At 47.4% G+C, this 243,952-nt stretch overlaps 8 protein-coding genes, 1 non-coding gene and 1 pseudogene across 28 annotated transcripts; 6 read left to right on the top strand and 4 right to left on the bottom strand.

Annotated features, from left to right (window-relative positions):
* Nucleotides 1-8,580: 8,580 nt before the first annotated feature.
* Nagpa (N-acetylglucosamine-1-phosphodiester alpha-N-acetylglucosaminidase) lies at nt 8,581-17,162 on the top strand. Of its 2 annotated transcripts, none has more exons than XM_029470784.2 (10): nt 8,581-8,684; nt 8,782-9,240; nt 11,028-11,167; nt 12,478-12,586; nt 12,783-12,911; nt 13,586-13,791; nt 13,899-13,946; nt 14,686-14,787; nt 14,881-14,944; nt 16,527-17,162. In XM_029470784.2, exons 1-10 carry the CDS (start codon nt 8,599-8,601, stop codon nt 16,531-16,533), a joined length of 1,350 nt encoding a protein of 449 aa, XP_029326644.1. In that variant the 5' UTR covers nt 8,581-8,598; the 3' UTR covers nt 16,534-17,162. The 2 variants fall into 2 exon arrangements, with proteins under 2 accessions (XP_029326644.1, XP_021040409.1); XM_021184750.2 differs by having other exon boundaries at nt 16,388-17,162.
* Nucleotides 17,163-25,180: 8,018 nt separating this feature from the next.
* Nucleotides 25,181-66,180, bottom strand: Sec14l5 (SEC14 like lipid binding 5). 3 transcript variants are annotated; one of them, XM_021185357.3, is made up of 16 exons: nt 65,930-66,180; nt 65,268-65,371; nt 47,467-47,616; nt 46,604-46,735; nt 45,676-45,804; nt 44,659-44,851; nt 41,746-41,858; nt 40,519-40,708; nt 37,134-37,222; nt 36,973-37,043; nt 36,625-36,796; nt 34,495-34,629; nt 32,770-32,904; nt 32,227-32,454; nt 30,453-30,631; nt 25,181-28,919 (listed from the first exon to the last, which is right to left on the bottom strand). In XM_021185357.3, exons 2-16 carry the CDS (start codon nt 65,328-65,330, stop codon nt 28,808-28,810), a joined length of 2,091 nt encoding a protein of 696 aa, XP_021041016.1. In that variant the 5' UTR covers nt 65,331-65,371; nt 65,930-66,180; the 3' UTR covers nt 25,181-28,807. The 3 variants fall into 3 exon arrangements, with proteins under 3 accessions (XP_021041016.1, XP_085688232.1, XP_085688233.1); XM_085832106.1 differs by having other exon boundaries at nt 65,957-66,180; XM_085832107.1 differs by lacking the exon at nt 65,930-66,180 and adding an exon at nt 65,776-65,860.
* A 14,424-nt stretch (nt 66,181-80,604) lies between these two features.
* On the top strand, nt 80,605-129,309 carry Ppl (periplakin). Its single transcript, XM_021185602.3, has 22 exons — nt 80,605-80,831; nt 100,302-100,401; nt 106,073-106,227; nt 106,818-106,938; nt 107,521-107,640; nt 107,727-107,768; nt 110,533-110,694; nt 110,776-110,883; nt 111,006-111,101; nt 112,861-112,983; nt 113,102-113,248; nt 114,006-114,157; nt 115,128-115,225; nt 115,414-115,571; nt 117,383-117,561; nt 117,653-117,791; nt 118,577-118,770; nt 120,628-120,778; nt 121,970-122,053; nt 122,732-122,848; nt 123,289-123,381; nt 125,953-129,309. The coding sequence occupies exons 1-22, from the start codon at nt 80,770-80,772 to the stop codon at nt 128,614-128,616; spliced, it is 5,265 nt and encodes a 1,754-aa protein (XP_021041261.1). The 5' UTR covers nt 80,605-80,769; the 3' UTR covers nt 128,617-129,309.
* On the bottom strand, nt 124,772-125,570 carry LOC115029554 (transmembrane protein 126A pseudogene; annotated as a pseudogene).
* Nucleotides 129,310-129,460: 151 nt separating the features above from the next.
* Ubn1 (ubinuclein 1) lies at nt 129,461-167,102 on the bottom strand. 6 transcript variants are annotated; one of them, XM_021185597.3, is made up of 19 exons: nt 166,393-167,102; nt 163,349-163,463; nt 161,849-162,136; nt 154,667-154,753; nt 154,116-154,211; nt 153,670-153,804; nt 152,971-153,074; nt 151,824-152,262; nt 145,888-145,958; nt 144,421-144,550; nt 144,179-144,297; nt 143,467-143,595; nt 142,911-143,057; nt 142,013-142,063; nt 141,873-141,915; nt 138,255-139,475; nt 134,257-134,500; nt 133,935-134,024; nt 129,461-131,683 (listed from the first exon to the last, which is right to left on the bottom strand). In XM_021185597.3, the coding sequence occupies exons 3-19, from the start codon at nt 162,095-162,097 to the stop codon at nt 131,634-131,636; spliced, it is 3,405 nt and encodes a 1,134-aa protein (XP_021041256.1). In that variant the 5' UTR covers nt 162,098-162,136; nt 163,349-163,463; nt 166,393-167,102; the 3' UTR covers nt 129,461-131,633. The 6 variants fall into 6 exon arrangements, with proteins under 6 accessions (XP_021041256.1, XP_021041258.1, XP_021041259.1 ...); XM_021185599.3 differs by lacking the exon at nt 163,349-163,463; XM_021185600.3 differs by lacking the exon at nt 163,349-163,463 and having other exon boundaries at nt 161,876-162,136.
* Nucleotides 156,462-156,569, top strand: LOC115029689 (U6 spliceosomal RNA). Its single transcript, XR_003835238.1, has one exon. It is a non-coding gene; the product is annotated as a U6 spliceosomal RNA (small nuclear RNA).
* Nucleotides 167,103-167,252: 150 nt separating the features above from the next.
* On the top strand, nt 167,253-203,860 carry Glyr1 (glyoxylate reductase 1 homolog). 2 transcript variants are annotated; one of them, XM_021184537.2, is made up of 16 exons: nt 167,253-167,377; nt 168,366-168,402; nt 169,334-169,413; nt 179,838-179,976; nt 180,465-180,704; nt 185,184-185,270; nt 187,355-187,411; nt 188,042-188,092; nt 188,185-188,258; nt 191,090-191,189; nt 196,367-196,459; nt 197,424-197,525; nt 198,344-198,506; nt 198,772-198,951; nt 199,269-199,393; nt 202,162-203,860. In XM_021184537.2, exons 1-16 carry the CDS (start codon nt 167,340-167,342, stop codon nt 202,234-202,236), a joined length of 1,641 nt encoding a protein of 546 aa, XP_021040196.1. In that variant the 5' UTR covers nt 167,253-167,339; the 3' UTR covers nt 202,237-203,860. The 2 variants fall into 2 exon arrangements, with proteins under 2 accessions (XP_021040196.1, XP_021040195.1); XM_021184536.2 differs by having other exon boundaries at nt 196,349-196,459.
* Smim22 (small integral membrane protein 22) lies at nt 203,230-211,685 on the bottom strand. Of its 7 annotated transcripts, none has more exons than XR_015045715.1 (5): nt 211,518-211,653; nt 211,048-211,192; nt 210,867-210,964; nt 203,915-203,998; nt 203,230-203,500 (listed from the first exon to the last, which is right to left on the bottom strand). XR_015045715.1 is itself a non-coding variant. In XM_021185237.3 (4 exons), exons 2-4 carry the CDS (start codon nt 211,181-211,183, stop codon nt 210,671-210,673), a joined length of 261 nt encoding a protein of 86 aa, XP_021040896.1. In that variant the 5' UTR covers nt 211,184-211,192; nt 211,610-211,685; the 3' UTR covers nt 210,609-210,670. The 7 variants fall into 7 exon arrangements, 3 of the variants coding, with proteins under 3 accessions (XP_021040896.1, XP_021040893.1, XP_021040895.1); XR_015045716.1 differs by having other exon boundaries at nt 210,882-210,964; XR_002379988.3 differs by lacking the exons at nt 203,230-203,500; nt 203,915-203,998 and adding an exon at nt 210,609-210,712 and having other exon boundaries at nt 211,048-211,162; nt 211,518-211,660.
* Rogdi (rogdi atypical leucine zipper) lies at nt 204,164-210,200 on the top strand. 3 transcript variants are annotated; one of them, XM_021185063.3, is made up of 11 exons: nt 204,164-204,276; nt 204,365-204,436; nt 205,446-205,528; nt 205,660-205,714; nt 206,244-206,324; nt 207,951-208,046; nt 208,356-208,454; nt 208,774-208,887; nt 208,977-209,026; nt 209,333-209,459; nt 209,685-210,200. In XM_021185063.3, the coding sequence occupies exons 1-11, from the start codon at nt 204,232-204,234 to the stop codon at nt 209,724-209,726; spliced, it is 864 nt and encodes a 287-aa protein (XP_021040722.1). In that variant the 5' UTR covers nt 204,164-204,231; the 3' UTR covers nt 209,727-210,200. The 3 variants fall into 3 exon arrangements, with proteins under 3 accessions (XP_021040722.1, XP_021040721.1, XP_021040723.1); XM_021185062.3 differs by having other exon boundaries at nt 207,951-208,082; XM_021185064.3 differs by lacking the exon at nt 207,951-208,046.
* A 20,410-nt stretch (nt 211,686-232,095) lies between the features above and the next one.
* On the top strand, nt 232,096-242,251 carry Septin12 (septin 12). 3 transcript variants are annotated; one of them, XM_021184919.2, is made up of 10 exons: nt 232,096-232,143; nt 233,255-233,442; nt 235,492-235,617; nt 235,696-235,777; nt 237,198-237,335; nt 237,471-237,588; nt 237,677-237,772; nt 240,977-241,073; nt 241,774-241,825; nt 241,914-242,251. In XM_021184919.2, exons 2-10 carry the CDS (start codon nt 233,283-233,285, stop codon nt 242,116-242,118), a joined length of 1,074 nt encoding a protein of 357 aa, XP_021040578.1. In that variant the 5' UTR covers nt 232,096-232,143; nt 233,255-233,282; the 3' UTR covers nt 242,119-242,251. The 3 variants fall into 3 exon arrangements, with proteins under 3 accessions (XP_021040578.1, XP_021040576.1, XP_021040577.1); XM_021184917.2 differs by lacking the exon at nt 241,774-241,825 and having other exon boundaries at nt 241,927-242,057; XM_021184918.2 differs by lacking the exon at nt 241,774-241,825 and having other exon boundaries at nt 241,914-241,994.
* Nucleotides 242,252-243,952: the final 1,701 nt, after the last annotated feature.

Genomic DNA, 243,952 nt, shown 5'->3' with positions numbered 1-243,952 from the left:
ACAGGCGATTAGCCGTAGCTCCCAGAAGCTACATTTTTAGGCGTGAGAAAAGAAAGGGTTTATTAAAAGGAAATTAATAATCAGGCAGATCACCGCAGTTAAAAAAAAAAACAAAAAACTGCATCATGCGGGAGGAAAATGTCCCAAAAAGCAGAGAGAAATTTCAGGAGTGCCATGCTTTGTTCTCTCTGGGCTTTACAGCACAAGTACTCTGCCCCTTTTGTGTCTTGTCTAATGTCTGGTGCACCAATCTGTTCTCATGTTCAATTCATGTATGTTCGTGTCCAGTCTGTATGAATGTTCTATGTTTTATGTTGGATAATAAAAAATGGCTAAAATACTTTATCTGCAAAGCTGAGAGCTGCCACATGCTTCAACCAGGAAACAGACACATGGCAGGAGGGTCCCTGCTGGAAAAACTGTTCATTTTAGGAAGAAGGGGCGAGTCTACAGCCTCTTAGTTTTGGGGTAAAAAAGCTGATAAATGGTTCGTGATTAATGTGTTTGACAAATGATAAAGTGCTTTTTATTCTATGATTGTAGCTAGAAAATTAATATTTTCTGATTGGTCTAAATGTAACTGCTTCATTTGGTTCTTTTTTATTGGTAATGTGCTCTGCGTGTTTTCACAATCAGCTCATAAGTTGTTGGTTAAGATTAATAATTGTTACATTGCTACAGATGGTTAGTCTTAAAATTGATAACTCAAGTTTAGAGTCCTTCTGACACGTGGCATAAGGCAGGCCAAGAGGCTGGGTCTCTAAAGATATTTCTAGTTTAGATAATAATTAATGTGGTTCCTATCCTAAAAACTAAAATTTAAGATAAGATTTAAAGCAATGCCTCTTTATTAAAGCATTAAAGCTTGCATGCATTCATAGGTATAAATTGGTAGCCAAACTTCATAACATGATAGTAATGCTTCTAATATTGATTTTAAAGATGATAAATTGTTTTAAACTTGGGTTTTGCTTCCCCAAGGTTGTAGATATTATCCTAACGTTGCAAAAGAAACTTGAAAATTATGGTTAAAACTGACAGTGTTCCATTGACTGCAGCTTGCAGTTTGATTGCAAATTTAAGATTTTCTACTCACCCATATATTGTTAATTAAGATTATTACAAGATTAATCATCTTATGAGAGCACTAATACAGCTCTCTGTGGTCATACAGCCATACAAAGCTCAGAGCAGCCTCAGCAGGGCTTGTGTGACTTTCTTTTGTCTTACAAACGATGCCTAAGGAAGCTCTTGAAACTTGCCTCTCCCTGCCTCCCGGGAAATTTTGTTTTAGCTAAATTAACAGTGTTGCAGATCTATCCAGATGTTGTTCTAAATAAAGTTCTAATTCAAAGTTTATAGAAGGGTCAATCAGACTGTAGAAGTTATAAGGCATTACAATCTGGCTTGCCTACTTCATGTAAGGTTATCATAGGTTTAAAGGTTCAGTTTTTTTTTTTTTCTCTTGCATGATAAAGGGTTTGCTTCTAGTGAACTGGTAATCACTGGAAAATTTTGCCTCTAGGTATGGCTAATATAGCTTTACCTCACGTAAGAAAAAATTTTATTGTCTCTGCTTCTATACAAGAAGCTAAGAGTTTGAATCTTTCAGTGTATATTGTCTCCTAAGTGGAAAGTATTTTATTAACTAATGCTTCTCAAGGGAAGTTTACTTTAGATCCTTGCTCTCACCCAAAAGATTCAGAGACAATATCTTTTTATTACTTAGGGTTTTAGTTTACTACAAAAGGTTTTACAAAAAATAAAGAAAGCTTTTATAACTGTTATTAATTATATTCGTTGGCAATTAAATATTAGCTGTGCCCAAAACAATTCCTTGGCCAGAAAAAAATTATTGTAAAGTCATTTTTCTCATCCTCCCCAGCCGATCGTTGGCCCACATGGGCCCAACTAGCTGCTGGCTGCTGTGGGGCGGGGCCTTGACACACAGTTCCCCCTGTTTCAGCACAAATAATCTAGTTGTGTGCTGTAGATGGTGTTTTAAAATACTGAACAATCAAACCTTAATTTGTATATTAATAGTCAATGCTATATCTCAGAGCTCACAATTGCTTAAGATTGTTTGTCCCTCAGATACTATTGATTCTCAAATTTGCAATTGCTTATACATATACAACTCATAGAAAAAATGCTGTCCTTTTAAGAAGGCGGTTTTTAGACATTTATTAAATTGTTCAAGATTGCCTGGACATTTTAAAACAATGCCAGGCTAAATTTATATCTCACTTGGGTCTTCCTGGACCTTTAGCTGAATGTTGGGAGCTATTAAGACAACTCTTGATCTCTAAATTGGGCCTCTCCCCCCGAGAAGAAAAGGGGGTCAAAAGTGGGCCACCGACACACCCGATTCCGAGAACAACCACAGAATGTTCCAGCCCTAAGTCATCGCCAATGTCCTGACCACACCCTGATACCACCAAGTTCCTTCTTCCCCGTGTAGCTGCCAAAAGAAAGAATTTCTATTGCCCACCCTCCCACTGATAAATACTTCTCCTTTTGCTTGTATTGCCCTACCCCTCTCACTGATAAGTATCTGTACTTCCCCTTTTGCTTGTGCATTTAAGCCTTGGGCCTTTCTCAATACATTGGGGTCTTGATGCAATTCCGAACGTTTCCGTGTCGTTATTCACACAAGACCCTCGTCTCTCTCTACCCTCCCCCATTTGGTTCTTAGGAGAAGGTCCCCTCGAGACCTTCGAATAACTGGACCTGCTGGACGGGTCAGCTGAAGGCAATGATCACATTGACAGAGCTCTAATAAGAGAAGCCTTAATTTCGGATCCTGTTGCCTTGGCCCAACGTGATCATGAAAGGTTTCATCTCTCTAGCCATACCCTAAGGCTCTGACATAAGATCACTAAGGAGCAAGCAAGAATGATTGTAAAACAATGTCCTAAATGTATTACATTATCTCCAGTGCCACATTTAGGAGTCAATCCTAGAAGCCTTATGCCTAATCATATTTGGCAAATGGATATAACCCATTATGCAGAATTTGGAAAACTAAAATATATACATGTTTGAATCGATACTTGTTCAGAATTTCTTTTTGCCTCTCTGCATACAGGAGAGGCTTCTAAAAACGTAATTGATCATTGCCTGCAAGCCTTTAATGCCATGGGATTGTCTAAACTTATTAAGACAGATAACGGGCCATCCTATTCTAGTAAAAATTTTATTTCATTCTGTAAGGAATTTGGTATCAAACATAAAACTGGAATTCCTTATAACCCCATGGGACAAGGAATAGTTGAACGTGCTCATCGCACCTTAAAGAATTAATTGGCTTTTAAGACAAAACAGGGGCAGTTATATCCCCCAAGGTCACCAAAGGCACATCTTGCCTTTACTTTATTTGTTCTAAATTTTTTGCAAACTGATATTAAATGTCAGTCTGCAGCGGATCGCCACTGGCATCCAGTTACTTCTAATTCTTATGCATTGGTAAAATGGAAGGACCCACTAACTAACAATGGAAGGGTCCAGATCCGGTTCTAATCTGGGGAAGGGGCTCGGTTTGTGTTTTTTCACGAGAAGAAGATGGAGTGTGGTGGCTGCCCGAGAGATTAATTTGTCAGTTGAACACAGATCCTGAATCTTCTTGTAAGTATCACTCTTAGGACTAAAATTCCTCTTTTGCTTAGAATTCAGTTGGAAACTCAGGCTCCCAGAAAAGCTGTTTTCTTGCTACTCTCAGAGCCAGCTCCCCTACAGGAGGCCGGAGACTGAGCTTTAGCTTTACAATTTGCAACTGAATAAAGTACCTGGACTTCCCCAAAAGAAGATTTGCATTGCTACTTTCTCATTGTCTAGATCTCATTTTCTCAAGCAGGTCAATCAACATCCTCCAGCTGGACTGCAGCAGGAGTGCATCCCCGCCCCCCAAGAGCTTACAGGTGGCGACTGCTATTTTCATTCGAAGGACATTCTAGCACATCTCGTGGCTTTTGGTCTGATTTGAGATTTAGAGCTAGAAAGGCAGATATTTCTAACACTAGAAGAGATTGGTTTTTATTCTGATAGATGGGCTTAGTCCCTTAGCTGGTCTCTGGTTTTCCACCCTTGCTGTTACTGCAAGGTCCCCTTAGTTCCCCAGGCTGTGGGAATAACAGGGTTGAGGAGGATGATGACCTCAGGCTCCTATTTTAGCCACAAATCATGGTGTTACTAATGACATAATTCTTGTCTAGGCCTTGCTAAAATCTGAGGTTGACAATTCTCCTTTAGGAGCTGCACAGTACTCAGAATTGTGCATACTGATTCGTGATCATACGAATACAGTATGGGTACCGCTTGGGTACAGAGATTTACTGCAGGGTAAGGTCCAGCTTGACCATTTCTGGGTTCCCTGTGAGATACACCCGGTTTGGATGGAGGTTGGTATCTACTTCCAGTTACAACCAAAAATATCTTTCTAAGGCTCTGCCTCCCCTTCCCAAAAGATACCAAGAGCCACAAGTGTGGGTCGTGACAGCACCCACGGGAGGAATCAAGTCAATTTCCCCCCAAGTCAAGGTTAAAAGCCCACTCATCTACAGATGAGAAAATCATTTGATCACCTCAGTTAAGCATGGCCTTATTAAACTTAATTAATGGGGGGGGGGGAGAGGTTGGAGACCATACTGTTAGAAGGGCAAGCCCCTCACAGCCTCCCACCCTAAAAAAGCCAAGTGGCCTTGTACTACGGAGCCAGTCGAAACCCCCTCCTCCCTGTTCCCCACCTGTCATCCAAAAATGCGGAGGAATATCCACTCAGTGTTATTCATAATAAAGTGCATTTCAAATTCGTACAGTCAGTCTTCACCAGGGTTCCAACACCCTAGAAAGACCTTGTAGCTAGGTATTCAGTAAAAAATTTTCAACTAGGAAGTTATCTATTCAGTACTAATTAGCATTATAAAAGTCAGAGCCTACAGCCCAGGGCTAATCTGCTAGTTGCTTACTAGGACAGAAAGGACAGTCTTATCCAGATACAGTTTACCATAAGAAAAGTTAAAAAAATCCCACTGAGACAGGTTTCTTCATTAGGCCCTAAAATTCAGGCAGAACTTTAGAGCATAAATAAATTTTATGCCTCAGCCCAGCCTTTTCTTTTTTTTTTTATTAACAACAGGGAGGAGATGTAGCCTCCCCTCCCCTGCCTGAAACCTGCTTGCTCAGGTTTCACTGTTTACATCGGGGTGGAGCTTGCTGCTCAATCTTTCTGCCACACCCACTGCTGGAGCCTGCCACTTTGCTGTTCGGGAGCCATCACGTGTTCACCTGCAACCTTACTCCAAGATGATTTGGCGGGAACTGGGCCCCTCTCCCTGCTTCATAACTGAGTGTCGGAAATAAAAAATTGAGCTTTGATCAGAATGACTGTCTTAGCTACACCTTTTTCTCGCACCGCCTAGCCACCCCCCACCTTCTCTTCCAGGTTTCCAAGATGCCTTTCCAGACTAGAACCCAGACATGTGATCAGCTGGCCAGACACAACACTCACTGTAGACAGAAAGGGGCTTAAACCTATTCAAATCCCTGGCACCTACTAGATTGGCAATGCCCCTGAGGAGGTCAAGAACTAGACTTTGCGTTGGGCACTGCCTTTGGGTAATCCCTAAGAAGAGCAGCCTCTGACAGGCAGCACTGAAGCACAAGCCGTGCTTCAAGGGGACACTCGCCAGGAGGGTCCCAGGCTCGGGACTTACTATAACACAGGACACTTGTCACCTGGAAACTTGAGTTAGTCAGTTATTATGGTCTGTGTGTGAGATACGAGTGGGTGTATAGGCAGTGGTGCACACATGTAGGTCAGACTTTCTGCAGCCAATTCTCTTCTTCCTCCTCTCCGTGGGTTCAGGGTCTTCATCTCAGATTGCACAGCAAGTTCATTTATGTGCTGAGCCATCTCGCCAGTCGTTCCTATATCCTAGAGGAAAACTAGTTTCTTCTGGTCAAGAGGAGGAAAGAGTGGAGACCTGTCATTCTAAGATACCCAAGACAGGGCCAGGTTGGGGACCTATGCCTTTAATCCCATCACTTGGGGATTAGGTAGAAGCAAGAGGCTCTAGACCAGTCTACACACTGAATTTCAAGCCAGCCTGCCTATAAATCAGAGACCCTGTTTCAAAAATAAAACTAAACAAAACCAAAGATAAACCAAGCTACCCAAAACACAAGAGTTAATCCAGTCGGACAGGTCTAGCAAAGGAACTTGCCCTCAGGATCACAGGACAGCCCTTAGGAATGCCTGCACACTAAGCCACACTAAGGAGAGAAAATGCTTTCCTCTTTAATGAGCAAATGTACTTTTTTTTTAATGCCTTTTAAGAAAATCCTATTTTTTTATTTTAAAATTTTGATGTGTGTGTGTATGTGTGTTGCCTACATGTATGTCCTCAGTACCACAAGCATATATGATGCCTAGGGAAGCCAGAAGACATCAAACCCTCTGGAATTGTGGCAAGTTACCATGTGGGTGCTGAGAATCAAACATGGGACCTCTGGGAAAGCATCCAGTGTCCTTAACCACTGAGCCATCTCTCCAGCCCCGCTAATATACTTTTCCTTCCCACAATTCCCATCCAGAACAGTGCCTACAGTCTGCCTTGGATCTGCCTACTTGGAAAGGGGTGTGTGTGTGTGTGTGTGTGTGTGTGTGTGTGTCTCCCTCTCAGGTGCTCTGCCCTTCTTTCAGACATGGGCCAGAACTTAAGCAGCTTTCTCTGGTACTTTGGGCTTCCTTAAAGTCTCTCAAGCCCCCCTCCTCCTAAGCCATCCTGCCATGAAGCCAACCTCCATGCTGACCTAACCCGAGCTGCATGGCATTTTTCCTTCTCCTTCTCTTCCTCTGGACAGCTGCTGAGACACACACCTCACCTGCCTCGGAGGTTTTCTTCTTAAACTTGTAAATTGTAAAATTGTCCTCTTTGGATAAAGTTTGGCTTTGCTTGACTTTCAAATGTTTCTTGTCTTTAACTGGTAAAGAAAGAGAACCTGCCAGGTGGCGGTAGCTCATATCTTTAATCCCAGAATTCAGGAGGCAGAAGCAGGTGAATATCTGATTTTGAGGCTAGCCCGATCTACAGAGCTAGTTCTAGGGCCAGTTATGAAGAGAAACCCTATGTTTAAAAAAAAAAAAAAGGAAGAAAGAAAGAAAGAAAGAGAGAGAGAGAGAGAGAGAGAGAGAGGGAGGAAGGGGAAGGGGAAGGGAAGAGGAGAACACATTCTGGATGGTTCCTGTTTGGATTGTTTTGTTTGTGTCTTCACTTTATCAAAGGTCCCCACATTTTGATTTTGGTCCCACAAGGCTATACAAAGTATGCCTGACTTCAAAATCATCGAAGTCGTGAAAGATAAAGGCTGAGAAGTAAGTACCGTAAAGATGACCAAAGAGAACAATTAAGTTGGATCTTGAATTGTATTGCGGCCAGGCTGGGGTGACTATGATTAAGGTCCTCACAGGTGTAATGGGCAAAATATATAGCCTGTTATGGTTTGGATACTGGCAGTCCTCAGTGCCTCTGGTCACAAGACAGGGTTCCTACAAATGGCCTTGCTCAGTCAGTCTGTCATCGCAGAGAGCATAGAAAGAACGAGGGACTGCCCTGGCACCTGTGGCTGCAGAACAGATAATCGCCTTGACCACCATGTACCCAGACCAGCCCTGCACCCTGCAGCTGTGCCCTAAACTCAGGGAAAGAGAGCCTTCCAAACCTCGCTATCCCCTTAGGATATAAACAAAACCCTCGCCCCCACCCTAAAGAGAATTATTTCTGGCCTTTTCCCACACAGGTACCCCTTTCCAGCAGTAGTCTCTGTTGCTATTTTGGAATAAACAATCCGTCTGTAAAGATCAAACTCTAGTCTCTTTACATTGCCTAAGAAATCCAACAACCCTGGCTGTCCTGGAACTCACTCTGCAGACCAGGCTAACCTTGAACTCACAGAGATCTACCTGCCTCAGCCTCCAAATGCTAGGATTAAAGGTGTGCACCACCACGAGTGGGCTGCAAGCTTCTCTCTCTCTCTCCCTCGTTTGTTTTTCGAGACAAGGTTTCTCTGTGTAGCCCTGGCTGTCCTGTAACTCACTCTGTAGAACAGGCTGGCCTCGAGCTTCATTCTTAAAAGTTCCTCTTCCTTCTCCTCCTCTTCCTCCTCCTCTTTCTCCTTCTCCATCTTTTCCTCCTCTTACCCCCTAGCCTCCTTTTCCTCTTCTTGTCTTTAAGATAAAGTCTCAAGTAGTCCAGACTGGTCTCAAACTATGTAGTCAAGAATAGCCAACCTCTTAACTTCCGATTCTCCTGCCTCTGCTGAATGCTGGGGTTGTGGCGTGGGCCACCACTTCTGGTTTGTGCAACACAGAAGAAACTAGGGCTTTAAGCACGAGAAGCAAGTTCTGTACCGACTTACACAGGCCCAGCATCTGTTCTTGCAATTTTCTATAAGTTTGACATAATATGAAAATAAAAAGCTATCTATCTCCCTGCCAGCCTTACCACTCCCTGATGGAATTCGAATGAGTAATCAAAGCACCCAACATCCTGGCCTGGAGTCACGTGGGGCGAGCCCACGTGACCGGAGCACCAATCCAATATGTCGGCGCCCAGGGGGCCCGGGCTGTTCCTCATACCCGCCCTGCTCGGCTTGCTCGGGGTGGCGTGGTGCAGCCTAGGCTTCGGGTGAGTGCAGCCGCCGGGGCCAGCCTGGCTGGGGTCCACCTTTCCTGAGCGCTCTCAGGCACAGCCCTCCGACCTCACGATCGCCCCGTCCCTGCAGGGTTTCCCGCGACGATGACCTGCTGCTGCCTTACCCACTAGCGCGCAGACGTCCCTCGCGAGACTGCGCCCGGGTGCGCTCAGGTAGCCCAGAGCAGGAGAGCTGGCCTCCGCCACCCACGAACCCCGGCGCCAGCCACCGCGCGGCCGTGCGCACCTTCGTGTCGCACTTCGAGGGGCGCGCGGTGGCCGGCCACCTGACGCGGGTCGCCGATCCCCTACGCACTTTCTCGGTGCTGGAGCCCGGAGGAGCCGGGGGCTGCGCGCAGAGGCGCCGCGCTACTGTGGAGGACACAGCGGTCCCGGCCGGTTGCCGCATCGCTCAGAACGGTGGCTTCTTCCGCATGGGCACTGGCGAGTGCTTGGGGAACGTGGTGAGCGACGGGCGGCTGGTGAGCAGCTCAAGGGGACTGCAGAACGCGCAGTTCGGGATCCGACGCGACGGAACCTTAGTCACCGGGTGAGGAGGCAGGGAGCCCCGGGGCTGTCGAGGGCAAAGGGTCTCTGATGTTCTTTTAGAGCCATGCCTCCGAGTCCAGGTCCCTAACCAAACTTCCTGTCATTCGTCTTCCGAGTATTGACGCTGACACCTTCCTTCCGTTAAGTTTATTCATGTGCCACTGAATAATGATTTTGTGATCAGGCCGTGTGTGGGCACTTGGGGAGGCGACCGTGAGCCTGAACACAGTTTGTGCCCTAGTGAACTTTGCATAGTATTAGAGAAACATTTCGTGTTCAGCGAAGCCATAGAACCAATTGGAAATAGTGTAGAGTTTATGGAGCAGTCCCAGACAGCGAGCTGGAGGCCTTTTGCTGTCCTGATAGAAATCCAGGTTAGACAAGGCGCTTGTTGAGGGCAGCCCTTGGCAGTTTCTGTATTTCTGGAAATTTGACAGCAGCCAGAGTTGACAGCAGGCAGGCAGGAGTAGAAGGTAGCGCCATCTGGTGTTCCAGTTCTCTTCCAAGGTTCCGTTTTTGCCAAGGCTGGGAAGTGGGCTTCCCCAGCTCTTCTCAGCCCTTGGTTGCAATTTCTGGGCCTGCCCATGTATCTGGCTCTTCATCCTTCAACATCAGCCAGTGTCACCACTGTTGATCTTAGGTTTTCACAGATCCTAAAACTTCTGCCAGTGACCAGCGCCTGCAGTTTCTCTTCCCTGGCTCTGTCCTTCAACCTCTCTACATTCCAGCCATCTCCCTTGCTCCTCTCTTGGGCTCCCTTCCAGACTTGTTGCCATGACCATTGTCTCAGTACCCCTATTGCTCCTTTACAATGGTCCACTGGCCTGCTCACCTCCTTTTTTTTTTTTTTAATGTGTGTGCATATGTGTGTGCCTGTGAGGAGACCAGAGTTTGATTTCAAATGTCTTCTATTCTCTTTTTCTCCATCTTATTTTCTGACACAAAATCTGAATCTAGAGCTCACTGGTTCAGTTAACCTGGCTGGCCGGCAAACCCCAGGGCCCTCCTGCTTCCCTCTGTCCACCCCACCCCAGCACTAAGGCTACAGTGTGTGCTGTTCCGGCCAGCTTTCTCATGGGTGCTGGGGATCTGAATGCAGGTCCACATGCATGGTGGGAAGGCTTTTACCCGATGCACTGTCTTTCCAGCCCAGCCTCCCTTGTTAACTGCCAAACAGCTGCCTATTCTGTCCATGTGTAGCTCACTGCTACTTCTTTGTATCATGAGGTCAGCACATGTTACTAAAGATGGCAAGAGAAGAAGGTTCTTTCGTTGTGTCATAGCTATAGCTCAGGAGGCATTTTATTCCAGCTCACACTCCAACTGAACTGAACACCTGCCTATATATCCAAAGAATGTGCCGATCACAGCACACCTCCAGTGCAAATGAAGGTTTGTGTTTGCACCAATCACAGCCTTGCCTCTTTAGCATGCATCACAGCAGAGTCCTCCTAGACTATCAGGGGATGTGCTCTCTTGGCCAAGGTCGGAGTAGTTGCAGAGTCATCTGGCACAAACTATTTCAAACGGCCTGGCTGAGGTTATGCCTTCAGGAACCTGAAGTCTTTGTGTGGTTGTCCCCAAGTGTCTATGGAGCTCCAGGCGGCTGGTGCTGACAGATGCTTTGTCTAGTTGGCTGTCTGACTTTTGCTTAAGCAGCCAGGGCAGTAGAGTCTAACAGACGCTAATTTCAGGATCAGGAAGACTGTAGAAAAATGAGCATCAAGAAGCCCCGGTACCCAAAGCTGCTCTTGCCAATGCGTGTGCCTCCTGCCTCCCTGCTTCCAGGTACCTGTCTGAGGAGGAGGTTCTGGACCCCGTGAATCCATTCGTGCAGCTGCTGAGCGGAGTCGTGTGGCTCATCCGCAATGGAAACATCTACATCAACGAGAGCCAAGCCATCGAGTGTGACGAGACACAGGAGACAGGTCAGGAAGCACAGGGTTCTTTTTTATTTGTATTAGGTTTTGATTTGTTTACTTTGTGCATGCAGTGGGTGGGCACACATGCTCCTCTCCTTTCGCCATGTGAGTCCAGAGTATTGAACTCAAACTGTTAAGTGTGATGGGAGGCACTTTACCCACTGAGCCACTTTCCCAGCCCTCAGCATCAGCTTTCTTCAGACCCAGGAACAGTGTGAGTGGGTTATTCTTTCGTGTTCCCAAACATTTACTGAGCAGCTATTTAGTGCTTAGCACTACAGTGAGAGTCATAGGGATTCAGTCTTATGTAGAATATAGAAGGGGAATCCTTGGCAATAAGCTGGAAAATTGTGACAAGTGCCAAGAAAGAAACAGGAGAAAGGGACCAGAAGCACAGGTATGAGGAAAGTGCTGCAGATTTGCTGCATGGTGGCCTCCACATGGCCTAGGAGTTTGTCATAAATGCAGAACCATGAGTCCACCCTCCCTATACCTCCCACCCAGAAACCACTGGTTAAATCCTAACAACTTGGGTGTGCAGGCACTCCCTTGGCTACTCTGATGGACACTCAAGGTTAAGGGCCACTTGGGGATGGGCTAATGAGTTGGCTTGGTCAGTAAAGTATTTGCCTTGAAAGTGTGAGGACCTGAGTTGGAGCCCCAGAAAGAAACATTAAAAGCCAAGTGCTGGGATGCACACTTGCATTCCCAGGGATGTAGCTGGGAGGCAGGAATAGGCAGATCCACGGCCACACAGTGATATTCTAAGCTAACAAGAGACCTGTCTCAAACAGGAAGTGGGTGGCACCTGAGGACCAACACCCAGAGTTATCCTCTGACGTACCTCCAGAGTGTGAAATACCGGGGTGGAAAAAGACACTTTGGTCCTGGGAATCTGGCTATTTCAGGGTATAGTGTAGAGGGAGAGGGAGACTCAAGAGGCTGTCTTGGAGTCAAAGGAACAAGCTATCAGAAGAACTCAGGGCAGAGGCCTGTGGTTCCCAGGCTCAGGGCAGCCTGCAAGGCCCTAGGCAGAGAGTAGCTGCTGGGTGAACAAGGACAGAAGTGAGGCCTGGGGCCTCAGGCAAGGCCTGTGAAATCCTTCCACCAACATAGAAGTTTCTGGAGACTGAGATCACATGAAGTGCTTCTGGTTGTGGCATGGAAGCTCACTGGAGGTGGAGCTGGGATGTGGCTCAGTGGTCCAGTACTTGCCACACATGCACGAGGGAAGGAACCATCAAAAGAAAGAGAGTCGGGAGACCGGAGGGGTCTCCTGGAGAGCTGGGTAACCACCCCGGGCCCTTCTCCTTTAGGTTCTTTTAGCAAATTTGTGAATGTGATGTCAGCCAGGACAGCCGTGGGTCATGACCGTGAGGGGCAGCTTATCCTCTTTCATGCCGATGGACAGACGGAACAGCGTGGGTGAGTCCCAGGAATCCTCGGGGGTGTTTGCACTCAGCCACCCCACCTTCCAATCATTTCTGGGGTATTGGTGGGACAAGACAGCTTTCCGGCCATTTTGGAAGTTTCGTCTGAAGGCAATAGCATTTACCTGCTAATGAAAAAGGACAGTTAAGCCAGAGACCACAGGGGCTCAGCTACATTACCCTCTGCACAGCCTCAACCTATGGGAGATGGCAGAGTTCCTGCTTCGACAAGATGTCGTCAATGCCATCAACCTGGATGGAGGCGGTTCTGCTACTTTTGTGCTCAATGGGACCCTGGCCAGTTACCCTTCAGATCACTGGTAAGAACCCCTGAGCCACCTATGTGGCTCTCAGACTGTCTCACTCAGTCAATCCTGAGACCCTGTTGTGTGCCAGGCCCTGGGTATCCAAAAGTGAGCAGAAGAGCCAAGATCTCTTTCCTCAGGGTGCTGCACAGCCCATCCCTGGAAACCTGAGACAGGTCAGGAAAGGCCTCCGTGAGGACAGTGAAATAAGACCTGAGGAGATGGCTGGCCGGGGTTGAGAGAGCCTTCACCGGAGGACAAACTGTACGCAATGGGGAAATCCTCTAAGTGGCCCAGGGAGAGACTGGAGCTATAGCTCAGGAGGAAAAGTACTTGCCTTGCAAGCAAAGGACCTGAGTTCAAACTCCAAAACCCATATAAAAAGCCAGATACGAGCCAGTGGCACATGCTTGCAGTCCCAGCATTGATGAGGAAGAGTCAAATGAATCCTGACCCTCTGGCTGGCCAGCCTAGCTTACTTTTTGGCAAGGTTCAGGCCAGCGAGAGATAAATAAAATAAAGTTTTAAATGGCAGGTACCTAAGTCAGTTGTCCTGACTCCATATGCACACGCATGCATGCATGCACATCTGGCAGAATGGAAAGGGAGGCAAATTGGACAGCCTTTATAGGCTGCATCAGGGACCAGCACCAAGGCCTAGACCTCTTCTCACAGTGAATCCCCCACAGCCAGGACAACATGTGGCGCTGTCCCCGCCAAGTGTCCACTGTGGTGTGTGTGCATGAACCGCGCTGCCAACCACCCGACTGCAGTGGCCATGGGACCTGTGTAGATGGCCACTGTGAATGCACCAGCCACTTCTGGCGGGGCGAGGCCTGCAACGAACTGGACTGTGGCCCCTCCAACTGCAGCCAGCATGGGCTGTGCACAGAGAGTGAGTGGGGAGCCCACAGGAGGGTGGTGCTCTGGCAGGACCCCAGCTCGCCCATGCCAGACTCCCGCCTGTGTCCTTACCCAGCCTCTGTGGTCTTGCTTTGGTAGCTGGCTGCCACTGTGATGCTGGGTGGACAGGATCCAACTGCAGTGAAGGTGAGAGCTGCCTGCAAACGCTCCTGGAGAGGGTGGCCTGGCTGCACGCAGCTGGTATGACGCCTTCGTCCCTCCTTCTGGCTTGGAACTTGCCTTCAGAGCCTTTTCTCATTTCGCATGTGGATCACCCGATGTCCTTCCTACTGAAAGAGTCCCACCAAGTAGGAGGCCAGATTTTCAGTATTGTCCACTCAACTCTAAGGACCAATAGCAAAAACCAAAGTGTGGCCGGCCACGCCCCTGAGGGAGATCCACCAAAGTCCTTGATCCTAGGCATGGGTAGGGTCGTTTCAGCATCAGCCTCAGTGGAGTTCCCATTCATAATTTCTTTGTCCTTTTAAGGTCATAAGTTCTAGAGCCCACCTTAAATCTAGGCAGTATTCTTGGTGTTTATCTGAGACAAAGTCTTATACAGCCCACGCAGTTCTCTAACTTACTATGTAACCGAGAATGGCCTCAAGCAACCTTCTTCCTGCTCTCAAGCTCTGGGATTATAGGCATAGCAGCAACTTATAGGGTGCTAGAAGTCAAACCCAAGGCCCTCTGTATATCCAGCAAGCACTCTAGAAACTGGAACACAGCCCTGTTTGCAGCCCGGTTACCTTGGAGGGTTGGGTCCCAGGGATCTGAGGGCATCTCCTTCAGCATGGCCGTGTGCACACCCAGGAGCCAGGCTGTCTATGACAGGAGACCATGCCACCCAAGGTGAGACCTCCCTGCCACCATCTCCTCTCCACAGAGTGTCCTCTGGGCTGGTATGGGCCAGGTTGCCAGAGGCCCTGCCAGTGTGAGCACCAGTGTCCCTGTGACCCACAGACTGGCAACTGCAGCATCTCTCAAGGTATGGGGCCTTAAAGGTTCTTGAGCTGGGAACCCTTGGGGCAGGTCTGGGGTAGGTGGACTCTCCCCAGCCCTTCTTTCTGGTGTCTTGCAGTGAGGCAGTGTCTCCAGCCAACTGAGGCCACGCCGAGGGCAGGAGAGCTGGCCTCTTTCACCAGGTAAGTGTTTTAGCAGGCACTGAGCCCCTATGTCCCATCTGTAAGGCACCAGCCAGGCCAGGAGGTCACAGGTTACCCTCTACTTTGCAAGCTCAGGGACAGTCACAGGTAAAACTGGCATCCAGGAAAGACCCTGAGCTGCCCAGTGGAACTCAAAAGTAGCAGGCTATGGGTGTCATGGCTCTGGCTACAGAGACTCCACTTAGATGCTGGAGCAGGGCCGTAGAGACAGGAAGGACTCACCTTACTTCTGGACTCTTCCGTGTGTTGAGGCTTTGTGTTGTTGTTGCTTCCTTTCTGCTGCTTCCTGGGTCTCCAGCTCCATCCCCACAGGGCTCATGGAAAGAATTGTGAAGCAGGGGGTGTGGCTCAATTGGCAGATTGATTGCCTGGCATGCAGGAAGCCCTGGGTTCAATCCCCAGCATTTCATATCATAACCCAGGCATGGTGGCATGTGCCTGTAATTCCAGCACTTGGGAGGTAGAAGCAGAAAGGCCACGAGTTTAAGAATGTTAGGGAGTCTCAGGCCAACCTGGGATACCTAAGACGAGAGATAGATATAGGGAGATAGATTGACAGACAGACAGACAGAGACAGACAGACAGATCTTGAGCTGGACCTTCTGGCACAAGCCTGTCATCCTAGCTACTCCAGGAAGCTGAAGCATGAAAATAGCAAATTCAAGGCCAGCTTAAGCCACAGATTGAGTTCAAGATCAACCTGAGCAACTTTATGAAATCCTGTTACAACATAAAAAGTAGGGGCGGGAGGTTAGGCTGTAGCTCAGTGGTAGAGTGATTGCCTTGCCTAGCACGCACAAGGACCCAGGTTCAATTCCCAGTACTGCAAAAAATATATTAGGAACCATCTAAAAGCAGTAACATTCACATTAGATGTGTGTGTGTGTGTGTGTGTGTGTGTGTGTGTGTGTGTGTGTGTGTGTGTGTGTGTAGGTTAGACCACATCCTTGGTTGTGATTCTTGGTAGCTGTCCACCTTGTTTTTCTTTGACCTGAAACTCACAGGTTAGGTTAGACTAGCTAACTGGTGAGCTCCAACTTCCAACGTACCATCATGCCTGGCTTTTGTTTTGGTGTCTCTGTGTAACCTGGATGTCCTGGAACTCGCTTTGTAGACCAGCCTGGCCTTAAACTCACAGAAACCCACCTGTTTCTGCCTCCCACGTGCTGGGATTAAAGGCATGCACCACCTCACCCAGCCCTGCTGGACTTAAATTGGGTCTTCATTTTACAAGACAAGCATGAGCTATTTCCCCAGTTCCTAAAAATGTTTTTAAGCATCCTTAAAACATCAGAGACTGTCTGTGGTATTCCCTCCATGTGTCTTCAGTATACCTACTCCCCTCCCTGCCTACTGGGTTCAGCATTCCCACTTTGAGTTCTGGCTGCCTGCCCCCACTCAAGTCTCTCTTTTCCATCCCAGGACCACCTGGCTGGCCCTCACCCTCACACTAATTTTCCTGCTGCTGATCAGCACTGGGGTCAACGTGTCCTTGTTCCTGGGCTCCAGGGCTGAGAGGAACCGGCACCTCGACGGGGACTATGTGTATCACCCACTGCAGGAGGTGAACGGGGAAGTGCTGGCTGCAGAGAAGGAGCACACGGAGGAAACTAGCAACCCCTTCAAGGACTGAAGAGCTGCCCCAACGGCGTGCTCCAGATAATCTTGTTCCTGCTCCTCACTTCTACAGGGGACATTGTGAGGCCACTGGCATGGATGCTGTGCACCCCACCCCTTGCTGGCCATGTTCCTCCTGTCCCCATGCTGTGGCTCATGCCACCCCAGCAACACGGAGCTCTGGAGAGCCTGCACCTGCCTCCCGCTCGCCTATATCTGCTGCCCAGAGGCCTGTCTCCCATAGGGGTCTCACCACTGCCAAAGACTCCCAGGAAGCCACTAGCAAATGGAATTCTGTAACCCCATCATGACAAGAGTGGCCACTCTCCACCTGCACAGGGATGAAATAGAAAGACTTACACACACACATACACACCCTCGGCTCAGCCACGGCACTCGCCTTTTATGCAGCCTCATCGCTGGACAGCCAACTAGAACTCTGCATCCCGTCACGGGAAGCACCTCATAAGAAGGGATGGGGAGGGAAGGAAGTCGCCATGTTTACAGACCTATTTTTGTTGTCTTGCTCCCTAAAGGAGTTTTCTAACACTTGAATAAATTGGGATACTAAAACAAGCCACCAGGGGGCGTGTGAGGTCTGAGTCCTGAGCTGCTGCCTCTCATGGGGACGTTGGACAGCTCCTCAGTGCCTCTGTTAACCCAATGCTGCACAAGTTTGGCCAGGCACAAGGCCACCCAGGGACCATGCTTTCTTTGATTAGTTGCTTGGGTCATGTTTATCACTGCAATAGAAAAGTAAGCACAGACATGTGCTGTGTTCCTGCAAGCTCCAGTCGGTGCATTGCTGCAGGCTAGGCTACACTTAGAAGGCTGGGATTGGATTGGCCCTAACCATTTTCCTGGTGGTTGTCCTAGTTACTTTTCTATTGCTGTGATAAAACATGACCCAAGAAACATATCAAAGACAGCAGTTTAATTTGATTTAGGGTTCCAGTGTGTCAGAATCCATGATGGTGGAGCAAGGAATCAGGAGAGAGACCCTCAGAGAGAGAGAGAGACCCTCAAAACTTACCCCAAGTGATACACCTCCCTTCTGACCCTACCCAAACGGTTCCATCAGGTGGGGATTTAGATGAGCCTGTGGAAGCCATTCTCACCGGAACCACCACATTCCAACCCTGTCCCCGTAGGCTTACAGCCATATCACAGTGCAAAATGCTCTTAGTCCAACTTTCCCCTTACTCTTTCCCAGTCTCAATACTGTTTTAAAGTCTTTTTGGAGACCCAAGGCACTCTGTTATTGTAACTCCCTGTAAAATAAAAAGGCAAATGACATAGGCCCAACATACAATGGCACGATATATATGTTACCATTCCAAACGTGAGGAATGGGGGCATTGCCAGGAACTGCTGAGCCAAAGCAAGACGGAGACCCAGCAGGGCAGACTTCAAACCCTGTAGCTCAGGGTCTGTTGTCAAGGGCTCTTCAAATCTACTCCCTCCAGCTCTGCTGCTGCGACATACTTCTCTTTCTTGGCCTGGGTCCCTGCGTGCAGCTCTCCTTGGCAATACCCCATGGCTCTGGCACCTCTAACACCTTGGAGTCTCCAGTGCAATCCAGACTTTGCTTTCACAGTTTCATGCAATGGCCTCTCAGAGCCTTCCCTGCAAGGACTCCCTTCCAAATACCTGGCCTCAGTGACTGTCCTTAACCAAGGAGGACATGTCCTAAACCCCTTTACTTGTATATTCTTCGTGACTCTAAAGTCAGAACCATGCAGATGACACTGCCAGGTTTCATTACCCATGTGGGATGGAGCCTGGTCCCCTTAGGCTCATTTGCAGACACTTTCCTTTGTTGTTGCTTTTTAGCAGAAAATTCCAGGGCCCTTCCCTTTTCACAAGTTGGAGGCAAAAGTCTAGTTATGGGCAGGTATTGCCCTGAGAGCGCCCTTTCCGCATTGTGGTTCCCACCGCACCACTCCTTACCTCCTTCAGATCAAGCCTTGGCTCCAATACTAAATTCCGTGGTGCTCTTTTTCACCTCAAACTCCACATTTTGTTTTTGTTTGTTTCACCCACTTGCTTGTTTCCATTCTAAACCTACATGAGAGTGATTGACAATAACCACATAGAAGGGTCACTATTGAATAAAAGCCAGGCCTTTAATTTCAGCACTTGGAGGCAGGGGCAATGAATCTCTGAGTTTGAGGCCAGCCTGGTCTACAGAGGGAGTTCCAGGACAGCCAGGGCTAAACCCTGTCAGAGACAGGTTTTACTCTCTATCCGCCTTTGCTCTGGAAAGTGACCTCACTACCAACCCCCATCCAGCTTCCCTTGAATCCTCAGACAAAAGACACACACACATACACATACACACACACATATACACACACATACACACACACATACACACACACTTACACACACTCACACACACATACACACACACAGTTTGTTCCTTTTCAACTTGTGGTAGAACACAATTGCTGGGTGTTACTATCTCCCACCTGGAAAAGTGTGCCCTTAATAATATTTTTATCGCCACTCCTCCCACCTGCCCTAAACTTCCACTTACCCCCTGCCAAACATCCCTGACCACTGGCCTGTAGTTGTGGCCACAGGCCCCAGCTCCTCTTGAGACCTCACATGGCTGCTGGCTTCTTCTCCCTCCAAAGCATAACAAATACTCCACCTCTCCTTCCTTGCATCTGTCTTTTCCTCCTGGGACCCAGAAGTTCCAGCTCTACCTTCTGCCCAGCAATTGGCCCATGGCTTTCTTTACTGACAGATCAAGAACCAGTTGGGGAACAGGACCTTAGCATCAGAACCACCCCCTACAATCTCCTCCACCAAAGAAATCATCCCATTATTTTTCAATTCATTCCCAGGGAAATTCTTAGGACAAGGGCAAAAGACAGCCACATTCTTAGCCAAGTTATTACATGTACGGTCTCTAACCCTCTTGCTAATATCACTCTCTTCTGAAACCTCTTGAACTAGGCTTTCATAGTCCACATTGCTGTTAGCATTGTTGTCCTCTAAGCTCCAACTAGGATGGCCCAATAAAACCTTTTTATAGCATTCAACTATTTTCCTAGTCCAAAGTTCCAGAGTCTTCAACATTTCTCCAAAAATGATGGCCAGATTTATCAAAGAAATGGCCCACTTCCTGGTACTTACTTTATTCTTAGTTAATTTTCTATTGCTGTAATAAAACATCATGACCCCAGCAACTTATAAAGAGAAAGTATTTAATTTGCCTTATGGTTTTAGAGGGTTAGAGTCCATGATGTCAGAGTGAAGAAAGAACAGTTGAAAGATCACATCTTGATTCACAACCACCAAGCAGTAAGACAGAGAGAGAGACAGAGACAGAGAGAGAAAGACAGGGAGAGAGAGAGAGAGAAAGACAGACAGAGACAGAGACAGAGACAGAGAGAGAGAATGAATGAATACTGGGAATTGCACTAGTTTCTTGAAACTTGAAAGATCATTCCAGTGACTCACCTCCTCTAAGGCCACACCTCCTAAACCTTCCGAAGCATTTCCATCAGCTGGGAACCTGGTATTAAAATACATGAGCCAGTGAGGGCCATTTCTTATTGGTGGTGGTGGTTTGGTTTGGTTTGGTTTGGTTTGGTTTGGTTTGGTTTGGTTTGGTTTGGTTTGGTTTGGTCAAGACAAGATCTCATGAAGCCTGGGCTGGTCTCATTCTTGCTACACAGCCAAGGATGACCTTGAACTCCTAATCCTTCTAGTTTGCCTCCAGAGTCCCAGAAGTGCAGTCATGACACCACAGTCATTTTACATAGTCTTAAGGATCGAGCCCAGAGTTTTGTGCATGCTAGTCAAGTGTTCTATCAACTGAGCCATGCCCACATCCATACAATTCAAGTCAGGTGTCCACATGTAAAGTCAGCATTCCAAATTCTTGGTTTCTCTTTCAAAGAGCTCACACAGACACCCTTGCTGTCACTCAGGCAATGACTCACTATGACCGAATAGTGACATTCTTCCCTGCCCTTTGGTCTGGATACCTTCTCCTACCTCCCAGCACAGCAGCAGCAGCTTCCCAAGTCTGGGTGAGACAAAGCTCAACACTTCCGGCCCATGAAGGGGCTTCAGAAAGGGTCCAGCAGGTTCCCTGTGAGCATGTGATACTGTGCACTTAGCATCTATGAGAGGAGCGGGACTTTCCAAACATGTCTGTTATTTTCACTGTGTGACTTCCTGGGAAGATGTGAACAGATATCTATCTATGCAGGCAGGCCAACACTGGCAGACACAAGGAATGAGTCCACCCAGGCCTAGCTCAGTGAACAGTGAGTTTATTGGAGTTACTCACATAGTATGGGTGGCTCAAAGGCAGCTGCATCACAGAGTGGCTCACCCCAGGACAGGTGACCAGTCATGAACACTCAGTATCAGCGTTCCTGCTTGACCTGCAGACAGCTCAGTTGACCAGTCTCCTCTCCCCATGCTAGTTACTTTACTGCTAATATGATGCTAGGGAGGGACCTTGTGAATCTTGTCACCTGCATTTACTTCCTGAGTCTGATATGCTCCTTCCTCCCTTGGGAGCAGATGTTTCAATTTGGAGAAAGTTGTCATACAATACCTTTACTATGTAATACTCCACTCCAAAACCAGCCCTACCAGCCTAAACAATTACTGTTTATCTTTAAAATTACCATTTCAAATGATTCTAACATCATGCAGACTTTGTCAATCTGGGCTAGGGTCAGTTACTTTAGACAAATTTTAGCCAATTGCTGGGTGGAAGGAATAGACTGGACTTCTGGGTCGACAGGCAAGCAAGCAGACACAAGGAGAGGAGAAAGCAAGCTTTCTTTTCTTTTTTCTTTTCTTTTCTTTTTTTTCTCTTCTCTTTTCTTCAATTTCCTTTTCTTTTCTTTTCTACTGGATATTTTACTTATTTACATTTCCACCCCTTTCCCTGTTTCCCCTCCACAAACCCCCTCTGCAAACCCCCTATCCCATCCTCCCTTCCCCCTGCTTCTTTAGGGAGCTCCCCTACCCACCCACTTCTACCTCCCTACCCTTGCATTCCCCTACACTGGGGCACTGAGTCTTCACAGAACCAAGGGCCTCTCCTCCCACTGATGCCAGATAAGGCATCCTCTGCTATATGCATCTAGAGCCATGGGTCACTCCATGTGTACTCTTTGGTTGGTGGTTTAGTTCCGGGGAGCTCGGGGGTGGGGGGTCTGGTTAGATGATATTGTTGTTCTTCCTATGGAGTTACAAACCCCTTCAGTTCCTTCAGTCCTTTCCCTAACTCCTCCATTGGGGTCCCCGTGCTCAGACCAATGGTGGTAACCACCAGAAAGTACCAGATGCCAGGAAAGCAAGAGGCTCCCAGGACCCAAAGGGGATGAGATTAGCCCAAAAAAAAGGGGAGGGAGAACCTGTAAAGAGCATATCCAGAGGTTAGGCACGGCTCCAGTTGGGGCATGGGGCTACTCATTCATCTCCAAAATTTTAACCCAGAATTGCTCCTGTCTAAAGGAAATTGGGGGCAAAGTGTGGAAGAGACTGAAGGAAAGGCCATGCAGAGACTGCCCCACCTGGGAATCCATCCCACATGCAGACACCAAACCCAGACACTGTTGCGTGTTGCGGCCCGCCCGCGGTCCACAACACGAACGGTTCAACTGAAAATGGCAGTTCAGGCTGAAAGAGAGGAAACTAGACGGGGCGGAAGAAACAATGGAGTCAAGACAAGACTCTGATCAAGACTCAATTTAATATTTCCAGACACTCAGTTAATAAAAGAAGGGGGAGGGAACCCAATTTCCCGCCAAGTAACTCAGGGTCCAGTAGCAGGACGAACACGTGTGTGACTCCAGGCAGCAAAGGCAGGTTCCAGCAGTGGGCGTGGCAGGACGAATGAGCCGGTAGCTCCACCCTTGAGCAGGCAGGTTCCAGGCTGGGGGAAGGGAGGCCACAGTTGCGAATGCCAAGAAGTGCTTGCTGACAGGAGCCTGATACAGCTGTCTCCTGAGCCTGACAAATACAGATGTGGATACTTGCAGCCAACCATTGGTCTAAGAGAGAGTTTTTGACATGCTTTGGAGGTAGAAAAGCCAACCAGCCATGTGAGATCTCAGATAGAGTGGCCATAGGCTGCTTCTCCAGGTGGGAGGTTGGGGTGTTGAGCTGGGACTGAAGGAGGCTGTGCAACTGAAATTGAGGGCAGATTTGGGGTGCTGAGCTGGGAGTTCTCGGAAGGGCACACTAGCCGAGGTAGATTAGAGGCGCCCAGCAGTTGAGCCAATAAGGCAAGTTGAATTTGAACAACTGTGTGTGTCTGTCTGTGTTTCTCATCCTCGGATCTAATATTCTCTAGGCAAAGGCTGGTAGCACAGTCCATTCTCTTAAGTGGGGTAGCAACAGCTACACACAATACCATGTGCTGGCAGCTAAGCTTGCTGCCACTACCACAGGCCAGTGCAAGTGGCAGGACTGATTACCGACTAGGTAATGCAGACCCAGAGGAATGCAGGAGGCTGTGAAAAGGGTCTGTCATGACATACTCTGTAGCCATGGTTAATTACTTGGACAAACTAAGCCATGTGAACCTCCCTGTGGCCCTGCAGAATACTTTTTTAATTTGCTGAAGGGTTCTGTCTTTGTCTAACCAACCTTCTAATCCCCCTTTTAAAATTTATTTTGTGGAGACAAGGTGTGACTGGCACAGAAATTGCAGTATAGCCAGGTTGGCCTGGAACTTTCTTCTTGGTGAACCACTGTGCCTGGCTTTTTGTTTGTTGTTTATATAGAGTCCTGAATGTAGCCCAGGCTGGCTTCAAGCTCACCACCCTCTTACCTCAGCCCCCTAAGTGCTAAGATTACAGGTGCACCACCATGCCTGGATCAGTACTGTTTCCCCTCGCTACAGTCCTGTGTGTAGCTGGCCCACCCCAGCAGAGCCTAGGCAAGTGGTTTGTGTAGGAGGTAGCCCCAGAAAATGCTGGTAGAGAACAAAAGGGAAGGCATCCTGTCACATTGGCACTGCCCAAGGTCAATTCCCATATCTAAAACCATGCTACGGAAATTAAGCCCAGTGTGTCCAGGGCTTATATAGATTCTCAGAGGAGTTCATGTCTTGGGAAAAATCTGAAATCCAGAAAATAGCTCTAGGATTTCACACTGTGTTTCCTGGGAAACAGCTTGGTAGGTCCAGCATGTTCTAGAACAGCTGGAGAGTAGTCAGCCCCAGCACCTGTCTCCCTGGCAACCCACCCTCACCTCCTGGCAGCTGTAGTTCCTGCCACCAAAACCCTACCCAAACTCCCACAGTGGCTGCTTCTGCCAGAGGTAGCACTCCAAGAAGCAGCTCGGGGCCCCCAGGAGACTGGAGTTTTGCCTCAAGGGAGGGTTGAGAACTGAGAAAGATGTCAGCAGGGCCAGGCGCTCTGCCCTGAACCCAGCCCATGTCCTCTTGGGATTTGTCTTCAACTGGTATGAAGAGAAATTCATGGATGAACAGCAGTGAGTGAGTGAGTGAGTGAGTGAGTGAGTGAGTGAGTGAGTGAATGAAGAATGAATGGGTGAATGAATGAATGAATGAATGAACAAGAGAGTGAGTGAATGAATGAATGAATAACTGGGTGAGTTAATGCATGACTGGCAGCAGCTGAGTAGGGAAATCCAGGCCAGCTTGGGCTGCAATGGGAGACCCTGTTTCAAACAAAGGCTGAGGGCTGAGTTCTAGGTAAGTAACCTTCAGGTCACTCAGAGGAACCAATCATCCTCTGTCCTTCCACAGGACAGCTCCCCCCTCCCCCACCCTCTGCACACCATAAACTCCACACAGTAACCAGCACCCCACTTAGCCCTGCCTGAGGGGACAAGGTGGAGCCTTGGGCTCTTTCTGAGGCAGAAAGATCATCTGTGGCTCGGCCCTCAGAAAAACCAGCTGGGAAATTCTCAAGTTTGGGTTTTGTTTGTGATGTTGTTTGTGGTGTGTGTGTGTGTGTGTGTGTGTGTGTGTGTGTGTGTGTAACAGGGTCTCGAATTGGAGCCCAAGCTGGCCTGGAATTCACTACACAGACCAGACTGCCTTCAAAAGCATGGTTATTCTCATGCCTCGACCTCCCAATAAGGGGACTCTGGGCAGCTCGAACATGACAAACATGGCTCCGGCAGGTCTTGCCCTTCTCCCCCATTCCCTCTGCCTTCCTAAAGTGTTAGGTTGCATTCCTAAAGCCAACCACCAAGGTCCATTCCCCTACTTGGCCACTTCCTCCTCCTGACTCTGACTACCAAGGTCCAGCTATCAAAGTATTGAAGTCCAGCAATCAAAAGCCCCCTTTGACTGCCCTAAGTAGCATGCCCAATTAAAATCAAACGCCTCATCCTAACATGGGGTTTCCCATCTTACCTTTATAAGCCACCATTTTCTATGGGCTACACCTGTCTCCTCTCTACCCAGAGGCGGTCCTCTGTCTTCACAGGACAAACACCTCTTCCCTCTTCCTTGCCCCCTTTCCTCCTCCTTTGTTCCCTTTCCTCATTTTCTATCTCCTGCCTTTGTCCCTTATCCCTGCCCCATGTCCCTCTGGGGCAATAGATCTCCTTAGTGCTGAGAACTTGGCCTTGGGGTGTCTTGAACTGACTTGTGAGGTTCCCTACACCAAAGAGCTGGGATTGCAGGTGTGCCCTACCACATCTGGCTACTGCTGAGAAACTCTCAAACTAGCCCAGGACAGCCACCGGGGCTCTAGGAAGTTGGCAGCAGACAGACATTCAAATGTAAAGCGTTTAATGCCTCTGTCAGATCTCAAGATTAAGCAGCCCGTGTTCTCCAGCTCAATGAAGAGAACAACATGGTTCTTACTGAATGATTAGTTGTTCAGAGTTAAGAGACATGTCCGGGGTTCCAGGGCAGAAAAGCACTCATCAATTCAAACACCCCTGATTCCAACAGGGCTCCCCTGAGTGCTTTCTGTATGTGGAGGCCTTTCCAGCCACATTCTTCTTTGTCCCACAGTCACCTGGTGAGGTAGGCACTGCTGACCCCATTTTACAGATGAGGAAATTGAAGCACAGAGAAGTCAAGTCACCTGCACGAGGTTTCACAGCTAGTGAAAGAAAGGCTGGGGTTTCAAGACTATAGTCATATTGCTATAGGATCTGGCCACAGTGGACAAATGAACAGAATGAAGAAAGAAACCCACACCACATGCCTCTCTGCCCTGGGGTGTGGGGAAAGGACAGGCCGTGGACAGCTTGGCAGGCCCTTCTATGGGATATTTTGTGCACGTGTGTAGTATATGTGTGTGCACGTGTGAAGGCCATGTGTTGGGTGTCTTCATTTGCTCTCCACTTTACTTTTTTGAGACAGGGTCTCTCACTGAACGTGGAGCTTACCAGTTCAACTATACTGGTCAGTGAGCTCCAGGTATCCTCCTGCCTTCACCCAGCACTGAGACTACAGGTGTGCATCTCTGCATCTGGCTTTTCACATGGCTGCTGGGGATCCAAACTCGGGATATCATGCTTGTACCACGGCCATTTTACCACCCGATTCATCTCCCTGGCACCCTTGGACTATTTTTAGTTGCTGGCTTTCCCGAGTGCCAACGTAGGAGGGCACAGTGGATGCCACCACAGCCATCTGTTCCTGTTACAACCCAGGAAGACTTCCTATTTACCAGACCTTGCTGGTCCAGTAGTGCTACGTGTGACCTGAGCAGGGCCAGTCAGAATGTTTTAGGAGATTGTAGTTAGGGGCATCTTTCTCTTAGACTCTGTGACCCCTTGAGTAGTTTTGAAGCTGCCATCAGCAGCCTCTCAGCAGGGAGAGGGTGTGAGGCAAGTGTGCAAAGAGATGTTGAGTCAAGAGGCCTGAGGTCAGCTGGGACCCCTGCTGGGCCAGCCATACCTACAGCAAGACCCCTTTCTGCCACCCCAAACAAAGGACCAAGGAATTCCCCTTGATCAAATGGTTTTAGCTGGGGGTGGAGAGAGAGGAAGAGACCTTCAGGGCCCTGTTACACTCTGTTTGTCACAGTGTCTGCAGGGTAAATGTGCAAAGGCTGCCAGACAGCTTCTCCCCTGAGCGTTTCTCAGAGTCAAGCTTTGGTTGGAGAGTCAGGTTAGCAGTGCAGTTAAAGGTCACTGAGATGGACTGGGAATGAGGCGTGGTGGGAGAATGCTTGCCCAGCATGAGTGCAGCCAGCATATGCTAAGTTTACTGGCACACACCAGCAGCCTCTAAATCTGAGAGGCAGAAGCAGAAGGATCAGGAGCTTAAGGTCATCCTTAGCCTTGCATAGAGTTCAAAATCAGGACACAGGAAACCATGTCACAAACAAAACAAAACAAAAACAATCACCACAGAAATGGACCTTGCATGTGGCTCAGTGGTAGTGATTGCCCAGCATGAACAAGGCCTGGATTTGGGTCTCTGCGCTGCAACAACTGCAAATAATTAATAATAGTAGTAAAAACAATTAATAATAATAATAAAGGTCATTTAAAATATCACTAATTGCTGCTCGTGGTGATTTGGAGACAACTGGTTTTCAATGTCTCTCTAGAGGACACACATACACACACATTCCATTGCTTTTCCTGAAGAGCAGAACAGGGCAGAATTCTGACCACGATTCCCATCACTGGGAGGCACTCCTACTGCTCTTGACTTGGGGTTGCTGACAACATGAAGTCCATGCTTGCTCACTGGGCCCACAGCCAGAAACCACCCCTCTCAGCCTGCTGACCTGCAGAAACGATCCCAACTCTATGCCAGGCTGACAGAGAAGAGCAGATGAGGCCCTTCTGGGCCAGGCTGGAGCTGTGGACAAAACTTCAGTGGGGCAGAAACCCAGGACAGCGGTGTGGCTCAGTGCTGGTCGGCAGGGGTGGAAACCAGTGTGGGCTAAGGAAAACCAGAAATCCTGATTTCTACATGTTATGCCTCAATCCTAATTTCTACATGCTATGCCACTCTCTAGGCAAAACACCAAAGGAAGACTGAGACTGGCCAAAAGTCAACAACAAACAGTGGCCACCTTCTGTGGATCCAGGAAAGAAAAAGATATAAGTCCTTGGTCTCCAGGAAGGCCCCCTACTCCCCCATGGAGCGTTTGGGAAAGTCATGTCAGCCTTGGAGAAAGTCCCTGAGTCAGATCAGCTCCAGGATTGAGATGCCACCTCCACCCCAAGGGGATTCCCCTGCACCAGGCTGAGACTCTGATTCCAATCATCCCTGAACTAAGTTCTCCTGGACTGACCAGGAATGCCTAACACTCAGAGAGAAGGGTTTTTAGTTTAAAAAAAAAAAAAGAAAAAACAGAAAGAAAGGGGCTGCTTAAGGGAGCGGCCCCTCAGGAAGAGACCTTTGGAAGGAGACAAGAATGGCTGGAGTCACCCCATCACCCCATCATTGCCTGGAACTAGGCAGAAGCCCTGGGCTTCCCTATGTTCCTCAAGTCAGGGGTGGTCAAGGCTAAGCACTCTACAGAGGGGGAAACAGAACTACAGCCATGGAGGCTGTTTCCTGCAGTAAACAGAGCCCTGCCTCCCATCACAACTTCTTGGACAGTGCTCAGTCACAAACAGCTAAATAATAAGCTCTAAGGTGACCATGGACCCAGTCACCCATCCGCCAGTAGTCCTTCAGCTGACCTTGCCCTTTCCAGAGCACGTGATTGGCCTGAGAACTGTCCTGTCATCCAAGCTGGCCAAATCACAGAGATTGATCCAGATTAGACATCTGACCCTGCTGGCAACATGTGCTCCTTCACTCTCCCAGCAACTGTGATTGGTTCAGCATGGACCCAGGCACCAGCAGGCTAAGGAGAGCTTCCTAGTGGCCTGGGACTTGAGGAAGAGACATTCCCTTGCGCACTTTCCTGGCACCAAACAGTGATGACCCCACGGTAGAACACGCCTCCCTGAGGAGGGAGCCACAGCAAATGGTGAGAGGGTGCCCAGCCCTGGTCCCACCCTAGACTCCAGATCCAGGGGACAAGAGGTAGAACATCCGGAAGTCTTAGCTTTTAAAAGAAAGTCAGAAGTAAAGAGTCTGTCTGTCTTTGTCTCCTCAAGAGCCGTGAAGCGAAGCTCCCTCTGCACACTCTGGGTCCCTGCCGTGGGGTCACCATACCCCAGCTGTGGCACCGCACCATCTGCATCCAACAGGGTCCCAGGTGTCTAGATGGGCTTCGTTCTCATTCTCAACGCCATCTGATGCCAGAAGCTCGCAGGCTGCCAGCAGGTCCCCAGCAGCTATCTGGACACCATCGAGCCACTGTGGGACTGGCCAGAGGAGGAAGAGGAGGTGGTGGCGCTGAGCTGAGAGAAGCGGCTGGCACAGGATTCCAGGCTGGACATGGAGCCCCTGGGGAGCAAGCATGTGTACACCTTAAGTTATCTTCCTGGCAAAAGCTGTTAGTGCTGCAAATGAGGCCCCAGGGCTCCTTCCTCAAGGCTGCTAACCTCCACCGGGGCTAACCATCTCGGAGGGAAAAGCCAGTGACGCCAAAGGGAGCGAAGATGAGCTACCCAGTCTCCTAAGACCCAGCTGGTCCCGCAGCTGCCCTGACTGGCATGGAGCAGAAAACCCACCGCCTGGAATTGTCTGTTCTGGGTTCTTCCTCTCTGGTCTCCTTCAGTCAAAATGAAGTGTAGAGACACAAGGCTTCAAGCCCAGCACTCAAGAGGTAGAAGCAGGGGCATTGTGAGTTCCAGACCAGCCTGGGCTACCAGGATGCACCTTCTGTCTCATTAACCCCATTCCAAGTGTCAGATCAGTGGCCTGAGAGAACTTTCTAGTTTCTTCTGGTTTTCTGAGATAGCTTCTTATTATTTAGCCCAGACTGGCCTCAAGTTTGGAATCCTCCTTTCTCAGCCTCTGGAGTGCTTGCCTGGCATGTATGAAATCCTGGTATGGTGGTGCACATAAAGCCAGGTATGGCGGTGCACATGTGTGATCCCGGCACTAAGGGAGGTGGAGGGAGTTGGAGATCAAGATCTTCCTCAGCCGCATCATGATTTTGAGGCTAACCTATATTTCATAACCCTGTCTCAACACTAATGAGAAGTGATGAGAACGGGGAGGAAATTGAAGACTTTGCAAGCTCCACCACCTGGCTGCCTGTTTCACTTCTGAGGACCTACTGTGTGCCCAGTAACCCATATCCTCATTGGTTCCTACTTAACAGTTGGACTTTAAAAATCTCAGAGAAGCAAATTGATTTATCTCCTCAGAGACAAGGTAACTGGGAAGCTGAGGAAGGCTTCTTAATCTATTGACAGGTCTCTGTAAGGCACTGCTCTAGAATATTTTAGAGTGGTTGCAAACTCTGAGGAAGCCTAGGACTGAAGGATGATCCAGGTGAGAAGGACTCTTCTCCCCCCGGCCCAGTCCTTGAGCTCTGCAGCTACGAAGAGAGAAAGTTCAGCATTTGAGCTTGTGTGTGTGTGTGTGTGTGTGTGTGTGTGTGTGTGTGTGTGTCTGTCTGTCTGTCTGTCTCTCTCTGTCTCTCTGTCTCTCTGTCTGTCTCTCTGTCTCTCTGTCTCTCTGTCTCTCTCTCTCTCTCTCACACACACACACACACACACACACACTGGTTTTGTTTGTCTGTTTGTTTCAATATGATGTTATTCTGTGTAGCCCTGGCTGTCCTGAAACTCTCTCTCTCTGTAGACCAGGCTGGCTTCGAACTCAGAGATCCGCCTCTGCCTCCTGAGTGCTGCTGGGATTAAAGGCACATGCCAGCACTGGCCCAGCCTGAGCCTGTTTCCAATATCCTCTGAGTTCCTATGGAGTGCTGTTGATGTTCATCCCAGGAGAAGCCGATCCCATGCCACTGCAGAAACACCAACATCACAGAAATAGCCACACTTAGCACTGGTGGGCAGCCTTGCCTACCTAAAGTCTTCAGATGCCAGCACTTCACAGTAGTACAGCAGCTTGCACTTGGGGCCAGGGCTGTGCAGAGCTGTCAGGACATCATCCACACCTGGGAGACTGCAGGCCACACTCTCAGGGGGACTGTGAATCCGCCACTGGAGCAGGTAGATGCCAGGCCACTGAGTAACATGGGATCCCTGAAACAAAACCACAGAAAGACCAGATCTCCCTGGGGAAGGAATGGAGAGATGGGTTTTCCTGGGAACAAGATAGGGTGTTGAGTCCCCCTGGGGACAGGACAGAGAGCTGGGTCCTACTGGGGATGAGATTGGGTCTTCCTAAAGATAGTTTGAGGGGCTGGGTACTCCTGGGGACAAGATGGAGGGCTACATCTATGGGGACAGGATAGAGTCTGGGGACTCCTCAGGACCAGATGGGGAGTTGGATTCTCCTGGAGCTGGACTGGGAGGTTGAATCTTCATGGATTTACTGTAAGCAGGCTTGGAAAACGAATTTCTCTCTATTTGGACCCTTCTGATATCCTGGGAAATCCTTTCTAAGCACCTTCTTAAGCCTCCTTGCGGTGACTGTCATATCCCAGGGAATGGAGCTTCCCACTTAATGTGGGGCAGTGACACTAGCATGTCCCCTGATTAAGTGAGGTCTGCAACCCATGGGCTTCAGAGGAACCAATAAGGGGGTGTTAGAGAGAATGTGTGCATGAGTGGGGGAGGGGGAAGAGGGAAGGTTAGAGGTGGGGCAGCTCTGAGGAAACACTGAGGGGGAGTTCAGAGCCAGCTGTCAACCTTCAGTAAGGTCCATGATGCTCATGGAGCCAGAGGACTCTCACTGCGTATATTGATGTGTGTGCACATGTGTGTATATATATAATATGTGTGTCTGTGTTTGTGTTTTGGTAGGTGTATATCTGTGTGTGCATATATGTGCATGTGAGTGTTTATGTATAAATGTGTATATACATGTGTATGTGTAAATGTGTGTATGTACTGTACAAATGTGTGTGTCAAAGTATGTGTGTCTGTGTGTGTATATGTGTGTTTCGGTGTGTGTGTATCTGTATGTACATATATGTGCATTGTGAGTTTATGTGCAAGTGTGTATATATTTATGTGTAAATGTGTATATACATGTGCATATATGTTTGTATGACTGAGAGTGTGTACGCATGTATGCAGGGATGTAATAGTCCACCTGTAACACTGTGTCCACGAGGCAGAGACCTACCAAAAGAGCAAGAACGAGTGTTCCCTGGATCCTTAGGGAACCCCTGCAGGCTCCTCAACTTTGGACCTGTAGCCCTCCTGAATTTAGAGATGAGAAACTGTTTGATTTAAATGGCACCAGTTGTAGTCATTTGGGGCACCCACATGCATGTGTGTGTGTGTGTATCCCGGCTCGTGGCTCTTTCCCCATGGGTTCTGAGGATCAAACCTAAGTCTTTGTGTTTGCAAAGCAAGCACTTCACTGCCTGGCCACATGTAGATGACTTAGGCCCTTTCATTGTTTCTTTTCCCATGGAGAAGCTGAGGCTCTAAGAGCTCCCCCAGGCCTCTAGCTGCCTCTCAGCTGAGTGCCCCAGGCTCCCTCTATATCCTTCTGCAGTGGGAGGACTCCTATTACATAGCACTGTGGGTGTCTCTCCCCAGCTGCCCTGCAGGTTCCAGAGGCTTCCAGCACATTCCATTTGTTTGCAGCTGTCTCCCCAGAGGCCCGGGGGGGGGGGGGTTGATACCCCATGCTAAGTTAGTAAGAAAAGCCCACAGCTACACACCTGAATGCTCTGCCCTTCCCGGCAGATGAGGGGTGCCTCTACACGGCTGTAATCCACCCCCAGGATCCAGCTCTTGTCAATCAGCTGCCCACTGGCTCTCACTCCAGGCTCCTGGGGACTGAGCTTGGGTGCCTGCTTTGCATGGTACAGACTGAACACCACATCCCCTCTGAGGATATCAAAGTCCCAGGTGATGACTGACTCCCCTTCTGGTATCTCCATGGCAACCTGCATCATAGGAGAAGAGGTGGAAGAGTCCCAAGGTCACAGTATTGCTCACTGGTCATCTATCAGTCTCCCTGTGGTCAGGATAAGCTGCTAAGACTCTCCCATTATCCCCTTCGCCCAGAACCCTGCCTCTTTCTGAAAGGCCTGGTCACCTGGGATGAACTGCAGGTGCCTGGGGTGTGAAGGCATCCAGAGATTCTGCAATCATCCCATGTCCCAGAGCTTCTTGGATAGAGTTGAAACTGAGTGACTGGAATCAGCCCATACCCAACCTGAAGGAAGACGATACCACCCGACTCATGGCCTCCCAGGTACCTCATAGGGGGTCCCTCGGAGCACACTGGCAGAATGGTAGGTTTCACTCCACTGCTGTAGCTGGTCAGCCTGCTCCTGCTCCTCCTCTGTCAGATAGAGGGACTTGGGGACCATCCCTCCTTCTGGAACATTACACTGAAGGGAGGTTTCAAAGACAAAAAAATAGGGGGGTTGTCGAGGCCCCTCTGGCCTCTCATTAGGTGTCCTGTGAGCCCTGAAAAAGCTTAGGACATTGATCCCTGGTGAGCTGAACACTGGCTCCTGTGACTCCACCCTCTGAGGCCCACAGAACCAATAGCAGGGTAAGATGCACTCTTCTCGTGTAACGAAAGAGGGATGGAGGCTTAGAGAGATCAGGCTACTTTCCCAAGGTCACACAGGAGAATATGGCTGATCAGGGCACAAAACTACGAGTCAAGTGTGATGGTACATGCCTATAGTCCCAGCATTCAGCCTGGGCTAAACACTGAGACTCTTCTCAAAAGCCAAACATAGAATCTGGTGACAAAGTTCAGCGGGTGAGGTCACTTGCCACCAAGTCTAAAGACCTGAATTCCATCCTCGGGGTCCGCATGTTGAAGAGAGAGTGACTCCTGTGAGCTTTTCTCCAACCTCCATATGCTCGGTATGGTGTGTGTGTGTGTGTGTGTGTGTGTGTGTGTGTGTGTGCACATGTGTATGTGCATGTGTATGCACATGTATGTGTGAGCTTGCATGTGTGTTCATTTTGTGTGTGTGTGTGTATGTATGTGTGTGTGTGTGTAGACCCTTGCACTGCACTTTGAACCCTTTTCATGCTGTCTGTCTAGATGTGGTTCCCACCTCTGTAATAACCTCGAAGTGAGCGCAGCATCCTTCCTTCCTCAGTGAGAACTGACCAGTGGAGGGCCTATCTGGTTCTATAGATGTCTCCAAGCCAAAGCTACCCTGGGTGACCGAGTCTCAGACCCCAAGCATCAACACACAAAAGTTTTTCTTGGTTCACTTTGAAAACAAAAGGGGAGAGGGAATAACAGAGCAAGGTCCTTGCCCATTGTCCTTGAGTAAACTGGACCAAAAAGAAACCAGATGTATGTATCACAAGATGTTTGTATCACACGTCCAAGCTGGGCAGTTTCTAAGAAAACCATTTCACCAACAAGTGGCACAGCCTGCTTCCTGCTGTCTGTGCTGGAGAACACAGCAAGTACTCACTTTTTAAACTTTTTAACATTTATTTTTATGTGGATAGGTGTTTGCCTGCATGCATGTTTATGAACCACATGCATGTGGTGCCTATGGAAACCAGGAGAGGGCATCGGACTCCCTGGGACTGGAGTTTCAGCTAGTTGTGAACCACCATGCAGGGACTGAGAATCAAATCCAGGTCATCAGGGAAAGCAGCCAGTGCCCTAGCTGCAGACCCATGGACCAGCCCCAGCCCCAGCCCCAGCCCCAGCCCCAGCCCCAGCCCCAGCCCCAGCCCCAGCCCCAGCCCCAGCCCCAGCCCCAGCCCCAGCCCCAGCCAGTACTCTTAAATCTGGACCACCTCCAGCCCTCACTGCCTTTGGTTCACCTCAAGAGATGTCACCTCTCTGGGGAAGCCTCTACAACCAACCCTGTCCCCACTTAAAGCCAGTGTCTCCCCACGGCAAGAGCAGGAGGGGTCACCTAAGGCACTGTGCATCAGCTTCCTGACCCCAGGACCCGCTCGCTTCTGGGACCCAGGACTGGCCGCAGCCTCACCACGCTCTCCCCTCCGAGGAAGTCAGGGATCACATCCTTGTCCAGATAGTCCACTAGGCCGCCAGGGCCCTGGTAATTACTGCCACTGTAGATGAGGAACTTCTGCCTGGTGTTCTCATTGATGAAGGGGCTGACCTGGGAGCAGGGACGAGAGAGTCTGTGTTTACTCAGTGGGATTCATAAAGCAGAGAATCGGACACTTTCTTGACTGCCTTTGTCTTATTTTATTTCTGGTTTGGTTGCATTTACTTATTGATTATTGGTTTGGGCTTTTCTGTTTTGATTTTGAGAAGGGTTTCACCTGTGGACTATCATGAAACTCAGTCTCTTCCTGCCTCAACCTCCCAAGCTCTTTGTCTGTTTTGTTTTTGTTTTTGTTTTTGTTTTTCCAGACGGGGTTTCCTGTGGGTAGTCTTGACTGTCCTAGAACTTACTCTGTAGACCAGACTAGCCTCAGACTAAGAGATCTGTCTGCCTCTGCCTCCTGAGTTCTGGGATTAAAGGTATGCGTGTTACCACCACCGGGCCAGAATTGATCTTTAAAAACTTCTTTTGCATGTGTTTATTTTGGGGTGGGAATTCTTTTGCATGTGTTTATTTTGGGGTGGGCATTTGTGGAAATCGGAGGACAACTTTTGAGAGTTCTTTTTCTCCTTCTCCATGGCTCTCTGCTCTATGAATCCCACTGAGTGTGTCCTAGAGTTGGAACTGAGGTCATCAGGCTTGGTCACAGACTCTCTTACCTGCTGAACTCTGTCTCCAGCCCTGACTGGATCCCAAGCACCGCATAAACTAGGCATGGTGGTACACACCTATAATCTCAGCACTCTTGACATAGAGGCAGAAACGTTAAGAGTCTAAGGCTACCCCTTGGGTGAGTAATGAACTTGAGGCTAGCTTGGGTTAAATGAAATGCTTTCAAAAGAAAGAGAGAGAGAGAGAGAGAGAGAGAGAAAGAGAGAGAGAGAGAAAGGAAGGAAGGAAGGAAGGAAGGAAGGAAGGAAGGAAAAGAGAGAGAAAGAAAGAAAACAAAACCACAAGTGTGAGATTGTTATGTGTTTATATAACTTCTTCAGAGTTCAGCAAGATAGAAAACGTAAAGAACATGATATCAGTTTAAAATATAGCTATTTTATGTCAAAAAAAAGTACGTTTTAAAAACATCCTGATGAGAAATATATTAACCTAGGCTTGCAACCATCAGACAATCTTACCTGCTGAGCCCTATCACCAGCCCAGACTTGATTTCTATTTTAAGACAGGGTCTCACTATGTAGACCTGGCTGGCCTGGAACTCGGTATATAGATCTGACTGGCCTAGAACTCACAGAAATCCTCCTGCCTCTGCGTCCTGAGTTAGAATTAAAGGTGCAGACCACTACATTGGGTTGGCTTGATCTTTTTATTTTTTATTTTATTTTTTATTTTTTTTTTTTTTTTTGGTTTTTCGAGACAAGGTTTCTCTGTGTAGCCATGGCTGTCCTGGAACTCACTTTGTAGACCAGGCTGGCCTCGAACTCAGAAATCCGCCTGCCTCTGCCTCCCGAGTGCTGGGATTAAAGGCGTGCGCCACCACGCCCGGCCGGCTTGATCTTTTTAAAGTGCACAATTGAGGCTGCCGGCCGGGCTCGGTCAGTACGATGGCGGTGCTCGGCAGGTGAGCCTGAGGGACTGAGTCCTGATCCCCAGAACACAGTCAAGAAACAGCTGGGTTTGGCCACACCCATTTTGTAAACCCAGTGCTGGAGGGCAGGGGCAAAAGGTGAGCCTCTGGGACTCTCCTAATGAGAAAGCTCCAGGTTCCGAGACAGACACTGTCTCAAAAGAGAAGGTGGGGAGGTCCTGAGGAAGCACACCCAAGGTTGACCTCTGGCTGCCACCCAAATGCACATAAGGGAGGGTACATCCACCTGACACACATGCACCTAAGTGAACCCACACCTATGCACAAAACCATAAAATTAAAAACTGTAGGATTCACGGGCCATTCAAACAAGCCATATTTCCATCTCCCAGAAAGGAGACCCCGATAACCTTGGATCTGCATCATCTCCGCCAATCTGTGCACTCAGGATCATTTGGGTAAAAGATTCATCCCTTATGTGGCCCCCTTCTGGCTCTTGCTCTCACCAGCGTCCATAGCACTGGGAAGACTCGGGGAGCACGCACGATGAGCAGCCTGCCCAGAGTCTCGGGGTAATTGTCCTCCACCACCTCGATCATCCGCAGTAGGGCTTTCACTCCAGGTCGCCACAAATGCCGCATGTTGAGACCCTCCAGGTCCAGCAAGCAGGTCCAGGAGCTATAACAGACACAAGATCTCAGGCTCTATCTTGTATCTCGGGCTCTATCTGACTCTGTCATGTCCCACAGTCTCCAGCACCCTCCCAGCCAGCCACCTGACCACACACAAGCACAGTAAGCAGTAAATGTTAATTAGCACTCTTTGGGCCTTTTGCCCCCAACTCGGGTTCTTGCCTGATGGGACGCCCAAATTGTCTCGTGTTTCCTTCGCATCTCTTCTGTCCTTCCTCGTTGACAGAAAGAACCTAGAAGACAGGCGCAGTACTGACAACAGCTGATTATGCTGCTCAGCCCACAGGCCAACATCTCGGGCCCAGACAATGCCCCTGACTCACGTGCTGCAGCAGAGCTTCCTCTCCTACCGCCTTCATCAGGCCTTTGGTGTCCATCTGCCCCAGGCGCAGGATGTAAAGGGGGCGGCCATCTTTTGGGGTGGGCAAAGCCCAGAAAAGAGAAGAGACATATTTTAGGGGGGGTATTGACAACTGGAATCAGTCAACGCCATGCTTAAGATCCTAGCTCCCCGCCTAGGAGATGAGGTCACCTGGAGAAGCCGATGCACATACTGTGCCTGCTTCTGAGAGCAACACAGAAACACATCCAAAAGTAGAGGGGACACCTGTACCATCTTGCTACCCTTTCTACCTAAAACTGAAATCAGTAGTTCACTTAATTTTTTTTCTTTTCCTTTTTTTTTTTTTCTAGTGGCTGGAGAGATTGCTGTGAGTAAAGCACTTGCTATGCAAGTATGAAGAACTGACTCTTATCCCCAGATACTTTTTTTTTAAGATTTACCTATTTGATTTACATATATGAGTATACTGTAGCAATCTTCAGACACACCAGAAGAGGGCATGGGGTTCCATTACAGATGGTTGTGGTTGCTGGGAATTGAACTCAGGACCCCTGGAAGAACGGTCAGTGCTCTTAACCGCTGAGCCAATTCTCCAGCACAGATCCCATGTTTTTTGAAGCCAGTCAGAGCCAAGAATAGTCATGCACATGAGCAGTGGTGCATACCTTTAGTCCCAGCAGGAAACAGATTTGGGTGGCTCTCTGTAAGTTCAAGACCAGCTTGGTGGTGTGTAGTTGTAACACTGGGGAGTCAGAGATGGCGGGGGGGGGGGGTCCTGGGGCTTCTGGCCACTCAGCCTTGTCTCCTCTAATCCATGAGCTCCAGGTTCAGTGAGACACATCAAACAAGAAGGTTGTCTTCTTGTCTCCACACTCACATATGCACTCAGACCACTTTTAATTACAAAATTTTTTTAAAGGTTATATAAGCCATGTCATGAAGAAATTCAGAGAGTGCATATTTGGACCCTGGCTTTTCTCCAACCCGAACATTAGAGAAACAAGAAGGACTGTCAACTTGGCTAGTCATCTTTAAGGACTGCTAACAGGTGGTTCTCTTTCTTCTTGAGAGCTGTGCTCTGCAAACTGAAACCCTGAGCTAGTAAATACTCAGCCACGGCTTCTGTGGGCAGAAGTTGATCCTGTTTCATGTCTGGTCACATTTTTGTGTCCTTATCAGCAGATGGCCTTGCTTGCTGCATTCCTACCTAAGGACAGTATATAATAGAGACTGTGAACTCACCGATCTTGATCTCAAAGCCAGAGGGACTGTAAATCAGTGGATGAAACTTACTGGGCACACATGTCTTCTATGGAAGACCCTGCACACAGGGACCAGTACTTCATCCCTGCAGACCCAGCTATTCTCTTCTGCTTGTGTACCCCTCTCAAGGCACTAAGGCTTAGAATCCAGGGCTTCACAGGGCAGGTGACCTACCACAGAGCCATTCTCCAACTTTCTTTCAGTCTGTGTCTCAGAAGTTCCCAGGCCAAACCTGAACTCACTCCCTGGCCAGCATAGGCATTAAACTTGCATCCTCCTGCCCCAGCCTCTCAAGGAGTTGGGATGTCAGGCCTGAGCTACTAGGCACCTCACTGAGTAGCGTGGTGGCGCACGCCTTTAATCCCAGCACCCGGGAGGCAGAGGCAGGCGGATTTCTGAAGTCGAGGCCAGCCTGGTCTACAAAGTGAGTTCCAGGACAGCCAGGGCTACACAGAGAAACCCTGTCTTGAAAAACCCCCCCAAAAAAAGCCATTTTTTAAACAGCAAAATAACCAACAAAAATTGAAAAATTTGGAGCTAGAGAGTCAGCTCACCTGGTTAAGAGAGCGCACCACTCCTTCAGAGGTCACAGACCGTAAAGAGCACAGCTATGATTTGGTTTTTGTGGCTCTATACGCTTTAAATTTGGAAAGGAAATCTACAGCAGATAGAATACTCTCGCCGGGCGTGGTGGCGCACACCTTTAATCCCAGTACTTGGGAGGCAGAGACAGGCGGATTTCTGAGTTCGAGGCCAGCCTGGTCTACAAAGTGAGTTCCAGGACAGCCAGGGCTACACAGAGAAACCCTGTCTCAAACAAACAAACAAACAAAAAAAAAAAAAAAAAAAGAATACTCTCCCCAGAAATCTCATGTCCCCCAGAGCCTTGCTACTGGAGCTGCAGTTGTCAATTAAGGATCTCCCAGTGACATCAGGATGGAGGTGGGGTGGGTTCTAAAGGATCCAGAGCTCCTGGGAGGTGGTAAAGGGCGCAGAGATACCCACAGGGGAGGCCATGCATTCCAAGTAGGTGCAAAAATTGAGAATGATACAGCCACAAACTCAGAGGCCATCAAAAGCTGGAAGAGGTGTTGGACTCTCCTAGAGAGAGTCGTCTGTAGCTTCCCAACTCCATTTGTTTGTTTGTTTGTTTGTTTGTTTGTTTGTTTTATGGATGGCAGAATCTCCAGCCCAGGCTGGCTTTGAATTCATTTTATAGTGGAGATTAACCTTAAACTTCTGATCCTCCTGCCTTCACCTACAGCCTTCACCTCCTGCCTTCACCTCCTGAATGCTGGAATTTCAGATGTTCTGTTGGCTTGAATAGGTGTGGCCCCCATAGATTCATGTGTTTGAGTGTTTAGCCATAAGGAATGGCACTATTAGGAAGTGTAGCCTTGTTGGAGTAGGTGTAGCCTTGTTGGAGGAAGTGTGTCACTGTGAGGGTGGGCTTTGAGGTCTCCTATGCTCAAGCTACACCCAGTATGGCACATAGTCTCCTTCTGCTGACTATACAGTAAGATGTATAACACTCAACTCCTTCTTCAGCACCATGTCTGCCTGCACTCTGCCATGCTTCCCACCATGATGATAATGGACTGAACCTCTGAAACTGTAAGCTAGCCATAATTAAATATTTTCCTTTATAAAAGTTGCCTTGGTCATGGTGCCTCTTCACAGCAGTAAAACCCTAAGACAGATGCATACACCACCAAAACCAGATCTGTGAAGTGCTAAAGACTTAAGGCTTTGTGCAAGCCAGACAACACCCTATCAACTGAAGCCCATCCTAAGTCCTGCTGCCTCCTGAACCTCAGACTTCTAACCTCCAAGCTGGCATCTGTTGTTTTAGTACCTAGTTTACTATGACTGCCTAAGTAAATCAATGCCATATTGATGAGACTATGTGTGGTGATGTTGGGAGCAGAAACACACCCCAAACCAAAAGTCTATGCTTAGTCCACCTTCTTCAGAGCTGGGTAATACCTCACAGATGTCTCCAGATGCCCCAGAGAGCTAAAAGGTAATCTGAGGTGTCAGAATGGGTGCATCATTTAGAGAGCACCCTCGGCTTTCACACATGGCTCAGGTGTGGGACGCACCTATATCCTGGTAGTGCCAGCCTCCAGCATAGAACTCCTGCAGGGGGGGAGGGGGCCGCCAGGTCTGCAGAAGGAGATCCACCTGGTGCTGCTTCCGCCAGCTCAAGGACTGGCACAACATGTCCCGCGCCTTGTCCAGATGGAAGTCTCGTGCCCTCAGGAAGCGCAGGATATGCTCGTCTTTGGGGATCTGAGAGACAGAGGAAAGAGAAGACCTTAGAATGGAACTTCCAACCCTTCAGATGAAGTGACAAAAATGAGCCTCTTACCTCATCTGCAAAACAGCTAGGGAAAGTAGCCCAAAGCAGAGAGGCCAAGGGGAGGGCTGCGATGGACAGCTGTGCCGCATGGCTGCCTAGCATCTCTCCCTGTTTGTTCTAAAAATGGTATCTTTCCTTTGGGTAACATTTCCTCCCCCTCCCTCCTCTCCTCTCCCTTCCCCACCCACCCCCTTTGCTTTCTCCTCCTAATAGACCATTGGTGCAAACCCAGTCCTACCGCAAGCTGCCTTCTCAGGGGTTCTCTCTTTGCTTCGGATTCCCCTAAGCATTTGCAGTGGCTCCGTTTTTGTGACCCACACTATTTTTACACTTTACATTTGCAGAAATAGAAGTGACAGGTCATGCTATAGGCCAACACTGAGCTACTCTCCCCAGGGCCAGGGAGGCAAATGTACACAATCCATGCCTAAGCGAGAAGTTCTGATTCGGTAGAACTGACAACAGAGTTCCGCTTGGGGCTGAGGTATGTGGTGCACATCCACATTACCAGGGCTAGAACTTAAAGGCAAAATTCCTAGATAATCAACAATCACTCTTCTTAAGTCTTGTGTCTCTTAGAAAAGGACAGTTTCCATGGTCAAATGAGCATAGTACTATATAGATACGATTCTACACACACACATGTCCCCAGAGGACATATGTACATGCTAAGAGTTATTTTGAGTTGTCATACCTGGATGGGGCAAGGTACTGGCATCCCTAGTCTCCCGATTGGAGACTAGGGATGTTACCAACATCTTACAATAGGCAGAAAAAACACCACTACAAAGAACTTCTGACTGCAAACACTAGCAGGAGGGGGTGGCCTCAGTGTGTGTGAAAGACAGGACAGATGTAAAACAAATGAAGCAAACGCTGAGTTCTCAGTATTCCTGATGGCACAAGCTAGTTATTGGCCCTCCCCACTGCCCTAGGCTGACTCTGGCCATTGAAGTGCAAGGCCCACCTTGCCTTTGTGGGTCTCCTGTAACCAGTGCCGAAGCTGAACCAGGCAACTCTCCTGCATGGGACTGAGATGGCCCAGACATCTCTCAATGTAGTCTGCATCCAGCTTGTCCCCTGGAGGAAGGAAAACAGGGATTTCAGGGTAGAGGAAGCAAGGGGCTATCCTCTGATTCCGTTTTTCCTTTGTTTTGTTCTTTGTTGTTTGTGTGTTTTATTTTGTTTTGAGACAGGATCTCATGTACCCCAGGCTAGATTCCAACACACCATAAAGCAGAGGCTATCCTTGAGCTCCTGATCTTCCTGCCTACACCTCCTGAGTGCTAGGTCACAGGCCTGTCTTAGCTAGGGTTGCTGTTGCTGTGCAGAAACACTGTCACCAAGGCAACCTGGGGAGGAAAGGATTTGTTTGGTTTACGTTTCACATCACTGTTCCTCATTGAAGGAAGTCAGACAGGAACTCAAACAAGGCAGGATCCTGGAGGCAGGAGCTGATGCAGAGGCAGGCCGTGGTGGATGTTGCTTACTGGCTTACACCCCATGGCTTGCTTGGCTTGTGTTTTCACAGAACCCAGGACCATCAGGATTGGCCCTCCCCATCAATCACTAATTAAGAGAATGGCCAACATCCGGATCCTACGGAGGAGGCGTTTCCTCAGTTGAGGCCCCTCCTTCCCGATAACTCCAGCTGTGTCAAGTTGACAGAACCAGCCGCTGCATCTGGTGACCACTGCATCTGGTGACACGGGTCTTCACCACATGGCCTAGACTCTGTGGCCTTTGGTACTTTCAACCATCAGAGCTCTGGAATGTGGTTCCTTGTCAGGATTTGGAAACAGCTACGAAAGTTCCACATTCATCTTTCTAAATGGTTTTGAAATCTCATGGTGGGCAAGCCTGGACGTTCCCACTGGCAGAGGCTTCCCTCCAGGTCTCAGGTGTGGAGAGGATCCTCACTGCCTGGGATGAGGGGCAAAGACTGCCAGCTCACCAGCCTGTATTTTGTTTTAACATCATAGCATGAACATTTCCTACATCAACAGACTGAACTGCCCCTGGGCATGGTGGTGCACGTCTATAAATTCAGCACCTGGGAGGTGGAGACATATCAGGAGTTAAAGATTGGTCTGGGCTACATGAGAAAATATCTTAAAATAAATTTATCTCAAAAATGAATAAATAAGGCATGGTCCTGGGTCTGCACTCAGGAGGCAAAAACAGGATGATTTCTGTGAGGTGGAGGCTGGCCTGGTGTCCAGAGCAGGTTTTAGGTCAGCCAGAGTCACACGGTAAGACTCTGTCTCAAAAAGCAAACAAGCCAAAAACAACACCAAAAAAAAAAAAAACCCAAAAAACAAAAATCAACAACAAACATGATACTGTATATAATAGTGAAACTATTTTTTTAGTCCTTGAGTGAAAAGATGTACCACATTATTTGTAATTAAAACACACACATATGCACACACACGCAATGTACACCTCAGACAGGCGTGGAGATACACACCTATACTCCCAACACTGAAGAGGAAAAGGCAGAAGGACCTCAACTCCATAGTGTACTAACCTGGGCTACCTGAGACCCATTTTAAAACAAACAAAGCCCTGGGGAGTTGAGGAGATGGCTCATTAGGTAAAGGCATTTGCTACCAAGCCTGATGATCCCCAAAACCCACACAGTGGAAGGAAAGAAATGACTCCTACAAGTTGTTCTCTGGCCTCTACATATGAGCTGTGGAACACACACACACACACTCAATCAATCAATAAAAACGTAATTTAGAAAAAATATTTAAACATCATATGTGAAGTATCCAGGCATGGAAGTGTTTTGTAATCCCAAGACTCAGGGGGAACACAAATTCAAGGCTAGCCTGAGCAAACATAGAGGGGCCTATGTCAAACAATGAGTCCTCTGGCTTCTACACTGAGCTATGACATGCATTCACATATTATATGATTTTACATAGTACGTGATTTGTCTGAAGTTTTGAAGGAGGCTAAAATTGCCAGCATCATGGTGACATGTACCTGTAATTCCAGCATGACGGAGGTGGGAAATAGGAAGGTTTGAAGTTCAAGGTCATCCTCAGCTGCCTATCAAACACAGGGCCAGCCTCTATCTCAAACAATAATGATAACAATGAGCCAACCTTAGGAAGTAAGGCTTCAGTCATTCACATTGTACTGTGAAGGGCGAGTGTGTCCATGGTATTCATGCTGTGTTAATGAGAAGTGGGAGCGTACAGACAGGATGCAGGACACGCTCTCATTCTCCACATGTAAGTATGCGTGTGCACATGTATGTGAGTGTATGTCCCTCTTGTGCCATATGCCCTTTCATGAAACACAAAACTATTGAAGATTCTAGGGAGTGGGGCAGAACCTTCATCCTTTTCTCTTGTGTGTGCATGTGTGTATGCAGAGGCCAGCTTTAGGTTTGGTCTTCAGGTTCCATCTACCTTGGTTTTGTTTAAAGCAGAATCTCTCACTGGCTTAGGGCTCTCCAGTTGGGATCAATTAGACTTAGATGGCACCTCTCTGGTGCTAAGATTACACCTGAGTGTCACCATGTCTCCTGGCTTCTTGTGTGGGCTCTGAGAGACACCATTCATGTGTGCAAGGCAGGCACTTTATTGGCTGAGCGCCCCCTCCGGCCCTTACTTCTCATTTCTCATCTTCCTTTGGATATTTTTCTACAATGATCTTGCATTACTTGTACAATTAAAAATATCCTAAAACCACCAGAGGTCAGTTCCTGGGCTAGAAATAGATCAGCTCTGAGAAGCAGGAGGAGGAGTCTGAGTGGGTGCCAGACTGTCCCCAGCCCTGGCAACGTGCAGCACCTCTCCCCCCTCTCAGGGAGCTTGGCAGTGTGGCAGGCTTCCTGGAGCCAGAGGTGGGGGCACAGACCTACCATCTGCAATGGCCATCTCAGGAGCAGGGCCTGGGGCATCACTGGGACCATCCATGTCCAGGGAGCTAGGGCACTGGGGCACAAGCTGGCTGCGGACATCCTCCTCCTGGACTGGGGCTGGTGTCCAGCGGGGAATGTGGGATGTTCCCTGGGAAATGAGCTCATTCAGATAGTGTTCAATCACCTCCTTCCCCTGGAAGCAACAGACCCAAAAGATGTCACCAGACAAGCAGCATTGCAAGGTCACCACACCAGCCCTGAGGAGCCACGCATGCTCAGATCCCAGTCCTGACATATGGCTATTGCACAGCTAAAATATGGCCTGGAGGAGCAGGGAGGAACAAGACTAAACTCAGAACAAATACAGTGAGCTTAGCTTCACATTGGCAAAGCATCGGGTAAACTATATCACCAAAGGCAGACTGTTCATCTGGTGAACAGGCCGCTCTCTGACCTGGAGCCTAAGGCCATTGAACTGAGCAGTGAGTCTGTGGCACTGGGAATGGAACCCTAGGTCTTGCCTATGCTAGGCAGGTGTTCTACCACCCAGCTATACCTCCAATCCCTCACTGAGGAATTCTAGGCCTGTGCTCTACTGCTGAACCACACCCTCTACCCCTCACTGGGGGATTCTAGGCAAGTATTTGATCACTAAAATCATGGGCCTGGTCCCAGTGACACTTCCAGATCTGGTCCTAGGGATTGAAGCCAGGGCCTCACACACACTAAGCAAGTATTTCACTACTGATCTCTGCCTCTAGCTATTTGTCTCACTGAGTTGCCTAGACTGGCCTTGAACTTGCTCTGTAGCCCAGACTTGAACTTGCTGAAACACCGTGGAGTCCTTGGACAATGTCAGGATGCCCTCACTATAGGCCAGCCCTTCCCATTGGTGGCCTCACTGATGTGGTCATCAGTGTTCAGTTTTAAAAGCAAGAAAACTGAGGCCTGAGAAAGTCAGGGCTGTTGCCTCCAGCCTGTGCACCTTCCTGCTATGGCTGGCTTGGTCTCCCTTACCCTCTTGACATTGGCAGTGTACTGCTTCATGGCGATCTTCTCCAACGTGCTTTCAAAGCCAAAGAAAGAGCGGACATCCAGGGAGGCAGACTGTTCAAAGCAAGTCCAGTCTTCATTCTCAGGATGGACCTGAAAGATGGGAAGGGGCCATGGCAGGACCTCAGTATGGGTGATGCCATGACCTCTCCAGGGGTTCTTCTGGCCTGTCATGGACAGCATTCTGCACCCACACAATGATGAGGAGTCTAACTGTGGGGAGCAAAGAGCCCTTACTCAAGCTGGTGTGCACCTATAGTTCCAGCACAAAATTCCACAAAAAAAAATCACACATACAGAGAAAAATTATATGCATAGCATGCAGATCATTTATATAATACAAATTACCACTATGTGTTTAGATATATTTCAATTGTTATGTTATATATGTATATAAAAACATCATTGCATATCTTTATATGTATATATATATATATATATATATATATAGAGAGAGAGAGAGAGAGAGAGAGAGAGGGAGAGAGAGAGAGAGAGAGAGAGAGAGAGAGAGAGAGAGAGAGAGAGAGAGACAGGGTTTCTCTGTATAGCCTGGAACTCATTCACTCTGTAGACCAGGCTGGCCTTAAACTCAGAGCCGCTGCCCAGCCATAAATATATTTATGCCAGCAATAAAAAGAAATCTTAGAGGGTATAGTGACACACACCTATAATCCCAGCACTCAGGAGGCTGAGGTAGGTTAGAAAGTTTTCAGGCCAGCCTGGGCTACATAGTAACACTTGGTCTAAAAAAAGGAGGGGGAATAAAACCAGCTCGTGAGGGGTCAGGAGAACACAGGGAGGGGAGACTGGCAGAACACACAGGGCCCAGCCCTAGGACAGCATCAAGACCATTGGGGAAGCCAAGACCATTGGGGAAGCCAGGCGGGCTCACTGTGTAGCGGCAGCTCTCCTTCACTGTCACTCGGCTCGCAAACGTCTCATTGTGAGCATCTATCAGCAGCGTTCTCTCTCTCCAGTTCAGGACGTTTCTCTGAATGAAGACCACGTGCTCCACACCAGCAATCTGCAAAGGAGGAGCCCAAGCGAGAGGAAATAGCGAGAGAAAATGGCGAGTGGAAACGGCGAGAGGAAATGGCGAAAGGAAATAGCGCGAGGTCACCCATATCCCTGGTTCCCACTTCTGCTCCCACCCAGCCTGGGTCACCCCTTAGCTGGTACTTCAAGTTTCATCTCCTGTTACTCCCTAGTCTGGCCTGTGTCATTCCCCAATCTAGAAACAGAGACCCTGCTCCCTCTGCCCCTCAGCCCAACAAGAGACACCCAGCTTGAGAAGGACAACATCGCTCGCACCACCAACCATCCACACTGGCACAGATCCAGATCCCTTGGATGGACACTCAGCCCAAATAACTCACACCCTGAGTACTTTGTACTGCCAACACCATCAAGCCAAGAATGCTCCTACTCCACACACACACACACACTTGAAGCCATCGGGGATCCTTTGTCCTGTCACCAGACATTCTGCCCTGGCCCTCTTCCCAGTCCCAATGCAACACTGCCACCCAGTCACTTCCACCACCCAGCCACCTCCGGCCACCAAGCTGTGGCCCAAACTCGTAGACCCGCACCCCACTCCATGTCCCCAGATGCACATCTAGCTCTGGTTCCCAGACCCTGAGCCTGGGCTCCCTGGCTACTAGCCCTACCAGATCTCAAGGTTCTGGTGTCCCCACTCCACCCCAAGTGAATCCGTTCACACCCTGCACACCGGGACCCCAGCCCCGTGCCCACCTTCCGCAGCAGCCGCGGGGCATCCACTCGCAGCCTGCAGCTCCGCTCCACGGTGTGCACTGCCCCATCTGCGCTCCGCCACTCGCCCAGGACTTCACTCCCCAGAAAGACTGGGATAAGCGGGCAGGTGGGGAAGCGCTTCTCGTAGGCCTGTGGACAGAGAGCCGGTAAGGAGGAGTTTCCTTCCTGAGAGAGACTGTTCCTGGACAGAAGCACCCAGCACACACATCATGGCCCCTTTTCAGAACAGTGAGACAAGACACCATCGAGACATTTTTAATTATTTTCATTTATTTATTTTGGTGGTATTGGGGAGTGAACCCAAGCAAGCAAGCACCCTAACATCAAGCTACATCCTCAGACTGCTTTACTTTTTATTTTGAGACAGGGTCTCCCTAAACTGACCAACTTGTCCTTGAACTCATTCTGCAGTCAAAAGCCACCTTGCCGCTTTCTCAGTGGTGGGAATGACAGCCTGGGTCATTAAGTCTAGTTCCTACCCTCAACACTAAAAGAAAAAAAAATATCTCAGAAAAACACCTGAGTCCTGTTTTCCAACCTGGGCCAATCAGAGTGGGTCTCACAAAGGGTTTTCAGAGGAAATAGGGGCTATCCTACCATATGCAAGGCACTAGTGGGAATACACCACCAACACTGAGGTGAGAATCCTTGGGGTGGCTTCAAGAAGAGTGACCCTCAGGCAATCAGAGAACTCTAGAAATTCACATTAAGGACATGGGACCTCAGACGTGCACATTGAGAAGAAATGTTCCATATCTCGTGCACATATGTTTGTCCAGAAAATGTATTGAGAGTGTGGGTTCTCCACACAAGCTCTGTGTTACCATCACCACGTATGAAAGCCTGCTGTTAATATGGATGCGAGGTAACTGCTGAACGTCAAATGAGCTTACACAACTGCCCGAAGGGTTGGAGAGAAAGAGAGACAGACAGACAGACAGGGGGACAGAGACCCTGATAAAATACAACACCCCCTTCTGATTAAAGAAAATTGCCAATAAACTGTCAGCCACATAGGAAAAACCCATAGGCAACCTCACACTCAGGGGTGAAAGACGTAATGCTTCACCCCTCAGGTCAGAAATCAGACTCTGGTGTGAGTTCTCCTTGCTTCTATTTAAACCCACAGTTCAGGTTCAAGCTAGGCATCTAAACTGTAAGGAAGTAAAATGATTTCTATTTATAGACTACATGGACTTATATAAAGGGTCCCTGGGATCCCTCCCCCTTCCCCCCCCACACCCACACAGAGGCATGCTCACGCACACCCACACAAGAATATATTGAAATCTTTTTTTAAGAAGAAAGCAAGCGTGACCAGCTGTTAACAACACAGGCCTGATGACCTGAGTCTGATTCCCAAACCCTCCATGGAGGAGAGAATCCTCTCACACACACACATTCCACACCTACACACAATACATGGGGAAAGCTTAAATCAAAAATGAAAGAAAGGGGGAAAAAGGACTGAACACGGTTAGAACGAGCCAACCATGGTCTCATGCACACTGACAATCCCAGCACTCAGTAGGCAGAGCCAGGAGAAGCTACGAAAATTCAAGGCCTGCCTGTTTGCTTGCTTTTAGTTTGTACATTTATGTATTTGCCTGAGGAGAGGAGCATGTACCACAGCACATGTGTGCAAGTCAGGAGACAACCTGCAGGAGGCTGGGTCTCTCCTCCCACCACATAGGTCCCAGTGACACACTCAGGCCACCACACTTGTCAGCGGCCCCTTTCCCTGCTGAAATGCCTTTCCATCCCTTTCCACTTCCCTTTCTTTTTCTCTTTTCTTTTTCCACATAGCATTTTTATTGATTCTCTGGGCATCAATAAAATTCTCTGGGAAAATCAAAAAATTCTCTGAGAATCATACCACGCACCTCAGAGGCCTGCCTGTCTTACGTCGTGAGTTCCAGGCTCAGAGGCCTGCCTGTCTTACGTCGTGAGTTCCAGGCTACACATACCATTGTGTCTCAGAGAAAAGGGAAAAGAAAGAGAAAAAGGAAAAGAAAAAGGAGGAAAAGGAAAAGAAGGGGTCGGAGAGATGGCTCAGTGGTTAGGTGCACTGGCTGCTCTTCCCAGAGATCCTGAGTTCAATTCCCAGCACCCACGGGGCAGCTCACAGCTGTCTGTAACTTCAGGATACCACAACCTCACACAGACACACATACAAGCAAAACACAACTGTCCATAAAATAAAAATAAGAATACACAAAAACCAAAACCTTAAGTACATGCCCAAAAGTAGGAGTTAGCCCTTAGAAAGGAGAGGCAGGGGGATGGCCTTCCTAGCAAATTCAAGGCTAGCCTAAGATATACGAGGGCCAGTTTCAGAAAGTAATAATTAATTAATTAATTAATTGTGGACAAATAACTGATGCAAAAGGGATGTGAACATAAACATAGAAAAATAATTATAAGTATTTCTAGCAAGTATTTACAGTTTATGTGGAGAATTTGTGTATATTTGACATGCACTAATAACTGTACAAGTGTATACATCTGTGTAGATATACATAGGATGTTCTACATACAAACACATATATTTATCATAGTATATACATATGGATGGTTTGGGAGATGGAACCCATTGCCTTGTGAGTGCAAAGCAAGCTGTCAGCCTTGCTCTCAGAGCTTTTACTGGTTCTCCTTGTTTGTTTGTTTGTTTGTTTGTTTGTTTGTTTGTTTGAGGGAGAATCTCATGTGGCCCAGACTGGCTTTGAACTCACTGTGTATGGAGGATGACCTTAAACTTCTGATCTAGCTGCTAGGATGCTAGGTAGGCACCACCCGGCTAGTATGGTATATTATCAGTGTGCGTGTGCATGTGTGCATGTGTGTGTGTGTGTGTGTGTTTTCATCCCATGGCATGATTGTGTGAGTCATGATGTGATTCCCTCCTTACCTGGATGCTAATTCTACCATGTATGAGCTGTGTAACTTCAGGCAGGGCACTTAGCCTCTCTGGGCCACCTGCTGAAGCAGTGCTAGGTGCAAGGGAAGAGCAGTTGGAATCTCCTTATCTTGGTTTATCAATGTCATATGCTCCTACAACAAGGAGCCCTTAATCAGGAGTGCCCCTGATGCTGCCGTCCCAAAAGCTACTGCAGATCCTGGACTGGGGGTACTTCTTTATGAGCACAGAGGTCCTCCCCAGGGTAGTAGCTGAAGATAGCTCAAGCGGACCCCCCAAGCGAATGATCAGTTGTTCAGAGAAGACAGCTCTGTGCCCAGTTTAGAGGCTCCCAATCAGACCTACGTGCCTCAGACCTGGGACCAGACAAACTCCAAAAATAGTGGCAACATCTGAGGCCAGTGGCATCCTCTCTGCTCCTTCAGCTCCAGGAAGGAGACACTGCCCTAGCCCTGAAGTAGAAGGGATGTCAGGAAGCACAGAAAGGTGCTGGAAGCCAAGGAAGCCATTCCTCCACAGGAGTATGGCGGGCAGACGTGGTCCTGCTGGGCTTCAGGCAAACATGCCGTCCCATGGTTAATATACTTGAGGTCTTATTTCCCTGAGCAAATGCATCCTCAGACTCCTGCCTTCTGGGATTGCTGTATATTCACCGTGGCAGGAACGGAGACAGTCTAACCAGACACTTGAGGGGGAAAGCCCATGAGGTCTCAGCCCTCCACAAAGAGAGGCGGGCAGCTAAGGAAGGCTGAGAGAGAGCAGGAAGGATCATCTTCCCCAGGGCCGCGCACACCGATTGGTTATCCAGTACCAAATGGTCAGCCCTGAGAACATCCACACACTAGTGACATTCTACAGACTGAGCAGGGTGTGTTTTATATTCAGGAATAATATGCATGTATGTGTATGTATGTATAAACAATTAATAAAAGAAGAAGTCATGAATTTGAAATGGAACAGGAGAGGATTTGGAGGGAAGAAAGGGAAAGGGGAAATATAATTATATTATAATCTCAAAAATACAATACATTTTTTAACAGAGAGGTACTTGTGGCTCTCCCTTTGGTTATTGAAACAATGGTTCTCGAGAAGTTAGAATTTTCCCAGAAGCCTCATGCTAGAAGAAGGGAAAGGCTGAGCCTGATGCCAGTCAAAGGGGCAGCTTCTCTCCCAGGAAGAGATGTCACACAGCTCTGACAAGCTGGTAGGCCACTTTGCAGAAGAGACTAGAACCCAGAGAGGGATGGGTCGGTGATGTGTGGAACCACACCTTGGTCAGGAGTGCTTAGCTACCCAGGTCTCTTACCTTCTATTTAAATCCAAACCTCAGATCAAGACATCAACGATGGACTTGGGTTGGGGGGGTGGTCACTGGTCCACTTTAATTGTTCTTTAGGAGAGCCCATAGTGAATAAATCTCCTTTCTCCACTTTTCACTATTACATTTCTGTTCAACTAGCTCGTTGACGATGGATGGCTGAGCCTATCTTGTTAGAGCCGTTGGATCCCAGACTCTGACTCTGGCAGCCCCAAGTGACCAGAAGGGCTGCTGAGGGAGACCCCTGAGAACTCCGTGTATCGTCGTACCCCCAGGACAAGCATTTCCCCCTCTAAGCAGAGTTCCTAGCAGATGACACAAGAGCCTGCAGGGGCCCTGGGCAGCCACCCTCTCCCAGCTGGTCCAAGCAAGACCCTGCCTTTCCTTTCTCTAGGCCTGAAACAGCTTCATTGCTGAGTAGACAGGTGGTGTCTAGAGACCAGTGACAGCCCCGAAAGATAGGACAAACTAGCTCCTTCTCAGGTGTCAAATGCAGGAGGGAGGGCAGAGCTGGCTTAGACGCCACCTCCCCTCTGGGTAGCTGCTATAGAGCATCATCCCCTGAGCAAAGCAGGCACCATGTTTATCAGCTCGGCTGCACCTGCTCGCAAGAATTGTCACCATCCATCAGGCTGACGGGCTCTTGACATTCTCCCATGGAACATAGGGGAAAGAATCATTGGACCCTTACCCGAGAGTCCAGTCACTCCTCTGTCACTTGTATGCTATTCTGTTCTAAGTGCGTGTGGCCTTGATGCTCTCGGGAGACTCTGAGGAATATGGTGTGTATAGCTTAACTGAAAGAATCACTCCATCTATGCAGCTATGGGGAAGCTTTTATCCTTGGAGCAGAATCACCTTCCAGTGCAGTATCTTTGTGTCACTCACTCCTGTAAGCAATCCCTCGCTCACCCGTGCTCTGTACGTAAACCCGATGGTCTCATCGGTTCCCCACACAGAAATCTGATGGAGTGGTACTTTGATGGCAGATGTTCTTTCTATCTCCCCAGGGAAGGAATTCTCTGTGGCCTTTGGGAAGGGGCTAGAGAGTGGCTGGTGCATGACCTGGTCAGGCAGACCTGGTTTCTGCTGCTTCCTAACTAAGGGACTTTGGATAAGCCCTCTGAGACTCCATGTGCATCTCCAGAATGAGATGGTTAAGTTCCTGCATCGCCAGAGATTGGCAAGGGTGTCACTGATGGAGAATCAAGCAACATTGTCACCATGGCAAGTCTGGGCTGTGCCCCTGCCTTCTGTATCATCCTTGGGATGATGTCCTCTTCGGACTAACAGGAAGATAGAGCTCATGGACTCCATGATTCCCCCAGGTCACACAGAATGAGATGATAAATGAGGACTGGAATCCAGTGGACCCAGCCCCAACTCTCCTCCAGGAACTCCTTGCTCAGTGTGTGTTCCCTTGGGAGATGCAAAACAGAACCAGGCATTGTGCCCCATGCCTCTCCAGCCATGTTGGGTCTTTTTCTGCCCCAAGCCTCTCAATTCCTGCCAGGCCAAGGCAGCACCACCCTCTCCCCCTGACTACTGTCAAGTCCCCACCACCGCTCTAGTGAAATAAGTGAACAAAGGAGCTAGTCCTGAGCGGGGGTGGGGGTGAGGGGTCGGTGAGTAAAGAGATCGCCTTGTAAGCACAGGGATTAACTTTCATTCCTAAGACCCACATGCTAGGCGAAATGGTACATGCTGGTAATCCCAGCAAGGAAAAGGTGGGAGACCGAGACAGGTGGATCCCTGGAGCTCAGGGCCAATCAGCCTAGTGAGTAAGTTCCAGGCCAGTGAGAGACCCTGCTTTAAAACTGAAGTAACATCACCTGAGGAACAAGGCCTGAGGTTGACATCTGCATATGTAACTGCACATATGCAAAGACTCTTTCATTCTCTTTCTCTGCGTGTGTCTGTGTGTCTCTATCTGTGTATGTCTGTCTATCTCTTTGTATCTCTCTGTCACTTTCACACTAGCGCACACACACACCCACACAGAGAGTATCCTAACCTCACACTCCTCACTTTGGCCTCCCCCCCACCCGTCCCCTGACCCCCTGCCCTGTCCTGGCCACACTGGCCTTGTTGGTTCTGGAACGCATCCAGCTTGTCCTGCTATGGGTCCTTGCGCCTGCTGTTCCAGGCTTGAAAAGCTCATCTATTCAAAGACGGAGAAGAGCGGGAGGTATGAGTCACTGGGACTTTCTGGAAGGAGCTACCCTTCTTCCAGGGATTCATCCCAGGCACCTCCCTCCACAGCTGCCTTCTCTCCATCCTTTCGGCCCATTCATTTCCTTGACAGCTCTAATCAGCACTCTAAGTGATAGACATGGGGGGGGGGGGGGGCGGCTGTCTAATCATGGCCCACTTCCTCCAGAAGTCCCCAGCTCCATCCCCAGCTCCACCTTTGGTGAAGAAATAACAATTTGCAGTCAAGGAACCCATATCCCCATGCCATGGTCCCACCTGAATGGCACCCAGGGAGAGAGGACAGGTCACAAGCTTGGCACCACAGCCAATGGATGGCCTGCTTCCCACTGGGAGAATTCCATCTGGAGACCCCAGATAACAGGCTTAGGAGATGCTGGCTGTTAGCTTTCTACAACTGTAAAAGACAAGGCTTCATCTTCAACCAGAGGCCTCAGAGCTCCGGTGCAGTGGGGATGACCCATAGACACTTGCCAGTGTAGAGGACAGTGGCCACCGAGAAACACTGGGTACTGCTGACCCTCTCACAGAGCACTAACCACAGGTATAATGGTATAGAGGCTGTGTGTCCAATTACATCTTCTTGATGTTCCCCCTTTACAGATGTGTTAGTGGAGGCCAGGAAAGGCAGACGAAGGCAAGGGACTGGCCGAGTGGAGAGGACTTCACATCTGAGCCACTCCCCTGCCTCTCATATTGCATGTTCCCATCCTAAAGCCAGAAAAACAGGCTGCCTACTCCCCCTCCAGAAAGATGAGCTGTTCCTTCCCATACCAGAACAAGAACCAAAAGGGCCCTTGCATTCCTTTCTACAGGAGAATGTTCTAGAATGTGGCCACTGCCCAGGAAAGCTCCAAGTGGTGAGTCCCAAGTCAGCCTGCCTGTCAACCGTCTCAACAAGAACAGTGAGCACTAAGGGTCAATCAGTGGGTCAACATGGGACCTTCCAGCTATTTCACACTGCCCCTTCCAACAATTCAACAAAGTAGGGAGTTGGCATGTGACTATGGAGAAACCAAAATTCAGAGAGGCTGAACCACTTGCCCACAATCACACAGCTTGTAAGGAGAAAAGGTGAAATTTGACCCTTTGGCAGCCGGAGTACGGGTTCTTGGTTCTTCCATCATGTTACCCCTCATTGTCACACACACATACAACGAGGTGTGCATGGGGAGTCCAGCTCATATTTTTCAGACCATGTTGAGGTCATGTCTTCCCAAGGACCTGGTGCCCACAATATACCCAGTGTGCTCACATTATACACAGTACCACGGATGCACACAGGCAATCCCAGCCCCAAGGTAAACTCCTGTCCTGTATCAGGGTGGCAGTGCTGAGGAGAGCCTGAGGGAGGGTGGCATTCGGTGACACCTTTCAAAAGATGTTTTCTTTCTTTTTTGTTTTGTTCTTTGTTGTTGCTGCTGCTTTTCTTTCTTTTTTCTTTAGACACATTCTGTTTCTTTTGTTTAAGACAAGGGCTCATACAGCCCAGGCTGGGCTCAAACCCTGTCTGTAGCCAAGGATGACCTTGAACTTCTGATCTTCCTGTCCCCACTTCCCACATCCTGGGATAACAGGTGTGCACCACCACTTCTGACCTATGCAGTGCTGGAGGCTGAAGCCAGGACCCTGTGCCTGTGACACCAACAATCCAGCAACTGAGCCACTTCCCAGGCCCACGTTCATTTCTTAAACTACAGGGTTGGTTTTGTGTTCTAGAATCGTTATACTGACCCCTTTCCCATCCAGCGTGGCTGAACCTTGAGAGGCTTCTGGCCTGTACGCGAGAGACACCGGCCCAGATCCTGGGGCTGAGGAGCCCTTTCCTTATCAGGATGTCCTAGTAAGAGGTGGCTCACAGGACCTGCCTGTGCCGCAAATCTGCTCACACAGCCTCTGTCCCTGCCAAGGGGCCTCAACTACCAGCTCATGTCCCCATTCTTGGCCTGGCCACCCACTAAGAAAGCCTGAGTCTGTCCAGACCAAATAGGTATGTGGTGTGGCCTTCTGGGCTCACAGGACCACAGAAGAATCAAGTTACAGTCCCTTTGCCAGGTAGCAGGGGGTAGGGTGGGGTGGGGGTGGACAACCAGGCTTGCCTGCTCAGAAAGAGAGCAGGTCCAAGGCTCTGAACCTGTCACTGAGAAGCCACATCACATGGGGATCTCAGATCCTGTCCCTGCAAGGCTACATCTTATGGGGCTCCATTTTGCAGAAGGAGATTGACACCCTTAGCAGGCAGAGAAGGAAGCCTGGAGCCTGGCAGCCCTGCATTCCTGGCCGCACTCGCCTGCCTCCAGGCAGCAGAATTCAGATACAACAGTCCCCTAACTGTAGCCTGACTCTTTAACATCCTTCTTGTCCACAAGGGACACGTGTTGAATGTGTCCTTTAATTGGTTTTAATTGGTCTCCAGTGGCAGACTACAGAGACTATAGAGTTATGGATGCGACGCTGGAGCAGCAGTGACAGTCACCTGATGCTCTTCCAGAGGACTTCAGTTTGCTTCCCAACACTCAGGTTGGCTGGCTCACAACTGCCTGTAACTCCAGTTCTGAGGGATCCAATGCCTCTGGCCCCCATGGGCACCCACAGTTATGTATACACACACATACACACATACAGAGAGAGAGAGAGAGAGAGAGAGAGAGAGAGAGAGAGAGGGAGGGAGGGAGGGAGGGAGGGAGAGGGAGAGGGAAAAGGAGAGGGAGAGGGAGAGAGAGAGAGAGAGAGAAAGAGAGAGAGAGAGAGCCTATGGACTACAGCTGTTCAGTAGGTAGAGGGCTTGCTTAGCATACACAGATCCCTGGGTTCCATCCTGAGCACTGTATAAAAACAAGTACAGTGGTACACACCAGTAATTACAGACCCAAGACAGTAGAGGCAGAAGGACTGGAAGCTCAAAGTCATCCTCAGGTACATAGTAAGTTCAAGGACAGAGAACCTGGGCTACGAGAAACCCAATCCCAAAATGACAAAAGGGGTGTGTGTGTGTGTGTGTGTGTGTGTGTGTGTGTGTGTGTTTGCATATGACTTTGATTCCAACATTTGGCAAGCAGAAACAGGAAGATCTCTGTGAGTTCAAGGCCAGCCTGGTTATATAGCAAGTTCTAGAGACCCTGTCTTTAGAAGGAGGAGGAAGAGGAAGAAGAGGAGGAAGAGGAGGAAGAGGAGGAGGAGGAGGAGAAGGAGAAGGAAGAAGCCTAAATGAATTAATATTCACACTACAGCTCCACAGGGATTTGATAGGTATATGGACTTGGATGTTCAGATCAGAGAAATGTTGCCAGTAGCCAAAAGGTAGGCACATCTGTTAATCTTGTGGTTCCTCCAGATAAAGGACTATCTCTCAGTCATTTAAAACAAATGGAGTGCAGGTCCAGTGAGTGAAGGTGCTTGCTGCTAAACCCAGTGACCTGAGATTGATCCCCAGTACCCACAAAGTAGGAGAAGAGTTGACTCAAAAGTTGTCTTCTGTCTCTCACATCTGCACCATGGCATGAGGGCTACACACACACACACACACACACACACAACCTAAACAAAATACAAACACCCCACACAACTTGGATGGTGCTGAATGAAATAAACCAAGCACTGAAGGGAAAACATAGTCTGATTTCTTCCCTTTGATACCTAGGATGTCTCTGTTTGTAGGCAAAGCAACAAGGAGGGTCCCCAGAGCCCCGGGCAGTGGTGGAACAAGATGTGTTTTGCAGGTAGTCTCAGTTGGGCGGTGAGAGGCCTCTGGGGGTGCCAGTTGCCCAGCAATATATCTGTCCCTAATGCCACTGACAGGAGACTTAAAGCAGTTGCCATGACGGGGCTCTGTTTTGGCTTTTTGTTGCTGTTGTTTGCTTCATGGAGCTGAAGTTGGAGCCCAGAGCCTCCTGTGTGCTTGGCCACGGAGCTGCAGCCCAGTCTGAGGCAGTGAAACTCTGAGCCTCGTGTGTTCACTGTGAGAGACAAGTGCACGCCCCTGACAGCACTTCTCCACGCGTGGAACAGTTTCTTGAGTGTGTTTGTTTTGGTTTCTGTATCAAGGTCTCTATGTCTATGTTGGTCACCACAACAACTACCCAAGCAGGCTGGCGGCATACAGATACCATCCCAGCACTTAGGAGATGGATAAGGAATTCAAGGCCAGTCTTAGCTACATATTGCACTTGAGCCTCGGCTGCATGAGACTGTGCAGGTGGGGAAGAGGGACACAAATATACCTTAAACATGTCAGATAGGGAGCTGGAAAGATGGTTTGGCTGATGAGCATTTACTGTTCTTAAAGAGAAGCAAGGCTTGGTTCCCAGCTCCCACATGGTGGCTTACGACCATCTCTAACTCCAGTTCCAGGGGTTCTAACACCCTCTTCTGACCTCTGTGGGCACCAGGCATGCATATGGTGCACATATAGGTATGCAGTTACAACACTCATATCCATAAAATAGCTTTTTAATAAAAAAGCATGGTAGCACAGGACTGTAATCTCATCTATCAGTAAGTTCAAGGCCATCCTGGTATCATGGTATTCTTTAGGGGTTCAGAGCAGGCAAGAACACAGAGCAAGACTATGTCTCAAGAGAGAAATAAACGGGATGTGGTGGTACACACCTTTAGTCCCAGCACTCAGGAGTCAGAGGCAGGCTGATTTCTATGAACGTGGTGTCAGCCCAGTCACCATAGAGAGTTCCAAGCCAGCTAGGACTACGCAGAGAAACCTTGTCTAAAACAAACAAACAATAAAGATAAATAAACCAGGACGGAGTGGGAGCTCAGGGGGTAAGAATGAACTCGCATGGGAATCTGGTCTGCAGTCTCCATCACCCAGCACTGTCGTGAAGAGAAACGAGATTCTTCTCTGGGGCTTGCTAGCTCTAAATTCAGTGAAAGACCCCATCTAAGGGGATATGGTAGAGAGTAGTAGACAGCACATCCATACAGGCATATACATACAAAGAAGAGAAGGAGAACCTGATCGTCAGACAGGCACAGTGACAGCTTCCAGAACCTTCCTTAATCTTTTCATTAAAAACAAGTCAACCAGTCAACAGAAAAATGACACACCATATCGCCACAAACACAATCAGTGATCTAGTGCCTTCAGGAGATAATACTCGCTGACAGGTTTGGTGACTGGGGACTTCCCCCTGTCTGCTTCAAGGCCTCTAGCATCAGGAGAGTCTTCCCTGGGCAATGGATAGGGATACCCCAAATCAGAGCTCGTCACCAAGGCAGAATTGCTTCCCTTCATCAGTTAGCAACCAGATCAAATGATGCCCCAGGGAACTCATTTAATCTCACTTAAATAAGGCCCCAGCTGCTTTATTAAAAGGATATCCACAGCAACCATTCTGCTGGAACTGCTTTGGGCCCGGGCTGCAAGAGTATCCGGCTCCTTATTAACAATCCGTTTGCTCAATTACACGCTGCGTATCAATACAGCATGGCCAAGGCTTTAAATATTTTAGCACTGAATTGCAGGAGGGTGGAAAGCCTACAACTTAAAAAATTCCACTTCAGGCCCCTTTCCTCTTTACATTTGCAGGATCAAAGGAGATTGGGAGCCTAAGACACCCTGGGACAGTAGCCACACAAGAACGGATGGAGGGCGTTTCTGAAGCCTCACAACCAAAGCTTTGTCTGGGGGTTTTACCAAGTGTCACGATGTAAACTCATTGTATGGAGGAAGTGGGAGTTTCTAAATTCCAGTCTAAGTTTTGCTGTGTGCTGGGTGTTACCAACCCAGGACAAAATGGCAGCAAATGTTAAAGAAACAAAGTGTTAGGTTTGTATGGGGGTGGGGAGGGGGCTCAGAAGGACACAGAGGATTCCTGAAGAATAAGGAATTCATAGAAGAATTACTAACTCCGTGCCAGAGCAGCCACAATACGGTGGAAATCCTATAGAGAGGTCAGACTCCAGGCATGGTGGAGACTCTGAAAAGATCTGGAGGTTAACAGGGCAGAGGAGGGGGGCCCTTCCTGTACCTTGTGAGGGGGGGCATTCACAGCAAGTCTGTGGGCTATATGATTCCCTACAGGAGGCAGGGAAGGAGGTGGGGGAACAGGTGTATGCCTTTACTGCAGATGTACTTCCCAAGTGAGATTATAGACATGTCCTTGCAGGGTCCCCAAGGTCTGATGCTTGTCCCCTGAGGCTGGGTAGAGAAACTTCAGTGCAGCTGATAAAGCCAAAATTTCATTCAGACAGAGTTTTGTCTTGCTAAAGATATTTCAAATGAGAATGTTCAAAGCCACAGACTGTGGCTAGTGCTGTGGCTCGGTTATGGTGTGGGTACCCAGCATGAGCCTTGGGTTTCATCCCGGGCACCACATTCAAAATAATGTGTTTCAGCTTCAGTGAGAGGCCATCTCAAATAAGGGCAGTGTCTTCTTCTAGCCCTCTTGGCCTACTCCTTTGAAGTGGGAGCTGGGGTACCAAAATCCCCCGCCTTTTCATCTGTTTAAAACTATATAAGGGACTTGGTGGTTCATACTTTTAGTCACAACATTTGTAAGGCAGAGGCAGGCACTCTCTGTGAGTCTAAGGTTAGGCTGGTTTACATAACAAGTTCTGTGCCAAGCTAAGTCTACATAGGAAGACTTTGACCCCAACCACCACAATAAAAGTATTGAAAGGGTTTTTAATGAAATAAAGGTAGAGAATTACTGAAGAAACACGACATCTGATATCATCCTCTGGCCTTCTCATACCCATGTACATATATGTACATATCTGCCCTGTGTGTACATAGACCACACTCATACACAAACACACACTAACCCCCTCCTTTTTTTTTTCCTTTTGAGGACAGTATGTAGCCAAGGCTGGACTTGAATCTGCAATCTTCCTGCTTCAGACTGCCAAGTACATGAAACACCATACCTAGATTAAAAAATTTAAACTCAGGGCTGGAGAGATGGCTCAGAGGTTAAGAGCACTGGCTGCTCTTCCAGAGGTCCTGAGTTCAATTCCCAGGAACCACATGGTGGCTCACAACCATCTGTAATGGGATTCGATGCCCTCTTCTGGTGTGCAGGTTTACATGCAAATAGAACACTCAGATACACACATACATACATACATACATACATACATACATACATACATACATGGTTTTTTTAATTAAGCTCAGCCAGGCAGTGGTGCTACACGCCTTTAATCCCAGCACTCAGGAGGCAGAGGTAGATGGATCTCTGAGTTCAAGGCCAGCCTAGTCTACAGATCAATCTCTCTCTCTCTCTCTCTCTCTCTCTCTCTCTCTCTCTCTCTCTCTCTCTCTCTCTCTCTCTCTCCCTCTCCCTCCCTCTCCCTCTCCCCCTCCCCCTCCCCCTCCCCCTCCCCCTCCCCCTCCCCCTCTCCCCACCTCCCGTGTGTGTGGGGAGGTGGGTAAGTGCTCCAAATTGTTCAAATGTGGCCATCAGAAGTTGACATGTCTCCCTCCATCTCTCTCCACCTTATTTTTGAGGTGTGATTGTTCACTACACCTGGAGCTCAGTACATTTCTACTAGGCTGACTGACCAGTGAGTCCTGAAGCTCCGCCTTTCTCTATACCCCCATCCTGAGCATCAGAGGTGCACACTATTGCACCCCGTTTTTATAAGGTTGCTGGGGAGCCCTAACTCGGGTCCTCATGGCTACACAGCAAACCTTTTACCCACTGAGCCATCTCCTTGGCTCAATCTTTAAAATAGTTTTCACAATTAGGAGGCTGACAAAGGAAGATCATTGTGAGTTCCAAGCCAGTCTGAGCTACAGAGTGAAATCCTGTCTCAAAATAAACACTAATTAGCTGGGCCAGTGAAGTGGCTCAGTGGGTAAAGGTGTCTGTGGTAAGACTGAAGACCTAAGTTCAGTTCCCAAAACTCACATGGTAAAAAAAAAAAAAAAAAAAAAAATTGAATCCAGACAGTAGTAATCCTCTGACTGGAGATGTCTGCCTGTCTATCTATCTATCTATCTATCTATCTATCTATCTATCTATCTATCTCTTTCACTCTCTAAAATGGTGTAATAAAAATTTTAGAAATCTTGCTGGAAAGATGGCTCAGAGGTTAATAGCACTTACTGCTCTTCCAGAGAGGACCAGGGTTTGGTTCCCAGAACACACATCTGGTGTCTCACAGCCACCTGTGACTCCAATTCCAATATGCTCTGGCCTTGGTGGGTGCCTACAGACACAAAAACTCATACAGGCACATCTACATACACACAAATAAGGAAGATAGCCTTTAAACAGTTTTAGAAGCCTTTCAGTTTCAGCTCGTGGGCTTTTGATGCATAGTGGGTGATCCAATTCTCCAGACACTCCTGTCAAACACAAACCAAAAGGTCTGCAGCTCAGATGCCTGGAGGCAGCTGAGTTCATCCCCAGTGGTCCAGCCTGGAACCCACACTGAGGGCAAGTATCAGCTGAGGAACAAAGAGGGGCATTAAGGGCAGAAAAACCCCTTTGTGCCTCCAAAGCCACAAGTTCTGTGTAGTTATGTGGTTATTTGAGGGACAATAGCGTTTTGTCAACAGTCAGCAAAGCATCTTTGTCTGTGGTGAAGCAGGATCTGGACACAGACAAAAACAGGACGGAAGAGAGGAGGTGGCTGTGACCCGCCCTCCACAGAACACTTTGAAGATGATTCAACGTAATTTACTTTTTAATTGGTTTGTTTGGTTGTTTGGTTGGTTTGGTTTTTTGAGACGGTCTTTCTGTGGAGACCAGGCTGGCCTCCAACTTACAGAGATAACCCTTCTCTTTTCTCCTCCTCTACCTCCTCCTCCCTCTTCTTTTTCATTTGGGGCTGGAGGATGAGGGCTTGAGACAGTGTCTTACGTAGCTCTGTGTATTATCTAGCCCTGTAGCTCATATGACTTTGGATTTCCAATCCCCCTTTCTCTGCCATCTTCCCACCTACTGTTGAGATCCTAGACATGTGCCATCACACATGATTGTGAACATTTTTTTAATAACCTATACATAGTATATTAAGTTTACATTTTTGTTTGTTTCTTGAGACAGGGTTTCTCCGTGTAACCCTGGCCATCCTGGAACTCATCCTGTAGACCAGGCTGTCCTCAAAGTCAGAGATTCACCTGCCTCTGCCTTCTGAGTTCTGGGATTAAAGGACGTGCCACCATTGCCTGGCTAAATTTACATGTATTAAGCCCTCACAGTACATTATATTCCACCCTATAGACATGTGTCTTGGTTTCATGGCTGAAAAGGTTTTGAAACAATTCCAGAAGGAGAGGACAAACTCTCTCTTCTACTCAATGAATGAATAGGCTCAGAAACTTAGAAAATGTGAGTAGCCACTAGAGGACTTGTACCATTTTCTCTCCCCTTCCTAAGAGTTTTGTAAGTGTTTAAACTACATTGATTGACCTGGGAGACTGCATGTAGAGGTCAGGGGACAATATTTGGGTGTCTATTCTCTTTCACCATTTGGGCAGCGATGGAACTCAGGTAAATCAGGTTTAAAGGCAGCCATCTTTATCCAATGAGCCATCTCACCAACCTTTCTCTTTTATACAGGGTCTCAAGTAGCTCAGGCTAGCCTGGAACTCATGACAAACTGAGGTAACCTAGCCTCCTAACTCTAACCTCTGGCCTGGGATTATGGTGGAGCACCACCATATGAGATGACAAGGTGCTGAGGACTGAGCCCAGGGCTTTGTTCATGCCAAGAGAACACTCCACAGACTGAGGCATAACCGTCTAGTATTTCCATCTGCTTGGTGTGAAGTGAGCTATGTACTGAGACCAACACACACGGACACGCACATGCACACACACACACACACTGTAATCACCATGACAACCTTATGCCAGAGTGTGGATAACAGCAGTATGGACTCTGTGCTTCTGACCTCAGCCTCGCCCTCTGGAGTCACAGCCCCATGGCAGAGAAGGGGCACCCTACAGCCTGCCTGCACAAGAGTCGCAGTGTGAGCCAGAACTCACAGCTCATTTCCTCTTCATCAGAGCCTGCTGTAGGAGCTGCAGATACCAGTTCACTCAGCCAACAGCCCGTCACCATGATTTGGAAAGCCAGAGATCTCCATTTTAAAGATAGACAGCAGAAGATCAGGAGTGGGGTCGCCTGCTCCCAGGGTCCCCAGCTTGTCAGCCTCTTGTCAACCTCCCCATCCTAAGTTCCAGCCCTGTGCAACGATGCCTTCTGTAGGCCTTTATCTTCTATAGGCCAGAAAAACATAGGCATGTGGGCTCCTAGCATTGGATCAGACAGGACACATGCGCAGATCCCCCAGCTGAGACAGGTTCTTGAAAAGAAGGCTGGGGTTAACAGTTGGGGGTGTAGTGCAGCAAAGCGGGAAGACATTTGGTGTTTTAGACACTAGCAGGGTGTCCAACCTTCTGACACTGATATGCTGTTCTAGTCTACAAGTATATTGGGCCACATTCATAGCTATCCTGGGACGCAAGTAGCCCATGGGCCACAGGTTGGACACATTTGCAAAATATTTCAATATAATCACTTGTAAAACCTTCTCCTCTCCCCACCCGTGTGTGTGTGCATGTGCATGTGTGTGTGCATGTGTGTGCTTGTGTGTGTGTGCTTGTGTGTGCATTTGTGCATATGCATGTGTGTGCATTTGTGTGTATGCATATGCGTGCTTGTTTGTGTGTGTGTGCATGTGTGTGTGTGCTAGGCATGGAATTCAGAGCCTTCTGCATGCTCTGCAAGCATTCACCACTGTGCCGTACCTCCAGCTCTAGATCTTGTGTGATAACAGGGAATGCCATATGTCACAGGTACCTACTATGTGTCAATCATGTGGCTTCTGGGACACCAGTCACTTCTACTACTGTCCACCACAAGCCCGTGTCATAGCACTGTCCCCATTTCTCCGCGGAGAGACTGAAGTTCCGGAAGGCAGAGTGGTGGGACCCAGAGAAGGAGTCCAGGGGTTCTCTACCTCTGACCCAGAAGGCCAAGGATCTGCGGTCATGCCTAGGCACACAACTGCCCCAGTGCAGGACACTCACATACACACTCATACCGGAAGACTGCATCTCCATCTCCTCTTTTTGTTTCTATGTAGCCCAGGATGGCTTTGAACTCCTGATCCTCCTGCTTCAGCCTTTGAATGTAAGGATCATAGCATATACCCTCATTCTAGAGCTTGTATTTTATCTGCTCGGCAGGGTTCCAAGAGTCATGACAGGTGGGAGGGGGTGGCCAGGCAAAGAAGTCAGGAAGTCAGGACAGCTGAAAAGTTCAGTGAAATTTGTCCGTTTCACAGCCTGAAATGTCCTCTTTCTTTCCCACCATTGACCTCCAGTCACAAGAGGAGTCCAAGAACCAGGGGTCACTCACCGCCATGACCAGCTCGAATGGATACTTGTATACTCGTACAGGAGACTGATATTTTTGCACCATGTTCCAACTCAGAAGTCACCAGGACAGAGAGAGCACGGAAGCTGGAAATGAAGCGTTACTGGTGAGGTGGCAGCTCCTTTCCCACAAAGCATGAGCACTGTCAGGCAGCCCCGGCCCTCAAAGTAAGAAACTGATAGGATTATCAGCTAACCCGGGCCAGGTACCTGTCCACTACCCAGCTCCCCAACCCACACTCAGCCCTCTGAGAGCAAGCAACACTTCATGCCGTCTCCCCATCCCCACTCTTTCAGAGGCACCCTCAATGCCACCCACTCAAGCAGGCACACACATTTGCAATTCTTACATTCCCACGATTGTCCTCGCACATTCTCCCCGTGACTTGCTGTGGACATCCTGCCCTATGCCCAACCCCCAGTGTTTTTGTGCCTGCCCTTTCATTTTCTTCCATAATAGCCTGACACGTGCACCTTTCTGTACGGTTCACCTGCATCCCACTCCCACACAGGACAGTCCTTGTACACGCAGCATAGAACTTTGCACAGGCACTCAGCTCCCTGCAGCAACTTCACCACGCGCACTCTATCCCCCCCAGGTGCACACAAATGCGCACCCACACAAAGCTATTCAAATACACGTACATGCGCAGGCTCCGCTGCTCCGCTCACCCTCAGAACTGCTGGAGACACAGCACAGTGCTCTGACACCTGCTTGACCTGGGAGCTGAGCTCGCCCAATCACCAGGAGGCGCCTTGCCCGGAGCGCAGAACTCAGGAGCTCAATAGCCTCCTGTCAATCCTACACAAACAGTGGCCCGGAGGGCAGAAGAGGGACCAGAGCGGTGACAGATGTGCCCGGCCTGGACCGCTCCAGGACCCGGGACAGAGGGAGAGCCTGGCCTGGCCTGGCCCCACCCCCACAAGATTATCTTGTTCCCTGATTGGTCTGGTCCCAACCCCGCCCCGGCCAGACTCGGCCCCTTGTCTTAAGCCTGCCCCTCATTTTTATTCATCCCTCTCTTGGTCACGCCTTCAGCCCTACCCTTGCTCCCTATTGGCCATGGCTCGAGAAGACCCCACCCATGTTGACCCTATTCACACTCACCCAGACTCAACAAAGGCTCCGCCCCCAGTCCAGTCTCCGTCCCCATGAAGACCCAGCCCTGAGGACGCAACCCCCCAACCCCGTTCATTTGCACCTGCCCAGAGTTACAGAGCGCGACTTCCCTAGTCCACAACTACCTCGTTCTGAGTAACCTCTTCTTCAGCCTACTGCACCTGAACTTTTCTTTTTTTTTTTTTCCGGTTCGGTTTGAGGTGGAATCCACACTGTAGACCAGTCGAGGCTATATTACCCCAACCTCCGGATTACAGATGTGCTCCACCATGTCCCGCTGACCCCTGGCCTTGATCTCATTCTCTATCTGACCTCGCCTCGAAGGCTGCAGGGGTCTAGCCTAAACCCTTCTGTATGAGTTGTTTATTCACTCTTCATACCTTTACAGAGCGTCCACTAAAAGTCGGGCTGTCCGACGTTAAATAAATTAGGCAGGCTGGAGAGACAGCTCAGCAGATAAAAGCAGGAGGAGCAGAGTTTGACTCGCAGCACCCAGGTCAAGAGGCTCACATCGTCCTGTAACCCCGCCCAGCTACACATAATCTAAGATATGTGTATAAGCTATACATAATCTAAGATAACAAAAGTAAATCTTAAAAAATAAATAAGGTGGGCCGGGCGTGGTGGCGCACGCCTTTAATCCCAGCACTCGGGAGGCAGAGGCACGCGGATTTCTGAGTTCGAGGCCAGCCTGGTCTACAAAAGTGAGTTCCAGGACAGCCAGGGCTATACAGAGAAACCCTGTCTCGAAAAACAAAAACAAAACAACAAAAAAAAAAAAAAAAGGAAATGCGCATTATTTGGTAATGTAGACATGGAGAAAAGTGCAGAGGAGAAGATAATCAGGAAAAGGGTCACCCTAGGCTTTTGTCCCTTCTAACTTCAGCCCCATCCAAACCCTGCCAGTCTTCCCAGGGTGCCCAGGGAACAGCTTCACTCCCATCAGCCCTCCCTTCTCTCAACCTAGCATTTCACCGTGCAAAAGCAAAGGAAATGGCCCTGATATTGTTGCCATCTTCGTAGCATCCTAGGTAAGATGTAATCAGATCTCGCAGACAGCACGGCCTAAGCGCTATCTAGTGTATAAAGTAGAAATAGGAGTCGAAATTCCCAGTGTCAACACAAGGTGGCAGCAAAAGATAACCTAAGTAGCCACAGGCTATTGTTCTGTCCCAGGTCTCCATATTTGATTCATTGAGAGGACTTTAGGTCTCCCCAGGATCAGCACAGTGACCTTAACACTGTCATCTGGTGTTTTCCCAATACCACACTTAAGCCACAACCTCCTCTGCTCCTCTGCTCCAAACCTTAGGGAAGATGTGACTGCGCTAGGAGAAGAATGGGTAACATGTTGGATACAGGGAAGTCTGAGGAAAGACTGTGTGTGGACAGAGCACTGTACTCCAGCGCCAGGGACACAAATTAATAATATCACTATCGCCACATACATGCAATCTAGCACGGTTCTGCTAACTGTTTCCACTGCTTCATTTGTACATATTGTTCCATACACTCTGCTAAAGCCTTTCAAATATAAATGCACTTAATCCCCAGACAGCTGCTGTCGGGAAGAAAGGGCTTGGAACTAGAGGGAGCTGGTGCAGGCAGAACACTGCGAATGCATTAAATGTCACCAAATGGTCTACAGAAAGATGGCTGACTGTGTGTTCTATAAATTTCACCTCAACTCAAACAATAACTGGAGAGTTGGTAGTGTTGCCCGGCTCCCGCGAAGTTCTGGGTTCCACCCTCAGCACCACATGTAGCCCACCTGGAATATCAGCACTCAGAGATGGAAGCAGGAAGATCAGAAGTTCAAGGTCATCCTCAGACACAATGACAGAGCAAGTTTGAGGTTAGCATGGGCTCCATGAGACTGCCCCAGAAGTAAGCAAGGAAGGAAGTAGGAGTTGGAGAGATGGGTCATTGGTTAAGAGTAAGTAAGAAGTAGGAGTTGGAGAGTGTACTGGCTAGTTTTGTGTCAACTTGACACAGCTGGAGTTATCACAGAGAAAGGAGCTTCAGTTGAGGAAATGCCCCCATGAGATACAACTGTCAGGCATTTTCTCAATTAGTGATCAAGGGGGAAAGGCCCCTTGTGGGTGGGATCATCTCTGGGCTGGTAGTCTTGGGTTCTATAAGAGAGCAGGCTGAGTAAGCCAGGGGAAGCAAGCCAGTAAGGAACATCCCTCCGTGGCCTCTGCATCAGCTCCTGCTTCCTGACCTGCTTGAGTTCCAGTCCTGACTCCCTTTGGTGATGAACAGCAGTATGGAAGTGTAAGCCGAATAAACCCTTTCCTCCCCAACTTGCTTCTTGGTCATGATATTTGTGCAGGAATAGAAACCCTGACTAAGACAGAGAGATGGGTCATTGGTTAAGAGTGCTTACTGCCCCTGCAGAGGACCCAAGTTAAATTCCCAGCAGCTACCCTGAGTGGCTCACACCTGCCTTTAACTCAGCACCAGGCAGGCTACCCAGTGCTCCTTCCCTTCCAAGGGTACCCACACACATTACAAACACTAATCTTTAAAATAAATAAGTAGCCAGGAGGTAGTGGCATGTGCCTTTAGTCCCAGCATTTGGGAGGCAAAGGCAGGCAGATTTCTGAGTTCGAGGCCAGCCTGGTCTACAAAGTGAGTTCCAGGACAGCCAGGGCTACACAGAGAAACCCTGTCTCGAAAAACAAAAACAAACAAAAAAAGAATTAGTGAGTTTAGGATTCAAGTGAGAGACCCGACCTAAAAATGTAAGAAGGAAAGCACTTGAAAAGACGCCTAGCTGGGTGTGGAGGTGCACGCCTTTAATCCCCTCACTCAGGAGAGCTCTGAGTTCCAGGACAGCCAGGGCTACACGGAGAAACCCTGTCTTAGAGTTACTACTTCTATGGTGAAACACCATGACCTAAAGCAAGTTGGGGAGGAAAGAGTTTGTTTGGCTTATACTTCCATATAGCTGTTCATCATTGAAGGAAGTCAGGACAGGAACTCAAGCAAGGCAGGAACCTGGAGGCAGGAGCTGAGGCCATGGAGGGGAGCTGCTTACTGACTTGCTCCCCATGGCTTGCTCAGCCTGCCTTTTTATAGCACTCAGGACCACCAGGCCAGAGATAGCACCACCCAGCATGGGCTGGGTCCTCCCCCATCAATCACTAACTAAGAAAATGCCTTACAGGCTTGTCTACGGCCTGATCTAGCAGGGGCATTTTCTTAATTAAGATCCCTCCTCTCAGATGACTTTAGCTTATGTTGAGTTGACATACAACTAGCCAGTAAGCCCTGTCTCAAAAACAAAAAGGAGAGTGGACACCTAACCTCCATATGCATTTGCACACGCAAGCATCTGCATACACAGAGGGGGGGGGGGGAGAGAGAGAGAGAGAGAGAGAGAGAGAGAGAGAGAGAGAGAGAGAGAGAGAGTAAAATAAAATAGAACGTGAGAGTGCCCACTGCAGCCCACTGCAATACAGCAGCTCTCCATGCATTCAAAGACTGTGTAACCAGAGTGATGGCATGTCTTCACAATGCTCTCATTCTCAGAGCACTGTCTCTCTTCTCAGCCTGCCCCAGCCACCACACAGCCACCGCTTCTCACGGATATTGCATCTGTCCCTGAAGTCCTCCACCTGTGCTATCTCCAATTCTCAGCTCACAGCTCAGGGTCTCCTTGGGGACCCTCTAGGACCACCCAGGTCACAGTTGGGGTCCCTATGCACAGTTGTTCCGGTTGTAACCTGCACGTGTCACACAGTATTCCCAGTTACTTTGCAGCCTTGATTAGGCAGGAGCAGGGTCTAGAGGAGCCGATGCAGGAGCCTGCACAGTTGGACCCTGCCCACTCTGATCCCTGGCCTCCCTGAAGTCTGTTCATTCCCCAAAAGGCTTCTGGATTCCACCCAGAGTCACCTGTGAGTCAAAGGTCACCTAAAAGCAAGAAGACTTTAAGTAGTGGAGGAGCCTCTGTATGTGATGAGGGGGTGCACAAGGCTGGGTAGCTCTGTAGGCAGCATGGATGCTGTCATAGATCTAGCCCCCTGGGTGACTTCTGCCCCTCTGTTCACAGATGTGTGGCCATACCGTCCCCTCTTTCATTGTATTTCACTTTAAGATTTGTTTTTATTTTAAATTATGTACACACATGAGGGTGAATGCTGACAGAGCCAAAGACCCTGGATCCCCTGGAGCTGGAGTTAGAGGAGCCCCAGGAACTTCCTCTTTAGACAGTCTTGCTATACAACCAAGGCTAGCCTTGTTTTGTTTTATCTGTAGCTGGGAATGGACCCTAGGGCCTCCCTCCAGGTTGCTGGGCAAGTGTAGTGTCCCCAAGCACCCATCCTTCCTTTCTGTGACCGAGTCCTACTCCCCTGTGGACAGGCCACTTTCTACTCCCTTGTGGACAAGCATCTGGGCTTACAGTGTGGCTTTTATAGGTAGATAAAAGCATGTGAATGATGTCGAGATAATCCAGACTTGGACCCTAAGGAAAAGCCAGGCTGCATTCCATACTCCTATGCCCAGCCTCCTGAGCTTCCAGCAAGAGAGGTGTCCATCATGCCCAGCTTCTGGGTTTTGAAAACACCTCAAAAGGGACAGAGGCAGTGGGTGTTTTGGAAGTGTCTTTGCCCACACAGTGTCCCCTAAGGGTCCCAGTGGTCACTGGTTACCTGGCTACCCTCTAGGTGAATATATTGGAGCGTATCTATGGTGAGAGACAGGATGTAGAAAGGAGACCCTCCTTACTCCCTGCCTTCACCAAGGCCTTTTCCCTGCCTGTCCCCAGTGCTCCCGCTGGCCAGACAAAGGGTCCCTGCAGATTGTGGGAGGCACCCATGCTGGTTCCTGGACTGCTGTCATGCATAGCAAACTTGTGGCTTGAAACACAACACAAATTCCCATCTCACAACCCAAGAGGCCTGGAAGCTGAAATAGTCCCCACTGGGCTAAAGGTGGGTGTCAGCTAACCCATCCTTCTTCGAGCTCTGAAGGAAGCTGGTTTCTGGCCTCACCCAGACTCCAGGCCATCTGCAGAGAGAGGCTTCATGTGGGGAGGGAGCAAACAAATAGAGCATACATAGTGTGGTCTTGCTGAGGCAAAGGGAGAGCTAGGTGTGTGCTACTACACCCCCAGAACAGGAGCAAGACTCAGCCTGCCCTGGGGTCCCATCTCTCTATGATCCTAGATTGGACCACGGAGCCTGAAGAGAGAACATGGTAAGGGGAGGGGATTCTCTTCCTCTAGCCACTCCACGCCGTGAGCTCTCCAGGAAAGGAAAGAGACAACTAACTCCCTGTCTCTCTAGGTCAGTAGGGAAGGGGAGAGGTCTGGGCATGGCTTTCACCTCAGTGTCCCTAGCAAAGATGCTTCATTTAGTGCTGAGGGAGGCCAGGCAGGTGCCGGGCACATCTGGGCCCTGGGTTCAGAGACAGACAAGCCCGTTCTGTGGCACATCAGACTGCACTGAGCAATTGATAGGGACAATAAAAAGCAGGATGAAGGTGGACCCGAGGAGATGGTCCTGAGGCAGGAGAACACCCAAAGGGAGCCTAAGTGTGAGAGCACAGATCTTGGGGGTTGTCTGTTCTGCTTCTGCTTGCTGTGCTTAGGCTACTGGTGAACATGTGAGAAGGAAAGAAGGGAAGAGGAGGAGGGAAAAGGAGAGAAAGGAGGCTGGAGGAAGGAAGGAGGGGAGACCTAAGGGAAGATGAAGAGACTAGGAAGGGCCTGAGAACAGGGAGGAGGGAGTAAGAGCCTAAAGCAAGAAGAAAGGAGGAGAGGGCTGAGAGGAGGGAGGGAGGAGGGACATGGAGGAGGGCGGGTGGAGGAAGAGCCTGGGAGGAGGGAGAGAAGAGGAGAGGAGCTGGAAACCAGGAGGATGATGGGAAACCTAGAAGCAGGCAGTTTCTTGTAGGAAGCTGGAGATGAAGATGAGGGATGAAGTTCAGGCAAATGTCACACGGCCAACTTTTGTGGATGAAAGGGAAACTGAGGAGAGCCTGCAGCCAGAGGAAGGAGAGTGCCATGCCTGTAGTGTCACCCCCACAGGGCAGTCAAGGAAGCTGTGACAATGACAGGACAGAGGTCACTTGGGTCCTCACCCTCCCTGCAGAGTTCTGCCCACAGGCTTGGGCAGATCGTGGAGTGCCATGGGCCAAAACACTAGAGTCTCCCATGTCCACAGACTCTGAGGTCCTCGGTCCTCAGCTCCACCAACCCGATGACCCACTGGAGCTTCTCGATTAGACAACGCCCAGCACACAGCTGTTCACGTTTACACAATAGGAACCTTTGATTCTTCTACATAAGCAATATAAATGGCCAGACTGCCAGCCTCCTAGCTCGGCTGGGTGGCATGGGCCTATAATCAAAGCCATGTAGCCATGCTTGAGATTAAAGCAGGAGGATGAAAGTTCAAGGGCTATGGAGTGAGTTCAAATCCAGCCCGGGAAACTTAGTGAGAGCCTATCTCAAAATACAAATAGATAATAAGTAAATACATAAGTTTTCATTTTTTTAATGTTTATATATTTACTTATTTATTTTGAGACAGGGTCTCACTATATGGCTCTGGCTGTCCTGGAACTCACTACACAGGCTGGCCATGAACTCACAGAGATCCATCTGCCTCTGCCTCCCTAGTGCTAGGATTAAAGATATGGGCCACTATACCCAGCTATAAATAAATAAATATTTTTAAAAGGCTGAGGTGCAGCTCATAAGGATGCTTGTATTCATGCAGTCCTGTGCTCAGTCCTCAGAACTGGAAAGAAAAAATCCCAGCAGGGCCACCCCAGCATCTCCTCAGTAGGGAAGCCCCTGGACAGGGAACTCCTCACAGCAGCTCTTGGTCAGCTGTGGTCAGGAAAGGATGGGGTGGAGACCCAGGCTGGGAGGAGGGAGGTTTGTCCAAAGCAGGGTTTGATTCATCATCTGGGCCCTGGGCCCAGGCTGGGATTAAGTTTGAGTCTGTGAGAGGAGCAAATGGGAGCTTGGCCACTGGGTCCCGGGCTGGAATGTTTGAGCTCAGCGGAGAGGGGACAAAAGTCAGGGGGGACCTAATAGGCAGATCATGACAGATTGGCAGGCTTATTTTAGTTGCATCTACTCATACTTCATCACAGGCTTACTTGTGACGTGATGTCCCTCACATTCTCTGCCTGCAAACGTTCCTGCTGTGGAGGCTGCTCACCTGCTCCCTTAATGGCACTGGCTGGCACTTGAGCGCTTCTGCACCCTCTCTCTTCCTTTCCCCATCTCCCCCTCCCCTCCCCCTCCTCTTGCCTTCCTCTTCCCCTTCCCCCTTTCTCTCCTCCCCCACGCCTCCTCTCTCTCTTCCCTTTCCCCTCTTCTCTCCTCTTTTCTCTTTCTTTTTTTAAGTGATGGGCTGGGAACACCATAAAATATGGGCCATGCAAGCATGAGGACCTGATTTTAATAGGGCTGGGGCTGGAGATGGCTTAGCAGTTCAGAGCAATATGCCGCTCTTGCAAGGGACCCAGGTTCATTTCCCAGTACCCACGGGGCAGCTGGAAACTGATTGAGACCATTGTTCCGGAGATCGGTGCCCTCTCTTGCACTAGGCGCACATGCGGTACATATAAACACACAACAAACACTTGTTCACATAAACTGAAAATACAGCACATTTTTAAAATGGGGCTGGTGGGACACACTTGTAGTTCTGCTAGGAGGAAAGCTCTCTCCTGGGAGCTCTCTGGCTAGATAGTCTGACCGAATCACTCTAAACAGGTCAGAGTGAGAGACCCAATCTCAACAAAACAAAACAACCCCCCCCCAAAAAAATAAAAACAAAAAAAAATCAAACAAAGAAACAAACAAACAACAACAAAACCAAAAAACTCAGAAAGCAGGGACAGGCGGATTTCTGAGTTCGAAGCCAGGCTTATCTACAGAGTGAGTTCCAGGACAGCCAGGGCTACACAGAGAAACCCTGTCTCCAAAAAAACAAAAAACAAAAGCAAAGAAACAGCCAGGCATAGTGGCACACCCCTTTAATCCCAGCACTCGGGAGGCAGAGGCAGGCGGATTTCTGAGTTCGAGGCCAGCCTGGTCTACAAAGTGAGTTCCAGGACAGCCAGGGCTACACAGAGAAACCTTGTCCCAAAAAAACAAAACAAAACAAAACAAAAAAACAAACAAAGAAATAAAAGCTAACTGAACCAAGGGAGACAATGTCTGAGACCAACCCAGGTTACCTCCACATGCACACACACATGTGCACATGCACCCATGCATACATATGCACCCAAACACACCAGAATATCTAAATGCATAAACAGAGAGAAAAAACAATGTGACTGCCTGTCCCATCATCTCCTCACTCACTTGCTGTTGTAACTCCGGGGCTGGACGTACATCGGGTGCTACCTACAAGGACCACTGCACATGAGCAATGCACTAGGGCTCCTGGGTACTCTGCCCTTCACCAGCAACTGGGGGGGGGGAGCCTGGTTGCCATGGAAATGCCAGTAATGCAGGGGAATATGAGGGACCTAGGGTGCCTATAGTTGAGGTTCTTCCTCTCTACCCTCAGCTTCGAGTCTGACCCACAGTGTTCCAGCCACACACACACACACAAACACACATCACACACTCAGTAGTGTCTGTGTGCATTGTCCCTGTGTCTGCTGGGCTGCTCTGCTTGGGGAACTTGAACTTACTTCATCTCCTACCCTCACCCTGCTTCTCCACAGCAAGCCCTCTGAGGGCTCCACCCTGATATCACATACTGAGGAGCTGGCACTTCACTCGTCAAATAATATCTGCTCAATAAACACTGGATGGTGAGATGGGCTGGGGATGTAGCTCAATTGATAGAGCACTTACCTAACACTAAAACAAATCCTGGGTGCCATTGCTAGCACTACACAAAACAGGCGTGCTTTCAATGTTAGAAGGGAGAGGCAGGAGGATGGGAAATTCCAGGTCATCTTCAGCTGTAGAATACACTTGAGGCTAACCTGGCCTACAAAGTGAGCTTGAAGCCAACTGGGCTGCATGAGATTCTGCCTATAAATAAACAAGCCAAGACTGAATGGATGGATGGATGGATGGATGGATGGATGGATGGATGGATGGATAAAGAAACTGCTTCTCTTCCATCATAATTCTGACTCACGACACTAACTCTTGTCCAGTGCTCTGGGGATTTTCCCTGGGACCACACTCACTCACTCGGTGAGAGTACTGACCACACAGTCTTTGTCCAGCAAGTGGTTAATGCCGTGGGAACGAGGGCCTGGTCCAGCACACAGTCCTGAGTCTCCAGGGACTTGAGAGGCATGCCATGATCAAACAACTACAGCTGAGAAGCAAAGAGAGCAGTAGCCTGTCCTTCATTTCCTTCGGGGTCAGGCAGCTGTGTCAGATCGTTGCTGTGAGGATGGCTTTGCACTATCTGTCTTTGTTTTACGTCTCTTCGTTGAGTCCATGGAGTTTGTATCAGGGTGCTCCCATTTTGCAGTTATGAAAACCGGGGTTCAGAGAGTTGGAGATACTTGCTCAGGTTCACAACACAAGGAAACAAAAGAACTCAGACTGAACATCTCAGTTCCCAAGTTCTCATTTAACAGAGTGGGCCAACTACCTCCCCAAAGTCACCCAACCAGGGCCTGGCTAAGCAGGCTTTTGAAGTCAAAAGGGCTTCAAGCAAATACTTGGTTTGGTTTCTTGTTCTGCCCCTTTGTAGACTGACTCATCTATCACTTGGGCACTGAAGGGAACAAGGCTCTGACCTTCTGACCTGACCAGCCCCAGGGTCATTCACACCAGAGACACTTGCCCAAGAATGCGGCTGTACTGGTCTGCTCTGCATGAGCCTGGCACGGCCCAGAAGGGGAGGAGCAGGCAGCAGGCAGGAAGAAGCATGGGCGTGGACGGGAGGCTGGGCAGTCTGCCCTGCAGGGATACTGTGCCTGGTAGAGCCTGTTTAGCCCCACCTAGAACCATTCTGCCCTGATGGGGTGACTTCCTTGCAGAGAAGCTCTCATGGTGAATTTGAGAGGCCCAGGGATAGCCCTCCAGTGGAGTGTCTGAGCTCCAGGGTCACCAGTCTGTGGGATAGCCCTGCAGTGGGATGTCTGAGCTCCAGGGTCACCGATCTATGGCTAGGCCATATAGGGAGAGGGCCAGGGCCCTGAGAATCAGAGCAACTCAACTGAAGTGGGAGTTGTCTCCATATTTTGGCAGCATACGGGTGCATACCTGAGTGTAGGGAGGGTAGCAGGGAGTCATGGGAGCCTATCTTCCTGAAGTGACCACAGGGTGGGGTATCCATCAGACAGGGGGAGGCTGCCAGGGGCCCCAGTGGGTGAGGGCCTGAAGTGAATACTCCAGGGGTGACTCAGGAGCAGGAGGACTCAGTGAGTCACCTTGGACCCTCTTCTGTGCCTGTTTCCAGAGCTCAGCGTCCCCTCTTGCCAAGATGAACTATGGGGAGCTCCAGGGGCCCCAGCTCAGGGGGAGGTATGAGTCAGCCCATGTGAGCTGACTTTCCATCCCAAGAATTGTCCCGAAAGAAAAGTAAATAACTGTTACACAATAGAGGGCAAAGCTGAGCCAGCCCCCTCCTGTCCTGTGGGAGTCCCTCGGCACTGGCTGTCCCCCGTGTATTAGGTGAAACAGTCAGGGTGCTTAAGCCACCTGCAAGATCACACAGCCAGGACTCAGTCCCAGGCTAGCTTTGACCTGTGGCTTCCAGCTAGCCCCAAACCTCTTGCTTCAGAGCTCCTCTGGCTCTCACTGAAAAGCATTTCCATCTGGCTGTTGGATAGATGAGATGTTCCGTCTCAGTGGATAGAGTGTGGTGCTGATAAAATTCAGCCACAATCCCAGGAAAAGAAACATGAACGTAGGGCCTCACACGTGCCTGGCAAGCCAAACACCACTGAGCTCCACCCCCAGCTCTTTTAACTTTTGTTAAAGGAGACAGGGTCTTATTAAGTCACTTGGGCTAGACTTGATAAGTCACTTGGGCTAGCCTTGAACTTATTCTGGCGCTAAGGCAGGCCTTGAAGTTTTAATCCTCCTGCCTCAGCCTCAACTGAAGTGACAGGTCTATGCTACCATGCCTGGCAGGAATCTGTATGTAAGATTCCTTGGGTGATTGTGGAGTCATATAGGAGATGAGAGAGGGTCTAGCCCACAAGAGAATGGCCCTGGGCCTCCACGCTGGGAGAAGAAGGCTCCATCCTGGTCCTGTAAGCAGGGCCCTCTGTTCCCGGGTTGAGAGAATGCTGTTCTTCCTGTTTCAAACTGGTTCAAAGCGAGGGAGCCAGGAGTGTACATTCCTCTCCAACTTCTGGGGAAATGTTGAGCACAGAGAGGGTGTGGGTGACCCTTGCAACAATGAAACAGAGCCCTCTTTCCAGCTTTGGAAAGAGACAGGTATGGGAGGCCAAGGGTCACTGGTTGCTGGGCACTCACAGCCCTGCAGGTGCCGCCTCAATGATGTTCAACCATCCTGGAACAAGTACCTACGCAATCCTCCTGCTGGCCTCCCCGCCCCCGCCACAGCAGAGGGGATGAGTCACTCGGCAGAAGACAGCTTGGCAGTGCCGAACTAACTCCATCTGGCCCCCAGAGGATGTACGAGTGAGGGCAGATTCCCGGCCCCATCCTGCCTACCCACAGTTGTGTGTGGAACACATGTGCATACACACGTGCACATGTACCGATGCATGCACCCACAATTGCACCAGACCTGGGCTGACTATCTTAGAACATGGAGTGAGAACATGGGTGAGGGCCAAGTGGAATTCCTGCCCTAATCTGTTAATTCCCTCCAACACTCCTGGGCCGGGCCCAGCCGAGTCAGTGGGCACCAAGCCAGTTGCCCTGAGCCTGGGAGCGGATGCTACGGTAGGTAGAGATAGGGGTGTCCAGAGTTTGGGCTTTACAGCTGGTGGCCACAGACCAGTCAGGCCTGTGGCTTTCAGAATATGGCTCCCTTCCCACAAGAAAAGGCCAAGATATCAAGTGCCTCCTGAGCAGGGCAGCTGAGGGGCTTCACCTCACAGAGAGCACTTGGACCCTAAGATTCTGTCAGTGTGGCTATCCTGCAATGCCCAGAGCTGACTGACCTGGAGCTCCTGATCCAGGCCACTTCCCCAACACCACTTCACAGCCACCCCGGAGTTGCTGAGAGAAGGATCTAAGTGTTTGCAGTTTTAGAGCTGTCCCCAGCATCCAATGAGCCTGTAGCAAAGGACACATCCCTGTTGTCACTGAGCTCTGTCTAATCACAATGGGGCTGTGGTAGAGGCTCACTAGGAAAGATCTCATCCCATGGTGATGACTCTGCCTTTTATATCCACTTCACAGATGGGAAAAACTGAGGCCAGAGAAGCAAAAGGACTCACTGTCCCCCCACAGTTGAAATGAGACTAAGTAAAGATCCAAACACCAGTCTATCCTGGCTACCCACCCCCCTTCCTCAGTGAAGAGTCTCATTCTTCCTCAGCGGGTCAAGGCTAACAGTTTCTCATGGATCCTTCCAGAAGCCTTCGATGTATACAAAGCATATGGTACAGGTATTCCTGTCCACCAACTCTTGGGCACTGAACACCTTTTCTTAACCTCCAAAGTTATTTACACTTTATTTATTTATTTATTTATTTAGGTTTTTCGAGACAGGGTTTCTCTGTATAGCTGTTGCTGTCCTGAAACTCACTTTGTAGACCAGGCTGGCCTCGAACTCAGAAATCTGCCTGCCTCTGCCTCCTAGGTGCTGGAATTATAGGCGTGCGCCACCACTGCCCAGTCATTTACATTTTATAACATATATATATATATATATATACACACATATATATACATATATATACATGTATATATATATACATATATATGTGTATGTGTGTGTGTGCGTGGTGTGCGTGTGTGTGTGTGTGTGTGTGTGTGTGGTGTGTGCATGGTGTGTGCACATGAGAGTGGGCAACTGGAGAGCCCAAAGGAAGTCATTGAATCCCCTGGTGCTACATCTGCCTAACGGGTTCTGGGAACTAACAGGGCCCTCTCAAGAACAGTGTGCTCTCTTAGCTACTGAGCCCCCCAGCCCTGAACACCAACCTCCTTATTCTAATCTGTGGGACAGAGACTGGAGTCAGACAGCTGAGCTTGGATCCCCAGTCTCTTGACAGTGTGAGCAAGTCCCACAGTGGCTGTCCCTTTCCACTCTCAAGATCTCATCTCCCCTACTTGAACTGTAAGCCCTTTGGCTGTCTCCAGAATCTCTGCAGCTCGCCTCTCCCCGATGAGCTCCCACCCACCCCCACCCCAGGGTGGCACTGAGTCCTCTCGGCGTCTCTCTTTCACTCTAGCTCCTACCCAGACTGTTTTCCATTAGCCAACAAAACCAGGGCTGCGTCCCTTACGGCAGTTCGTGAGCGTGAGATGCGGGTACAGATCTGAATGGGTAAAGCTCCACATTTCCCACAGCCCCTAGCCCAGCCTCACTCCAGGACATGCGGGCAGGATTATACAACATTGCTGTTCTCAGCCAGAACTGAAGTTTCTATGATCCACCATTAAGTCTCTATCATGCCAGGCCCGGGGTTATGAACGTTTCAAGGGATATTTATGTCCTCCCTGGCTCTTTTCCTGCCTGTTGGAGTCGCCACTGTGCCAAGCTCTTTGGTGAATTAGCTACAGGAATCTCCTATAGCCCTTCTGGATGTGGGTCGTCGTTAATCTTCTCTTGGTCAAGGAGGAAACTGAGGCAGTAAGTAAAACAACTCTCAGAGAAGTCCTAACTGACCATAGGTGGCCACAAGAATCCAATTCAGTAGCGTGCTATGGCTGTGGCCATCGCCAGTCCCGCTGAGTGTGATTTGTTGACATTGCAGGGAGCAAAGACCCCATTTCCACCTCGGGTCTCCCACACCTGTCTGAGGTTCCACCTGTGGCTCATCACAAGAGGAGTGTCATGGTGTTTTGGGATTGCCCAGGTAAACCCTTCAGCCAGAGGGCGCGCCAGGCTCTATGTGCACGATGGGCGCGGCCTAGCGCAGGTGGCCTGGCCGTCCAGGTTCTGGCGACAGGCTGCGCAGCCTCTGCAGCACCAGGCAACAGGGGCGGTGTCCAGCGGGGACCCAGGGAGCGCGTCCGAAGCCCCGCCTGCAAGGTAAGCGCCACCTTCCCGGGGTGCGGCAGGCAAGCAAGTGGCCGGCGATCGCCCCGCCCTGTTCCTGTAGTGACCCAGAGCCGCGGCCCTCCGCACACGGGGCTCTGCGCGCCGCTGCCGCTGCCGCTGCCGCCTCCGCCCCTGCCTTTCACCTGCGCCCGCTGCCCGCTTTCGGTGCGCGCCGGGCCCGTCGCCGCGTTCCAGGTCCCTCTGTCCCAAGCGCCACCATGCACTCGCTCTTCAGGAAAAGAAACAAAGGCAAATACAGCCCAACGGTGCAGACGCGGAGGTGAGGGGTCGTCCTGGGTTAGGATGAGGGAGACCTAGGGCTGAGCCAGGAGTGGGGATGCGTGGGCAGGCTCCGCGGAGGTTCCTCTGTAACTGGAAAGTTCTGCCCTGCTGGGAAGGGGCACCAAGAGTGACAGGAGGAACTCTAGAGCCCCATGATGCGCTACTTTGGGGGCCTAGATGGTGGGGACTTGAGTAAGGAGTACAAGCTGTGGGGTTGTCCTGAAGCTGGAATCTCGGTCACGAAACGTTGTGTTTCCACCCTGGGACTCGGAAAATAAGTTGTGTGTAGGGAGATCTCCTGCGGGAATTGTAGACCGTGGAGGTGCTTCTGCTGGCGTTGGGCTGCGAGATCTGGTGGCTCCGAGGGTGAGCCACCTGTCCCCGGCTGCACCTGCCTGCCAGCGCTGGAGCACTCGGAGGCCGCAGTGGGTCCTGGGGCCCCGGGGGGCATGCTAAGGCAATCTCAGGCTCTCTAGACTCCCGCTCGGCCCGGCTGGGTGGGGACAGACCAATTTCTCACTGCGTGATTTCTCAGGGGTGTGGCTCCTGGCGCTTCCCCACCCCCCTATCCCCGAAACTGGCCGCGTCTGCGATCTCTGAGTTCTCAGGGCCGCCCGAGAAGCGAATGACATGTCTTGATGTGTCTGGATGGAGAGACAGCCCACGTCGGTTTTGATAAGCCTAATGTATTCATTCGGTTAATAACCGGTTTGGGGGGAGACTGGTGATGTTGCTGAGATTGAGGGAGGGGTAGAATTCGTCCCTCTGCCTTGGCACCCCTCTAGAGGAAGTGGGGGTGGTCCCTCCAAATAACTTTAGGCAGATGAGAAGTGGCAAGCGTTACTGCTCACCTGGCTCAGCACCTAGCTGGGCTCCTCCACTGGCCCATGAACAGTTCCTCCCCACTCCCCAGATTCCAGATGGAGGCAAGACAAGAGATTCTGGGCCCGGAGCTTTCCCACTGGCTGTTGTTCTGCCTTTCAACCCAGACCCACCTACTGAGGCAGGTGCACTGGGCACTGCAGCCTGGAGTGTATCCTGAGTATTTTTATGTTTTCTGAAAGTCTGCTTTCCTGTCCCGCTGACAGGGCTGTTTGATGCTCAGTGTAGTTTCTTCCCTTGTTTTGCGGTCCCCTCCCCTCTCATTTCTTCTCCTCATCAACCCTGTCTTTCAGTCTTTCACAACCCAGAGGCTGGGCAGGGCCCTTCGTACTGTTCCTCTGTGGCTGATCCAGCTGGCTGTCAGAGCCAGTTGGGGTCCTATCCAGTCCTTGGGCTGCTCTCTTGAGTATTGCACAATCGGACACACTCTGTGCCAGCCCCACAAGGGGTCAGGCCCCTGTGGTCCTCACCAGGAGGAGAGTCACACATCCCAGGAGCTGGGCCAAGTCCCACCCCTACACTGTAGCCCTCCAGCCTGGAGTGCCTGGGCTTGGACCTAACAGCAAAGGCATGGGAGCCCAGAAGGGAAGGGAAAAAGGATCTCCATCCTTCTCAGCCACAGGGACTCTGAGAACCTGTTGGTTAGGTACCAGAGTCCTACCTGCCTCCTGGTCTAGGCTTTAGTCCTTGGCTGGCAGCTTTTGACAGCTTTGGCCATGCACCTCTTGTGGTCACCCAGCCCTGAGACCAGACACTTCTCTTCATGGTTTTCCACGGTACCATGAATCAGGGTACCCACTGTCCCCACCCCCTGGCTGGAGGACTAGCTCCTACTAAATTGTGGGGTAGAGAATCCTAGTGCTTATTCTCTCTCTCTCTCTCTCTCTCTCTCTCTCTCTCTCTCTCTCTCTCTCTCTCTCTCTCTCTCTCTCTCTCTCTCTCTCTCTCGACAGGCTTTTGCTGTGTAGCTCAGGTTTGCCTTGAAACCACTGTATAACTCAACCTAGCCTTAAACTCCATCCTCCTGCCTCAGTCTCCTCAGAGCTGGGGATTACAAGAAACTCGGCAGTACTGGCTCATGCCCGGCCAGCCTTGTAGCAAGCAGTGTGTGTGTGTGTGTGTGTGTGTGTGTGTGTGTGTATTCTTACTGTTCTCAATTATAATTACTGGCCATAGGGAGTGCCCCCATAGTTATCCCTGCATTCTGAGGGAAAGAGACAGTAGGAGAAGATGGGGAGGAACTCAGGTCCAGGGAACAGAAGCCTTGCTGCTCATCCTGGTTTTGGTGCAAAGCTCTGAGCCTCAGTTTCCCTGCCTGCTAAGTATTTTAGTAGAATAAAGGGCTGGGAAAGCAAAGTCTCGGTGTACCAGAAGTATCCAAACAAGAGTTATTAGTGCCTTCCCAAGCTCAGGAGACCCAGCAGCCCTGAGTCAGGACCTTTATGCTCAGGCAGCCAAGGGCTTGGACAACACAAATCCCTGTCAGAGAACAGAGGTGCTCCTCCCTATTTGTCTGCCTTTTAGCAGATGACATGGGTTGAGGGGTTCTGGGCAGGGTGTGAACCCTGATGCTCCTGTCACCCTGGTTCCTAATGACAGGTGTGGAAGTTAGTGTTCACACCTGAGCTAATGACAGGGTCAGGCTTGCTGGTGCAGGTCACTGCGGATAGCATCTAGACTAAGAGGAAGGTACTGTAGAGTACAAGCTCACACTCCGTTGGCTGTGCAACTTTAGTGGGGGTTCTTGACCTCTCTGAGCCACTTTCTCACCTGGAATGGGGATAACAGAGTGTCTGCCTGTGATTTGGCTAAGGAAGAAATGAAATAACCCAGAGAAAAAGGTGAGAATCAGAGGGACCATCAACACGTGAGGGTGGTGATGGTGGTGGTGGTGATGATGATGATGAAGATGAAGAAGAATATACAAATGCAGGGGTGTGTGGCTAGGATATAGATCAGTTGGTAGAGTACTTGTCGGCATCCATGAAGCCCTGGGTTTGATTCATAGAACTATGTACAAACAGGCATGGTGGCACATGCCTGTCATTCCAGCGCTTGGGATGTGAAGGCAGGAGGGTGAGAAGTTCATGGCCATTCCTGCTTACGCAGGGGGATTGAAGCCAGCCTAAGCTTCATGAGACCCTGTGTGAACACAAACATATGAGTGCAGAGGAGCCACTATAATCCCAGGAACAAACCAGGATACACCGGTGGGCGGAGCAACACTGAGGGAGGAGACCTTGACAATTGTTGGCATCACGCAGGAGGTCAAGCTTGAACACAGCTATGACCATGTGACTGGTGGGTCAGAATGGGCCTCCAGCCCACCCACTCTGTGTTCTGGAATGGTGTCCATGAGGCTGTCAGGTCAGAGTGCATCAGGAAAGCCTTCCTAGGAGAGGTGTCTGAGTGAAGCATTTAAGATCTGACTTTGGGGTCACACTGAATCCAAAGACAAATGCTTGACCTTGATGAGTGATCTCCGTGAGTTCCAGACTAGCCAGGGCTACATCACAGAAAGATTCTGTCTAAAGAACTAAATAGAACTGATCTCACATGACCAACTCCAGTCGTGCCGCCCCTCCACACCCACACCCCCACAGCCTGACCAGCACAGCCTTTCCCAGCCCCATCCAGTCTGCTTGCAAGAAAGCTGTCTTAGTTACTCACTGTGTGGCAAAACGCCTGACAGACACTACTTAAGGGAGGAGGATTTCCCTCACAGTTCTAAGATACACTGTCTGTAGGGAGACAATGGCAGCCAGAGTGTGAGGCTGATGGACACCCTGCACCTGAGTGTGCAGAGACAGATGGATGCTAGTGCTCAGCTAGCTTTCTCCTTATTCTTCAGTCAAGGACCCCACCCCATAAATACAGTGCTAATTAGATTCAGTCTAGAAACTCCTTGCTAGGTGTGCCCAAAAGTTTGTCTCCAAAATGATGCTAGGTCTTATCAAGTTTATAATCAAGAGTACTATTACGAATGGCCCTGGCCCAGTGAGAGGAGCCTGTGTGTAAGGAGAGGACTAGCAAGAAGAACGTCTTGGGGCACCCTGACCACCTTGGTCTCTAAGAGTAGTGTTTGATAACCACTAGTCATGAGTTCAAGTGCAGTGTGCCTCTCCTGAGCTGTTTGCCCTTGTGGAGATCACCTCGGATCTAGGAACCTGGTTTATCATCTGAGTAACAGGAGCAGGGTTACAGCCCCCTCTCGGACCAACTGCTGGTGGATCAGCAAAGTGATGGCATGACAGGCCCAGCTCTGGCTCAGTCTCAGAGTGGGTAGCCATCACACACTGCTAAGACGGGCATGGTCCTAAGTCTAGAAGCCTGCCGGGCAGCAGACTCAAGTAGGCTGTGCACACACCCACTGATGCATAGCAGCCAGAAGGAGAATGACTTAAGGGAGGGCCTGTCAGCAAAACATAAGAACCTGGGTGTCTTGGGCACAGTAAACAGCCTGCCACATCCCTGCACCTGCCAAAGAAGGGCTACATGGCTGGAATATGGTAAGGTGTCAGTCTGACCCACCACATGGGCTGGGTCCCATTTCCCAGAGGCGAACACTGAGGCTGAATGTAAATGAACACCCTGGGCTCACAAGAGGCTTCTACTGGGGCACAGGGATTCTAGAAGAGGAATCCCTCCCCCATGCCTGAGAATAATGGCAGTCTAGTCCAGAGACTCTCCAGTCATGTGACTGAATGTTGACCCCAGGGCTTCAGACTCTGCCACTACCCCTGTCCCATTTTTAACATAATTACTTAAGTATCTATTTATTTGTAGGGTTGTGGGGGAGTGTATTTTGGCAGAGTCTCAACTTACTATATAGCCTAAGGTGTCTGTGAACTCACCATATATCCCAGGCTGGCTTCAACTCTGTAACCCAGACTGACCCTCAATTAACTACATAGCCCAGGTTAGCTTTGAACTCCTGAGTTCTCCTGCCTGAGCTTCCCACGTGTTGAGATTACCTTTAAGAGCCACTACATCCTAGTCTGACCAGCTCTCTGCAAAACATGTTGGCCGATGAAGAGATCTAGGACAGAGTTGGGCTCAGCCTACGGGAAGCACTGCTAAAGACCCAGACACTGTCAAGGACCAGCAGAGACAGACAGACAGACAGACAGACAGACAGACAGACAGACAGATATGAGAGAGAGAGAGAGAGAGAGAGAGAGAGAGAGAGAGAGAGAGAGAGAGAAACATGGCTCAGCTAATACCCTAGCAATGTTAGCTACTACCCAAAGCTGACGGGATGGGAATCAGACACTGCCAGGGTACAACAAGCCCCTGTAGGCAGTGTGGGACCTCCCTGGCTCATCTGTGCCCTCCTGCCTGCCTCAGCCTGTCTGGGCAGCCAGAAGAGGGAACTGGCCTCGGGGCTTTGTTCTTTCTGCTGTTTTAGTCACAGCTTTCCAAGTCTGAGAGGCCTTCTGTTGCCCTGTCCTCTCTTAAATGGGTCCTCATTGCTGCCTCCAGAACTCACTCACAGCTCAAAAGGTACTCTTGGGGCCTGGATGCCTGCAGCTGGCCCTTGGCCATTCCTGTTTGAACCCAACAGATGGTACATCTCCCTGCTGCAGACATGGCCACTGCCGCATGTGATAATGATGTTCCAACGGTTTGACTTTTCTGGGACAGTGGCAAATACCACCCTGCACAGGGTGAGTGCCTATCCTGTCTCCACGTTGCTCCCAGCCAGCCATGAGGCTTTTGGCTAGGCTGTGCCTCTTGCCTGAAGTGCCCTTTCCCTTCTCCCTGATTTACTTGGGTTCCCAGGAGGAGCCCTCACAGGCCTCTATACTGGAACACAACCATCCGCACATTGTCTCAAGTAAGTCAGTCTTATCTTGGTGTCGTTTGGATTTGTGTGGTAGCCCACTGGATCATGAATATAAGAATAGGAGCAGCCATCAGATCCGAAGCCAGGGATACTGGAAATCCTGAGCAGTGTGTCTCCCCTCATCTAGTCTCTGATCTTCACTAGGGAAGGGGCAGAGTAAAGGACAGGGTAACAGTGAAGGGTACTAGGTACTGAAATATAAGAAGGAGGGAGAGATGGGAGCATCTAAGCAGAGCCCAAGAGCTGTCAGATGATGGACTGATAAAGATCAATTCAGACCAGATTTTAAGAAGCACCTTGTATCCTCACAGGGATACAATTTGCTGAGCTTGCAAAGCAAGTGGATGAAAGGTGAGAGAGAATGTTAATAGGTTTAGAAATGCACAAACAGCAGCCAGGTGTGGTGATGCAGGCCTGCATTCCCAGCACTGGGGAGGCTAAGGCAGGAAGATTGTGAGCTCAGGGCTAATCTAAGCCACATAATGAGACCTTATCTCAAAACAAAGGCAGCTATCAACAGCAATGAAGATGAAAAAGACAAAAAGCAATTTTATTGCTAACATTTGAATGTAGACAAACAGATGTATCAAAAATATAAACGTGGGCTAGTGAAATGGCTCAGCAGTTAAGTCACTGTTGCTACTACAGAAGACCTGGGTCCAGTTCTTAGCACCCACGGCTTCACAACCTTCACAACTCCAGTTCCAGGGGGTCCAATACCCTTCTCTGACCTCCGTAAGCACCAGGCACCCTTGTAGTGTATAGAGGTACATGTAGGCAAAACAGCCACACACAGAGAAATAATAAAATTATATACTCTTGAGAGGGGGACTGGAAAATGATTGATATAAATGATTTGATTTCTTTTTAAGGAGAATCTGTGAATGTGACCGTGAAAGGACACCCACTCAGTCCTGGTGGCAGACACAGGGGTGACTACTTCTTTTTGCTACTATTCTGCTGGCTCAGCTGGGTCGTGGTGACTTAACTCTAACTCAGAGTGACATCCGAATGGCCAGAGGCACCATAGTCAGCTTGAGCCTTGTAAATACCATAGGAACCTTCAAGACTAGATTCGTGACATGACCTTTGTGTGTCTGTAATGAGAACTGGAGGCCTGGAAGCCAGGAGTGGTGGCCTTTCCTGGCCAGAAACAGTTCCGGCCTTAAAAACAGAGCAGGAATTATTGCCCCAGCAACCCACACAGTGTAGGGTTGACTTCCCCAGGATTAATAACTGGGTGTGGGGGAACTGACTGTCTAATTACCACAGAAGTTTCTAGTAGGGAAAGTATCGGTCAATTGGCTAATCAATCTGGTATTTATTGAACACCACCTATATGTGGCTTTCTCTTATGATTTCCTTCTGGTGGAGACTTGGAATTTTTTCTCATTCCTGATGCTCTGCTTTAACAGTTGCTGGCTTTCAGTTCCTTGTTCTCAGCCCTGGCTATATCTGAGAAGACCCTGAGGAGGTCTGCCAGGATATAGCTTATCTCAGACTAAATAAATCAGAACCTTTAAAGGCAATTGTCTATGATCCATGGCTGTGCAGTGAGAAGTAATCACAGTAGTGATATTGATGTCATGCTCTGTCCTGTTTTTAGGGGTGTGTAGATTATACTTCCCCTTTCAGTGGCAGCTTCCTGGAATGTCACCTTCTGTTCCTTTATGCTCATCTTTCCTGTATCACATAGTTGTAAGTATATCTTTAAATGTCATACAAGCCAGGTTGTGATGCACACTTTCAATCCCAATACTTGAAAGGCAGACACAAGTGGATTTCTGTGAGTTCCAGGGAGGGATATCTATCTTTGGACAGATAGGGTGTCAGGTAGCCCAGGCTGACCTTGAACTTTGGATGTAGGTAAAGATTACGTTGTACTCCTGAGCCTCTTTCCTCCTTCTCCCAAATTTTGAGATTACAACCATGAAACATCATGCCCAAGTTCTGAGGGCTGAGAACTGAAACCACAGGCTGTATGCATGTTAGTCAAGCATGCCACCAACTTGAGCTAGATCCCCAGTCCCTTAATTGGAGAATTTAACTCAGTTATGTTTATTGTGGTAACTAGTGTGTTTGGGCCCATTCTGCTACTTTGACATTTATAGTGCTTCCCTTTTTCATTTCTTTGTTCATTACTCCCCTTTTTATTGAATTGAGTTACATTTTCCACAATTAATTTTAGATCAGAAGAGCACCTGTAATCCTAGCACTCAAGAAGCTGAAAGCAGAGGTTTGCAAATTCATGATCAGCCTGGTCTACAATAGTAAAACTGTTTCTACAAACAAACAAACAAACAAACAAACAAACAAACGTTGGATTAAGAGGCCTGAATAGGAACTAATGAGGCTGAAAATACCCTGGCCTAGGTAATCTTCCTAATTATAGTCATTGGGGTGTTTTCTTAACCCTCCCTAATAACCTATAAAGTTTAGAACAATAAAGATTTACTCATCTGTAGGGTGGGCCCTTCTGTAACCCTTAATTCTAGGACTTGCATAAGCTTGGGGCTCAGGCTATAGGCATTAATTGGACCAGACAATTTATGGTCTGTCTACAGCTCATATCTCCAGGGTCTTATGGTCAAAGTCCTGTCCCCAGGGTCTGTGACAGGGGAAGGGAGATGACAAGGAGTTGGGAGACAGAAGTGAAATGTCTTGAGCTGTTATCAAATGTGAAGAGAGGACCTACTGGGCTGCTGCAGTTATGAGTGTAGACATTTACTGACCAATCTGGGTGCACAGGAAGACTCTTTGTCAGAACAGTTCCTAATAACAATAACTGCATTAAAATGCAAAAAAACAAAAACCAAATTCTACCACAAAGACATGCAGATGTGTTAGGAGAATCTGTGAGGCCCCCACCACCCGAGCCTGCTCTGAAGCACAACATTCTACCCCAATGTGAGCCAGTGACATCCATCTTGTCAGGTGGCCTGAGGGTCAGAGAGGGAGCCTGTGTCATTGCTGGGTGGGGTGTGTGGCCCAGGTTCCTGCATTGCTGGTTCCTTGCACTTGAAAGTCCTGTTCAAAGGGACAGGTGCGGAGTCCCTTGTGGTCACATCTAAAAGAATGACTCAGCCCGGTTTACCATCACTGATTGTCACCTTGCCTGCTACCTGGGATTAATCTACTGACCAGGGTGCCAACAAGATGTCAATTACCTGACACTCCTAGTAGTGACTGCCTCACCCTTCTGTCCTGAGAGTCTCTTGTCACTTTGCCTGGGTGGTGTGCGTTAGTATTGATGTCCCCCTTGGACTGGGGATGTTGCTTTGGAGCCTGGCTGCTTAGATTCAAATCCTGATACTGTAGTTTCTCAACTGTGTGACCTTGGACACGTTCCTCAAATCTGTTGTGCCTCAGATACCTTCATCTTGAAAAGAGTCACGGACGTTGCTAATGCTCTATGAAGTATCTGCTCAGTTTAACACCTACTGATGGAGCCCCACATTTCAGCAATAGAGAGGTTGAGGAAGGGGGATCATCAGCTCAAGGCCAACCTGAGCTAATAATGAAACCCTGTCTCAAAACAAATAGATAACCCCAGCCCCTTCCAAATAAACCCAAATTCAAACGAGGGTTGAGGAGGCGGCTCTGTCAGTAAAGCAGCAAGTGTGAATACAGCCCCGGAGCAGGGGTTAAAAGCTGGGCGTCGTATCCATAGTCCTGAGGCTGGGAGTGTGCAGTGGAGACAATGGACTCCTGGAAGCATGCTGGCCAGCTAGCCTAGCCTACTCAGTCAAGTCCCAGGCTATGAATGACCTTGTTTTAAGTAACAGGGGGAAGGCAACTGAGAAACAACAGATGAGACAACCATGGATATATGGGGATAGTCACACACACACACACACACACACACACGCACACACACACACACACACACGCACACACACACACACGCACACACACACACACACACACACACACGCACGCACACGCACGACTCGGCAAGTAAAGACTCATGCCACCAAGTTTGGTGACCTAAGTTTGTTCCTTAGGACCTACATGTTGGAAGGAGAAGTTACTTCAGATTGTCCTCCAACCTCCAGACATGCATGCCCCTATTTATACACATAAAATAAATCAAATGTAGTCAAAAGGACAGAAAAAGAGCCCAGCCTCGGTAACTATTGTGCCACCCTTCCCAGGCCCTTTCCTTCTAATAAATGACACACAAGAGGGCTGAGCGGAGCAGTGGGCACCAGTGAGTGCTCCCTAATTCCTGACAGTCCAGGCACATTCTGAGTCTCCTTTAGGGGAGACCAGGTTGGAGGCTCTGCCACACCCAAGTCAGTGTTTATCAGACCTGATGCCCTTCGGACCCACTGAGCCCAGACCTGGCTCCAGAGGCAGGTGAGACCTGGAATGGTGAGGCCGTGAGAGCCAGACAGCAGAATTTCCCAGAAGGAATCTGCACTCCCACACTCCAGCCATTCCTCTTCAGGTTTCCCCACCTGCACACCCCACACTCACCAAGAGTGAATTAACCCCAAAAGGGGAGAACTGAGGCAGGACCAAGGACTGGTGCATGGAGACTGACTCAGGCCTAAGGAGTCAGGTGGCTGTGGCAAGAATGGATTGCTAACTTACCCCCGCCCAACCCCCCAGGTCCTAGCTCCACACAAGGAGAGGCAGGGTGACATCTGGGCAGCCAGCGACACCTCCAGTGGAGAAAAGGCCTCTCCAGGGCTACAGGGCAGCAATTGGCTCTCAGAGTGTCTGCTCTTCGGAAAAGGCTGTTCTCCCAGCCTGGGGACAGGCCAAGTCTCCACTGCTGCTTTGTATCCAGGTACATCTTCATGCACTGACTGACCTTCACTTCAACCTGGGCTCCGATCGGCAAGGCTGGGTCATTTGGGAGTCAGGGTGTCAAGGACTTGGAAGCAAATGCCTGACCAGGGTGGTGGTGGTGTGTGTGTGTGTGTGTGTGTGTGTGTCCACGCGCGCATGTAATGTTGGGGGTGTAGGAAGGTCCAGGGAGCAAAGAACTGACTTTATTAAGTTTCCATAGTTATCAGACCCTGAGTGAGATAGACAAATGCTCATCTGCTTCATCCCAGTGCTACACAGAGGCCTCAGAACCTCCTGGAGTCCCCCCCCCCCATGCCCCTCCCCTGCTGCCTAGGCCACATAGCTTCCATGTCATCCTCAGGAGACTTCATGTGAAAGAGTGTGAGGGGTCTCTGGTGGCGCAGGGGCTCTACCCTAACTGTCACCACACTACAGATAGGACAACTGAGAATCAAAGAAGCCATGTCGCTGGCAACGCAGTAAGAGGGGAAGAGCCCAGGCGTCTGACTGGCCTGTGTGCTTAACGAACAGCTCTGCTGCCCTTCTCCCCTCACCCCCACCCCAGCTTCGGAAAAGGGACCAGGGGCCCCTGCATAAAATTGCAGTTGTTTAGGGGATCAGCAGGACAGGTATGGTCTCTCAAGACACCTGTGTTTGTGTTTGGGTACACCCAGCGGATGTGCCTGTCCCTGTCTCCTCAGACGAATGTCTCTTTTGCTTGTCCTGAAAAAATTATGGACTATCCTGGCCATGCTGTGAAATCACACAGCACTGGGCTCAAACTCCAGTTTCCCACTTTGCAAGCACTGTCAGAGCCGAGTCCCCAGCACAAAGCAGGCAGGGCTGAAGCTACTGAACTTCTAACAGTTGCTGGCTCCCTGCCCTGCCCCCTAGGTTGCCCTGCTCCAGATATATCCTCGGCACACAAAGAGACACCTGTTCCTGCTCCTGTCCCCGGGAAGCTCTTGTCGGGTCCTCAGACACAGCCCTGGAGCTCTGTCTTAGTTAGAGCTACTCTTACTGTGGGGAAACACCATGACCAAAGCAACCTGGAGACGACGAAAGAGCTCCTTTGCCTTCTACTTCCGTGTCATACTCCTTCATGAAGGGAATCAGAACAGGAACTCACACAGCGCAGGAACTGATGCAGACACCATGAAGGGGTGCTACTTACTGGCTTGCCCCTCTTATAGGACCCAGGACCACCTGCCCAGGGATGGCTCCACCCACAATGGACTCCCTCCCCCATCAATCACTAATTAAGACAACACCTTCCAGGCTTGCCTACAGCCTGATCTTAACAGGGAGGCATTTTTTAAATTGAGGTTTCCTCCTCTCAAGTGACTTGACTAGCCAGCATGGGCTCCAAGGAGGCACCTGGCATTCCCCCAGCCCGCCTGCCCCCACTTTCCCCATCCTAGGAGAAGCAAGGGGGACATAAGAGGACCCCACTGAGGAGCATAAATGACCACAGATCTGCTTTTATTTGCTGCTCTGAACCCCACCTCGATCCTTGAGTCCCAAGGTCAGATACCAGATGCAACCTTTAACTAAGCAGCAGAATGTATTGGTCCCATTGAAGGGCTGATGAAGCTGAGGGCTATGAGTTGAACAACTCACTGGGCACAGTGGTACAGGTCTGTCTCCAGAGCTAGTGAGGAACCTCAAGCCTTGCCTGGGTGCAGAGTGAGGAGTCAAGGCTAGCCTGCCAACTTTGACTCTAAGTAACTAAAAAGAAGGTTGGGGCTACAGCGCAGGGCACACTACTTGCCTAGCATGTTTAAAGCCCCAGCTTCAGTCCTCTGTACCACTGTCAGCGCAGCTCAGCTCTGACCCCTGTCTGACTGCAGACACAGATCTTTCCCTCCACAGCTGCCCCCACCCACGTGACCCTGGCAGTTGCCTTTATTCTGAAACAACTCCGGAAATGGGAAGATGGGGTTGGTGATATTTGAGACACCTTCAAATGACAATGTCTACCTGCCCTGACCGCTCACACTCCTACTAACTTGTGGGCACGGAAGTGAAGGCTGGGCATGCCCTTTCAGTGGGGCACTTACTAGTCCTTTTACTGTTCTGGGGTGGATGGCTAGGAGTGCTTTGGTTTCTCTGGACCAATCAGGTGGTTACCAACTGTGGGCAGGACAGGACTGGGATGAGATGGGTGGGAAGGACGATATCTCAGCCTCCATCAGGGCCACCGGGAGTGGATGCCCAGTGTGGTTCATCAGCGAGATGAAAAGCCCAACCTGCCAGGCCTGTTCCCTGGCCCCTCCCTGTGCATTCTGCTCCACCCTACATTCCTGTGCTGCTGGCATGGAACAGGGCAGCTCTCACGGGAACACACATGGTCATCTCTCTCTTACTCAGACCCCAAGCCTAAAGAGCAAAAGCACAGAATGTTCCAGACACAAATCTCATAGCTTTTCTGTGAAACAGGAGAAATAATGGTGGCCTAGAGAGAGATGGCTCGGCAGTTGGGAGCACTGACTGTTCTCCTGGAGGACCTGGGTTGGATTCCTGGAACATCACAGAAGCTCACAACAGTCTGTAACTCCAGTTCCATAGGATCCGATGCCCTCTTCTGGCCTCCATGGGCACTGAACATCTGTGGTGCACAGACATACATACAGGCAGGCAAAACACTTATACACATGAAATAAATTAATTAATTAATTAAAAAAAACAAATTAAAATAAATAATGCCACTTCTTTTAGAGGGTAGCGGGATTCCTGAGCGGTGTCATACATACAAGGGCCTGCTCAGCGCTGGGCTGGTGACAGCCTCTGGAAGCATTCTTTGGCATCTTCCAGGTAGCTGGGGTTGCCTGACCCTCAGAACAAACCATTATAATCCCAGAATCAGAGAAGTCAGCTATAGCACCAGCTGGAGCATGCTGAGAGGCCATAGCTCAGCCTGCAATGGCCACCTTCTGCTGCCTGCTGCTGCCACTGACCTGGTGGTTTGGCTTCTTAGGGTTGGCAGGGCCACTAATGGCTCCTTCAGCTTTTAGCTTCTGTTTCTCAGCCTGGCCTCACCTCTCAGCCTCTTAGGGCCTTGGGATCAGGATGTCGCCACTCCCACCCCCTGCGCCTGCAGCACAGGAGGGGATCTCCCAAGAATGTCTAAAAGAGACTGTAAGCTTGGGGAGTGTTTGCACTAATCACATTCTCTCTCATACAAATGAAGTAGTGTTTGCACCAATCACAGCAATCCCTCTGCTAAGCCATCCAGAAAGTGCGTCCCTCTCCTTGTTAGACAAGGTTTCAGGTGAGCACCAATTCCCTGAAGCTTGAGATAGCAAAAGGTGTCCTGTGAACCTTCAGGGCTGGGGTGTTCTGCTTTGATCAACGAGTGGTTCTCTAAAGGTGTCTAAGGACTGTGCTGGTCCTGATGTGAGGGCAGTCCCTCTGGCTGTTTGACTGGCATTGTTTCTGCCCAAGACAGCCAGGGCAGCAAGCCAGAGTCCAGCAGCTGCTGACTAGGGAGCCACACCCCAGACTCACTCTAATGATTCTTGTTATTTATCTGTTGTTGTTGCTGTTGCTGTTGTTGTTGTTGTTTGTTTGTTTCTGAGATAATCTCACACTAGAATTTCCTACATAGCCGAGCGTGGTGGTGCATGTCTTTAATCCCAGCACTCGGGAGGCAGAGGCAGGCAGATTTCTGAGTTCGAGGCCAGCCTGGTCTACAAAGTGAGTTACAGGACAGCCAGGGCTATACAGAGAAGCCCTGTCTCGAAAAAACAAACAAAAACAAAACAAAACAAAAAAGAATTCCCTACATAGCCAGAAAATTCTGATCCAGGCTGGCCTTGAACTTACAATAATCCCCGTGCCTCAGCTTCTGGGAACAGATGAGCACTATTGTGCCCATCTAGCCAATCTCTTTAGAAAGCACTTTCATGAGACAAAGTGAACTGAGTCTGCAACTCACTCAGTGGATACAACTCCCGAGGTGTAGTGTGTTCATAGCTGTGTACAGTCAACAGCACAAGCAATTCTAGAACATTATATCACCCCCAGTCCCCAGTGCCCCCCACCCAGCACATACCATCCTTAGCACTCCTGAACTCTCTTCTGGGCCAGTCCTCAGTCTGGTGGAATTCCCTTTTTACTCTGGGGAATTCCTCCACTCTGATATTTTACATCAATGTATCCATTCACTCTCTGATCCTTTGTATCTGGCAGCTTTCCCCTAGAGTCCTGACAGCAAGGTTCATCCTTGCTGAAGCAGGCGTTAGAGCTCCCCCTGTATTTTAGTTGAGCCATAGAGATAGCTCACATCTTAACTATCTGCTCTTTGTTCAGTAGACATCTGAGTTGTTCTAAATTCTCATGTTATAGGTAACGCTGGGAAGACTGAAGCCACATTAACTCTCTTGGGTTTCGATCCAGGAGTAAGGACTCACTGGGCTGAATGGCAAGTCTACATTCAGCCATTGCTTTATTTACTCATTTGTTGGACAAGATCTCACCTAGTAGCTCTGACTGTCCTGGAACTCATTATGTAGACCAGGCTAGCCTTGAGCTCACAGAAATCTACCAGCCTCTGCCTTCTAAGTGCTGGGATTAAAGGCATGGGCCACCACATCTTTGTGTGTGTGTGTGTGTGTGTGTGTGTGTGTGTGTGTGTGTGTGTGTATGAGACAGGATCTCATGTAGCTCAGGCTGGTCTCCAATTTGCTACTTATTGGAGATGACCTTGAGCTCCTGATCCACCAGCCTCTACCTCCTGAGTGTTGGGATCGCTGCCACACTTGACTTTATTTTATGGTCTGTGTATGTAGGTAACCACAGGAGTCCACCTTGAGTCCTCTATCACTCTCTGCCTTGTTTTATTGAGACAAGGTCTCTTAATGAACCTGAATGTCTCTGTGTCTCTGTCTCTCTCTGTCTCTGTCTCTCTCTCTCTCAGCTAGGCTGGCACCTTCCTCAGTGCTGGGGTACCATGACACCTTTTACATGGGGACAGAGATCTGAACTCAGATCCTTACAGAGCCATCTCTCTAGTCTAGCTCCCCACTCCTTTGAAGACAGGGCCTCAGATAGCCCAGACTGACCCCAACTTCATTATGTCGACTTAGACTCCTGATGCTACAGCCCTGCCTCCTGAGGGCTGAGATTGCAGCATGGGGGCCACACCTGGTTTATTTACATGTTCACCTTTTTCCACATCTCGGAACCACTTCACATTGCCGCCAGCGGCTCACACGGCAGGGGGATTTCTCCATGTCCTTGTAGCAACTGATACAGCGTTTCCTTATTCTTTATTATTACCACAACCATTTTGAAGTGGATAAAGGCATGGCAGTTTTGAGCACATGACATCTTAAACCAATATATTAACTATGAGCTGTGTGCTACAAGGCCTTAAGACTGCCAACTAAAGATGTCAAGGGTGTGGACTCTGGGGACTGTCTCAATTGGAATCCTGGCTCTGTTGGGTAATTACTGTGTGACTTGGGGAAGGTTACCTAACCTCTCTGTTCCTCATTTTCCATATCTATAAAGTTGGGATAATAATATATCATGTTAATTGCAGGGTTCTAAGAAGATAAGGTCAGAAGGGACTAGGAACCTGGCATGCAGAAAGTCAGTATTGGCATCTATTGTTATTATGATGCGTGTTGTTGCCCTGTGTTGGTTTATGTGGTTTTCACAGCATCCATCTATCTGGGTAGCAGTCGGTGCTGGGGGGAGAACTGCTGCTCTCTGTTCACAGGCTGTGTGATTCTGGGGGAGTGTTCTGACATCTCTGAGCTTTATTTATCTCACCCACAACTTTCCACACAAGCCTCCCTACTTCTTGGTGTAAGGATGGTGAGAGGTGGTGGATGTCTGGCCGGTGACTCAGACAATGGAGACAAGCAGGGTGCCTTTGTGCTCATCCTCATTCAGCAGGTAGAGAGCCAGAGGCTCCCGGGGATGAAGGCATAACTCCTGCCTGCAATTGTCCAAGCTCCTGATGGCACCTCTTGGTTGTTCCAAGCTCTGAGTCCCATCCTGCGTGCTAAACTCTGATGGGACAGTGATGGAGTCCCACGATGGGACAGCCAGTCAACCTGTGACAGGCTGACTGAGCACATGGAAACATTCCCTGAGGTGAGGCTGGAAGGCCCCTAACAGTGGCTCATGCAGGCAGGAAGATGTTGGGAAAGCCTCTCTATCTCCAGATGCTGCCGGCCGACAGGAGGCAGGAAGGCAGAGAACAGGGGACCTCTTTCTCCTAGTCTGCCCAGCTGAGGAGCAGGGCCTCTCTAGAAGCTCAGCTTATCCCTTCTGATGCGACTCTGCATGAGTTCCCCCATTCTTATCCCTCTTGGCCCATATCTAGGACAGGGACAGCTTCTCATAACTGTGTATAGGCGTGTGACTTCATCTGGTGTGTGTGTGTGTGGGGGGGGGTACTTTCTAGCTGCCTAAACGGCCAGAGGTCAGTCAGTGAGTGACTTACAGAATGAGGGCTCCTGGGCCTCTCTTTAGGAAAGTGCTGCTTCCTCTGTTGATTCTGCAGAAGAGGTAGCCTGGACTTTGTTCACTGTGAGCTGCCAGCCCACTGCCCTGGCCTGACACAGGGTAGGCCCTTGGGCAAGGTGAGGATGTGCGCAGGCGCGCAGTCATAATCGCCTTTGCTGGTATCATTTCTTCTCCCAGCTTTGCTCTCCAGTACCTGCCGTGCGTGCAGGTCCCCAGCCACTGCGGGTATCCAGGTCCCCAGGAAAAACCTGAGAAACCCACAGTGATAGATAGCATGCAGTGTCCTGGGCTCTGGCGACCTTTACTGCGCCCAGGGTTTGCAGAAGTGCACCTGATCCTCAGTCTCTCCTGTACTTGGGGGATCACTTTGAGGATCTAGTCCCCCGGCCCCCTGCCCTCTATCCCTGCCTAACCCAAAGGATGCACCCAGGACCTACCTTTCTTTGAAGCCTCTCTTTACTGGACATTCTGGCTGAGACCCCAACCTCATCCACATCCAAATGTATACATTTTATACATTGGAATATTATCCAGCTGGAGAAGGAGCAGAGTTGTCACAAAGACTGTGACAGGGATGGGTCTCCCAGACACTAGCGAAGCCAGCCATGAAGGGCTGCAGATAAAACGTCAAGCATAAGATGCTCACGGGTGCAGTGCTGGTGGCAAGGAGGGGAGGGGATAGAGAAATCAGAAGCAGTTGCTAATGGGCATGGGGTCTAGAGATGGCAAACACATTCTTCAGTTAGACAGTGGCGATGGCTATAAAAATCTATCCTGGAACCCATCAGTGTATATTTTCGATGGGTGAACTAATGCCGTGTGAATTACATCTCCAAGCAAACACTGAACTTGGCACAGTGGCCTGCACCTGTTACATTGTTATCAGCCAGGCAGCCAGGTCTTCTGCTCTATTGAAATTGTGGGTGGGGGAGGAGCTGTACAAGGGTGGGACTTTAGCATTACACAAGGCTCCATCTCTGGGTGACTGGCAGAAGATGGCTGTGATCATAGGTAGGAGCAGCAGCATCAGGTGCAATCAGCCAAAGACCTCAGCCTTGTGCAGGCCTCCGGTGCCAGGACCTCTAGCTCTACAAGTGTTTCACCATTCTAGACAGAACCTCGAGCCATGTTAACGCCAGGACGGAGGCTCTACCACTGACCTGATCTTCAGTCTGCTCTTTGCTTTTTATTCTGAGGCAGGGTCAAAATAAAAGTTTCCCAAGCTAGCCTTGCACTTACTGTGTAACCCTGTCAGGCTTTGAATGTGTGATCCTCCTACCACAGTCTCCCAAGCAGATGGAGTGGCAAGCCTGTACCACCAGGCTCAGCCGTATTCCATCTCTCAGGCAGGCCCAGAGAACCAGAATTGCTCAGCCCCCGACAGCCCAGCACTACAGGTCTCTGTGCCTCACATCACAGCTACTTTTGCTCCTTGTGTCTTGGTTGATCACTGTTCCCTGGCTTTGACTCCTTCTGAAGGGGTCCAGGGCGCCTCACTTTTGCAAATAAGACCCAAACTGACAATCTCAGGGAAGGCACCACAGAGGAACCTTCCAGCCAACTCCCCAAGTGAGGCAACGCTTGCTTGTATAGGCAAAAGAGGCATCTGCATCAATCACAACACACCCTGCATGCAAATGAAGGCTCCTGTTTGCACCAATCATGGCAGTCCTTATAGAATATCGGGGAAAGTGCCCCTCCTCTGGCTTGGGTAGGAATAGTTCTAGGGTCATCTTGAGTTCATGGAGGTTTGTGACATCAACAAGTCTAATGTAAAACTGTCTCAAACAGTTCTGGCACCAGCTACCTTCAGGAGCCATGACAAGCAGCTGTGACTGTCATGTAGTTTATTCAAGGTGTCTGTGGAATGCAGGAGACAGCTGGCATAACGGCAGTCCTACTATCTGTCTGACTGACAGTCTTTTTGCATGAGGCAGCCAGGGCAGCAGAGAAAGTCCACGCTCAGTGTCTTTGCTTATTTAGTGGACCAGGTGCATTGACAGTGCCTGCAGTAAGAATCCAAAGGACTGTCATTAACGCACAGGGTGATTTTTTACAGACTTCTACAGTGCTTTAAGTGTTAAATGCTTCAACTCATCAAGTGCCACAGGAAGAGCTGGGCCCCTCTCATCTGTCCCAGTTCCAACATGGATGGCTTGAGTTAGTGGTGGATGCCAGCCAACACAGAGGCCATCCAACCCCAGTGGAAAAAAATGAAAGGCTTGTGTTTTGACAACACGACAGAATACGAGCTTTAAATCCAATGGACAAAGTAAAGGCTGATACCCCTGCCCTGTGCACTATTTGTGTGTTAGTGGCTTCATCCTACTGGGACAGGCTAGCTCCTGGAAGTCTGGCTGGGTTGGCAGGTCCCTGGCAGCCTCCCAGGGGCCAGCCTGGGAGGCTGGAGGCTGGAGGCTGGGCTTGCACTGAGTCCTACTTCTCTGCTCCTTCCATCCGCAGCATCTCCAACAAGGAACTCTCAGATCTGATTGAGCAGCTGCAGAAGAATGCAGACCAGGTGGAAAGGAACATTGTGGACACCGAGGCCAAGATGCAGAGCGTGAGTGCCAGCTTCCCCTCCTGGGGCCTTCTTCAGCTTGGTCTTCACCCAGGAATACGGTCCCAGGCTCACCCACATCCAGCGTCTTTGTGGTTGCTACAAGCACAGCTCTTGGCATGGAGAGACCTGCAGTCCTCAGCCTAGCTATGGCTGAGGAAAAGAACCCACCCAGCCCAGGGCTGCAGGGATGCTGAGTCCCTGCACTGGGAGAAGAACTGACGCTGCTAAATTGGTAACCTAGTAACAGTAACAGTGGCAGTGCTGGGCTCCTTGGCTTACACTGTCCTCAAGGAAGACAAAAATCTCCTCGTGGGTGGAGCTTCCCCTGGGCGGAGCTTCCACTTGTGGCAGACTCTTAGGAGTCTAATCTGGGCACTTGACCTCCCTCAGTCACCTCTGTCCTGTATGAGTCCTTCTCAGAGGATAGAAGCACTCACATAGTCAGGATGTTGCAGGTTCCAGGAAGCCTAGCAAGTTCTACTGGGACACCAGGGGCATTCACCCAGCACACCTCCAATACCTGGACAATGCCTCCTTTGCTGGGGAACATATATCACTTTCCCATTCTCTCTCTCCTGACCTGCCGGAACCCCAGTGCTGCGGGTGAAACCCAGGGCATTAGCACGGGGCATGCTGGACTTGCTCTCTTCTGGCCTTCTGGATGAGGTGCTAAAAGAGCTGGGGACTAGTCAGGGACTAGCTGGCCCCAGGAGTGGCTGTAAATGGAACTGCTAAACTGGACAAAAAAGGAAGCAGCGAAGCCAGACTACATTTGGATCTCGGAGCACAGTGTCCCTGAGTGTCGGCAGGCCCTGGTACTGTTCCTGCCACACTTATACTCTAGTGTGCTTGTTGTTTGTCTGGAATTCAAGTGTAGCCAGGAGCTATGCTTCATCTGGTATCTTAGTCACCAGATGACCAAGAGCCAGCCCTGAGCAGTGTGGGACCAAGGGTTGGAAATTTACAGGACACCAGGCCCCACTGTTGTCTCTAGCCTCTGTTGTGGCTGCTTCTGCCTCCACAGCTTTCTCTGGGAGACCAGGGGTGTAATCCCAGGGCCCAGTCTATGACCCACTGTAGCCAGAGGATAGGGTGGGGGTGGTAGGTGGCAACTAGGGTCACAGGGGTCAGGAAGCCAGGGAGGTCCTGGCCCAGGATGGCCCTTCAGGGACTGAGGAATGTGGTCACCTTCCTCCTACTTGGGATCCTTGAGCACTCATCTCTCGCCTGTCAGAGTACCTGTTCCCTCCCAACATGCCTCTGGGAATTTTTTTTCTGCTATCCCCTCTCCTGGCACCCAACATGCCTCTGGGAATTTTTTTTTCTGCTATCCCCTCTCCTGGCACCCAACAATGGTATTTCATTTGTTTTCTTTCCTAAATGAAAATCATTTTGTTGGGATGTATCTGTTTTTCCTCACAACCAGACTAGTGTGTGCTCATAACTAACGTTTTAGGACAGATAAACAATATGTTGTGGGAAACTAAAATCCCATGGAGTCCATCCTCAAAGGCCTCCACCGGCCAGCTCTTCAGGGTTCTGTTCAGCCTTCTGTCATGTGCACATTGGTACAGGTGTGTGCATGTACGAGAGAGAGAGAGAGAGAGAGAGAGAGAGAGAGACAGAGAGACAGAGAGACAGAGAGAGACAGAGACAGAGAGACAGAGAGAGACAGAGAGAGACAGAGAGAGACAGAGAGAGAGACAGAGAGACAGAGAGACAGAGAGAGACAGAGAGACAGAGAGAGACAGAGAGAGAGAGACTGAGAGAGAGAGAAAGAAAGAAAAGGGGAATATATGCAGGTTCAGGCTTGCCTTTGTGTCTGCTGGGGAAATGACTCAAACAGTAACAGCCTGCCTGTGCATGTGTGCTTGTGTACGTGTATGTGTATGCAGTGCTCGGGGACTGAGCCCAGTACTGTGTGCATATTAGGCAGGTGTTGTACCCCTGAGCAACACCCCAACCCTGAGCTGCTTCAGTTTTTTTCTTTTTTTGTTTGTTTTGGTTTTTGGAAACAAAGTTTCTCTGTGTAGCCCTAGCAGTCCTGGAACTCACTCTGTAGACCAGGCTGGCCTCAGACTCACTGAGATCCGCCTGCCTCTGCCTCCAGAGTGATAGGATTAAAGACGTGCACCACCACTCCCTGGCTCGGAGCTGCTTCTTAATTTCAACAGAACAAAGTTGAAGAAAAACAAACAAACAAACCAACAAACAAAAAAACAAAAAACAAAAACAAACCAGCAGCCACTTTTGTAGAGTACCTGGGCCAAATCCTTTCCTTCCTCGTCCTTTCTTCTCTCATCCCCTCCCCTCCTTTTCCCCTTCCTGTCTCCCTTTCCTTTTCTCTTGTTTGTAGAAGGTATCATTATATTGTCCAAATGTTTTCCTGAACGTTCCATGTTTTAAATTGGTGAGAGATACTTGAGTAACAAGCTGAACTGCTAAAGAGCCACAAGTACAATGTTAGTATCACCCCATTCCCAGTGAGCCCCCTCACCCTTAGGCAATGCCTCCTGCTCTCTCTTTCCCAGCCACTCCCCTACTCTGTCTCTTCGTTAAGTGACCTGCATATCCCTATGCACAGAGCTTTCCAGTGACATGTCCTGTGTGCAGATGTCTGAAGCTGCAGACAGCCTGAAGGATGGATGGCGCGGTTTCCTTTGTAGCCCCTCTACCAACACTGCCCAGTGCCCAAACTGGATCACACTGCTCTCCTACCTGTCCATCAGTCAACCTGTCTTGCACCAGCCCTATCGATTCCTCTGGCCTGAAGGACCAGTTTATCAGGGTGTAAATCACAGAAAGACCCCAGAAGTGACCTCCATCTATGAATTCACCTCTGTGAATCTGTGCTTTGGTAGATAGTCACCTAGGCAAGATTGATTACCTGGTTACGAATTTCCTAAAAAAGCCTTTGGTGCTCACCCCCTAGAGATGGCCCCTCCCTAGGCCCCCACACTCTCCACTGCCCACTAGTTTGGCTGACTTGAGCCCTTATTCACCCACCCAGGGTCCCCCGAGCAGGTCTCCTCACCTAAGCAGATGTGTCCCCACCCTAGACTCACCGGTAGGATTCAGTAATGATTAACAGAGTTTGCCTCTGAAACATTCATCTTTGACACTGTGGGGCCCAGGTGGCCTTGGGTCAGCCAGTCACTGAGAAGGTAATATTCTGCCCAAGCCAGGGAGCATCAGGTCAGCGATGCCTGGCCTTCCACTCGACAGCCTCAGCTCCAGGTCACTGGGAGAGCCAGGCTCCCACCCTGCTCAGCGCCCCAGGTAGCCATGGATGGGAATCCCCATGACACTAGGCTATCTCTCTACCCATCCCTCCTTTTTTCCTTTTCGTATTTCTGGTTTTATTCTTACTTTTCCAATCCTCAGGATGGAACCCAAGGACTAGCCTGCTAAGCACACACACTGCCACTGGGCTGCACCTCCCTGTCCTCGGCTCTGTCTTCTTCCTCCTCCTTCTTTCAGACAATCCCCATGACCTCCTTCTTTCAGACAATCCCCATGAAGCCCAGGCTGGCTTCGAACCAACAACATAACTGGGTCTGGTTCATTTTCCTTGTCCTTCCTCCCTTTGTTTGATTGCTTGTTGTGTGTGCTCACACCATGGTACATGTAAGAAGATCATAAGGCAACTTGTAGGAGTTGGTTCTCTCTGTCTACCATGTATGTAGGTGCTGAGATTGAACTCGGTTCATCAACCTGGTGGCAGATGTCCTACTCACTCAGCAATCCTATCAGGAACCTTCCTGAGTTTTGTTCCTTATTTTTAAAGATTTATTTGTTTCTGTTGTGTATGACTGGGTGTTTTGCCTGAATCTATGGCAGTGTATCACATGCAAAACTCCCACCCAGGGAGGCCAGAAGAGGACTTTTGATCCACAGGAATTAGGGAATCCTGTGAGTTATGTGGGTGCTGAGAACTGAACCCAGGGCCTCTGGAAGAGCAGCCAGTGCTCTTAACCACTGAGCCATCTCTTCCACCCCAGTTCCCTTCATTTTTCGAAATAAGGTCTTGCTACACACTGGAGGCTGACCTTGAGTTTGACCCTTCTTCCTCAGCCCCTCCAGTGCCAAGATCACCTTCATTCACCACCACAGCTTTTCTTCCTACTTTTAAACACGATGTCTGCTTTACACTTTACAAGGTGTGTGTGGTCCAGTGCGCCACCCAGTATATTTAGGACCTCATTAGAGCTCTGTGATGCTCTCACAGATCAGAGCCAGTGCTCCATGATGCTCTCACAGGTTGAAGCCAGTGGGCTCTCTGCCATTTCCACTCATGACCTTCCTAGCCCCATGCCAGGAAGCTTTCTGCCTCCTGCCCTTAGGCCTACCAGCTGGGGATTTTTTACCTAAATGGAATCCCATGCCCATGGTCACTGTGTATGCTTTTCTCCAGTCTCATTTTCCTGGTGGAATTACTTCTGTCACTGAGAAGCATCCCCAGCCCTGTTTCTCTCTTCTGGTTGCTGTGCTTCTTGGACAAAATCTGTGTCCTTGAACCTGTTAGGCAAGCATCTACACCCAGAACTGCTTCCCAGCCTCAGCTTTCCTCTTCTGAAGGCAGGTAGAGATGGGACATCCAGAGCCAGCCAGCCATCAGGAGGCCTTACTGCTGTAGGTACCCAGTGTTGCTTATCCTACCTTCAGCCTAACTCACTGACATCCTCACTTCCCCTGATGAACTCTGAGACCCTTAGGGATTCATCCCTGGACTCCAGCTTGGTGCTAAAAATACAGCCAGGTTTCGTGGCTGCTGGAGTAGACAGACTGTGTCTAGACACACTGCCTGGGGCTGGAGGGATGACTCAAGGGTTAATAGCACTTGCTGCTCATTCAGAGGACCAGGGTTTGGTTCCCAGCACCCATGATGGGCAGTTTACAACTGCCTGTAAATCTAACTCCAGGGGATCTCTCTCTCTCTCTCTCTCTCTCTCTCTCTCTCTCTCTCTCTCTCTCTCTCACACACACACACACACACACACACACACACACAGAGACACTAAATATCTACCCCACCCACTTTTCCTTCTATCACCACTATGACCAGCCTAGCAGTTGCCTAGGTCAACAGGTGACACCACCAGCAATTCTAGCTCACCCTAATGTTGAAGGCCAGCTGTATGGCTCCTGGAAGCCACAACTTAGGTATGGAAGGAGCCGTGCAATTGGCTCTTTCCTTGGGGTCCTTCTGTGCTCTGCGTCCACAGGTCATGTGAACAGTCCTCACTTCTGCTCTGGTCTCCCTCCCATCCCTGCCTCCACTAGTCTCTTACTGGTCCCTCAATTGTGGCTTGCTCTGTCTTTCCTCAGGGCCTTTGCACAGACTGTCCCCTCTGCCTAGAACACATTTCTCCTCTGTCCTTCATCCTAGTTTATTCAGCGCCTCAGCAGTGCCTCCCTGAGCTCTGGTGCCTGTGGGGTGTCCATCAGCTTGCCTTGTAGACAGTCTCCCAGCTTGGGTTATGAGCACCAGGCAGGCAGAGCCAACCTAGGAACCAGTGGGACTGCTACCCCTGTGTCTCAGTGCCCAGCTGTTTGGTGAGAGCCAGTCTGGATGAAGCCAGAGGAGCCCTCAGCTGGCCCTGCCCCTCAGGCCCTGTGGTATCACCACAGACTTGGAGTCTCCACGGTTATCTTTTCTTTTCCTTCTCAGGACCTGGCCCGGATGCAAGAGGGGCAGCTCCCTGAGCACCGGGACGCGGCCCTGCAGAACGTGTCTGACTCAGAAAAGCTGCTGTACGTGCTGGAGGCAGATTCGGCCATCGCCAAGCACATGAAGCACCCACAGGGGGACATGATCGCCGAGGAGTAAGCCCTTTCTGTGTGTCCCAGTGAGCGTGCTAGGCTGGGGTCTAGGAAGGAGGGCTGGAGCTCTCCAGTCTTCAGGACCCCTCTTTCCTGTAGCGTTGCACAGGGCAGGTGGACACCAAAGATGCCCACCAGAGGCCTTAAGTTATACTTAATGACCAGGCTGTAGATGGGGACTGAGGCTTTGGGAGTTGACAGTCCCATTGCTTCAGGACTCCATAGCCACTGTGTCTCCTGAGCTATGGCCACACTGCAGCTCAACACAGTGATCCAGCACCCCACGGGTCAGGGTACTTTCCATGCTCCGTGTCCCCGTGTTTGTCATTATGTGACACAGCCCTGCCTGTGCCTGTGCTGGGCTTGTGATTCAGTGAGCAGTGGTCTGGCCCATTTCTTCCCAAACCATCTAGAGCAGCCCTTGAGGCAGCAGCAGAGAAGGAAGGTTGGGGAACATGAATAGGAAGAACAACAGGATTCAGAGTTGGTCTGCTGCCCACGGTCACTGTCCCCTGTCCTCCAGGACACTGACCTGAAGCCCAAGCCGAGGCTTATGCGATGGCCACTAACATGGTAGCTTATCCCCCACACAGCATCCGCCAGCTGAAAGAGCGCGTGACCAACCTGCGGGGGAAACACAAGCAGATGTACAGCCTGGCAGTGAAAGAGGCTGACCCGAGGGTCAACTGGGACACACTGGTGGACGAGAAGCTGGTATGGCCTGGCCCGGAGCACCTCGGCCCTGCTAATAGGGGATACCGGAATGAAGTCTTCTGAAATTGTACAACTGAGAGCAGTGGGGCTCAGAGAAGGAAGGGCAATACCCAGCCTGAGTCATACAGCCAGACCTTGTTCCCCACTAACTGTGCCATGCCCCCTCATGCCTACCTTGCTGGTGTCCTTGCAAAGCTATGTGGGCAGGCTGGAGAAGCTTGTCTCCCCTAAGGTGAAGCTTGTAGCAGTCATCGCAGCTGGTTGTCTTTGTGGCACGTCTCGGCAGCTGTTAGCACTGTGACCCTGGGGAAGGGTCTTCCCTTCACATGTCTGCCTGGAAAATGAAAACAGTGATGAGGGAGGGGCCCCCGGGCCACTGTGAGATTAAGGGATGATATGTGCGATACAGGAGCATTAGCAGTGGTCCAGAGAGATGCCTGCCACTACTTAGTCCAGAGAAGTGACGGGGGAAAGCATCCCTCAGGCCCCCACCCCCGGCCAACAGCCCACGCTTCCAAGGGTTAGGCTGGGTCTGCTCCCAAGCCATAGCTCTGTCCTGGTGTCTCTCCACCTACCCACCAGGACAAGCTGAGCAGCCAGAGCTTTGGGACTGACCTTCCTCTGGTAGACAGCCAGGTGGAGCAACACAACATCTTCCACAATGAAGTCAAAGCCATCGGGCCCCACCTGGCCAAGGACAAGGTATGTATGTGGTGGAGTCTTTGTGGAGGTGTGGGGCAGAGAGGGGGCACACTTAGCCTAACCTCAGCCCTCAACCCTACCCACAGGAGCAGAACAGTGAACTCCAAGCCAAGTATCAGAAGTTGCTGGTGAGAAACCCTGGGAGATGGGATAGGATGGGAGGCTTATGGACTGGGGACAGCATGCTCTAGTGTCACCATGGCGGTCTGTGAGGTGCCAGGGATGGAACTCAGGGCTTTGTGGATTCTATCTAGGTCAGCATCCTGCCATCTGAGCTATTCTAAGCTCTGCTCAGTTCTTTGTGTGGCATTGCTGCGTGCCAAGCATGCGCTTTGAGCATGGTCCAGGCATGTGTGTGCACAAGTACCTGCACGTATGACATGCGTGCTTGTCATTCTTATTCTACCAAACACATTCCAAGCCTCCTAGCCTTCCCTACGCCTTCCTAGCTCTCAGTTTCTCCAGCTGCTCCTATGACCCAAGGGGCTGAGTTGCAGCTTGGCTTGGAGGGTGCTCGTCCATGAAGCTCTAGGTTCCGTCCCTAATGCCAAATGAAGCCCAGGCATGGGGATGAACCTGAGAGAAGAGGCAAGATAGGCAGGAGTTTAGGGTCATCCTCCGTTACATAACAAGTTTGAGGTTATCCTGAGCTACATGAGACCCTGCTTCAAGCGAATCAGTAAATTAATAATGATCCAAAAGCAAATGCAGGCGACATGGCTGGTGATTATTGAGTGCTAGCTGTGTGCTAGATGGCAAGCTGAAGATTCAAGGAGATGTCAGTCCCGCAGGGATCTTCTCTCTTTGTTCACTGGTTTGTCCTCAGCGCCTAAAACCGTGTGTCTTAGTCAGGGTTTCTATTCCTGCACAAACATCATGACCAAGAAGCAAGTTGGGGAGGAAAGGGTTTATTCAGCTTACACTTCCATGCTGCTGTTCATCACCAAAGGAAGTCAGGACTGGAACTCAGACAGGTCAGGGAGCAGGAGCTGATACAGAGGCCATGGAGGGATGTTCTTTACTGGCTTGCCTCTCCTGGCTTGCTCAGCCTACTCTCTTATAGAACCCAAGACTACCAGCCCAGGGATGGTCCCACCCACAAGGGGCCTTTCCCCCTTGATCACTAATTGAGAAAATGCCTTACAGTTGGATCTCATGGAGGCATTTCCTCAACTGAAGCTCCTTTCTCTGTGATAACTCCAGCTGTGTCAAGTTGACACAAAAATAGCCAGTACAATTGACCCCTTGTCAACTTGACACACAAACACATCACTAGTAAGCCTCAACCCTTACATTCTTATTCATCCCCAAGATCTAAATAACTTTAAAAGTCCCACAGTCTTTACATATTCTTAAAATTTCAATCTCTTTAAAATATCCATCTCTTTTAAAATCCAAAGTCTTTTTACAATTAAAAGTCTCTTAACTGTGGGCTCCACTAAAACAGTTTCTTCCTTCAAGAGGGAAAATATCAGGGCACAGTCACAATCAAAGCAAAAATCAATCTCCAACCGTCCAACGTCTGGGATCCAACTCACGATCTTCTGGACTCCTCCAAGGGCTTGGGTCACTTCTCCAGCCATGCCCTTTGTAGCACACACGTCGTCCTCTGGGCTCCAGATGCCTGTACTCCACTGCTGCTGCTGCTCTTGGTGGTCATCTCGTGGTACTGGCATCTCCAAAACACTGCGTGACCCCTTCAGTCCTGGGCCTTCAATTACAACTGGGGCTGCACCTTCACCAATGGCCTTCCATGGCCTCTCACAGTGCCGAGCCTGAGCTGCTGTGTGACCCCTTCATGCCTTCAAAACCAGTACCACCTGGGTGACCCTTACACATTACCAAGTCCCACTGCAGAAGGAGTACAACCTTGCCTATCTCTGGAACACAGCCTCTTTGTGCTTTCAGAAAACACTTCCCAGAAGATGTCACCTCAACGATGCTGGTCTCTTCTTAATCACCGCTAATTTCTTAGCTCCAGCTAACCAGCATCAATAGTCCCAGTAATGCAAAGTTTTTGCTTTAGTAGTTCTGGTATCTTGTTAATCACAGCTGATTCTTCAGCCCCAGCTAACCAGAACTACAAAATCTTCACAATAAAAACAGCAATGGCCCTTAAGAGAGTCTTTAATTTTCCCTCTGAAATTTCACAACCCAAGCCTCCATCCTCTGCACTGTTCTCAACATTATCTTCCAAGCTCCTACACAGAATTCGACAGAGCTCTTAACACTGAATGGGTCTTCTGGCCCAAAGTTCCAAAGTCCTTCCACAGTCCTCCCCAAAACATGGTCAGGTTGTCACAGGAATACCCCACTCTGCTGGTACCAATTTGTCTTAGTCAGGGTTTCTATTCCTGCACAAACATCATGACCAAGAAGCAAGTTGGGGAGGAAAGGGTTTATTCAGCTTACACTTCCATGCTGCTGTTCATCACCAAAGGAAGTCAGGACTGGAACTCAGACAGGTCAGGGAGCAGGAGCTGATACAGAGGCCATGGAGGGATGTTCTTTACTGGCTTGCCTCTCCTGGCTTGCTCAGCCTACTCTCTTATAGAACCCAAGACTACCAGCCCAGGGATGGTCCCACCCACAAGGGGCCTTTCCCCCTTGATCACTAATTGAGAAAATGCCTTACAGTTGGATCTCATGGAGGCATTTCCTCAACTGAAGCTCCTTTCTCTGTGATAACTCCAGCTGTGTCAAGTTGACACAAAAATAGCCAGTACACCGTGCTACACATCTTCATGGTGCTCAATAAACGCCTGCAAGTAAATGTGGAGAGGATCAGTGCCTGATCCAGGGGCCTGGCCGGGAAGGAACAGGGTGGACACTGTAGGAGGCAGGCAGGAAAGCCAAGCCAATTCTGTCTTCACCTCACACTCATCCCAACAGACAGCATCACAGGCACGGCAGCAGCACCTGAGCTCGCTGCAGGATTACATGCAGCGCTGCACCAATGAGCTGTACTGGCTGGACCAGCAAGCCAAGGGCCGCATGCAGTATGACTGGAGTGACCGCAACCTCGACTACCCCAGCCGCCGCCGCCAGTACGAGGTGGGCACAGGACCGGGTGCAGGGCCAGAGTGGGGCACAGGGCTGCCAAGCTAGGTGCTGACCGCATCTGCTTCCTGACAGAATTTCATTAACCGGAACCTGGAGGCCAAAGAAGAAAGAATCAACAAACTGCACACTGAAGGCGACCAACTGCTGACAGCTGAGCACCCAGGGAGGAACTCCATTGAGGTGCGTGTTCCCCTCATAGGCACCTCCCTTTCTCTGCCCTCCCCACCTGGTTTTCTATCAGTTCATCTTCTGACAGCCCAGACTCCTGGGCTGCAGTGGCCGGTCTCTCCTCTTCCGGACAGGCACACATGGAGGCCGTGCATGCCGAGTGGAAGGAGTACCTGAACTTGCTCATCTGTGAGGAGAGCCATCTGAAATACATGGAAGACTACCACCAAGTAGGTACCTGCCTGGCTCTAGCCACGCCATGGGATTCAGGAGTTCCTGGGTGCGCACAGAGCCCCACACATGCATCTGGAGGGCAGAGGACAACTTGTCATGAGTGAGTCTCTCCACCATGCATCAGGGGACTCAACTCAGGGCACTGTGCTAATGCCATGGGCACTTTTATCTGCTGAGAGACTTCACTAGCTCAAGGTTTTGAATTTCTGACATAGGATCTCATGTAGGCCAGGCTAACCACTCTCCGTGTGAGAAGGGATGAACTCGACTCCCAGTCCTCCTGCCTCACTCCACCTTGGGTTTGATTTTGCTGAGCTATACAGAACATAAACCTTACTATTCAGCCCCCTCAGGAAAACGGACATTCCTACCCCACCCCCCTTGAGACAAGTTCTCAGTGTATAGTCCAGACTGTCGCTGCATTCAAACTCTCCGCCATTCTCCTGCCTCAGCCTCTTGAGTAGCACCACCATGACCATGCCTAGCTCATTTTTACCACTGACCCATTTGTTACATTAACAATACAGGACAACCTCACCCTCTGTTTCCTGAACTTTCTCATCAGACAGATAGAAATTGAGTGCCCACCCCCAACACACACACACACACACACACACACACACACACACACGCCCCTGATGACCTCTGACCTGCCTCTGGGTTTGCCTGGTATTAGCTAGTGTGAGCACAGGTGACCCAGAACGGTGCCTCTTGCCCTTGTGTGTCCAGCTCTTCTCACTAAGCATGATGGCCTGGGCACAGCGCAGCATGTTGCTATGTTTGTGTACTTTTTATTCTTGTGGCCAAGTGACTGCCTATTGTCCAGGTGGGCACCTGTTTACATTGCCGTCTATTCATAGACAGTGTTTCCATGGGAAACAGTAAGAGCTGTAGGTAGTCATCATAAGGCAGGGTCTTCCTCATACTTTCCCAGTTCTAGCAATCGAGCCCAGGGCTTCACATAGGCCAGGGCAGGCCCCACCTTTAAGCTGTATTCCCAGCATCCCTTTACCTTCTGTCGGAAGACGGTCTTACTAAGTGGCAAACTTGAACTTGTGATCCTCCTGCCTCAGCCTCCCGAGTGGCTAGCATGATCACATGATCACACGCCTGCTTGATCTAGAGTCTTCAGACTGGAACTTGACAAGTATCTGAGCAACACAGAATTTCACAAAGGTCCAAAAGTCCTCCTCAGAGCAGCAGCCCAAGCATTCAGCTGAGGGGACAACTGAAAATAAATGAGTCAAGAGGTGGTGAACCAAAAACTGGGCAAGGGAACTTTCCAGAACAAGAAGAGGAGGTAGCTAGCAAGGCTTAGAATTAAAGCATGGTTGGGTGCTGGTAAATGGTACAGCCGGCTTCTGAGGAATGCATTGCTGGGTGATTTTGTTACTGTGCAAACCTATGAAGTACACTTACACTGGGTGGTTTCACAGGGTGGGATGTTCATAAAGCATAATCTGGAGGGGCCTCAGCTGAAGGTTTGCATGCAGCCGTATTGTTAGGGTGCTCCTGGCACACAGAGAGAAAGCCTGAACTTACTGGCATCAAAAGATATATAGAGGTGGGGTGTTGGGGAGCCAGTGTTTCTCCACTGAGGCCCTGCACAGCCAGGCTGAAGAGGGGGTCAAAGAGGCTCAAGCAGGTCATGTCATAGACTTAGGCCCACCTAAGGGATAAGCATGCACCACAACCAGCCGTCGGGGTGTGCGTGGTCGCTTTCCATCTGTGATGGTGTCCTCTGATCTCCCTCAGTTTCACAAAGACATGAAGGATGCTCAGGAGCTGCTACGCAAGGTGGACTCAGACTTGAACCAGAAATATAGCCCTGACTTCAAAGACCGGTATCAGATAGAGCTGTTGCTTCGGGAACTGGATGTGAGTGGCGGCGTGTGAGGTCCCTGCCAGGCTGCCCCGGACCTGAGCAGATGCAGCCAGGGCCTGCCTCGTGCTCCCCTGGAAGCTGGCCTTACCTGGTGCTGTGCTGCTCTTACAGGACCAGGAGAAGGCTCTGGACAAGTATGAGGATGTGGTGCGGGGGCTGCAGAGGCGAGGGCAGCAAGTGGTGCCACTCAAGTACCGCCGCGAGACGCCGCTCAAACCCATCCCTGTGGAGGCCCTCTGTGACTTTGAGAGTGACCAGGTCAGTTACTACCTGACCTAGGCAGCCTGGACCTACAGCACAGAAGTCTTAGGGGTGGCACAGGTAGAGCTGGGGCCACAAGCAGTCATCTCTTGCGGGTGTCACTCTCTGTCCTCTCTTTCTCCTGGGGGTGGATATGCACCCCCATACCCTTTCCTCCCCCACTGCCTTGCCTTCATCTTTCTTATCAGCTCAACCAGCCTAGCCATTCTAGCTACAGTCCCAGGGAAGCCTCTCGCTGGCAGATGTATAATGTTTACAGCCACTTCTACCCAGTGGTCAGGCCTCAGTCATATGGCCATCCAGAGCCTGGAATATAGGAGATGTGCCACTTGGACTAGGGATGGCAGGGATGGTTCCCCAAGGTGAAGCTGAGGGGCTGGAGGTGGAGCTCAACTAGTAGAGCACATGCATGAGGCCCTGCACTGCATAAACCAGGCATGGATGATGGCACATGCTTGTAAACTCACCACTCTGGTACTGAGAGTGGGAGGATCTGAAGTTCAAGGTATCCTCCACATAGTAAATTTGAAGCCAGCCAGGGTTATGTCACACACACACAAAAAAAAGTCTAAATAGAGATTAGCAGTCAAGAGGGTTCCCTCTGAGCTGGCTCTGTCTAGCTCTGTGACCTGAGTAAGAGGAAGGCTGAGACTCCCTGTGTCTGAGCGTTAAGAGGGCCATGGGGCAGACAGAAGAGAGTCTCCTGCTCCCAGGCCTGAGAGTGAATCTGAACTGTTGGGTCTGTTCCCACCAGGGCCTGATCTCAAGGGGCTATAGCTACACACTGCAGAAGAACAATGGGGAGAGCTGGGAGCTGACAGACAGCACTGGGAAGAAGCTGACCGCCCCAGCCGTCTGCTTCATTATTCCCCCCACCGACCCCGAGGCCTTGGCTCTTGCTGACAGGTACAGACACAGAGGAGGGATAAGAGAGTGGACCCACACCTGGGCTCCGCAAGCCTCTCTTGTTTAAACCCTCTTAGTGGCGGGTAGGATGCGACACATGCCTCTCATTCTGACCTCCCTTAAAAGCTGCAGGAAGAGTGGCAGGCTAGGTTGGCTTGCTGAATTGGATGTCTGGCTAGGGGCCGGTGCAGCAGGCATGTTCTCTGGGTGCCTCTGAGTGCCTCTGAGCCTTTGCAAGTCTTAACCATCCCACTTGTGGCGCCTGTGTCCTACTTCACCGATTCTGGCCATTATTTTACGCTCAGTAGGTCCCCCACCCTTTCTCTCTGTTTTCACGATCTTTCATTTTGCTAAGATCTGTGGGTTGGCCTTGCTGGGCCTTGGCCCCTTGACATCAGTGTCAGGTGGCAAATCGCTCATTCATGTGAGGACCCTTTGATCAATGAGTAGACGCAAGGGGGTCCCTGGGCTTCCTCCTACCATCTATCAAACACCCACTGTGCACCCTCCCTGCTAGTGACAGATGTTTCTAAGTAGCGGGGCTTGCAAGGGAAGGTAGTGGAGAGGGGGAAGGACAGAGGCAGATGAGATTCTTCCCAAACCTTGTTGCTGTAACTCATGAGGCACCTTTATTTCATTACTTGTTAGGGATCAGGAAATGAATACATGTGCATGTGACAGCACATATGTGGAGGTCAGAGGACAACTTGCTAGAGTTGGTTCTCTCCTTCTATCATGTAGGTTCAGGGGATCAAATTCAGGCCTTCAGCTTGGTGGCAAGCACCTTTACCCACTGAGCCATTTTGTTACCCCCTGCGTCATCTCCTCCCCCCCCCCCATAGTATTTTTGACTCTTCAAAACCCTCCAAGGAGCTACTTGGCTCCCGTGGGCTGTTACCCAACCCAGGATGGGAACCTGCTAGGAGGCTGGTATGAGGCCAGGGTCCCCAGCACATTCTTGCTCTCACAGCTTGGGCAGCCAGTACCGAAGTGTGAGGCAGAAGGCGACTGGGAGCAAACATGCACTCCAGCAGCGGCATGAGGTGCTAAGGACGGAGAACCCTGGAGGTGGGTACCAGGGTGTCCTGTACAGGGCCAGGGACATGGGAGAGGGGATGAAGTAGACTGCTGTGCATGGGTGACAAGTATCTGCTAGAGGGCTGAGAGAGAGAGGCCAGGCCAGCCCAAGGACCTGGTTGGCTTTTGGGGCCTCGTGCTCCTTCACTGTCATCCCTGATTTGTCCTCCCTACGACAGATGCCTCTGATCTTCAGGGGCGACAGCTGCTGGCTGGCTTGGACAAAGTGGCCAGTGACCTGAACCGGCAGGAAAAGGCTATCACAGGGATCCTACGGCCACCACTTGAGCAGGGACGGGCAATTGAGGATAGTGCGGAGCGGGCCAAGGACCTCAAGGTATTGCCAGGCTGGGGCTCCTGCTCAAGGTTCCACCTCTGTGGGGCCTTGGGACATTCAAAACAGGTGTTGGATATTTATAGAGGTAATTATGGAGAACTGTCCCAAGGGTCAAACAGATGCCCTATTCTGAAGTTCTGGCATATCCCAGATGTGATCTGGCTCTGTTTCTGAGTGGCTTTTCAGCCTAGTATCACAGCCATAATAATGATAGCAGGAACTGGGATCCTAGCAGTATCTGCTGAGTATCTGCTGAGTGAGGCTGTGGGCAAGAGGTGGATTGGCTGTGGAAATGCAGATCTAGCCCACTTCTGCTTGCCCTGCCTGAAACAGGCCAGGGCCTGCCTCTCTCTCTCAATCTCTCTCTCTCTCTCTCTCTCTCTCTCTCTCTCTCTCTCTCTCTCTCTCTCTCTCTCTTCCTCCTCTTTCCCTATCTTCCTTCTTTCTCCTCCTCCCCTTCCTCTTCTTCCTCTTATTTCTCCTCCTCCTCTTTTCTGAAACAGGGTTTCTCTCTGTGACCCTGGCTGTCCTGGAACTCACTCTGTAAACCAGGCTGGTCTCTAAGTCAGAGATCTGCCTACCTCTGCCTCCCAAGTGCTGGGATTAAAGGCATGCGCCACCACTGCCTGGATCAGGCCATTCTAAAGTAAAATAGGCTGGTCCTCATTTGAGCTGCTGAACCTGGCAAGACGCCCATGTCTCCATTGACCACTACCTACTCTCATATCCTTCTGCCTGACAGCTCTCTGTGGTAGGTCCTGCCATCCCTGTTTTAGAGAAAATTAAGAGTCAGAAAAATCCAGTGGTCTCTGGTGCCTGGCACAGGAGTGAGGGTAGAGGTCCAGGGGCATAGGCCCACAGTATCACAAGACTCCAAGTTCTGTGGAGTCACGGGATGGGCATATCACAGTATCTACCTGGCAGGTTGCCCAAGATTTCATGAACTCTTTCATGAAAGGTATATAGATTATCCTGTGTCCAGGGGCAACCTGCTGTTGTCTGAGTTACAGACTTTAACAGTTCACTTGTACCAGATCTTCATTAAAAACACAGACCCTGGGACCGAGAAGAGAGCTTGGTCAGTAGAGTGCTTGCTTCACATAGTGCAGAGGCAAGAAGGAGGATCTTAGCTCAGTCCCCAGCACTCACATCAAAAGCTGGGCATGGCGGGACACCCCCATAATTACTTCCACTGCTGAGGAGACAGGATCACGAGGAGATCGGTGAGGCTTGCCAGCTGGCCAGCCTAATTGACAAGCCCCAGTTCCTACTAAGAGATGCTGTCTGCAAATCAAACAGACAAGGCAGGGCTCGAGAGGCTCAGTTTATAAAGTGCTCACATACAACCATAAGGACTGAGTGCAGATCCCTTAGCATCCAGGCTTAAAAAACCTAAAAACCAGCATGGTTGCACTGGTCTATAAATCTGACTTTGGATGAAGCCTACTTGCTAATTGGTAAGCACTATTCTCAGTGAGAGACCTGTCTTAGAAGACAAGACCATGATCTAGAGAGTACTGACCCCGGCCTCTGGCCTCCACATTTATACTCACACCAACTCCACCTCTCCCTTCCACTCAAAATAAAATACTGAGGGTGACCTCTGGTTTCTCATACATATACCCCCCAATGTTTGTGCACACACACACACACACACACACACACCACAGACTGCCAGACTGGTGATTGGGCCCCAGATGGACACCCCAGGGAGGTGAACCTTCTCAGCCATTCTCACTGTCCCAGGGCACATCCTTGAGGGAAGAGAGCTGTAGGGCTGTGGTTGATCTGGGCAATCTTGATCTCTGTAGAACATTACCAGTGAGCTGCTACAGATTGAGCCAGAGAAGGCGCAGTGCACAGCCGAGTGTGAAGCCTTTGTGCAGGCCCTCCCGGGCAGCGGCACCGCACCCTTGCTGAAGACCCGGGTAGAAGACACCAACCAGAAATATGAGCGACTGGTATGGTTGCTAGAGGCAGCCCAGGAGAAGTAAGTGGCAGGTAGACAGTCGGAGGGTGGTCATGGTGGGGTCAAGGGGCCACCTGACCCCTACACATACAATGTTGCCCTGTGTCCTTAGGGTGGACGTGGCCAACCGCCTAGAGAACAGTCTGCAGCGGGGCAGGGAGCTGCTGGCCTCATACGAGAACAAACTGATTCAGGATGACACAATGCCTGAAAGTGGTCATGTGTTGGACAGCAAGAGGCAGGAGCTGGAGGTAAACTTAGGATCTGGGGGCCGTGGGGTCCTTTCTTTGGGTTCAGGACATCTGCTTCCATCCCCAGATGAGGATGTGAGGGCCCTGAAGGTTTGGAGTTCCCAGCAGGTTATTCTGGGAACAAAGGCAGTGGGCTTTTTCTTGGCTGTTCCTAAGGTCTGTGCAGCCAGGAAGGTCTTAAAGTCACTCTTTTGCAGCAGAGGGCACGGAAAACATGGGTTTCTGAAGCTCCTGATGAGCACATCTAGCAGCCTGGGCCTACAGCTCCTGGGTATGTGCACAGCCACTGTCACCAGCGGTCTAGGACGCAGGTGTGGATGTCTGAGCACTGAGGCACTCTGATCATGGCCTGTAGCAATCTTTGTCTGTCTCCTTTTCATGAGCAAAGCAGGCTCAGGGAGAGGCTCGAGGCTGGAGGATGGCAGGCACACATGCCACCCCTTTAGCAGTTTGCCAAAGGAGACTTTTCAGAGCTGTGTTTATTATAATGAAAAGTGCCTTTAATCCCGGCACTCGGGAGGCAGAGGCAGGAGGATTTCTGAGTTCGAGGCCAGCCTGGTCTACAGAATGAGTTCCAGGACAGCCAGGGATTCACAGAGAAACCCTGTCTTGAAAAACCAAAAAAAAAAAGGAACTTTGCAAAACTGGAGGGCGAGGGCGAGACCTCCTTTCTGTTCTTAGGCCTGAAGCTCCCCTCAAAGCAGGAGGCCCCGGTACCCTAGGGACACTGCCAGGCTCTTAGGAGCCCCGGCCACCACACTGCTTTCTCTTTGCCTGTCTGGCAGGCCATGGCTTCTGAGCTGCAGGCCCACAAGTGCCTCCTGGGTGAGGTGGAACAGAACCTACAGGTGGCCAAGCAGTGTTCCAGCTCACTGGCCAGCCGCTTCCAAGAGCACTGCCCTGACCTGGAGCGCCAGGAGGCCGAGGTGCACAAGCTCAACCAGCGTTTCAACAACCTCAGCCAGCAGGTGGCACGGAGGTGAGGGTGCCAGACAGGTGGGCGGGAGCCAGGGCCTGGCTTAGCCGGCCTGCCTTCAAACACCAGGCCAAGGACCTTCTCTCTCTCTCTCTGTGTGTGTGTGTGTGTGTGTGTGTGTGTGTGTGTGTGTGTGCGCGCGCGCGCGCGCGTGTGCATGTGCGTGTTACAGTGTGCATGTTCATATGCATGTGTGTACCTGTGGGGGGATACTTGTTCAGGTGGAGGCTCTAAGTTGGTGTGAGGAATCATCTTTGATTCCTCTACCTTATTCACTGAGGTAGGATTTCTCGGTCGAGCCCGTGCCCACATAGCTAGACGCTCTGGTCAGCTTACTTACACCGGGGCTCCCATGTCTACCTTTTAGGGTTGAACTTACAGTTCAGCCACATGGCCCATGCAGAATTAACATGGGTTTTAAGGATCCAGACTCCAGTCCTCATGCATGCACAGTATTTAGCCCTTGACTGCCGAGCCATCTCCTTAGCCCAAGTGCCCTTTTAAAAAAATAAATAAATAAAAATTAAAATGACACATACAGTAAGAAACTATGTGTACATTGACCAGATGATCTGTCTCCAGGTAAGCCATCAGCTCTGCGTGTGTGTGTGTGTGTGTGTGTGTGTGTGTGTGTGTGTGTGTGTGTATGTGTGTGAGAGAGAGAGACAGAGAGAGAGAGAGAGAGAGAGAGAGAGAGAGAGAGAGATGGACCATATATGTGTGACAGTGTATATATTATGGAATGTATGGAGATCAGAGGATCATTTTGAATGCTCTCAATTTCTACCTTCTATACAGGGTCTCAGTTTACCATTGCTGAGTCAGGGTAGCTGGCTGGAGGCTTCCTGGTCTTCCCCCAATTCTTCCAGTCTCCCTATAGGAACACTGGAATTATAGAAGCCTATGTCTGGCTTTTACATAGGGTCTGGAGAGCTGAGCCCAGGTGACCAGGCTTGCACATCAAGTGCTTTCACCACTAATGTGCCTCCCCAGCCTCACCCTACCTGCCTAGCTCCACCCATTTCCCCACACACCCACACCATGGGCAGGTGGATGTGGAGGCTGTTCTTGTCTTTCTTCTGAGGCTCTGCCTGAGTTGTCTCCCCCACACCACTTCTGCTTGTATGCTAGAGTGCACATTTCTAGTAAGTCTGTCTGCGGTTGACAGGCTTCTGATCATTTCAAAGACCAGCTCCATGTTCCAGAGCTTTCTCCCTGTGTCCCCTTTCCCTCAAGGCCTTTATGTGGGTTACACTGGCTTTAATGTGTATCTCTCTCCATTTCTTACCGTGGAAACTTGGAGCACTGTTTAAAGGAAGTTTCCCTTTCCCCTGTAAGCATTTAACACTGTGCAAGTACTGCTTCTGCCCTGCCCCAGCAATGTTGACATTTTCTTCCTGAGGAAACAGGATTTCCCACCCTCCATGTGCCCTTTCTTTGTTCAAGCGATGTACAGTGCACCCCTCTGCCTGTCATGCTTAACCACTCTCTTTCTGTTGACCATTTGGGAACTTGTCCAGTCCAGTTACTTGGCTTTTCTACTGCCTTTCAAAACTCAGTGTGGCTAGGAAGATAGTTTCAGTCACACAAGCATGAGGACCCAAGTCTGATCCCCAGCACATATGTAGAGGGTAGGTAGGCATGGTGGTACAGATTTATAATTCTAGAGCAGGAGAGGCAGAAATAGGTAGATTCTGTGAAGCTTACTGGCCAGTCAATCTGACCTACTTACCCTCCCCACCACACACACACACACACACACACACACACACCACACACCAAGAGGACCTCCCAAAACTGAGGGGTCAGTGAGGTTCTTGCCTGCTATACAGAAAGACCTGACTGGCTTTGTCCCCACAGGGCCCAGAGCCTGCAGAGTGCCAGGGCTGCCTACGATGAATACTGCAGTGGTTACGACCGTGTGCTCCAGTTCTTGGCCAAGACTCCCAGTTATGAGCCCCAGGAGACAGACAGCCTCAGCCAGATGGAGACCAAGCTCAAGAACCAGAAGGTAAGATGGCTGCTTCTACTTTGTAATGTATGTCTGGGAGCATCAGAAGTCTGCAAGGCCTGGCTGGAGAGATGGCTCCGTGGTTAAGAGCACTGACTGCTCTTCCAGACATGGTGGCTCACAACCATCTGTAATGAGATCCAATGTCCTCTCTGGTGTGTCTGAAGACAGCTATGGTGTACTCAGATTCATTTTTAGAAGAAGAAGAAGAAGAAGAAGAAGAAGAAGAAGAAGAAGAAGAAGAAGAAGAAGAAGAAGAAGAAGAAGAAGAAGAAGAAGAAGAAGAAGTTCTCAAGGCCGATGGGGCAAGACAAAGGAAGGGGCCACCACTTTCAGCATCCTCTCACAAGCACTCCACATCTTGCTCACCCCTTTTCCCACAACACCCTTCACAGGCCCTTACTCAACAGATATTCATATGGCTTAGCTCATGACTGAAACACTGGGAATTCTGTGGGAAAGATCCCATTATCAAAGTTGGGGTTCCCACTTCCTCAATGTCACAAGGACCTCAGAAATCCAGTGGCTGAGGCTAAGGAAGCGACTTTGTCAGAAAAGTGCTTGCTATGCAAACATGAAGACCTGAATGTAATCACTAGAAACCCCCTAAGAAGTCAAGCATGGCTATGCAAGTCCATAATTCAGCATTGGGCAAGAACGAAAGACAAAAGGGTCCATGAAATTCATTGGCTAGCAAGCATTGCCAAATTGATCAATTTCTGGGTTCAGTGAGAGATCCTGTCTCAAAAACTAAGTGGAGAACAGTAGCAGAAAGATATATGATGTAGACTGTTAGCCTTTGTATGTGCACAGAGACGGGCAGACAGACAGACAGAGGGAAACACAGGGAAAGCCAGTGCCTGATAGTCAACTTGCTGTCCCTCCCTGGACTTGTTTTCTCAACTCAAACAAGTTCTCAGGCTTGGCTCACACGCTTGCTGGAGGATTACATGCTCTACCAGAGCAGAGCCTGGCATTTCAGAGCTCACAATAAACACCTGTCTCCTGGCACGAATAACCATCTTCACGGCCCTTGCCCCAGGCCTTGGCACTGCCCTTTGTGGTGAACAAATGTACACCGGAAAGCCACCCACTATGCTTCCAGCTATAGCATGTTGACTTTAGGTCCTAAGGACTCAGCCTTCTGAGGAGCCTGTGTGTGGGGTTCAGCTTTGGTCTCCTGTTTTACAGAACTTGCTGGATGAGATAGCAAGCAGGGAACGAGAGGTGCAGAAGGTCTGTGCAGATTCCCAGCAGTACCAGCAAGCGGTGAAGGTGAGCCATGAACCCTGTCAGAGGACACAGTAGGGGCTTTTGCATTAAATGTTGCAGAGCAATCTAGGTAGGTTGCTGGGGAAATGGGCAGTCGCCCTATGTAGGCCCCACCCCTTTGACAAAACATTATGGCACCAGATACCTGATATCATCCAGGAATTATATTCTTAGAAACAGTCAACTCTTTGGGGGGTGTTTACCCTAAAGGAAAACAAAACAAAATGAAAAAATGTACACCAAACAAAATTATGTAACAGCTCTGGTTATAACAGGAAAACTAGCCAGCAAAGCCTTATGCAGGAATGTCTGAGTAAATGACCCAGCATCCACTTTGATGGAAAATGCCAAGGTCTCTGGTGGAGAAAGGGAGAAAGGCTTAGGATGCAGAGTTCCCCAAGGAAACAGCATTGGGCCTTTTGGAAGGCCCAAAGAGTCAACTTGGTTTGTGTCTCTACAGGAGTTAGGAATTGCAGGCACATTTTCTTGTATGGATGTCACTCAGTGAGGTAGCAACTTAGCATCACTGTCTTAGCCAGCTCAGGTACAGATGCAAGGAAGCTATGCAAGATTGCTAAACCAGCTCTGGCAGCTTGGAGTCCTTAGAGGGAGCATAAATCACTGTCACTTTTTGTTGTTGTTGCCCCTAGCTGACTACTGTACTTCCTTTCTTTTACCCAGGACTATGAACTTGAAGCAGAGAAGCTAAGGTCCTTGCTGGACCTGGAGAATGGACGGAACAGCCATGTGAACAAGAGAGCCAGGCTGCAGTCTCCTGCTGCCAAAGTGAAGGAAGAGGTGAGCTGTAAGTGAAGACTGCCAGGGGCTCTCCAGATGCGGTCCTCTATGAAGTACTTGCAAGAGGAAGAAGAACTTGTTTTGGAGCAGTGAGATATCAATATGCCTAAGAGGCAGGCTTGTAGGGGTTCTGGTCCCATGCCAGATACATGGGAGGCTCCTGCCTTGCTCCCCTGTGCAGGTCTGTAGTAGAGGGCAATAGCCTGCAACAGCTGTGAAAAGAATACTTAGAAAGACTTGCTCAATGGTCACGGACCAAGAATCAACCTACATCATCTCAATCTTATATTTCCACCAAAGGCTGGAGCTACAGGTAGCACTGGGCAAGAAGTAGCCCTTTCTCTACATGCCAAGCCCTTCCTAGACTGTGTCCAAGTGTTCTGCTTTTCTCCTAGCCTTTTGGCTTGTCTGCTAACTGTTGTCCTAAAATTTCTCTGTAGGAAGTTGCTCTTGCTGCCAAGTTCACAGAGGTTAATGCCATCAACAGACAGAGGCTACAGAATTTGGAGTTTGCACTGAATCTCTTGAGACAGGTAATCCATCTTAGTTAGAAATACTACTTCTAATTGTCCTACAAGATGGAAAGCAGTCTCCTCTGCCTTAGAGACATAGCCTGTGAATGACGAAGTGTCTTCTGCTGACACTTTTGAGAAGGATTAATGCTAATGCTAAGCTGAACCAGCCTTCTTCACTAGCATGGGCTAACTTCCATACCAATTCAAAAGATGTTTGCTGAGCACTTATCAAAGGCTTTTGTCTGCTGGTTAATGAGTGTTTTGCCTGCATGTATGTATGTGCACCACACGTGTGCCTGGTGCCCAAGATCAGAAGACAATGCATCCCCTACAACTGGAGTTTCAGATGGTTGTGAGCCACCATGTTGGGTGCTAGGCATTAAACCTGGGTCCCCTTTAAGAGCAACAAGTGCTCTTAACTGATGAGCCACCTCTCCAGCCCCCAGAGTTTTTTGGGAGGGGGTGGGATGGGGTTTTTTGGGGAGGTGTGGTTTTGTTTCATTTTTTCAAGACAGGGTTCTCTGTGTAGTCCGGGCAGTCCTGGAACTCACTCTGCTGGGATTAAAGGCATACACCACAACCACCGAGCTTCAAAGTTATTTTCAGTGGCATGTCTGTGTTTCTGTATGTGGATTTGCTTAAGTGCAGGAACATAGACATGCTTGCATGTGCAGGACAATGACAACCAAAGAGTCATCCGGAGGAAGACAAGGTTTCCTATTGGCCCCGAGTTTACCAATTAGGCTAGACTAGCTGGCCAGCAAGGCTCAGGAAGCTTCCAGCGTCCACATCCTTGATGCTGTGATTACAGGTGTAGCTCCCCTAGAGCACCAGAAACCTGCATTTCCCACCAGTGCTGGTCACAGCTCAAGTCCATAAGCTTGCAGGGGATTCTCCTAGCCCCCAAAGTTATTTTAGGACTTGATGAAATTCATGACAGTGTTATCTGATATATAAAGGAACTAGAAGCAACTGCCACTCCTCAGATATGCTCTGGTTTAACCTGTCCACACAGTGGACACACTGCTGTTAAGCAATGTTGTGGCACCTTCTGAGTCAAGATGGTACTCTGCCCTCCAGTCAGAAACTGCAAAACAAGATGGTACTCTGCCCTCCAGTCAGAAACTACAAAACAACAGCTGTTTGCATAGAAAAAGCAATCACCTGCTGCTCACCAAAACAAATACCTAAAAAAAAAATGTCTCCAAGTGTTGCGGCCGGCCAGCAGCTCGCAACGAACAGTTCAACCGAGATGGCCACTCGAGCTGAAAGAGAGGAACTAGACGGGGCGAAAGAAGAAATGGAGCCAAGACAGTTTCATTCTGATCAAAGCTCAATTTTACTTGTTCCAACACTCAGTTATAAAGGAAGGGGGAAGGGGACCCGATTCCCGCCAAATAACTCGGGGTCCAGTAGCAGGATGAGCATGTGTGTGGCTCCAAACAGCAAAGCTGCACGGTCCAGCAGTGGGCATGGCAGAACAAATGAGCAGGAAACTCCACCCCTGAGCAAGCAGGTTCCAGGCTGGGGGAGGGGAGACTATATCCAAGGACAACATACTTCCCCTAGGGACAGGGCAGAGATGGGAAACTGGCGTCACTGCAGACTCCTCTGTGCCTGCAAAACATTTTGCCTTATTCAATTTTTAAAAGCTCTAAAAAGTAACCCTAGAGCATTAGTGGAGACCCCAAAAGATCAGCCCATCCTGGTCTGGGTGATCAGACCTGTCTTTCTCTCTCTCTCTCTCTCTCTCTCTCTCTCTCTCTCTCTCTCTCTCTCTCTCTCTCTCACCATTTTATTTGCTTCAAATTAATGAATTTCTAAGTCAGGTTCAGGTAACTGAAGGGCCTTTATGAAGAGTTTATATTGTCTAGACCCAAGATATGCTGCAAACACAGTCTGATGAAGTAAAGTAGGAAATAACATTTTTCTAAAGACAGGCTTAGAAACTGAAATCCAGTAATTGAAGATGTTTCCTCTCTGTGGCAGTGAGCTTGATTCGTACCTGACAGCAAGGCCCCATTCAGGGTATAGCCAAAAGGGCAGGGTACAGACCACCCAGAACAAAACCAACTAGTGCACCCCATGTTGTGGTACAGGTTTCACAGTTCAAATCACCTGTCTGACTCTGGAAGTTGTTTAATATTTCTGGACATGATATTAAATATTAAATCATCTTTGCTAGTAATTGGTTTCCAACTTTCCATCTTGGACCACTCAGCAGAATGATAGCAGCTTATGGCTGCCTCCCCGGCTGCCTGTGCTTGCCTGGGTCCTCCCACGCCCAAGTCTACCACAACCTTCACAAGGGTTGCCTGGGCTCCACCTCATCTGTTTGTCTCTTTTTTTGTGTGTGTGTGTGTGGGGGGGTGGTTGGGTTTTTTTTTTTTTTTTTTTTTTTTTTTTTGAGACAGGGTTTCTCTGTGTAGCCCTGGCTGTCCTGGAACTCACTCTGTAGACCAGGCTGGCCTCGAACTCAGAAATCCGCCTGCCTCTGCCTCCTGAGTGCTGGGATTAAAGGCGTGTGCCACCAACGCCCGGCCATCTGTTTGTTTCTTAACCATGCATTCGTTGTCTTTTCTGCCACAGCAACCAGAAGCAGGAGTGACCCATGAGACCCTACAAGGGGGAAAGCTAAGCTCTGGCATGGAGGAAACATGGAAGGTTAAGAAGGAACTGGAGGAGGAGATAGAGCGAAGGCAACAGCTGGAAAATGAGGTCAAGAGTGCCCAGGAGGAAATCCAGACCCTGAAGGATCAGGGGCCTCAGGAGTCATTAGTGAGGAAAGAGGTGGTGAAGAAGGTGCCAGACCCCGCCCTGGAGGAGAGCTTCCAGCAGCTGCAGCAGACGCTGGCCGAGGAACAGCACAAGAACCAGCTATTGCAGGAGGAGCTGGGAGCACTGCAGCTCCGGCTGCAGGCTCTAGAGCAGGAGACCAGGGATGGGGGACAGGAGTATGTGGTCAAGGAGGTCTTGCGCATTGAGCCAGACAGAGCCCAGGAGGATGAGGTCTTGCAGCTTCGGGAGGAGCTGGAGGCACTGCGGCGCCAGAAAGGTGCCCGAGAGGCTGAAGTGCTACTCTTACAGCAGCGTGTAGCAGCCCTGGCTGCTGAGAAGAGCAGGGTGCAGGAAAAGGTCACTGAGAGAGAGGTGGTAAAGCTACAGAATGACCCCCAGCTGGAGGCAGAATACCGGAGGCTGCAGGAGGAGCACCAGCGGGAGGGCACACTCAGGGAGAAGCAGGAGGAGGAGCTGAGTTTCCTACAGGCTAAGCTCAGGAGACTGGAGAAAGAACGAGCCATGGCAGAAGGCAAGATCACTGTCAAAGAGGTGCTCAAGGTAGAGAAAGATGCAGCTGCGGAGAGAGAAGTCAATGACCTCACCCGCCAGTATGAGGACGAGGCTGCCAAGGCACGCTCTGGCCAGCGGGAGAAGACAGAACTTCTCAGAAAGATATGGGCCCTGGAAGAGGAAAATGCTAAGGTGGTGGTACAGGAGAAGGTCCGAGAGATCGTGCGGCCAGATCCCAAGGCAGAGAGTGAAGTGGCCAACCTCCGCCTGGAGCTGGTGGAACAGGAGCGCAAATTCAGGGGTGCTGAGGAGCAGCTGAAGAGCTACCAGAGTGAGCTGGAGGCCCTACGGAACCGTGGGCCACAGGTAGAAGTCAAAGAGGTGACCAAAGAGGTCATTAAATACACAACTGACCCAGAGACGGAGCAGGAACTCCAGAGGCTCAGGGAGGAGATCATGGACAAGACCAGGTTAATAGAAAGGTGTGACCTGGAGATTTACCAGCTGAAGCAGGAGATCCAGGCCCTTAAGGACACCAAGCCGCAGGTGCAGACTAGAGAGGTGGTCCAGGAGATCCTGCAGTTCCAGGAAGACCCCCAAACCAAGAAGGAGGTAGAGTCTCTGCGTATACAGCTGTCAGAAGAACAGAAGAAACAGGTGGACCTGGAAGGGGAGCGGGCATCCCAGGAAGAGAAGATCAAGCGCAAGGAGGAAGAGCTGGCACAGGGGAAGGAAAGGGTTGTACGCCAGGAGGTAGTACAGTATGAAGATGAGCCAGATTTGCGAGCTGAGGTGACTGCCTTCACAAACAGCATTGATGCTGAGCTGCGGCAGATTGATAAACTGCATGTGGAGCTACGGCGGTTACAGCATCGCCGAGCAGAGCTGGAGAGGCAGTTGGAGGAGCTGGAGCGTGAGAGGCAGGCACGTAGGGCAGCCGAGCTGGAGGTACAGAGGCTGCAACAGCGGCTGGCTGCATTGGAGCAGGAGGAGGCCAAGACTGGTGAGAAGGTGACCCACACACAAAAGGTGGTGCTGCAGCAGGACCCACAGCAGACCAGAGAGCATGCCCTGCTCCGAGCCCAGCTGGAGGAAGAGCGGCACCGGAGGCAGCTACTGGAGGGTGAGCTTGAGCCCCTGCGTAGAAAGTTGGCTGCCCTGGAGAAGGCAGAGATCAAAGAAAAGGTGGTCTTCTCTGAGAGCGTCCAGGTAGAAAAAGGTGACACTGAGCAAGAGATCCAGCGGCTCAGGAAGAGCCTGGAAGAGGAGAGCCAGAGCAAGAGGGAGCTGGATTCAGAGGTGACCCGGCTAGAAGCCAAGTTATCTGAGCTAGAATTCTATAATTCCAAGTCATCCAAGGAACTGGATTTCCTGAGAGAAGAAAACCACAAGCTACAGCTAGAGCGGCAAAACCTGCAGCTAGAGGCCCGGAGACTCCAATCAGAGATTGAGATGGCAGCAACAGAAACTCGAGATCTGAAGAACATGACCACGATAGACTCTGGGACCCACCTAAACTCTAGGCTGTGGTCCCTAGAGAAGGAACTGGATGACCTCAAGAAGATGTCCAAGGACAAGGATCTGGAGATCGATGAACTACAGAGGCGCCTGGGCTCTGTGGCCGTCAAGAGAGAGCAGAGGGAGAACCACCTGAGGCGCTCCATAGTGGTCATTGACCCTGACACAGGTCGTGAGCTGTCCCCAGAGGAGGCTCACCGGGCTGGGCTTATCGACTGGAAAATGTTTGTGAAGCTCAGAAGCCAGGAGTGCGACTGGGAGGAGATATCAGTGAAAGGTCCTAATGGGGAGTCATCAGTAATTCATGACAGGAAGTCAGGCAAGAAGTTCTCCATTGAGGACGCTCTTCAGAGTGGCAGGCTAACCCCTGCTCAATATGACCGCTATGTCAACAAGGATATGTCCATTCAGGAGCTGGCAGTCTTGGTGTCTGGGCAGAAGTAGGCCCAGCCCTTCTGCCTGGCTTTTCTTGGAGATGGTTAACTCATTCTCAGCAACTTCCTGGGTGTCTTCTGCTCCCTAGCCCTCATATAGACTTCTGAGCTAAGTGTCTTATCCACATTATATCAGGCTGCTTACAGTGCAGCTATTGTAATACCAGCAGACACAAGCTGGGTAGCATCTCTCAGCTCAGCCTCATCCAGTCTGAGTGAGTGACCTGCTCCCACCTCTGATGACTTAATAACCTTTCTGCCTCTTTCAACTCAACAAGACTGATCCACTGGGGCTGCTGAACTTCCTTCTTGCCATTCCATTTTTCTGACTGGGATCAAATTATCAACAGTGCCTACTCAGTAGTGACTCTTCTCATTGAACAGGGCTCTACACTAGAACATGTGTCCAGAATCCACAATGCCTGGCTCTTGGTGCTAGACTAACTAGCCAGGATGTGCCAGAAAGACAGGCACCAACAACAGTTTGCTAGTTCTGAAAAGACCTTAGTAATGGATGGTGTGCTAGCCTTACTTTCAGTGCCTTAGAAGTCTTCCTCATTATCGCATTGGCATTTAGATATACAAAAGTTGATTGTTCACCAAACAAATTTCTGCTTCTCTGTATTTCATGTATTATGTAAGAAAATGGGAAGTGATAGGGAACTTATGGCATGAAAATAAAAATCTGGTGGCTTGACTCTAACTCACAGCAAGTGTGACTCCTTTACACATGAGCCTGAACCTTGGCTCTCAGCCACAATGGGCGGGCATTCCATGAACACCAGGGCTCCTATGTACTGAAGAATAATAAAATATTGCAAATAAAATAGTAATGAAAAAAATGAGGAAAGACATCTTGGAAACCTCAAAACAATTTATTGAGTTGCTTTATACAAGATTAACAATTTCCACACCACCCCCTAACACCAACATAGTTGCGGCACAAAAGCCCCTCTCACACCTAAGAAACGGCCACGCCTGGTTAAGTCTCAGAACCTTGCACCCACCAAAGAAACCCTTGCATCCCACTGAGCTTGCTCTATCTCCACCCTCTGCTGAAGCCGGGCCACAGGTCTCTCTGGCCATGGCTGTTAAAGTCATTCACTCGTTCATTACCACAAATAAAGCATAAACAAGGAAAAGAAATCTCATAAACTCCCCATCAAAGAAACGTTTCCCTGAGGCAAGAGGCATCGCTAGATTCCTAAAGATGAGGGCATCCTGCTCTAGCTGCACAAGCAGTGGCACATGGGGAGGAGGGAGCACCAAAGGGGTGGGGTGCTAGGGCCCGCTGTGTGACGGGCAGAGGAGCCTGGAGAGTTCCCACTGCTCAGCTTTGCTGGCGGCCTCAGCTTGGCTTAGAGCTCAGCTATACAAATCTCTTCTTTGGCTCTTTTTGCTACTACCTAAGACTATTCTGTAAACAAACTGGAAATCCAAGTTGCAAAAAAATATATGTAATAAAAGGATAAGGAATCCACATGGCCAATGTGAAAACAATTGGTTCTTCCATACAAAAGGAGTCAGAGCAAAGGCCAGACCAAAGAGCTGACAAAGGTCCTGCTCCCAGTAAGGTGGAAAGGTGGCCACCTCCACAGGAATAGAGGGCTACTGAGCTCCATACCCTTGAGGCAGGAACCAAAAGCACACTTGACCCATCCTAGGGTGCATACTGAGAGTGCTGATCACCTCCCCAAACGTGGTCTGGCTAGGTAGTTAGCCAAACCCACTGCGAGGCAGACTTATAGGATAGGAAACAGCCCTCCGAGTCCATATGAAATAGCCACTGGGTAAGTGTGACAGCCTGATGACGGAAGCTCTGTAGTCAACTATCTCTGTCCTCTGTCTACTCTCCAGACCCTCTGGACATCCCTCCTAAGTCTACACAGAAGCTCGCTGTCCAGAGGACACCAGCACCCCAGACCTGTTCTCTGTAGCAGGTGCTTCAGAGAGGCCTGTCCTGCAGCTCTGCCAGAGAGAGTAAGACAAAGTGGAATGTCTACCTGTAGCTTAGAACCCCTGGGCTCTCAGACACAGAGGGCTGAGGGGCTCCACTGTAGTCCACCTGCATCAACTCTACAAAAACAAATCAGAGCTGGGAACCTGGGATTTGGGGGGTTTGGGGGCTCAGATGACTTTCAAGTCAAGACGGCACAGGTTATGGTGTGCAGTCATTAAAAAACCCAATTAAATAAAACTGTCTTAAATACAGACTAGCTTTAAAAAAAGATCTTCATCTCAGATCCATTCAGTGGGCTGAATGGATAGGTGTGAGTTGTCAAAGTCTGCTCCACCAAAAAGGCACTGGAATTAAGTCTTCCTATAATGTGATGTGTGAAGAGCAGTCCCATTCTATCCAACGCATTCAATGGTAATGACGAAAACAGCCCAAGATAGGTGTCTTTAAAAATCCTACCACGATTGTTGAATCTATAAAGATCTTTTTCTCTATAAGAGCTTCATTGTCATGTTCTGAGGAGAAACTGGCCCCTACAAGGAGTACACATTATGTGTTCTTAGTATTTTGCAAGGTCCCCCACATGCGGCTCTGGCCTGTGTCTTGTCCTCTTGAGTACATAGCCTGAGGATGGGACGGAATCACAACCATCCAGGAATTCTACTGTGGCCAGGAGACCCTGACCAGTAGGGAGCTCTGAGACACACCAAATGCCAGGAGTTAGGCAGATCTAGAACCCAGTGGCCAACAGATCTGCCACAGGTACACATGTACACTATACTTCCCAACACAGTCCAGGTACACTTCCCAGCACAGAGCTGCCCCTTGATGTCGTCCAGCGACAAAGCCATGAGGCCTAGAGCACCAGGTCAGTAAGCGCTTTGTGAGCAGCAGAAGCTGCCTTGGTTGGAGGCCCATCTGAAGTGCTAAGAAGTGCTCCGTTTCAAACTCACGCCTGCTCCAGAAGAAAGGCAGTGGGCAAGAAGAGCTCAGCAAATGTCTGTTATCAGAGACATACACGTTGGGCTTCCTCCTAGACCTATGTCATTCAGTTCCATCCTCCAAAGTGGTCACAATTTCCTCGGTACAACAGGCCCTTTACCATGAAGCTGTGAAGCATCTGGAAAAGAATAAGCGAAATCAGATCATTCTTTCAGTGCTCCAATTCCTTTAAGACAGCATAAACAAACTTCACAGGAAACAGAAGCAGCCAATGTCCCCCACAGCAGCTGTGTGCATTGCTCCTTGCAGCATCCTGTGTCATGCATGAGCACCAGCACTTCTCAGGCAGGAGGCCATTGAGCCCGTCTACAGAACAGGCACTCTGCAACATTACAAGGGTCACTGCAAGGCCTAACGACCACACAGAATCCAGACAATGTTCATTCTCTTGCCATCAGAATGTACTTGGGTAGCAGAGGTACAAAGACACAGGTAAGCATCAAATCCACACGGAAGGGAAAGCAGAATGGAACCAAGCCTCAGCTCACTGCAGATACAGGGTATTTCTCAGCTCACTGCAGATACAGGGTATTCCTCAGCTCACTGCAGATACAGGGTATTCCTCAGCTCACTGCAGATACAGGGTATTCCTCAGCTCACTGCAGATACAGGGTATTCCTCAGCTCACTGCAGATACAGGGTATTCCTCAGCTCACTACTAGATACAGGGTATTCCCTGACAGCCCTACAGAGCCCCACACTGTAGCATAGCTCAAAATGCAGTTCCGTCTGCTAACCCATTTTGCATGGATGCTCTTCTGATTGCCCCCATGAGTTTTCTTCTTCTCCTTGAGGTACTGGTAATGGACACAGGGCTTTATATATGCTAGGCAAGTGCTCAACCACTGAACGACATCCGTAACTCTTCTGGTAGCTTTGGAAGACCAGGGGAGGGAAACATAAAAATGGTCCAAGAAATGTTTTTTTTCTTTTCCTTTCTATCAGTGTCCCTCTGCCCTTTGTTGCTGAAAATTCTACAAATGCCGAGACTGTTTCCAGTCTCTCTTCAATTACTTTGTTTCTCTCAAAAAAGGCCATTTTCAAAGCAAGTAGAGGTGGCACCATCTCATTTTTCACAGCACACAGTCTCTCCATAGCTGGGAGACACCCACATTGCACTTCACTCAAATGGTAGCCACCCACCCATGCAGAGCAAGTCCTCAGGTGTGACTGCTTCTTCAAAGAATTGACTACTGCTACTTGCTTTGCTCTTCAAAGGTCCAAAGGTTTCCCTCTGAGAAATGCAAACTCACCTCATCCTAACAAGGCCTCTGACATTCACTCACTCCAGAGTTCCCAGCTTTAGGACATGAATGCAAGGAGCCCACAAACAGATCCTAAAGCAGACCGTGAGTTGTGGACCCACACTGTCTATGAGCAGGTCACAGATACATCCCTAGAGTCTGCATCTGACTCCTGCCCTAAGTTCAGCCTTTCTCTCCTGATAGCCCAGGGACCTGGTTGAAACAGATCTACAGTACTAAAAATATTAGGTCAAAATCAGGTTCTCATAGAGTTCTGATTTTTTGTTTGTTTGGTTTTTTTTTTTTTGTTTGTTTGTTTGGTTGGTTGTTGTTTTTCGAGACAAGGTTTCTCTGTGTAGCCCTGGCTGTCCTCAAACTCAGAAATCCACCTGCCTCTGCCTCCCAAGTGTTGGGATTAAAGGTGTGCACCACTACGCCTGGCTCTCATAGGGTCCTTATGCCAAATTTCATGAAGTATCTATAACTATTCCCCAATCTCAGGCTCTCGAGCTCACAATGTACGCAGGGCTCTTAGAACTGCCTACTTCCAAAAGCACCATTCTGTCAGGAGACCCTGGCCTCATTCCAGGTGTGCTTCCCAGTCTGTTTCAAGGGAGCTCACACCAGGGAGGCCTGAAAGCTGCTTCTGGTTCAGATCTGTGCCAGCTTCAAGATCGAGGTCTTTCCTTCACAATCATGTATTATGGCCTCTCACTGTGCTATGGATATTTACACTCTTTCAAAGAGTCTCTGCCATCTGACAACGCCTGGCAGGTTAGGTAGCATTGCACCATAAAGGCCCTAAAGTGCTAAACCCCATTACCTTTCTTCTCTTTAAATGCAGTAGGGTTGGAACACCTGTTTCATGCTCATGCTCCATCATACAGCATCACACAGGCTAAGTCTGACCCAATGACCAGTCCAATAAGAAACCAGGAAAAGTCTCTGTTAGTATAGGCTTATATTATTCTGGAACCCAAAAAGCCATAGCCTCAAAATACAAAGCAAAATACAAAACAGAGATGATAAGGCAGAGATGGCTAATAGCGCCAGCAGCAAAGCACCTATACGGGTGGAGGAGTGTGGCGCACAGAGTGCATAGCACGCTGCCCATCTGGCATTTACCTGGCAGACTCTGTGGGACATGGGTAGACACAGCAGCATGTGGGAGAGGCGCTGTGTGGGGTGGGCTGGAGTGCAAACCAGCCAGAAGACCTGAGAGAAACAGGAGGGGAGAGAACAAAACACACACATTGAAGACAGAACAGAAAAGCAGCTTGGGAGATCTAGAGCCCCAGGTAACCTGCAGACCAGTCTGGAGCAAAACAGCTATCCCGGGTACTATGCAGCTTCCAGAGGTGGGGGATGTTCCCATGGTTACACCAAACACATACAGGACCCAACATGGCACACAACATAGGAACAGAGGCAGGAGACAAGAACTTACTGTGGCTGAGGCCATGGTGGAAGGTCCCAGGGGCTGGACCTGTGACAATGGCATCCTTAGAGACTCCTGCTTTGGCAGAGGAGTCTGCATTGAAGGAGAGTACATGAAGTGGAAATTGGGTTATGATTCCCAGTGAGTTTGAGTTCATAGCCCCTGGAAGCTTGGGGTTGTTGGACTTATAGGATGAAGACAGCAGGCTTAAGGAAGAGGTGTTGGACAGCAGCACTGCCCCGCCAGTTCCCTTCTGGGGAGGAAACACACAGTCAGAACCTACCCTGTGAAAGAACCTACTACTTAGCACCCAAAAGAGGAATTAGGAAGTCTCTATGAGCCAGCATCTAGGGAATTCCAGGGTACAGGGGTAATTTTAGCTACATTCCCAAGGGCTCCAACACCCTTTTCTGGCCTCTGTGGGTACCAGATATGCACATGGTTCATATACAATACACATGCAGACAAAACACTTATACACATAAAATAAATAAAAAAAGTTATCTCCATGACAAATTTTAATTCTAGATAAACCCAAAGCCTCCATAAATATAAACAGTGTGGCAAGTTTCTCATTTAAAAAGATCCAACTGAAGCCCGGCAGTGGTGGCACACACCTTTAATCCCAGCACTCAGGAGGCAGAGGCAGGTGGATTTCTGTGAGTTCAAAGCCCGGTCTATTAAGAGAGTACTGGGGCTACACAGAATAAACGCTGTCTCCAAAAAAAAATCCCGAGAAACAAAAAAAAAAAAAAAACAAAACAAGAAAAAGAATCAACTGAAAATGATATAAGATGATGAGATGATGGCAATAGGCAAGCCTCTCTCATCAGACAGTGACATCCTCCCATAGGCAATGCACTAAGTGCGTATAGTCATATAACCTTATGCATATATTATATTTATGTAACTGTGTATGTTTAAGTGGATATGATATACAATAAATATATAAATATAAATTCTCATCTTAAAAGATCTACTTGATTATATAAATGTATTATATTTATATATACACAAGTATAATATATAATAAACATAAGATTAAATATAAAGGTGATGAGGTTAGAGTTACCATCCAAATTTCAAAACTTAATTTGTACACTGAATAAAAAGACTTTTATAGTCCAACCAGAATGAGGTGTCCCTAAGTAATATTCAAAACTGATTCCCCACATATTCACATTCACATGGAAGTGAACACTTCTGCCCATCATTGGATTTTTAAAGTTAATTAGAAAGCTTCATTGTAGCACTACAGTGGAATGTGGCTAGTGAAATATGACTGCACAAAATCATACTTTCAATAAGACCAGCTAGTAAGTATTCATGAACCCAGGAAGTCCTGTTCAGCGGGGCATGGTTGTACATATCTTTAATCCCAGTACCCAGGACACTGGGCTGAATTGCAGGTTATCTACTATAGGCCCTTGTTTCACTTTGACAGGGTGTACACATCCCAGGAAGGCAACGGATTGTCACAAAAAGTGTGAGAACCCTACCTGACAGAGATCCTCACCATGGCTACAAACTTCAATCGAAGGGCCCAAAGTGCTTTTTCTATTTTTGAGACAGGTGTCATAATAGGCCCACACTGACCTATTATGTAGCTGAGGATGACCTTGAACATCGGATCTGGCTCACTTTATCTCCCAGTGCTGGAGTTACAAGTATGTACCATCGCCCAATTTGTATGGTGCTGGGGATCAAGTCATGGCTTCATACAAGCTAGTCACACATTGTAATAACTGATCTGTATCACCAGCCATGGTGATACACTGTCAAGGCCATCAATTAATGATACTGTCAATCAATGATTTCCCATTTTCCTTTTTTTTTGGGGTTTATTCGAGACAGGGTTTCTCTGTGTAGCCCTGGCTGTCCTGGAGCTCACTTTGTAGACCAGGCTGGCCTTGAACTCAGAAATCTGCCTGCCTCTGCCTCCCGAGTGCTGGGATTAAAGACGTGCACCACCACCGCCCGGCCCCATTTTCCTCTTTTGTTCTAGCAGTAGTGTAGTGCCTTGTGTATGCTAGATAGGTGCTCTACCACTGATAGAGCCTGAGCCCTGAGGCCTAAGTTTGAATTCTCAAAACCCATATAAAACTGAGTATGTTAGCATGAGCCTATAACCAGGACACCTATAAGATGAGAAGGCCTGTAAGCTCAAGGGCCAGTTAGCCTGGTGTATGCAGCAGTGAACAATGAGACCCTGTCTCAAACAAGACAGAAGATAAAGACTGAACACAACACATACACATAACACTCATGTGCCACTACTCAAGCAAACACACGTGTGTATATACCATTTTCCCCTGGAAACTAGTGTGCATAGTCACTCTATGTAGTGGTAGGGAGAAAGAATCAAGACCTTGCTAGAACAACCTGTCTACAATTTTCTAAATATACAGGTAAAGAAAAAGCTTCCAAGTTCCCAACCTGTGTTCAAGCTTTCCTTTCACTTTTCAATTATTTGTTTTCCTTTTTTTTTTATTAGGTATTTTCCTCAATTACATTTCCAATGCTATCCAAAAAGTCCCCAATACACTCCCCCCCCCCAGTCCCCCACCAACCCACCCCCACCCCTTGGCCCTAACATTCCCCTGTACTGGGGCATATAAAGTTGGCAAGTCCAATGGGCCTCTCTTTCCAGTGATGGCCGACTAGGACATCTTTTGATACAAATGCAGCTAGAGTCAAGAGCTCTGGGGTACTGGTTAGTTCATATTGTTGTTCCACCTATGGGGTTGCAGTTCCCTTTAGCTCCTTGGGTACTTTCTCTAGCTCCTCCATTGGAGGCCCTGTGATCCATCCACTAGCTGACTGTGAGCATCCACTTCTATGTTTGCTAGGCCCCGGCATAGTCTCACAAGAGACAGCTATATCTGGGTCCTTTCAGCAAAATCTTGCTAGTGTATGCAATGGTGTCAGCGTTTGGAAGCTGATTATGGGATGGATCCCTGGATATGGCAGTCTTTAGATGGTCCATCCTTTCTTCACAGCTCCAAACTTTATCAATTATTTTTAATTATGTGCATGTATAGGGATATATATGCATATACGTGTGTGTGTATATTTATATTTACATTTACATTTATGTGTGTGTTTATGTGTGCCAAAGGAGAGCAGAGGCTTCAGAGCTCCTGCAGACTGGACTTACAGGCACTTATGAGCTACCCGATGTGGGTGGTGGGTACCAAACTCAGGCACTCTTCAAGAGAGGTAATGTCACCCCACCCCACCCCCACCCCCGTACAAGGTTTCTCTGTGTCGCTCTGGTTGTCCTGGAACTCAGGGATCCACCTGCCTCTGCCTGGCTCCCAAGTGCTGGGAGTAAAGATGTGACTGCCACCATAGCCCGGTGTCCTGGTCTATGTGCCTTTTTCCTTTTACCTGCTGAGCTATCTTTCTAGACCTCTTTTCAATTTAAGACAGGGCCTTATGTATCCTGGCTGGTCTCAGTTTGTAGATATGTAGCCAAGTCTTGCTTTTAACTCCTGATTTTGCTTCTATCTATGGGATTATAGATGTGCAACACTGCCCTTGGCCAAACTTCTAATTTTACATACACACACACCCTACACCTTCCCTGCTAGGCTCTGTCAAGTCACCTTATTCTACAGAGACTCTTCAAGCTAATCAGAGAATTGCAACCAAAAGGTACTGCCACTTTGTACTGAGGTATAAACACATTCTAACTGCTACCTAATAGCTGAAGGTATTTCCATCTTTGAGTCACAGTGCAAAGTCAGGTTCTAGGAAAAGATGTTCCCTCTCTTTTTCCCTCCCTCCCAGTTTCTCTGCTAAGACATTGAGGCTATACCAGTCCTCCATCCACCAGCTAAAGTGAGACTAAACAGAAAACCCAGTACTCCCCCCAGTATCTAATCTCATTTAACTGTCATCATCTGCCTTTCTCTTTCAGACCACTTTTACAGACCTGAGACAGACAACCAACCTTATTCCCAAAACCTTGCAGCTGGGGAAGGTTGCAAGGTTGGAATACTCACTGGCATGGAGGTAGACGATGTCACACTACTAACTGCAGGCTTCAGGGAGGAAGTCAATAATTTTGCCACTCCCTGGGTCCCACCACCAGAGTCTCCATTTGGACCTCCAGGCGGAGCTACAAGGGTCAGCTTCTGAGTAACAGGTGTTTTTTTCACAGCAGAACTTGGGGCAGCTCGGCTAGCAGGCTGTCCTGCTGAGGGAGGCTGCACCCCCGGGAGCGAGGCCCCAGAAACAGAGCTCTGCACTTGGGCTCCTCCTCCGGGCGATGGGCTGCTAGAAGAAGCCCCATGTTTAGAAACTGAGCCAGCAAAGGGGTTATTCTTATAAGATGGCCCCACAGAGCTGTTGGGGTGCAGCTTTGCTGGATGGCTGATGGTGGTAGAGTTTGAGGCTGTCGTCTTATGGGTACTGCTGCTGGAGGCTGGTGAACTTCCAGAGGAGGCTGGCATAGTGGCATGGAATGCCTGGCCTTTGGCTGCTGTCTTTACCAGCTGCAGGAGGGGGCGATGACACTGTGGAGAGGTGGCCTTTGGGCCTTGCAGCTTGTTGACAAATGGGGATGGAGGTGTGAAGCTTTTCTGCTGTTGAGTGCCTGCATGAAAGACTTTGACTTGGGGTCCAGGCACAGGAGCTGCTGCCTGGGGTCCATGAGACGGCCGTGGCAAACTGTGGTGCTTTGCTTTGGACGGGTGTAATTCAGGCACACCCTTGCTAAGGGGAGCCTGACAGGATAGCTCTTTGAAGCCAGAACCCTCTGGCTTTTTCTCCTGAGAGGACTGCCCCAGTGCTAGAGCCTGCTCAGCCAGAAAATTGAGAGGTGACTGCAGAGCATTCGTGGGGGGTGGTGCAGAAGAGCTGGGCTTTGCAAAGTTCCGTTTCTCTTCTGTACACAAAACACCAACAACTTTTTCTGTTGGTGCTTTGGAGGGTGCAGGCAGTGTGAATTCGGAACTGTTGGCTGCTCTGCTGTTCAACATAGCCAGCTCCTTAGACACAGCATCAACAGAGGAGGCTGGATTCCTGACGAGGTCTTCCTCCAGGGAGTCCTCCAGCGTGACAGAAACAGAGTCAGTGAGGCCACAAGTTGCCTGGGATGGATGCTCCCTGCTGTTTGCCCCAGTGTTCAGGCCTCCGCCCTGATGCTCTGAGAGCAAAGTAGTGGGACCACCATGCTGTCCTGATGGGACAGAAACTTTTTTGTCAAGCTTAACAGATGATTCCTGAAGGAAAATGGAAATGCTCGTAGTTAGATGGACTCAAAGATGCCAATAGTGGCCTGTTATGAGGATGTCAACATGTGAAGTCAAGCTTACTGGGTAATTACAAGACAAGTGATGGATGAGTGTAGGCACCATGTGTGCTTTGACTTGTAGTACTATCTGGTCATATCTATCTAGCTGGTGGAGACTGGTTTTAGGCTAGCATTCTTTGTTGCTAAGTACACACATGCCCACAGCAAAACTTTTCTTCTTTTAGTTTCTGAAATACTACAAGGTTTACTCCCTGTACTTGCTAGTTGTATATCAACTGCCTAATACAAGCCCAATTTGGAAGAAGTAATCTTAACTGAGATTGGCCTGTGTGCATTTTCTTGATTTTTTTTTTGGGGGGGAGGGGGGTTGGTTTTCTTTCTTTGAATTATTTTATTTATTTTATGTATGAGTATACTGTAGCTGTCTTAAGACACACCAGAAGGGAGCACTAGATCCCATTACAGATGGTTATGAGCTACCATGTAGTTGCTGGGAACTGAACTCAGAACCTTTGGAAGATCAGCCAGAGCTCTTAACCACTGAGCCATCTCTCTAGCCCACATTTTCTTGATTAATGGTTGACGTAGGAAGGCCCAGTTCACTATGAGCAGTGCCACTCCTGGACTGATGGTCTTGAGTGCCATAAGAAAGCAGGCTGATAAACTGGCCATCTCCTGTAACCAGGCAAGACTTCCAATGGAGGGACTGGGACACTAATCTAGCCATAAAACCTTCAACTTACAATCTGTCCTGCCTACAAGATGTGCTGGGGTAAGATAGAGCAGAAATTGAAGGTGTAGCCAACCAACCACAGGTTGAGCTTCAGTCCCATGCCATAAAAGAGAGCCCAAGCTAAAGATATTGTTATACTTGCAAATAGGAGCCTAGCATAATCATCATCAGAGGCTTCGCCCAACAACTGATGGAAACAGATACAGAGATCCACAGCCAAATATTAGGCAGAGCTTGAGGATCCTACAGAAGGGAAGTAGGAGCCAGAGGGGTCAAGGACACCATAAGAAAACCCATAGAATCAACTAACCTGAGTCCACACAAGCTCACAAAGATTAAACTGCCAACCAGGAAGCCTGCATAGGACTGACCTAGGCCCTTTGCATATATGTTACAACTGAATAGCTTGGTCTTCACATGAGTCTCCTCACAGTGGGAGCAGGAGCTGTCTCTGACTGCTGTTGCCTGCCTTTGAGACCCTTTCCTCCTACTTGGCTGCCTCAATAGAGAGGATATGCCTAGTCTTCCAGCAACTTGATATGCCGGGGCTGCTTGATATCCATAGGAGGCCTCTCCTTTTCTGAAGAAAAACAAAGGAAAGTGGATTGGGGGGCAAGGGGACTGGGAGGAGACGAAAGAGAGGAAAGTGCAGTCAAGATGTAAAATTTAATTAATTAATTAATTAATTAATTTTAAAAAAGCAGGCTAAATAAGCCGTAAGGAACAAGCAGCACTTCTCTATGGGCCTCTGTATCGTTCTTGTCTCCAGGCTCCTGCCCTGCTTGAGTTTCTGCCCTAACTTCCCTGGATGATGGACTATAAGCTGTAAGACAAAATAAACCTTTTCTTTTCCAAGTTGCTTTTGGTAGGGTTTTGCTTTGGTTTTTTTTTCTCCCCTTTCTAAAACGTTTTTTCTATGTAGCCCTTGCTGTCCTAGAACTCACAGAGATTGCATTCCTTTGCACCCCAAGTGATGGGATTAAAGGCGTGTGCCACCACTGATGAGAATTACTTTCCATTAACTTCTTTTCCTCTAATTTTTCACAATACTTGTCTCCTAGCCGTTCTAATGGGAACTGAAAAGGATCTATCTCATTGCTCCTGTATCCCCAGTACTTAACACAGTATGTTCTCACAGATTTTAGGAACTTTCCAGATACTCAGGAATAAACATCTGATCTCACAATCTCTTTAAGCAGGGCTAAGCGAATTCCTCTGGCAAGTACCAAAGGTCTCTGCTGAGAGATTTCTGTGATGTGTAAGATGGTTATCACATTACTGTGTTCCATCCACTACTTCCCTGTGGTTCTCCCAGGTAACTAACAGCAACTTCTCCCTGCTACTGCTACAAACTTCACAGTTCCACAGCAAGACTATACGTCTTAAGAAGACTACCTACAAGTGACCTTCACATTTACAGTGGCCTTGCACTGCACTCTTGGGGCTGCTTCTGATTCTTGAGTCCCACAACCACAAGACCTGGGCTGGCTGAGTAATGTCGGGAAAACTGCAGCTAGAGTTATGTGGCCCAGCTCAGATGGCTGCCTCCTTCAAGAGTGCCACAATCACTCAGGAGATTTCCTGAACATAGCTTCAGGACAGTTGGCACATGGCCCAAACAGGCTGACTCACCTTCATCTTGATCTTTGAGGGAGCTATTACTTTCTTCTTGGCCCTGTTCAAAGAAAGGAACACAGAAATGATTCAGAAGACATCCACAGGAAAAGATTAAAATAGCAGTGCCCCAAAAAATAAAATTCTGAGGTACTTACAGAAGTGATGTCAGGTGTCCATGGCCTCGTCGGCTCTCCTTAAATAGAGTCCTGAAAGACAAAGGGCTGGGATATCATATCTACCCCGCTATACCACAACTCTGCTCCTAGATTGTTCCTGAAGGCTCGGGTACTTAGTGGCACTTAATCCAGCTGAGGAGGCCTAATATGGCCTCACCAACTTATGTATAGCCATCAAGAAAGTCAATGGCTTTGTTGCAACCTATCATAGCCACAAGTTCCCTAAGGCAGTGGTGCTATTTAAATCCACCTAAGGAAAAAATATGAAGTAGCACATATAGCATGCCCCCCCCCAAACTCAATAAAAACTATCTTCATATAACCTAACTGTAAGGAAAGAATGAAAATACCCTAACTGTAAGGAAAGATGAAAATTTCATGTCTAAAGCACCAATGAATCAAGCCAACACCTTATACCATCTTTCTCTAAGCACCCACACCCTACAGAAAGCACATGGGCTCCCTACATGATGACAACACACATGAAGGAGCTCCTGGATACAAGCTCAACACTAAGCTCCAGCATGGAATCAGCACCGTGGCTCCTTGTGAAGGAAACTTTTTGGAACCATGAGGAAGTCCCTAAGATGACTTCCATCTCTTAGCCTCTGGTGCAGCCATTGCATCAAACAACAAAGTTCATACTGTGAGGAAAAGAGAATGCAACTAATCTTCCAACTAAAGTGGGATGAGGACTTACAAGAACTGAACTCCACAAATAAGATCCCTCTTATAGATTAAGACGACTCCTTTATAGATCCCAGTATGACCCTAAGTACTCAAGTGACATCAGAATGGAATCAATAAGATAGCAACCTATGGGGCAGGGATCATCCCAGTCAGGCCAGACTTCCCTGCATCAGCACAAAGACCTCACCTGGCCTGCATCCAGCCTTTGGGCCAGAGAGGCTTGACCTCAGCATCCAGAAAAGCTTTCACACAGTCCTCCCAGGCCTGGGCCTTGCTGTTCCTCTCCAGATCACGGCTCTCCAGCTTGATCTTCACCACCTGGCACAGAAGCTCCCTAAGGAGCAGAGAGAAATCAGCAACCTCCCAGCACCCCAAAAGCTGTTTCACAGTGGCCACTGTGTGCTTTCAGCAACCCATGGAAGTAATCAACCCTAACCTTCTTTTTTTTTTTAAATTATTTGTGTTACTTTTTTTTTTTAAAGATTTATTTATTTATTACATGTAAGTACACTGTAGCTGTCTTCAGACACACCAGAAGAGGGAGTCAGATCTTGTTACGGATGGTTGTGAGCCACCATGTGGTTGCTGGGATTTGAACTAAGGACCTTTGGAAGAGCAGTTGGGTGCTCTTACCTGCTGAGCCATCTCACCAGCCCAACCCTAACCTTCTTTAGCTATGGGAACAGGCTCAGACACTGGCCTCACAAACCCTCCAATGATGCAAGGTCCCAGTTTGTGCACACCTGATTTCATCATTCCACTGGAATTTCTTCCGGGGTCCCATTATTCTCCGGCCCCCCTTTTCTTCATCCTCTTCTTCATCAGAACAAATCCGTTCTCTCTGCTCCTTGTCTTTCTCTTCCTCCAGCATCCTATAGAGGGAATAGAAGGAATTCTGAGGTCCTCCTGCCCACCAGCTTCCCACTCCTCCCTTCTACAGCACTTTCCTTAAGACCAGAAAGTGCTACATTGCCTAGAGAAACTCAACAAAAACTATCTTCATATAACCTAACCTATAAGGAAAGAATAATAATTCCTGAGGTTCTTTCATTTGTCTAAAGCACCGATGAATCAAGCCAACACCTAACACCATCTTTATCTAACCACCCACGCCCTACATAAAGCACATGGGCTCCCTACATGGATAACAGCACACATGAAGGAGCAATGTAAAAAGTGTTGGAGGAGTGTGAAAAGAAGAAACAGGAACCTGGAGAGATAGCTCAGAGTTTAAAAGCATATACTGCTCTTGCAGGGGATCCAAATTCAGTTTCCAGCACCCGAGCTCACAATCACCTTTAACAACTTCAGGGCATATGACTGTCTTCTGGATTCTGCAAGTTCATGCACATTACACAGACAACTCACATATATACAAGTAATTTTAAGAGGAAGTAGGAGATACAGGAAGATAATACAGAAAGATGATACTCAAGTGAGATGGGACATACTTACTTAGCAACCTTTGCCTGTGTGTGTGCTTGGCATTCATCCTGGTACTTGGCTACCTGCTCAGGCATAGCCCTACCTATGGCATCCTTGAGCTTCTGGAGTGGCTCTTTCAGGCGCCCACCCTACAAAAAAAGGACACAGTACAGGCTTGGCTCATGAACCAGTCTTACACTGAGGACTCATAATGGGCTATCAGAAGGAGATAGTGCAGCAGATGGGATCCTTAGGCAGACTCTGCCACCCACCTGTTCGTAGAGGTGAAGTTTCCGAGCACGCTTGACTAGAGCATCCTTGCTGCAGGGCAGGAATGAAGCCAGATAGGCAAACACCCCAGAACGGATTTGGCTAGTCAGCTCCCGAGTTTGCACCTCTATGCTGAAGAACACAACACAGTCATCAATGGCCTGCAGCTCACTGCAAGTTTCCTCTTCCTTAGGTTGCAGACTGGAGAAGAAAGCTAGGCACCAAAAGTAGGTTGATAGTCACACAATGTAACCAACCATGTGGCCACAGTGATAAAATCTCCAGCAACAAGAAAAACTTTCGAGCTGAACAACTTGGCTAGGAAAAAAGAATCAAGGCTCTTAGGTCATGGATAAGAGCAAGTCAAAGGTAGTCAAGAAAACAAAACCAAAGACAAAAAGATAGGAGTATTAAATTTCATAAACAAAGAAAATATGAAAGTTTTAAAAGTGAAAGTAACAAAATGCTTGGAGTTGGCAGGAAATATTTCCTGACAGCATTTTGAAGATTTATTTTTCTTTTATGCAAAGTGTTTTGCCTATATGCGTATGTCTGTCCCATGTGAATGCCTGGTGACCATGGAAACCTTAAGAGGGCACTGGATCCCCTGGACCTAAAGTTAAAAAGTCAGGTTGTTAAAGACAGTTGTGAGCCACCATCTAGGTACTAGGAACCAAAACCAGGTCCTCTGTGAGAGCAATGTCAAGTTCTTATAGGCACTAGAGCATCTTTCCAGCCTTCTCCACATTTTGATTTTCAGTTACTAATTCTATCCATGATCATGAGATCAGGAAAATCCTCACTCTCTAGTGACTCCAGCCAAACAAACAGAAAAAGCCTGAGCTTTCTTTATATGACACAATCAAGCAGGCTCTTTATTGACACAAAACTCTCACCTGATCCTCAAGGTGCTCTTTGACCCTGTGCTGAGCCAAAAGGTTCATCCACATTCTACTCAGTAGAGGCCATTTGTGGAAACATCCAAGCCTTGACAACTGTTATTACATAAGCAAAACCCTGCTGTTGAGCATCAAGCTGCTTCTGCTACCTAATACAACCAGGAAAAAGGTTGCAAAGCTGTGGCCTGACATGGCTTAGCTTTGTATGCTTGCTGTTGTCCTTATTAATTAGTTCAGACAACCAAGTACCTCAGGTTTTTGGGACTCTGGGCAAAGCATGACGGGATGAAGAGAAATGGCAGCACAAGTGAAAACGTGGAGGAACCCTGAGAGGCACCTAACTCCAGTGGACCTGAGGTCACCAGACTGTCATTCATTCTTCTGCATTCTCTTTTTTCATCGCATACTTGTCAAGAAATCCTCTTCCAACTATGACAATACATGTATTATATCATTTTAATAATGTCTGTTGCTGAAGATTAGTAAGGTCTATCATTTATGGAGATAGATGCAATGTCCCTGTTTCATTTTAAATAGGAGAGCAGAGACAAACAAACAGATGGTACTCACTCCAGCAGGATGCCATTAATATCTTGAGTGAAGAATTTCTGTTTGCTCTCTCCCTCAGCAGCTCTGGCAGCCTGATTCACAGGAGACAGTAACAGTAATGTATTAGTGCCCTTTCCCATGCATCCCTCACATTCACCAGCAGGCACGGGGTCATTGCTCCCAAAGAGCCCCTGCCGACAAAACACTCTGCTATCTTCCTGACTACTGCCCAGCCCCAGAGAAGGTCATCCCAAAGCTGATGCAGCATCTGTGGGTTGAGTTTCTTGGAACCATATTAATCATGGAAAGAAAGAAGTAATCCTGAGACATCTGGCTAGAGACCAACTCAGCCAGCTGTCTAGGTTCTGTGTGCAGGCCCTTACCAACCACCCTGTAAATTGGGATTTCTATACTGTCAATGGTAGAAAAACAACTAAGATCTTCAGCAAACCTCTCAGATTTAAAGCAGCAGTTCTCAACCTTCCTAATGCTGCACCCTCTTAACACAATTCCTCATGTTGTGGTGATCCCCAATCATAAAACTATTTGTATTGCTACTTTGTAACTGTAACTTTGCTACTGCTGTGAATCATAATGCAAATATCGATGGTTTTAGGTGACTCTAAGAAAGAGTTGCAACCTATGGGTTAAGTAAGACCTGCTGATTTAAAGACTTTTATGTATCAAAAAATAATGAAAAGTAATAAAAATACTGGGTACTACAGTCATACTCAGTACCCAGAGAGAAGCCTATTAGAAAAAAAAAATGACTGTGTGGCTTCAGCACTTAAAGGAGATCCTTTGAAAATCTGTACAGTATCCCACACCCAGACTCCTGAAATAATATGTGATACTAAAGATGACAACTTGAAGAACAAGTCTAGAGATCCCACAGCAAAGACTAATCCTGGTAGTTCTCACTCTTAGCTGCACATGGAAGTTACCTAGGCAGGTTTCCCTGCCCCAGGCCAATCAAAACATAATCTTGGGAGTTGGAACTGAAGAATGTATGTTCTTGACAAGTAGCCCAAACATCAGATCTCTCTCAACTTGCCTCATGGTGACTCTAATGAGAAAAGAGGGTTGGGAATCACTGGCCTGAACAAAAAGATGCTGACCTAGAAACTAAGGCAAAATATAGTTTCTGAAATCAAACTTTATACAAAATGGGGACAACAAGGTGACTCTCTGATAAAGATATATAAATCTTTACTCTTCTGCCTTCTTGTAATTGCAATCTCTGGGTCCTCCTGGCTCCTCTGACCACTCCACTTGCCTATTCTACTATGTCCTTTATACCCTGCCCACCAGAAACAAAGTTCAAAAGCTGATACTGACCTTTAACTCCTGATGCTCAGGCTTCTACATCTCAGCAGATCCCTCAAATCTAAGCCTCTAAGTCCTGAACCTTCGCTTCTGAACTCTGGACTAGTACTTCCAATTACCTTTACATCACTCCAATTGCTTCTGTAAAGGAGTAGTTGAGTGGCCTTGGGTAAGCAAGCAACTTATTAAAACTTGCTTGCTTGACCTCCTAGGTTCCTACTCATACCTGCACCTTAGGCTTCTTAAAACATCTAACTTCCTTAGATCCCTAGAAGGGTTCTTTTCCAGCTGAGACTCAAACCCAACCATGACATATGGTTTTCCACCATCTGCCACTAGCCATCCACTTCTGCTCTTGTCTCCTACCATACTCTGTGAGGACCCCACTGTCAGTGACTCACACTCAGCTCTGCCCTACTTTATGACAAGGGCCTCTTGCCGTGAAGACCAGTCTAATCAACACTCTGGACTCTGGTCTTGAGTCCTCAGAGCTACTCTTTGATCTCCACTCAGTCTGGCTGTCTCCCTAGCCCTCTGGTTAGCCATCCAAAGAAGACTGAAGGTATTTCATTTGTTCTGTATTTCAGCCAGTTGTCTACCTCTCTATTGTCTGTTTACATGACAAGATCATGGAGGATAAGAACTTGAATCTATGCCATTGTATTCATTACAACTATCAAATCAAAGGTCCACTGAATGAGTAAAAAAAAAAAGAAAACATATGAACAGACAATTTTAAGAAGGCAAACTAGATGGAAAAAATTAAATATTGACTAATCAGAAATGAATGTGGAGAAACTATATAAAATTCAAACTTCTAAGGATACCCTGTCGAAAAGATAGCCCATAGAAAACAGATTAAAGGTATAACATAAACACTGGACAGTGGAATAAAGGACATATGCAGTCTATTTGTTATTTTATTTTATTTTATTGAGACAGGGTTTCTCTGTGTATCCCTGGCTATCCTGGAACTCACTCTGTAGACCAGGATGGCCTCAAACTCAGAGATTTGCCTGCCTTTGCCTTCCTAGTACTAGGATTAAAGACATGTGCCACCACTGTCCAGTGTGGATTTTATTTTTAAATTAACTTATTTTACTTATTAATTTTTAAAAGATAGAGTCTTGCGGTGTATCTAAGGCCAGCTTTGAACTTACAATATCTCCCAGACTGCCCTGAAACTTGCAATCCTGACTTCTGGGTGCTAGGACTACAGGCATAAGCTACTATGCATGGCTAAAGGGCATGTGCAATTTCGTATACTTTTAAAAAAGCATTCAGATTCAATCTTGGTGCTTTTCTAGAGCAGTGGGATTCTATTACTTTGATATTGGGGGTTTTGTTTCTGTGTTTGGGTTAGTTTGCTCCCCTCACCCTTGCATTGCTGGAGAGAGAATACAGGGTCTCATATATGCTATTCAAGCCCTGTACCACTGAGCTACAGCCTTAGTTAATGTAGGAAGAAAATAAAACTGAATCCTGTGTGGTGTGTGTACGTAAGTGTGCAGGTGTGTACTGGTACAAATACTGGCTAGCAGACCACCTCAGCTGTTGTGTCTTAGGCACCATGGCTTACTATCCAAGGATTCTGGGGAATCAAAACTTGTGTCCTCATGCTTGTGTAGCAAGCACTTCATTATCTCCCCAGACAAGCTATTGTTTTGTTTAAATTTATACTACTAGTTCTCAGACCCAAAAGTATCCTTAGTTAATTCAATCTCACTCCTTAAACAGATATTCAAACGTCACGTTGTTCATCAGCGCAGCAACAGTTTAAGTTTGCAGATATATATTACTTTTCTGAAACAGGGTTTTATTAACCAAAGGATGAACTTGAACTCTGTTTATATGTATTTTGTGTGTATGTAGGTACTTGTGTGTGCACACAAGACACCAAAGGAGCACATCAACTGTCCTTTGCAATCACTCTCTGCCTTATTCCTGGAATTCAGTATTCTGGGTTAGGCTTTTAGTCACTAAGCCTACGGATCCTTCTGCTCCACCCCACCCTGAGAGCATTAAGGTTATAGGCACATAATAGACCACACTTAGCTTGTTATGTAAGTGCTAGGATCCAAAATTCAGGTCCTCAATGGTTGTGCAACTAGCATTCTTAGCCACTGATCTGCCCTTCTCACTCCTATCCTTTACCTCTTGTCTCTCTAGCCTCTGCTCCCTAAGAGCTACAATTACAGGGGCATGTACTACCATACCAGGCTACAAATTTTATTTTTAGATATTAAGCCATTTCTCCAGTACTTCAAAAGCTTTCTGACTGTATAACCTTTAAAAAAAATTTTTTTTTCTGAAGTCTTTTAAACTGCATCTTGGAGGATCTGGCTTTATAGTGAATTACTTAGGTGCTACATTTTAAATAAACCCAAATTAAAGACCAACTGAAGTTGGGATTGCTGGCATACACTCATAATCCCAGTTACTTTGGAGACTGAAGCAGGATTCCAATTCTAAGGTAAGGTGGAGTAACTAGTGAGACTACCATGATCTCAGAAACCCTTGATAGGGAGATCTAGCCAGTATATGACCTATGTGCTGGCTGAATGCAGTCACAAGTATAAGCTTAGGCAAGATCAGAAAAGAGCCACTTAACCAGCATAGTCAGGAATACTATGTAGCTAAGCCCAAGTTTTAGCATTCGTTTTCAAATTTAAGCAATAGAAATGGACATGTATCTCACCTAAAGTCAAGATTTAAAATCTACCTAATCTTATTTTTAAAAAAGAATAAGGAAAGAAAATAAATTTAGGGAAGTCACCACCTCTCAATGATTGGGATTATAAGTGAGTGTCACCATGCCTAGCTATCAAATTTAATTGATTTTTAAATTTTATGTATATGAATATACCATCACTTCCTCAGACACACTAGAAGAGGGCATCGGATTCCATTATAGATGGTTGTGAGCCACCATGTGGTTGCTGGGAATTGAACTCAGGACCTTTGGACCAACAGTTAGTGCTCTTAACTGCTGAACCATCTCTCCAGCCCCCTCAAATTTAATTTTTAAAATGCTGTGTTCATTTCAAGATCCTGCACAGAATTCTTTATTAAGGATACAAATAACCATGTGTGGCTTTAGGAACTCTATGTAATGTTCTTCTATGTCTAAATACATTCTTCTCTGGAAAGACAACCTTTCCATACAAATTATCACAAAGGACCAGGTACCCAGACACCCATGCACATATATGAAGGGCTCCAGGTACAGCAAAATCTGTAATGTATCCTGTAAAGGAGCCATTATTCAGGAGAGACAACTTACCAGATAGCATGTCTACCCAGAGCTTTCTTGTAGCACAGTTCAACACTGTTTCAGGTGTGGCACTTCATCTCCACTACATCTTTTCCCAGAAAGGTGAAATAACAGGCTACTACTCTGACCACAACCTACCACGGCAGTGAGCACGTGACTAGGACTTGTGTCTGACTTTTCTGTTAAAATAAACAATGGTCTACTATCACTTGGTCTCACTTAACTTAGTTAACAAGTCTTTGAGAGACTACAAAACAATGTGCTTACAAATCAAAGCACTGAAAAGAACAAGAAGTCATTTTTTTAAACATAAATTCTGAGCAACAAGACAATATGCTCAAATATGCCAAGTGAAGATTCAATTCCTCTTCCTTCAATGTCATAGTCAGATAACTGAGTCCCTGACATGTCACAATTCATTAAAGCGTTACATTCAAGAACACTTAGATATACCACACATAGGCTAACAAGAAGAAACTATAGCTATGAATAAGGTGTTTTGTTTGCTTTGTACACTGTGTTCAAATGTCTTCTCTAGGTGAGAAAACAAAACATTTATACTGAAGCTGATGTTTTACACTGTTCTGAAACTTGAAATAGTCACATAAGTGATTCTGAAAATGCTGTAAGTACCACTAGTTCAAAACATACTGCTGTTGAGCACAAACACTCTTAGAGCTACCATCCAAATTAGTGTCTACAGGGAAATGCTATTTTAACCAAGACAATGGTATTAAAACTCATGATCCACAGTTAGATTATAGCTAGTAGTAAATCGCTTAACTGACAGTTCTTAGGACTCAAGAGATCATCTCCAGATACAGGAGGAAAACAGCAGCATGGCTATTCCATGCTAAAGACTGCTTGCTGTTTTCTGGGATAGCTTCCACTCATCACCAACCAGGTGCCCCTCAGCACTAAGGATGACGTCCGAGCAAGAAAACCCACTAACAGCTAAGCATGTGCTTGCTCGTCATGTGTTTACAAACCAGTGAACTTTCAAAATCTTTGGAAGAATTCAAAGATGAGATTTTACCTCAGTTGCCTGCTTGTCAACATCAGGGCTGATCAACAAAAGCAAATGGGAGTTGTAAAAAAGAAATTGGCAGAAAACAGAACAAGAGAAAAATGTCCCCAAAATAAAATTTCCAGAAGTGGAGGGAACCAAAAAAGGTGAAAAACTGAATCGTGGTGGGCAAAGCTTACACTGTTTCCTCCTTGGGATGAAATGAGAACTTGGGAAAGGCTTACACTTTCACAAAGGATTTCTTGCGCATCAAGCTCCATGAGGTGCAGAGCTAATGCCAATCTACTGAAATGGCTTCCACAAAAGCCCAGCCATATGATGTCACCATACCTGAGCCAGCTCCTTAACACGCTTCTCCAGGGGTATCGGCAGGCCTTCGGGGAAGGAAGAGGGCTGCCTGAATTCCTGATCCAATCCCACCCCAAGGGAATCACTTCCATCATCCATATCTCGGAAAGGGCTTCCTTCTGGAGACTCACTGAGCAACTGCTCCAAGTCCAAATCCGTCAGAGAGTCCATGGCAGTGGCAGCCTGGAGCAAGTCATTGTCAGAAGTCGAGCCAAAGAGTGAGAGCAGTGGGTCACAAGTGCCCTCCAGCTCCCTCAGGCCCTGAGCCTCTATAGATGACACAGCTACAGGTTTATGCTCCTCCTCCCGTTTTTTCTGAGCCTCTTTCTCCTTCTGAAATTTCTTGAGCATCTCTCTAACACTTAATGACCCAGAGTACTTCTTCTTCTTTTTCTCCTTACTGGCATTAAGGGCTGTGAAGCTGAAAGCAAGAGGGAAACTGGTTACTCAGGTTGTAGGATTCTCCATGAGAAACGCAGCAGCCTTCATCCCTGCTCCCAGGGAAGGGTCTCCATGATAGTCTTTGTTCTATCAGTCCACTCTGTTATCATGCCTCCATCCTCTGGCAAAGAGAACTTGTTCTTGGTGGACCAAAACTTAAGCATGAATACAGATTAGGAATACAGTGTCATATAATGCTAAATATCCAATGGGTTTTTTAAGAACCACTACCAGGCTAAAATAAAAGTTGCAAAAAATGGGAGGGGCAGGAAAACCATTTCAAGGAAGAACACATGAAAAGCAGAGAACAGCAGCAACTTGAAGGCAGCTAGGCTGACTGGGTAAGGAGGAATCACGACCATAGAAAACAAAAGAAAATAACAGAAACAGAAGAGGCAGAGAGGAGTGCCAAGAGAACAAGGAACATCAGCAATCATATGGTGACAGAAATAGCTGCTGACACTGACAGAGGAACGCAGGCCCACAGGCTATCCAACAGAGAGAGATGAGAATGGCTGACTTGTCCAGAACAGCCCTGTCAGAAGAGACTGGAGAGGAGAGTCAGGCCCTATAGCCTCCTTTGAAGCTGGAGAGGAGAGGGAAGGAAAATCAGTGCCCAGGTATCCCAGGGCCCTCAAGTGCCCTCATAGACCAGAACTTTTCCTCGTGAAAAGCTGCTCCCTCTTACCCAGTTTTGGAAAACTTGGACTTTTTCGATTTCTTCTCCTTGTCATAAGTGTCATCTTTTTTCTTCTTTTTTATCTTTTCACCACCTTCCTTCAACTTCCGCTTCTGAGAATTAAAAACAAGGCAATTACACAATTCCCTGAGTCAGAGAGCAAGTACACTAGACTTGCTCTATGTAGTGTTTATCTTCAGACCCATCTCATTTCCTTCATGAACAAAAAGCTGTCTCTCAAAGCAGTCCCTGGGTCAAGAACCCACAACATTCCAACCACAGTGTTTCCTGCAAACATCCAAGTGAAGGCGATGGTGGCTGTTCTAGAATTGGTTGTAGGTGAACCCGCTCATTTTAAGTAATGGCCAGTGGTAGGCAGGCCCTGAAATATACTCAAACTAAGGCTGACCAGTATGCAGTGTGTGACAGCCCCAGAACTAAAGTCCTCTCCAAGTCCACAGTGGAAAAGTCAGGAGGAGTGGGTTCACAGCCCTCCCTAAGACTTATCTGGAAACATGACCCTGCTGGACCATCTTGAGACATGGATGAAATGACTAAGGCCTGACCAGCATCCCCATGTTCACATCCTGTACCTGTCCACCAGTCTCCTGAGGCATCTAAGAGACTACATATTCTAGAGTAACCAACTAATTTCACAGAGTCACATCAAAATATATTTCTAAAATGCAAAAGAAGGAATATCCTAACCTTCGGAGATTTTTTCTTCTTTTCTTTAATGAAGTCATCTTCAGATTCTGAAGCTTGTCTAAACTGCAAGGTTCCTGAGTTGATGTAAAATCCTCCATACTTTGTAGTCAAAGAAGCAGGAACAAGTTCATCATACTAAAGGGGAAACATACCATCAGCTCCCACTTCTGGTTCTATGGTCCAAGGTACAGAGCACATTTTAAGAGATGCAATGGGATTTCCTGTCACTCTTCAGACACTATGCTAAGACCTCCTCTCTTCAATCACAAATGTGCAAGCTATTACATGTTTTAGAAAGAGGTTTTCAAATAAAAAAAAAATCCTGGGTTTAGGAGGTCTCTTCCTCTTAAGCTCAATGCTGCTTGTGCAAAGAGGACACACTGAGATACCACGACCCCACTTCCCCACTGTCAGTATCATACAATATTATACCACTAAGTACTCACCGCCTCAGAGTTATCGATGAAAGAATCCGATTCATCATAGCCATACCCCATATCAATCAAGTCCTGGATTCGGTCTTTCCTACGTTTCTTTCCACCCTGAAATTTAAAAGCAAGGTATCTCATGCTTTTTGGTAAGTACAATTAAATGTTGCCTTGAGCTAGTGATTAAGTTGTGAAGCAATGAAAACACATACTACCCCCAACCTGTCTTTCTTCTTTCTCTCACACACATACATAGTCCAATCCCGCCCCTAAAACTTGAAATAGAGCAGATTTAATCTGCATAAATGGCCTAAGAAAGAAGAACAAAACAGATTCTTCTGCTCTGTAACAAAGGTCCTCTAAGGCCTTATTTACGCCTTTAGCTCACACATTGCCCTGCCACGTAAGAGTTCCGTACTTTAATACGTTGGTTTAACAGCTGCATTCTGTCTCCTCTGAACACTATCTATTTCCAGATCACTTTTGACTATCCACTAAATGATCATGAAAATGCTTGGAGACTATTCTCACTGAGGAGGCTGTTGTCTTGCCCAACATAGAAATCTTACATATTTTTCTTCAAATTTCCGTGCAAGGGCCTCCACCTTATGCCTTTCTTTTTCTTCATCATTGAAAGGATCCAAGACATCTTTTTTCTGGAAAGAGATCATTTCACAAAAAATAAAACACACACATACAAAAAGCCATAGTCTTGGTTAAGTAACCTCAATGACTACCCAACACTTCTAAACTATGTAATAAAAACGATTATTCAGAAATAGCAAGACAGAAAAACATTTTTTTACTGTGTAAAAAACAGATTTTCACTAAGTGTACCAATTTATTGTAATCCTAGCTACTAGAGAGGCCAAGGCTTAATGATCTCAATTTCAAAGCCAGCCCTGACCACAGAGTGGAGTCAAAGCTAGCCTACACAATGCATCAAGAACTTGTCTTAAAAAGACAAAAGGAGGGCTGGCGAGATGGCTCAACGGGTAAGAGCACTGACTGCTTCCGAAGGTCCTGAGTTCAAATCCCAGCAACCACATGATGGCTCACAACCACCCGTAATGAGATCTGATGGCCTCTTCTGGCATGTCTGAAGACATACAGCGTACTTATGTATAATAATAAATAAATCTTAAAAAAAAAAAAAAAAGACAAAAGGAAGCTGAGCGTGGTGGTGCACGCCTTTAATCCCAGCACTCAGGAGGCAGAGGCAAGTGGATTTCTGAGTTTGAGGCCAGTCTGGTCTACAAAGTAAGTTCCAGGACAGCCAGGGCTATACAGAAACCCTGTCTCGAAAAACAAAACAAAAAGAAAGAAAGAAAGAAAGAAAGAAAGAAAGAAAGAAAGAAAGAAAGAAAGAAAGAAAGAAAGAAAGGAAGGAAGGAAAAAAGAAAGAAAGGGGAGGGGGCGCTAGAGAGATGGCTCAGTGGTTAAGAGCACTGACAACTCTTCCAAAGGTCCTGAGTTCAATTCCCAGCAATCACATGGCTCAAAACCAGCTGTAATGGGCTGATGCCCTCTTCTGGTGTGTCTGAAGACAGCTACAGTGTACTCATATAAATAGAAGTAAATAAATCTTAAAAAAAAAAAAAAAGACAGAAGGAAAAAAAGGGGTTAAGGGCCTAGTTTAGTATTATAGTCCTTGCATGATCAACTCCAAAACCACACATCAAAGAGAGAAAGCAGAGGGAGAATACAATTCAAGAAAACCTGACCAAATATATATAATGGCCCAAAACTGGAGCTTCAAATAGAGCAAAGGGTCTTTACTAAAGATAATGTCCACAGAACTGTGTTCAATACAATTGATTCTTTCTGTAATGCTTATTGTAGACACTTGAAAACATTTTAAGAGGAGCTGGAGAGATGGCTCAGTGGTTAAGAGCACTGACTGCTCTTCCAGAGGTCTGAGTTCAATTCCCAGCTAACACATGGTGGTTCACAACCATCTGTAGTGAGATCTGATGCCCTCTTCTGGAGTGTCTGAAAACAGCTATAGTTACTCATACAAATGAATAAATAAATCTTTAAAAAAAAAAAAAAGAAAGAAAGAAAGAAAAGAAAACATTTTAAGAAAGGTCAATAGGCTCCAAGATGCTTCTAGAATAGTCAAGGTTCAAAAAAGGTTAAAAATGATAGCTCAGGGCTTAAGAATACCAACTTCTCTTTAAAGGACTTGGATTCAATTCCCAGCATCCACATGGTAGCTCATAGCCATGTCCAACTCCAGTCTCAGGAAATCTAAGACTTTCTTCTGGCCTGATAGTACTGTATTCATGTGGTACATAGACACATACGCAAGCCAAATAAACACACACATTAAATAAATAAACAAAGTTTTTTAAGTTAAAAGCTGTGCTCTTTTTGGCAGCATACCTATTAAAACTGGAATGATACAGAGAAGACCAGCAAGGCTCCTGTTGCAAAGATGACATGTGAATTCATGAAACAATTCATATTTAAAGAAAAAAAAGTTTAAAATTCCCACAAAATGTAGTACAAGTTTTTGACAGCCATTCTGGCTTTAGAAAAATGGTTTGAGGGATTTAAGAACTTAGCCTACTGGTACAATGCTTGCCTAGCAAGCACAAGCATTCATGAAAAGGAAAGAGGAACCAAAATACATAAAATAATAATAACATGTTATTATTTATTTATTTAATAGTACTTGTCAAGTCAAACACTGATTCACAGAATCCTTACCCTTGGAAACATACCTTCAAGGGTCTACTGTCATGACTCTTTTGTTTGCCGACCTCAATAACCATTCTAAATACTTTCAAGTAATCTTCTAAAGTTTGCTTTTATTCTGTAAGTTTACTCATGTATTCTTTTAATTTATTTTATTTATATGAGTACACTGCAGCTGTCTTCAGACACACCAGAAGAGGGCATCAGATCTCATTACAGATGGTTGTGAGCCACCATGTGGTTGCTGGGAATTGAACTCAGGACCTCTGGAAGAGCAGTCAGTCTCTTAACTACTGAGCCATCTCTTCAGCCCCTAACTCCTACATTTTTTTAATCAAGTAAATTTTCCATGTTCTTGGGCAAGGAATTTTAATATTAATAGTGATTATAATCTATATGCTAAGACTTCAGAGTGCAAAAAATACTGAAAAATAGATGCTTGCTTCAAAATAAATGTCTCTAAGCCAAGTATGAAGGTACATTCCTGTTATTTCAGCACTTGGAAAACAGAAGCAAAAGAATAATCCTCTAGGGCTGGGGAGATGGCCCAGCAGTTAACAGCACTGAATGTTTGTTCTTCCAGAAAATAGGGGTTCAATTCCTGGCACCCACATAGCAGTTCACAACTGTCTGTAACTCCAAGATCTGACACTCTTACCCAAATATATAAGGAGTCAAAACACCAATGCACACACACAAAAAAGTCGAAAGCCAGGCCATACTATATAGTATTGCTTGATTTCCAACCTCAAACAAAAAAGAAAAAAAACTCTTGATTCTACTTTCCACTCTAATAAAACCCACCCACTCAAAAAGATTTACATGATTTATAGTATGTATACATACTGGAATGCTATGGTGCATACAAAGTACAAACATTTATGATAATAAAAGAGTGGCTTTTATATGTTTTGCCTGCATGTTCATATGTGCAGTATGTATATGCATATGCCCAGAGAGGTCAGAAGGGTACATCAGATCCCCTGGAACTACAATTACAAATGCATGGAGCCACAGTATGGGTGCCAGAAACGGAACCTGACTCCTATAGAAGAGCTCTGCTCTTAACTACTAAGCCATCTCTCCAAGCCTACATGGGTTTAAAAAAAAAAAATCATGTGCTGTTTATTTGTATCTTCTATTTCTACAATGATCACCACATACAACTTAGATGGCAAAAATAACCTTTAGAAATTCCATTTCTAGATGGGCAGTGGTTACACTTTTAGTCCTAGCACTTGGGAGGCAGAGGCAAGGAGATCTCTGTGAGTTCAAAGCCAGTCTGGTCCACTACTGTTATACAGAAAACCCTGACTCAAACAAACACACAAACAAGTCATTTTTGAGCACTACCCAATTTAACTCCTCAAAGCCAAGCCAACACATCTTTTCAATTACTACCCAGAACCAAAGACTCAGTTCTGTCCAAACACAGCATGCTGGCCATCACTGAGCTCAGTTCTGTGCAAACACCGAATGCTGGCCATTACAGCTCAGCCAAGAACCTCTGGCGCTTAGACCTCAACATACTGTAACTTCTGCTACCTGTGCTCCTGACATTTTTAAAAATACCTGTAAGACTGTAAATTCCTATGAGGCAGGGACAGTCTTTGACTTTTATATGGTCCTCCCTGTGCAGCAGCACTTCACATTGTAAAGAATATGTGTGCAATGGATCAATAGCCAAATATATCAGATTATAGTGGGAGTAGGTGCCTAGGACCTCACACATGACTGTACTCTTAACACAAGACAGATCCACTCAGAATTGGTAAAAATGAAAAGGAGTGATTCCCTTGAAACTTGATCTAAACTTTTCTGTGTACATGCCATACATTTTTCTGTAATATTAAAGTAATAAGGAACTTCTTTTCCCCAGCTCCCAAAAATAAAACAAGGTAAGTCAGAGCACTGGAGTTCTAATTTCAATTGTTTTATCCATTTAGTATGAGCCCATAAATCAATACATTAACCAGCTCCTACTATCTCTTTCTCTTCAGAATGAGGATACTATCTATAGTAGGAATTGTGACCAGATTTTATTGTTTTTATCCTGTTTACTTGCACTTATACAACATGATGACCCTTGGTATAGATGCACTGATTTCACTCTGCCTTTAAGATTGTCAATCAAGACAACAAACAGTTTGGGCTGGAGAGACAAACAGCTCAGCAGTTACAAGCGTTTGGAGAGGACCAGGAGTTCCCTTCCTAGCACCCAGAGAGCAGCTCAAATCCTCTGTAACCCCAGAGGATCCAACTCCCTCTCTGGCTTCTACAGGTAGCACAAGTGGCACAGACACATACAGACAAACCACTAGTACACATAAAAGCAAAGAATGGATGGAGCAGGAGTGACGGCTCAGGTACTTGAGAAAGTTGCCTACTCTTGCAGAAAACCTGAGTTCAATTCCTAGCACCCACACGATGGCTCACCATCGTCTGTAACTCCAGTTCCAGGGGATCTGACACCTAGTTTCTACAGGTACCAGGTACATATACAGTGAATAGACATACATGTAGAAAAAACACTCATAAAATTTAAAAGATAAACAAAACACATTTTAGTCAGGTGGTGATATATACCTTAATCTCAGCACTGGGAGGTGGTGGTGGGGGAGGCAGGAGGATTAAGAATTTAAGAGCATATTGCTATATGGTAATTAAGAGGCCAGTCTATGGTACATGAGACCCTGCCTCAAATATAACAAAATATAACCCTACACATTTTTATTCAAAAAAGTGAGGAGTCCTTCTAGCTAGACATGCTTCCTCCATACATTCCCCAAATCAATCAGGCTGGGTGAGTTACTTGGCACTGAGACACTATGCTAGAGACTTACCAATATTACCTCATTCTACCCAAGTGCTGGCTCATCCTTGTTCTACTAAAAGCCACTAGGGACCAAAATGCCACAAGTGTGGGCCTACTTACCTTCTCTTTCAAGCCTACCAATATACTAATATACAGTGAATGCTTCAAATGCTCTTCATCTAGCTCCTACTCATAATATATGATGCTATGTACACAAGCACAAAGAAACACAAACCTGGTCTTGACTGACGGCAGTTCCCTGTGAGGTAGGCGGATAGTATTTGCGGCAAGTAGAAATGTATCCCAGTAAATGTGCTGTTTTATGAGCCAGGTTGCATGGCTCTGCTAAGTTTATGAAAAATCTACAAATTTTATCATTATGTACTTTTTAAAATTGTATGATGATACAACTGAAAAATTTGTTTAGATTTTTTTTTTAGTTGGATATAGTGGTGTAAATATGTAAACCCAGTATTTAGGAGTCTGCCACAGGACTCCTAAGTTCAAGGTCAGCCTGGGCTACATAGTAAGACTGTGTGTTACTTGGTTTTTTTGTTTGGTTGGTTGGTTTTGTCTTGTTTTCCAGTTTGACACAAGCTAGAGTCATCTTAGAAGAGGGACCTCAACAGAAAAAATGCAACCTTCAGACTGGCCCATAGGCAAGTCTGTGGGAATATTTTCTTGGTATGATTGATGTGGGAATGGCCCACTCTGGGTAGAGAGATCCCTGGGCAAGTGGTCCTGGGTAGTACAAGAAGGTAGCTAAGCAAGTGAAAAGAACCAAGCCAATAAGCAACACTCTTTCATAGCTCTTGCTTTTGTTCCTGCCTTAACTTCCCCCTTCATGATAGACTGTAGTAGGCTGTAAGCTGAAATAACCCTTTCCTCCTTCCCAACTTGCTTTAGATTTCTACATTTATCACATCAATAGAAAACAAAATGAGAAAGACATTATCTCAAAAATATATAAAAACACATACACGTTTCTTGTTTTTGGGGGGGGGGCGGGGGGTTGGTTTTTCAAGACAGGGTTTCTCTGTGTATAGCCCTGGCTGTCCTGGAACTCACTTTGTAGACCAGGCTGGCCTTGAACTCCAGGCTGGCCTCAAAATCCGCCTGCCTCTGCCTCCCGAGTGCTGGGATTAAAGGTGTGTGCCACCACACCCAGCGCACACACACACTTCTTTAAAAAGTTAATGACTGGCCAATGCTGTAACAATTGAAGATGGGTAATAGATATTACCCATAGTTGGTAATCTATATGCAAAGATTTGAAAATATGCTTGTTTAAAAGTTCCATACTAGAAAAGCAAAACAAATATGCCAAGAAAAAAAAAAAATCACATCAAAGTTGGTGAGAGGTAAGCCCGGGCAGCATGAGATTCTTGGCGCTTGCTATCATCCTGACACCCTGAGTGCCATTCCCCAGCTCCTACACGATGGAAGAAAAGTTCTAACACCCACAAGCTACACGCTTGAGCACGCTCGTTCTCTCTCTCTCTTTCTCCATAATAAATAAAAGTTTAAAAATTTAAAAAGGAAAGAAAAGAAAAAGAAAACATTAAAATTCAAAGTTAAAAATCATTTGAAGAAACCAAACTAATTTCAAACAGCTTGAAGCTCACAAAGCCAATTTTGGCAGAGAAAGAAAGCAAACAAGCAGGCAGAAGCAGATTTCTACACATCCAAAACAAGAAACTACGCAAGACAGCAATGATGAGCAGTATGGGTATCTTCCTGTCTGCCCTTCAGAGTGGACCTAGGAGGAGAGCATGCAACCGTGCAACCATCAAAACAGTGATCTCCTGTGAGTCACATAAAAATATTAGCACAGAAAAGGTACTGCTTGCCGGGCGTGGCGCCGCACGCCTTTAATCCCAGCACTCGGGAGGCAGAGGCAGGCGGATTTCTGAGTTCGAGGCCAGCCTGGTCTACAGAGTGAGTTCCAGGACAGCCAGGGCTATAAAGAGAAACCCTGTCTCGAAAAACCAAAAAAAAAAAAAGGTACTGCTTTTTAATTTATATAGTTAGCCATAATTCAAAGTAGCTTGAATATGCCATATATTTTTCTCTAGCATAAGCCACAAGGATTCATTCTCACCCAGTGCTTGGTCTGGGTGAGTGAAATCCACTTGAGGCAGCTCAGGCCTCTCTAGCCTCACTCACTTCCCTGACATAAAGGTCCATGTGAACACTGGTAGCTTCATGTCAGGTCTGCAAAGCAACAAGAATGCACCTTGTCTGCAGGGTGAAGGCCTTTTACCTTCCCTCGGATATTCTTTACCAACTCTGGGTAAAAGAACTCTGGACAGCGTTTGTGATCGGGTTCAAAGAGCGTGAGTGTAATCCGGACAGCTGCTGCAGCTGGCTCACAGTCTTGATGCTGCTCTGTTCCTCCAACTTCCTCTTTCCTGGACTTCTTCAAAAATGCAGGATTCAAAGAGCCTGGGACAGAGGTGAACTGGACCCTGTGGGGCTCCGACATGGCTACCAACAAGTCTTAGCAGGTGTCACTTCATGGTTTCTGTTAACATTGAAAAGAAGGGCCAGGTCAAACCAAAATAACAAAGATAGACATTTTCTAAATAACAATAGCAGGCATATCCTTGTCAGTTATTCAGTTTTTAAAAAATTTCATTGTCAAAAAGAATCCACTGATAAATTATAATTGCTTTAAACCATTTAAGCAAGTAGTTTTTTGGGTTTTTTTTTTTTCTTTTTCTTTTGGTTTTTCGAGACAGGGCTGTCCTGGAACTCACTTTGTAGACCAGGCTGGCCTTGAACTCAGAAATCCACCTGCCTCCGCCTCCCGAGTGCTGGGGTTACAGGCATGCGCCACCACGCCTGGCTAAAAGCAAGTAGTTTTAAATACAAATTTCTCCTATTTTAGAAATCATCTCATATCACATAATTCAAGTCAAAAGCCTATGTATTAATGCAGTCCAAACTTGCGGTTTGTTGTATGTGACTTATTTCTTTTGTGCCTAGAAAGCTCTTTATAAACAGATCATATGGAAGAAATCCCCCAGTCAGTCTATTAAAAGTTTTCACTTTTAAATCTAATCCATGGTGAACTTACTGGGCTCTATGCTGCGAGAACAGGCTATAACTTGGGTTTTCCCAGTACCAATTACAAAGCAGACCTCATATGTATGGTCCATGTATAAAAGCTGTGTTACATTAATCAAGTACTTGAGAGATTGTTTATTCAGGAATGAACTGTCTTGAAAACTCTTACTTTTAGTATCCTGAATTAAGTTTGTCTTTATTACCTTTTTAAAAATAGTAATTGGATTTTAGCCTATTTCAGATCAATTTTAGAATCATTTTTACAAGTCCCCTCCAAAATATGACTGTACTTTGCAAAATTGAATCACAAATATGAATTCAGAATGATCTGACTATTTCCACATATATGTATATAATAGCATATATTTAATATCCATTCATTTTGTTATTATCATAAAAAAGTGATGCAAGACCATATAAGGGAGTTAAAAATATACAAATGAGTTTTTAAAAAAAGTCATTCCAGAGAACGGTGATGGTGCACACTTTTAATTCCAGCACTCGGAGGGTAGAGGCAGGCATCCTGTACCCAGGACTACATAGAGAAACCCTGTCTTGAAGGAAAAAAAAAAAAAAGTCATTCTAATTGGACAGCAAAGACATAACTAGTAAAACAGACTCCCAGTGCAGAGTTTATCAAAACACACTTGGATGCTCTACACAGTACCTAAAGGAAGCTTCAAGGGCCTGGGAGCAGTACTGAGATCCACCTGGCTGTGAAACACGCCTCAACTGAGGATTAAAGGCATACAGGCTCCCACTGAGAGAGGAACACAGTCTTTCTGTAAGAAATGGATCAGTAAGTCACTCAATTGGATGAAGGAATTGGCAACCAGATCCAGTGTTGTTTTGTCTAGACAAAATTTTTTAAAGGTAGCTTCATTTCAGTCCATGTTTTTGGAAAACACAACTCCAAACCACATAACCAGTAACAATGTTCTTGTCAGCTACAAAAGTCTGTGCAAGCCTTAGCCAACAAGGAGATAGGACAAGAGGACAAAGTAAGTCCACCTATTAACTCATTTTTTTAAATAATAATTTTTTCAAAAAGATTTATTTTATGTATATTAGTACACTGTAGCTCTAAAGATGGTTGTGATCCACCATGTGGTTGCTGGGATTTGAACTCAGGACCTTCAGAAGAGCAGTCAGTGCTCTTACCCACTGAGCCATCTCTCTAGTCCCACCTATTAACTCTTAGAAGTCAGGTTTTGGTGAAGTTTTATGATCATATTTATAGACTAGGGCATTTGAAACATTTAAGATAAAAATATATGTTAAAGTCCATATTAAACTTATTTAACTCCAAATGCTTAAGAAAATATAAGTTGTAAAGTCCACAAAAGAACATAAGTTGTACTTATACAACTAATTTATGAGTTGTTTATGATCTTGGAAAGAGCTTCCTACAAGGTTTCCAAGTTTACCTCTTTAGAAATATGAAGTAGCTGGGAGATGGCACAGCATGCAGCACTTAGGAGGCAGAGGCAGGTGGGGCTCCATGAGCTTGAGGCCAGACTGGTCTACACAGAGTTCCAGAACAGCCAGGGCTACACAGAGAAACAACCCTGTCTTGGAAGAAGAAACAAACAAGCAAACAACAAAAGAAATATGAAACAAATCAAGAAAGAAGTACCTGAGAATTAAGAAAAAAACTAAATACAGTTTAAAGCATGTTAGAGAATTTAAATAACTTGATCTAAAACCTGGTGCTGTCTCTAAGTTCTGTTCAAGTTTAAGTAATTTTTATTTTCACAAGCATTCATGTGAGTGTGTGTGAGTGTGTGTGTGTGTGTGTGTGTGTGAAAACTTATTAGGAGTTAATGCTTTCATTTCATCATGTGGGTTCCAGAGATTGAACATAGGTCTTCAGGCTTGGAGGCAGATACCCTTACCTGTTGAGCCATCTTACAGACCCTCACATAATTTTTTGTCATATAAATTCTTAAATTTGTAAATAAAACACTAATTAAAACTTACAAGTTTTAAAAATAGCAAAGAATGGGGGCTGGAGAGATGGCTCAGTGTTTAAGAGCACTGACTCTTCTTCCTGAGTTCCTGAGGTCCAGCAATCACATGGTAGCTCACAACCATCTGTAATGGGATCCAATGGCCTCTTCTGGTGTGTCTGAAGGCAGCTACAGTGTACTCATATACGGAAAATAAATAAAATCTTTTAAAAAAAAACCAAAAACACTAAGATTGAGCTAGGGATGTGGCTCAGCAAAGTGCTTTCCTTGCACACTGGAGGCCCTGATTCAATTAAATCACACACTGGGATTAAATTAAAATGGGAATGGTAATATATAGCTGTAATAGAAGCACTGTGGAGGTAGAGGCAGGAGGATCCTAAGTTTAAAGTCACTCTTGGACAAGGAGTAGGAGGCTTGGATTGCATGAGAGCCTATCTCCAACTAAAATACAAAAAGGAAAAAAAAAACCCACAAAGTGGGTTTACTCCGAATGAGTTGAATATTAGTATGCCACACAGGAAAAAATTCTTCTCTTTAAAAAGCAAATTATGGGATTATGGGTTTGTGGTGGTGGACAGATCTTTAATCCCAGCACTCAGATGGAACCCAGCCTGATCCACAAGGAGCTCCAAGACAGCCAGGGCTACACATAGAAATTCTGTCTTGAAAAAAAAAACAAAAGAAAACAAAACAAAAAACTTATTATGCAAAAGCCTATTTCCAGGTATTCCTAGGGACTGTTTTATGTTTTTGTTATCATAAATACATTCTTTTTAACTATTTTACTTTTGAACTGACTACCAATAAAACAGAAAAACTTGTATGCTAATTTTTTCATTAATTTCTTTCCCTATTTAATGGCTTTTCCCTTTCTATTTTGAAAGGCAAAGTTCTACAGAAATGACAGGTTATTTTACATTTATTTTTGTTTCCTGTCTTCTTTCATTCTTTTGTTTGTTTGTTTGGTTGGTTTTTTTTTTTTTTTTTCAAGACAGGGTTTCTCTGTGTAGCCCTGGCTGTCCTGGAACCTCACTCTGTAGACCAGGCTGGCCTCGAACTCAGAAATCCACCTGCCTCTGCCTCCTGAGTGCATGTGCCACCACTACCCGGCTCCTGTCTTATTACATGAACTAGAATTCCAGGACATTAGACAATGTATCCTTTGTTCTATTCCTGACTTTAATGGGATTGTTTCTAAATTTAGTTGTAAAGATTTACATTTAAAGACAAGTCGTTACAATATTCTTAAATTCCTGGAAAACTCTAATATCTAAATTAAGAACATTTATTAAATTTTATGAAATTCTAAATACACTTTAAATGGTCAGTTCGTGTTTAAATTAACACACAATGTAAATGACAGTCCTTAAAAAATGTGGTACTTCTTCCAAAGAAAAAACAAGCTGGGGTCAACCACACAGCTTCCCCACCACACCGTCTCTCAGAGCAATAGACAAGCAAAGCCTCTACAAGGACACTGCTTTGGGGAAAGGGGCGTGAACCCGTCACCTTCCGAGCAGGCGTTGACTTCAGAAAGTACAGCTGTAAGTTAAGTCCACCCTTGACACAGACTCCTGCCGCCTTTTCTTGGCTGTGAGACTTTCTTGCTCAAAGTCAAGCTTCAACTCGGTCTACGGAACTTAGGGCAGCCGCCCTGCCCCTCGGCAGGTACCAGTTCCCATTACTGTCACCTATCTTCCAGCTGTCAAAACTTCTTGCAAAGTGTCACACTACTTACGAAGTCTAACGCGGGAGGCTGGACCAGACCGCGGCGCTCACCGTTGTCCCCAGAGCCGACGCGGGCCGCAGACGTCCCCCCGTGGTGGTCCTCATGCCGGCCCGGGACCCTCGGGCTGCGGCGCGACTCAGCGGCTCAGCAGCCCGCTCCCGAGCGCTGCAGGCGGGCGCGCGGAGGGCCCGCGCCGCGGCCCATGGCCGGCTCCCCAGCCCGCGGAAAGGAAGCCTCTCGACAAACTGCCGCTTTCTCCTGTCAGCCAGCGGGGGGAGCCGAGATATGCCAAGTCCACGTCCAAGAAAACAAGTCGGGCGACGCCGAGGACGCTTGGCGGGGACGCCGCTCCGGAAGCCGACTGTCGAGCTGGGCGCTCCTCAGCAGTCTGGAGCTCCCGCCCCGAGCGCAGGCTCGCGGGCAACCGGGGCCTCTTCTGCCCCGGGCTGGGACCGAGACTGGCTTCCAGGCCGCGCCAGGGTCAGTCAGGGCAGCACCGGGACTCCAACACCTATCCGCCCGGGACCTCAGGCTCGGGAACGGCCCGGGGCCCGCGCCTGCCTAACAGCCGTAACGGAAGCAGCGGGGAAGACTGGAAATGAGTGTAGAGTCCCGGAAGCGAACGGGCAGCACAGTCGGCTCCCTTTCGCGCTAGTCCGGCCGCGCCGCCTCCGCCGCCGCTGCTTTGGACCGCGGATGCTTCGTTGTCACGAGCCGGAGGGGGGGCGGGGGGGCGGGAGCTTGGAGTCTCTGGGCTTCGACGCGCTGAGAGCGCGGCGCTCTAGTCACGTGCCTCCGAGCAGTCCAATGGACGGCCGCGGCGCGGTGACGTCAGCGCATCCGCTAGGCGGATGACAGCAAACACCCGTCACGTGGTCAGACCAACTCCAATGGGCGGTGCCGCGGCGACCTGAAGTTCCCGGCTGCCCGTGCGGCGGCGGTGGTTGGGTGGTAAGATGGCGGCTGTGAGTCTGCGGCTCGGCGACTTGGTGTGGTGAGTCCTGGCGACCAGCGCTGAACGAAAGACGGCGCGAAGCTGCTTTTCCTGATCGCAGGGTTGCCAGCTGGCCCAGGAGTAGTTTTATTATGCACTCCGGACGGCGGAGAGTGGGGAAGAGGAGGTGCCGCCGCGGTGTGAACGACGCTTGAGCGGAAGAGGCTGTCCGGTCCCCGGGGGACCGAGGCCGAGAGGGGCCGCGGCGGTCCCTGCTCTGAACCCTGAGGCCATCCCAGGGGAGGGTTACGGCTCGAGAACTCTGCAGCTGCCACTGCAGAGAACTCTGGCGTGGCGTGGAGTCCCAGGGTCTCTCCGGACCTCCTCTCAAAGCAGGAGAGGATACCTTGCTAGAGACAGAGCCGTCCATACCCGCGTTCGGTTGGGACAGACGTGGGCTCGAGGCTTGGTTCCAGGTGGCGAAATCCGACTGCCCGGCGCTGCCCCATGAAGAAACCGAGGGGAGGGTGACTTCTCCTTTGCAAATGATGGCTAGGCGGTGATCCAGTGCCTCTCGTTCTGTTCCTTGTGTCCCCTGCAACAGCCAAAACCAAGAGTGACCATTGTCTCCTTGGAACTGCGTAGTTTCCCTACCTAGAGGAAGGTTTCCATGATCATTTGTCAAAGGAAAGCCGATCATGGGGTGAATTAAATCAGTCTTAGGGAAGTCTGTGTTTACAGAGAGAAGTTTCCAACACTGTCCCTGGGAGGTACCAGACCAGTGACTCCTGATGGTTTTTTCTATGTTCCTTCTCGGGAAGAGTGCACAGATCTCAGGCACACATACACACATATATATATACAGTTCTGTATGTCATATGTGAGGGCCCTGAGCCCAGCTGTGAAAGACCCATCTGGTTTGCCTGCTTTTGTTCTGGCCCTTTTGTTCAGCCTAGAGTTAGAAGCATAGCTTGCTTGTTGAGTGGGCTGAAGGAGATGGACTGGCTTTTCCAGGGCAAGTTCTGACTCTTTGTATTATTTTCTCTAGGGGGAAACTGGGCCGGTATCCTCCCTGGCCAGGAAAGGTGAGTGTATCGCTGGTTTTAAAAGAAGGTAGCTGAAGCTAAGGAAGTGGGTTAACATGTTGAGTTTCCTCCATTCTCTAACACTGACTTAAAATGGGCTCATTCTGATAAAATGTAGTGTTTTGCCTCCAGTTATCAGTCGGTTTTGAAAGTTATAGCATAAACCAGAGTGTTTAAATATGAGGTAATCACTTCATATTGGCTTGTGAAATTGGTTGGTTTTTTATCTTGGAAATCAATTGTAATCAAAATGTAGCATGGTAAAATCTAAGGATGAAGAAACAGATTCTCCAGGAAGAGAGAAGTCTAAATGTAGGTTAGTGAAAAGCTAAAGTATTTTTGTCCCAACTAAGTTTAAATCTTCTTCCCCTGTTACCATATGTGCTGCTCCAGTGCATCTCTGCAGAAGATGGCATTCCAGATTTTTCAAGAGGTGGTCCATCATAGCTTTCCAAATGTTCTGGCTTTTTAGTCTTGCTAGGAATCCAGGAAATGTCTGAAGACTCTTTGCAATATGGTATTTCCTGTGCCTTGGTGGTCCCCTATTCTCACTGCTTCCTGTCTTAACTCTTGCTACCCACACCAAAAGTATTTTAAAGAATATTTTCTGTTTCTTCATTAATCACATCACATGGAGGGAGGGGTGATGTTGCTGTTAGTTTTAACTGTTTCTATGCCATGAGCCATTGCAATAGACTATCTGTTGGACAGTATACTACCTGTTGGCTATGGAGAAATTAAAGAAGATTTACATATTTCTTCATATCACAATAGCAAAGTCCCATCTATGGGACAAGTATAGAGCCTTGGTTTGCTTTTGGACATTGTCCCTTCTCAAATCTTGGGCTCTCCAGCCTCGCTGGAGCCATGGGGAGTCGCTTTCCCAGTAGCCTTCTGGTTGCCTCATACCTTTTCTCTTTCTCTCCTTCAGATCGTTAATCCACCCAAGGACTTAAAGAAACCACGTGGAAAGAAGTGCTTCTTTGTGAAGTTTTTTGGGACAGAAGATCAGTGAGTAGAGTTTCATGTTGCTTTGGGTGTTGCCCTGAGTCTGAGCTGCTCTATGAGTATCGAAGGCTTGCTGCAGTGTGAAAAATGCTTTCTCGCTCTGGCTTTATGCTTAAATAAAAGGTGGTGTTCTTATCTAGCAAAAATTATTCTGAGGCCAATGATGATTTCCTTCAGGTAAGAACCAGCGTTCATAACTCTCTACATGTGGTAGGCATGCTGTTTATATCATGTGCGCTCATGTTCTCTTTCTCTCTCTCTCTCTCTCTCTCTCTCTCTCTCTCTCTCTCACACACACACACACACACACACACACACACACACACATACATACACATACACATCAATTTTTATAAATGTTCTGTGGCCTTGGGGATAGAACTCAGAGCCTTGCCCATTTTAGAAAAGCCATTGACCACTGAGCTACATGCCCAGCTGATTTTGTTTTAATGACCATGTAGTGTAGTCTGAGGTACATTGAAAGCTAAGGTGTTATTTGGTAAAATACTTGTTTAATCCTGTTCTCATTTGTAAAACAAAGTAACTTAACTGTGTCATTGCAGTACAAAGCTTTATTTCCCAGTGTGTGCTGAACTGGAAGAACATAGGACCATTGCTTTGAGAGCTTGACTTTACAGAAAGCAACCTTTAAAAAGTTATACTGAAGGAAGAATGTGTATCCAATTGAATTTACAGTAACTTGTATAGCTTTCTCCTCAATACAGGATAGGCCTGGCTAGGTAACTTGGTTTCTTTAAGCAGTTGTTTCTGTACTTATTATTGTTTAAAGAAAAATGTTACTTTAAGTTCAAAAAAAAAGTGATTTTTTTTTTTTTCTTCTGAAAAGTCCCTTACAAATTGCTTCACACATTCAGGAGTTTATGTGGCAGAGTGCTCTTCCGGGTTTCAGTTTACTTAGTATGTTGACCTTCACAATGCAGAATACCCTACCCCCTTCTTTTTCTTAAGCCAGCTTCTGAGCTTTGTGGTGGCAGTATTTCAAGGAAGACTACCCTAAGTTGTGAGAGCAGAGCCTGTGAAGAGGGAATGTTGTTCAGTGTCATGATTGAGACTGGACTACAGCTCAGTTATAGAAGAGCACTTGTCTAGCATGTGTAAAGCCTTGGGTTCATTCCCCATTACCACCACTCCCCCCACTCACTGACGGAAGGAAGGAACGTGTTATTGCCATAGACTACTTGAAGAAGACTGTCCTGATGAGAAAAACAGGTGTTGGTTATACTGCATATGAGTCTACATTCCACAGTGCTAGATGCTGAAGGGATTTCTAGGACAGTGACTATTGTCTTCACCTTTGGGGATCTCAGTAAGTGAGCAAGATTTAATAGTTTAGCTGGGATGGTGTGCAGAAGAGGGCGAGGTCAATGGAAAACAACAGGTCTAGGAAAGCTGATGGAAGACAAGATGGAAATCCAGTTCCGAAGCATGAATAGAGTTTGAATGATTGGAAACAAAAGTGGCAATGTGGATCCTTGGCTTGGTGCCATGGGGGAAAAAAAAGAGGCTCCTTGCCTGGCATAGTAGGGAGTAACAGGCAGTATTATTGACCATACCCTAAGGATGGCTAAATGAAGAATCAAGACTTGTCTGAAATAACTATGGGAATTCATTTATTTTATTTGAGGTCTGAAAGCCATTATTTGATTTTTTTTTTAATTCTAAAATTCTAGAAGGATAAAGTGGTTTCCCTCTATACACAAAATACTAGAAATAAGACCCAGGAAATTGGAATTATATAAACTGAGCACCTAGTGATAAAGGGCATGTGCTAAACACATAAATAATTACCTGCTGCTGGTAGTGATGATGTGATTTCTGGAAAATAAGCTCTCTTAAGTACAAGTGACTACAGGGCAGCTAGGAGCTGTAAATGACTTTAAGTGTCTTAGCCCCTTTGATGGAGTTCCACATTTAAAAAAAAAAAAAAAACAAAAAACATTTTAAAAGGGCTCATGGTGAAGCTTAGTGGTACAGTAAATGTTTAGCATTCAATGCCCAGTACGTCCCAGTTTGCTTGGTTGGTTGTTTGGTTGGTTGTTTTGGGGTGGTCAGCGAACACATGATAAGAACTTGCAGCAGTGCTATTTCAGAGGACTGCTTCTTGGGTACTCAGCGTTAAGGCTGGTTCATTTAGGGTCAGTGTACAGTCTTTAGAGGTGAGATCTCCAGATTAGCTGGTGGCAGCAGAATACTTGGGGAAATAGCTTTGGATGTGTTGTATGGCCTGATACTTATCAGATAACTGGCTCTACCCACTCTCTGATCTAAGCAAGCCAAGAACCAAAGAAGGGACACATCAGACAGAAGAGTAGGGCTCATTACTGTGGGAAAGCAAAGCCTGAGAAAAGCATCGTCAGGAGTTAGGAATTGGCTAGTAGCCTTCAAGAGTTCTGCAAGGGACGCCTCAACTAGAATGTTGTGTAACTGTTCAAGAGCAGCACAATGACTCCCATGGGAAGTAGTCACTATGGAGGTGGTATAGACAAATGATAGCTGAATTTTTTTAGAGATAAGAACTAGTTTCTAAAAGACAAATATATCTGTGGCTGTGCTGGGTCCTTTAAGACTGACACTTTGGGGCTAGCCCTTGGGACAAAGAGGCAGGCAAACCAGCCTGGTCTATATAGCTAGTTCCAGGACAACCAATACTACACATAGAAACCCTCAGAGTGGGGGGTAGGGATTGACACATTAATTAATGGGAAAAATGCATATAAGTGTTTTTTATATTAGCAAGGACCTTTATTACAGAATACAATGCATAGCTTCTTGAGTAAGATATTAGTATATGATGGTTCTGGAGAGATGGGTCAGCAATTAGGAACATTTACTACTTGCTCTTGCAGAGAACCTGGATCCCAGCACTCAATCTGGTAACCCTTTGGCTTCCAAGGATGCCTGTGTGCACATGCTACACATTACCTCACATGGCACACATACATGCGCATAAATAAAAAAGAAATACTTAATAGTTACTTAATATATATATGTGTGTGTGTGTGTGTGTGTGTATATGTGTGTGTATATATATATGATCCTGAAGTTTTAGACATCTAGCTTTTTCTTTCCTCTCTTACCAAAACATCTAACAAATTATGTTGGCATGCCACAATTAGGAATAGAAGGTCAAACCTGCCTCATCAGGCCACTGTCTTGAGGACAGGACTTAATATGGTGGAGTCAACTCTCCAATATACAACTTTCCACACTTACTTTAAAATCCAGAGGTGAAAAATATCTTCAGCATGGCTTTGTTAACTCTACCACAGTTAAACATGAAGAATCCACCTTGGACAAGTCTGTCCTTGGTTGCTGCTCATTAAAGAGATGAGGCTCAGGGTTTAAAATTTTGATGAGACATTAGAAAGATGTCTCCATGGTTTATAGGAATTACTGCTCTCCTGGAAGACTATAGTTGGTTCCCAGCATCCATGGTAAGTAGCTCATAATTAGCTTAAATTGAAGTTCCAAAGGGTCTTATACTGACATAGGACATGCACACATATACACATGCCTGGCTTGCAAACACAAATTAGTATCTATTTAAAGATATTTTAAAAACTTGATCAACAGAGGCTGGCAAAATGCAGACACAGGTGCTTGCTTGCCATTTCTCATAATCCGAGCTCAGTCCTCAGAACCCACATTATGAGAGAAGAGAACTGCCTTCCTCAAGTTGTTCCCTAACCTCTACACTAGCACCATGGCATTCGTGTCTGCCCACACATGCACTCACACAATTGAAATTTTTTGATTAGATTGTTAGTTGGAAATAGCAAAATGAGAAAGTGTTCATTTAGATTGCAGGTACTCAGAGCCACCAGTTCAGAAATACTATATCAGAAGCTGGAGTCATGCCCAGAGTAGTTAGGCCTGGCTGGTACAAGGTGTCTTGGGTCTGTCCTAAAGGTGACTCTCCTAGAAAAGTCTTGTGATTGGTGATGAAGAGCATACTGGGTTGAAACTGTAAGCATGCCTTTATCTTTTCACCGGGTATTGACTAATCTTTCTCTGCATCTGATACCATTTAATAATAGTTAGAGGCTTAAGTGAGTGGTAAGGTCCAGTATTCTGGATATTTGACTGGTACAGCCTGTCCCTGTGTCAGGGCTGCATGATCGTCATGTAGAGCATGGATTAGATTTTCCTTCCCAATAACAGGAATAGCTCATGTCCACATAGTGACTCCCTCCATGGCTGAAGACAGTGCCATAATGAGCAGGTGTCATGGAATAGAATTATAGAAACTGGCCCATAGAGGAGTGGTAACTATTGCTTGGGATAGGCAGCACAGCTAGAAAGCTTCATCAAGGCTTGAGAATGTCACCAAGTATCTTAGTTCCTTTTCTGTTGCTTTGATCAACACCATAACCAAAAGCAGTTTTGCGGTAAGGGTTCTTTCAATCTTATGCCTTCAGGTCTTTGAGGAAAGTCAGGCAGGAACCATGGAGGAATGCTGCTTACTGGCTTGTGCTTATGTTCAGCTATTTTTCTTATACAATCTAAGACCAACTTCCCAGTGGTAACACTGCCCACATTGGGCTGTGCCCTCCCATATGAACAATCAAGACATTTCTCCATGGACATGGCTGTAAGCCAATCTGGTCTGGGTTCTCCCTCTTCTCAGGAAAAGGATCTAATCCGTGTTTGGTTGTATCAAGTTAACAATAAGAACTAACCAGAGCCGGGCAGTAGTGGCGCACGCCTTTAATCCCAGCACTTGGGAGGCAGAGGCAGGCAGATTTCTGAGTTCGAGGCCAGCCTGGTCTACAGAGTGAGTTCCAGGACAGCCAGGACTGCACAGAAAAACCCTGTCTTGAAAACAAAACTAAACTAAACTAAACTAATCAGGACACCAAGTTCTAGAAACAAAGTTTTCTAAATCTATCTTAATTGCAAGTCTTTTGCTGTTTCCTCTTGGTGGTGATGGTGGTGGTGATGGTGGTATTTTGTTTTGGTTTTAAACTGGATCTCACACTGGATTAGAACTCCTGTTCCTTCCTCATCCACCTCTCCAGTGCTGGTATGACAGGAGTGCACAGCTACACTTGGCTTAGTTTGACATGAACTAGACATTTCCATATTGCCTTTGTGTGTGTGTGTGTGTGTGTCTGTTTCCCATTGCCTTTAAACCTTTATCTTCAGCCACTTTCAGTGATTTTGTTTTGTTTTAAGGCAACTTTAAAAATGGTTTTCTAAGTACTACTCATGCATCCAGATGGAGAAGGGACCCATGTAATCTGACCTGGGCTTTCTGCCCCTGTCTTTTTATAGGCCATGTCATCTAGCTCTATTGTGTGCTTCCATTTCTAAGCTCCAGCCCAGGTCCTTATACCTAAGCAGTGGAGGAGACACATGTATGAGGTTGTCAGATGGTTTTCACTTAAGGAGAACAAGTACAGGATTTTTATTTAAGTGGAGTAATTTGAGAAAGGCTTAGTGGCAGTGTTCCATTTGAAGAGTTTGTAGGAAACATGACAAGACATCAAGGAATATGCTGTGGGCCATGTCAGATGTAGTCACAGCAACAGCTAGACTGAGTTTCTCACTACATCCCTCTAAGCCAGAAAGTCTAAGGCAGCCCCTGCTGAGCAGCTGGCATAGTAAGTTTACGTAAAGGCCTTTAATATTGGTTTTTGGACTCATGGTGGAGCTAGAGATGTTAATTTTTTTAATGACTCTGAAAAGAATAAAGCAATTCCATTTTTTGTTCTTCTTCAACCATTCAGGTAAGCTAATTTCTTTTGGGGGAAAGGAGGCATTGGCTTATTGAGATGGTTTCTCTGTGTAGCTTTGGCTGTCCTGGAACTCAGAGATCCACCTGCCTCTGCCTCCTGAGCACTGGGATTAAAGGCGTGTGCTGCCACCACCACCTGGCTAACTAGTTTCTTTTTTGTTTGTTTTTGTTTTTCTTTGTGGATTTTAATTTTTGTGATTTGAGTAGGTTTTTTCGTTTTTGTCTTTGAGACAGGGTCTCACTATGTAGCCCTAACTGACCTGGAACTCAAGATCTGCCTGCCATTGCCTCTCAGGTGCTGGGAGTAAAGGTGTGTTCCGATACACTCAGCTCAAGTGGACTAGTTTCTTGGGTTGTACCACCCCAGAAATACGATGCAAAATCAAAAAGTTGTATGTTCCTTTGTGTAGCTAGTAGCATATTACACATAGCGCTTTTTCTGCTTTTTAACATTTAACCAAATACTTGAATGGGCAGCCTCACAGATTGCCAGTTAGTTTGGTTTTCATCATTTACTATCACAAACAATGTGTAACTAACTACTGTCCATAAAAGCAGAGCTTCACACTTTAGGCACAGACTTGGTAAGTTTGACTTTTTTGACTTCCCAGTCAGTGGCAAACTGCTAAGTGGGTCCTAGGAAAAGGCTGTGAAGCGAATCCTAGGTCACAGCTCCTTACAAGTAACACCAGCAGCTGTGTGAGGCTGAGTCCTCAGAGCACGTGACGAGCGTGTACAGACCCCGCGTTCATCGCAGCACACATACCCCGAACCCCCTCTCCAAAAAAAGGTCTTTAAAATGCCATTAACAGAGTTGGTAGAGTTTACTTAACATGCACAATGCTCTAGTTTTGATTCCCATCATTATGTTAATCAGGTGTGATATACACAATAGAATCCTAATCCTAGCACTTGAAGGTGAAAATAAAAGGATCAAAGGTTTATGGTCATCCATGGTTACATATGGAGTTTGAAGTCTACCTGAGCTACATGAGACCCATGCTTCCAAAAATTAAAATTAGTGTGGTAATACATGCCTTTAATCCAACACTTGGGATGTGGAGGCAGGCAGACCTCTTGAGTTCAAAGACATCCTGGTCTATGGACCAAGTTCTAGAAAAGCCAGGGCTACATAGAGAATGTCTTTTTTTTTTTTTTTTTTGCCAGCTGTGATAGAGTAGAGTACACAGCTTTAATTGCAGCATTTGAGAAACAGCGGTAGGCAGATCGCTATGCATTTGAAGCTAGCCTGGTCTACTTAGTGAATTCCAGACCAAGCTAGACCTTCCTGCCCCACCATTAATTTATTAATTACAATTTTTTAAAAATGTGCCAGGTGGTGGTGGTGCATGCCTTTAATCCCAGCACTCGGGAGGCAGAGGCAGGCAGATTTCTGAGTTCGAGGCCAGCCTGGTCTACAAAGTGAGTTCCAGGACAGCCAGGGCTATACAAAGAAACCCTGTCTCGAAAGAAAAAAAAAAAAATGTTAGAGTTACCCCGACCCAGGACTGGAGAGATGGTCAGTGATTGAGTCAGCTGGCTGCTCTTCCAGAGGATCTGAGTTTGATGCCCAGTGCACCTCACAACCTTCTGTAATTCCATTTCTAAGGAATCTGACACCACCTTCTGGCCTCCAAGAGTAGTATCAGGCACACAAGTGGTATACCGACATACATGTAGACAAATATCCATACATATGAACTAAAAGAAGATAAAATAGTTACCCAGCTGAGCATTTTATCATCTTTTCACCCACTGTCAAGCAGTTCTTCTACCCCTAAGAATGGCTGTAAGGTGACTTCCTCACTTTAACAGTAACTAGAGAGCACCAGTTTTGTGCCAGCCTGCACTGCTGTTCTTCCAGGAGGAGAGGTATCACTGAAATTCCAGCTAAAAGGCACCAGGTATTAAGTAGGCAGGGCTTTTCGATGTGACCACAACAGAACACATTTTGTTCTGATGGCTGAAGTGGTTCAAGTGCACTTTGCTTTCTAGAGGTTCTGTAACTTCTGTGCTCCAGTGCCAGAGCTGGCATCTTATTGACTGTATTTCTGGTGAGGCAGGTCACCTGGTCAGTTTTTTGAGTAGATTAACATTTCTTGCTTTTATCTTCTCAAAGTTGTATTTGTATTGTCAGTTAGTTCATTTGAACATTTCAAAGATCATTGTATCGAGAAACATTTCAGTTTAGTTTCTCAAAGTCCTATCTGGAAGGTGAGTAGAATTTTGTGTGTGTTCTTCCTTCTTGCAGAAATCAGAAATCTGTTTAAAGCACATTGCCAAAAAAAAAAAAAAAAAAAAAAAAGGGAGAGAGAGCTGACTTAATTGGCATTTCTTCATAGACATCCTCACCTTTGCTTTTTCTGTCAGTCAGAGGTTGGTAGGAGGCAGGCATGACAGTGACGAAAGGAGTGAATGGGATTTTTGCCTGCAGAGCATCTAACCTAGTTTTGGAGGATGGACAGAGTGTATCTTGAGAACCATCTTTGAACTTTATCCCTGAAACTGGTGTGGTCTCAGAGCTGAGCTACCAGTTAGTGCTGCAGCTCTACTACCTTCACTTTTGTCCTTAGGATTCTGTAAATGGAGAAAAGAGCTGTGTCTGGGTCCCCAGGGACAGACTGGCCAACATTTAGGGGGGTCAGTACTTTATTTCATGGTTTTTCCTTGTGGATTGGAGTCATGGCTCTCATGTCAGGTTGCAAACTCTAGCTGAGCTGGCCACCAGAATACCTCTCTCCACTGATAGGTATGGTTGGCTCTGTGTACCAGAGACTATTGTCTGTCCCTGTGTGTTGTTTGCCTTAGCTATAGGTATCATGTCTGCCCTGGTGTTCTGTATCGAGCTGTGTCCCAAGGCTGCCACATTTGTTCTTGACCTGTCTTTACAACTGCTCCCACAATACTCAGAGTGAAAAGCTAGAGGTGGCCAGGGCACATCTTTAATCCCAGCACTTGGGAGGCAGAGGCAGGTGGATTTCTGAGTTTGAGGACAGCCTGGTCTACAGAGTGAGTTCCAGGACAGCCAGGGCCACACAGAGAAACCCTGTCTCAAAAACTCAAAAAAAAAAAAAAGAAGGAAAGAAAGAAAGACAGACAAACAGAAGCACTTTGGCCCTTGTAAGTGAGTATTCTCCAGCCGTCTCTAAGGACAGAAGCTTTACAGTTACTGATGTAACCCAGTTTCTATATCCTCAGCCGGGCCCATGCTTTTCTAAAGGTTATGCTGTGAGACCCAATGAGTATTACAGGAAAATACATATATAAATTAACTGATACTTTGCCAAGCCTGTATTATGTTCTCATTTGCACTTGGATCCTAGAGCATCATTTAGGAAAGCCACAGAAAGCCTACTGCAGCAGACTTGCTCGGGATCCACAACAGGCCAGATCCTTCAGAACTAGCAGCTGACTGCTTTTTTTTTTTTTTAACTTTAAGGTGTTACACATTGGCAGTTGAAATTAACAATAAGAGAAGTTCATTTTGCCTTACAAAAAGAATGTCATTTAAAGCCTCTTTTGTGACTGCTGCACTCATCCCAAAACATACGTGTGTGTGTGTGTGTGTGTGTGTGTGTGTGTGTGTGTGTATGGTTTATTAGCCATGGATACCATCATTTACGAACAGATATAGACTCAGTGGCTGCAAATGTCTATAAGAACGGCAAACTTGTAGACACTGTGTTTGGGGTCGAGTGCTCCGTTGATAGGTGGTTTAGTCTCCAGCACCATGTATACCAGGAGTTGTAATGCATATATGTGATCCCAGCATTTGGGAGGTGGAGGCAAAAGAATCAGGATCAGGGTCATCCTCTGCTACATAGAGTTTAGACATTTTACTGTACACTGAGTCCTTGCCAGGTATTGTGACACACCTTTAATTACATTATTCAGGAAATGGAAGCAGGCAAATCTCCAAATAGAGGCCAGCCTGATTGTTGTGATAGGGAGACTCTATCACAATAAAAAGAAAAGATACATGAGTCCTGGCTTTTTTTTTTTTTTTTTAAATAAGGCTGGTCTATGATGGTTAATCTCAGCAGGGGCAAGTGGAATTCTGTGAGTTTGAGGCCAGCCTGGTCTACAGAGTAAGTTCCAGGTCAGCCAGGGCTACATAAAGAGAAACACTGTCTTAAAAAACAAAATTATATTTCATTAATCTGGCTCACATAGTTGACTAAGTCAAATGTGATGGTTCACACTCATGTAATTCCAGCACTCAAGAGACAAAGATAGGAAGAGTGCCTGGTCTACATGGTGAGTGCCAGGCCAGAGAGAGCAATGCATTGAAAGCCTGGAGCAGTGGAGGGGAGGAAAGGTGGGAGATGTTTCCATCCTTGTCCTTCATGCAGTCTACAGGCTTTGTCTGCACTGAGCAAGTTGCAGGTGTGTGTGGTTGGGTATGGAAAGCTGGTAAATGAGAATGAAAGTACAGCACAGTGTATGATACGGTGACTTCACAGGAGGAAAGTTCTGACCTGTTGTGGTTCTGTTCATTTCAAGAAAATGTACTTGAGGCTCAAGAATTAGAAATGGATGGTTGGTAAGGTTTATGCCTCTTTTAATTTTCAGTTAAAACAAGTGTTAAAAATCCTCCCTTGTGAGATCTCAGGAATGTGTTGGCATATGCAATATGGATGAAACTCTTCCTGTGTTTGCTTTCTACTAGTGCCTGGATCAAAGTGGAACAGCTAAAGCCTTACCATGCTCACAAGGAGGAGATGATAAAGATTAACAAGGGTAAACGGTTCCAGCAAGCTGTGGATGCTGTCGAAGAGTTCCTCAGGAGAGCCAAAGGGAAAGACCAGGTGAGAGAGACTGCAGTCGTTCCCCTCCAACATCAGGTCAATGGTTTTGCATGGCTACTAGCAGATGGTGTGTGTCATAGACACTCTCCTTTCCCATGAGATTTGCCTAGCAAGAAAACAGCTGTGTCCAGAACTCTATGTCTGTGGCTCACTTTTCTGAGGCATGCACGTTGTTTTGGGAAGAATAGCCCAGCTTCACAGTACAGGCAGAGATCTTAGGAATTCAGCCACCTTTGGGGCTGTAGACAAGTGACGTGATTTTTTTTTTTTTTAAGCTGTCTTTCCAGCACAAAGAGAGGTGAGCAAGGATGCTATTTCTCAGGGTGGCTGTGAAGACAGTTCACAGAGCTGCTGAGAGAGAGAGAGAGAGAGAGAGAGAGAGAGAGAGAGAGAGAGAGAGAGAGAGAGAGAACTGTGTGGGCTCATGTTGCTGGCAGTGGTGGTAGTGGCTGTTGTAGTGGTTATCATTATTATTGTTGAACTTTCAGACATCATCCCACACTTCTGCTGATGACAAGAATCGGCGTAATTCCAGTGAGGAGAGAAGTAGGCCAAACTCAGGTGATGAGAAACGCAAGCTTAGCCTGTCTGAAGGGAAGGTGAAGAAGAACATGGGAGAAGGAAAGAAGAGGGTGACTTCAGGCTCTGCAGACAGAGGCTCCAAATGCCTTAAAAGAGCCCAAGAGCAAAGTCCCCGGAAGCGGGGTCGGCCCCCAAAGGATGAGAAGGTTTGTCTTACTGCCATAGCTTCTGGGACTAGTGTCTTTTTTTGTGTAAAGTAGAGCCATGCTCTTAAGTATAATCTTGCTCGTCTAGTGGGTGTAGAGTACTTCCCATGTTCTATAGATGAAGTGAGAGCAAGATGCACAGACATAGGAGAAAGATGCAGATGGTGAAGGCCAGAAAGCTATCTCCTGAGTTGCTCAGGCCAGGGGCAAGGCTAACAAGAATGAAGGGAAAATCCTGTAGAGGTGAGCATGCACTCCACGTGAGGCAGGATTCTGGCATGAGTATCCCTGTGCAGGTAGAGAGATGGGGCAAACAGAGGTACAGACAAATTGACACTGGGATACAGAAGACCATTCGGTAAATTCAAGATAGCAAAAGTACTTAGGAAACTGTTTAGGCTGGTTGTTGAGATGGCAGTGTGCCGAACTGGGCCTTAGTGATTGCAAGGTCAGAGAAAGGGGCCTGAAGCCAAATAGAAAGCCAAAGTCACAGACAGACCCATGAGAGGTAGCATTTCCTGAAAAGAGTCAGGGAGGGGCATGTCAGAGGCATCCTTCCTGTGATTTGGCAGCTGGCTATGTGGAAAGATAAAGATGAAAGGGTAAGGAAGCTGCAAGCTAGAAGAGAGAAGTGGTTCTGTGGCTTGTAGAGGTTATCTGGGGTTTGCTGTTGTCTTTGTTTATAGAACCTAGAAGTTCATGCGTGGTAGGCAAGCACTCTACCATTAAACTAGCCTTCAGATCTTTTTTAGTGTGATATGTTTGAAGCATGACCCAGAAAGTACTAGAATTATAGACTTGGGAAGCCATCTTGGAGGGCAAAAAACAGTCTAGTCCATGAGACTAGATGAGCTTGTCTTGGAAATATGTGGAAGGGTGCTCAAGAGCAGAAACTGTACTGCAAAGAAAGTATGTGGTCAGGGTCAGGGCTAATGAGGTTGTAAGTGTGGCCAGATGAAACCAGGAAGAAATGGTGCCATCTGTTCTGGAGAACAGGTCTTGGATTTCAGGAAGTGGATGGCCTGTGAATAGTGAGAGCATACTGGGAGATATGCAACCATGATAAAAGAAAGAGAAGCCAGGTGGCTGATGGAACAGGGGGAGATAAAACCTTGATGAAATACTAGAGGGCAGAGCAAGACTGGTGGGGTCAAACACCAGTGGGACGGGCCACGAAACGACTCATACTGTCTTGAATTTGCAGAAAGAGCAGAAGAGCTCACTGCATCTTGGGGCTGGCCCAGTTATACTCCATCCATGGGGTGCCAGGCTAACTACTGCCAGATAGTCTGGTTTTCTTGAGAGAGGCCAGAAATGCAGAATTGTATGTGAAGTTCCCTAAGTTTAAATGTTCGAATGTAATTCACATTTTTAAAACACTTTAAGGTTCCACATGAATATCATTGGCTAGGCGCAGTCTGGTCTGCCTCTGTGGTCTCTTTACACTGTCCTAAGGCTAAGGAAAAGGAAGAGAGCAAGAGTCTTCCTATGACCATGCTCAGTAAGTAGGGAACTTAGAGATCCGCCAGCCTCATTGAGTAAGGGACTTTGCAAGGGATGTGGCCTGATGGCCAAAAGATAGTTTTCCCTAGAGAAGAAATTGGAGCCACCAGGTATTACATTGCCTTCCCAATTAGTGCTGTCTTCAGGCAGTTCTCACAGACTCCTGGACAGAAACAACTTCCTCTCTAGCCCTCTCAAAGCTTTCCCCAAGTTGGTAATGAGAAGCAATCTACCCCACAACATGGCAGTTCATTTGGGGCATAGTAACTTTTATCCAGGTTTCAGTCTAGGAGAACATTCTTATAGCAACCCCTAACAGGGTCCTTTCTGGGCACTTTTGGACTGGGTCTGTGTTTGATGCAGTAGAGTGTCCTGGCACTGGAATGACAGTGTATCTGACCTCATCTATCCTGTAGCTCACAGAGTACAGGTGTGTGGCCATGGCAATTGTCATTTGGCCAAAAGTCAGCAGGAAAGCACAGGCTGCTTTCTAGCTGCAGAGTGCCATTCTGTTGTAGTATAATCTTCTGCCCCCTAAGGATAACTGAAAAGGCCGACCTAGAGCTCAGAGGTGTCAAGTGCTTGCCTACAGACAAAGCTAAATGTATATCTAGAATTCTTTTTGAGAGCTTGCCTCGAGCCCTGCACCTATGTCTTGGCTGGGCTCTCCTTTCCTTACTTCAAAGCTGAGAACTACAGCTTCAGCTTCGGGTCATCCCTGCAGAAATGTGTCAGACCTGTGGCACTCATAAGATGTTACACTTACACCAAGAAGAGTGAGTCAGGGTTGGACCAAGAGCTATAAACTCTACTCTGTCATCCCTGGAGCTCCACTGTTCCAACTTCATTGACTGCAACTTAAAATTCACCAGCCTGGTGTCAGAGGTGTATCTAATTGCAAAGCAGTCTTTGTAGCCGCACTATACTAGACTCTATTAGACAGGTGCTTATTTGGCAGCTTTACTGCAGGACACATCTAGAGATAAAGCCTAAGAGACAAATGTGACCCCTCTCAGAAAGAGAGATACCCACTTCTCTAATACATACTCAGCTTCATCTGCATACCAGCATGATTCCCAATGTGGATTAGAATAGGCAAAACCAGGCAAGGCAAGAGAACACACTTATTGTAGCACCAACCCTGGGTCTAAATTGTTGGAATTTGAGTTGTTTCATGTAATTTTTTTTTCTTTTGGTTTGGTTTGGTTTGGTTTGGTTTGGTTTGGTTTGGTTTGGTTTTGGTATATATTTTGAGAGAGTCTCACTTTGTATCCTTGGCTGGCTTGGAACTATGTAGATCAAGCTGACCTCAAACTCAAAGATCTATGCCTATGTCTGCTTCCCTGGAGACTAGGATAAAAAATATGTGCCACCATTTCTGGGAGTTTGAATTGTTTGTTTTATTTTATTTTTTTAAGATAGGGTTTCTCGGGGGCTGGAGAGATGGCTCAGTGGTTAAGAGCACCGACTGCTCTTCCAAAGGTCCTGAGTTCAAATCCCAGCAACCACATGGTGGCTCACAACCATCCGTAATGAGATCTGACGCCCTCTTCTGGTGCATCTGAAGACAGCTACAGTGTACTTAGATATAATAATAAATAAATCTTTAAAAAAAAAAAAGATAGGGTTTCTCTGTGTAACCCTGCTGTCCTGGAACTTGCTCTGTAGACCAGGCTAGCTTCAAACAGAGGTCTGCCTGCCTCTGCCTCCTGAGTGTAAAGATTAAAGGCGTGAGCCAACACCAAATTTTTAATCTGTCTCACAATTGGTCAATGCTACTTGAGCTCTCTACACCTCGGTTTTCTTTTCTGCAAAAGGAAGGCAATGTTTGCTCTTCATTGTAATAGGGGTTATATGAGACCATCTATGTAAATTAGTACTAAGGTAACTATTGAAACCTTTGCCGTCACTGTAATCAACATTACCTTCAAATGAGACAAGGCAGAGAAGTCAAATAAAGCTGCTTTGATGAGGAGACCTTTCCATATTGCCCTGAAGTGAACCTGAGTCAAGTGGACATGATGGAAGACCATCCCGAGTAATAACAGAGGTCCTGAGACAGGTTCATGTTTGGGGTGTTTGAGATAGGGGAATGGAGTACTGATGATGGGAAGGGAACAGAATTAGGACTCGGGCAGAGATGAAAGTGGAGTAAAGTGTCTGACGAGAGCCCTCGTTGAAGGCTCCATAGCAGACTTCAGCTTCACTGTGAGAAGTGGGGAGCTGGCTTTGGGAAGATATGACAAGGTCTGACTTGGGCTAGTTTGCAGAGACTAGACTGCATAGGCCCAGAGAGAGAGCTGAAGATTCAGTGTGTATCTGCCTGCTGACAGTGATGATGGTATGGTGGCCAGTTTGGTACAAGTGACAAGGGAAAGATGGCTTTATGGTGGCAAAGCAGTAGAGGAGGCAGCCTGGCACCAGGGAAGTGGAACTTCATCACAGGCATGGTGCAATGTCTATGGACACATGAGCATTCACCCTGGTATCCCACTTAGGTGGATGGAATATAAGGTATTATCACAGTTGTAGGAGGGGCCAACATTGGACAAAGGAATGGGGCACAAGACATGCAGATAAAGAGTTGCTCATTGGAGAACACGCCAAGTGTACTCTGACCTGCATCCTAGCTTTAATCTGGACAGGTCTCCTCAGCAGTGCCATCTTTTTGCTTTGTTTTTTAAGATGAGATACATTCCCTCCAACCCACTGTTAGTGATTATTACTCCCACAAAGTGTTTCCCTGTGTCTTGCTGGCAGCGTTCTTATTAACCATCCTCCTTGTGACATGCGTGCAATAGCAGGTTTTGTTACTACAAAACAGCAAGAAACAGTTGCCCTTTTTCTCCCACTTAGATGGGGGTTGGCTTAAATTTACACTTAGAGCATGGCACTGCCAGGAGCTTAGTTGAGGGTTGAGTGTGGCCAAAAGGGGAAGCAAAATGTGCTGATGCTCTCTCTGCTCTTCTCCTGCAGGACCTCACCATCCCTGAGTCTAGCACTGTAAAGGGGATGATGGCTGGACCAATGGCTGCATTTAAATGGCAACCAACCGCGACCGAGGTAAAGAACTTTCCTGCTAGTAGGACTGTCCACAATGTCAGAACAAGAACATAGCAGATTTTCTGGCTATGCTGTGTGAGCCTCTTTCCCCTTTCTCCCTTTTCTGGTTTTTGGTTTTATTTTATTGGCACAAACTACGGAAGTCTGGAGGTTAAAAAAAACTCCATGTTTAGTCTGAGGTTCCAGGTAGTCTGCCTGTTTAGCATCATATGTGGGGTTATAGACCGCTGTCATTCTCATTGTTTAGCATCATATGTGGGGTTATAGACCCGCTGTCATTCTCATTGTTTAGCATCATATGTGGGGTTATAGACCCGCTGTCATTCTCATTGTTTAGCATCATATGTGGGGTTATAGACCCGCTGTCATTCTCATTGTTTAGCATCATATGTGGGGTTATAGACCCGCTGTCATTCTCATTGTTTAGCATCATATGTGGGATTATAGACCCGCTGTCATTCTCATTGTTTAGCATCATATGTGGGGTTATAGACCCGCTGTCATTCTCATTGTTTAGCATCATATGTGGGGTTATAGACCCGCTGTCATTCTCATTGTTTAGCATCATATGTGGGATTATAGACCCGCTGTCATTCTCATTGTTTAGCATCATATGTGGGGTTATAGACCCGCTGTCATTCTCATTGTTTAGCATCATATGTGGGATTATAGACCCACTGTCATTCTCATTGTTTAGGGTAGGATTGCTTTTGTGTTTACTGTAAACACCTTGTTGTCCATAAATGTTCTGTTGTTCCCCACCCCCCACCCCACCCCAAGGGGGAGGTGATTTTTTTTTTTTTTTCTGGGGAGGGTTAAAAAAGAGGTTATTTTGTCTTGTGACAGGGTAATCCACGCTGGCCTCAAACTGAAGATCCTTCTGCCTCAGATACCCAGGTGCTGGGATTGCAGACATGTAGCCACCAATGCAGATGTTGAGTAGCTTGGGGATTGGAGGAGACATCATACTAGCTTCACTGTGCCTGCACCTGGTGCTAGGCAGAGTTATGAACAGCTGTGGAGATCTATAGTCACAGTGACTGTCATCAGAATTGGCCCCAGAAAGCCGAGACCTACAAGGGTTTGGCCTCACACCCAAGGAGATCAGTACTCTGAAGGTAGAAGAGTCCTGGAATTGCTGTGGTTTATATAGCCAGGCCAACTATATGCCTGGTGAATGCTTAGTACTAAAATGCAGGAGAGCTTTGTGATATTAGTCTACACAGTTACTAGAGTGATTGATCTCAACCTGCAGAAACATCTGTCTTTCTGTACTTGAGCCCATTTTTCCCTTAGCTAGTATGGCAGTGGTTTATGAAAAAACAGAACTAAGCTGGTGGCATAGGCGTGTAGTCCTAGCAAAGGAGCACCTCCTTCTAGTAGGAGGGTCACAGGGTTATAGCCTGCCTGGTGACCAAGTAAGTTGAAGGCCAGCTATGTAACTTAGATATTATCTCAGAGTAAAATGTGAAAAAAAAAACAAAGTTCAAAAAGCAAAGGTGGGGGCTGGAGAGATGGCTCAGTGGTTTAGAGCACCAACTGCTCTTCCAGAGGTCCTGAGTTCAATTCCCAGCAACCACAAGGTGGCTCACAACCATCTGTAATGGGATCCAATGCACTTTTCTGGTGTCTGAAAGAAGCAAAGGTGGGCGGCTCTCTTTGTGCTCAAGGCCAACCAGAGCTATAAAGTGGAAGCATCTCCTAAAAAAACAAAACTGGAAAGAAGGCTTGGAGGAGGGGGTCAGTGGTAGAACACTTACCTGCCATGGGCAAGGCCCTAGATTCTGTCCCTAGTTCAGGAAATTGAAAAAATAAGAAAAAAAGACGAAGAAAGAGGCAGGCAGAGATCTGAGTTTGAGGCCAGCCTGTTCTACAGAGTGAAGTTTTAGGACAGCCAGAACTACACAGAAACCCTGTTTCAGGAAGAAAAAAAAAAAGACTTAGTTCAGAAATAGAAGTTTCCAGACAGCTGTGAAGGAGACTTAGTTGGAGAAGTCAAGCAGCAAGAAGGAGTCCCTCTTCTAGGCAAGAGGAAGGGACTAATAGTAGGCAGCTCATTTGATGTCTTTGTCTTTCAATTTCAGCCAGTCAAAGATGCAGATCCTCATTTTCATCATTTTCTGTTGAGCCAAACAGAGAAGGTGAGTGCTCACTTGAGGCAAACTTGTTTATGTTGCCATGGCAACCAGCTGAGTGACAGTGTGGGCCCATGAGGAAATCAGGTGCCAGTGAGATTAAGAATAAACAAAACCTTTAGAACTCAGCCCTTGTGCTGCTAAGCTATCATCACTGGCCTTCAGAGTCTAAGGTGGGAGGAGCTAGGCATACAGCCTGTCCATGCCCAGAAGCATGCCCATGTGCCTGGTGCCATATCCTGTGGCCCTGTGGTCAGCATGGCCTCCCAACCCTGTATTGCAACAGGAAGCTTTACTCATGTTTGTGAGGCCAGAGGTTGGGCCAAACTTTGCAAAGATTCCATTACAGTGGGTGGCTTTGGAAGTGGGCAGATTTCATTTCCAGCCCGGCTCTTCTGACCAACTCCAAAATGAGGCAAATAAGTTGACACCTCTGTTGCTCAGAATCAGAGACCTTCGAAGAACTATGTGGAGTGTTGAGGTAATGAGTGTTTACTCTGAATTTGATAAAATTATAGGACAAAGAAATATTCTGTGTTACCATCTCACTTTAGGCCTAACCATTTTGGGAAATTACTATGTAGAACTCTTACACTTAATAAATGGTCTTTTTTTTTTTCCCTCCCTCTTTATTAGCCAGCTGTCTGTTACCAGGCAATCACAAAGAAGTTGAAAATATGTGAAGAGGTATGTAGGCTGCCTGCCTTGTAGTTTTTATTTCCCCTGTGGTCTCATCGTGGGCAGATTGCTGAACAGTTATTTGTGTTTCCTATCCCTAGGAAACTGGTTCCACCTCCATCCAGGCAGCAGACAGCACAGCCGTGAATGGCAGCATTACACCCACAGACAAAAAGTAAGACCTTGGATGAATGGCCTCCTGGAGGCTCTGGATTCTATGAGAGCTAAGGAGGTGGTACCAAGAAAGCCCTGAGGGCTCTGTCTAAGCCACTGATAGCTAATTTGGGAACAGTTTCACTTCTCAAAGGTGGAAGTTACCATCTCCCCCCAGGGTCTATCCCTTGGGACTAGGCTAAGGACTTGGCTCCATAATTGTCAGTAAGTCTGAGCAACTGTTTCAGAAGTTCTCTGAGCCCCATAAAAATGATGTCTTTTTAAAGACTACCTCAAGCCTGAGATAGTCCTTCTCAGTTGATAGAAGGTGTAGGCTTAGAATTCATGTCCTTGCAAGTAGCACAACTGCCTTTGCTGACACTGCTAGTCTGGGACCATTCTTGGAAATGTAGCTCAGTAGACCCTGTGATGGGAACTTCAAGATTAGAGAGTTTTTGGAATAAAACCCTTGGTTTTGCTTTACCTGTCTGTCTCTGTCTCTCTCTCTCTGTCTCTCTCTGTGTCTCTCTCTCTGTCTCTCTCTCTCTCTCTCTCTCTCTCTCTCTCTCTCTGTCTCTCTCTGTCTCTCTCTGTCTCTCTCTGTCTCTCATCACCTCCCAGCCTTTCCCATGTACCTGCCATCAACTTCCCACCTTGCCTAGACTATGGGCCCCAAACCTTCCACACCCTTCCTTGCCTTTGCTTCTTCATTGTGAGCCTGTTGAGTCTGCAGTCACTTCATGAAAAGGTTGTCTATAAGAGACTGTCTTGTGAACAATATAACAAGTATAAATTCTAGTTTTTACCTTCCATCCAGTTCTCTCACAGACTGTCAAAAGACAAACTCAGTATGTATATGAATGAAATCCCTAGTTACACAAGTTCTTCTTGAACTACCCTCTGCGGTATGCAGAAGATAGGAGCTAATCAAAGGGGAGGTAGAACCCAGAGATGGTAGTGTACACCTGTGATCCCAGCGCTTGAGGCACTGGGATAGAGAAGGTTTAGGAGTTTTAGGCTAACATGGGCTGCTTAGCACAACCATGTCTCAAACAAAAGGTGAAGGCCAGGCATAGAAGGTAGATATCCCTTAGTAAGCATTGTATTTGTTTTACAAACAAGACCAGCACAGGGCTAAGGACTTGAGTTCTCATATTCTTACCCAAGATCTTGACTGCCTCTCAAAGCAACTGACTCTTAACATGAGTTTGAAGTCAGCCACGAAGCAACTGATCCACATTAATCCACACGGACACAGAGACTATTGGACTGTCACTTGTCATGATGGAAATCCAGATACTTCATTCATAGATCTATTGGGTTCTCCAAAACACAAAAGGAAAGAACATTTCCCTGTCTTGGTAGGCATTCCTAGAGGAAACTACTACACAAAAGAGCTATAAATGGCAGAAGTCTCGGCATGGAACCTAGTGGTCAAAGAACCCGATTTTGTAGAGGAAGGTTGGTTCAGATGTCGTATTTGCTCGAACAGAGAGTGTTGAGTCCTGGGTATCCCTGTAAGTGTAAGCCTCCAAATAAAGGAGTCGTTTTCCAAGGGTGCCTGCACGTGGGATTCCCAAAAACCAAAGCGAAGGAGAGACTGCACAAAGTCTTCATGGGAATTCTGCAGAGAGCTGAGAGACAACCCAAATAGAAAACAAAAAAATAGTGGAATTTCTGGTAGAAAAAAGGCATTTTTTAACTATTGCACTGTGTAAGAAGAGATAAAGATATGTAAGAAGCAATTGGGTGGAATGCTTCACTCTGGATCCTCACACTCAGAAGCCTGACACAGGAACATTGCTGTTACGTTGAGGTTACTGATCTACATAGCTGGCCAGACTGAGCTACAAGGTGAGGCTATATCTCAATTCTTAAAACAAGGTCCAGAAAGATTGAGTTTGAAGTCAATCTTTAGGAAAGCACATTAAGTGAGGATCTAAATTCAGTTCCCAGTACCCACATGAAACAGCTAGGCATGGTGCTACAGACCTCTGATATCAGTGCGGGGACAGACAGGTAGATCACTGGGACTCACTGGCCAACCAGCTTCACCTGCTTTGCACGTTTCAGGCCAGTGAGAACCTTGTCTCCAAAAAAGGGTGGTAATATCTGAAGAATAACATTCAAAGTTATCTTTTGACCTATACATATTCACAATGTACAAGAACTAGAAAAAAAGACTTTTAGACAAGATGTAGATCTCTGTACAAGTACATAAAGATAGCAGCCCCACAAAGTTCTCCAGTTTGAGGAAGGAGTAGGTAGAGAAAGTTAGAGGTAGGCAAAGTTTGCTATATGCATGTCAGCTACAGAGAAAGGCAGGCGTTGGGAATGATGCTTTGGGGAATGTAGATAGGTAGGCTGAGTGTGAGAACCTGGGAGAACAGACGTCAGGAAAGGGTGGAACATACGCGTCCTAGCACTCGTATTGTAGAGGTTGCCTGGCTCTCAGCTCTTTGGCTCTGTGACTTATGCATTTTGGCATGAGTTGAGGTGGTCTGAAAGCCTGGTGCACAGGGTTTCTGATCAAGAAGCCATTCAAGAGCTGTAGCTCAGATACTTTTATCAGAGCAGCAAGGGGGGCCTCACAATTGGAAGACTTGCCATGAGCCATGAAGTCATGCTTTGATGGTTAAAGATTTAGACTTGGCCATATGCATTTAGGGACCCTTACTGACAGTCTAGGAAAGGAAGAGGTACAGTCCTGGGCCAAACAGTAGGGCTCAGTGGTTGACCATTGACCTGACATGAAACGCCCCTGGGTTTGATGCCAACACCATTAAAGAAATTGTCATCGGTGCTGCAGGATGCCTGGCTTTGCCTGGACCAATCAACCTCTGTCTCTTTCAGGATAGGATTCTTGGGCCTTGGCTTAATGGGAAGTGGCATCGTCTCCAACTTGCTAAAAATGGGTCACACAGTGACTGTCTGGAACCGGACTGCAGAGAAAGTAAGTATCAAGGGTGAGGTTTATCAGGTCTTGGAAAGTGGAGTAACTGAAGGTAGTAGACATCTGTGTCTCTACTCAACATTCTGCACCCAGTAAAACAAGAGCTGAGCTTTGTCCAGGCAGAAAGATATGTAGGATGTTGTTATAAAGTTGTAACTATTTAAAACATGGTGACCATACCTATAATTCCAGCACTTAGGAGGTTGAGGCATGAGGAGTGCTATGCATTCTAGGCCAGCCTAGATTATATAGGAAGTCTAGGCCACAGTGAGACCATTTCTCAGGAGTACAGACAAACCTGCCTTGGTGGCACATGTACATCTTTAATCCCAATACTTGGAAGACAGAGGCAGGTGTATCTCAATGAGTTTAAGGCCAGCCTGGTCTACAAAACAAGTTATAGGACAGCCAGGACTATGTAGAGAGACTGTGTTTTATTAAGAAACAAAACAAAACAAAAAGCATGGTTCAGCAATTGAAGAGTGTACTGCTTTTCCAGAGGTCTACAGTTCAGTCTCCAGCATATACATCAGGTGGCTCATAACTACCTGTAACTCCAGCAGATCCAGTTTCCTCTTCTGGCTTCTGGGTACCTGTGCTCTTGTGTCCATACACACATATACACATACATTAAAAAAAAAAAAAAAAAACTTTAAAAAAAATACAAATAATAGTAACAACAGAAATAACCATTTTTATAAAATGAAGGAAATCCCATTACATGGAACATGTAATGCAGACCCAGCTTCGTCCTTGTAACCACCACACTTTTATCTGTGATGTAGTCCATGCTGAGCAGGTTAAGCAGCAAGGCATTCTGCAGTTAGAAACTGCTACAGGGCCAGGGCTATACAAAGAAACCGTATCTCCAAAAACAAAAACCAACAACAAAAAAGCTGGGCAGTGGTGGCGCACGCCTTTAATCCCAGCACTTGGGAGGAAGAAGCAGGTGGATTTCTGAGTTTGAGGCCAGCCTGGTCTACAAAGTGAGTTCCAGGACAGCCAGGCTATATAGAAAAACCCTGTCTCAAAAAAAAAAAAAAAAAAAACCAAAAAAAAAAAAGAAAGAAAAGAAAAAGAAAGAGAGAGAAAAGAAAGAAAGAAATAATCTGCTACAGGAAATGAGAGTGTTGTTCTTATGGAGTGAAGGACCAGAGTCTAGAAAGTACTGCCTCTTAAGAGATACGCTGTGCTTGTGAATGAGAACTGCAGGGCTTAAGTTAGAGCTGATCACAACAGAGACACTGGAGGTAAATGACGACAGTATTAACAAAAATATCTTAGGTGAGGTGCTGGGTGTGGTGGTGCATGACGTTGATCCCAGCAGAGGCCAAAAAACAACAACAACAAAATCTCTAGAGTTTATGGCAGGCCTGCCTATACACAGTGCAAGTATATATCCCAGGCTAGTTAGGGTTACATAGCAAGACCCTGTCCCAACACAACACAGAACAAAATATTTGAGGGTCTGGAGTATAGCTCAGTGCTAGAGCTATACCTGGCTCTCTTCCTCAGAAAACTCCACTCCCAAATTTGGTTTTTGCTGAATCAGGTGCTTTTCAAGAACACAAAAATGATTGGGAATCCAATCAGCAGTAGGCTTAAGGACCGCGCACCCTTGTTAGGTACCGAGATTAAGCACTGTAGATGTACTGCAGTCTGGATGGAGCAGGTGAGGGAAGACAGAGCATCTGGGCATGTGTGAACATTTTCCTTTGATGGACGTGCCTCTACCTGCCTTTTTTCTTGATGAGAAAACAGACAAGATAGCAAAGCATCCGAGAATTGAGTCAGGCAGGCCCAACTTCAAGTCACAGATGTGCTGTTCACCTTCTTCCTTAGTAAGACACTCTGCAGGGTGAGTGCACCTACTTCATAGAGGCCAGAAACCAATAGTACTCAGCTCTAAAGTACCCAGCACCAGGCAAGAGACTTCTGTGAAAAAGCCATTTATTCCTCTGGTAATCGCCTTAGAATTTCTTTTAAGGCGTTGATAAAAATGATCTTTTGGCTGGATATATAATAATGCTTGCTTTCAGTCCCAGCACTTGGGAGGCAGAGGCAAGGAGATGTCTGAATTCATTAGAGGCCAGGTTGGTCTACATAGCAAGTTATAAGCCAGCCAGGGCTAATGAGGTGCGCTCTCTCTCTCTCTCTCTCTCTCTCTCTCTCACACACACACACACACACACACACACATTAAAAATAAATAAGTAAGAAGGACTGGGGAGATAGTGCGGTAGGTAAAGGTACTTGCCACCAAGTCTACCCATCTGGGTTTGATCACCAGGACCCATGTTGTGGAAATGGGGACAGAACTCCCCTCTGCCATTTGTCCTCTAACCTCTGACCCACATATTCACATACACACCTCACTCACTCCGTAAATAATTGCAAAAGCAAGAAAATGTTTTTGAATAGTCCTCTGACCAGATACAGTGTAGACCCAGGAGGCTGAGGCAAGAGGGTCTCTTGAGGCCAGACTGACTGTATGGTAGATACAGTGACACTGTCAAAATGACAACAAAGTAGAATGCTCTGCTGGTGCTTCTGAAACAATAAAGTACATGGGATTGAGTTCTCAGGAAAGAGAGAGTAAAATGGAATTTTGATGGCTCATGGCATGAGACAAAGCCAGCTTGGGCTACCTAGCAAGTTAAAGGCTAACTGAGGTACAGAATTAGACATTGTCAAAAAAAAAAAAAAAATGTTTTTTGAGGGTCCCTGGTAGGCTAGAGAAATAACTCTGTAGTTAACAGTGTCAACGGCATGGCCAGGGTTCAGTTCTCAGAACTCTGATGGAGACGCAGCCATTATACCTCTAGTTCAAGGGACCTGACGTGCTCTTCTGTCCTTTGAGGGTACCAGGTATAGATATGATGGACATACGTATATTCAGGCAAACATTCATATCCATAAAATATATAAATGTTTAAAGTGCAGGGGGCAAGTGGTTCTTCTATTGCTGCTCTTTGTAGCAAATGTACTAAGTGGAACTGTTTTCTCTCTAAAATAGAATTGGGGTTGGGAATATGGCTCGTCTGACTAACTAGCTTGCTGTGCACTGAGGTTCTAAGTTCAAATCCCCTGATATCCACTTGAAAGCTGGGCATTTACAATTTTTTTTTTTAATTAAAGTTGAGGCCAGTTTAGGAAGACAGTTGATGTTTGTCTCTGGCATCCTCATACATGTACTCAAGAGGCCACACGTGTGTGTAAACATGAATACACACAAAATTTTAGATCTTTTTAAAAAAAATCAAAAGATCAGTCACACAGTGAAAACTCTCTTATTTAGCCTAAACACAAAACCTAAAACTTCATTCCAAGATAGCTGCCATAGAACTCTAAGCCCCAGAAGTTGACTAGGCAACTCCAATAAAGATGGCAATAAAGGGGGAACAGCAAAGACTGATCAGAGAATATCAGAGAAGGAAATTTGCCAGGACCATCTGTAAGCAGTCAAGCTAAAGAAAAAGTTAAATATAGGGCTGGAGAGATGGCTCAGTGGTTAAGAGCACTAGGTGCTCTTCCAGAGATCCTGAGTTTGATTCCCAGTGCCCATGTGGTGGCTCACAACCTTCTGTAATGGGATCTAACTCCTTCTTCTGGTGTGCACAAAGACAAACTACTCATATACGTAAAATACATGAATAACTTTTTTAAAACATTTTTTATTTTGTTAAATTTTGTTTTTAAGATAGGGTCTCACTATATAGCCCTGGCTTTGCCTATAGCTCACACTATAGACTAGGCTGTCCTTGAACTCACAAAGATTCACCTTCTACCTCCCAAGTGCTAGGTAGGATTAAAGGTATGCAGTACTACAACTGGCCTTAAGGTTTTATTTTTATTTCATATTTTATGCGTATGAATGTTTTGCCCAAATGTGTATCTGTGTTCTGTGTGCGCCTGATGCCCATGGAGGTCAGAAGAGCTGTTGGATCCTCCCATATGAGTGCTAGGGATAAAACCCCAAGTCTTTGGAAAAACAAGTGCTCTTAACCAATGAGCCATCTCCCCAGTTCTAGATCCATAGTTATTGGATAATAACACTCCCAAAACAAGAATTGGACAGTATTGAATGTCCACCAATCTCAGATCCCACATAGAATGGTCTGCACCATCATTCCTGTTTCATGTGTGTGCACTCATGCACATGCACACAGTAAAGTTAATACAATCTGAAACACAGCAAACATTTTCAGGGGTCCTGGAGAGATGACTCAGCTGTTAAGGGCACTGTTTGGTCCTGCAGAGGATCTGGTTTCAGTTCTAGAGCCCACGCAGTAGCTTACCAACACCCTACCACCAGTGCCAGGGACTCCAACACAGACACATATGCATTGAAAATACTCATAAAAAGTAAAAAAAATCAAGACAGGGTTTCTCCATGTAGCCCTGGCTGTCTTGGAAACCACTCTGTAGACCAGGGTAGCCACAAATTGACAGAGCTCTACCTGCCTTTGCCTCCCAAGTTCTAGGATTAAAGTGATCCAACACCACCACCAAAGGGTTTTTTTTGGTTTTGTTTTGTTTTTTTTAAGCCTACTCACAAAAATAGTGCTCAAATTATTCTGACAATCTCTTTCAATATAATGTGGGAGGGAGGGAGTACACTAACACCAGTGAGCTGTTTTATAGGGTATTCTGGATAATTAATTTCAGAAAAAAAAAATAAGTTAGGACTTTGAGACCCTGTGTAAGTCTTAACCTGGCTATAGGATTTGGAACCAGTCAAAAGAAAGGGACCACACAGCCCCACCCTGCTCCCTCTGCATGTGCTCCACCTTGCTCTGTGCTAGTGGCTCAGGTCACTAGACTGGTTTTGCCACAGTTTTACTAGCACAGAGGAGCTGGACATAGCCACTGTTCATATCCTAATTTTCAAATGCCAGCCTTCAGCAGACACTGGCCTTGTGTGAAGTATCACATCATTCTAGCTAGTCACCATGTTCATCTACAGAAACAGGACAGTCTTTATAAACTTCTCTGTCCTCTTAAGCTCAAGGGGTTGGTTCTCCAGCTCTAGTGTCCCAGGGCTTCAACCTCAGCCTCCTGCCTTGGGAAACCAGACAGGGGCATACACATCTCTGGCCTATCCGGCATGTTTGTTGTGCATTGCATGCAGCTCACATTAGGATCTGTGACTTTTGCAGTGTGATTTGTTCATCCAGGAGGGGGCCCGCCTAGGAAGAACCCCCGCTGAAGTCGTTTCAACCTGTGACATCACTTTTGCCTGTGTGTCGGATCCAAAGGCAGCCAAGGACGTAAGGATCCCCCTTCCCTCTGCATCTCAGGTCGTAGCCAAGAGAGCTGGCTGGCCTCCTCCCCTTCTCCCCTGCACACTGAGTGAGTGTCTGCATGTGGGGGGATATCCCATCTGTGGGCCAACTCTTTTTGGGAAACATGTCAAAGTTGAATACAGACTTTAATTCAAAGAAAGAACTTCTGGGTTCTTGAAGTCTGCTTAAACATTTTTTATGAACTGGTCCAGGAATTCTACTGAGCTGGACTGTTTTATAGCTGAGTGTGCCTTTCTTTTGTCCAAGGGCCAACTCCTATTTTAGCTGTTGCTGGATTCGCATGTGTTAGAAATTTTAGTAGTGATCCTATTAAACTGTGAGTGATCTACTCCAAAGAAGTCTCCAAAATAAGTAATGAAGTTCTGTCTTTTGAACCTTGGGAAGAGAATACAAGGATAAAAGGGAACATTCTGGAATGACTTTTTGGTTGGTTTGGTTTGCTTTTTTGTTTTTTGGTTGGTTGGTTGGTTTGGTTTGGTTTGGTTTGGTTTTTGTTTTGTTTTGTTTTGTTTTGTTTTGGGTGGGTTGGTTGGTTGGTTAGTTGATTGGTTTTTTGACTACAGGGTTTCTCTGTGTAGCCCTGGCTGCCCGGGAACTTAGTCTGTAGACCAGGCTGGCCAGAGATCCGCCTGACTCTTGAGTGCCATGCTTAAAGGCATGCTTCACCACAGCCTATTATGAAATCTCATATGTAGCCTTCATTGGCCTGGAACATGCTATGTAAGTAGCCTGGAACTCACAGAGATCCCTCTGCCTGAAATTACTTTTCTCTCTCATACATATTTAGTAGCTCTTTCATTATCATTCTTAATAGTTAACTTCTGATCAGGAAGTGAACTCCAAAAAACCCAACAGATTGTGTTCTGCAGGGAACCCTGAGCACTTAACTGTGAGTCTGGACTATTGCTTCTTCATTGTGTCCCCACAGCTGGTGCTGGGCCCCAGCGGGGTGCTGCAAGGAATCCGCCCCGGGAAGTGCTATGTGGACATGTCAACGGTGGATGCGGATACAGTCACCGAGCTGGCCCAGGTAGCAGCCTTATGTAGGCTGGCTCTGGATCATCTTTTCAGTGGGAGCCCAAGACCCAGGCTGACCACACCCAAGTACGGGCAGTTTGGTTACACTAGAGCGGACGTCGGGAGCCTTGGGACTAGTCTCTTGACTGTCCCCCTTCAGAACCTCAGCTGGTTGGAACGGCCATGGAAGGTCACTGCAGGCTAGTAGACAGGAGGTCCCATGCTGTCAGCCCTCCTACAGTGAGAAGCCTCCAGACTGCCAGTGTGGCCTTTTTGGCTTAAACAGCTGTCTACAGTTGAGTCTAGCATAGTGTCCTCTTCACAATCTTATGGGCCCACTTGTATTCTGAGGGTGGCAGGGTCCAGAGGGCAGGAGTTTAGCCCAGGCATCTGTATGGCTGTTTGCCCCTTGGTCTTTGAAAATCAGAACACTGGAAAACAAGATATACACAAACCACCTCCCTTATTTTCTGTGACTCAACTTCTGTATAATGATAGCCTATCCAATCCACTACAGTAGTAGGCTTTGGTACATGTGTTGGCTTTGGGACTTTTTTTTTTGTTTTCGAGACAGGGTTTCTCTGTATAGCCCTGACTGTCCTGGAACTCACTTTGTAGACCAGGCTGGCCTCAAACTCAGAAAGAGGATACCTGCCTCTGCCTCCCGAGTGCTGGGATTAAAGGCGTGTGCCACCATGCCCAGCTCAGCTTTGGACTTTTGATAGCAACACGCTAACATATTCTATGATGAGACACCATGACACCCAAAAATGTTCCTTCCTCCATACTTGGAAAAGCAAGACCAATCAGAAGCTATGGCTTTCCTTACAGGTGATTGTATCCAGAGGGGGACGCTTTCTGGAAGCACCAGTCTCAGGGAATCAGCAACTGTCCAATGATGGGATGTTGGTGATCTTAGCAGCCGGAGACAGGGGCTTGTATGAGGACTGCAGCAGCTGCTTCCAGGCAATGGGAAAGACATCTTTCTTTTTAGGTAATATACCTACCCACCTATCTGGCCATGTTGGGACTAAAGGCTTGCAGGTAGGGCAGCTACATTGGTGACAGTGTCAGTCCCACATGGCCTCACCAGGCTTCCTAAAAGAAGGCTTCTTTTGCCAGGCACAATTAGTACCTGGAAGGAAAAAGAGCCAGTCCTGTCTAGGACAGTTGAAAGAGGTTTTCCAGGTGCATGGGTAAAGGCAGGTAGAGATGACCTGTCTATAGAATCCTTGGGACATGACCTTTGCCCTGAGCAGGTGAAGTTGGCAATGCAGCCAAGATGATGCTGATTGTGAACATGGTCCAAGGGAGCTTCATGGCCACCATTGCTGAGGGGCTCACGCTGGCCCAGGTGACAGGCCAATCACAGCAGACACTCTTGGACATCCTTAATCAGGGACAATTGGCCAGCATCTTTCTGGACCAGAAGTGCCAAAGTAAGTCACCTTTGACTATTCTTCTTGCAGTTTTATTTTCATTAGAGCTGAGCAGCTGGGTCAGACCATCCAGGAAAGAATCCTTTCATGATTCATTGTTTAAAGAGCCCCCTTTCCAGTCAGTCCTTGCCCCGTTCAAAAGAGGTCCAGAGAGACGGTGAAAATGGTATTTGAGGCCCCAAAGTAGGCCCTGAGTCTTTTGGACATGGGGGAGGACAGGGCCGTGCCCTTTGGAAATGGTGGAGGTGAGCCTGATACTCTGCAGGCAATTTTCATGCAGATCTTTAAACTTCTAATGAATGGCTTTCCCTTCTCAGATATCCTACAAGGAAACTTTAAACCTGACTTCTACCTGAAATACATTCAGAAGGATCTCCGCCTGGCCATTGCATTGGGTGATGCAGTCAACCACCCCACTCCCATGGCAGCTGCAGCCAATGAGGTAACTTCATAGCAAGTGGCCCAGGCCCTAGATCCTTGAATTTCATTCTTATTTCTGTCTTGCTTTCTTAGCTTTTCTTTTCTTCCCACTTTATTGAGAACAGGGTCTTGCCGACCCTTCTGATCAACCTCCTGGGCACTGTGATTACAGGTGTAATTCTTACATTTTCATACTTAATCTCACTACATTGAGCCAAGAAAGGAAGGAACGTCATATATAGAATTGCACTGGTTCTGTCTTTAGGTTAGGATCTAAATTCTTTTTCTCTATCTAGTCTCTGGTAGAGGAGTCCTACACGCAACAGTTCTAGACCTACTTATAACCTGAGCATGAGAGCTCATTTTCTTATCAACCACAGTAATTTTTTATTATTATTTTCTTTGTGATTTCTTCTTTGATCTTTGGATTACTTGAAAGTCTTTCTAGCCAAGTATTGTCATATATAACTGTAGCCCTAACTAACTAAGGCTGAAGTAGAAGGTTCAAGGCCAGCCTACACAACTTAGTGAGAGTCTGTCTCAAAGATTAAAAAGGAGGGACTAGAGATAACATTTCTTGGTAGAGTACTTACCTGGCACGTACAAGACCCTGGGGTTCAATTCCTAATTGCCCTGCCCCCCCCCCAAAAAATTGAAAACAGGATGTTTGTGCAATGGATAATTGGTGGTGTTTAATGAACAAAGGGGTTGATGATTTGCATCATATGATTCCAGCTGTGGCTGGAATCTCTGTTAGTCTCCTCTAATTCTGCCTGCCCTTCACTTCAGTAGCTCAGACTGTCTCGGATCTCATTAGGTAGCCCAGACTAGCCTCAAGTCCACAATCCTCCTGCCTTAATCTCCATAGTGCTGCTAGTATTCCAGCATACCTGCCTGTTGTGTCATGTTTACACAGCCTATGGATGGGACTTGCATTTTTATCCATCTGCAGTATCTCCTTACCAATTACAGTGCTTGCTCCAGTCACATCATTTCACCTAACATAAGGTGTTATACCACATGGGCACATTAGAAAAGTTTCTTTTGGGAAAGGAGTCTTTCTTGTCCTGGCACCTTCTTCATGCCTGTGCTCACATATTCTCTCCCATCAGTCTCCTAAGTAGCTAGAACTTTTTTTTTTTTTTTTAAGATTTATTTTTATTATTTTTTTTATATATGAGTACACTGTAGCTGTCTTGAGACAGACTAGAAGAGAGCATTGGATCCCATTACAGATGGTTGTGAGACACCATGTGGTTGCTGGGAGTTGAACTCAGGACCTCTGGAAGAGCAGTCAGTGCTCTTAACCACTGAGCCATCTCTCCAGCCCAGTAGCTAGAATTTTAATTTCCACTTAATTTCTTCTCTTTTAAAAACACTTTTTAGGACTGGAGAGATGGGCCATCGGTTCCTGCCTGTGATGGCATTCTTGGTGTTCAGTCTAGAAACTACTCAGCATAACAGAAATGTGTGTATTCTCCTTGACAGTGGCTCTGCTTAGACTGTTCAGCTGCATATCACCTCAGCAAACCTGGGCACCCTGCTGCCTTTCACACGGTGGCTTTGAGTCTTTTCAAGCTTCCATGCAGTCCCCAGAGTCTTGGATGGCTTCTATTGCTATGGTTCTGGAACATGCTGGGATACAAGCAGCGCCTCCTGTCTTCACATCACTTACATTTTAATGGAAACACAAAATAAGCTTGACGCTTTTAAACAAGTAAAGACTGTAAAGAGTATAATAAATACAGTTTGGGGAGGCTGAGCTGGAAAAAAATCTCAGCAGTTAAAAGTGTGCACAGACACAGGCAGAACACCCCCACACATACCAGTCAATGGCACATTAATCCAAAACTCAGGAGGCAGGTGCAGTCTGGTCAGTGAGTTAGAGGCAAGCCTAGTCTACATAATGAACCAGCCAGCGCTACAGAGTGAGAACCGTTCTTTAAAACAATAGCAATAAATAAGCCAAGTGTAATATAGTGAATTCCAGGAGAGCTGGGGCTACATAGTGGGAAGATAAAAGGAGGAACAAACAAACATGAGATCCTTGTAGGCTGTAAGGAAAGCCCTGTCTCAACAATAAATTCCAAACACTGGGGCTGATGGATCAGGACTTAAGAGAACCAGCTGCTTTTACAGAGGGCCCGGGTTCAAATTCCAACACCCATATGGCAGATCATATACATCTGTAACTCTAGTTCCAGGAGATCCAAACCCCTCTGAGAGCACCAGGCACCCACATAGTACACAGACATACATGCAGACAAACAGACACATGAAATAAAATAAATTTTAAAACTGAATAAAACAAAAGTAATAAAATAGTGTATGTAGGCTCTAAGGTAATAAAACAGAAATAGCTGGTACATCAATGGGCACAGCTGCTGTGTTGATGAGCACAAAGGAGCCTTTGGAGAGTTGGTTGGGAGGTGCCAGCCATTTTTTAAGGAAGGGTACAGTGATCCTGAGGGTAATAAAACACCCTGCATTGACTCCTTGACTCCTAACAGCACTGAGCACTTCACATGTCTGAGTAAATGCACCCATATAAATAAAGCCATGAGTGTTGTGACTGGTCCTTCTTCAGGTGGGGCTGTGGCAGAAGTCCACAGGCTAGGGCATTTGCCCCACATCAAGCCAGTATTCATACCCACATATCTCAAGCTCTGGGTCCTGCCTGCTAAGCAACATGATGCTAACTATCTGGAAATGGCTCCAGGAATCAGGGCTCTCCCACATAGTAGCTCTGTAGCTAGAGACCAACCTCTACCTCTTTTATTTTTTTTTCAGGTATACAAAAGAGCCAAGGCACTGGACCAGTCTGACAATGATATGTCTGCCGTGTACCGAGCCTACATACACTAAGCCTTGCCTGCCCATCTACCCTCCCATCTTCCCTCTGACCTCCCCTCCCAGTGTGGGGTCAGGGTTCTGGGACTTAGCTCTGGACCAGTCACCTGTCTCCATTTCCTTTTATACAGACTTTGAAACTTGCATCAGCACAGTACACAGCAGCATCCCTGCGGCCCTGGCCAGGGATAAGAGGATCTATCTCTACTGGTGGCTGTGAAGAAGCTCTTGAGCTGGGCATTGATTGACCCTGGAGCAGGAGGCTGTGTATTCTCTCTCTGTTCCTCTGTGTTCTCTGTCTCTGTCACACACACACCCAGGATAGAAGCTACCCAGAAACTGCTGCCTGGCTGTTCTTGCAAGCTTAGCCCCCTTCTGGTCAAGGGACTGGAGGGACTAGAATTGACAGGGAGCACTGGAAGCCTTCTTTCAACTTCCCCAGGACAGAGACTGGCCCCCACTGGGCCCCTGAAAGGAGAGGCCCCTCAGCCATCATGAACCAACAGATTCCCTGAGGAGGCTCTGTGGATCTCCAGCTGAGGAGGATTTTCCTGTAGACACTACCATTACACAGCAGCTCCCAGAATGCCTCTGTGAACTGAAGAGAGACCAGCATAGCCACATAGACACCTCTTCAGGCGGAGCAGAGTCGACCGTCTTCTGTCCCCTGAGCCTGTTCCTCCTGGAGGTTTTATTTGGATTTTCATTCCAGCCCAAGGGAAGGGGCCTTAAGGGCCTTGAGAGCAGTGAAGTGTATGGGTGGCTCCTTCCTCTTTCCGTTACGCCAGTCTCTTGAGCTGGGCTACCTGTTCAGCCTGCTCTACACAGGTCCCATGCATGTCCCTCTTCCCCTTTTCCTTCCATGGAGATATTTCTGTCCCATCCTCTTTTGACCCAGACCCAGCCTGATCAACACCAATAATAAGCATTTCATAGATGAGCATTTCATAGGCTGGGCTTTTGATGAGGAACCTTCCTTCTGCCAGTGGTTCCAAGGTCTGGGTTTTTTGGGACTTGAAGCATTTCTCCTTGAAGAGGGGACCAGAGAGGCTTAGAATGTCACATGAGAGGAATCGCCTGAGGAAGCCTTCCTCCTCATGAGTTTGGATTTCCAAAGCCACGATTTAACTTTTCCATCTGGGATAAGGATCTCAGGACATGGGCATGGAACAGGGGATGCTCGTGGAGTTGAGTGCAATTGTCCATTCACTGGGATGCTGAGCAGTTTCTGTCTGGACACAGCCTGTCTTGGTCCTGGGGGCTGGGGGTGGGGAAGATGCTGTAAGAAAACCGGTTAGTCAATGTTGTCTTAATATTGTTGACAATTCTGTAAAGTTCCTTTTTATGACTATTTCTGTTTAAGCTATTTCACCTTTCATTTTGAAATCCTTTCCTTTTATGGAGAAAATGTGACATTGTGAAAATGCTTGTAAGAAAGCCCCTACTCCCATTTTTCCTTTAAATGACAAATCTAGGTGATTAAGGTTGTGAATTTTTATTTTCACTTTGTTTTTAATGAACATTGTCTTTCAGAATAGGATTGTGTGATAATGTTTAAATGGCAAAAACAAAACATGATTTTGTGCAATTAACAAAGCTACTGCAAGAAAAAAAAATAAAACATTTCTTGGTACCATAACTGTGTCACTTGTACCCAAATGCTTTAGGGGGACCTAGGTTGGAGCCAACTCACCTGATTCTTGGAATAACTTGATGGACGGCCCCGCTGACCAATCAGTGAACAACAGAACTAGATTGGTAGCCAAAGCCCGGGTCCCTGCGGAAGAGCAGGGGTTGAGGCGGGCGGATAGAAGGCGAGGCGTGGCCTGTCCGTCTAGCCACTCACCAGCCAGGACTAGAAGCTACAGCCAGTCGCTTGAGGCGTAGCCGGCTTGAGGGCGGAGCTTGTGCCCTATTTGCCAATCGTCACGGGAAGGAGGCGAAAAAGGGGCGGGCGTTACGCGCCACTCTCCTGACTACAGACCACAGAGACGGTGCGCGTCCAGGACGATGGCGACCGCGATGGCTGCGAGCGCCGCGGAGCGGGCAGTACTGGTGGGACCCGCTCGGCGGGCAGGGGGCGGCGGGCGGCCAGCCGACCGGCGGCGGGGATGGGATGGGTTTGACGCCACGCTGTCCGCAGGAAGAGGAGTTTCGCTGGTTACTGCACGCTGAGGTGCACGCCGTGCTGAGACAGCTGCAGGACATCCTCAAGGTAACGCACCCGCCGGTCCCGCCCGGCCTGCCGTCCTTCCTATCCACCGGGTCCTGCCATTCGCACACAGCAGATGCTGAGCGTGACCCGTGCAGATACCCACTTCTGAGAGTACAGTTCAGACGCAGGCATGGTGGCATGTAATTACACAAGCAGTGTGTGTGCGCAGCCAAGGTCCTAGACCCTAGAGTTGGCACCAGGTCTTGAGAGTGAACTATCTTTTTTTTTTTTTTTTTTTTTTTTTTTTTTTTTAGGTTTTTCGAGACAGGGTTTCTCTGTATAGCCCTGGCTGTCCTGGGACTCACTTTGTAGACCAGGCTGGCCTAGAACTCAGAAATCCGCCTGCCTCTGCCTCCCGAGTGCTGGGATTAAAGGCGTGCGCCACCACGCCCGGCTAGAGTGAACTATCTTTGAAACTGACATTTATCTGTGAGCAAGCAGGGTAGTGGTGAAAGCTTGTGATTTCAGCACTCGGAAGAGTGAGACTAGAGGTTCATGAGTTAGAAGCCAGCCTTAGTCTCCATTATGAAACACTGCCTCAAACAAAACAGTCTCAAAACAAAACTGATAATCGGAGCTCTGAAGTGATCTCAGCCAAGTTACCCGGATTTCTGAGCCTGTTCCCTTACCCTAACCAGGCTCACAGGTCTGTTTGTGAAGATAAACTATCTCACTATCTTTCCTAGGACAGTGACCTAGGAAAGCATGTTACTGTGACTGACTGCCTGATTCGGGGACTCTGCTCTCCACACATATCACAGCACTCCAGCCATCTAGGCACTGTGCCTCTCTTCTGTGTTCCACCTGGCTGCTCATGATATGCTCAGGACTGGAATGAACGGGTCTGAGCTCATAAAATCTTGGAGGTTTAGTAGGGCAAAGGCAGAGGGGCCAGGTCAGGCCTGCCCTCCTCGTCCCTTCCCCTGCTAATCTGGCAAAGTATCTAGGCCTTGGAATGGAACACTGGCCAGACTGAGGTGAGGTGTTAGGACTGCGCTGTCTTCCACAGGAGGCCTCTCTCCGCTTCACTCTCCCAGGCCCCAGCACCGAGGGCCCTGCCAAGCAGGAGAACTTCATCCTGGGCAGCTGTGGGTGAGCTGGGTTGGGCAGGAGCCTTTGGAAGGGGCGTACACCTGGGGGGAGGAAATGCCCAGGGTACGATGGGGCAGCCTGCAAGGGGAGGGAGCAGTAGCAGGCGCTCCTCTGACTCCTGTGTGTTACAGCACAGACCAGGTGAAAGGGGTGCTGACTCTGCAAGGGGATGCCCTCAGCCAAGCGGTGAGTCCCCCAACAGTCCAGCTGGTGACAAGGATGGTGATGGCTTAGCTCTGCCACCAGCTAGCTGTGTGACCCTGGCTCTGACCCTTGTCTCTGACCTGTTTCCTTGTATGTCTGTAATACACAGGCAACCCTCACACTACTTCATGAGATAGGCTTTAGATCCCAGGAGGGGAAGGACAGGAAGCTGATGGCATTACACTTAGTTCAGCCTGGCATCTGGACCCTGTGAAATACAAACTTTGGAAGCCTAGGCAGGCTGGCCCCGCATCAAAGTTGAATGGGCCACCACCCTCTGAGCTAAGGCCTCAAAGGCCCTGGGGGACAGCCCCTCCCCACGGTTCAGGCTACACCACTACCTCCTGTCCAGCTCTTCCCCTTTCTCAGCTTCTTTCCCCCACCACCACCACCACTTTGTGGTTCTTCCTGGGTCTGAGTTCCTATTTCTTGACATTCCTCTTTATCTCCCTCCTGGCTGGCTGAGGTGCTAGGGCCTCAGCCATCCCCCCACTGCATTGCTGGCTCACAGGATGTGAACTTGAAGATGCCTCGGAACAACCAGTTGTTGCACTTGGCCTTCCGGGAGGACAAGCAGTGGAAGCTGCAGCAGGTGAGGTCCACCACCCAGCCTGGCGGCCCAAGGCAGGCCCGAGCTCAGGCCTCCCTGGACAAGTCCACCACCCAGCCTGGCCCGAGCTCAGGCCTCCCTGGACAAGTCCACCACCCAGCCTGGGCGGCCCAAGGCAGGCGCGAGCTCAGGCCTCCCTGGACAAGTCCACCACCCAGCCTGGGCGGCCCAAGGCAGGCCCGAGCTCAGGCCTCCCTGGACAAGTCCACCACCCAGCCTGGCCCGAGCTCAGGCCTCCCTGGACAAGTCCACCACCCAGCCTGGGCGGCCCAAGGCAGGCCCGAGCTCAGGCCTCCCTGGACAAGTCCACCACCCAGCCTGGCCCGAGCTCAGGCCTCCCTGGACAAGTCCACCACCCAGCCTGAGCGGCCCAAGGCAGGCGCGAGCTCAGGCCTCCCTGGACAAGTCCACCACCCAGCCTGGCGGCCCAAGGCAGGCCCGAGCTCAGGCCTCCCTGGACAAGTCCACCACCCAGCCTGGCCCGAGCTCAGGCCTCCCTGGACAAGTCCACCACCCAGCCTGGGCGGCCCAAGGCAGGCCCGAGCTCAGGCCTCCCTGGACAAGTCCACCACCCAGCCTGGGCGGCCCAAGGCAGGCGCGAGCTCAGGCCTCCCTGGACAAGTCCACCACCCAGCCTGGCGGCCCAAGGCAGGCCCGAGCTCAGGCCTCCCTGGACAAGTCCACCACCCAGCCTGGCCCGAGCTCAGGCCTCCCTGGACAAGTCCACCACCCAGCCTGGGCGGCCCAAGGCAGGCGCGAGCTCAGGCCTCCCTGGACAAGTCCACCACCCAGCCTGGGCGGCCCAAGGCAGGCCCGAGCTCAGGCCTCCCTGGACAAGTCCACCACCCAGCCTGGGCGGCCCAAGGCAGGCCCGAGCTCAGGCCTCCCTGGACAAGTCCACCACCCAGCCTGGCGGCCCAAGGCAGGCCCGAGCTCAGGCCTCCCTGGACAAGTCCACCACCCAGCCTGGGCGGCCCAAGGCAGGCCCGAGCTCAGGCCTCCCTGGACAAGTCTAGCACTGGGGACTTTGCGACCACAGCAAATATAGCAGAAGGGGGGGGGGGGGGGCAGAGTCTGCTCCACATTAGGGATGTAAAACTAGCCCTACTTTTTCGACTTTGGCCATGTTAGGACAGCTGAAGGTCCCTTTGAATGTCACTTAACAGGGGCTTCCCATGTACTATGAATCAACCACAAGCTTTCTGCCTACCCATAGGCCATGTGACTCACATGGGCACACACACACCCTGATCTGAAGCTGGTTCACAGGTCCCCCTCCTTACTCTCCCTGGGTACCTGGGCATGCTTGTTTCTGCCCTTGAGCCTTGCACACTTACTACCTTATGGGTGTACTAGGGCTTATCTTTTGAGCAGTGACTTACACAGGGCCAAGAGCCAGCATGCCTTGACTGCCATGATTGTCCTGGCCATCCAGGTTCAAATACTCCAGCTTTGGAGGTGGTCAAGACCACAGATGGCACCACCTTCTCCTGGGAGCTTAGCCTCTCAAGTGGGCCCCATGTTCTGGGATCAGGCTCAAGACCCAGAAATGTGGCTTCCCTGAAACTGACAGACTTTGTTTCTGTGGGTGGTGGGGGCTGTTTCCAGATCCAGGATGCCAGGAACCATGTGAGCCAAGCTATTTATCTCCTAGCAAACCGGGATGAGAGCTACCAGTTCAAGACAGGAGCAGAGGTCCTCAAGGTGCTCTTCCCGTGTCAGCGCCTTGCCCTGACCAGTGTGAGCTCTGTGTCCCAGGCTTCTTTGGAAGCTGCTCCTTCCCAGTCATGACTCCGGGATCTGGCCACATGTATTAGCTTATGACCTGAATTACAGCATCTGCTAAGCTTGTAGATTAGGCCTGGGAACCATGGGAACCATGGTCACCTGGCAACAACAGAATCTACAGATGTTGCTTGCCGATGCTAGGGGCTTGGGCTGGGACACGGGGGAGCCCAACTGCTGCCACCAAAGCAGCAATGGCCACCTGACAGACTTTGTTTCTGTCCCCAGCTCATGGATGCTGTTATGCTGCAACTGACTAGAGCCAGAAACCGGCTCACTACCCCAGCCACCCTCACCCTGCCGGAGATTGCTGCCAGCGGCCTCACGGTCAGTACCTCAGACAGTCCCTACCCCAAGAAAGAAGTCTCTACTGAGAGGTCCAGCCAGGGAGATTTCTGTGCCTGGGTGGTTTTCTGCAGTCTTCCGGGTTGGGTGCTTGGCCTGCATCCTGTACCCCAATATGTTAACGCAGTTTCCCGCCAGTGGCCAGTGGCGTCCAACCTAGCAGCCAGTGCACAGAGATTATGGGGAGCCTCTGGTGCCTCAGCCTATGGAGAAGCATCTGGGATAGGACTGGGCTCCTCCCTTCCCCCATAATGCCATATCCTGTAGCAGTGCAGCCTAAAGTCCCTCCTGCCTCCTCCAGCGGATGTTTGCACCTACCCTACCCTCTGACCTGCTGGTCAATGTCTACATCAACCTCAACAAGCTGTGCCTCACTGTGTACCAGCTGCACGCCCTGCAGCCCACCTCCACCAAGGTAAAGTTCTCCCCACCTCCGATGCCCCCACAGCAGCACTACTGAGGACTCTCTACCTAGACCTCACGGACTCTGCTGCTTCTGCCTAGAACTTCCGCCCCGCGGGAGGCGCAGTACTTCACAGCCCCGGGGCCATGTTGTAAGTATACAGAAAGGGCTCCTAGAGCCCCTTCCCTTTTTTTTTTTATTTTGTTTTTTGGTTTGGTTTGGTTTGGTTTTGGTTTTTCGAGACAGGGTTTCTCTGTGTAACCCTGGCTGTCCTGGAACTCACTCTGTAGAGCAGGCTGGCCTCGAACTCAGAGATCTGCCTGCCTCTGCCTCCCCAGTGCTGGGATTAAAGGCGTGGGCCACCACGCCCGGCTGAGCCCCTTCCCTTCTACTCCCTCTGCTCTTGGGGTCCGGCTCCAAGCCTACCCTCAGGGACCCACTTCTCATCCTTCCCCAGTGAGTGGGGCTCACAGCGTCTCGAGGTGAGCCATGTGCACAAGGTAGAATGCGTGATCCCCTGGCTCAACGATGCCCTGGTGTACTTCACCGTCTCCCTGCAGCTCTGCCAGCAGCTCAAGGACAAGGTATGTCCTGGGCATGTGGGACAGGGGAGCAGGGCCATTCAAGGCTCTCCTCACACTTCCAAGGTGCCCCCGAGTTATAGAGCCCATGATACCATACACAGCAATCATCCAGCAAAGGTTCTCTGACACAGTCCCCTCCCATAACCTTAGCATCCCCCTTGCCACACCCCTGAAGCCAGTGGACACCCTACTGACCTGTTGTTGACCATGCCCCACCCTCTGCAGATCGCTGTGTTTTCCAGCTACTGGAGCTCCCGGCCCTTCTGAGCGAGCACCTGCCTGCCTCCTCCCCCAAGATGGTAGCCCTGACTTGTAGCCCCTCCCCTGGGTAACTCGTACCCCTGCAGTACCTGTCACTGTCACTTTTCTCCCTCCTCATTCCCTGTGGTACTGATGGCAGTGAACCTGAGAGGCACCTAGAGAAGTGGGTGCTGGCTTGGTGTTTTGATTAGGGGAGGGGTCAGTCAAGAAGATGAGCTGAAGTGTGGCCAAGCTCCTAACCCTGCCTTCCTGGACACTCCAGGAACCTTTGGACTAAGGGTGGGACCAAGCCCAGGCCTCTCCCCTCTCCTACCCTCTCAGCTCCCATTAGAAAGTCCTTGAGGGATGGGGTTAGCGCTCACCTATGAAGTGGAGGAGGGAAGAGGGAAGAACCCTCCCTGTAAATCAGGTGCAGTACTGGGACCATTTGTTCTGTAACCCCAACCCACCTCTAAGAAATAAAAATCAGGTTTGACTCTGGTCTGTCTGTCTGTCTGCCTACTCAGTAGAGACTAGTTGAAAGTCCCTGGTGATCCATGGCTTCCCGTGTTCCCTGTCAAGGCCTTCATAATCCTCCTGCCTCAGCCTTTTTTTTTTTTTTTTTTTTTTTTTTTTTTTTTTTTGAGACAGGGTTTCTGTATAGCCCTGGCTGCCCTGGAACTCAGAAATCTGCCTGCCTCTGCCTCCCAAGTGCTGGGATTAAAGGCGTGTGCCACCACACCCAGCCTACCTCAGCCTCTTAAATGTTGGCATCACAGCCTGTGCCCAGGCTGCAGAGTGGGCCCCAAGGGGTAGCAGAAGTTGGGAGTGTACAAGGGAATCACGAGTGCATTGTGGTGAGGCACCACACTGCCCCTGGCGGGATTAGAACACAGTCCAGACTCAGGCTTTGGCAAACATTGGCTCTGTTACTGTCATCCAGCTGGACCCATGCCAAGGGCAAGTTAGCATTAAGGTTCCAGGGCCAAGTTATCCACACCCTTGGGCTTTTCCTGCAAGAGAAAAAAAAGCTCTGCCTGAACCCTCACCTCTCAGAAGGCTCTGCCCTGCCCTTCTCGCCCAGTGAAGGTGTGAGGGCGGCTTCTAGGGGAGCTCCTCTCTGTGCAGCACCCACCCCTTCCTAGGTCCATCTTCCCAGGCTCTCACCTTCCCGGGGCTCACCTTCCGCGGCCTGGGGGAGGTGCTGCAGCAGCAGCAACAGCAGCAATGGACAAAGACCAGCAACAGCAACAACAGCACAGTGCCTGGAGACCAGAGAGAGGCATCCAGATGCGATGTGGCCCCCTGCCCCAACGGGGTAGGGCCTTGGATCAGGAGCCGCACTCACCCACAAATGTGAGGAAGACCACAAAGGCAGCGATGTCCCATTCCGACTGGAAGAGCTGCCGGCTCCTCAGCCTCCCCAGTACTTCCTCCGCAGTGGCCTGCAGCGCCTGCCTCAGCTCCTCAACAGAAAGCCCCATCTCAGTCACCTGCCCCAGACCCCCCAAAGGGCCACCTCAGTCCAGGCCTCTTTCTGGCCGTACACAGTCTGACCCTACCCTAAGATGACCCTTGACCCCCCCCTGTTTTCCTCAGCCTTCTGCTCTGTAAGCCCTCCAGCCTCTTCCTCTGTCCCCATTCCTTCTGCTCCTGACCCAGCAACCTCTCCCTTCCCTGTTCCTTTCTCCACTATCTCCTCCCCACACACACACCCCGAGCCCATCTGCTTGTCTCCCCTCCCTCCCCTAGACCTTTGGCCCCCACACTGACCCTGACCTGGGCAGCCCCGACCCACCCACCCAACCATCCCCTTACCTCCTCTCTCCCCAGCAAAGCTGATTCCAGTGCCCCCACCTGCCTCTAGTGGCACCCCTTCCCCCCAGGCCAGGTAGGTCCTAGGAACTCACACTGCTTCCTGCTTCCGGATCCAGGATCCGCACCACCTGAAACCTTAGCAACCAGCCCCGCCCTCTTCCCCAGGGCCTGCTGCCAGGCAAGCGCCAGGGCTCAGCTGACCTGACCCTAGGGGCCTAGAGAGGAAAGCCACAGGGCTGACAGTTTACTCTGCACCCTGGAATGTTTTCACCTATTTTTAGTATCCCAGATGTCTTAGTTATTTTTCTATTACTGTGCCCAAACACCATGACCAAGATAAATTATTTTTAAAAAAGCATTTAATAGTGGCTCACATTCCAGAGGGTTAAAGTCCATTAGAGCCTGGGGTCCTTGCCCTTGGAACTTTGACCTTCCCCAGTGAAAGCAGATCTCATTGTTCCTGTATTCTTGGCAGCTGAGAGTCTAGATGCTGTGCTCGGCCTAGACACATCTGGCCTTATGTCAGTTTCTTACTTGTGTGGCTCTTAATGGTCTGGGCAAAGGGGAGAATCCAATGTTAGATCCTCCCTTGACACAGCACACACCTTCCCTGGCTTATCACAGATTACAAAGAGATAACCTCCCTATTCCCATTTTTTTCTTCCACATGTGCAAACTGGGGGCTGGACGCATAGCTGAGTTGGTAGGTGGCCTGCAATATTCAAGGCCTTGGGTTTGATCATCAGCACCACACAAACTGTTCTTGTAATCCTGATACTTAGAGGTTAAAAACAAAGATCAGAAGTTCCAGGCTATCCTCAACTACATAAGTGTGAAGCCAGGCTCAATTTCATGAGACTATTTTAAAAAAGAGATTGGGGAGGGCAGCAAGATGGCTCAACAGGTAATGGTGGCTGCCAACGAGCTGGGCAACCGGTAGATCAATCTCTGTAGCCCACTTGATGGAGGGGACTCTGTGAAGTTGTCCATTCACCTCCAAGTGCACACTGTGTCACATGTGTCGAGTGCACATTGTGTCACATGTGTCGATGTATACACATGTGCAGTAAAGGAAGGAAGGGAGGGAGGGAGGAAGGAAGGAAGGGAGGGAGGAAGGAAGGAAAGAAGCTGGGCATTGTGACATTAAGCAACTAATAAAGTCATAGATGCACTTAATTGACTGATTTTCTGTTATGGCGGGGACACACCTCAAGCTCAGCAGCTGCAAAGAAAGCATGCAGAGTCTTAGAGGTACACAGGCCAGAGTCCTGTGAAGACCGGCTGGGCTGTGTATAGGAGAGATAGCTCTTGATTTTCGTTTTTTAGATTTATTTATGTATTTATTTATTTATTTTATGCATATGAGTACACTGTAGCTGTACAGATAGCCGTGAGCCATCATGTGGTTGCTGGGAATTGAACTCAGGACCTCTTGCTCACTCCGGCCCAGCTCACTCTGGCCCCAAGATTTAGTTATTGCTATGTGTAAGTACACTCGCTGTAGCTGCCTTCAGACACACCAGAAGAGGGCGTCAGATCTCATTACAGATAAGCCACTATGTGGTTGCTGGGATTTGAACTCAGGGCCTTCGGAAGAACAGTTGGTGCTCGTATCCGCTGAGACATCTCTTCAGCCTATCTCTAGATTTTTCTAGCCTGCAGTGTGTAAGCTTGGGCACGCCCTCTGGCCGTCTGCCTCAGTAGTCCTGTCTGTAAGATGGAGCATGAACAGTGCTCCTCCTCAGGTACTTGGCTTGGGGGGTTGGGTTGGGTTGGTTTGTCTTGTCTTATTTTAAATTATTTTGAAGAAGCTGTCTCTCTACATAGCCCTGACTGTCCTAGAACTCACTTGGTAGACAAGGATGTTCTTGAACTCCTAGAAATCCACCTCTGGAATTAAAGGTGTGTGTGACCATACCCAGCCTCAGGATGTGGGAATTCCATGATCCTGTGAAATTTTCTCAGAACAATGGGATACCATGTTAGTTGCTTGTGTTTCATTGTGACCAAGGAGGTAAGAAAAACACGGAAGGCAAGGTTGACACTAGATCGTGGTTTTAGTCCCTAGAACCAATGTCTGTCCTAGTAAGTGTTACTACTGCTGTGGTGAAACCCCATAAATAAAAGCAACTTGCATATTATCCTGAGTCACAGTCACTGAGGGAAGCCGAGTCAGAGACTCAAACAGGGCAGGAACCTGGAAGCAGGAGCTGATGCAGAAGCCATGAAGGAGTATTGCTTTCTGGCTTGTTCATGGTTTGCTCAGTCTTGTTTTTTCTTTTCTTTCCTTTTTTAGATTTATTTGTTTATTATATATAAGTACACTTTAGCTGTTTTCAGACACACTAGAAGAAGGCATCAGATCACATTACAGATGGTTGTGAGCCATCATGTGGTTTTGGGGATTTGAAAAGCAGTCAGTGCTCTTAACCACTGAGCCGTCTCTCCAGCCCTCAGCCTGCTTTCTTATAGCCCAGCCCAGGAAGAGCACCACCCACAATGGTCTGGGCCTTCCCCATCAACCACTAAGAAAATGCCTGGCAGGCAGTGGTGCTTCATGCCTTTAATTCCAGCACTCAGGAGGCAGGTGGATTTCTGAGTTCAAGGCTATCCTGGTCTACAGAGTGAATTCCAGAACAGCCTGGACTACACAGAGAAAGCCTGTCTAGAGAAAAGGGGGAAATGCCCTCCAGGTCTGCCTACAGCCCAATCTTATGTAAGCATTTTCTCAATTGAGGTTCCCTTCTCTCCGATGACTCCAGACTGAAGCTAACACAAAGCACAGTGCTGTCTTGAAGGCGAGCAAGAAGTGGAGGAGCTCGGGAGAAAGAGAGCAAGACCGTCTGGACCTAGGATAGGTTAAGAGAGTACTTTGGGGATAAGCCATGCAGCGTCGTCACCAGGAAGTCTTTGGTCCAAAGCTGTGCTAGCACACTCCCATCCATGCCTGTCACCTGGAAAGAGCAAGGAGTTGCAACAGAGGCCTGAGCCCTCACAGAGAACATTTCAAGCCCTACGACATACAGACCTTGGGGCTTGCTAAGTCAATATCAGGAAACGGGTAGGAAAGCTAGCTAGGGAACGGAGGAGCACAGCCTCCTGAGCGCTGAGAACAGCTCAGGGGTAGTATACAGATTTAGTTTGTGATGTCACAGATTCCATTCTCAGCCGAAAAGGAAGTCTGAGATATTTCCAAGTCCATGTTTTTTATGTTTATGACTGTTTTACCTGCATTTGTATCAGTGCACCATGTCCATTCAGTCCCCTCGGAGGCCAAAGGAGGGAGTTGCACACCCAGAGTCACAGATGGCTGTGATCCCCCATATTGGCTCCGGGGATCAAACCCAAATCCTCTGGAAGAGCAGCCGGTGCTCTCAGTCACGGAGTCATCTCTCCAGCCCCAGCTAGCTTCAGTTTAATTGCCAAAAAAAAAAAAAAAGTTGGAAATAATTTTTTGCATTTGCTTATTTATGAATTTGTTCATTGTGTGAATGCAAGTTGTTGTTGGATGCAATACATTACAGTGTGTGTGTTGGAGGTCAGATAACAACTTATAGGAGTAGGTTTTCTCCTTCCATGTTTACATAGTCATCAGACTTGGCCACAAGCACCTCGTGCTGGCTAGTTTTATGTCGCCTGACCCCGCTAGAGTCGTCAGAGAAAAGGCATCATCAACTGAAAAAAATCCTTCTACACGGGTGATAGTGCACGCCTATAATCCCAGTACTTGGAAGGCAGAGGCAGGCCAGCTCTGTAAATTCAAGGCCAGCTTGGTCGACAGATCGAGTTCCAGGAACACACAAAGAAGCCCTGTCTCAAAAAATTAGATAGATAGATAGATAGATAGATAGATAGATAGATAGATAGACGATAGATAGATGATAGATAGATAGATGAGCTGTAGGTAAGCTTGTGGGGCATTTTCTTAATCTTGGGCTGGTGGTTCTGGGTTCTATAAGAACACAGGCTGAAGTGGCCAGTAAGCCAGTGAGCAGCACCCTCCATGCACTCTGCTTCTGCCTCCAGGTTCCTGCCCTGCTTAAGTGCCGCACACTATTCCCTTTTTGGGTCTCCTATCTGCGTGGAACGGGTCTCTGGTTGCAGGTGGACAAGGAGTTGGCGAATGACAAACAGAAGCAACACATGAGATTGTGTAGAATCTGAATGTAATTTGTCAAATCAAGCATCAAACTTTTTATACAGAAGAAAATAGAGGGGCTGGTGAGATGGTTCAGCAGGTAAGAGCACTGACTGCTCTTCCAAAGGTTATGAGTTCAAGTCCGATCAACCATATGGTGTCTCACAACCATCCATAACAAGATCTGACGCCCTTTTCTGGAGTGTCTGAAGTCAGCTATAGTGTACTTACATATAATAAATAAATAAAAGAAAATTACCCATTCTTGAAAAGAAAAGAAAAGAATAGGGAAGTTGAGTGACACACCGGCAAGGTACAAAGAGGTTACTGTATTCTGACACAAAACAGGAATTCAAACACCAAAGGACTGGCAGGAATCAACTGGAACAAAATTTAATGTTAACAACTGGGATCAAAAACAGCTCCACCTAAGGTCCACTCAATCTTAGAAGCCAGGGTCAAGGGCTTCATGCCTATTCTAGGCTATTGTATAGTCCACCTTCCCCCTAGGCCATTGTAAATACTTGTGTATGGGTGTAACTCAACTATCTATAGTTCTAAGTATCTACTTTGGTTCCTTCTTAGATCACAAACTTCCTTCTTCCTAGATAATGGTAAATTCCTATGTAGGGTAGTGACTTAACTATCCATGCCCAGGGACGAGCTATATGTCCAAATATCAATCCTTAGGAGCACTTGTAATAAAGCAATATTAAGGGAAAGCACACAGATCTGTTTACCAACTAAAGCAAGGACATTGGAGCATTCGTTATACAGGATGCCATGATTCCAGGAGAGTTTCCATGAACTTTTGGGGATGGCGCCCAGGTTTCCAGGGCCTGTTGCGCTTGTCACTGCTGGAGTGGATGTAGCACTTAAGTCTCTGTCCTGACTTCCTGTGATGTGGAAGCTTAAGCCACAGAAACCCTTCCCTCAGCTTGCTTTGGTCAAGAGTTTCATTTTGAAAAAAAAAAAAAAAGAGAGAGAGAGAAAAAAAAGCCGGGCGTGGTGGCGCACGCCTTTAATCCCAGCACTCGGGAGGCAGAGGCAGGCGGATTTCTGAGTTCGAGGCCAGCCTGGTCTACAAAGTGAGCTCCAGGACAGCCAGAGCTATAAAGAGAAACCCTGTCTCGAAAAACCAAAAAAAAAAAAAAAAAAAAAGAGTTTCATTTTGGCAGTTGAAACATACCACACCCTTTAATCTGCTGAGCCACTGACCAGTCTAGAAGTCTTGGGTTAAAACCCAATGGTCAAGCCAGGTGTGGTGGCACACACCTTTAATCCCAGCAGTTGGGAGGCAGAGGCAGGCGGATTTCTGAGTTCGAAGCCAGCCTGCCTGAGTGGAGTTCAGGCACTCCTATCCCAAAGCTCCACCTCTCTCCCAGCCTTCCATCACTAAGGTTTGTTGTGTAGGTATCTCAGTCTGGTTCAGGGACTACATCCAGCCACTCTTTTTTTTTTTAAGATTTATTTATTAATTTATTTATTATAAATAAGTACACTGTAGTTGTCTTCAGACTCCAGAAGAGGGAGTCAGATCTCCTTACAGATGGTTGTGAGCCACCATGTGGTTGCTGGGATTTGAACTCCAGACCTTCGAAAGAGCAGTCGGGTGCTCACTGAGCCATCTCTCCAGCCCCCCCATCCAGTCACTCTTAACACCTGTGCTGGAGGCTATGGAATCTTTGTCTTAGAATCCAGTCTCTCATTTAAAACAGTTCAACCAAAGCTTGTATTACAGAAAGCACACCATGTCTAGAGTTTTGGTACAAATTAAGGGGGAAGCCGGGCGTGGTGGAGCACGCCTTTAATCCCAGCACTCAGGAGGCAGAGGCAGGCTCACAACCATCTGTAACAAGATCTAACACCCTCTTCCGGAGTGTCTGAAGACAGCTACAGTGTACTCACATATAATAAATAAATAAATCTTAAAAAACAAAAAAAAAGAAAAACGAGTTACATATTTTTAAAAAAAAGTAGGGCTGGTGAGATGGCTCAGTGGGTAAGAGCACCCGACTGCTCTTCTGAAGGTCCAGAGTTCAAATCCCAGCAACCACATGGTGGCTCACAACCATCCGTAACGAGATCTGGCGCCCTCTTCTGGAGTCTGAAGACAGCTATAGTGTACTTACATATAATAAATAAATAAATCTTTAAAAAAAAAAATAAAAAATAAAAAAAAATAAAAAAAAGTAACGTGGTGAGGAGGTATCTGACCCATTCAAGAGGGCAGAGTGGCCAGGGGGTTATTTTACTTATTTATTTTCAGTGTGTATGTACATGTTTGTATGTATCTGCACATCTGTGTGTGGATATGGGTGCACATGTGAGGAGGGCTGATATCTGGATCTTCTACAGTCATTTCCTACCTTATTTTTCGAGAAAGGGTCTCTCAGTAAACCTGGAGCTCTCTGGTTAGGCTGACTGGCTAGTGAGCTGGGGATGGAAGGGTCCAGACACTTTTTTTTTTTTAAAGATTTATTTATTTATTATATGTAAGTACACTGTAGCTGTCTTCAGACACTCCAGAAGAGGGCACCAGATCTCGTTACGGATGGTTGTGAGCCACCATGTGGTTGCTGGGATCCGAACTCTGGACCTTCGGAAGAGCAGTCGGGTGCTCTTACCCACTGAGCCATCTCACCAGCCCCAGACACTTCTTTCTTGTGGTTCTCTGAGTGGGAAGAGAGTTCTTGGGACAAGACTTGGTCTTGGAAGATATTTAGGGTTGCTGTTTAATAATAAAATGTTTACCTGTCTTAACTCTAAGTCACTTTGGGGCTGGAGAGATGGCTCAGTGGTTAAGAACATGGACTGTTCTTCGAAAGGTCCTGAGTTCAAATCCCATGGTGTCTCACAACCATCCGTAATGTGATTTGACTCCCTCTTCTGGAATGTCTGTAGACAGCTACAATGTACTTATTTATAATAAATAAATAAATCTTTTTTTAAAAAGTCTAAGTCACTTTGCTGCGATAGCTGACCTGCCTGTCTGAGTTCCTTTCAGGCCAGAAAACTATAGACTCTGGCATTTGGCACCACATTTCACTATGTGTTACATAAGTGTGTGTGTGGGGGGGGGGGACTAAGTAAAGGATTAATTGTTAGGATCTTTCCCTCTTGTCCAGAAGCCTCTCCTTGTCTGGCTGAGAGGAGGTTTGGCACAATAAACTTGTATTGAACTGGAGAAGAGAGTCACACTTGCAAAAAGAAAAACTTTTATACAAATGAATATGTATAATCTCACATAAATTCATATACAGATTCATGCATACGCATTCATACATCTCCATTCAAACCAGTTGGGGCACAGGGTAATGACTGGTTTTGTGTCAACTTGACACAGCTGGAGTTATTACAGAGAAAGGAGCTTCCGGTGAGGAAATGCCTCCATGAGATCCAACTGTAAGGCATTTTCTCAATTAGTGATCAAGGGGGAAAGGCCCCTTGTGGGTGGGACCATCTCTGGGCTGGTAGTCTTGGTTCTATAAGAGAGCAGGCTGAGCAAGCCAGGGGAAGCAAGCCAGTAAAGAACATCCCTCCATGGCCTCTGCATCAGCTCTGGCTTCCTGACCTGCTTGAGTTCCAGTTCTGACTTCCTTTGGTGATCAACAGCAGTGTGGAAAGTCTAAGCTGAATAAACCCTTTCCTCCCCAACTTGCTTCTTGGTCATGATGTTTGTGCAGGAATAGAAACCCTGACTTGCATACATTCTCACAATTACATACTCACACACACATCCATACTTAAACGTGCACATGGAGCAAAAGACCAAGCACCAGTGCAGAAAGAACTCACTCCTTCTGGATGAAAAATGAGCTCTAATCTTTATTGCATAGAGGAAGAAAAAATTTTATCCTTTTAATGCTAAATGAATTAAACCCGAGTCTGTAAGAAGAAAGCCTTGTTCTCTTTCATAAGACTAAGCCTGCCTTGCTATTAAGAAAAGACCTGTCCCATGGTAAGAAGAAGCCTGCCTACTCCTTCTGCTCTCTCTATAGCTTCTTTTTTCCTCTTTCCTTCTGCATTCTGTATATTGCTTTCTTAATTTTTTTTTATTTATTATATAAGTACACTGTAGCTGTCTTCAGACACTCCAGAAGAGGGCGCCAGATCTTGTTACAGATGGTTGTGAGCCACCATGTGGTTGTTGGGATTTGAACTCTGGACCTTCGGAAGAGCAGTCGGGTGCTCTTACCCACTGAGCCATCTCACCAGCCTGCTTTCTTAATTTTTTATGTTGCCTTATACGTTCTAAGTTATTTCACTCTGCATTCTCCCTCTAATCATACTCTCACCTCCTGCCCCAATGCAGCAATGCCCTTGCCCCCATGTAGCAATGCCCTTGCCCAAATGCAGCAATGCTCTTGCCCCCATGCAGCAATGCCCTTGCCCCCATGTGACCCGTCCAGCAGGTCCAATTATTTGAGGGTCTCAAGGGGACCTTCTCCTAATAACCAAATTGGGGGGTAGAGAGAGATGAGGGCCTTGTGCGAATAACGACACGGAAACCGTTCTGGAATGCATCAAGGCCCCAAATGTATTGAGAAAGGCCCAAGGCTTAAATGCACAAGCAAAAGGGGAAGTACAGATACTTATCAGTGGGAGGGGTGGGGCAATACAAGCAAAAGGAGAAGTACTTATGGGAGGGGGGGGCAATAGAAATTCTTTCTTTTGGCAGCTACACAGGGAAGCAGGAACTTGGTGGTATCAGGGTGTGGTCAGGACATTGGCGATGACTTAGGGCTGGAACATTCTGTGGTTCTCAGAATCAGTGTGTCGGTGGCCCACTTTTGACCCTCTTTTCTTCTTGGGGGGGAGAGGCCCAATTCAGAGATCAAGAGTTGTCTTAGCCGGGCGTGGTGGCGCACGCCTTTAATCCCAGCACTCGGGAGGCAGAGGCAGGCAGATTTCTGAGTTCGAGGCCAGCCTGGTCTACAAAGTGAGTTCCAGGACAGCCAGAGCTATACAGAGAAACCCTGTCTCGAAAAACCAAAAAAAAAAAAAAAAAAAAAAAAAAAAAGAGTTGTCTTAATAGCTCCCAACGTCTCCCGTCTCCCCCGTTTTAATATTTTTTTTTCAAAAGCCAGGCATGATAGTGCACACCTTTTTTTTTTTTTATTTATTTATTATAAGTACACTGTAGCTGTCTTCAGACACTCCAGAAGAGGGCGCCAGATCTCGTTACGGATGGTTGTGAGCCACCATGTGGTTGCTGGGATTTGAACTCTGGACCTTCGGAAGAGCAGTCGGGTGCTCTTACCCACTGAGCCATCTCACCAGCCCTTTAATATTTTTATAAAGGCATATTGTATAATAAATTTGTAGCCACGTTTTTAACGATCGCCTAAACGTCTGTTTGCTCACTGGGTAATTCTCTAAAACCACGAAGGACACAAGGACAAGTCATCTATGAGGGTTGAATTAATGGTCCCAGTCTGTTGGGTATAACCTGGGCTAGCCAAGGGATTTAGGAACGAAGCAAACTCCGTGGGTAGAGGTAGAGGTCTGATCCCCAGTGTGTAATGTTAGGGGCTATGTACAGGATTGACTCTCAGGCTCACAGATTTTTACCCAGAGTAACCCTGACCTGCTCCCGTGCCATTTTTCCTGGGGGAAGGACCCTAGGGCAGTCAACCTTCATGCAATCAGACATGCCTCTCAGAGACTGTCTAACAGCTTCCAGACTAATCTCTGTGCAGTACTTAGTCTTACAACTCTCACGGGCGACGGCTTCAAGTTCCAATTTTTTGATGTGTCTAGCCTGGGATGACTGTTTAGTTTCCAATGTGGCAAGAATGTATATTACCATGTGGGAAGCACAGACTACGGCAATCTATAAATGATTTGTGGCATGAGACTGATGGCCGAATTTAGGGGGAGGGGAATGATCTTACTTAAGCATTTTATGGAAATTGAGTCTCTCTCCCTGAGAAGAGGGTGATGAAGTGGCATCCACGTCTGCCTCTTCTCCAGTAACCTGCTTGTTATCACCAACGTCCAGCTGATGGTAATGAACTGAAACAAATGCACTTGAAAGAGATGAATCAATTTGAGATTTAACAAATCGGGTCAATTTTTGAAATGCCCAAGGACCGAAGGAAATCAATAATAGGAGTCCCAATAGGGGCCCCAAAAGGGAGGGTAACAAGGTCGAAAGCCAGGGGGAGGTTGAAAACCAGTTTTGGAGATGGCCTAGTCGGCCATCATTGGAAAGAGAGGCCCATTGGACTTGCAAACTTTATATGCCCCAATATAGGGGAATGCCAGGGCCAAAAGAATGGGAATGGGTGGGTAGGGAAGTGGGGGGCGCTATGGGGGACTTTTGGGATAGTATTGGAAATGTAACTGAGGAAAATATGTAATAAAAATATTAAAAATTAAAAAAAAAAAAAGAAAACCAGTTTTGGTAGGACTACCATGCTCTTGTAGCATTCTGTGGAAAAAAAACAGAAACATTCCCCCTTTTCCCCATATTAAGTATCTGAACAGGATCATGGCATGTGCCAATAAGTGGATCCTTTTTATCTGCCCTAGACACTATTATATCCAGTTTTTCCAAAAACCACCTTTCCCCTAGGCCATTGTAAATATGTGTGTATGGGTGTAACTCAGCTATCTATAGTTCTAAGTATCTACTCTGGTTCCTCTTTAGGTCTTAAACTTCCTTCTTCCTAGATGATGGTAAATTCCTGTGTAAGGCAGTGATCTAGCTTTTATTCAAAGTGATAGTGTAATGCCAGAGGCTATTCTGAATGTCACTGAATAGGCAACGTTCTTCTTGAATTCCAAGCCCATGGTCAGCTCAAGGACTTTTTAGGATGCTATATCCTGTCCTATGCTAAGACTACTACTTCTAAGACATCCTTTGCCTCTAATTTTTATCTATATAATATGTTGCTCTGACAAAGCTATGGAAATATTCCTATGCTTATCATTAACAAAATGGGCAGTATGTAGCTGTTGAACTAAGGCTGTGGTAGATACCTTTTCAAAGTTTGCATTCCCAGGGTTTTAAACCAAGGATCATTTTCTAACTCTAATAGGCAGCAAAACATAAGCAGGTCTTTTACAAAAACATAACAGTAGATTCCTTATCTAAATTAGGATCTACACAATTAGTTAATTGACAAGAATTACAATGAATATAAAAAGACTTGCCCAAAGCCGGGCGTGGTGGCGCACGCCTTTAATCCCAGCACTTGGGAGGCAGAGGCAGGCGGATTTCTGAGTTCGAGGCCAGCCTGGTCTACAAAGTGAGTTCCAGGACAGCCAGAGCTATACAGAGAAACCCTGTCTCGAAAAAACAAAAAAACAAAACAAAACAAAAAAAAGACTTGCCCAGATTGGCGATCTTAACTCTTAAAATTATCTAACAATAAGCATATAGGTAAGGTACACAAATTTTCATAGCTATAAGGAGCTGGCCTGAATGGCCAAAAACAGTGTCTCTGACGAAAGCATCTTGTACATTCTCTGTACCAGTCTTTTTGCCTCACGAGTCAGCTTTTTTAGTTGTTTTTATTTTAAGTTGGCACCAGGTTGGTACTCCTTGCTGCAGCCCATGGTGGAGATACGAAGTTTCTTTATCTGTTTGTAAGTGGCTGCTCTCCAATTTCTCCTCTTTTGTGAACTCAGCTTTCTGGTCACCACTGTCAGGGCACTCACAGGTCACAGGTCAGCCTGTCACACTGGAAGCTAGCATGCTCTTGTAGCATTCTGTGGAAAAAAACAGAAACATTCCCCCTTTTCCCCATATTAAGTATCTGAACAGGATCATGGCATGTGCCAATAAGTGGATCCTTTTTATCTGCCCTAGACACTATTATATCCAGTTTTTCCAAAACCAAAAATGTGATCCAAATAATGTGCACGGGATATAATTTCCCTCCCCCCTTCTTTGTTTGTTTGTTTGTTTGTTTTGTTTTTGTTTTTTTTTTGGTTTTGGTTTTGGTTTTGGTTTTTCGAGACAGGGTTTTTCTGTGTAGCCCTGACTGTCCTGGCACTCACTTTGTAGACCAGGCTGGCCTCGAACTCAGAAATCCGCCTGCCTCTGCCTCCCGAGTGCTGGGATTAAAGGCGTGCGCAACCACGCCCGGCCCTTCTTTGTTTTTAAAGAAGGTATAGTTTATAAAGTTTTTTAATACCTTGTCTTTGAGAATTATAAAATATCTCAGTAACATGTGTAGCATTAAATTGTTGACAAAACATCTCAAATCTTTGGCAGTAATAGCCAGTTTTAATTTGATTTAGAACACCAAGCAAGCAAAACAAAATCAACACAGGCAATGACTAATTATACTTTTAGTTGCTTTTCTTGTTAAAGTAGTTGTAATTAGAAAGACTAAAAAGGTATCAATAGTCAAATGCATATTTTATTTCTCTAAAATCAAAAATGAGTATCCACTTGCAATAATTGATTAAGTATAAGTCCTTGAGAATTAACACCAATGTGTGGAACAGGTAGAAACTGAGAACACTGAGAGCAAATCTTTACAATATGACATGCACATTTGTTTATTTATTTATTTTAAGCAAATTATTATTTTAAGCCATTACTATTTTGATGATGTAAAGAATGAGATTATATGGCCAATTATTTTTGTATAAGATCCATAATCTACATGGGATATAAATCTAGCATGACGTTGTCTTAAGAGGTGTTTTCCAGGCAATCTTCAACATTTTTTTTTTTTTTTTGGTTTTTTGAGACAGGGTTTCTCTGTATAGCCCTGGCTGTCCTGGCACTCACTTTGTAGACCAGGCTGGCCTCGAACTCAGAAATCCGCCTGCCTCTGCCTCCCGAGTGCTGGGATTAAAGGCGTGCGCCACCACGCCCGGCTAATCTTCAACATTTTAAAACACCATCTACAGCACATAATTTAATTATCTGTGCTGAAGCAGGCAGAAACTCAAAAGAATAAACATGTGATCCAATTCACATATACTTTTCTCTCATAGAAGGGTTGTTTTTAAATACAGTAAATGGGATGCATGCATGAATTTATAGAAGATACAAAAGCATGTATATAAGCAATTTTAAGTGATTTTTAGGATGAGTATCAATTTTATTTAAAATGATGGTATGTAATAGGTCAAATATCGATATTTTGCAATAACCAATTGCTGTTTGGAACAAGGAATTCTTAATTAGCACCACAGCAGCTTTATAATAGGATGTGAAAACTTTAAGGTGAAGAAGAATGATTTTACATTAATGTTTTTTCTTGCCAAAGAATAGCTGTGGACACATTTAATAACAATAACTAGAATATGTAGCTAATATTTGATTACCACCAATTATAATCGATACCAATAGATTATAGAAGTTTCCTCTACTTTCTGTTAAAGCCTTTTTGGTTCTCACCAGTTAATTTGAATCTCACTTGATAGCACCTAACAAAGGCTTAGGTTCTCCTGTGGTGAGTTTAAGGTGAGATCTTTAGCCAATTAACATCTCCTGGAAGCTTTTGAAAATAAATTTTTTTTTAAAGATTTATTTATTTATTATATGTAAGTACACTGTAGCTGTCTTCAGACACACCAGAGAGGGGTTCAGATCTCATTATGGGTGTGAGCCACCATGTGGTTGCTGGGATTTGAACTCAGGACCTTCAGAAGAGCAGTCAGTGCTCTTAACCGCTGAGCCATCTCTCCAGCCCGAAAATAAAATTTTGAAGCAAATTTGTACCACAATTTTCCAGTATAACTAAAACCCTAAATATTAAAAACATTGCCTCTGAATCTTATGGAGCAACAATTATTTCCCAGAACTTTAAACTTCCCTTTAGAGGCATTGGCTAATAGAATACTTTTCACTTAGAAAACAATATATACTGAAAGATTTAAACTTTGTTTCTTGTATTGAAGCAAACAATAAAAATTTCTTACATATTGTAAAGCTATGTTAGCCATACCTACAGGCAAAATTATCTAGTGATCACCAGTTCATTAAAAGCAAAACTCGCCGGGCGTTGGTGGCGCACGCCTTTAATCCCAGCACTTGGGAGGCAGAGGCAGGCGGATTTCTGAGTTCGAGGCCAGCCTGGTGTACAGAGTGAGTTCCAGGACAGCCAGGGCTATACAGAGAAACCCTGTCTCGAAAAACCAAAAAAAAAAAAAAAAAAAAAAAAAGCAAAACTCTTAGAATTTAAGCATATATAACATCTGAAAAGATCTGCAACAAAGCTAAAAAGAAATTCCCTTGAACACAGGGGAAACTTTCTCAGGCACTGTTTGAAAAATAAAAGAAGGTTACAAGCTTTTCTGGGGCTGCCTTGAGCCCTGCATTAACTCAAACGTAAAATATTTTTTAATCTGAGCATTTTGGCCTTCCTGTAATAAGGACCGATTTTAGAGGAACAATTTAACTGTTTATGCCTCTAATTTTTGATACTCTTTTTTAAAGATGATTACTTTTATAATTATCTTATTACAATATGCAGGTGAATTAAAGATCTTAAATTTGAAATCAAACTGCAAGCTGTAGTCAATGGAACACTGGCAATCTTAACCATAATATTTAAGTTTCCGTTGCAATATTAGAATATATCTATAACTTTTGGAAAGCAAGACCCAATTTTAAACAATTTATTCTCCTTAAAATCAATACTAGGGGCTGGTGAGATGGCTCAGTGGGTAAGAGCACCCGACTGCTCTTCCGAAGGTCCGGAGTTCAAATCCCAGCAACCACATGGTGGCTCACAACCATCCGTAATGAGATCTGACTCCCTCTTCTGGAGTGTCTGAAGACAGCTACAGTGTACTTACATATAATAAATAAATAAATCTTTTTTTAAAAAAAATCAATACTAGAAACATCACTATCACACTACGAAGTTTGGCTGCCAATTCATGAATGCATGACAGTGCAAATTTTAATGTCCTATTAAAGAGACATTGTTTTAAAATCTTATCTCTATAAGTCTACTTTTTAGGATAAGAATTATATAAAATTTTATCTCAATTTAGGAGTATCTTTAGAGGACTAGTTTTCTGGGCTGGTTTATGCCAGGTGCTTTTGTTTGAAAATGACTCTAGCCCTGAGTTACTGCTTAAGCTAACTTTGTAACCAGTGTTACACCTTTTTAATCATACCCAAATAACTTATAAGCCAATTCTCTATGACCAAGATATGCAGATCATATTTATACCTTTAAGACCAGTCAAAAACCAAATGAAGTGGCTACACGAATCTTATAAATTTAGATCAATTAAAGAATTTTACTTTTTATAGCTATAATTATAAGATAAAAACACACTTTGTCATTTGCTAAACACAATAATCACAAAATTGTAGAGAATTTTTTAGGAAAAAACAACTATCAGCTTATTTGCCTTAGAACAAGAGGTTGTAGATTCTTTTTCTTTAAAAACAAGTTTTTCAGCAGGACCTCTTCTGCTGTGCTTGATCTTTGGCTAAAGTTGTGCAAACTGAGAGTGATTTAGCAGGTAAAGTTTTAACCATTTTTTTTCTTTTTTTCTTTTTAACATGAAACATAAAACAGTCAGTCATTCAGACAACGAAACAATCATTCAGACAACGAAACAAAAACATACATGAATTGACACGTGATTGGTGCACCAACCATAGACAATAGAAAGAGGGTAGAGACTTCTCTTGTAGGGGCCAGAGAGAATAAAACAGGGCGTCCCCTGATTTCTCTCTGTCCCTGGGAGAGTTCTAAAATCTATTTTCCTCTTTCTCTTCCTTTCCTTTCCTGCTTGTAAAAGGCAGCTTGTCAAACCAAGATTAAAATCCAAAATTTTCTAACAGCTTCTGGCAAGCATCTAAAACTTCTAATTTATTTAATCTGAAGGCAATTTTTTGAGACACACAATCTCTATACACTAAATGTCTCAAATAGCCTAAAAGTTTACCATGCTGAATCTTTTTTGAAGCCATTATCAGTCCACACTTAGTCAAATATTTTATAGCCATCTGCAAAAACGCTCTCTATTTTTTGCAACTAACAAAAACACCATTGACAAAATGAATTATAAATGTTTTAGGAAATGATTTCTTAACTTCCAATAAAACCTAATCTATGATTTTTTTGACACAATGTAGGATTGGGGAGTTGTAAATAAGGTAACAGTAAGAATTGAGCTATATTTTGACCTTTATGAAGTCTCTTTAAAACCCATTTTTATTTACTCTAAACGTGTTAGTGCAAATCTCTAAGTCCCATCGAGGCGCTCGGCCACGGGCGGGCCTGCTATGGCAGAGTGTTCTTGCTCAGACCTGCCGCCTTAGGCCGCAGAAGCCCCGAAGGCCCAGCCTTGGCCTTCAGGCCTAGCCGGTGGCTGCCTTGAGAGCGAGGGCTCCTGGCATCTGCAGGGTAGGGACCGAGGCTGCTCCTGGGCCCCTCAGGCTCACCCGAACGTCCTGAGCTCGCTGTGCTTTCTGCTGGAACCCTGCACAATCTCTCGTGGGGGATAGGGGGTTGTCTGCAGTTGTTATTAGGGGAGACGGGCCTCGCAGTGGGGCCCTCTGGCCGTTTCCCTGGACCGCAGTTACTAGGGTGCTCTGTCTTTGTGTAGGGCATTCTCTAGCAAAATGTCCAGGTTGGTTACATCTATAGCAACTTTTTTCTCCTTTATTTAGTTGTAGAGCAGCCCCAATGGCCAGGTTAATAGACTTAGAAACTTGTTGAGAAAACACATCTCCCTCATTACAAAGCTTGATCATACCATTTATATCTAAACTTTTGGTTTTACTTCTCAAGGCAGCCCTAAACTCTGACTTCCAAGTTAAATATTGGCCTCTAGTAAGAACAGACTGAACAACTTTATTTCATTCATTGGGTATCAAGTAGCCTTCCACTGCTAAACCTTCTAATATAGATAATGTGCACCTGCGGCTTAGTTTCACTTTTGCGAGACGGCGAGAGTTTTCTTAAAAATTTTTCAGTAAGGGCTAGGAGGCAAGCACCTTCTCCACCCTCTTCTGCCTGTTTAAGATCTCTGATGATTCCCCAATTGCTAAAAAAGGACTCAGGGACATCTTCTCCTTGTTTTATCAAAGCATTAATATCTTTGCCTACTTTATTCTAAGTTAAAGGGTGCATTTCAGAACCATTCAATACCAGCCATGGACATCTCTCATCTACAAAACAAAAATATTTTATTAAATTCCTTTTTTTTTTAAACTCTTATCCCTCTCTCCTTAAGAGAACCCTTCATCTCTTGAATAAAGACTGCCTTTAGAACAGAACTTTCCCCATAGTTAATGGGACAACAACTGAATGCCTAGGCTTACCTCTCTGACGTCCATCCTCGATACTCGAGCGAAGTGGCAGCGGACTGTCCCACTGTCTCACTGTCTGCGAGGTACCTCTTTAATCTGTTGTCGGGAGGGCGGTCGTACCTCGTGCCCCACGTTGGGCTCCATTTGACCCGTCCAGCAGGTCCAGTTATTCGAGGGTCTCAAGGGGACCTTCTTCTAATAACCAAATGGGGGGGGAGGGGGTAGAGAGAGACGAGGGCCTTGTGCGAATAAACCGTTCTGGAATGCATCAAGGCCCCAAATGTATTGAGAAAGGCCCGAGGCTTAAATGCACAAGCAAAAGGGGAAGTACAGATACTTATCAGTGGGAGGGGTGGGGCAATACAAGCAAAAGGAGAAGTACTTATGGGAGGGGGGCAATAGAAATTCTTTCTTTTGGCAGCTACACAGGGAAGCAGGAACTTGGTGGTATCAGGGTGTGGTCAGGACATTGGCGATGACTTAGGGCTGGAACATTCTGTGGTTCTCAGAATCGGTGTGTCGGTGGCTCACTTTTGACCCTCTTTTCTTCTCGTGGGGAGAGGCCCAATTCAGAGATCAAGAGTTGTCTTAATAGCTCCCAACACCCATGCAGCAATGCTCTTGCCCCCATGCAGCAATGCCCTTGTCCCTGGTGCAGCAATGCCCTTGCTCTCAGTGCATCAATGCCCTTGCTCTCAGTGCAGCAATGCCCTTGCTCCCGATGGAGGCTTTCACTCCCAATGCTTTTACTCCTAAAGCTACGCAGTGTAATCTTTCCTAGACTTTTGTATCCCTTTTTAGGAAAAGAGATCACATGGTTTTTCCAAGCAGCCTTTTCTTTTTTTTTTTCTTTTTTTTTTTCTTTTTTTTTTTCTTTTTTTGGTTTTTCGAGACAGGGTTTCTCTGTGTAGCCCTGGCTGTCCTGGCACTCACTTTGTAGACCAGGCTGGCCTCGAACTTAGAAATCCGCCTGCCTCTGCCTCCCGAGTGCTGGGATTAAAGGCGTGCACCACCACGCCCGGCTCTTTTTTTTTTTTTCTCTTTCTTTCTTTCTTTCTTTCTTTCTTTCTTTCTTTCTTTCTTTTTTTTTTTTTTTTACAAAAGCTCACTAGAAGTTCAAACATAAATTCAAATCATAAATCATACAACAGAGAATGTTTACATGCATATCCATTAAGAGCTAAACATTCATTCTGGCTAAACATTCATTATCTCTCACAAGCTCAACAGGTTCACTGAACGTTAAAAAAAAAAGCATAATTTTTGTGGCTAAGTTATTAGTGAAGACTTGTGTACATAAACCCAGTCAATACATTATCTTCTGCGCTTGCACCTATAATAAATCCTTGGTTCCCTTTTTATGGACTTTGGTAAGTTGTTTTACAATATCTTGGAATGTGCTCTAAGTTGTAGATGCCTGCTTGCTCTCTCAGAAGCAATTAACTGATGATACTTGAAGACTATCAGAGTTCTCATTGCAGTTTTGACATTAGAAAGGACTTAATAGCAGTCTTGTTATAAAAGACTTTAGTAATTACTAAATATAATATAATATTAGGAATTCTTATAGGGTCATCATTTAGAATTAGGAAATCATCTATTTATTTATATAGCAGCACTACAAGGCTTCCTTGTTCTGCAGAGATCTGCTCAAAAGGGTGGGCTAATACCTAGTGATTGTTAACTATGGTTAATAATAACAGGAAAAGGGCTGGTGAGATGGCTCAGCAGCTAAGAGCACCCGACTGCTCTTCCAAAGGTCCTGAGTTCAAATCCCAGCAACCACATGGTGGCTCACAACCATCTGTAATGAGATCTGACTCCCTCTTCTGGTGTGTCTGAAGACAGCTACAGTGTACTTACATGTAATAAATAAATAAATCTTTAAAAAAAAATAATAATAATAACAGGAAAAGCATATTAATAGCAGAAATCTTTTCTCAGATGTAATCCCCTCAGTCTTGCTTAAAGAAGCAAATTCATGCCAGGCGTGGTGGCGCGCGCCTTTAATCCCAGCACTCGGGAGGCAGAGGCAGGTGGATTTCTAAGTTCAAGGCCAGCCTGGTCTACAAAGTGAGTTCCAGGACAGCCAGGGCTATACAGAGAAACCCTGTCTCGAAAAACCAAAAAAAAAAAAAAAAAAAAAAAAAAAAAAAAAGAAGCAAATTCATCATAGATTTTCAGTCCATGGAGGAAGCATCTTAGGAAGATCACCTGCTAGTTTTTGGCTTTTCCTCGATGGCTCCTGACAGGCTGTAAAAGGTCTGTCGTGGGTGCTGGGAACCAAACGTCATCCTCTGCAGAAGCAACAGGTGCTCTATTATTGTTGTTGTTGTTGTTGTTGTTGTTGTTATATGTGTATGTATATTTTGCCTGTATGCCTGTCTGTGCACCAGGTATGTGTGATGCCCTAGAAGGCCAAAGAGGTTGTCAAATACCCCAGAACTGGAGTTTTACATAGTGGTGAGCCATTATGTACGGGTGTTGGGGATTTAACTTGGATCCTCTGCAAAAGCAGCCAGTCTAACTCTGAGCCATCTCTGCAGCCTTTCCTTATCACTTTTTTTTTTTTTTTTTTTTGAGACAGGATCTAGCTGTATAGCTGAAGATGGCTTCAAGTTCACAGTCCTCCTGCCTCAGCCTCTTAAATGCTGGAATTTCAGGGGTGTCTCATATGCCTTCTCATCTGAAGTATACTGGTATAGGACATTTTCCTGTAAACAGGAAACAGAGGAAACAGCCTGCCGGCTTCTCCAGCTCTGCCATTTCCTCCCAGGGTGACCTTGAACTTCTCTTAACTGGAGATGCAAACAGAACTTCACAGGGCACAGATTACTGAGCACCCAGGGCTCCGCAGTGGGTAGTTCTGGTTAACCCATGGGAGTGCCAGCTTCTAGTCAGTGGCCAGAAAGCTAAGGCTCATGGACTGGAAAGTGGAAACTGGTTTTTATCAACTTGGAGTCTTGATGAGGGAGCTGACTGGATGCCCTTTGATCCCTGTCTGTCTGGAAGTCTTGTGTGATTAGGTCAAGGTCATTCCTTGCCAGGTGTTGGGGTCAATGTCTTAGGGAGCAGGAACAGGTAAGACCCTGGCCTTAGCCCCTCCTGCCTGAGGGGGAGGGGGAGGTCACAGGAAGGAGGGAGGAGGCTGGGATTCTGTGCCTAACTGCCAGCCCTCCCCTCCCCCTCAGCGCAGCCTGCCAGCTACTCCCAGCTCCCCCAAGGGACTCATCCACCAGGTGCTGCATGAGCCAACTTCTCTTCCTCTGTGTCCTCCCACTGCTTGCCCACGGGTCCCTGCCCTCTGCCCTTCTCCCTCCCAGGCTGTCTTCTCTGCCCATGTAACCCACCTCTGACCTGTGTGTGAGTGTGTGTGTGTGTTGTGTTTCCTTCATTTGAGATCTGTCTGTGTCTCTTCATCTCTTCCACCCCTGTTCTTTGTCCCCTGAGGAAAGGGATCTAGTTTTGAGCCCCTTCCTCAAGTTCCCTGTTGGGATATGAATAGCACTTCTCCTTTAACTGTGACTCTGTAAGGACTCCAGTATATACATAAATACTAGGGCCTGAGTGGGAAGGTCATTGACATCTTATTGTAAGGATGAGACAAGGGTAAATTTCTGAGACCCACATATCTCAGGATGGGGACTCAACCCCCAGCCCCCCACCTGGGAATTTCTCAGTCTTACCAGGGGATATAGAACATAGCCAGGAACAGTCCCTTCAGTCAGGGTTTGGAAGTGAGAACTCCAACCAGGTATGCTGGTAAACATTTAAAATCCCAGCATTTAGGAAACTGAGGCAGGAGGCTTGCCGCAAACCCAAGGTTGTCCTGGTCTAAGCTACATAGGAAGTTCCAGATTGGCCTAAACTACAGTATAAAAGTCTTTGGGACAGGATGGACTGAGGTGTAGCTTAATTGATAGTGTCCTTTTCCAGTGTGCATGAAGCCCTGGGTTCAATTCCCCAGCATAATACAAAACAGAGCATGATGGTACCCATCTGTGATCCCTGCACTTTGGAGACGGAGACAGGAGGATTAGCTTATGGTTATCTTCAGCTATAGAGTGGATGGAGGTCAGCCTGGGCTACATAAGACCTTTTCTTTTATGTTTTGTTTTGCTTGTTTATTGTGAGACAGGGTTTCCCTGTGTAGCCCTGGCTGTCCTGGAACTCACTCTATAGACCAGGCTGGCCTCGAACTCACAGAGATCCACTTGCCTCTTTCTCCAGAGTTTAGGAATTAAAGGTGTGCACCATCACCACATAAGACCTTTTCTTAAAAGTTTACTCAGAGTAACCCCTCTGAGCCCAGCCACTGCAACACAACACTTCTCTCCAAAATTCCCCCAGGAGCAGGCACCACTGCACCCTCGGCCCCATGGATGAGAGGCGGTCGCCCTCCCCCTGCTCCTCAAGGCCCTCCAGCCCCAGGACCCCACCCAGTGAGATGTTTGGTCCTGTGGGCATTGAGGCCGTGCTAGACCAGCTGAGGATCAAGGCTATGAAGACTGGGTTTGAGTTCAATATCATGGTAGTAGGTGAGTCAGAGGCAGAACCACAGAGGGGCGGGTGAGTGAAGGAGTCTCACCTATCCTGGACTCAGTCTTCCCATCTGCAGGGCACCGACCCAACAGCTCACAGGAGGGCTGAAATTAAATATATGAGATGTTGAGTCCCTAGATACAAAATCAGCCAGAACTGGATTGCCACAGTCAAGGATAATCACGGTTGAAGGGCCTTCCAGATGCGGCGCCCACACATGACCTTGCCATAGTGCTGATCCTGATTCAATAGATGGCTCAGAATTCACAGAGTGGCAGGACAGCCCGCTCTCAAAAGTTTTCTTCTTATTCCTCTGTATGTGCATCTACACACATACATGTGCACGTGTGCGCATACATACATACACATACACACACCAAAACAAAACAAGGTGTTTGAAGAGAGAGAGAGAGGAGGAGAGAGATCTGAGCAGTGGTGACACACACCTTTAACCCCAGCACTCTGGCCAACCTGGTCTACAGCCAGAGCTACACAAAGAAATCCTGTCTCCAAAAACAGAGAGAGAGAGAGAGAGAGAGAGAGAGAGAGAGAGAGAGAGAGAGAGAGACTGGACCTGGTGGAGCATGCCTCTAATCCCAGCATTTAGGAATTGGAGTCAGGAAGAGTTCAAGTCTTCTTGAGCAACCTAGCCAGTTTGAAGCTATCCTAGGCTACATGACACACTGTCTGGGTGGGGGAGGGGGGCATAGAGAAAAGGTTCAGTAATTAAGGTCACGGCTGTTCTTCCAGAGGACCTGGGTTCAATTTCTATCACCCACATGGCAGCTTTCAAGTGTCTGTCATTCAAGTTGTAGGGGATCCAGTGTCCCCTTTTGCCTCTGAGGGCACTCCACATATGTGATACACAAACATGCATGCATCCAAAGCACTCAAATGTAAAATAAAAATAAACAAATCTTTAGGGAAAAAACAACCAGAGGCTATAGATCTTGCTAGCATCTGTAAGCAGTGGTTTCCCTCCCAGCACTAAAATAGCAGGAGTCAGGGAGATGGAGAAATAACTCCGTAAAGTTCCTCCCAGGAAGCAATGGAAGCCGGGCCCTGAGCTTGCAGAGCTTATTCATGTCGAAAGGCAAAGGCTGTGGTGCCTGCTTGCACCCCAGCTGTGCAGAGCAGAGTGGACAATTCTTGGGTGCCAGTAAGAAACCTGGACTCAAAAAAATAAGATGGGCACACAAAGATGAATTTAGTCTTCTCATGCATAAATGCATGCATGCACTCCCATTCACACTGTCTCTGTTACTCTTCTATTGCTGTGAAGAGACACCATGACCAAGGCAACTTTGTTGTTGTTATTGTTTTGATGTTTTGGTTGTTGTTGTTTGTTTGTGTTGCAGAGGTTTTTTTTGTTGTTGTTTTTTTGTTTTGGTTTTCCGAGACAGGGTTTCTCTGTGTAGCCCTGGCTGTCCTGGAACTCACTCTGTAGACCAGGCTGGCCTCGAACTCAGAAATCTGCCTGCCTCTGCCTCCCGAGTGCTGGGATTAAAGGTGTGCGCCACCATGCCCGGCAGTTGTAGAGACTTTTAATCCCAATCTGGGGTCTCTAACCCCGCCTTGATCTTTCAGTTCCCAGATCAAAAGCACACACAACCTTAATAGTTACACTAAGCCTTAAACAGCACACGAGGTGGGCAGATACAAAAGTAAAAGGCTTGTTTACTGTTTAAGAAGGTTAGTTTCTGGTCATCGTGGCAGGAAGCCATAGCAAGCTGCTCTGAAGACTCCCATGGGCAGAAACCAGTAACTAACTGTGTAAGCTTTTTAACTGTGGGCTTTTTAAACCTCAAAGGCCACACCCAGTGATTTACATCCTCCAATGAGGCCACACCTCCTAATCCTTCCAAACGGAAACTAAATATTTAAATATGAGCCTACGGAAGCCATTCTCATTCAAACCATCACACATAGGTGCATGTGCACACAGGCACACACACACACACACACACACACACACACACACACACAAATAGTTTGAGATATATATTCTAACAAACATACCGTGGCCACTGTGTTCTGCATCTTAGGGCAGAGTGGGCTAGGCAAGTCCACCATGGTGAACACACTGTTCAAGTCCAAAGTATGGCAGTCAACTGAACCCAACCTGGATGTACCCATGCCACAAACATTGGAGCTGCACTCTGTGACCCATGGTGAGTGACCCTGTCTCCCCCTTCACCCTGCCAGGGGCCCAGGCAGGGACATAGTCTTCCATGTCTCTCCCTCTGCAGTCATTGAGGAGAAGGGATTGAAGCTGAAGCTGACAGTGACAGACACACCTGGCTTTGGAGACCAGATCAACAATGACAAGTGGTGGGTCCTGGGGTGGGCAGCCCCTGTTCCTGCAAGGTCTGTGAAAAAACACCCTGCTCTGTTTCCTTCTGCATACAGCAAGTATACTCCTCTCAGTCTCCAAAACTGAAGCGAGTTGAGTATGCATAGGTCTCAGCAATCTAGCTAGTGCAGAGTTGGTGCTTGATAAAAGCACCAGAACTCCATACTTCTGTAAGCCCTGGACTCTGCCAACTGAAACAGAAGGGTCATGAGTTCAAGGCCAGCCAGAGCCACAAGGCTGTCATCTCAAAAGAAACAGTGAGAACCAGGCTGAGCATATCCCTTTGAGTTACAGTTTGGCACTGGAATGCCTCCATAGCATGTGTGGGGCCCTGGGCTGGATCTCCAAGAGCGTAGTCAGTCAGGCAGTCAGCGCATCTGTTGGAGTGTTGTGCTGACAAGAACCCAGAGTACGAAGGATCCAGCAGAGGAGTCAAGAGATTTTTGGGTGACTGGAGAGATGGCTCCTTCAGTAAAGTGCTTGTCTTGAAAACCTAAGGATCTAGGGCTCTGTTGGCTAATCAGTCTAGCTTGAAATACAAGGTAAAGTCAGGTGAGGTAGTACCTGCCTTTTGTAGTTCTTTTTGAGACTTGGTCCTACAGCTCTGGCTGTCATAGAACTTACTGTGTAAACCAGGCTAGCCTCAAACTAAAACATGCACCACCATGCCCAGCTGGCACCTGCCTTTAATCCCATCACTTGCTCAGGAGACAAAGGCATGTGGGTCTCTCTGAACTCAAGGACAGCCTTGTCTACGTAGAGAGTGCCAAGTCAGCCAGGGCTACACAGAGAGCTCGTGGAGAGCAACTAAAGAAGAGAGCCAAGACTGACCTCTGACCTCCACACACATGTACATACATGTGCATTCACACACACACACACACACACACACACACACACACACACGATGACACCAGGTCACCAGGTGAGAAATAGTGGTGTCTTGAACCATGCTGGTGACCAATTGTCATTTAATGAGCAAGCAAATTGTGTGTGTGTGTGTGTGTGTGTGTGTGTGTGTGTGTGTGTGTTAGTATATGCATGTGTTAGTGCTGGAGAGTGAACAGAGGGTGTGGTATGTGTTAGCAAACATCTAATGAAATCCCAGCTTCAGTTTTTGCTTTTTGTTCTCAGACTCAGTTTCCCTCAATTATCCAGTCTGGCTTTGAACTTATAATCCTCCCACTTCAGTTTCTTGAAGAGCTGGGATGACAGGACTATTGCACCACACCCAGCCAATAAATGCTAGTAATGTGCTCGCTTTATGAACAGGAAGGCTTAGACATCAATGAAGAGAGGCAGAGGTCTCTGTGTGTCTCTGCTCATGTAGATAGACCACCAGAGGCCAGGAGATGGTGGGTCCTGGGGGGTGGCACTGAGGTGACGTCTTTGCGGCAGCTGGGACCCTATCCTGAGCTACATCAACCAACAGTATGAGCAGTATCTACAAGAGGAGCTTCTGATTACCCGTCAGCGCCACATCCCCGATACCCGTGTGCACTGCTGTGTGTACTTTGTGCCACCCACTGGCCACTGGTGAGGTGACCCACGGGCTTTGGGGAGAGCCACTTGGGTGGGGTAGGGATGGTGAGAAGGATCCTTGATAGCAGCTTTGGGCTGGCTTTCTTCCCTCACTCATCTACCCCGAGCCCCACTGTTACCGTCTTGTAGCCTACGGCCCCTAGACATTGAGTTCCTGAGGCGGCTATGCAGGACTGTGAATGTGGTGCCGGTGATCGCCCGGGCTGACAGCCTGACCATTGAAGAACGAGATGCCTTCAGGAGCAGGGTGATCTGGGTGCCCAAGGCGGAGCTGGGTCAGTGGGCAGGGAGCAGAATGGTTGGTGGGCTGAGGTCATTTATCCTTGGTTCCCCAGATCCAGCAAAACCTGAAAACTCACTGCATCGATGTGTACCCACAGAAGTGTTTCGACGAGGATGTCAATGACAGACTTCTCAACAGTAAGATTCGGGTAAGATGCTGTAGATAGTGCCGAAGGCCAGCGACACCAATGGTGTTTGACCTTCCCTTACCTTCTGAAAATTGATCCCTCCCTGCAATCCAGGAAATGTGTGTATATGTGTAAAGATTCCTCATCTGTCCACAGAGTCAAGATGGGCAGCAAATGGCTCTTATCACATAACTCATAGAAAAAAATGTTTGCCAGCGTGGCTCTTCCTGGAGAGCCATTCTTACATACATCCTTATATACATTCTTACATATAAAGAACTCTTTACTGCTCAACAATATGAAACAACCAAAACATAAAATATACAAGGGAAGCCAGACATGGTGCAATACATACACCCCTGACGTGTTCATGCAAATACACACACAGACACAGACACATAAATAAATAAATAAGTAAAAAATACAAATGTGCCACACAGTGGTGGTGACACACATCTTTATGGTCTACAGATCGAGTTCCAGGATAGCCAGGGTTACACAGAGAAACCCTGCCTCAGAAGAAAACAAAACAAAAATTTAACTCTTAGTTCCTGGTGTGGTGACATAGGTCTGTAATCCCAGCACCCAGGAGGCTGAGGCAGGGTTGTGAATGCAAGGCCAGTCTGCATTACATGTTACGTTAGGTTGGGCTATATAGTGATCCCTTATCTCAAAAACTGGACTAAGAACTGGGGAGCTGCCAAGGTTGAAGCCTGCTTTCAAGCACAAGTGAGTAACCACACATCGGATCTGGCAAACCTGTGTGTGGATGGACAGACAGTGAGATTTTGAACTCTGTGGACCAGATAGTCTCTGGGGCAATTATTCCACCCTGCAGTTGTGGCCTGAGAGCAGCCACAGAGGAGAAAAAAACAAATGGGCTTCCCCCTGTGCCAATGAAATGGCATATTTGTAGTGTGTGTGGAAGCCCTAGGCTTTGTCCCCATCACCACAGGAAAGAAATATCCCAGGTCCTTGGGAATTAGCACAGAGGGACAACCTGTGCCTGCTATGCACAAGGCTGTGATTTGATTCTCCAGCATTCCAAACAATAATAATAAAATCAAAATGTTTTAATGGTGAAGGACTCGGTGGTGCATACCTGTAACCCTGTGACCTAGTGCTCAGAGGTGGAAGAGGAGGATCAAAGATTCAAGCTTATCCTTGGCTGCATGAGTTCAAGGCCAGCCTGGGATACATTCGATAGTGTCTCAGAAAACAGATTTTGTTTTCTTTTCTTTTGTTTTGGGTTTGTTTGTTTGTTTGTTTGTTTTTTGCTTTTTTCGATACAGGGTTTCTCTTTGTAGCCCTGGCTATCCTGGAACTTGCTCTGTAGACCAGGCTGGCCTTAAACTCATCTGCTTTAAATCTGCCTGCTTCTGAGTGTTGGGATTAAAGGCATGCACCACCATGACTGGCAGAAAAGAAAAATTTTTTTGTTTGTTTGTTTGTTTTTCGAGACAGGGTTTCTCTGTATAGTCCTGGCTGTCCTGGAACTCACTCTGTGGACCAGGCTGGCCTCAAACTGAGAAATTCGCCTGCCTCTGCCTCCTGAGTGCTGGGATTAAAGGCGTGCGCCACCACGCCCGGCCTAGAAAACACATTTTTTAAATCCAAAGAATAGGTGGTAGTAAGAAGAATTGATGGTTAGTTCCATCAAGCTGCGTGATTTTCATTCAATTCCTGGAACCCATGTGGGGGAAGAAAAGAACCAATTCCAGGCAGACAGACAAACAGACAGACGGACAGCTGGAGAAATGTCTCAGAGGTTAGGAGACTGGATGGATGCTCTTCCAGAAACCCAAGTTCTGTTCCCAGAACTCAAGTTAAGCAGCTCAGTATCACCTGTAACTCAGCTCAGGGGAGTCAACACCCCTCACATGACTCACATACACATATAAACGCACACATATACACAATTTAAAATAATTTTTTTAAATCTTTATTTTTTACTTTTATTTATTATATATTTATGTGTACGCCTGTGGTCTGTGTATGTACCCAAAGAGGTGAGCAAGGTTGGCTCCCTGAAGGTTGGAGTTCCAGGCAGTTGTGTGTGTGCCCGATATGGGTGCTGGAAATGGAACTTGGGGCCTCTATAAGAACATGTACTCTGAAACCACTGAGCCACTTCTCCAACCCCTGTTTTTAAATCTTGAAAAATAAACACATAAATGTAATTTAAAAAAAAAACAACCAAACAACCAAACAAAGCCAGTCATGGTGGTGGGCACCTTTAATCCCAACTCTTGGAGGTAGAGGTAGGAAGATCTTTGTAGGTTCAAGTCCAGCCTGGTCAATACAGCAAGTTAAAGAACAACCAGGGTCCCAGCAAGACTCTGTCTCAAACAAAATATTTTTAATTAAAATAAAACATTTAAAAAATCTATACTTTTTAGGTATATGAGAAAGCTGGTGAGATGGCTCAGTGGATAAATGTGTTTGTTACCAAGCTTGAGGACCTGAGTTCCATTCTCAGGAGATAACCAGCTCTCCCAAAATGCCCTGTGGCAATGTTTCATGGCTTGCAGGTACCCACACACGTACATGCATGCATACATACACACAAATGAATAAGTGTAATTAAGTTTTAAAGTAAATGCCTACTTATCATGCGAGATTTTTGTTGTTATGTGGTTGGTTTGTTTTTGAGCCATGATCTATTTTCATAGTCCTGGATGTCCTGGAACTCCTATGTGGACCAGGCTGGCCTCGAACTCATGGAGATCTGCCTGCATCTGCCCCCCCCCCCCCCGGGCATGTGCCACCACTACCTGGATCCAAAACTGTATTATCCTTGTGGGAGTTGCTAACACCACCATTTGCTAGGGCTACTTTGCTAACATTTAACTCTGCAGGCACTTCCCCATCAGCTGAACAGCCCCTGTCAGCACCATTTATGCACCTGTTTAATAGAGGAAGTGAGGGTACTATGAACTCCAGCTGGTGTTTTGGGATGTCCTAGGGCTTTTACAAATTATTTATTTATTTTTATTTTATGCATATTGGTGTTTTGCCTTCATGTATTTCCGTGTGAGGCTGTTGGATCCCCTGATCCTGGAATTTCAGACAGTTGTACGTTACTGTGTAGGTACTGGGATTTGAACTCGGGACCTCTGGAAGATCAGACAGTACTCTTGACCACTGAGCTATCTCCCCAGCCCTGGGACTTCCTAGTTTTATGTGCCCATCTCCTACCTCAGGTTCACTTCTCTTCTCTTTTAGGAGCAGATCCCTTTTGCTGTGGTCGGGGCTGACCGAGAGCACATAGTGAATGGGAGATGTGTCCTGGGCCGGAAGACCAAATGGGGCATCATAGAAGGTAAGTTTGGGAACATTGCAGGCATGCAATGGGTAGGGGGTTGGAAATCAGGGCATGCCCTACATGCATGACATCCTACGCATGCCTCCCCTGGCGTCTGCCCAACCTGGATGGCAACCATGACTTGCAAAACTTAATGTAGCCCCACCATGTGCCCGGAAATAGGATTTCCTTCTACCTCAGCTTCTCAAGTGCTGAGTTTACAGGCCTGGACCACAGCAGCCAGATCCTTGATTTATTATTACCATTATTAAAAATATATGTAGCCAAGCATGGTTAGAACATCCATAATCCTAGCATAGGAGAGGTGGAGGCAGGAGAATCAGAAGTCCAAGGTTATCCTCAGCTACTGATCAAGTTTAAAGCCAACATAGGCTGCATGAAACCCAGGCTCAAAAAAAGAAAAGAGAGAAAAAGAAAAAGAAAAAAAGAATGAGTTTTGTCTTTGGTGTCATGGTCATAGTATTATCTGTAATGAAGGATAGGTTCACTAGTTTAGCAACTAGTTGTAGGAATCAAGCCCAGGAATACACAAATGAATGAGTCAATGAATAAATGAATGAGTGAATGAATGAACCAAGAAGGAGGAAGTGAGAAAAGACAAGAGAGCCACGGCAATAGCCGCTCCCAGAAGGTACCATAACATGCTGCAGCTGTGTACTCTGAGAGTACAGAGCTGTGCTAGGCCCATGTCTTGCAGTGGAAAACATGGCGCACTGTGAGTTTCTTCTCCTGAGAGATCTGCTCATCCGGTGAGGTGTGGGGTCCCCTGCGATCGGGTGGCTGCAAAGGGGGCCCGGGACCACTGTGGCCCAGGCTCACTTACCTCCCCTCGTTCAGCTCCCATCTCCAGGACCTGAAGGACATCACCCACAATGTACACTACGAGAACTACCGGGTCCTCAGACTCAATGAGAGCCACGTGCTGCCCCGGGGGCCAGGCTGGGTGAACCTGGCTCCAGCCTCCCCGGGACAGCTGATGGCCCCTGGACCGGGAAAGGTCCGAAAGCGAGCAAACAAGGATGCCAAGGACGAAGAGTGCTGAGGGGCCGCGGCCCAAACCTGCTAAGCTCCTCCCCTCCTAGGCAGCCAGCGCCCAACACACACCCTAGAGCATCTATGTGAACCTGGACTTGCTTTGTACAAAAAGCTGTGCTTTGACAACTAAAGGGTTTGTAAACGAGTCCTCTGAGCCAGTCTGATATAAGAATATGGTCCTTGGGGCTGAGGGTTTGGACCAGTTGGTAGAATGCTTTGGCTGACGTGCTCAAAGCCCCAAGTTTGATCTCTATCACCACAGGACGTTAGGTATAGAGCACACATCTGTAATCTAAGCACTCAGGAGGAAAGAACAGGAGGGTAAGAAAGTCAAGTTTTTCCCCAACTGCATAGCCAAGCTGAGGCCATCCTGGGCTGTAGTACAGAGTTTACTCTGTGTGTGTGTGTGTGTGTGTGTATTCTTGGGCTGAGGAAGTAGTTCAAAAGATCAGTTCTTTTCTTAGAATATAGTAAATATATAAACATTTTTATATATTTATCTATTGCTACTAAGAAGATAAGATATATGTCCTCCCATATATATTTTAAATATATATTTAAATTTTATATATTTAATTTTTAATTAAAATTAAATTTTATTAATTACATTCAATTAAAATATTTAAGTATATATTTAAAGCTATATACATATAATTATGTACCTTTTTTTATGACAGTTTCTCTGTGTAGCTCTGACCACCCTGGAACTTCCTTTGTAGACCAGGCTGGCCTGAAACTCACAGAGATCCACCTGTTTCTGCCTCCTGAGTGCAAGGATTAAAAGCATGTGCCACCATGCCCAGCATTTAATATATTTGAATAACTGGTCCTCCTGCCAGTCTCCCTGCTGCTGAGATTTCAGGCCCATGTCACTGCACCTGCTTCTCTTTGATCCAAGGTAGGATGACAGTCGCCCCTACATCCTGCACCTCCTCCCCTCCCCCAACTCCTCATACTGGAGCCTGGCTACCAGGCAGGCTCTGTCTGCTGTCAAGAGCTCTCGATCCTGGCCCAGGGTAAGCCATGAAAACTTGTTGCTGCCCTGCCCTGCCCAAACATCATAGTTGGGCTGACTTTTGTCCCCCCTGGATCTGAGCCACCAGTGTGATGCACCACTGTGGTTGGTGGGAAACCCCCAAGAGACAGAAAGGACACTTTTTCCTCCTTGGCCTCAGTCACAAACCTGCACAATAGGGAGGGCAGTGTCAACCTTGTGACATTTGTTCAGACAAAGTGTGTCCTAGAACGTGCCTGCCACAGTCTGTAGAAGTAGACTGAGAACAAAAGTCACACAGCCAGACGGAGTGTGGGGGCTGAGGACCTGTGGCTGAGCCTACACTCACATAGAACTCTCTGGAACTCTAAGAAACGGATGGGCTGGGATGGGGAGGGGGTTCAGTAGGTCAGGTATTTGTTGAACAAGCACGAGGATTTGAGTGGATCCCCAGAAGCCATGTAAAAACATCTGCCACTCCAGCCTTGGGAGAGTGGTCAGGGACAGGGAGATCAATCCATGGAGCTCCCTGGCAGCTACTCTAGTCCAACCAGTGAGCTCCAGGTTCAGGGAGACCCTGTCTTAAACAACAAGGTGGAGAGGGACGACACCTGACATGTACATCTGACCCACACACACACACACACACACACACACACACACGTGCACACATGCACGCACACACACACGCGCGCACACAGCAAACATGCACAAAATAGATGCATGTCAGACCTCTGCCTGCAGCTTGTGGCAGAGCATTTGTCTAACATGCACAAAGCCACGAGTTTGATTTGTAGCACTGAATGCAAGGAGTCAGAGACAGAGAAACCTGCTGAGGTACACGGAT

This window comes from Mus caroli, unplaced genomic scaffold (assembly GCF_978045245.1).
Source record: "Mus caroli unplaced genomic scaffold, Mus_caroli_1 scaffold_17, whole genome shotgun sequence".
Taxonomy (NCBI): domain Eukaryota; kingdom Metazoa; phylum Chordata; class Mammalia; order Rodentia; family Muridae; genus Mus; species Mus caroli.
Note: the sequence above shows the minus strand (reverse complement) of the source record. Positions and strands in the feature narration are given on the sequence as shown.

Coding starts and splice junctions, on each gene's coding strand:
- Nagpa (XM_021184750.2), top strand. CDS start 8,599: ATGTCGGCGCCCAGGGGGCCCGGGCTGTTCCTCATACCCGCCCTGCTC. Junction 9,241..11,027: donor GACGGAACCTTAGTCACCGG/GTGAGGAGGCAG, acceptor CCCTGCTTCCAG/GTACCTGTCTGAGGAGGAGG. Junction 12,912..13,585: donor AGTTACCCTTCAGATCACTG/GTAAGAACCCCT, acceptor AATCCCCCACAG/CCAGGACAACATGTGGCGCT.
- Sec14l5 (XM_021185357.3), bottom strand. CDS start 65,330: ATGGTGCAAAAATATCAGTCTCCTGTACGAGTATACAAGTATCCATTC. Junction 32,905..34,494: donor TCCTCGGAGGGGAGAGCGTG/GTGAGGCTGCGG, acceptor ACCTCCCTTCAG/TGTAATGTTCCAGAAGGAGG. Junction 28,920..30,452: donor CTGGCATCTGAAGACTTTAG/GTAGGCAAGGCT, acceptor CTTGCTCCCCAG/GGGCTCCATGTCCAGCCTGG.
- Ppl (XM_021185602.3), top strand. CDS start 80,770: ATGCACTCGCTCTTCAGGAAAAGAAACAAAGGCAAATACAGCCCAACG. Junction 80,832..100,301: donor CCAACGGTGCAGACGCGGAG/GTGAGGGGTCGT, acceptor TTCCATCCGCAG/CATCTCCAACAAGGAACTCT. Junction 110,695..110,775: donor GCCGCCGCCGCCAGTACGAG/GTGGGCACAGGA, acceptor GCTTCCTGACAG/AATTTCATTAACCGGAACCT.
- Ubn1 (XM_021185597.3), bottom strand. CDS start 162,097: ATGTCGGAGCCCCACAGGGTCCAGTTCACCTCTGTCCCAGGCTCTTTG. Junction 152,263..152,970: donor TCCAAGTTTTCCAAAACTGG/GTAAGAGGGAGC, acceptor TCTTGCTTTCAG/CTTCACAGCCCTTAATGCCA. Junction 144,298..144,420: donor AACTTCACCTCTACGAACAG/GTGGGTGGCAGA, acceptor CTTTTTTTGTAG/GGTGGGCGCCTGAAAGAGCC.
- Glyr1 (XM_021184536.2), top strand. CDS start 167,340: ATGGCGGCTGTGAGTCTGCGGCTCGGCGACTTGGTGTG. Junction 198,507..198,771: donor AAAGACATCTTTCTTTTTAG/GTAATATACCTA, acceptor TGCCCTGAGCAG/GTGAAGTTGGCAATGCAGCC. Junction 198,952..199,268: donor TCTGGACCAGAAGTGCCAAA/GTAAGTCACCTT, acceptor TTCCCTTCTCAG/ATATCCTACAAGGAAACTTT.
- Rogdi (XM_021185062.3), top strand. CDS start 204,232: ATGGCGACCGCGATGGCTGCGAGCGCCGCGGAGCGGGCAGTACTG. Junction 204,437..205,445: donor AGCTGCAGGACATCCTCAAG/GTAACGCACCCG, acceptor TGTCTTCCACAG/GAGGCCTCTCTCCGCTTCAC. Junction 208,888..208,976: donor TGCAGCCCACCTCCACCAAG/GTAAAGTTCTCC, acceptor GCTTCTGCCTAG/AACTTCCGCCCCGCGGGAGG.
- Smim22 (XM_021185234.2), bottom strand. CDS start 211,183: ATGGGGCTTTCTGTTGAGGAGCTGAGGCAGGCGCTGCAGGCCACTGCG. Junction 210,965..211,047: donor GGTCTTCCTCACATTTGTGG/GTGAGTGCGGCT, acceptor TCTGGTCTCCAG/GCACTGTGCTGTTGTTGCTG. Junction 210,713..210,866: donor GGAAGGTGAGCCCCGGGAAG/GTGAGAGCCTGG, acceptor TTTCTCTTGCAG/GAAAAGCCCAAGGGTGTGGA.
- Septin12 (XM_021184919.2), top strand. CDS start 233,283: ATGGATGAGAGGCGGTCGCCCTCCCCCTGCTCCTCAAGGCCCTCCAGC. Junction 237,336..237,470: donor GTGCCACCCACTGGCCACTG/GTGAGGTGACCC, acceptor ACCGTCTTGTAG/CCTACGGCCCCTAGACATTG. Junction 237,773..240,976: donor TTCTCAACAGTAAGATTCGG/GTAAGATGCTGT, acceptor CTTCTCTTTTAG/GAGCAGATCCCTTTTGCTGT.